General features: G+C 57.5%; 23 protein-coding genes and 3 long non-coding RNA genes across 47 annotated transcripts in view; 14 read left to right on the forward strand and 12 right to left on the reverse strand.

Annotated features, from left to right (window-relative positions):
* Nucleotides 1–28,824: 28,824 nt before the first annotated feature.
* Nucleotides 28,825–37,195, reverse strand: JAK3 (Janus kinase 3). 2 transcript variants are annotated; one of them, XM_061371094.1, is made up of 24 exons: nucleotides 36,645–37,195; nucleotides 36,130–36,324; nucleotides 35,893–36,016; nucleotides 35,680–35,791; nucleotides 35,112–35,257; nucleotides 34,666–34,948; nucleotides 34,471–34,593; nucleotides 34,231–34,388; nucleotides 33,949–34,060; nucleotides 33,675–33,861; nucleotides 33,111–33,232; nucleotides 32,895–33,026; nucleotides 32,729–32,813; nucleotides 32,523–32,656; nucleotides 31,599–31,737; nucleotides 31,382–31,533; nucleotides 30,713–30,863; nucleotides 30,500–30,639; nucleotides 30,096–30,285; nucleotides 29,895–30,019; nucleotides 29,612–29,784; nucleotides 29,421–29,538; nucleotides 29,239–29,349; nucleotides 28,825–29,150 (listed from the first exon to the last, which is right to left on the reverse strand). In XM_061371094.1, exons 2-24 carry the CDS (start codon nucleotides 36,314–36,316, stop codon nucleotides 29,040–29,042), a joined length of 3,315 nt encoding a protein of 1,104 aa, XP_061227078.1. In that variant the 5' UTR covers nucleotides 36,317–36,324; nucleotides 36,645–37,195; the 3' UTR covers nucleotides 28,825–29,039. The 2 variants fall into 2 exon arrangements, with proteins under 2 accessions (XP_061227078.1, XP_061226267.1); XM_061370283.1 differs by having other exon boundaries at nucleotides 32,523–32,813.
* Nucleotides 36,609–43,816, forward strand: SLC5A5 (solute carrier family 5 member 5). The gene is made up of 16 exons (XM_061366707.1): nucleotides 36,609–36,635; nucleotides 37,739–37,983; nucleotides 39,108–39,597; nucleotides 39,681–39,746; nucleotides 40,013–40,064; nucleotides 40,162–40,229; nucleotides 40,301–40,455; nucleotides 40,540–40,680; nucleotides 41,013–41,142; nucleotides 41,262–41,350; nucleotides 41,449–41,561; nucleotides 41,951–42,021; nucleotides 42,528–42,614; nucleotides 42,692–42,897; nucleotides 43,324–43,427; nucleotides 43,524–43,816. The coding sequence occupies exons 1-16, from the start codon at nucleotides 36,609–36,611 to the stop codon at nucleotides 43,742–43,744; spliced, it is 2,265 nt and encodes a 754-aa protein (XP_061222691.1). The 3' UTR covers nucleotides 43,745–43,816.
* A 1,453-nt stretch (nucleotides 43,817–45,269) lies between these two features.
* On the forward strand, nucleotides 45,270–53,630 carry CCDC124 (coiled-coil domain containing 124). Its single transcript, XM_061372309.1, has 4 exons — nucleotides 45,270–45,470; nucleotides 50,987–51,173; nucleotides 51,507–51,621; nucleotides 51,934–53,630. Exons 1-4 carry the CDS (start codon nucleotides 45,312–45,314, stop codon nucleotides 52,136–52,138), a joined length of 666 nt encoding a protein of 221 aa, XP_061228293.1. The 5' UTR covers nucleotides 45,270–45,311; the 3' UTR covers nucleotides 52,139–53,630.
* Nucleotides 53,631–55,379: 1,749 nt separating this feature from the next.
* KCNN1 (potassium calcium-activated channel subfamily N member 1) lies at nucleotides 55,380–65,504 on the forward strand. Of its 4 annotated transcripts, none has more exons than XM_061375602.1 (10): nucleotides 55,380–55,473; nucleotides 60,058–60,173; nucleotides 60,948–61,382; nucleotides 61,457–61,552; nucleotides 61,647–62,065; nucleotides 63,759–63,900; nucleotides 63,984–64,094; nucleotides 64,176–64,303; nucleotides 64,938–65,007; nucleotides 65,103–65,504. In XM_061375602.1, the coding sequence occupies exons 3-10, from the start codon at nucleotides 61,005–61,007 to the stop codon at nucleotides 65,373–65,375; spliced, it is 1,617 nt and encodes a 538-aa protein (XP_061231586.1). In that variant the 5' UTR covers nucleotides 55,380–55,473; nucleotides 60,058–60,173; nucleotides 60,948–61,004; the 3' UTR covers nucleotides 65,376–65,504. The 4 variants fall into 4 exon arrangements, 3 of the variants coding, with proteins under 3 accessions (XP_061231586.1, XP_061230780.1, XP_061232381.1); XR_009729028.1 differs by lacking the exon at nucleotides 55,380–55,473 and adding an exon at nucleotides 56,119–56,271 and having other exon boundaries at nucleotides 64,176–64,278; nucleotides 65,103–65,171; XM_061374796.1 differs by lacking the exon at nucleotides 55,380–55,473 and adding an exon at nucleotides 56,119–56,271.
* Nucleotides 65,505–66,749: 1,245 nt separating this feature from the next.
* OCEL1 (occludin/ELL domain containing 1) lies at nucleotides 66,750–68,970 on the forward strand. Of its 2 annotated transcripts, none has more exons than XM_061345221.1 (6): nucleotides 66,750–66,860; nucleotides 67,222–67,322; nucleotides 67,488–67,930; nucleotides 68,017–68,185; nucleotides 68,370–68,474; nucleotides 68,616–68,970. In XM_061345221.1, exons 1-6 carry the CDS (start codon nucleotides 66,848–66,850, stop codon nucleotides 68,733–68,735), a joined length of 951 nt encoding a protein of 316 aa, XP_061201205.1. In that variant the 5' UTR covers nucleotides 66,750–66,847; the 3' UTR covers nucleotides 68,736–68,970. The 2 variants fall into 2 exon arrangements, with proteins under 2 accessions (XP_061201205.1, XP_061200393.1); XM_061344409.1 differs by having other exon boundaries at nucleotides 68,649–68,970.
* A 293-nt stretch (nucleotides 68,971–69,263) lies between these two features.
* On the forward strand, nucleotides 69,264–76,626 carry OCLN (occludin). The gene is made up of 9 exons (XM_061378010.1): nucleotides 69,264–69,365; nucleotides 70,280–70,324; nucleotides 70,671–71,385; nucleotides 72,302–72,460; nucleotides 74,629–74,792; nucleotides 74,931–75,107; nucleotides 75,175–75,346; nucleotides 75,648–75,689; nucleotides 76,032–76,626. Exons 3-9 carry the CDS (start codon nucleotides 70,684–70,686, stop codon nucleotides 76,131–76,133), a joined length of 1,518 nt encoding a protein of 505 aa, XP_061233994.1. The 5' UTR covers nucleotides 69,264–69,365; nucleotides 70,280–70,324; nucleotides 70,671–70,683; the 3' UTR covers nucleotides 76,134–76,626.
* Nucleotides 76,627–77,756: 1,130 nt separating this feature from the next.
* Nucleotides 77,757–84,413, reverse strand: NR2F6 (nuclear receptor subfamily 2 group F member 6). Its single transcript, XM_061379243.1, has 4 exons — nucleotides 83,599–84,413; nucleotides 80,612–80,706; nucleotides 78,992–79,516; nucleotides 77,757–78,391 (listed from the first exon to the last, which is right to left on the reverse strand). Exons 1-4 carry the CDS (start codon nucleotides 83,838–83,840, stop codon nucleotides 78,117–78,119), a joined length of 1,137 nt encoding a protein of 378 aa, XP_061235227.1. The 5' UTR covers nucleotides 83,841–84,413; the 3' UTR covers nucleotides 77,757–78,116.
* A 4,332-nt stretch (nucleotides 84,414–88,745) lies between these two features.
* USHBP1 (USH1 protein network component harmonin binding protein 1) lies at nucleotides 88,746–94,100 on the reverse strand. Its single transcript, XM_061373568.1, has 14 exons — nucleotides 93,853–94,100; nucleotides 93,694–93,773; nucleotides 93,460–93,605; nucleotides 93,174–93,386; nucleotides 92,994–93,095; nucleotides 92,786–92,892; nucleotides 92,575–92,715; nucleotides 92,418–92,500; nucleotides 91,881–92,016; nucleotides 91,552–91,789; nucleotides 90,868–91,050; nucleotides 90,689–90,780; nucleotides 90,489–90,611; nucleotides 88,746–89,091 (listed from the first exon to the last, which is right to left on the reverse strand). Exons 1-14 carry the CDS (start codon nucleotides 94,086–94,088, stop codon nucleotides 88,920–88,922), a joined length of 2,052 nt encoding a protein of 683 aa, XP_061229552.1. The 5' UTR covers nucleotides 94,089–94,100; the 3' UTR covers nucleotides 88,746–88,919.
* Nucleotides 94,101–101,109: 7,009 nt separating this feature from the next.
* BABAM1 (BRISC and BRCA1 A complex member 1) lies at nucleotides 101,110–103,187 on the forward strand. Its single transcript, XM_061342418.1, has 8 exons — nucleotides 101,110–101,449; nucleotides 101,540–101,598; nucleotides 101,689–101,809; nucleotides 101,882–101,960; nucleotides 102,330–102,354; nucleotides 102,529–102,658; nucleotides 102,754–102,840; nucleotides 102,912–103,187. The coding sequence occupies exons 1-8, from the start codon at nucleotides 101,153–101,155 to the stop codon at nucleotides 103,110–103,112; spliced, it is 999 nt and encodes a 332-aa protein (XP_061198402.1). The 5' UTR covers nucleotides 101,110–101,152; the 3' UTR covers nucleotides 103,113–103,187.
* Nucleotides 103,188–104,576: 1,389 nt separating this feature from the next.
* On the forward strand, nucleotides 104,577–111,344 carry ANKLE1 (ankyrin repeat and LEM domain containing 1). 4 transcript variants are annotated; one of them, XM_061343638.1, is made up of 6 exons: nucleotides 104,577–104,747; nucleotides 104,848–106,713; nucleotides 107,378–107,540; nucleotides 107,633–107,792; nucleotides 107,876–108,009; nucleotides 110,616–111,344. In XM_061343638.1, exons 1-6 carry the CDS (start codon nucleotides 104,666–104,668, stop codon nucleotides 110,941–110,943), a joined length of 2,733 nt encoding a protein of 910 aa, XP_061199622.1. In that variant the 5' UTR covers nucleotides 104,577–104,665; the 3' UTR covers nucleotides 110,944–111,344. The 4 variants fall into 4 exon arrangements, with proteins under 4 accessions (XP_061199622.1, XP_061200180.1, XP_061200259.1 ...); XM_061344196.1 differs by having other exon boundaries at nucleotides 107,876–108,005; nucleotides 110,616–110,872; XM_061344275.1 differs by lacking the exons at nucleotides 107,876–108,009; nucleotides 110,616–111,344 and having other exon boundaries at nucleotides 107,613–107,787.
* Nucleotides 111,345–112,376: 1,032 nt separating this feature from the next.
* ABHD8 (abhydrolase domain containing 8) lies at nucleotides 112,377–120,861 on the reverse strand. The gene is made up of 5 exons (XM_061344484.1): nucleotides 120,278–120,861; nucleotides 114,053–114,806; nucleotides 113,340–113,510; nucleotides 113,023–113,239; nucleotides 112,377–112,947 (listed from the first exon to the last, which is right to left on the reverse strand). Exons 2-5 carry the CDS (start codon nucleotides 114,796–114,798, stop codon nucleotides 112,798–112,800), a joined length of 1,284 nt encoding a protein of 427 aa, XP_061200468.1. The 5' UTR covers nucleotides 114,799–114,806; nucleotides 120,278–120,861; the 3' UTR covers nucleotides 112,377–112,797.
* Nucleotides 120,862–122,091: 1,230 nt separating this feature from the next.
* On the forward strand, nucleotides 122,092–122,943 carry MRPL34 (mitochondrial ribosomal protein L34). Its single transcript, XM_061346436.1, has 2 exons — nucleotides 122,092–122,154; nucleotides 122,375–122,943. The coding sequence occupies exons 1-2, from the start codon at nucleotides 122,123–122,125 to the stop codon at nucleotides 122,676–122,678; spliced, it is 336 nt and encodes a 111-aa protein (XP_061202420.1). The 5' UTR covers nucleotides 122,092–122,122; the 3' UTR covers nucleotides 122,679–122,943.
* A 342-nt stretch (nucleotides 122,944–123,285) lies between these two features.
* On the forward strand, nucleotides 123,286–131,699 carry DDA1 (DET1 and DDB1 associated 1). 2 transcript variants are annotated; one of them, XM_061344612.1, is made up of 6 exons: nucleotides 123,335–123,363; nucleotides 126,027–126,236; nucleotides 126,999–127,079; nucleotides 127,525–127,576; nucleotides 127,910–127,971; nucleotides 128,929–131,699. In XM_061344612.1, exons 2-6 carry the CDS (start codon nucleotides 126,153–126,155, stop codon nucleotides 129,037–129,039), a joined length of 390 nt encoding a protein of 129 aa, XP_061200596.1. In that variant the 5' UTR covers nucleotides 123,335–123,363; nucleotides 126,027–126,152; the 3' UTR covers nucleotides 129,040–131,699. The 2 variants fall into 2 exon arrangements, with proteins under 2 accessions (XP_061200674.1, XP_061200596.1); XM_061344690.1 differs by lacking the exon at nucleotides 126,027–126,236 and having other exon boundaries at nucleotides 123,286–123,363.
* A 5,129-nt stretch (nucleotides 131,700–136,828) lies between these two features.
* Nucleotides 136,829–146,236, reverse strand: ANO8 (anoctamin 8). 6 transcript variants are annotated; one of them, XM_061344946.1, is made up of 18 exons: nucleotides 145,779–146,236; nucleotides 143,282–143,387; nucleotides 143,049–143,181; nucleotides 142,824–142,962; nucleotides 142,181–142,277; nucleotides 141,909–142,025; nucleotides 141,702–141,829; nucleotides 141,303–141,485; nucleotides 140,896–141,048; nucleotides 140,690–140,816; nucleotides 140,535–140,590; nucleotides 139,930–140,004; nucleotides 139,538–139,681; nucleotides 138,562–139,233; nucleotides 138,284–138,475; nucleotides 138,074–138,205; nucleotides 137,777–137,887; nucleotides 136,829–137,689 (listed from the first exon to the last, which is right to left on the reverse strand). In XM_061344946.1, exons 1-18 carry the CDS (start codon nucleotides 145,884–145,886, stop codon nucleotides 137,009–137,011), a joined length of 3,354 nt encoding a protein of 1,117 aa, XP_061200930.1. In that variant the 5' UTR covers nucleotides 145,887–146,236; the 3' UTR covers nucleotides 136,829–137,008. The 6 variants fall into 6 exon arrangements, with proteins under 6 accessions (XP_061200930.1, XP_061201206.1, XP_061200854.1 ...); XM_061345222.1 differs by lacking the exon at nucleotides 145,779–146,236 and adding an exon at nucleotides 143,728–143,867 and having other exon boundaries at nucleotides 143,282–143,392; XM_061344870.1 differs by lacking the exon at nucleotides 145,779–146,236 and adding an exon at nucleotides 143,478–143,709 and having other exon boundaries at nucleotides 141,303–141,464; nucleotides 143,282–143,392.
* Nucleotides 146,237–148,489: 2,253 nt separating this feature from the next.
* GTPBP3 (GTP binding protein 3, mitochondrial) lies at nucleotides 148,490–152,007 on the forward strand. The gene is given in 9 exon segments (XM_061345360.1): nucleotides 148,490–148,571; nucleotides 149,068–149,303; nucleotides 150,200–150,286; nucleotides 150,369–150,571; nucleotides 150,672–150,822; nucleotides 150,825–150,971; nucleotides 151,094–151,259; nucleotides 151,382–151,660; nucleotides 151,745–152,007. Coding segments are annotated over 9 exon segments (1,539 nt in total). The 5' UTR covers nucleotides 148,490–148,533; the 3' UTR covers nucleotides 151,977–152,007.
* Nucleotides 152,008–153,122: 1,115 nt separating this feature from the next.
* Nucleotides 153,123–155,535, reverse strand: PLVAP (plasmalemma vesicle associated protein). The gene is made up of 6 exons (XM_061345498.1): nucleotides 155,083–155,535; nucleotides 154,671–154,761; nucleotides 153,888–154,477; nucleotides 153,625–153,733; nucleotides 153,456–153,534; nucleotides 153,123–153,369 (listed from the first exon to the last, which is right to left on the reverse strand). The coding sequence occupies exons 1-6, from the start codon at nucleotides 155,458–155,460 to the stop codon at nucleotides 153,363–153,365; spliced, it is 1,254 nt and encodes a 417-aa protein (XP_061201482.1). The 5' UTR covers nucleotides 155,461–155,535; the 3' UTR covers nucleotides 153,123–153,362.
* Nucleotides 155,536–158,021: 2,486 nt separating this feature from the next.
* LOC133219884 (synemin-like) lies at nucleotides 158,022–160,100 on the reverse strand. Its single transcript, XM_061367896.1, has 5 exons — nucleotides 159,573–160,100; nucleotides 158,636–158,732; nucleotides 158,384–158,516; nucleotides 158,146–158,263; nucleotides 158,022–158,060 (listed from the first exon to the last, which is right to left on the reverse strand). The coding sequence occupies exons 1-5, from the start codon at nucleotides 159,879–159,881 to the stop codon at nucleotides 158,022–158,024; spliced, it is 696 nt and encodes a 231-aa protein (XP_061223880.1). The 5' UTR covers nucleotides 159,882–160,100.
* Nucleotides 160,101–160,689: 589 nt separating this feature from the next.
* On the forward strand, nucleotides 160,690–162,502 carry LOC133209680 (uncharacterized). Of its 2 annotated transcripts, none has more exons than XR_009724855.1 (5): nucleotides 160,690–160,780; nucleotides 161,098–161,372; nucleotides 161,486–161,554; nucleotides 161,599–161,690; nucleotides 162,397–162,502. It is a non-coding gene; the product is annotated as an uncharacterized LOC133209680 (long non-coding RNA). The 2 variants fall into 2 exon arrangements; XR_009724790.1 differs by having other exon boundaries at nucleotides 161,486–161,531.
* Nucleotides 162,503–173,327: 10,825 nt separating this feature from the next.
* Nucleotides 173,328–180,156, reverse strand: CILP2 (cartilage intermediate layer protein 2). Its single transcript, XM_061345631.1, has 9 exons — nucleotides 180,077–180,156; nucleotides 178,762–178,860; nucleotides 178,178–178,450; nucleotides 177,785–177,967; nucleotides 177,314–177,472; nucleotides 176,945–177,205; nucleotides 176,713–176,821; nucleotides 176,474–176,631; nucleotides 173,328–176,090 (listed from the first exon to the last, which is right to left on the reverse strand). Exons 1-9 carry the CDS (start codon nucleotides 180,135–180,137, stop codon nucleotides 173,701–173,703), a joined length of 3,693 nt encoding a protein of 1,230 aa, XP_061201615.1. The 5' UTR covers nucleotides 180,138–180,156; the 3' UTR covers nucleotides 173,328–173,700.
* A 383-nt stretch (nucleotides 180,157–180,539) lies between these two features.
* Nucleotides 180,540–191,968, forward strand: LOC133208498 (uncharacterized). Of its 2 annotated transcripts, none has more exons than XR_009724408.1 (2): nucleotides 180,540–180,553; nucleotides 191,478–191,968. It is a non-coding gene; the product is annotated as an uncharacterized LOC133208498 (long non-coding RNA). The 2 variants fall into 2 exon arrangements; XR_009724419.1 differs by lacking the exon at nucleotides 180,540–180,553 and adding an exon at nucleotides 183,145–183,160.
* Nucleotides 181,048–205,386, reverse strand: YJEFN3 (YjeF N-terminal domain containing 3). Its single transcript, XM_061346238.1, has 7 exons — nucleotides 205,383–205,386; nucleotides 187,108–187,203; nucleotides 184,104–184,212; nucleotides 182,574–182,684; nucleotides 182,381–182,494; nucleotides 181,837–181,987; nucleotides 181,048–181,280 (listed from the first exon to the last, which is right to left on the reverse strand). The coding sequence occupies exons 2-7, from the start codon at nucleotides 187,152–187,154 to the stop codon at nucleotides 181,066–181,068; spliced, it is 747 nt and encodes a 248-aa protein (XP_061202222.1). The 5' UTR covers nucleotides 187,155–187,203; nucleotides 205,383–205,386; the 3' UTR covers nucleotides 181,048–181,065.
* NDUFA13 (NADH:ubiquinone oxidoreductase subunit A13) lies at nucleotides 187,792–188,820 on the reverse strand. The gene is made up of 5 exons (XM_061350030.1): nucleotides 188,671–188,820; nucleotides 188,518–188,596; nucleotides 188,333–188,404; nucleotides 188,181–188,250; nucleotides 187,792–187,998 (listed from the first exon to the last, which is right to left on the reverse strand). The coding sequence occupies exons 1-5, from the start codon at nucleotides 188,762–188,764 to the stop codon at nucleotides 187,879–187,881; spliced, it is 435 nt and encodes a 144-aa protein (XP_061206014.1). The 5' UTR covers nucleotides 188,765–188,820; the 3' UTR covers nucleotides 187,792–187,878.
* Nucleotides 192,816–244,970, reverse strand: GATAD2A (GATA zinc finger domain containing 2A). 6 transcript variants are annotated; one of them, XM_061346051.1, is made up of 12 exons: nucleotides 244,853–244,970; nucleotides 221,667–221,738; nucleotides 212,311–212,582; nucleotides 202,476–202,605; nucleotides 201,861–201,992; nucleotides 200,450–200,539; nucleotides 198,595–198,726; nucleotides 197,361–197,528; nucleotides 196,417–196,696; nucleotides 195,702–195,991; nucleotides 194,723–194,837; nucleotides 192,816–193,789 (listed from the first exon to the last, which is right to left on the reverse strand). In XM_061346051.1, exons 3-12 carry the CDS (start codon nucleotides 212,571–212,573, stop codon nucleotides 193,659–193,661), a joined length of 1,731 nt encoding a protein of 576 aa, XP_061202035.1. In that variant the 5' UTR covers nucleotides 212,574–212,582; nucleotides 221,667–221,738; nucleotides 244,853–244,970; the 3' UTR covers nucleotides 192,816–193,658. The 6 variants fall into 6 exon arrangements, with proteins under 6 accessions (XP_061202035.1, XP_061201743.1, XP_061201805.1 ...); XM_061345759.1 differs by having other exon boundaries at nucleotides 194,654–194,837; XM_061345821.1 differs by lacking the exon at nucleotides 244,853–244,970 and adding an exon at nucleotides 235,714–235,765 and having other exon boundaries at nucleotides 194,654–194,837.
* Nucleotides 244,971–245,363: 393 nt separating this feature from the next.
* On the forward strand, nucleotides 245,364–246,490 carry LOC133208462 (uncharacterized). The gene is made up of 2 exons (XR_009724377.1): nucleotides 245,364–245,527; nucleotides 245,826–246,490. It is a non-coding gene; the product is annotated as an uncharacterized LOC133208462 (long non-coding RNA).
* A 4,981-nt stretch (nucleotides 246,491–251,471) lies between these two features.
* MAU2 (MAU2 sister chromatid cohesion factor) lies at nucleotides 251,472–264,498 on the reverse strand. The gene is made up of 19 exons (XM_061347558.1): nucleotides 264,043–264,498; nucleotides 263,931–263,948; nucleotides 263,655–263,720; nucleotides 262,939–263,034; nucleotides 261,242–261,336; nucleotides 260,938–260,965; nucleotides 260,311–260,466; nucleotides 259,629–259,775; nucleotides 259,085–259,175; nucleotides 258,716–258,819; nucleotides 257,767–257,844; nucleotides 257,172–257,237; nucleotides 256,846–256,929; nucleotides 256,049–256,098; nucleotides 255,729–255,806; nucleotides 255,199–255,310; nucleotides 254,555–254,645; nucleotides 252,928–253,055; nucleotides 251,472–251,867 (listed from the first exon to the last, which is right to left on the reverse strand). The coding sequence occupies exons 1-19, from the start codon at nucleotides 264,481–264,483 to the stop codon at nucleotides 251,793–251,795; spliced, it is 2,004 nt and encodes a 667-aa protein (XP_061203542.1). The 5' UTR covers nucleotides 264,484–264,498; the 3' UTR covers nucleotides 251,472–251,792.
* Nucleotides 264,499–264,679: 181 nt separating this feature from the next.
* SUGP1 (SURP and G-patch domain containing 1) overlaps nucleotides 264,680–266,674 on the forward strand; it is a 16,853-nt gene continuing 14,858 nt past the window's right edge. Inside the window, exons 1-4 of the mRNA XM_061347682.1 lie at nucleotides 264,680–264,769; nucleotides 265,004–265,166; nucleotides 265,693–265,796; nucleotides 266,190–266,417. Coding sequence (XP_061203666.1) covers nucleotides 264,745–264,769; nucleotides 265,004–265,166; nucleotides 265,693–265,796; nucleotides 266,190–266,417 — 520 coding nt within the window. The 5' untranslated portion in view covers nucleotides 264,680–264,744. The remainder of the gene's footprint in view (nucleotides 264,770–265,003; nucleotides 265,167–265,692; nucleotides 265,797–266,189; nucleotides 266,418–266,674) is intronic.

Consider the following 266,674-nt stretch of genomic DNA (forward strand, 5'->3'; position numbering starts at 1 on the left):
AAGGCGAGTAGACATGGACCATCTCACAAAAGGTACTCTTTCCTTTGATACAGTCTGTAAGGTGCAGGGGACATCTCGGCTTGGTAAGGCAAGTAGACAAGGACCATCTCATAAAAGGTCCTCTTTCCTTTGATATACTCTGTAAGGTTCAGGAGGCATCTTGGCTTGGTAAGGCAAGGCCAGCAGACAAGGACCATCTCATAAAAGGTATTCTTTCCTTTGATATAGTCTGTAAGGTGCAGGGGGCATCTTTGGTTGGTAAGGCGAGCAGACAAGGACCATCACATAAAAGGTTCTCTTTCCTTTGATATAGTCTATAAGGTGCAGGGGGCATCTTGGCTTGGTAAGGCGAGCAGACAAGGACCATCTTATAAAAGGTATTCTTTCCTTTGATATAGTTTGTAATGTGCAGGGGGCATCTTCGGTTGGTAAGGCGAGCAGACAAGGACCATCTCATAAAAGGTACTCTTTCCTTTGATATAGTCTGTAAGGTGCAGGGGGCATCTCGGCTTGGTAAGGCGAGCAGACAAGGACCATCTCATAAAAGGTATTCTTTCCTTTGATATAGTCTGTAAGGTGCAGGGGGCATCTCGGCTTGGTAAGGCAAGGCGAGCAGACAAGGACCATCTTATAAAATGTTCTCTTTCCTTTGTTATAGTCTATAATGTGCAGGGGGCATCTTGGCTTGGTAAGGCAAGCAGACAAGGACCATCTCATAAAAGGTATTCTTTCCTTTTATATAGTTTGTAATGTGCAGGGGGCATCTTCGGTTGGTAAGGCGAGCAGACAAGGACCATCTCATAAAAGGTATTCTTTCCTTGGATATAGTCTGTAAGGTGCAGGGGGCATCTCGGTTTGGTAAGTCAAGGCGAGCAGACAAGGACCATCTCATAAACAGTACTCTTTCCTTTGATATAGTCTGTAAGGTGCAGGGGGCATCTCGCCTTTCTAAATTGGCTTGGTAAGCTGGCCTGGTAAGCGTACACGTGATTTGGAATCCTTCCGTAAATCGAGATAGGAAATCTTGTAGGTAAAGGTGTGTACCCGGCTGCTAGCGTCCGTTTGGTATGCACCCACAAGGAGCAGGGGGCTTCTTGTGGTTTGGGTTCTGCAAGATGCAGGGGGTGTCTTGCAGAAAAGGTTTTGGGTTTTACTGGTATACACCCAAAGGAAGCAGGGGATTTCCTGTGGTTTGGGTCCTGCAAGATGCAGGGGGTGTCTTGTGGAAATGGTTTTTGATCTTGTTGTTATTTGATTTATTTTGTGGCTTCTTACGTTAAGGATTTTGGTCTTGTGATTTTGGTATCAGTAACAGACTGTTATAACTAAACAGGGGGCATCTTGTGATTTCGGTCCTACAAGACACAGAGGGTGTCTTGTGGAAATGCTTTTGGGTCCAGTGTGCTGTCAACAGCCCATAAGGGATTTGATTCAGTGATGCTGTCAGCGTGGGTCCCTGCATAGGTTAGTAGAATCACCCTCCGATACAGCGGGCTGTCCAGTATGGTTCCCACACTGGGACACAGACAGGCTGGCCAGACACAAGGGTCTCGTCCTTCTTGGGACACTGACAGGCTGGTCAACTATAGAGGGTTCAAGGAAACTCCCCTATTAATGTTACGATATGGTCTGAGCCATAGGGGTTAGGAAGTATTGCTTTTGATTCTACTGGCATTTGCCTTATTTTGTGGCTTGTTACAGTAATGATTTTGGTCTTGTGATGTTGGTACTGGTGACAGGATGTTATAATTGTGTCATTAGCTGTTGTTTGTTTGGTTGAATTTAAGTCTCTGTCTCAAGTAACTGTGTGGAGTATGTCTCAGGGATCCCATTTGTGTGTGTGTGAATGTGAGATTGCTAATAGAAAATCAGCAGAGTGAAGAGATCTTGAAAAGGAATCCTTTTGGGTGCATTTTGGCACACTGGAAAGAACTTGGAGGGTCTCCTGGGGGCTCGGTGAATAAGAAAATATTGGTAAAATATTGTAACTGATGGTGGCCTTTGTATACTTTGGAAGATCAGGAAAAATGGCCTAAAAATGGAACTCTGAATTATAATACATTGTTACAATTAATGTTGTTTTAAGGGGGCAAGGAAAATGGGATGAAGTAATGTATGCAGGTGTGTTTTTCACTTCAAGAAATCACACGGAGTGACAGACTGAATGCAAAATTAATATAGCTCCACCAGATTCCTTAATTTTGGCTTTGGAAAAGGACAGGGAAAAACTGTAAGTTAAGCTGGAGATGCTCACCTTGTGATATTGGGGAAGGATGTTTAAAGTTAAAAAACAGTAATCAGGAAGATAGGGTGGAAAATCACGTACCACAGGTGCCTCAGAGAGGAGCAGCCTCTGCATCTGTCCTCTCTGATATTGATAAGGAGGAAGAGATTGCTGTCACTGGCAACCAGCGGCACATCCACCTTCAGAGTTAAGAAGGGGTTAAACCAGAAGCGCTGTTGCAGAGGCAGGCACCTGCAGGCCCTGCAGAGCAGGGGGAGCCGCTGTGAGAAAAAGGGTTAAAAAAGGGAAAACCAAGGGAGAATGGGGGGTAGCTCGAGCAGCTCCAGTGTTTGAGCGTGGGAGGAGGGATCTTGGGTGGAGGTGGGGGAGTGGGGTCCTCTTCTGTGGGACCGGATCGGTGTGTGTGCTATGGGGAGTTTGGACGCTGGAAGTGAGACTGCCCTGGGGGGGGACAGTGCCATGGGGTGGCTCCGGTGACTGAACTGGAACTGAACTGGAAGTAAACTGATGGGGACCTGGGGAATCTACCCTAGCAGATCCACAGGTTACATTAAAACTAGGGACTAGAGGAAATAAAGTGGAATTTTAGTGGATACAGGAGCAACTTATTTGGTGTTAAATCAGAGAGAAAAGAATTCGTTACAGATGTGGGAGCTAGTGGCCACCAAGAAAAAGAGAGGGGAAAAAAAAAAAAAAGAGAGGCATTCTTTCTGAAACCGTTAAAATACAAATTGGGAAAACAAATCGGAATGCATAAATTTTTATGCATGCCAAATTCTCTAAAATCTTTATTAGGATGAGAAGCAATATTTAAAGAAGGCAAAATGGAATTTAGAGTTAAAAACAATCAATCAATTAATTGCAGTTTTGAGTTTATCTCTAATTCAACAGAAAAGCAAAAAGGAGGACCTCCCTGAAATAGAAGAAACCCTTAATCAGGTATATGTGGGAGTACGGGCATCTGAAGTTCCAGGTAAGGCAAAAAATGCTTTGCCTGTTAAAGTGGAAATAAAAAGGGGGGCCTGCCCAATCACAATAAAACAGTATCCCTTAAAATTAGAAGATCAAAGGGAATAAAAAATCATTGATAAATATTAAAATATAGATTATTAATTGAATGTGAATTGGAATATAACACTCCTATCTGGACAGCAAAGAAATATGATGGGAAAAGTTGCAGCTTGGTTCAAGATCTCAGAGTAATCAACAAAATTGCAGAGGATATTCGTCCAGTAGTAGCTAATTCGTATGACTTATTGACTAAATTGAATAATAATCAGAAATGGTTTGCTGTCCTGGATTTAAAGGACGCTTTCTTTTGCTTCCCATTGGCCAAAGAAAGCCAAAGTTATTTGCTTTTGAATGGGAAAATCCTGACACAGGAAGGGAAACTCAATTAACTCGGACAGTATTACCACAGGGGTTTAAAAACAGTCCAGCAATTTCTGGAAATCAGCTAGCATGAGAACTAGAATCATGGCAGCCACCTGCTCAGACGGGGACTCTGTTACAACATGTGCATGACCTGTTAACTGCTACAGAAACCAAGGAAGAATGTCTCCAGTGGACAGTGGAATTATTACAGTTTTGGGGACTGAATGGTTATCGGGTATCCAAACAAGGCCCAATTAATCCAAACCCGAGTTTGGGTTACCTAGGATATGAAATAACAGGAGGACAGAGAGAACTTGGAGCTGCTAGAAAAGAAGCCATTTGCCAGACTCCACGACTGTCAACCGTCAAGGAGCTCTGGACATTCCTGGGAATGACAGGATGGTGCAGACTTGGATCCATGATTATGGTGTTCTGGTAAGACCACTGTATGAACTTCTGAAGGGAAACCCTCCCTCTCTGGGCTGGACTGATTGTGTTGTGGCACAAGAGGGACAAGATACCCCTGAGTGCTCTCCAGGGTGAACATCTGTCTCCTCCAAGGCAGGGGCTGCAGTTCCCTTTGCCTGGGGAAGGATTCAGCCTCATCCTTGTTGTTTCCCAGCAGCGCAGAGCTCAGCTCTCCCAGCAACTGTTCCCTGATAAAATCGTGCCTTGGACTGCCAGGGAAATAGGTGAGAAAACAAGGTGGTTGCAGATGTACTCCAAGTCATAGAACCACAGAGCGGTTTGGGTTGGAAGGGACCTTAAAGCTCATCCAGGGATGGATGGGAGGGACCTTAAAGCTCATCCAGTCCCCACCCCTGACACCTTCCACTAGAGCAGGTTGCTCCAAGCCCTGTCCGATGTGGCCTTGAGCACTGCCAGGGATGGGGCAGCCCCAGCTGGGCATCTTCCATCTACTGCCCACACTGCTTCAACCAAAAACATTGATTTTGCACTCCAAGCGCTTCAAAGTGCTTGTAGGATCTCAGCCGGTGGAGACTTTTCTCTGAGGAAAGGGTATACATTGAACACTTTGCCCTGTTTGCAAGAGAATGAAACTGAGGCACAGAGGGGCTGTGTGATGTTCACAAAACCTGTTTAACATTCCTGAAGTCAAAGAGACATTCCCATTTCCATTCTCTAAGAGAGCACAGCATGGCTGGGGTATTTGGCTGCACTCATGTACCTGCCAACATCAGCTGCAAGGGGGTTCAGAGGGGCATGAAAGACAGAGGGGTGCAGGGGGAAAGCACACTGTCTGGCCATGTGCTGTTGGGTGGATTTGAGACTTCTCATGGACTGAAACAAGGGTGAGTTTGAGTGTCTGGTTGTTGTTTGCTCCCGGTATAAAGAATGTGGAGTGAGCAAGATTCTCGTTTTTACCCTGTGGCACGATGACAGCACAAACACAGTGCCATGGTTTAAATCTGGGAAAACAATGGCTCCCAAACAAAGCATAATATACTCACAGACAAAAATCCAGGCAACCATTCCCTCCTAAAGCCATAGGCCAAACATGAAAAATGCAGTACTGCTACAATACATCCCAGGCTATGGCAGAAGGTTTTAGTTCTTACATGTCATCTACAGCATCCCGAGTTGAAAGTTTTTGGAATATGGGGGATTAGAGGTACCAATCACTAAATCTCCTTGTCCCAAACCAGTCCATGGAGGTGGGGTGAAGATTTATCATGCCACAGCAGGAGCCAACACTATTTCCATGTGGGCTTCGTCTGGTTAACCTTCAGCACTTTCCTAGGGGAAAGGAGGAGCATCCTGGCCTTTCCCACTCCTGGAACAAAAACACCCATCATGAAGCAGCACCCTCCATGTCAGCAGGAGCCTGGCTGGGGAGACAGATGCAGGCTGACTATTAGCTAGAGCCTATATCCACCACAGAAAACAGACTTTTGGAAGTGCTTTTGTTTCTCTTCTTTGCTACTGGAGACAAACCCAAGCCACTCGTCAGCAGCAACATGGCAGGTAAATAACTGCAAGCTGATGGATCTGAAGAGTTGTGGGCAGAGAAAGTGCTTTGGCTTTCAACTATCTTAAGTGATCGTCTGATGTTTAATCAGGAATAATTAAAGAACAAGCAAAAAGCCTGAATCCTTTCATTAATACTTCATAGGGACATGCCAGTTATTTCAAACAGGAGCTTGGTTCCAGGGTGGCAGATTCCCTTTGCACAGAAACAGAGGAAAAGCAAACTAATCTGTTAAAGAAATAGGGCAAAAAGGTGCCAGATTTCTTCCAAAACAGAGATATTTTTGACAACAGACTGGTTAGTAAGCTTAAACAACATGAGTGACTAATGACAGACAATCAGCCTCAAGACACAGGTGTTATTAAAAATCAACATGTAACTTTACTTAAGTCTTTAAACACTACTGCCTCCCAGACATGGGAGAAGAATTAAACTGCCTGAGCGGCTTGGGTTTGGCATAAAAAAAGAGTTCATTAAGGAATTGGGTTATTCCCAAACTGTGCTGTTTAAAAAGCCCCATTATACCTGCTGCACAATAGGTGGGATCCACTTACTTTCAGCAACGCTTATGTCAGATGTTAATTCAAAACTGTATCGTGTTTAACAAACACTCCCCTAAGAGAAACTACCGAAAAGAGGTAAAGTCATCTCTCTGGGAGTACTGCAAGGGGAAGCTCACTACCTAGAGCATGTGGGGGAAAAGCAGGCGACACAGCAAGGGATGTTCAAAACAAGATAGAAGATGGAATATCCTTTAGAGTTATCAGGGATACAGGATGAGCAATGGAAGGGGATGATGGTGCTCCTCACAGCAAGGAAGCTCAGCCTTTACTATCCCACTACACCTCCCGAATTCTCTCATCCTTAGCACAATGTACATTTTGCTCCTCTAGAGATGACTGTGCCCTGACCCACGGGATGCCCACTCTGTGCTGCAGGCTGCAGCTCCCACATTCAGCAGAGCAGGGGATAGACAGTCCCCACCTCTTGAGCATCCCACAGGCACACCCCTCCTCCCATGGGGGTCACGGGAGCCAGGACAGAGCGCCACAGCTGCAGGGGCAGCGAGCCACACGCAACTGGTGAATGGGCAGACACGTCCTTCCTCCAGCAGACGTGGAGGCAGCCCACAGAGGCCACCCTGTGCGAGGGCACTGGCACGGGGGCTGCCCTCACATCCTGCCCTGGCACGCCAGCTGCACAGCCCAGCTGTGCATGGTGCCAGACAGGCACCGGCACGCACTGGCATGGCAAGGAGAGAGGGCACGGTGGAGATGACCAAAAGGCAGCACGGGGAGAGCTGAGAAATGAACAGCAGCACCCACCCACAACACTGACCCGCTTCTTAGAAGGCCATGCCCAGAAAGCCATGAGGACTTGCCTTCTGAACCCACAGCCACAGGAGCATGCTGAGTGCATCAAAGGGCACCAGGGCAAGAGGCAGGAGCATCAGTTTCAGCAGGAGGACTATGAAATGGAGCCCGTGCCAGCCAACCCCCAACAGTAGCTTTTGTCTCATTTTAGCACCCAACGTCTACAGGCCCTCTGGAATGTGCCAATTGTTAATCTTGAAACTACATTTGGAAACTGAGGGGTTGCACGGGGTTGCAGCATGTTCCTGACTGCTGACCATGGAAGAAAGGGGGCTCTGCAGCCACACAGGAGGAACCGAAGGTGTAGAAGGAGGAAGGGGTGGCACTCCTTTCTTCCTTGCATCACTGATTCATTTAGATTTGAAGTTCTCTGGTTCAGGGATTTTCTCTCCCTGGTGGTTTTCAAAGTACCTCTGAGGATGGAACAAAGTGAGAAAGAGGAATTTTAGTCACAAGATAACAACATAGAGGAAATTTTTAAATTGGCCTCTACCTCTCTAAGCAGTTACCACTCACCAGCGATGTTTTGACACTACTGCTATGCACTTCTTCCTGGCTTCCAATGTGTCGCATCAGCACTACGTATGAATCCTCAAAGATACTTCTGGTCACCCCTTCACAGAATCATAGAATGGTTTGGGCTGGAAGAGACCTTAAATCTCATCCAATTCCAACCCCCTGCCACGGGCAGGGACACCTTCCACCAGACCAGCTTGCTCCAAGCCCCATCCAACCTGGCCTTGAACACTGCCAGGGATGGGACAGCCACAGCTTCTCTGGGCACCCTGTGCCAATGTCTCAGCTCCCTCATAGTGAAAAGCTTCTTCCTAAGATCTCATCCAAGTCTCCCCTCTGTCAGTTTTAAGCCATTCCCATTTGTCCTGTCACTATATGTCCTGCTAAAAGTCCCTCTCCAAATTTCTTCTAGGCCCTCTTTAAGTATCAGAACACTGCTATAAGGTCTCCCCTGAGCCTTCTCTTCTCATGCCCAGCTGATCTTCTCTTGCATCACCAAAACCAGCACTTCATGCAAAATAATCAGCGGGTCTGCTGATCAGAGCGTATCTTAACTAGGAAACAAAGCATCACAGCTTCATGACCATCCTTTTCCCTGGTATTCCCAAGGGCATAGTGCTCTCCCTGTTTAACAGGACACTTTGTCTTCAGCATTTGTGTCACTGTTAGCTAAGTGATCACTGACAGCTAAGCTCTCCAGTTACAGTAATAAATATGAGCAGGGGTAAGTCCATGAGTATCAGGTGATACATATTAATTTAAACCACACAAACTACAGCCTGATGCACTGACCACCCTGGACACAAGGAGCTCCAGGGCAGTTAGCGTACCCCCCTCATAGCAAGCTAACAGACCTGCCCCTGTGGTGATAAAGTACTGAATTTCATCGAGAGCTCTAATCTCGCACACGGTCCTTCACCATCTCCTGGCCCTGCTGCTGTTCTTGCAGGTTTTAAATACGCTGGAGGAACCACCGTATCTTTCTAAAGGAAGTTCAGCTGCACAAAGGGAGCAAAGACAAACAAAACTAAGGAACAGTGCCTCAGTTCATTTCAAAACTCACAACCATAGGTTGCTTGGACAAGCAGAACAAATGATAGTCTGCAGCCCAGCAGCTGGAAAGGTCACTTTATTGTTGTGATTATTTTTCATGCTTAACCCTTCCCATCTCATTTGCTGTTTTCTTCCATGCCCCCACATAGTGCAGCCTGATCTCAGCGTGGGAGCCTGTCTCACTGATCTAAATGTAGGACGGGGACCTTAAAACTTTCCTGAAACAGAAGGGGCCCAGTTTGCAACAGCCCATCAGGAAATAAGAGCTGCTGTACTGCTCTAGGATTTTGAGCTACAGCTGTATAATAAATTTAAGGTTTACTCTACAAGTTTTTCAAGATCTCCTGCACAGAAATTGTCAAGAAATGATGGAGCATCATGAAGGGCACGCACTTAAAAACGTAAGAAAAATAGGCTGAAACTCCCAAAGCACCATCTTTCTCTTCAGTTGCTTTAGTTCTAAAAGGATGGGTTTAAAGGCAGAATACTTCTGCAATGGGAAATAGGTAGGTTTATACACTTTAATGGTTATAATTGAGGGGAGGAAAGAGACTTTTCCAGCACCTCCCATGTATTTCAGACAAGATTTCAGGTTTTTAGGTTTTGGAGGCTAGAGCTTAACACAGGACTTCATGCAGTTTTACAACAACATAGTTTAATAACAATACACGAGGAACATCACAATATTGTGTCATTTATTCTCAGAGCTTTTTGTTATGTAATTCTCACCTGACCACCCTTCATACTCTACAGTCTTTCATCAATATGACAATATTTTCTTCTTGGGTTGTTCTCATTAATTCCTAAAGGAAACATTAACATCAGCAGGTCTGATCACAGACAAAAATCTTCCTTCCTCAGATAATTATGCTTCTGATACAAGGCCCACTGAAGGCAGTAAACAGGCTCCTTCTCTTTTCTTCTGAAACAGTGATTTTATTATTATAAATATGATTCTCCCCCACTCATTTCTTATATTAAATTAGAAGTTGCCCAGCCCAGGAGAAACCTGTAATGCATGTACCAAATATTTGCATGGCTGACAAGCTCTGTCTTTGAATCTTCATGAAAGGCATATAATTGTTTTTAATGCAATTTGTCATTAAAGAAGTAAGCTTTGATCCAAACATCTTTGCAACAGAGATCTAAAGAAACTAAAACTCCAGGTCTACTTTAAAGCAATGTGCATTTAACATTTGTTCCTTTCCTTATCTGATTAGGAAATCTATTCCCTAGTAGATTACAGAAATATAACAAAGAAAAAAGGTGATACTTATGTAACTTCATTAATGCCTTGCAACTTATGGCTGGGTTTTGTTGTTGTGAGTGCTTCTTGCTTGGTTTTGTTTCGTTTCATAAAGAAGGGACAAGACTATCTTCAAGGTCCCTTCCAATCCAAACCACTCTATGATTCTCATCTAATGTAAACCAAAAACCTTTGGGACAAAGGTCATTGACTGCTCCACAACTCTGGGAAGATCAGATGGCACCTAACCAAGTAGGATTCTAGCAGTTTAATGGGTCTTGAATGCCAGCTGACAAAACCACACAGCAATCTAACTGGGAAAGAAAGAAAAGGAGAGTTTTGGAAAACCTTAGAGGAAACACTTTCATTAATGATTGTATTGTCAGGGGCAGTTTGTCTTCATTGAAGCAATTTGCTGCAATGCGTACAAGGCCAGCATGAACACTGGACTTCATGAGGGCGGAACGAGCCAGCTGGGTTTTGTTGCTGGTCTTTTTCTTTTCTTGCTTTAACCAAGACATGAGCAAAACAAATGCCATCAGTTACAGGAGAGAAAATAAAAGAAAATGAAAAGAAAATAAAAGCAAATGAAAAACTCTCTAAAAGAAAAGGGAAAAAAAAAAAAGAAAAAAGGTGTTTTTTTTTCCTTTGCCAAATGTCTCCAGGAAACTTTCTGCGGGAGTTGGGACATTCACCTCCCAGAATCTGGCTCCAGTGAGGAACTGAAGTGCACCAAGCCAAGGAAAGAGGGAGGGTAGAAAAGAAAGGAATCAAACTCTACACCGATTGTGAAACAATCCAGATCATCAAATTTCCTATTACACACGTGAAATATTTCTTTGAAAGTAGGAGAGTTCCTCAGAAGTCGTGATTGCTTCAAAAGAAAGAGAGCAAAACCCCTTGAACTCTGTACTCATTTGACTTTCAAACTGGTTCTTTTCCACATGAAAATTAGTTATCATGGCATTCAAAAATCACAACACCTGTAGTGGATGGGACCATCTTTGGGCCACATCAGTCTCTGCACCTTAGGTTAGCCTATTTCTGATACTGGCAAATACCAGATGCTTGGGGGAAAACCATGTCTAGCACAAGCCTGTGGTAACAGCTCACCAGATTACTCTGCCAGGGTCAACACAATTCACAGGTCTCCTGTGAGACTCCTTAAACCAGAACTCTTGAACCCACATGAAGTTCTAGCACATCGAGCCTCTGATGAAGTTACAAACCGCCTCCCCTCACTTTAAACCCCAAACCTCCTAAAACTTTTCACAGCCCCTGGATCTCATAAGCAGCAGCAAACAACTAATTCCTTTTCATCTTCTCCTTCCCTATGGTGTCAAAAGACTTGTCCATCCTCTCTCAGTAACTTCTTTCCTAAGAAAGGAAGTCCCAAGCTTACTCACAGCTACTGTACAGAAGCTGTTCAGTGCCTTTGACAACTACTGGCTGCTCTGACCCCAAAGCTTCTCTAGCTCTAATTTACCCTCTGATGTGGAGCTGCGCTTAGTCCTTTTCTGTCCTGTTGGCCTTGGACTACTTCTGCCATTGTGTGAAGCCTCAATGCAGGCGACAGTGGAACCAAAGGCTCTTCCAAAAATCAGTAGCAAGGCAAACATCTGGATATTGCACCCACCAAGCACTTAGGGTATGGGAGACAAATGCGTTCTTAAACAAACTCAATGAAACAACCAATGCCACACACCAAACAAAATCCAGGTTTTCATTCTAAGTCATATCACTTTTGCCTGAAGGTAAATCAGATATTTAAGCAATTAGTATTTTCTTGTTAAAGAGGAAACAGTCCTAGAACAGACTCACTGATATGAACAGCTTAGTTAAATGGAATTCCTAACAGTATCATTCTAGTTTGAATTCTTCATATGATGAACCTCTCTTCCTACCTATTTCCTAATGGAAATTGTCACACTATAAAGACAAAGGTACTTTAGAATGGCTGCATAGTCCAAGCAATTCAGCCCCAGGGATTTTTTCTGTAGGACACCCTTGTTAATTTAACCCTCAAAAAGGGCCTGAAATATAATTGTTAGGCTCCTAAGTGCAGAAGATCCATTCTGGAAAGTCAGCTTTTCCATTCGTTTTTAAGCAACAACCAGCACATGCATTTGAGTGCCCCACGAGGTAAACTTGCATTTCTGTCCCCACATAGATGGAAAGAATTTGCTGCTTCTTCAGATGGTTTCCACTCCTTTCCTTTGATTCACTGAGCTCTTGATTAAAAAAAATACTGTGAATTAGATGAATAAATACTGTGTATTAAGGATGTGATGGGGATGGGGGGTGGAAACATCACGGTATAGAATCATAGAATAGTTAGGGTTGGAAAGGACCTTAAGATCATCTAGTTCCAACCCCCCTGCTACGGGCAGAGACACCTCACACTAAACCATCTCACCAAAGGCTTCATCCAACCTGGCCTCGAACACTGCCAGGGATGGAGCATTCACAACCTCCCTGGGCACCCATTGCAGTGCCTCACCACCCTTACAGTAAGGAATTTCTTCCTTATATCCAATCTAAACTTGCCCTGTTTAAGTTTTAACCCATTACCCCTTGTCCTGTCTCTACAGTCCCTAATGAAGAGTCCCTCCCCAGCATCGCTATAGGCCCCCTTCAGATACTGGATGAACTCTATTCCCCCTCATCTCTTGAAGGCTACTGGCCAGATATTGCAGGAGAACCCACAGGCTTGTTGCTGCTATCAGACCCTGCAGCAAACCAGGAAAACTGTCCCTGCAGACCTGTAGAGTCCATGCAGGGCAATAAAATACAGCTCCACCAGAAAACCATCAGTAAGCACAGAGTGCCAGCCACACAGGGCCTGAATTATGACACAGGGGCAGCTTCAGTTCCTTCAGATCTCACCCCAAACTGAACAAACACGAAAGAAGTCAGGAAGCTTTCCTTATAACTGGAGCACGGGGCCAGGCCTTTGGCACTGTGTTTAGGGAACAGCTGTAGCTGTAGTTTAAAAGCTGTGGAAGCCCAGCCACAGATGCAGAGATGAAGCCTTCATAGTATGCATTCTAATAATTTCTGTTTAGACAGCTTAGTTTTAGTTAGGGTTTTTTTTTCCCCTAATTCCTTTTTCTGTGGGAATCTGCTCTGGTTTAACTCAAAGGTCATTTTAAAGTCTGTGTGCATTTACAGTGCTAGACAAATATTTGTCAAATTTATGGGCTGCTGGTCTCGGTGCAAAGATAAAGGTTATGGGGGAGGAGGGAAGGGGAAAAAACCCACCCCAACCAATGCAGAATGTAGAACTGAATGAACCTGAAGGAAAAGCATCCATCATCCAGCCAGAGACCCACTCCTGCTAGCAGAGGCTGCCACCTTTGGGGAACGGCTGAAAAGGCGAGCAAAGAGGATGCTCCGCCTTTCCCATCTGTTTTCCAGGCCTGGCTCTGTGTTTGCATGTATGTCAGAGTCAAACGGTTTTAATTTTGCAGCTAACTTGCAGTAGAAGAGACTACTTACAAAAGGATCCCTGAGCTCCCCTAGGTTTTTAGTCCTTTTCTAAAAAAATAAGGTCTATTCTTTCTGGAAACGTCTCAGATAACAAAAGTCCAACTCATTTCTTGAGAATCAGCAGTTGAGATGAGCTATATTCAAATTCATGCCTCATTTGGAGAGAGCAAAGGAGGAACTTTGCTAGGACACTTCTTGGCTAGAAGCAGCCGATCAGCCTGCAGTGGCTAGTGGAAGCCACATCCATGTTAATACTCTTTCTTACCCAGACATGCAAGGGACAAACAGGGCTCACTGGCATAGATATACCAATAGTGAAACAGATCACAAGTCAATTGGCTTAAAACATCATTGGCTGGCTCTGCTACTCTTTTGATGGCTTGCCTTGCAGATGCACAGGGACAGAGCCCCAAGGGAGAAAACTAAATGCTTTCCACTCTTTAGATGAGTTTTGTAAGGATGATTTTATAGCCTGTGGGAAATACAGCTGTTAAAGATACTGACTTAGGATTTACAGATACCTTTTACCTGCAGGCTGATATCAGAATATGCAATCCAGTTAAAAACAAAACCCAAACTCTATCATGGTAAAGACTGTGATGCTGTAAGAAAAATATTCTTACCACGTCAGTTGAAGTGAATTGTAATTTCTGTCGTCCTTGTCCCTCTTATAAGAGGGGATTTGGGCTTATTTTCCCAATTTCAATCCTACTTTGACAGATATAGGGATATTAGGTTCTTGAAAGAGTCCTGACAATAGGTAGGGAAAGGGAAGTCAGCCTCAATCCCTCACAGAGGGACAGGCTGCAGCCAGAGCTCATCCACATCATTAAACACAAGGGGCTGGGCAGGAATCCAGAAGTCCCATTTTGTCTCACAGCACAACCCGTAGCTGTGCCCCACTGAAACCCCTCTCCTGAGCTGCCTTTCTCTGTTTTTATAAAACATGGTGTTTACATTGACACTGGTCCCCTTGCTTGCTCTCTCAGATAGGGATCTCTCTCAAACCACAGCAAAAGTCTTCTGTACTTTTCTGTACCTGGGGGTAGTGATGACAAGGGGGGTGCTTTATGGAAGCCTTTCTATCACTGAACAGCCCTGGAGAAGCAATGAACATGAACCAGGAGGCTTAGTGAGGAAAAAGTTACTTGGACAGCGTGAAAAACTTTGCTTGCAGGGGGCAAGCCTCCTTCCTTCCTTCCTTATCAGCTTATTTGAAAAGCAGGAGCCATAGCAATGTCACAATGCAGAGGGCATTGGAGAAAGGAATTTGACAGAGTCCTATCAGACCCAGCACCTTAGTGGGGCAGGTGCTAAAAGATACCTTGGTTGATTTTCCTCTCTAGCAAGAAAAAGGGGGGCAAGAGAATAAGGTACTGAGACCTCACTGGTTACAAGTCACAACCCTAGGATCTGAAAACATCATGAGAACCCCAGAAATCTATATATAAAGCACTACAGGTTGCCTTAGTCTTTAAAATACAGTGAGGCATGTTAAGCAATACAGACACCTGACCAGCTAGTTATTCTCATTTTCAATGCTGAAATACCATGGTAGCTACAAGCCACTGAAGCCCACATGAATTCAAAACCAAGTCAAATCTTGCAGTAGCCAGAGGTCAGGAGAACAACTGATCTTAAAAGATTTATTCTACCATAGCATGAAGGCTAAAACATTTCAGGCAAAGAAGCCATTAGAGTGGCTACATATCCAGCACCTCCAAAATAAGGTTTAGGGCCAAAATATTTTCCACCCCTTACAGGCTCCGGAAAGAACATGCTCCTGCCATCATAGGAGAACCTTCTCAGACATCAGCTTGTCCAAACAGAATAAAAGCTGGGCATTTTCTAGCTTTAATAGACAGAGGTATTGTTCACTGCATAGGAATAACACAAAACTTATTTCACCCTTGAATAGCTAGTCTTGTCAGAGGCAGAGAGTCAGAATATCCTTTCTTCAGTTAGACATGCTTGAAGGACGCTACAACTTTGGTGAGCCAAGAAGAGTTAATCAATAACTTCCTTGTTCTCCTGGGCAAAGAAAAAGCATTTTCTCCATTGGAATTGCTGTAGCAGAACTGACAACAGATACCAATTCAGTGAACTGAAGAACACTGTTGGGAATACGTGACAGCTGAAGGCTTGCCTGAATCCTTGTCCAGCACAGACACAGGATCATGCTGGGGTGATCCAAGTTTCCAGTATTCCATTAAGAATTGACAAATAACGTGACCCCAAACAAGCCAAAAAGGAATTTAGCCTTTTGCAGTTCTCAACCCAAAGGTAGATAGGCTCACTCTGAGAAGAAATCCCTGAAAACAAGGTAAGCAAAAGAAATTTAAGCTGTCATGGTCTTACCGAGCTGCTCCAGCACTGCTCTGGATTGCCTCCCTTCTGCCAGCCTTACTGTTTTCTGTCTATTGGTTTACTCTCAGTGTCGAGGGCATATTTGGCTTGGCCAAGAACGTGGATCAAAGCAAGAATCTCTCCTCTGGCCTCAGGATATCCCATGGAATGGGGCAAAAGTCAGGCTCCAGGGCAGCTTTGCAGTAAAATAAAATAGATAACCTCCCAGGCCAGCAGAAATGTTCAAGCAATAAGCTACTCACCAAAATCTGCCAAGCCAAGCTTTAACAGCAAGATAGGGATGTTCTATGAATCAAGCACACTGAGTTTGTCACCTCAAATCACATGGAAGAATTCTTCTTAACTTTGGCAGGTGAATGAAACAAACATCATCTGTTCTAGGCACCGGAATGAAGCTGGATGAACAGCTCTGCCAGCCTAACTTGCCAGTTCAGGGTTATTTCAGCCAAGACAACTTCTAGTTCACATACCTCCTTTCTACCCTGGTCACACTGAAGAATACTTCAATGCTTCAAGCTATAACAACTCAAAATCATGAAAAGCTAGGAGATTTAAGACACTGCTTCGTAACACAGGGCAAGATTTCTCACGGTGTTGAGGTCTTAGACATTGAAATCCCTCCAAAAATTCAGCCAGGTTTGGTCACCATGAAGCACATCATTCCTGTGGCTCCTTGGACCTCTACCCTTGCTAGATTTAAGCAAATGGCTGGAAAGGTTGTTCTATCTCTAACCTTCCCTCAACCTCCCTTCTTTCTAAAGGAAGGGGGGATGGAAAACCTAACCTAGAAGATGCTGTCTACCCTGGGGTGAACAGAGAAAGTGTCTTCAATTATTTTGAAGTTTTCTAGCTACTCCTCCAAAAGGATGGCCAACATTTAAAGATGATGGAGAAGCAAAGGTCAGGTAAAAAGCCAGCATGCAAAGACGGTTCTTGAGCGAGAAACCTCTCCGAGCCCAGTGCAGCAACTGATGATCTCCAAGGGAGGGCAGTCTGAGACTAGGGACGATTCACAGGGAGTGCTGCTGTTACACCTGGGTTTTGCCCCATTTTATCGTAGGTACCTAAGAAGCTTGATGTCTAAATAGCACTGGCCATTAAAGAAATCTTGGATACATGTCAAAGCTTACAAGTTAGCCTCCTGCAAGCTTCAAAGGGGAGGGAAACGTTAATTTCCTTTTACAGATGCTATAACACAGGAAAAGCATTCTGCAGGTGGGTTTAGTCCAACAACAACAAAAAAAAAGCCTGCACTGAAACACGTGCTCATCTTTAAATACACCAGCAATTCTAAAGCAGTCGATGGCACATTTCTTTGCTTCTGAGCTCACCAGCAGCAAGATCACGGCGAGAGACAATAGCACAGATTCTGCAAGATCAGATACTAGCACAGCAAAAATAACAGCAACAGAATTGCTATTTATGTACTGGTTTCCCCCAGAGACAAGGGTCCTTCTGGGGTTTCCTTATTTAACATCACTATGAGCCAGCTAGACTGTGCCAGCCCTGCTGTCTACTCATCCCTCTTCTCTTTACTACCTAAACAAATAGGGAAAAAAAAAAAGCACCAGACCAGAGTTTTCTCTACCTCTCCTCAAATCCTTAATGAAGGGCACCTGGAAAAGTCAACCCCAAAATCCAGTCCAGTACCTTCTTTTGTGCCAGTGAGCAGACTGGATTCTAGAAAGAGGCAAACCCTTCCACTAGTTCCTACTGTTTCATCTGCTCTTACTTTACAGGTAGCAAAGCCCACAGACATGTTCACCCCAGTCAGAGGAACTGGAGGTCACCAAATTCCACCCTTTCAATCAGAATCACCCTCAGCATCTTAGAGATGCACCTCACCCTTTTTCTCCATCTTTCTCTCTCCCAAACATTCACATGAAGCCATCTTTATTCATGCTGGTGACCAATTTTAATGAGCTGGTGAAAAAGATCACACACTCAACGTTTTTCTCTAGTACGGTTGAACCACATGGGTAGCAGGAGTTCCACAACAGCAGTTTGACTTTCTGGGGCAGAACACACAAAACAGAACACCAGGGGAGAAAATTCTTCATAGAAACTAAGTTATTTGCTGTGATTTCAGGGCTGCAGATGAAAGCCAACACAGAACTGTTTTCTTCCTTGCCCCACTGAAGTACTCAGAAATCCCCCAAATTAACAAACACTCCACCAGCTTCTGTTGCCAACAAAGGAACACCATGGGAAACCCCAAACAACTCAGATCAAAATTGCTGCCCAGTGTGCATACCTGGTTAAGTTCTGTGGCTGTAACAACACTTTTACTGCTATACTATCCCATCTGTCTGGGCAGTGGCAATCCTTCTGAGTACATATGCAAGCCAGAAGAGTTACCACTGAGGTTTACAGAATGCTTTTCACTGCTTTCAGTGGAAGCTGGACCAGGCTGCATCATAGAAGATGTCTGCATGGCGAGGTCCTTGGATGAAAGCACACAAAGGCTTTTAAAACTCTCTTTGCAACAATAAAAACAACATCGTACCTCAAGAGACCGTGGCTTTCAAGAAACCAAATCACTATTTCCCTAACACACTCATCCAAAGTAGGGTATTTCAAGTGGTGGGAAGGAGTTGAGTCCATAGAGCACTAGGCAGTGAGAAGGAATCCCCAAAATCCCCCCTAATCACAGCACTGCAAACACCTTTTTGGTTTGTTAGAGAAAAGCCAAGAAACAAGTCTTGCAGACACAGTACACCTCTGCAGAGAGGTAAAGTGTCTTGCTTTTAAACATACCACACATTTCAAAGCTAGCCCTATACAGCCAAGCATACACACAAAGAAAAGGATAATTCAAGAACACTGTTGTAATTTAAGCCACCTGGTTTGGGTCTTTAGAAAGAAAATGGAAGATGATCACGACCAGCAAGGTTTCAACTGTGAGGCTGAGCCCACTTGTGGCTGGGATTAGTAGCATACCAAGTGCAGGCACTCACCCAATCGGGCCTCACGTCCCACCACTGAGATGGAGGACCAGCCATTCACCTACACAAACACATGCTTTTTGCACCCTGATTTTGTACAACAGGGAGTCATCCCCACAACTGTATTGCAACTGGAAGCCTAACTCTTTCTGAAAAACCTGCAAAGCAGTTTATAAAGCTGAAAAAAGCACCTAGCAGGACCTAAAACAGTTTTGTTCAGCAGAGCTTCTGTTAATCTAAAAGGGGTATCAGCAGACCCAGTAGTCTTTTCTCCCCACTTCCTGTAAGCCCAGAGTACATACTGAAGAAGCTGGCTACTCACAACTGCTAACAAGTAGTACTGGCTTTTAAACCAGTCCCCAAAATACTTGGAGCAAAAGCATCCAGCCTAGAACAGCAGCAACACTTCACCCAAGTAGCACAACTGTGCATAGCACTTTGCCACAGACAAATTATTCCAAGAACCAGGAGGGCAGAGTCCCCACCTCTGCCTTAACTGACACCCTCTTTCCCCCTGCTCTGCCTGCCAGGCTCAAAGTGGCCGGGAGCCCGCCTGAGCACACAGGCTACCCTGCTGCAGCTCAGCAAAAACATCTTTTTCTCCTCCTATCCTACCTCGCCCCTCGCATCAGGCAAATCGGTATTCACAAGTTATGACAGGTTTTATCTGGACAACACTTCTGGCATCACACATGAAAAATAAGTAAAATTAATATTACAAACATCAGGGCGTACAAACCCACCTGTAAGACCCCTTTCTGCTCATTAAAAGGTTTATATCACTCACCCCTGCACGGTTCCGAAGCTCTCCGAGGTTTCTTTGTCCCTTTCCAAGCAGTGATATTCCTCTGCTGTCGCTCCCCGTGCTCTGTTTGCCCTAGAAGCAGCTCGCCCTGCGGTGACCGAGGGGGGCCGGGCCGGGCCGGGGCGGAGCTCCCGATGCTGTGTCCCGAGGTTATCCCGAGGCAATCCCACGATATCCGAGCCCTGGCAAAGCCAAAGCAGCTGCTGAGCCAGGCCAGCGTTGAGAACAGGAGCGCTGCCCGGACTGAGTCGGCTCGACCGGGTCAGCGCGCGGAGGGTCCCAGTGCTGTGCCTTGCTCTTTAACAAGTCTCAGCTGGGACTCGTGTGAGCTGCTCATTGCTGGGGGTGGAAACAGCGGATGATGGGCTGGCAAGAGCTTCCTTTCTGTTGCACTGCGCTTTTTCTTGTCCCCTCTCCTTAGCCTTGCACTGCAAAGAAAGAACAACATAAATAATCCAGAGGAAGGTTTTGAGCAGGTTTGTTAAGGCTGTGGGCGGCCTCTAGTCTACCTTTCACAATTGCAATCACTTTGTTAAACATGCAGGGGCCAAAAGTTAGTCCCAGAATTAACAATATTAAGGGTCCTGCAATGGTAGATAGTAATGTAGTCAACCATGGAGAGTAATTAAACCATGACTCATACCAACTTTGTTGGGTTTCTCGCTCCTTTTTTTTCTCTTTTTTAGGCCTTCTCTTAACTTGGTCATGGTATCCCTTACAATTCCAGTATGATCGGCATATACACAACATTCTTCCTCAAGTGCAGCACAAAGCCCTCCTTGTTATAGGAGTATTGGGTCTAATCCTCTTCGATTCTGTAACACTACTTCAGATAATGACTGCACAGATTTCTCTAGGGCACTTATGGATTGTTCGATTCTGACTAAGTCCTCATCTACAGCCATTCTTAAGGTGTGAAATTCTTTACTTTGTTTTACTAATGAGGCTACTCCTGTACCTATTCTTGTACCTCCCAGGATCACCAAAGTGGCTATCCTTAATGCAATGAAAGGTTCTCGTTTAATCAGGTGATGGTCCTGGGCAGTATGGTGGTCATACATATAATTTTCAGGATGGTAAAGAATTCTTGGTATTATCATTACCTGGATACAAAAATCTGAGGAATCATTAAACAATTCTAGTGACAGGCAAGGTGTTACACCTATGTTTGAGCAAACCCACTTGGCATTTTTGGCTGGTAGTAACCACTTAGCTGTTTTTTTCTGTTTAGTAGTAATTGTATGAAATTCACATAAATGTTCTTGATGTTTTGGAACTTTTCCTATACATCTGCCCTTTCTAGTGATTTGAGTCAATGTTATTCCTTGATTTTCCCTTCCCCATGTTCATTCTGCTGGGTTAGAACCACTTACATGCCTAACCTTTGTAGTAACTCCCACTGCTTCATAAAAAGGAGGCTTTACCCCATAACACAGCCAACAGTGTTTGGTTAGGTTGGGATTGGTTGCATTTAACAACTGTTAACTAGCTTCCATTAATTTCCAAAGAAAGTTGTCTTCATTATTGTCCTTAGGAGTTTGAGTGGCATTCAATACAAGAGTCACCGACTTATTGGGGATTATTGTGTCACTTTTAACCTCCACTTCATCTACTTTAGGAATTTTCTTCAAAGGTTTTTTTGCTAATACGTTGTTAGGCCCTACGGGTTCAGGATCTTGTGGGATTGGTTCCTTTTTTATTAAGATGAGGCCCCCTTTATTGTCTCCCGGTTCTTTGTATTGTACCCCCCAAGTTTTTCCTGTCATCCACCCTTGGTCGTATGGGTCCTTTATATTAATTATAATATGCCAACAATTTCCCAGTTTGACTCTCCCATAGGGAGTAAATGTTAATCCGCTATTCCAATTCTTTTCCAGAGGGGTACATCCATGTGGCCCCCATTGTACTTTTAAAAACCTGTCTGGTTGTTTAGGGGTCCAGTCTGAGGCTATTGTTTCACATCCCCAGTAGGCCCAATAATATTGCCCGGGGTGATTGCAATATCCTTTTCCTGGATTCGAACGTGGGCAGAAGTAAAATCCCACACGATCTAAACACGGGTCTCTAGGCACTAGTTGGCAGAGGCTAGCAGTAAAAGTGGGCTCCCCTAATGTGATTACACTTTGGACTGCTTGTTGATCCCCCCATCTGTATAAGGTCCACTTGAAAGGTTGATGGATATGTCCTTCTACCAGGATTAACATCCCTCCACATATCCAATAGATGATCCAGAAAATTGGTGGGTTACCTCCTCTCATTAATCCGAATTTCCAATTCTTCCCTCAAAATTTGGTAGGGGTTTCACTACCCACCTGGCCCATCCACTTAATTTGTGCCTCTCTTTTTTCTGGCTTTTTGATGGCTATGGTTCCTTTAAATCCCCACCTTAGTACGCCTCTGCCTCCATCACCTACTCCGTTGCCTGGAGCGGCGAGGTTATTTCTTTTCTCAGCAGCAGTAGCAGTCTTCAGGGGTTCGGCCATAGTTGAATCTTTTTTTAGGGCAGAGTTTAGGGCTCTCGGGTATAGATTCCCCTTGTTCCAACTGTTCCCCTTTTAAATATAGGTAGCCGCCCTTAAAGGCACTTACGAGCCCACCAATTTTCTGATTCTCCACAGTTAATTTCTATTCCTGGTTTTCCTTTGTTTCCACCCAAATCAAATTTTGCAAATTTCAGTTACCTGATTCCAATTACTTTTGGTTATAGTTTTCACATTTAATTAGGACCCAAGCAGTATTACTGCCCTCCCTGTAGAGGTTTCATATATTCCTTCTAACAGGACTCGTTCGTCAAATCTAAGTATATAATGTTTTATAGGGCTCCTCACAACATTTCTGAATCTTCGAGCCACCATGTTTTATTATATTTTATGCCCCTTTCTTTAAGGCGATCTTAAGGTCCCCAGGTTGGCTGGTCACTCTCCACTGTGTATCTTGAATCGGCCCTTTAACGCGTGTCGCATGAGTCCATCCACATTCTGCCGTACGAATCACTGTTTCTGTGGTAAGTAAAACAAGAAATGGTCCCTCCCATCGAGGAGTTAGAGATACCTCTTTCCATGTTTTAATTAATACTTTATCTCCTGGTTTAATGGAGTGTATGAATATATTGAGAGGTGGTCTTTGGGCTATCATACCCCTTTTACGCAATTCCTCCCTTCTCTGCATCAAATGTATGATGTAAGTTTTAAGTTGTCCATCTTCTACCTTCGGGTGTTCAGCTGGGAGTTCCATATCATATGGCATTCCATATAACATTTCAAAGGGTGATATCCCTACATCAGTTCTTGGCTGAGTTCTTACATTCAGCAATGCTAGAGGTAAGCTCTTTACCCAGGAAGTTTTAGTTTCTAACATGATTTTTGTTAATTGTTTTTTAATTTCCCCATTCATTCTTTCCACTCATCCAGAGCTTTGCGGATGCCACGGGGTATGATACTCCCACTTTGTTCCCATAGGAGCTAACGCTTCCCTAATTGTTTTGGAAATGAAATGAGGACCCCTATCGGAGTCAATGGCTCCTATAGTCCCATACCTTGGGATTATATTTTCCAGTAATATTTACTGCACTTTTGGCTGTGGCTCTAGCGATAGGGAATGCCTCTGCATAGTGTGTTAAATGGTCTACTGTTACTAACAGATATCTATATCTCCCTACCTTAGGCAGTTCAGTAAAATCTACCTGTACTCTAGCGAAAGGACAGGTCGCCAATTCCCGTTCTCCAGATATTTGCCTCCAGAGGTGTTGTTTATTCACATGTTGGCAAGTCAAGCAACCTTCTATAACCTGTTTCACAACGTTATGAACTCCAATACACATATATTTTAGGGGAAACTGATCTATTAAGGCTTGGGTTCCCCAGTGTGTGGCCCTATGAAATTCTTTCATAATTTTCCAAGCCAAAGTTTTTGGTAGTACTATTCTACTATCTGGTAATTTCCACTCTCTTTGATTCTCTTTTACTCCCATCTGTTTAAGTTTTTCTTGTTCTTGAGTGGTGAACACTACTGTTTGAGGTTCTCTATTCGTGGGCTGCTGATCTTGTAGATCTTTTCTTGGATGGATTATAGATACTGTTAAGAGCGCTGCCCGTTTTGCTTCTATGTCTGCTAAATTGTTTCCTCTTATTATGGGAGATAATCCCTTTTGATGTCCTTTTACATGGACTACAGATATTTTTCTTGGTTTCCTTAAAGCCTGGAGAGTTTGAGCAATGAGTGCTTCATGTATAAGCCCTTTTCCTTGTGAATTTATTAATCCTCTCTCCTCCCATATTTTTCCAAAAGTATGTACTACTCCAAAAGCATATTTTGAATCCGTATATATGGTTCCCACTTTACCTCTTAATAACTGTAAAGCCTTTAATACTGCATATAACTCACGTGCCTGGGCAGACCAACTGGGGCTTAGGGGTCCTGACTCTATTATCTTGAATTCCTTCCCATTAACTATTGCATATCCTGATTTTCGTTTTCCTTCAACTATTCGGGAAGATCCGTCTACAAACAGCTTCTCTCCTCCCCTAGCTCCTCTTCTTCTAAGTCCGGTCTAATTTTTGTCTGTTCCTCAATGTTACGCAGGCAATCATGAGTTAAATTTTCACTTGGCTCCCCATACAAAAATTGTGCTGGATTTTGGAGGTTTGTTACTTCAAGTTCTCATTTAGGAAAGGAGATTAAAATGCCTTCATACTTCATAAGTTGGGCATCTGTTATCCATTTATCGGCTTTTTGCTGTAATATACCCCTGATATTATGTGGCAACAGTACTTTTATTTCCCCTCCAAAGGTGATTTTATGTGCTTCTTCTACTAGGAGGGCTGCAGCCACTATTGCCTGTAGACAGGTAGGCCATCCTCTACTTACAGGGTCTAGGAGTTTAGAGAGGTATCCCACCGGCTTCTTCCTTCCTGCCCATTCCCGAGCCAATACCCCGAATGCAGTTCCTTCATCAATATTGACAAATAAATGAAATGGTCTTTTTACATCCGGTAGGCTTAAAACTGGGGCATTAACTAAGTCCGCCTTTAATGCTTCTAATTGCCCCTCATCCCCTGCTGTCCATTTTAATAATCCGTCCTTAGTTAACTTAGTATAGAGGAATTTTACCTTTTTGCTGTAGTCCTCAATCCACTGCCTACAATACCCAAAGACCCCTAGCAGCTGTCAAACTTGCCTCTTAGATTTAGGGGCTGATAGTGATAATATGCCATTTACTCTCTCGTGGTCCAACTTCTTCGTTCCTTTGTTTAGTCTATGTCCCAGGTACTTTACTTCTTCCTCAACAAATTGCACTTTTGACTTTGATACCTTCAACCCTTGTAGGCTCAAGAAATTTAGTAATTTAATGCTCTCCTGTAGGACTTTTTCCTCACTTTTTCCAGCTAAAAGTAAATCATCTATATATTGAACCAGTGTGACACCCTCACTTAACTCATATCCCTTCAGAATTTGTTCCAAGGCTTGTCCGAACAGGTTCAGAGATTCTGTGAACCCCTGAGGCAGCACTGTCCACCGTAATTGTTGCTTTCTATGGGTATCCGGGTCTTCCCATTCAAAGGCAAAGTAGTCTCTGCAATCTTCCCTTAAGCGACATGCCCAAAAGGCATCCTTAAGATCTATTACACTGTACCACTGATCATCAGGACTTAGTTGACTTAAAAGAGTGTGAGGATTTGCCACCACAGGGAATCTAGCTACCATTCTCTTATTGATTTCTCGTAGATCATGTACTATTTTATATTTTCCATCCACTTTCTTTACGGGCAGGATGGGACTGTTAAAGGGAGACATACAAAGTTCCAGTAATCCTTGTTCAAGTAACCTCTGGATTTCGGGTTTTAAACCCTGTCTCCCTTCTCTAGATAAAGGGTATTGTTTTATCCTTACTGGTATTTCTGGGTTCTTTATCGTGACTGAAAATGGTTCAATATTCAATTTGCCTACTGTTTCTGGGGTATACCATACGTCAGGGTTTATCTTTTCTTCATCTATTTTTCATAGTAGGCACAATTTAATTTTCAATGCTTCATCCTTTACCTCTAAACTAATCCCCAATTCAATCATTAGGTCTCTTCCTAGTAAATTATAGTCTGCTTCAGGTACTAGCAGCAGGGACCCCTTCCCCATTTTAGAATGTATTTTAAAAGGTCCGTTCTTTATTACAGGTACTCCAAAAGGTTCTCCTTTTGCTCCAATAACCTGTATTGTCTCCGAGGATATCTCACATCCTCAGGGCAATTCTTGAACAGTTGATCTCTCTGCTCCTGAGTCCACTAGGAACTCAATCTCTTGTTGCCAGGGACCCACTTTTAATTTTATCAAGGGCTCTTTTCTTTCTCGGGTCCCCAGCAGATAGATCCCCTGACCCCTATTCTTCTTTGAACATCTTCTCATCCATCATCCTCTTTCTACAGTCTTCCTTAACATGTCCCTTTCCTCCACAATAGAAACAAACCACCGTTCCTCGTTCCTTTTCCCTTGGAGGCCTCCGGGATCCCGATCCCAATTGCCGGGATTCAGGCCTCTTCCCAGGGGTGGGTACCCTTTCCCCTTCTCTGACCACCGCTACCAGCATTCTAGCCTGTTTCTTGTGCCTTTCCTCTTCCCTACGAACATATACCTTCTGAGCTTCTCTCAATAGTTCATCTAAACCGTGGTCCTGCCAATCTTCTATTTTTTCCAGCTTTTTCCTAATATCCATCCATGATTTAGCCACAAACTGTGTTTTTCATAAGGCTTCCCCCACCGGAGTGCTAGGGTCTAGCCCTGAATAAAGTTGGAGATTTTTTCTAAGTCTCTCCAACCATTCTGTGGGGGTTTCGTCCTTCTTCTGGTGCTCAGTGAAGGCTTTATTAATATTTTGACCCCTAGGGGCCGATTACCTTATTCCTTGAATTATGATAGTCCTTAGGTCCTGCATATGGCCTCTATCCATTTCACTTTGATTATTCCAATTAGGTCTCTGGAGAGGCCACTTAAAGTCTGTCACGGGACCTTGCTGATGCTGCTGGTCCCAAATCCTCATTCCGGCCCTCCGGATCATATCCCTTTCTTCTGCCGTGATCAAAATACACAATATGGCCTGCAGTTCATCCCAGGTGTAAACATTGGGTCCTAAGAACTGATCTACTCGTTCTGCAACTCCCAGGGGATCCTCTAATAAGTTACCCATTTCCTTTTTGAAGACTCTAATGTCCCCTGAGTTTAAAGGGATAGAGACGTATCCCATACCAGGTTGTGCTCCTCCCATTTCAACCTCTCGGAGGGGATATAGATTATCCCTACTTTCCTTTGCTCTACTTTGGCTCCGGGTCGCCTGCCTGTTCTCCTCGGGGGAACTAGGGGTAAAATCTGAATCACTGGAGTAATTTGGGGCTGTTGGAGCTGTTGGAGGAGGAGAGGGCTGCGGTGGTGGCGGTGGTGGTATATAAGGGGGAGGCGAAATGGGGACTTCATCCTCATTCCGCATCTTCTTCTTTGCCCCCTCTTTTCTTTCTTTTAGCGGGTATAAATTTGTCCTAGTCTCGGACCCTATCCATAAATGTGCATACTCACTTTCTTCCACACTAAATGGTTCCTTTGAATTAAGGTAAATATTCAAGCCTGGCAGATCCAGTCCTCAAAGTGTTAGCGTAGGAACAAACACATAACCACCGGAACGGTTATACGAGGTGCTTTATTGCAGCGCTGGGGAACCAGGGGTACGCACCCAAATCTGGCTCCGGCCTCGTCACATCGCGTTCGCAATTTATACACATTTAGCACAGGTTACAACATCTACTAATACATATTCATTAAGGATTGCCACATCATAAATGTTACGACATCAGCCCCTTCTGCGCTTGCACAGCCCCCTCTGGTGGTCGTCCTGATGAAGTAAGGAGTCTTCCTCGGATGAAGTAAGAAGTCTCCCTCAGGTCGCCCTCTTCACCTTTCCCTTACTGGGACATATCCCAACCCTTGTGTGGATGCTAGCACTTTCTTATCAGTTTCTGGTATGCTTTTTGGCTTTCTAAAGTTTCGGTTCTACTCGGGTATAGCTCCACAGTTCATTCCTTCCTACACTCCCTGTACCATATATGGTTAAGTTAGTTTCTGTTGCTAAGAACTACAGTTACAGGATGGCACAGAGTTACAGGATGGCACAGGCATAGTTATTGCTAAATCTGCAGCATAGCTAAAATTTAAAACAGCAAAGCTTTAGCCTTCTATTAATTTATAAACCTTTAAAATATAAAATATAACTATTTCTACTATGCTTTCTTCTATTGTTATTATTATATGTTTATCCCATCATAAAACACCCCCCTTCCTTAATATCAAAAGAGGGAAGTTTTATGCTAGAACAACCACACAAAGTTACAAAAAAAAAAACAGTTACAGAGAAAAACTTCACTATTCTCTAACAAAAGGATCTCACCCCCTTTTCTCCACAGGGATCTAAACTTCCTCCCTCCGGGGTTACCCCTTGGTTATGTATGAAACACTGGATGGAGGCCAGTTGGGGGGGGGGGTGCTGCCATGTGGGAGCCCCCCTCATCTCCCTCTGCCCCCCCCTGCTCCATGGCTGTCACCACATCCCCTCCACCCTCCCCTGTGCTGCTCTTTTAGTAAACATTTTACTTTCTAATCCCCACCCCTCCACCTCTCCCTCTGCCCCATTGGCAACTGCCTGTGTTGTGCCCCAGGGCCTGCCCCCACGGCCTCCAGGCTGCTCCATGGGAACGGGTCTCCAGGATGCGGGAAACTGAGGTAAGGAAAGAGCAGCGCTTGGCTGAACCCTGTCCTTGCACCCAGGGGTGCTGCTTCCCAACCTGCAGCTGGTGGATGGATGGATGGAAGGATGGAGGGAGTGATGGATGGAGGAAGGGATGGATGGATGGATGAAGGGGTGGGTGGATGGATTGACGGACGGACGGATGGATGGATGGATGGATGCATGCATGCACTGTACCCAGCAGGAACTGAATCCCTGCAGAGCATCCCTGTGCCTCTGGGGCTCAGTGCTTCCAGCTCCAGGAGAGATGCAAGGTGAGGATGGCCCCAAGCTGCCTCTGCAGCAAGGTACCGGTGGGCTCTTGGGCTCTTGGGCTCAAGCTCTTTGCAGTGCAGCAGGGTCCACACCAGTGCTCCCACCACTGTTTGGTGCTGATGGGATCTTGTTGGGGTCCCCATGTGCTGCCCAGGGGACCCCTGTCCTGAGGCTTCTTCTCTGAGGGTCAGAGCTGCTCACACCAAACCTGAGCACCCAGGACCACAAGGGGGGGACCTCTCTCTTCACTGTGAGGCCAGTGTGATGCTGAGCTCCAGCTCCCATCCTGGCACTGCCAAGTGCCACTGTCCTGCCCCTGGCCCCATTTCTGCCTGATTTCACCCCAAATCTTTCATCCCATGGCCAGAGGAGCCCTGAAGAACTGGATGGGTAGCAAACAAACCAAACTTTACTAGAATCCGAAATCCCACTGTGGTGGGGGCAGCAACAGGAAGAAGAGGGGGGAAAAGGGGGAACCAGAGTGGCACTACATGGGGAGGGTGATGAGGAGTGTGTCCCTGTAGCCGCTAAAGCCAAGTGAAGCACCCAAAAGCTGTGTGCCTGGTGCTGGGGAGGGATGGGGGGAGCCGGGGTCACTTCCCTCAGGCTTTGCTCCGTCCATCCCGCAGCACCTCAATCCTGGGGACCAGCTCTCCAAAGGTGGGTCTGGCACTGGGGATGAAGGCCCAGCAGGTCAGCATCAGTGCGTACACCTGGGGGGGGGGACACAAAGGATGCTTCCATCAGGTGGGGCACGGTGGTGCCCCCCCGAGTCCCCACCAGCCCGGGCAGGGCTCTCACCTCCTCAGGACAGCCACATGGTGCCGGGAGGCGCCGGTTGTCCTTGAGGAGCTCCAGCAAGTGGCAGATGATCTGCGCCGTCTTCTCAGTGCCCATCATGCGGAGGAACTCCTGCGGGCAGGGGGGTACCCATCGGCACAGGACTTATACCAAAGGCAACAGGGCCAGGGTCAGGCTCTCACCTCAGAGGGGCTCCTGATCTTGTTGCTGTAGGTGAAGAGCTCGTAGAGGACGACCCCGAAGCTCCAGATATCGGATGCTCGAGAGAAGACATTGTCCGACAGGGACTCGGGTGCGTACCTGCCACGGGGAGGGTGCTGAGCACCGGCTGCTATGCGACCAGCACCACAGCGTCCCTCTAGCAGCACCTCACCAGAAGACGGGGCTCTGGCCGGGCTCCCGCACCACGTAATAGTCCTTGTCCTTCGGCAGCAGTTTGGCCAGCCCAAAGTCCCCAATCTTGACATGGGTTTCACTCTCCACAAGGATGTTCCTGCTGGCCAGGTCCCGGTGCACACAGCGCTGCGCACCCAAGTACTCCATGCCCTACCCAGGATGCAGCTGCTTGCACCAACCCAGGGACTACAACCTCTTCATCCCCATCTGTCCCCACCCCACAGGGCAGGGCAGGACCCCTTTGGTCTCCATGGTCCCACCTTGCAGATCTGCCAGGCATAGAGGAGCAGAGTCCTGTGGTCCAGGCGGGGCTGGTTCTTCTGCAGGTAGTCCCGCAGGCAGCCGTTGGGCAGGTATTCCATCACCAGCCGCAGCCTGCGGCATCCTGCACCCACATCCATCACACTCCAGCTGGGATGCAGGGAAAGTATCCCTGCCCACTCCCTGCCCTGTGCTCTCACCCCGGCTGTAGCAGACCCCCCGGTACTGGACGATGAAGTCGTGCTGCAGCGAGTGCAGAATCTGGATTTCCCTCTCAAAGTCCCTCAGCTCCTTGGCCGAATCCTGCTGCAGCTTCTTCACAGCCACCAGCTCACCCGTGCTGTCACCCAGCGGGTCATAGCGGCACAGCTCCACACTCCCAAAGTTACCCTGGGGGAGATATGGGATGCCAGGGTTCCCTGATGATGGGGTCCCCATCATCTTCCCAGTGCCCTCCCATATGCCACACAGGGCACAAACTACTCAGCTTCACAGCGCAAAGCATCCCCCTACGGGCAGAGGATGTTTCATGCCCCACACGCAGGTAAGGGGGGGGGGGTGCAATTCATGCCCTAATTTTGGGACTCCCTCTGCCCCCACTCACCTTGCCCAGCAGTGAGATGTACTTGAGGTGCCGCTCCTCAAAGTATGCGGGGTCCTGGCACATGGCAAGGGGCTCGCACCCCCAGAAGCTGTCCCGCAGCAGCGCATCAGCAGGGGACAGGTCCGAGAGCAGTTCATAGTCTGGGGGAGGAGGGTGTGAGGGCCGGAGGGGAGCTCAAGCTCTGTACCCCCCTTCCCCATGTCATGGGCTCACCGGAGGTGATGAGGCTGTTGAGGTCACGGATGAGGGCGCGGAAGCAGGGCCGGCGCCAGGGCTCGTAGTCCATGCATTGCGCGATGAGAGTGGCCAGCTCAGTCCACTTGGGTGCAGGGAGCTGGAGGCTGCTTGCATAGAAATCCAGCTTCTCCAGGGGGGGAGATAAGGCTCAGGCTGGTTATGAGGTGCCAGCCCTGTGATCCCCTCAGACAGCCCCTCACTGGGCTGTGCAAACCCCTCACACTGCCCAGGAACTAGATGGTCTTAAGGTCCTTTCCAACCCAAACCATTCCGTGCTTCTACGGTCACTCAAAGGGTGAGGGATGTCAGGCTGGGGCTTGGTTACTGCTGGTCCATGCAGCACTGGACCCACAACCACCTCAACACACACTGAGGATGGGGAGAGCCCTGCAAGACCCCAGCTCTGGGTGCCATGGGTGCCCGTTGCCCCAGTGATGCCCCTTCCAGCAGAGAAATCCCAGGGTGGGACAGGCAGTGAGTGAGCAGAGCCCAGGCACAGTGGGATCGGGCAGAAGGGTTGGGATGCAGCAGCATGGGGCAGGAGGATGGGGCAGGAGAGTCAGGATGCAGTGGAATGGGGCAGGAGGATCAGGATACAGTGGGATGGTTCAAAACGGTTGGGATGGAGGGACAGGGCAGCTTCACCTTCTGGGGCTCCAGCAGGCTCACAGGCATGTTCCCACCACTGAAGATCTCCCAGAGGGTCACCCCAAAGCCCCACTTGTCCGCGGGCAGCGCCAGGTTCTTGGGGTCCAGGAGGCACTCGGGGGCCAGCCAGGGGATGCGCTCCACCAGCACTGCGAACAGGGGCCCTGCTCAGCACCCATGGGGGAGGTCTGGCACCCCCAGCCCCAGCACTTACTGTCCTTGGTCAGGATGGAGACGCTGACTCCAGGGTCATTGAGTTTGATGAAGGGGAGGCTGCCGCTGGCCACGTCCCCCTCCCGTGCCAGCAGCACCTTCTTAGCTGAGATGTTGCCATGCGTGATTTTCTTGTCCTCCTGTGGAGGGGAGAAGGATCAGGATCATCAGTGCAGCCCCAGCCCATGGGGCAGCCCCATGCATGGGGCTGAGCTGGTCCAGCCAGGGTGACCCAATGGGGATGTGTGGGAACTGTGGGGACGTGGATGCACATGGGTGTGTAGGACCTATGGGACACGGTTGCATGGATGCCGAAGGATGCAAATGCACAGGAGCTATGGGACATGGATGTGCTGGAGCTGCAGGACATGGATGCATGGATGCTGTGCGACACAGATGCATGGGTGCTGTGGGACATGGATGCATAGGAGCTGTGGGACATGGACGCATGGGTGCTGTGTGACATATGCATGGATGCTGTGGGACATGGATGCATGGGTGCTGCTAGACACGGATGCATGGTGGCTATGGGACATAGATTCATGGGTGTTGTAGGACATGGATGCATGGGAGCTGTGGGATGTGGGCCCATGAGGGCTATGGGGCATAGATGCATGGGAGCCATGGGATAAGGAAACAGGAGAGCCATCGGATAAGGACACAGGAAAGCCATGCGATAAGGACATGGGAGAGCCATGGGATGAGGACACGGGAGAGCCGTGGGATGAGAGCACGGGAGAGCTGTGGGATGAGGACACGGGAGAGCCGTGGGATGAGAGCACAGGAGAGCCATGGGATAAGGACATGGGAAAGCCACTGGATAAGGACATGGAAGAGCCATGGGATAAAGACATGAGAGAGCCATGGGATAAGGACTTGGGAGAGCTGGCCCACAGGAGCTGCAGGACACATGGATGCAACTCACCAGGTAGTTGAGGGCATACGCCAGCTGCTTGGCCACCTGCAGCTTCCAGCTCGTCGTCACCTTGCCCTCACCTTGATTCTTCTTCAGGTAGAGATCCAGCGGTCCATACCTGACGTACTCCTGCACCATGATACCTGGGGGGGACAGCACAGGCAGGTCCAGCACATTCATGTCCCCAGGCTCCTGTGCATCACCCCAGCACTCACTGTCCTTCCCAAGGCTGACGCCGTGCAGCAAGACCAGATGTTTGTGCGAGAGCTGGCTCATGATGCTGGCGGCCTCCAGGAAGGACTGGATGGGGGAGAGACTGGCTCAGGGGGGCAACATGGGGGCCTGTCCCAGTGCTGGGAGCTGGGGCTGCTGCTGCCTCACCTCAGAGCAGTTATGGTGCCTGCCATCCATCACCTTGAGCACCACCGTGGTCTGGTAGCACCCGTCCTCCCCCTGGTCCCGCTTGATGCCCTTGTAGATGTGGGTGAAGGAGCCCTGCCCCAGGCTCTCGCCCTGCAGGAGCAGGGGACGCTGGTGTAATGGGGGTCCCTGCCCATGCGCTCCATCCCACCTGTGCCTCATGTCCCCCCCCCGTACCCGCACGAGGCTCTGGGGGTCGATCTTGTGGAACATCATCTGGTTGAGGCTGCGGTGGGGGGCGCAGGGGGAGCGGGGGGGGTGGGGGCAGCTTCTGCGCACGATCAGCAGGTTCGACTTTTCTGGGGGGGAGGGGACCGGCTGTGACACACTGTGACCTCACACAGTCTGCCCTGTGACGTCACAGCCCACGCCATGATGCCACAGTCCGCCCTGTGGTGTCACACAGCTCATCTGCTGCCATCACATAGCCTCGCTCTGTGATGTCATTTGATGACATCATGCAGCCTGCCCTGTGACATCATACAACCAGCTCTGTGATGACACAGACCGCTCTGTGACACCATCCAACACCCCTCTGTGATGTCACCTGATGACATCATGCAGCCTGCCCTGTGACATCACACAACCAGCTCTGTGATGACACAGACCGCTCTGTGACACCATCCAACACCCCTCTGTGATGTCATTAACCTGCTCTGTGACACCTCGGTGGTGACACACAGCCGCATGACGTCACACAACCCATGCAGTGACATCACGCCCCAGCCCCTCCCCGGTCACCTCTGGGCTGGGGGGGGCAGCAGGCAGCCAGGCGCATGGAGGCCCCCTCCGCCTGCAGCCCCCAGCGCCCGTAGGTGCCCAGCAGCTCCCGCAGGCTGCAGAACCGCCGCGGCACCCCCGAGAGCCCCCAGCTCCCGTCCTCGTCCCTGCGGATCAGGCAGCGCTTGTAGTCCCGGCCGGAGAGCGTCTGCAGGGGGAGAGCCTGGCTCAGCGGCACAGGGACCCCGGGCACGCCGCAGGTCCCCGCTGGTGCCGGTGCTGGTGCCGCTCTCACCTCGGTGCACACGGTCAGCAGGAGGCTCTCGAAGTCCTGTGGGCTGCGGCGCAGCAGGAACAGCCCCGGGCGGCTCCCGGCCGCCTTCAGCTTGTTCACAGCGAACTCGGAGCTGCAAAAGGATCCCCCATTGCTCACCCCTACACCATGGCACTGCGGTGGGCCCAGCATCACCCAGAAGTGAGCAGGACGGGGATCGGCGTCTCCAACCCAAGTGATTTCTTCCCCCTCCCTCCACCACCCACGGGTTAGGGTTAACAAAGGAGGGGTCCCGGCACCCACCTGATGGGCCCATGGCACTGGTTCTCCAGGTCCTCCAGGAGCCGGGGGGGGGCCACCTCTTTGCAGAAGTAGTAGTGGGCATCGGCCGTCAGGCGGTAGTAGCCATCGATAAGGGCCACGAAGGAGCGTGCGTCCCGCAACGAGGGGAACTCCACCTCCTGCAGCAGGGCTGGGGGTCAGCCCCACAGCACCCCCGGCCCCTGCCCCATGGGGATCCCCCAGACCCCACCCCCATCTCACCAGCACCCGGTTGTCTGTCTTGGTGAGGGTGACAACACGGTTCTCCACAGCGACGCCGTCCCTGCTCGCCTGCTTGATGCTGATATCGGCGATGTCAGGGAAGTCACAGAAGTGCTGTCGGCTCTGAGGGACACAACCAGCGCTGGCTCCACATTCCCACCCTCATCCCACCCCCCAGGGCAGTTCCACCCGCACCTCGGAGCCACTGCAGCTCCAGGAGATGCCGTTTCCACCGGCCACATGGACGGTGATGTCTGCGGTAGAGCCGGTAGCGCGCACAAGGAAGCTCTCCTCGGCCCAGCACCGCTGCAGCCGCTCCAGGTCCAGCAGGTACTTGAGCTTCAGGCAGCACCCGTCAGGCTGGCAGCCCCCGAGCTTCCGCAGGGATTTGCTGAAGCGGTGCCGGATGCGCTTGCGGGTGAGGAAGCTGTGCTGCTGGATCTGGCACCGCAGTGCTGCCGGGATGCAGGACTTGTAGCTGCAGGGGTGGGGTGGTGAGGCAGTGGTGGGTGCCAGGCTGTCCCAATAGGTGCTGCTCCGTCCCCATGGGTGCCGGGCTGTTCCCTTGAGCTCCAGGCTGTCCCCATGAGTGCTGAGCTGTTGTTACAGGTTCTGGGCTGTCCCCACAGCCCCCAGCTCACCTGACATGGCTGAAGACCTCACTGGGGCTCTGGTGCTTCTCCTTGGCGATGCGCAGCATGTCCAGCACAGCCAGGCCCAGGCACTCCTCCTGCTCGGGCAGGCTCAGCACCATGGCCATGCGGCCCCCAATAAAGTCACTGCGGGACTGGGGAGGGCAAGGAGCTGGAGGGGGTTCCCTGTGCCAGCCCCCCCACCCTACACTTGATGTACCCCAAGCACATCACATCCTGCTCCAGGCTCTGGGTTCCTGCTGCTGCCCAGGAGGTGGCTCTGTCCTGGGGCATGCACCCCCCCATGGGACACTGTGACCCCCATATCAGCAACCTAGGGTGCCCCAGACCCAGTGTGGGATGCTCCAGATGAGGTGAGTAGGAGGACCCATGTCCCACAGGCATTGTGGTGGGTGCTGGAGGAGGAGGAGGAAGAGGAGGAGGGTGGCATGGCTCTGAGCAGTAAAGGATATTGCTGCACTGAGGTTAACACATATCACACCCCTGAGATGCCACACGGGACCTCACCTGTGGTCCCTGGTGTTGGGGACAGGGATGCCAGCCTGAAAGGTCTCACCTGGGCAAAAAGGTAATCAATGACGGGATAGTCCAGGACAGGGCTGGCCCGGTCATTCAGCAACTGGAAACGGTGGGACTGCCCCAGCCCACACCAGCTGGGGAACAGGAATCTGATGGAGAGAGCAGAGGAGGCCTCAGCGCCACATCTCCCACAGCACACAACCTCTATCAGTCATCAGAGACTCCCCAGAGAGCCATGCTGGGGCTGTACCTGATCCTGTATACCACGACCTGGCTGCAGGACTCGTTGACAGTGAAGAGGTGGTTGGGAGGGAACCAGCAGCTCAGGTCCTCGGTGGCCAGGGAGAAGAGCGGGTGGCAAATGGGCAGCACACCTGGGAACGGGAACAGTGCCACGACCCTCCCAGGGGACAGGTAGAGCCGGTACCCACAGCATCAGGAGCCGATAGGCACAGCTGGTACCCGTGGCACTGGGGCTGATGCTCACCACAGGCTTTGGCAGCGTGGACACAGAGCTCCTCGGCCGTGTACTCTCCGAAGGTGAAGGTGAGGACACCAGCAGCACCAGGGGGCATGCGGTGGTACAGGTACACTTGGAGGGTGCCAGTCTCAGTAGAGGAGAGGCTGCAGGAGCGCTCCCCAATCAGGGGGGTCTCCTCACCCAGCGGGGCCATGGTGGAGGCTGCAAGGACAGGGGGAGCTCAGCTGTGAACCTCACCCCCTTCCCCATCAATTTCCCTTTGCATCCTCCCTGAAATCAAACCCAACCACTGCACCTGCAGCACCTCCATTGCTGGGGTCAGCCTGTCCTGGTGAGGATGAAGGGGAAACTGAGGCACGCAGCCTGTTTCACAGGCATGGGGATAACCCCACCACCCCCTGCTGCTCTCTTTGTCCCCATGCCCTGAATCGCCCCAGGAATGGGCAGAGAGGACTCAGCTTCATCTGTGTGCTCGGGCGGGCTGGATGGACCTCATGAAGCCCCCTGGGCTGGTACGGTACCTGCTCCTGAGTGCTCTGGCCCTGAGGAATGGGTCCGGGTCCAGGCTGTGCCGCTGGATCAGGGCTCCTGGACTGGGATTCTGGGGTCAGGGTTCCTGGGTCGGGGTCCTGGTCAGGGTCCTGGTCAGGGTTCTGGGGCTGTGTAAGTGGCTGCTCAGAGCCTATGAGGAAAGGAGAGAGTCAAAACTCCCCTTGGTGACTTCCTTCCTGCCCACAGCCTCCTCACAGGCAGCTTCCTGGCAAGGGGGGGCAGTTTGGGGTGCGGGGCAGAAAGGAGCTACCGCAGCTTGCAGGGACCAGCCAGGGGGTGAAGGGGCAGGAAATGGGGCACCCCACCTGGTGCTGGGCACCCCACTGGGCACCCCAGTGGACCCAGCTCTTTGCTGGTCCTACCGCAGCATCCGGTGCTGTGGATACCACAGGGGTGGGCAGTGCTCTGCCAGGAGCCCCATCCTGTCCCACCCCACTGTGCAGGGTAAGGGACTAGGTGCTTCCTGCCACCCACTGCACCCCATTGCTGGGACCCTCCCTGTTCCACTCAGCCCCACTGAGATGGGCTCAGCCCCTTCACCCCAGTAGTGGCCCCGTGCTGCTGCTGGTGCTGTTGTGCCTTTTGGGTCACCATGGGGCTGGTGCATGCCTGGTCCCCGTGCCGTGCAGCATCGCACGTACCCACTGACGGATGTGGCTGGGCCCAGCAGCCACCACTTGCTGTTTTTCTCTCTTCTGCTGCTCTAACCAGCTCAGCAAGGAGGCAAAGCCAAGGGCGAGGAGGGAAGGGGGTCCCTGGGGACACAGGCTGGGGACAAGGCCACCAGCTGGGGTCAAACCCCGGGGGCCAGGGCCTCTCCTCTGCCTCAGTGCTCAGTGATGCCCTGCGGTGGCTCTGTTCCCACACTGGGGCTCACGCCCGGTCCCAGCCGCAGGCTTATCCCCAGGGCTCAGCCCAAAGTGGGGAAATCCCTGTGGGACAAAACCTGTCCAGGTGCCGGGCGGGACAAAGCAGCTTTTGTGCCAGGGAACGAGGAAGCCGGGCGGCCCCACGCCTGACGACACATATCCCATTAACCGACTCCATCCCTGCGCTCCCCCAGGCTCAGCGGCTGCGGTACGGGGCGCCGGGAGTTAACCGGGGTTATGGACGCGGCCCCCCGACGCTCCAAGGTTCCCTCCCCGACGGCCTGAACCTGCCCCCGGCGCCCGCCCCGCTGCTGCAGGAGCCCGAGGTGCAGCCGGCCCCTCGCCACGGCCGCGGACACCACAGCAGCGACCCAGCGGGACCCCCGGCAGCGCCCGCTCCCCCCCGGCTGCGCGGATCCGGGTCCCTGCTCGGCTCTGGGTAAAGGTTTAGTTTGGGTTTGTTTTGTCCCTGGGGCTGGAGATAACCCGGCTGCTGCCTGCGGCTCTGCTGCTCCCTGCTTGAGCCTCCGCGTCCTTCGGGTGAGGGAGCCGTGAGGCCGGTGCCTGGAGTGCGCTGGAGCTGCTGGACCAGGCGCTGCTGTTCTCCTCTCCTGCATGCTCTGCCAAGGGAGGTACCCAGGGCAATTCCTGTGCTGAGCTCGGGAGTCTGGGCTCTGCAGCCAAACACCCACCCGGCTGCTCAGCACAGACCTGACCTGGGACAGGGACCGGGTGGGCTGAGATGGGAAAGGGTGGCAAACGTGCCTTCCACTGCATGCTTGGTCCTTTCTGAGTGCTGCTCAATAACTACATGGAGTTTTCTCCCCCTCCAGTTTCACTGCCCTCGGATGCACCAGTGCTGCTGTGGCATAGCCTAGCTGTGCATGCTGTGTCTCTGTGCCGTGTCCCTGTGCTGTGTCCCTGAGCCGTGTGTGCTGTCCCTGTGCTGTGTGTGCTGTGTGTGCTGTGTGTGCTGTGTCCCTGTGCTGTGTGTGCTGTGTGTGCCGTGTCCCTGTGCTGTGTGTGCTGTGTGTGCTGTGTCCCTGTGCTGTGTGTGCTGTGTGTGCTGTGTGTGCTGTGTGTGCCGTGTCCCTGTGCTGTGTGTGCTGTGTGTGCTGTGTCCCTGTGCTGTGTGTGCTGTCCCTGTGCCGTGTCCCTGTGCTGTGTGTGCTGTGTGTGCTGTGTCCCTGTGCCGTGTTCCCGTGCCGTGTCCCTGTGCTGTGTGTGCTGTGTCCCTGTGCTGTCCCTGTGCTGTGTGTGCTGTCCCTGTGCCGTGTCCCTGTGCTGTGTGTGCTGTGTCCCTGTGCTGTGTGTGCTGTCCCTGTGCCGTGTCCCTGTGTTGTGTGTGCTGTGTCCCTGTGCTGTGTGTGCTGTCCCTGTGCTGTGTCCCTGTGTTGTGTGTGCTGTGTGTGCTCTGTGTGCTGTGTGCTGTGTGTGCCGTGTCCCTGTGCTGTGTGTGCTGTGTGTGCTGTGTGTGCCGTGTCCCTGTGCCGTGTCCCTGTGCTGTGTGTGCTGTGTGTGCCGTGTCCCTGTGCTGTGTGTGCTGTGTGTGCTGTGTGTGCTGTGTGTGCCGTGTCCCTGTGCTGTGTCCCTGTGCTGTGTGTGCCGTGTCCCTGTGCTGTGTGTGCTGTGTCCCTGTGCTGTGTCCCTGGCTGGGGTCTCTCCCCCTGCAGCCGCCACGCTGGCACCGTCAGGGAGCCTGGAGCTGTGGGTGCCAGAGCGTCTCACCTTCAGCCTCTGGGACTACGGGGTGTTCGCCCTGATGCTGCTGGTGTCCACCGGGATCGGGCTGTTCCACGGCCTCGCCAGGGGTGGCCAGAAGACATCGGAGGATTTCTTCACGGGGGGCCGGCGCATGTCAGCACTGCCCGTGGGGCTCTCGCTCTCCGCCAGCTTCATGTCAGCCATCCAAGTGCTGGGGGTGCCGGCCGAGGTGCACCGGTACGGAGCCAAGTTCCTCTGGATGTGCCTGGGGCAGCTCCTCAACACACTGCTCACTGCAAAGCTCTTCCTCCCTGTCTTCTACCGCCTGGGGCTCACCAGCACCTATGAGGTGGGCACAGCAAGGTGGAGGGGCACAGGGATGCACCCAGCCCCTGGGATGGACCCATCACCGTCCCTTCTCCTTGTCCCCAGTACCTGGAGCGGCGCTTCAGCAGGAGTGTGCGGCTCTGCGGGACCCTGCAGTACGTGATGGCCACGGTGCGTGTCCACGGTGCATGGGTGGGATGGTGACAGTGGGGCATGGCACATGGTAGGGACTCGGATCCGGCTGTGCTGGTGCTGTCCCGAGTCCCCCAGGAAGCCTTTACATTCCTGAGCTCTTGTTTTCTGTGGCTCAAAGCAAATAGACCCCAGCAGGAGCTGTGTTTGAAATGAAAACCTCAGTGTTTTCTCAGCACCACCATGCTCCATCCCCATCCCCATGGTGCCAGTGGGATGCAGCGCTGACCCTCCTCTTCCCACAGATGCTGTACACAGGGATCGTCATCTATGCCCCAGCCCTGATCCTTAACCAAGGTGTGATCCCCTTCATGTCCCCATCCCTGCACTGGGGACATCTCAGCCTTGTCTTTGCACCCCAGGGCTCTGCTCAGCACCTTCTCTTCTCCTCCAGTGACCGGCCTGGACATCTGGGCGTCCCTGCTCTCCACCGGAGCCATCTGCACCTTCTACACCACCATAGTGAGGGAGGGAGTGGAGGGCCCTGGGGGAGCCTTTGTTCCCTGGGGTCACTATAGCTCTGTCTTGTGCAGGGTGGGATGAAGGCTGTCGTCTGGACAGACGTCTTCCAGGTCTTCGTGATGCTCTCTGGCTTCCTCGCCATCATCATCCGAGGGGTGCTGCTGGTGGGGGGCCCCACCATGGTGCTGGCCATTGCTTCCAATGGCTCCAGGGTGAACCTGGCAGAGTGAGTCCCCCCCAGCCTGTGGGGTGCCGGGGTGTGAGTGGGGGCCAGCGCCAGCCCCAGCTCACCCCAAATCCCGGTGCCCAGCTTCAACCCCGACCCACGGAGCCGGTACACGGTGTGGACCTTCCTGGTGGGAGGCACGCTGGTCTGGCTGTCCATGTACGGTGTCAACCAGGCCCAGGTCCAGCGCTATGTGGCCTGCAGGACCGAGAGGGAGGCCAGGATGTGAGTCCATGGGGATGCAGGGATGGGCTGGATCCTGCTCTGCATGGGATAGTGCATGGTGGCAAGGGGCTGCTCTGAGTGAGGGTGATGGCTGCAATGGCCACATCCAGCCTGTCCACTCAGGAAGCCCAGTGCCTGAATCCCTGTATGGCCCTTGCAACCCTGCATGGACCCTGCATGAACCTTATACCCTTGTGTGGACCTGACAAGCTTGCATTGACCCTGCACCCCTGCATTGCCCTTGTGTGACTGCATGGCCCGTGCACCCTTGCATGGACCCCACATGCTGCAGGTCTCCTCTCAGTGAGGTTTCTCCCTCCCCCTGCTCACAGGGCACTGCTGGTCAATCAAGTGGGGCTCTTCTGCATCGTCTCCAGTGCAGTGGCCTGTGGCCTTGTGATGTTTGCACTCTACAAGGACTGCGATCCCCTCCTTGCTGGCTACATCTCAGCCCCCGACCAGGTACCAGCTCTGCCCTCTTGAGCTGCACATGGAGGGCAGCGAAGTGGAAGGGTGAAAGGGACAGACCCAGGGACTGGGTGAAAGGGACTGCCCCCTCAATGCAACCTCTTCCCTCATAGTACATGCCCTACCTGGTGCTTGACATCTTCAAGACAACCCCAGGGGTGCCCGGGCTGTTCCTGGCCTGTGCCTACAGTGGGACTCTGAGGTGAGGATGGGGCACCTCTCTCCCCAAGGGGACCCCAAAGCTTCCTGTGGGAAGGGGCTCCTGCTGGCTGCTGGGGCTGAGCACTGCCCGCCCCACAGCACGGCCTCCACCAGCATCAACGCCATGGCCGCCGTCACTGTCGAGGACCTCATCAAGCCCAGGCTGCCTGCGCTGGCACCGCGGCGGCTGACCCTTATCTCCAAGGGGCTGTGTGAGTGCTGCCAGGCTGTGCCACCTGCACCGCACTGCTTTGTGCCATACCGTGGTGTACATCATGGTGCCATGCTACCTTATCCCGTGCCATGCCATGCTGTGCTGCCCTGAGCTGTGCTGTGCCATGTCATTCCGCACTGTCATGCCATGCCATGCTACCACTGTCCTGTACTGCACCGCACTGGTTTGTGCTATGCCATGGTGCCACACCATGGTACCATGCTATGCAATGTCATGCTGTGCCATTCCATGGTGCCATGCTATGCAATGCCATGCTGTGCCATTCCATACCATGTCATGCTGTGTAATGCCATGCTGCTTCGTGCTGTGCCATGTCATGCCATGCTGTGCATGCCAGCGGTGCTGAGCTGCCCCCTCTCCCCACAGCGCTCATCTATGGCACCTCGTGCATCACGGTGGCTGCTCTGGCCTCGCTGCTGGGGGGGGGTGTGCTGCAGGTGAGCCTTGCAGAGCAGAACCACGTCCAGCTAAGAGCCCCCTGCCCTGGCCACGCGCCACCGGCTGCCCAAGAGCCCTGGAGCTGGCCAGGGCCTGGGGCACAGCCAAGCGCCCTACTTCTCCTCCTTGTCCTCGCCATCATCATCCTCCTTCTCCTCTTTTTCTTCCTCTTCCTCCTCCTCCCTCTTCCCACCCTCCTCATTCTCCTCCTCCCTCCTTTTCCTCCTGTTTCTTCTCTTTGTTTTCCTCTTTCTCCTTCTCCTCCTTTCTCCTCCTCCTCTTCCTCCTTTTTCTCCTGTTTGTCCTCCTTGTGTGTGACGGCACCGTTTTGTTCCCTGTGACGTCACACTGCTTTTTTGATGTCACACTCCTCTCCTCCGCCTCCTTCTTTTCCTTTTCCTCTTCCTCCTTCTCTACTTCATCGTCGTCATCCTCCCACTCCTCCTCCTCCCCCTCACCACCCTCCACCTGGGGCACTGGGGCCTTGTTCTCACCCCCCTTTCAGGGCTCCTTCACAGTCATGGGGGTGATCAGCGGCCCGCTGCTGGGTGCCTTCATCCTGGGCATGTTCCTGCCCATGTGCTCTACAGCCGTGAGTGTTGGTTGGGGTTTCCTGAGGGTCCCGCTGCCCCCCGCTCCGGGCCGTGCGGACCCTCCTGCTCTGCGCAGGGCGTGATGGGGGGCCTGGCCGTTGGCCTGGCCCTCTCCTTGTGGGTGGCCGTGGGGGGCACCCTGTACCCCCCCAGCGCTGCGACCATGGGGGTGCTGCCAGCCTCCGGAGCCCTCTGCCCCCTCTACAACCGCACCGCTGGCACCAACAGCACCTTGGTGCTGGGACCGCTGCTCCCCCCCGAGGAACCCACGGCGCCAGCACGGTGAGTGGGGGGCTTGGGGGGAGGCTTCCTCTGATGTCACTTTGTGCCCTTTGCTTTTCCTGCTCACTGTGACGTCACACCTCTCTGTTCACTGTGACTGCACACCACTTTACATGCTCTCTGTGACGTCACACCATGCTGTTCCTTGTGACATCACACTCCTGTCCCTGTTCACTGTGACATCACACCGTGCTGTTCCTTGTGACATCACACTCCTGTCCCTGTTCTCTGTGACATCACACCGTGCTGTTCCTTGTGACATCACACTCCTGTCCCTGTTCTCTGTGACATCACACTGCTCTCCTTGTGACATCACACTCCTGTCCCTGTTCTCTGTGACATCACACTGTGCTGTTCCTTGTGACATCACACTCCTGTCCCTGTTCTCTGTGATGTCACATGGCTGCCTCTGCTGCTCCCTCACAGCCCAGCCATCGTCGCTGACTTCTATGCCATCTCCTACCTGTACTATGGGGCACTGGGGACCCTCACCACAGTGGTGGCCGGGGTCCTGCTCAGCTCCGTGTCAGGTGAGAGTCGGGCCAGACAGGGACATCACCCAGCATCACGGGGGTCAATGTGTCCTCCCCACACAGCCCCTCCCTATAGCACCTCCTTTCTGGCAGGGCCGAGCAAGCGGACACGCCTGCCCCCGGGCGTGCTGTGGTGGGACATCACGAAACAGACGTCCTCAGTGGCCCCCACAGGCAGCAGAACCCCGGGGGAAGAGGCCCTGGGCAAGGCTGAAGCCCCTCAGGTGCTACTGGAGGGGGATGGCAGCACCCCCTGGAGCCCTCCCGAGCCTAGCACCACCACTGACCTCCTGCTGCAGGAGACCCACGTGTAGGGTGTGGGGCAGGGGGATCACAGGGGTAGGATAACACAGGATAGAGTGTCCAATAAAGGAAGAGCTGTTTCAGGAGGAGCCCATCCTTGGGGGGCTGCAGGAAACCAGGGAGCAGCTGCTGCCTCTATGGGGATGGGGGGGCAATGTGAGCAGTGGGGGGGCAATAAGGGCAAGAGGAGGTAATGGGGGACAATGGGGGAATGGGGGAAGTGGGGGCTAGTGGGGGCAATAGGAGTCAATGGCGGGCAATGGGGTACAATGGGAGCAGTGGGGGGCGGGCCCTGCTCTGCTAAGCCACGCCCTACGCTGATAACAATTGGCAGCGCCCCGCCAAGCCCCGCCCATCGTGCGACAACCCGCCCCGCCTAGCCCCACCCACCGCCGCCGCAGGAGCCGCTCGGAGGGTGGCGCCATCTTTGTGCCGGGCAGAGCCGGCGGCGGTCGACGGACGGGCTCTTTCCCCGCCTTCACGCCGCGCTGTGGGCGCTGCCGCTCCGTCTGTGCCGCCCGGGCCCTGACGCCCCCGGGCCTTGTCTAGAAGGGACGGCGCCCTCAGCAAAGATGGCGGCGGCGACGTGATGCTCCCCCCCCCCCCCCCAAGGAACCGCTGGCGCCGCTCGCCCCGCCCCGCCCCTCCCGCGGGAGCGACAGCGCGCGGCGGTGACGTTGCACACGCGCGACGGCCGGAGCCGGCGAGGCCAGGGTAGGAGGGGTCCCGGGCGGCGGGGCTAGGCCAGGCCTCGCCTTGGGGCCGGTGTGAGGGGCTGGGCAAGGCCGGGGATGCGGAGGGGGAGAGGGGGAGAGGGGAGGTCGAGGGGAGCCCTGAGGGAGGGCTGGGAGCGGGGCTGAGGGGAGAGGGGAAAGGGGAAGGGCCGCAGAGGGGCGGCGGGAAGGACGCGGGTCTGGGGAGGCAGGGAGGGCTTCCGTGTCCCCAACAAAGGCAGCCGAGGCCGGGGTGGGCAGTGGGCAGGGCCGGTGGGTGCTGCGGCCCGTGCCCTTCAGGAAGGGCCAGAGCAGGAGTGGGTGGGAGAAGGGATTTGATCCAGGCCGGGCTCTTAAAAGCTTGAGGCTAGAGCTGCCAGCCTTACCTAGAGCCCTTCTCTGGGGCTTCTTGTTCAGCAGGTCGGGGTTTGCCATTGAAAGTGAAGATTTAAGATCCAGAGCGCAGTGCCCGGATGGGCAGCGGCCTGGGAAGGGCCTTTATTGGTGTCTGGTTGATTGCGATGCTCCTGTTGGACTCTTCCTCCCTGGGTGACCCAGGGGAGGTGACTGTGAAACAGGGCCACGGGGCTGTGTGTGCACAGTCAGGCAGAGGGGCTGACACAGTCTGTGCTGTTTGTCAGGGTGCAGCACAATAAACAGGCAGGAGGGGCTGTCCCCTGCTGAGGATGTGAGATGGAGTGAGCAGGATTCCTCCTGGATGAGCTGGGAGGTTGCCCAGGAGCTCCAGTGTGAGGCAATAAGGGGTTTTCCTGGTGACCTGCAGGCTTCACAGGGTGACAATGAACCCAAACCTATAGGGCAAGGATCTGAACCGTTTGCTCTCCTCTGCAGATCACCTTGAGTGATGCCCAAGAAGTTCCAAGGGGAAAACACCAAGTCGGCTGCTGCCCGCGTGAGGAAGGCTGAGGCAAAGGCAGCAGCCGATGCCAAACGGCAGCAGGAGCTGGAAGATGCCTACTGGAAGGATGAAGACAAACACGTGATGAGGAAGGAACAGAGGAAGGTGAATGGCTGGGCAGGGAGAAAGGGAGCTCCAGGCTTGCTTAGGAGGGGTTGCTTCTCCTCTGCTGTCCCTGCATATTGTCCTCAGCTTAGTTTTGGGTAGAAGAGCTGGCACTAGTGGCTCCTCTGGGAGCTAAAACAAGCCAAGTGTGGGAGTAAGTGTAAGCTCTGCTGTGTAATTCCAAAATGTGGTGGATCTTAATGCTTCCCAAGGGAGGCAGGAAAAGCTTTATTGTTGGAATGACTTAAAACTGAACTCAGGAAAAGATCAGGAACTTTGCCTGGGGGCTTGATTCTTGACCAAGCAGTTCTTGAGCTTGGTTTTCTTTTCCTTTCTTAACTGGTCTTTGACTCTTCTAGAAGGAAGAAGAAATCAGCAGAGTTAAAGGTTCCAAAGCTTTTTGTTTTCCTTCCTCACTTTGTGTTACATCAGGACACATTTCACTTGAAGGGTTCTCTCCAGTTTGCTCTTACCAGCTTGCTTCCCCTGTTAGCCTCCATGTTCAGTAACAGAACACTTCCATGTTCTTTCCTGGCTTCTTTAGGGTTTAATGTTGTCCTGCATCAGTGTTAGATAAACCCACCTTCTGGTTGGGTGGAAACAACTGTTGTGATGACTTTGCTGCCTCTTGCGAAGTGATTCCTTTCCCCTTACGGAGACAGGGCTTCTACTGACCACATAAATGGGGTTTGGGGGGTTACTGGGTTTGTGCTGCTCTGAACTGCGCCAGTGTTGGTACAGACGGGCTGGGCAGCAGGAGGCCAGTGTGATCCCATGAGTTCACCCCTAACGTGTGTCTTGGCATTCAGAGTCCTGTGTGCTGGGCCCCATCCCGATCCTGGAACACTGCCTAATTACTTCCTGGAACAAGGACTTCTTACTGCTCTCCTTAAGACCTGGCCAACAGTGACTGGGCTTCCAAAGCAGCCTCCTGCAGGGCAGGAGTGTGCAGGCTGGAGAGGGGCCTGTGTCAGGACCTGGAATTGCTAACTGGGAAACCAGGCTCCATCCCAGAGCCCCAGACTGGGCTTTAGAGAAGCCGGTGGGGCAGTTTGCACTCAGGACATCATCCACCCTTCTCCATGCATCAGCACAGCCATGGTCTTTTATGTCTGAATTTCACCTGAGCATTCGTTTAGCGTGTTGGCTTCCCACAAATCCCTCACAGCAGTGGTATTCTCTGCTTGGATACAGGAAGTTCTCCTGCCAGAAAGGCTCTGTGTCTATGGCACCTACACAGGAGCTCTTCCTGCCTAAGCTGGGCCTTTGTGTGGCTGAGCAAGTAGCCAACGTACGAATGATATGTGTCTTCCTCAGCTGCTTCTCCAGTGCCATCCAAGTGGAGCATCTCCTTGGAGAATGGAAGAAGCCACCTGTGCCTCATTGCAGGGATGGGATGTGGATTGTAAATGACTTTCCATCCCCATCCTGGAGAGGGTAGAAACCAAACTGTTCACAGAAGTCAGGCTTCCGTGGAGGAGTAACTGCTGTGCAGGTGGTGCTGGCTTGGGAATAGTGCTGCTGGCCGTGTGCTGCAGCAGGGGCTCAGCTACCGCCCCCGGGGAAGGGATGGTGCTGTGTGGAGGAGGATGCTCCCAGCAGCTCTTCCCACCTCTTCCAGCGCTTCCCCCGCTCTCCAGGCGATGGCGGTAACGCTGCGCCCCCAGGATTCCTGCACTGCCAAAGGGCAGCAGGGGCTGGAAGCCTTTGGAATGTGCTGAGGCCAAACTCTGCATTTGGGGTCTCTTTAAATGCCACCACCCCCTTGCTCTGAGAGCAGCCTCCGGAGCTGAGCCCTGCTACCAGGGGACGATGCTCATTTGCTGACTCTGTGATGCATAAAGGAACATCTGAGCTCTGCAATGTGTGATTCCTCCTCTGGCACCTTCCCTGCAGAGCTCCAGCTGGAAAGCACAGGATCTGCATCTTCCTTGCTGGAATTTTAACCTGGGTAACTGCTTTCCTTTCAACACTTGGGTGTTTTCATCTTTCCTGGCCCTTCCCGCTCCCCCTGTGAAGGGTCAGATCCTCCAGCTCAGCACCATGCTCCTCAGCAGCCTGATCCCAGCAGGGTTTTCTCTGTGCAGAGAGACACCTAAAGTGTGTCTGGTGGTGGAACAGCCGCAGGTTCGTGGGTGTGTGTCCTGGGGAAGCTCCTTGGAAGGGTGACAAATCATTACATCTGCTGGAGCAGTCAGACCTTCTCTCGGTGACCTTGGGGACACATGGGAAGATCTCACTAGCTGGGCTGCAGCCAGATTTCCAATCTCCTTCCCAAACTCAGTGAGAATGGTGAAAAGAGAATGTGTGGGTGATACAGGAGCAAGAAGACCTTGTGTGTGCAGGATCTGGGGAAAGATTCCAGTTAAGTGTAGGGTAAGTAGTGCTGGAAGGGTGCAGATGGTGCAGGAGGGAGCAGTACCCCCTTGGCACGTGGTTTCTGTCCCCCTCATTCCCTGTAGCTGTGCTCAGAGGCTGTGGGGCTGCAGCTCTCAGTGGTGGCGCAGGCGGGTGAGTGGTGACTTTCTCTTCCCTCTCCTCTGATTCAGCGTGGAATTACTGAGCTGTGAGCAGCAGCTCTTGTTCACATCCAATGCAAAACAGGGCAAGTGACTGTTCTCCCCGCTTTGGAGGACCTCTGTGTGGTACCAGGTACCCAGTACTGAACTCTGATGGGAGGAGTGTGTTTGATCTCATCTCAAAGCTCTGGAGTGCCTCAGAGAGCCTGGTGAGCACTTGGCCATGCTCCAGGTTGGTTATACCCCACTCACTTTGCAACTGAATCATCTCTGTGCATTGCTTTTCCCTTCTGCCCTATAAGGAGCAGAGTGCTTTCCAGCCTTCCTCAGGCTGTTGCACTGATGAGCAGTGCTCCTGCTTCAGTTGACGACTTGCTTTCAAAGCCATGCGTGTGGGACCTTGGTTTCTTTCTGCCTCACTAAAGCTCTTCTGAGTTGCCCTGTCAGTTCTCTGCAAGACTGGAAACTCCTGTTTCAACACATAAATCCTGGGGAACAAGAACAGAAGTGTCCAGCTAAAGGAATCACCCCCTTTGCTGCTGTAAGTGCAGCAATATTGAGGCAGAAGATCATTCATATCCTTTCCAGTTTTCTTACAGGTATGTTCCACTTGGACAAATCCAAACCTCTCTTTCATCAGGACTTTGAAGGTGATGCATAAAGCATTAGTTTGGATTGGCCCAACCTGAGAACTCTCTACAAAGCTGACAGCTTCAGGCCCCTGGGGCTTTGGGCTTAGGGAGCAGGAGGCTCAGAGCTGCTGCTTTGAAGCCCTGCAGATGGTGCAGAGCAGACGTGGATGTGAGAGGCCACAGGGGAAACCTGAGTGTGTAGATTTTACAGGTCTTGTGACACCTGAGGATTGGTGCCAGCTTACTTCCTGCCTGCAAATAGCAGCTAGGGTGTAAATGCCAGAGAGCAGAGAGTAGCTCACCCTGGAGGAGAGGAGTCACCAGAGGTCCCCCGCAGCCAATAGGGCAGGAGGAAGCCTCCGTGCCCTACGTGTGCCTGTTTCCCCTTGGCCAAGTGGCTCTCTCCTCTTTGGAAATGGCAGCAGAGCATTACCCTGGAATCTCTGCTCTGTCAGATGTGTCTCAGCAGGAGCTGTGTGATGCTGAGCTGGCTGCAGTGGAGGACAGGTCCCTTTGTGTAATAAATGGGTAAAAGAATCTTTTCTAGCTATAAATAACAGTTCTGAACTGGCTTGCTCCCTTCCCTTAGGTCCTTAGTACTCGTGTATCCTCTCCTTATGTGGCTCCTGAATTATTCAAGGCCACAACCACACCTGCAGCCTTGCTGTGCTCACCCTGCCAGCAGCTTCTCTGGGTTACATTGTTCATCACCCCTGAGCTTTAGAGCTGGGACGTTTGCACCAGTCCGTGTTCCAGGCATGATACCAGTACCTGGAGTACACAGTGCTGCTTCTCTTGCAGGTGCTTTACATCTAATTAAACGGCTTATTCCATCTGACTGCTGGACCTTCAGTGACTTCTGGGTGCCTCCTTCTGCTTTGGCACATTAAACTTTCCAGTTTGAGGGGCTTTTCTGCGTTCTTCCTAAAAAGAGGCCACCAGAGGCTGGTGGCCAACCTGGACACCCTGTCAGGAGCTGGAGCTGGAGCTGTGCTGAGGGAGGTGGTAAAGCACCCTGGTGGCTCTTGCTCAGGCATATCCCTGTGTATCCATTTTAAAGGCAGCCTTCCCCTTCTTTGTATGACACCCTGCCTGTTCCAGGCCAAAATCCCTCCTGATCTGGAAGCCTGAGGACACTTGTTTACTCAGCCTTTGCTAGAAGAGAGAAAGGCCCCACAGGAGAGCATTGGGCAGGGAAAGCTGGAGCTGGTGGCTTGAAGTGAGTTTGCACTTGGAAATAACACCCCAGTGCTGTGGGTCAAGGCACTGAGCACTAAATGACCAAGACTTTGAATACAGCCACTTGCAATAACGGCTCCATCCCTCCAAAGTCTGGTTTCCCATCCTGGCCCCAGCTACTCCCAGTGTTGCTGGGTGAGCTTTTCTTTCCCTTCCCTTGAAAGGTCTGGTCCTTGATGCAAACAGCAGCAGCCTGAGGGGGTGATTTAATACAGCAATTGTAGGCTTTGATTCTGTTTTTTATGAGGTTTGCTTTAAACTCTTGAGCTGTGGAGCAGCTTGGGGGGTTCTTTTGTTTCATAGCATCTCAAAGCCCAGCCTTGCTCATGTGTCTCAAGTGGGCCCTACCCCAGCATGCATAATTCTGCTCCTTGGACATTGATGGTAACGGGTTGTGTTACTGCTGGGCTGGGTTTGCTGCCTTTGAGTAAACCTATTCCATTAATGCTCCATGAGTTCCTTGAGCCATCCCAGTGAATAATGGATGAGAGCCAGAATTAAGTGTCCGTGTAACTAACTGAGGTAGGAAATGCTCTGAAGCCAGTGACACTGCATTTGTTTTCCTTTCTGCAGGGGAGAGAAGGAAGAAAACTCAAAGCCAAGGTGCTGAAAGCCCTTAAGGGTTTATTGCATGGTCTTGCCAGCCTCTTCCCTGGGCCTTGGAGGGCAAAGTGGCTCTTAACCTCCTTGTGGAGCACTTGAAGCTGCACTGCTTGTAGGATTTGGTCTCCCTGCTTGCCCTGAGCCAGACCTGAGGATTAATTCAGCCTCTTGACTGGCTTTTCTCAAACAACTGCTGAACTTTCAACCTCTGACCACTTCTTGAAGTGGAGAACTTAATGTGATTGTCATCAGAGTTGCATTTCACAGCCCTGCCATCCCAAGGAGCCCGTGTGTGAGTGCACATAGGGCAGAGAATGATTACGCAAAGGGTCCGGCTATCACTGTCTCACTGGGGGGAACCAGCCAACATCCCCTGTGGCAGGAGGTCAGTGCTGCATTAGCTACAGAAGTGAGGTGCCTGTTCCTGCTCTAGCAGGGTACCCTTCTCCTGTAAGGGCTAGTTGGATCCCTCCACCCTATGGAGCTGTAAGGGTGGAAGTGAGCTGATCCTTTCTCCCTTCAGGAAGAGCGGGAGAAGCGGCGCCTGGAGCAGCTGGAGCGCAAGAAGGAGCTGCAGCGTCTGCTGGAGGAGGAAGACTCAAAGCTGAAGGGGAAGTCACCCAAGCAGGTCACTCCAGGCAAAGTCACCAGGGCCCAGATCGAGGAGACAATCAGGAAAGACCAGCAGCAGAAGGAGAACGCAGAGACAGGTTTGGTGTTACCACAGAAAGGCCCTGACGGCCACGGGGGACTGGGAGTGGGAAGGGGGCTCTTCCTTCTGCACGTGCCCTTGCTGATGGGCAAGGTGTTTGGAAAGCAAGAGCTGCCTGTAGCTGTTGTGTGCTGCATGCTTTGCTGTGTCTAACGATCAGATGGGGGGGAAGAAGAAACCTCCTGTCACCTTGAGGTGGAGGAACAGAGCTGTAGAGGACTGAGACTGAGCTCTGCCTGGGTTTCCTCAGGGTGCTTTGGAAAACCTTAGGAGGGTGTTGCACAGGCTGGATTTGACATTCACAGCTCTCATTTCATCCCCCCCCGTGCAGTGGAGAAGGAGAAGACTCACTTGGAGGTCCCCTTGGAAGAGAACGTCAACAGAAGGGTACTGGAGGAAGGATCAGTGGAGGCCAGAACGATTGAAGATGCCATTGCTGTCCTCAGGTACGTGGCTCTATTGCAGCAGTTCTCTCCTTTGAAGGTGTTGCTTCCCTTCAGAGAAATTCTTGCAGATCCTCCCCCAGAACTGGCTCTTTATGCTCTGATTGTCAGTTCCTATCTCAACAGCAAGAACAGGACCTGTCCCTTGGCCTGTTGTTCTTTGGAGAGCATTTGAAGTGGTGGGAGGAGTATCACAGGGCTTCCTGCTTTATCACCCGAGTTACTCTGTAGGCACTTGGTTGTGCTGACAGGGGTTTAGTGATGCTGCTGGAGGTGGCTCTGACATGTGGCTCCCTGTGAATTCCCTCCTGGCAGCGTTGCCAATGACCTGGATCGGCACCCGGAGCGCCGGATGAAAGCCGCCTTCACGGCCTTTGAGGAGCTCAACCTGCCACGCCTGAAGCAGGAGAACCCCAACATGCGCCTGTCCCAGCTCAAGCAGCTCCTCAAGAAGGAGTGGATGAAGTCTCCAGAGAACCCCATGAACCAGCGGCACAAGGCTTACAACAGCCAGAAGTAGAACTAGAGCTGAGCAATCACACACACCACCCCCCATGGAGAGTGGGCTGGAGCCCTCAGGGCTCTGCTCCCAGGAGAACAGGAGACATGAGGAACCCCCTCTCCTTTTGTTTCCTTTTCCCTACCCCAGTTTCTGTCTGTTCTTGGATTTAAGATAGGCACAAGGCCACAGCTCAGGACCCTGCATGGTCCTGTCCCCCTGGGCGTGCTGGTGCAGCATGACCAGGACACACCACTGCCAGCCTCCTGTCCCCTAAGCCACTTGTTACAACAAAACCAAGCTACTGACTCGCTTCCAGCCCTTCAGTGCTCCCAGGGTGCAGCCTCAGCGCTGCTTCCTGCCAAGGTGGGGACCCCCCAGCAACCTTTTCCAGGCTGGACTTCACCCAAACTGCATCACCCCAACTCTGCGTCCTCATCCTCTGCAGGGTGAGTATTTCTTGCAAGCACCATGAGGAAGGCACCTGCCCGCTGTTGCTTGTGTCATCTTGGGTGCTGGGATGTCCCCACATTGATTCCAGACTGGGATTGCTGTTGGCATTGCTTGCTGCCAGCCACCTCTGGGTCTCAGCTGGAGTTAGATGGGGAGGAGGAACCACAACGGGAGCAGAAGCTCCATCAGCAAAGAGTTACAGGGGAAGAGGGAAAACAACCTTACACCTTCGAGGAGGAAGAGGAGAAATCCCCCAGCACAGCGCAATCCCTGCAGGACACTGGTGTCACACTTCTCTCTTGTCACCTCCCTGGGGGCCTTTCCCAGAGCCTCACACGTTGCTGGGGGGACAGGAGCTCCTGGAGGGGCTGTGACCCTGCACAACGAATGAGCTGCCTGTCTCCAGCAGGGAAGCTGCTGCTTCTCCTATCACTGCTTCCCCTGACTGCTCCCAGGCTCGGGCAGGAGCCTGTGGAAGGATATTGGGAATGTTGGCTCAGCCACTGCTGCACCAAGGGCATGAACCTGCCTGTGCCAGTGCTCCAGGAGAAGAAACAGGTGAGCTCCTCTCCATGACCAAGCACTGGGATTTCCTCTCTTCCCTTCTCACATCTCTTCTGGTCTCCTTTGGGAACGAAACTCCTTCCTGGGACCTAAAACCCGTGCCTGTTGCTGTTGGTGCTTTACCTGTGTAGATCAGCAGGGAATGCCAACGCCAGGGCTGGCTCAGCATCCCGCTGGCACTCCTTCCCATGGTGTGGCACCACCAGGGCTCATCCCGGGCACTGAGTGGCCCCTATTCCTGCACGGGGTTGCTCCTGAGAGATGCTGGAGCCCTGGAGGCAGCAGCAGCAGCATTTGCACTTGGGTGGGTCGAGGAGCAGCAGCAGTGGCTGTTTTGGGGCTCTCTTGCACCCTGCTGAGGGGGCAGCTGGGCCAGGGTGTATGTTCCCCCCCAGGTAAATGCAGGAAGGAAGGTGCCCAGTGCCCCTTCCCCCCCCACCCCCATTCTGTGAGGAGTTTGTTGTGTTTGAACCCCATTAAAAACAATAAATCCCAACCCTCTGCACTTGTTGAGGAAAAGGGGGGGGGGGGGGGGCCTTCCCTTAAATGGTAGCTGAAAATCCTCCTGGAGTTAATTCCTGCCTGGATTAGGGATTTGGGGGGGGGGACCCCCTTTGTGCCCCCCCCCCAGCAGAGGGGGTGTGTGTCTTACTCAACTGTAGTAGTGAAGGTGAACCCCCCCCAGCCCCTCGGTGGTGAACCAAGGATGCACAAGTGTTTCCCCTGACCTGCCCCCCAGGCTGCAGTGTTCCCCCTCACCGAGGGGGGGGTCCGGGGATCCCCCCCTCCCTGCCCTCACCCGTTACCCCCGTGGCGCAGGGGCCTCCAGCTCCTGCGCAGCTCTGGCTTTGTGCAGCAGAGCCCACCCTCCTTCCCCTCCTCCTCCCTGGCACTGCGGCAGCGCGGTGCTGCTCCCCCGGGGGGGCTGCGGCACAGAGGGGGCCCCCCCATAGCCTTGGGGTGTTGGAGGCTGAGCCCCCATAGCAGCACCTGGGGAGGGCAACCCCCACTCTGTGACATAGGGGATCCCCCTCATGATATAGGGGATCACCCCATGATGCAGTGATCTCCCCCTGCTTTGCTGGGTGGTGGGGGAATTAATGGAGGGCTGCCCCTCCCCAGTTCAGGGAAGGGATCCCCCATGCTAGGGAACGGGAGCTGCTCCAGTGCAGGGTGGGGGTTTCCTAGGTGCAAAGAAGGGATGAATGCGGGGAATCCATTGATGGGGGAGATCGGGACACACCCCCCCCCCATTGTAAAGAGGGAATGTGGTGGGGGATCCCCGGTGCAGGAAGGGGTTAATGAGGGACCCCCTGCACACACACACACTGCAGGGGCACCCCCTTCGCAAAGGAGTTCCTGGGGGGGGGGGGTTTCCCCGCCCCTCCGGGGATTCCCCTCCCCCCCGGTCCTTCTGCTGCCATGGCAACGGGCTGAGGGGGCGGGGAATCCGGGATGGGGGGAGGCGGTCACGAGGCGCTGGGATCCCCGCAGCGCCGTGCAGGGAACACCCCCACCCCCACCGGGCATCCCCCTCCCCCGCAGCCCCTCCCCGCACACAATCGCTCTCTGCACCATGGCCCCCCCCCCCCCCGCACTGCAGCAGCCGGCACGAGGCTGCGTGTGCAACCCCTGCACACGCACACGGAGCTGCACGTGCACGCGCGTGTGTTTCCCCCTGCACAAAGCACCCCTCGTGCGCACCCCCTTTATTCACACCCCCTTGTACCCCCCCCCCCCCGGGGCTTTGTTCACAACTCAGCAGCCTCACCCGTCCCTCCCTGTGCAGGGCCGCTGGGAACGCTCACCACGCTCACCGCCCTCCCCGCTGCACCGTGCGGTTGATGCACATGGAGCCGGGGCCCTGCTGGAAGGGGGACCCCAGTTCCCCACCGTGGTGCCGCGGGATGGGGGCGCTGGGCCCTGCTCACAACGGGCTGCTTCGGGTGCAGCCGGGGGCACCGCGGGTGGATGGTGCTGGTGGTGGCGGTGCCGTGGGTGCTTGCAGCGGGGGAGCCCGGGCGGGTTATATTTAGCTGCAGACAATAGCGGGGCTGCCGGCGTGCGCGGCTGCGCGGGGTGAGCCGAGCCGAGCCGAGCCGAGCCGAGCCACAGCAGCACCGGCGCCGCCGCCGCACCCGCCCCGGCACTTCCCGCGCTGGGGAAACCGAGGCACGGAGCAGCCGCGTGGGGCCAGGCGGGACCCGAGGCGCCCCCGGCCCCCGGCTCATCCCGCGCCGCCGGCGGAACCTCCCGGCGCACCGGGCTCTCCACCGACGCCAGGCCATGGTCACCGGCGGCAGCGCCCGGGGGCAGCAGAGGCCGGGGTCTGTCTGCAGGTGGGTGCTTTGGGATGGGGGGGCCGGCGTTAATGGTGGGTTGGGGGAACCCGCCCCCCATAGCTCCTGGGATCCCCCCAGCTCCTGAGGTTCCTCCTGATTCCTAGCATACCCCCAGGCTCCGGGGGATCCTCCCAGCTTCTGGAAAACCCCCCATAGCCCCTGGAGAGCTGCTGGTGCTGGCGACACCCCTAACTCTTGGGGATTCCCCCCCTCGAGGATCCCCCTGATTCCTAGGATCTCCTCTCCCTCCTGGGGATCCCCCTGATTCCTGGGGATTCCCTGGATCATGGGGATCCCCTCAGCTCGTGTGGAACCCTCCCCCCAGTGCAGTGGGGATGCTGAGGGGCAGAGGAGGATGCACTGTGGCTCCTTGAGGAAGGGACCCCTAGGGCATCCCGAGGCTCTGGGGGTGCGGGACCAGAGGGGACCTACTCAGCCCCTCAGAGCTGCGCCCGGGGAGCCGGGGGGGGTTGGGGCAGCCCGCGGCGGCCACAATGGGGACACGATGGGAGTGACCGTACCCGGCTAAAAATACCGTGCTCCCCCCGTCCTCCGCCGGCGCCGCGGCCCCAAGGTCAGTGCCCGCTGTGCGGGGGGGGGCCCGGGGGGGGGGGCGGGGAAGCACCCCCGGTTCTCCCCCACCACCACCCCCCCCGCGCCGCGGCTTCCACACGCGCCGAAGCTCGGCTGCCATCGCCACCACGCTCCGGCGGCCGCGGCCCCACCGTGTACCCGCAGCCCTCACCCGGTCCCCCGGCTCGTCCCGGCGCCCCCCAGAGCACGGGGCCGCGGCAAGTGAGCAGGGAAGGGGGGGGTGGTGAGGGCAGCGGTGGGGAACCCCAAGGATGGCAACGGTGGGAACCTTGTGGGCAGCACTGGTGGGGACCTCGGTGATGGCTTCCTCCGGGTGTGGGTCCCCAAAGCGGGGCCAGGCTTTGCTTTGGGCAATCCCCTGCTGCTGGAGTCAAGGGATTTTGGGGTCTTTGTCCTTGGGGACAGTGTGGCCACAGGAATTGAAGCCATGAGGCTGTGAAGGGGAGCACGGCCAAACTGGTTGAGAGAACTGGGGGCTCTTGGTTCTCACTGGTGACAGGGTTTGGCTGCCGGCACCGCACCGGTGAGCTATGGCCCTAGGGACAGGCCTGGGGGAGCCAGCACCCAGCTCAGCACCCACCACAACCACAGAGCCCCCTGTTCCTCGCTCTCTCCGGTGTGCCACTGGCACGCAGTGTGGCACCGGTGCTGGCGGGACCTGAGGCCATGGCGGGGCCGAGCCCGGGGCTGGTACTGGGGGCTGCCGGCAGGGTCTGGCAGCACCGGGCGCTCATGGCCTCGACGTGCCACGGTGCAGCCGTCAGGCGGTTGGGTGCGCTGGGCCCTCCTGCCCTTCCCCGTGACCTTGGGGTCCCTGCGCAGGGTTGGAGACTGCGGGGACCCCGCCTCAGTGTCGGGGACCCCCTGCCCCGCAGCGCGGTCGTGGGGCTCTCCACAGGGGCCTGCGAGGTTTAGGGGAGCCCCCCCTACCCCATAGCGGTGCGGGGACTCCCGTGTCCCCCAATTGGCTGCCCGCGGGGGGGGTCCTGGGTGACCCAGCGGGGGCAGTCAGGCGAAGCGGCTTTGTCCTTGGCTGGAGCCGAGCGGCGGTGGGGGGCGGCGGCAGGAGAGCCCGGAGCGGAGGCTTTGTCTGGGGACGCTGGCGCGGTGGCAGCCGAAAGGGGGAAGTGGGGATCCTGGACTCCCCCCGCTCCGCACCCCGCAGGCACCCGCACAGGTAGGGTGTCCCCACGGCGCTTCCCCATCCTGCGGTGGGAGGGCTGGGGACGGGGTTCCCCTTGTGCTAAGAGGGGACTGGGGAGGCCCTGGGGACACAGGTGCTACGGTGCCGTCCCTCCATGGCCCAATCCAGCCCCACGGCGTCCCGGTAGGGCTCCAGGGAGGTTTTATAGCAGGGAGACCCCAGGAAAAGCCGGGGATTCCCCTGCGTGGGGATGGGAGCTTTGGGTGTCCCCACGTGTCCCTATGTGCCATCCTATGCGGCTCCCCTTGTGCCATGGAACCCACAGACCAATGCCTCCCACAACCCCGTGAGTGGGAATGGGCCAGATCATGTGTTGGCATCCCTGGTACAGGGCTCTGCCCCTTCGCACCCACCCTGATGCACCAGGGTGGACATGGAGGGATGGGGGTGCCCTGGCTGCTGGTGGACAGGGGGTCCCACGGTGGCAAGGGCTTGGCTGTGCTATCCTAAGCTTAGGGGCCTTATGGCGGTGCTTCTGCCAGCCCAAAGGGGCTCAGATGGTCCCAAAACCATGGTCAGCCTCATTGCCCTCATTGCAGCAGTGGTGCTCACCCCTCATCCAGCCCCATGCCAGCGGGTTTGCGGGGGCCGGGGGCTCCTGCTGGCACCGGCAGATGCTCTGCAGCCTGGGACATATGGCCAGGGCTTGGTGGCAGCGGGAACTGGGGCCACTGCGGGAGGTTTGGGAGGACGAAGGGAGGGCTGCGAGGGGTCTGGTGCACTTTGTGCACCCACAAAGTCCGTGCTGGCAGTGGGGAGCCCTGAGGCTGTGCCGTGAGCCCCTGTGCCATAGTGCGGGGGAGTCCCTGGTTCCCCCCAGCATGGCAGCTGTTCCATGGCCATGGCACCCGCTGCTCCCCCAAATTCCTGCCCCTCCCTGCCCGGGCCCGCAATTCCCAAGCAGGAATTAGCAAGCGGGTGATAAATAAATCCCCAGCGGGAGCCTTTCGCTGCCCACCTCTATTTTTAGCTGCACCCTCCTCCTCTGCAGTTGCTCCGAGGCACTGTCACTGTTTGCGGGGCACGGGGGGGGTGTCCCACTGACACCGCACAGCCACCCCCAGGGCTGTGGGGGCTGCTGCAGCCTAGTTATAATGGGTTTAAACCCTGTCCCCCCCATCCGTGTCGCTGCTCAGTGCTAGGTGAGGTGCTGCTGCCCCAGACAGGGTCCCCCTTAGGACCCCTTTTCTCACCGTTGCAATCCCTCCCAGAGCCAGCTCTTCTCTAAAGACAGTGACATCTGAGGGCAGGATCCCCCCCAGGTCCCCAAGGATCCCCCCCACATCCCGCTGGGAAGGTGAGACCATGTCCCGGTGCTGCCGTGGGTGACGGGAGCCCCCCTGCGACACTGGGGCTGCCGCATCACTGGGAGCTGCTGAGTGCAGCCACACTCAGGGCTGTGGCTCAAGGACGTTCAATGGCTGAGGCCGGGGGTACCCACCGTGGTCCCGTCCCTGCAATGGGGGGGGCTGACACTGGGTGCTCGTGTGCTGTGCATCCTGCCCAAGCATTCCTGGGGATGTGCCACCAGCAAGGGGCTGGTACCCCTCTGGCCTTCACAGTTTGAATGAACCCTCAGGGTGCTGAATCCTGCTGGAAACATCCCTATGGATGTCCTGACAGGGGGAGGATTTAATAGGGCGCATTTGGATTGCCATTAGCAGGAGCTATTAGTGACATGACCACAGAGTGATGGTTAAGGAGATATTTACTGTCACCCACTGGGGGTGGCTTCACCCGCCCCGTTCCTGGTGCCAAGAAGTTTTACAGGCCTTGGGGTGAGTGCTGGGCCCTGGCACAGCTCCAGCACCGCTGTTTTGAAGGGGCCTGGGGCCAGAGCCCTGGAACACCGGACCCCCCCCCAGGTAGGGTTTTATTCCCCACCCGAACAGTTAAAGGAAATCGGAGCCCATTTTCCTGCGATAAATTTGGCAGAATGGAGAGAAAATGATCCGGCTCTGGAGGGGAGCCAGCAACGCCGGATGCGCACCGGGAGCAGCCGGGTACCGGAGCCCAGCCCGAGGGGCAGCAAAACACCTTCCCTATCTACAGTGTGCCCATTGGGAACAGGGAAGGGGTCCCTATGGATGGGGGATGCTGGTGGCAGCACCACCTTCCCAGTGTCCCTGTACCAGGAGGGATGAGGACAAGGTGGGGGGATGCAGCGATGCCAGGTTAAGGATGTTACCGGGATGGGCTGCAGCAGGAGACCAGAGATCCAGGAGCTGCAGCCCCACGAGGGGAGAGGCCAGAACCTGCCCTGGCTCCCCATGCAGGGATCAGCCCCGGCCGGTGCTGCCAGTGCTGTCAGTGCCACCACGGGCCCTGCAGCGGGGTGTTGAGGCCCGTTGTGCGACGGTTCCGTCAGTGCGGTGCAGCCCAGTGTGCAGTGGGGTGTTCGTGCAGCGCAGCCCGGTGTGCAGTGGGGCTGTTGATGTGATGGGGCCTTTCATGCGCTGCAGCCCATTGTGCAATGGGCTGTTCGTGCGACACAGCCCCTAGTGCAACGGGGCCTGTTGTGCAGTGCAGCCTGTTGTGCAGTGGGGCTGCTTGTGCAGCACAACCACACTCGTGCACGGGGGCTGGCAGTGCTGGGCTCGGTGCTGGCTACAACGGTGCGGTTTCCACTGCGGGGTCTGTGCTCGCTGCTGTGGGACCCCCCAGTGCTGGTGGGGCTGCGCTGGCTCTGTGGAGCCTTGGGGTACACAGCGGGGACATGAGACACAGTGACCCCCTGGGGGGTGTTTGGGGACCCCCTAACTCCACATCTTCTCTGTGGCCAGGTGTGGAGGGCAGTCCATGGCACCAGGACCCCCGGACCCCCCCTGTGCCAGGCCCCGACCCTGCACCCCTTGATGCCTCAAGGCCCCACCCGGCTGGACCCGGGGAGCCCGAACAGGTACGGGGTGGGTGCAGGGAGCGGCTGCGGGGCGTTGGGGGTGGTGGAGGAGGGGGTGAATGGAGGGGGAATGAGGGGGTGAAGTGGGGATGCTGGGGGTGGCATGGGGAGGATGGAGGGGGTGAATGGGGGGAGGATAAGGGGTTTCGGATGCAGGGGGGTGTGATGGGGGGGTGCTGCGGGTGTCACGGGGGGGTGGGGGACGCGGGTCTGTGCGGGGTCTGGGGGCGCGGGGAGCGCATGGAGGGGGGCGGGGAGCTCGGGGGGCGGGACGGGGGCGGGGCACGTCTTGCGTCACGGGGAGGTGTGGATGGTCTCCGCCAATGAGCTGCCTCCTCGCCGCCTCCGCCCCGCCCTCTCGAGCGCTCTGGTCCCGCCGCCGCGCGCCCCCGGGACCGAGCCGGGCTGCGGCGGCGGCGGCAGCGGAGGGGCCCGGCCCGGCCCGGCCCGGCGGCAGGTACCGAGCGGGGGCCGGGGCCTGGGGGCCGGGGGCCGAGCCCTGGCAGCAGCCCCGGCGGGCGGGGGCGCGGCGGGAGAGCGCAGCTCGGTCCCGGTGGGGCCGCGGGCAGGGTCCAGCACCGGGGACACCCCGCGGCAGGACCCGTCCTGCGCTCACTGCCCTCTGAGGGCGGGGGGGGCGGAGGGAGGCGGCTGCGACCCCCGGGCGGGGGACGCGTCCCCACGGGCAGGGCCCGTCCGTCGAGGCCGGCGCATGGGCAGCACGTGCCCCGGGGTGAGGGTACCGGGACCCAACACCGTTGCCGTGTCCCGCAGGTCGCCCCGGCGCCGCTGAGCCATGCGGGATCGCTCGGTGCCCCCCCTGCCAGAGCCATGAGCAGCTGCCGGTACAATGGGGGGCTGGCACGGCCCCGGGGCCCCCTGAGCACATCCACACGCACCCTGCACCCTCTGGAGACAGAGACCCAACCGCTGCGACCGCGCCGTTCCCCTGGCCTCGAGGTGGTGGTGTCCAGGCCGGAGCAGCCTGGGGGTCTGGATCCTGAAGTGACAGCAGCCCCAGGGGAGGATGCAGCCGAGGACCGGGGCCGGGGACCCCGGAGGAACCAGAATATCGGGTACAAGCTGGGGCACCGGCGAGCCCTCTTCGAGAAGAGGAAGCGCCTCAGCGATTACGCCCTCATCTTTGGGATGTTTGGCATCGTGGTCATGGTCACAGAGACGGAGCTGTCCTGGGGGGTCTACACCAAGGTAGGAGGAGTGCTGGGGGGGTGGTAGGAGCCCGGGTAGGTCCATCGAGGCTCATGGTGCCTGCTTCTTCTTAGGAGTCCTCATACTCGTTTGCACTGAAATGCCTTATCAGCCTCTCAACCATCATCCTCCTGGGGCTCATCGTCATGTACCATGCCAGAGAGATCCAGGTGAGAGGCACCCATCAGCAGGTGCTCACTGGGGCTGCACCACCCCCGGGGTCCTAGCACCCATCCCCCCTCATCCCTTCATTCCTCCCTGCAGCTCTTCATGGTGGATAACGGTGCCGATGACTGGCGCATCGCCATGACCTATGAGCGCATCTTCTTCATTGTGCTGGAGCTGATCGTCTGCGCCATCCACCCCATACCCGGGCAGTACCTCTTCACCTGGACGGCACGGTTGGCCTTCACCTACGCTGCCTCGGTGGCCGACGCCGATGTGGACATCATCCTCTCCATCCCCATGTTCCTGCGGCTGTACCTGATCGGGCGCGTCATGCTGCTGCACAGCAAGCTCTTCACCGACGCCTCCTCCCGCAGCATCGGTGCCCTCAACAAGATCAACTTCAACACCCGTTTCGTCATGAAGACCCTCATGACCATCTGCCCCGGCACTGTCCTCCTTGTCTTCAGCATCTCCTCCTGGATCATCGCTGCCTGGACAGTCCGAGTGTGCGAGAGGTGCGGGGGGTGCTCTCTGGTGGGGGGCACAGGGCTGGGATGCAGCTGAGGACACACGGTGCAGACCCCGGCTGGGCTTGGGGGAGAGAAGAATCCCCTTGGAGAAGAGGGGCAGAACTCTCCAGCAGGACCTTCATGTCTCAAGTGGTGGCCACAGTGGTTTTACCAAGCCAAAACCAAGGCAAGGAGGGGGTGGCTGGAGCCCCAGCCCTCTCCTAAGCCCCCCCCATAGCTCCCTGGGGTTCATCAGGAGGAGCTGGGGTCTCACATGGGATGTGGCCCGTGCTCCTCAGCTGCGCCTGCCAGGATGCCGGGATGCTTGTGCCGGTGCCCAGCCCGTGCTCGTCCCTTCTCAGCCGCTCCACCCCCAGGACGTGCATTAACTGCTCTTGTTTTCCCTCCCTGATACTCTGCTGCTTGCAGGGACAAACTGTGAGTCACCCCAGGGACCGAGAGCGCGTCCTGCACGGGACGTCCCCCCCAGCTTCTGCTACCGAGGGTTTAGGATCAGCTGCAGCCAGCATGGGGGGGGGCTGTGTGTCAAGGACCTGGGGGGGAGCAAAGAGGCCGCGGGCACGGAAAGGGGCCAGAGCCCTTTTCTGCTTGGAACCTCAGCAGCTGCTTTCTGTACCCCCTGTGCTGGGGGCATGAGCCGGGGGTCCCATTGCAGTGTATGGGGGGCCTGGAGCGCGGGTGCTGCTGCCCCAGCTCTCAGGGCACTCTCGGAGGGATGGGTTTGCTGCAGGAGTCACTGCGGGTCCTGGGGTGACCCCAGCAGGGGGGAGCCCCCAGCAAGGAGCACAGCTGAGCCAGAGGAGCCTCTGGATCCTTCATGTTTCGGAGCAGAGTCTCCAAAGGGCTTTTCTGTGGCTCTGGTGTTGCTCCGTGTTTCCCCTTCTTACCAAGCACAGAGGAGTCTCGGGTGTTCCTGGAGAGGATGGAGAGGAGTGGGGGGCACTGCAGCCCCCTGCCCCAGGCTGGGGTACACCATGGGATGCCATCCTTGGGCTGGTGGCCCTGTGGGGCTGGCTGAGGTTCCAAGCCCAAAGGAGGGGTGCAGCAATCCTAAATGCCTCGCTGCTCGCTTCAGCCCAACCCCCCCCCCCCCCCCCCCAGCTTGTTCCCATTTGCTCCATCCCCTGTTTTCCCCCCTGGCTCCCCACTGCTCCCTGCATGTCCCTGTCCCGTGGCTGGGAGTCCCTCAGGGAGGGTGTGGGGGGCACAGGGCACGGCCATCCACATCCATGGTTGATATCCTCAAGCACAGTGTTCCCTCCACCAGTGACACCCGCAGTGGCCTCAGGGCCACTGGGCTTGCTCGGGGTGGGGGGGGGTTGTGGGGTGCTGAGTGCTCGGCTCTGGGTCTGTGCAGCCATCCCTGACCTGCTCCGCAGGGCCAGGACGTCCCTTCCTTTGGGGGTCTGGCGCTCGCACCTCTGTCCTGCGCTTTGAGATCTCAGGGGGGCTTTAGGAGGATGGAGGTTGCTGCCAGCCAGGTCTGGAGGCTGCTGCTCCGCACCTCTCACCCCGTTAATCCTCACCCCTGGGTGGCCGTACCCAGTGTCCCCACATGCCAGGAGCATGGCTGGGAGCTTGGGGACCCTCCTGGCTGCAGCCACTGATGGGCAAAGCGAGGGGCAGGTGGTGGCGCCGGCCCCGGGCAGTGACAGCGGCTGCGTTCGGCCCTGGGCAGGTACCACGACAAGCAGGAGGTGACCAGCAACTTCTTGGGGGCCATGTGGTTGATCTCCATCACCTTCCTCTCCATCGGCTATGGGGACATGGTGCCGCACACCTACTGCGGGAAGGGCGTATGTCTGCTCACCGGCATCATGGTGAGCACCAGCAATGGGACTGGGGGGAGACGCAGTGCTGAGCCCCCTGCTCCTGCCCTCACCATGGGGCTCTGTGCCCACAGGGTGCTGGCTGCACTGCACTGGTGGTCGCTGTGGTTGCCAGGAAGCTGGAGCTCACCAAAGCAGAGAAACACGTGCACAACTTCATGATGGATACACAGCTAACAAAGCGGGTAAGACCCACTCCTCATCCTCATCACCTGTGGGACCAGCCCCTTCTTCCAGCCCTAATCCTGCTGCTCCGCTGCTTCTAGGTGAAAAATGCTGCTGCCAACGTACTCAGGGAAACGTGGCTCATCTACAAACACACCAAGCTGGTGAAGAAGATCGACCATGCCAAAGTTCGGAAACACCAGCGTAAGTTCCTCCAAGCCATCCATCAGTAAGTGCCAAACCTTTACCTGCTTCCTACCAGGAGATTTTTCCCAGTGGATCCAGGCACTTCCTTCCCTGGATCCTGGGGTTGGGAGCCAGGTTGTCCCTTGTCCCCATCCCGCCTGTGGGATGCTTTCACAAGGTTTTGGGGATGCGGATGGTGATGCTGGGGTGACCCCAGAGGTAGCCGGTGGTTGGGGATTGATGTGTCTGTGTTCAGCAGGGAGCAGGGCTGGGGGCTGTGAGCCTCTGGGTGCCTCCTGCTTTGGGGGGGGGGGGGGGATTGAGGGGTGCCCAGCTTGGGAGGACACTGTGGGGAGGCCCGCGCTGCGTCTGCTGTCGTCTCCCTGTGCTCTTCGTGGTGGTATTAAACCTGCTGTTGTGTTTTGTCTCTGTTCTGCCTTGTCCCTGCAGAGCTCAGAAGTAAGTTCACCCCCCTCTGGCTGCTCCCCCTCTGCATGGGCTCCTTGCTGCAAAATAACTGGGGGGGGGGGGGCACACAGCAGCACAGCTTGTGTGGGGTGACGATGGAAGCTGTGCTTGGGGGGGGGATGCGCGGGCTGCATGTTGGGGTGCTGCAGGGGGTGTGGGCTCCATGGGGGTGTCGCTGCCCTTAACCCTGCTCCCCTGTGTCTTTGCAGGTTGAGGAGTGTGAAGATGGAGCAGCGGAAGCTCAACGACCAGGCCAACACGTTGGTGGACCTGGCGAAGGTGGGCGATTATGATGGGGTGGCATCTGCAGGGACCCCACTGCTGGGGTCCCAGTGCTTACCTTGCCCCCCCCCCCCCACCTATTCCCCCCTTAGACCCAGAACATCATGTACGACATGGTCTCGGAGCTGCAGGAGCGCCACGAGGACCTGGAGAAGCGCTTGGGTGCCCTGGAGAGCAAACTGGAGGCGCTGGGGCTGAGCCTGCGAGCGCTGCCCGCGCTGGTGAGCCAGGCACTGGGGCAGCAGCAGCGCGAGCTCCTGGGGAGCTGGACCCCCCGGCTCTGCCCCGCCACTGCCCCCTGCACCCCAACGCGGGCCCCCCGCGCCCCCTCCACCGCCCCCCCCAGCTCCTCAGACAGCGGATGATGGGGTGCAGGACACACACACACACACACACACACAAGCGGGGCCCCTCTTTATGTCTTGGCCATCGTGTGGCTGATTTCAGTAGCTTTGTTCTGTAAAGCCCTGTATAAATTTCCTGCGTTCACTGTGCTGGCATGAGGCTGGAAACACACCCCCCCCTCCCCGGACCATCCCGTGCCCCCCCCCGGCCTGATGGGAAGTGAGCCCTGGCCTCCAGCAGGGCTTGTATGGGGGGGGCAGTGGGGAAGGATACAGGAGTTACTGTGCCAGGGGTGATGGAGCATCCCGGGGGGAGGAGGGGAGCAGCTGGGTTGCGGGGGGGGTGGTGATGGAGCTGCTCAGGGGGGGATCAGGAGCAGCCCTGGGAGGTGATGAAGCAGCCAGTGGGGGAATGGAGCATCCCTGGGGGGACAGGAGCAGCCCTGATGGGGCCGAAGCAGGTGGGGGGAGGGATAGAGCAGCCATGGGGGGCAGGAGCTGGGGGGGAGAGGGTAAGAGGAGGCAGGGGTGTGAAAACAGGAGCCCTGAGCGTTGGGGGGGTTCTGGGGGCTTCTCCTCCCGGTTTGGGGGGGTGGATGCTGGGGACAGGATGGGCGACACTGGGGGTCTTGCGTGGAGGGGGAGGCTGAGCCCATGGTCAGGGCAGGACTGAGCTTTGGGGGTGAAGGATTGGAGGGAGGGAGGGAGGCTCTGTTCCTGGCTCTGCCACAAAGTGACCTTGGCGAAGTCACATCACCTCTCTGTGCCTCAGTTTCCCCCATCTGTAAAGGGGGGGGTGGAAGGGAGGGGGGGCCACAATGGGGCGTACCATTGTATGGTGCTGGGAGATTCCTGGATGCAATACTGAGCGCAGCCCCTTGCACTGGGGCAGGCCAGGACCCCCCAGGGCTCTGAATCCCCCCTCCCTCACTACCCAGCTGGCACCCTCAGTTTTGTGAGGCCCAGGGAGGGGGCGGGGGGGGGGCAAGGTGCACATTAAAGGAGGCTGAACTGGACGCGTCACTCTCTGCTCACAGTGGGGGGGACACACGGGGTCCGGGGGGGGGGGGCATGCTCTGGGGGGGGGTCTTTGCAGCCCCCCCTCACTGCAAAGGGGTTCCCGTGCTGTGAACCTTGGAGGGGGAGATGGGACGGACATGGGAGGCTCCAAACCTCCCCGTGAGCGCACTGAGGGAGCTTGCACCCCCCGACGTGCACTGGGGCAGGTGGTGGGGAGCTCATAGCAGCGGGTGGGGGAGTGGTGATGGGGCCGTGTTGAGGTCCCCGGGCTCCCCCTTTGCAAAGCCAAACGTGGTGCGGGGGCCCTGCAGAGGTGGGGGCAGGAAGCGGCCCCCGGTGGGGCTGTCCCGGAGCCGGGGCGGTTCCAGCCCCGCGGTGCGCCGGGGGTGGCGCATTGCTGTTAATGTTTAACGCCGGTGCCGGGCCGCGGTGGCCGCGGGACGTCGCGGTGACCCCCGGGGCCGGATCCCACCATGGAACGGGCAGGTAACAGCGGGGGGTGACAGCGGGGTCTGCCTGGAGCGGGCCCGGCGAGCATCCGCAGCGTCCGTGGTGGCGGTGGTGGTGGTGAGGGACCATTCCCCACCTGGAAGGGCTCGAGCGCATCCCTGCGCCCGCCCACCCTGGGTTTCCAGGCTGAAGCTCACAGCAGGGGAGGTGACATCCCCCCCTTTCAGTGGCCACTTTTAAGCTCCTGGTGAGCAATGGGGAAAGGGCAGCAGGGGCCGGGCAAACGGCCCCGCAGGGGAAACTGAGGCACACAAAAAGAGTTGGTAACAGCACGATCTGTGTGGTCTTGCCATGGGGTTTGGTGCCATCCCTGCTCATCTCAGGGCTTCTCCTCCAGTGGGGCTCAGCCCGGACACAGGGAAGCGAAGCAGACACCAGATGCACCCAGAGGACCCCCAGCACCCCAAGTCCCCTGGGAGCCAATGGCCGAGGAACCGGGTATGAAACCCTGAGGCTGGGCTAGGGGCATTTGGCTTCACCTCCATCAATCCCATCTGGGGGTTCGTGGGGGCTGGGGGCAACCTGGCTGCTCCCGACCATCCTCCTGGGGCTGGGGGACACTCCTGGCTCTCAACAGGCTCCTGTGATTCCTGTTCCTGGCAGCGGCAGCGGCAAACGCCAGCACCGTCACCCTCGGGGGGCTGCACCATGGCCCCCTCCTCACCAGCATCACCTGCCTGGCTGGGGCTCCTCTCATCATCCTCATCCTCCCGGCACCGCTCTGCCCGCCCCTCAGCCTCCTGCCGCTCCAGATGGGGAAGCACCGGGATGTCTTTGGAAGTCCTGCCCCCACCGGGAGCGGGGACAGCACGGGGTGATCCCCCCCTGCGCCCCCCACCAAGGCGCCCGTGCAGCCTCACCCCCATCCCTGGTGTCCTGAAGCCGCCGGCAGCCCGCACCCGGCGCGTCACCTTCCAGGATGAGGCGGTGGCATCAGGGAGACCCACAGAGAGCATCTCCTCTGGCAAGGGGCGGGAGGAGCCAGGGCCCAGCTCTGTCCCCCCCGGACCGGCACCTTGGCCACAAGCTCTCCCAGACTACGTGGTGTAAGCGACTCCCGTAGGGATGGGAATGGCCCCAAGACCCTGGGGAGCTGCAACACCCTGAGCCCTGTGCCCTCGTCGCCATGCAGAAGGTATCCGGTGATCCGCAGCTCCCAGCAGCGGGAAGGCTACAAGGGCGTCTTCCAGGATCAGCTGTGGGAATACACGGATCTGCTCTGGGAGATCCGCAGCACGCTCCCCAGGGAGCTGGAAGCCAGCAGCACTGGCAAGGCACCAGCAGCACAGTGGGCCCATTGGGTGTGTAGAGCTGGGACGTCTCTGCAGGGTGGGGATGATCTGGGAAGGTGGCAGTGGGCTGGGGGGGCTGGAGGGGACGTGTGGACGTGCAGGATCCTGCACCAGCAGTGCTCCAAGGGAAATGAAGGAGCAGGAGCTACCCCTGGGGTGAGGTTCTTACTCCCCAGCTCTGGTACCTCATTAGGGCCCTGCTCCATCAGGCCAAGCCCCCAGGGCTCCTGGATGTGTCTTTGCCCCACAGGATGGGAGCAGGACGGCCCATGTCTTGCATGAGTACGTGAGGAAGAAGGTAAACAGGGGAAGGGCTCATGATCTGCTCCTGCAAGCCCCATGGTGTTTCTCCCCATTCCCCACTGCTTGGGGGGTCCCCAGGGCACGGCAGGACCCTGGTGCCAGGGCATGGTGCCAGGTTCCTCCTGGCTGAGCACAGATCCATCAGGATTGGGCCTTCCTGGCCAAGCAGCAGCGCTGCGAGTACCTGAAGCAGAAGCTGACGCACATCAAGGCGCGGATCCAGGAGTACGACCGTGACCGCGCTGGAACCTTCTGAGCTTCCGCACTGACACCCTGGTACCGGCACCGGGACCCCAGGGGGGACCGCAGGGGCTGGGTGCTGGGGAGCGGGGTGATGATGCTGCCATTGCACCCACCTGGGCGCTGAGAGTGAATCCAGGGCTCCCCGTGCTGCTGGTTCCGGGGTCCTTTGGGTGCTCTGTGCTCTGAGCCCCAGGAACTGGGTAGGTGCTGCCTGTTCCTGTGTGGGATCCAAGCCCTGGCTGCACCCTGTGCGAGCTGGGGGGGTTGGGGGGGTGTGTGTAGAACTGGGTTTAATAAAGCACAATGATGCCTTCAGGGGGGTCTTGGTGCATCCCCAGCCCTGCACTCACAGGACCCCCAGAGGGCCCCAACCCGGGCTGCCGCCCCCCCCCCCCCCCATTTCGGGCTCCCCCTTATTCCACTCCGTGCACTTCCATCACCCTCCCGCGGGGCCGCAGCGCTGGAACCGGCGTCGGGAGCTGGGGGGCGGCCCCGGAGGCTCTGCCCCCCCCCCACCCCATCGCACCCCTCCCCGGAGGCGGAAGCCGGGGCCGGGCCGGGGCCGCTCTCCCGTCTCCCGCAGCGCCCGGCGCCGCTCCCGGCTGCCATTTTAAGGTGAACAAAGAGGCGGAGGCGCGGGCAGGTGAGCGGCTCCGTGTCCGACGGGACCCCGGGCACCGGCAGCGCGGGGCGGGCGCGTTCGCGGTACCGGAGGGCGCACGGGGGGGGGCCTCCCCGTTCCCCGCCGTGCACGGGGGGGGGGGGGGTCCTGCCTTCCCCCCTGCTCCTGCGCGCACCGCGGTGCCCACCGGGCTCCACACCGGGACCGCGGGCCCCATCAGCAGCCGCACCGGGGTCCCCACTGGTACCGGCGTTCTCAGCGGATCCCCACGGTACCGACACCGGGGTCTCCACCGGTACCGGGGTCCCCACTGACAACGACGTCCCCGGGGTCGTCACCGGGGTCTCCACTGGTACCGGGGCTCCCGCAGCCCTGGCGGGTGGAAGACGAGAGGCGGCGGCTCCCGGGGGTCGCTGTCCCTGCCCGATGCCCCCCAGCGGGGAAGGGGCGCCCAGAGCCCCCGGTCCCGTGTGCTCGGCACCGCCACCGGGGGTGCTTCGCGTCGCCGCGTCCCCAGTTACAGCCCCGGGAGTCTGAGACCCCGCGGTGGGGGGGTCCTCGCTGCTGCCATGCGCTCGGGAGGGGCCTCCGGGGCGGCGGGGCAGGGGCACCGGGACCCCCCGTGGCCGTGTTGGGGGAGCCGCTGTCCGAGCCCCCCGAAGCCCCCCCTTGCTGTGGGTCAGGGGGTGCCGCCCCCCAGCCCACCCCTAACCCAGGGGCCTCATCCTGCGCCGTCGGGGTTGAGTTTCTCCCAGGGATTCAGGTTTCTCCTGCTCCATGATGGGGTGTCTGGGTCGGGGGATCTCTGCACCGAGGGGGGTGTGAGTGTTTGCATCGATTTTAAGGGAAACCGCCCCCAAATCTGTGAAAGCACTTTGCTGCGTTTCGCTGGCGTGTTGCTAATATGTATTTCTTGTTGTTATTATTTAATCCAGTGGATCTGCTTACGGAGAGAGCCTCGGGGTTAGCACTGCCCTTGGGTAAGAGCTTTTCTGCTTTAATTAGACCTGGAACAATCCACTTCATTCACATGGGGTCTGGTGGTCGGGGAGTCGAGGGAGGGGCAGGGCTGGTGCGTGGAGCAGGGCTGGGCTGTCATTGGGCAACTCTGCTGGGTGATGCTGGCCGAGTCACTCCTCTCCTGCCTCAGTTTCCCCACGAGCCGCCCTGACTCCGGTGCTGCTGGGCACAGGCGGGTGTTGATGGTGCCGTTGGGCTGGTGACCGGGACCAAAGTCCCCATCGGGTGTGCAGACACCCATCAGTGCTGCCTTGCGCTGCCCCGGTGCACAGCCAGCTCCCACGGCTCCATCCATCTCCCCACCAGGCTCTTCTGAAGCATGAAGACCTACGACAGCCCCCCCACGGGCTACGGGCCCCCCACGGGCTACGGGCCCCCCACGGGCTACGGGTCCCCCATGGGTGATTATGGCAACGGTGCTCGCTCCCCCCCACCGGGCTCCTACTACATGGAGGACGTGCCGCAGCACTTCTACAAGTGGAGCTCGCCGCCCAGCGTGGTGCGGATCCTGGAGGTGGCCGTCATCCTGCTCTGCATCGCCATCTTCGCCTGCGTGGCCTCCACCCTGGCCTGGGAGTATGGCTATGGCTACGGTGGCCTCTATGGCAACAGCTTGGGGGGCTTCTATGGCTCCGGCTACTACGGCAGCGGATTGAACTATGGCTACGGCTACGGGAGCTACTACGGTGGCGTTACCAACCCCCGAACAGCCAACGGCTTCATGATCGCCATGGCCGTGCTGTGCTTCCTGGCACAGCTGGGGCTCTTCGTGGCCAGCATCAGCAAATCTCGCAGCTCCCGCTCCCGCCGCTTCTACCTGGTGGTGATCGTGGCTTGCACCGTGCTGGCCTTCCTCATGCTCATCGCCTCCATCATCTACGTCGTCGGCGTCAACCCCCAGGCGCAGATGACCGGCAGCTACTACTACAACCCCTTGCTTACCATGTGCAACCAGATCTACAGCAGTGGCTCGTACATGAACCAGTACCTCTACCACTACTGCACCGTGGACCCCCAGGAGGTGAGGAGGGGCCCCCCTCTTTCCTTGCTCTGCTTCAAAGGTGATGCGCAGGGAGGGCATTGGTGACCGCAGTCCTGCCCTTGGAATGGGTCCACAGCCAGGGGGGGTTCCTGTGATGTCTTCAGTGGGTTTGGTGGCTGTGGGGTGCAGGGGGAAACTGCTGGGACTCAACCCAGGCCTGGCCCTTTGCCACCAGGGAGTTTCAGGGAGGGGACGGGCTGTTGTCCCGACACAGAGCTGCTGTCTGGTACTTTGGTCTCCTGGGTTGTAAACGTGTTTGAGCAAGGCTGGGTGCTGGCTCCGGCTGCCAAGCAGGGTGCCAGCTCTCCCCAGGCACCCCCGATGCCTCCGGCTCGTCTCGGGAGCCCTAAAAGGTCAGTGGAGCAGCGTGAACCCTCAGAACCAAGCTCCTGAGCCCGGGTTTCGGCTGGGGTCAGCGGGGATGCTGCGTGGCAATGGGCTGGGACTGGCGCTGCCGGTTCCCATCTGGCCGGGCTGGCTGTGCCACATTCCTGTGTCCTGAGCATGGGGAGCTGAGGCGCCTGCACTGCTCCTGCTCCATGCAAAGGCCAAGTGTGGCCTAACTCATCCTCACCCAGCCCCGGTGCTGGTGCAGCTCCAGGGATGTGGCTCATGGGAAACCATCGGGGCGGGGATCCTGCTGCTCCTGAGCCCCAAACGTGTCCACTTCCCATGGGAAAATCTGGTGCCAAAAGCTCCTGAACCCAGGATGGGCTCCATCCTGGCTGCCCAGCACAGGGGGGTTCTGCCCCTCTGCTTCCACCATGGCAGGGGATCCAAGAGCAGGAAGATTTTGGGATGAGGGGAGCAATTCCCATTCAGCCCAGGGAGGAGCAGGTTCCTCAGACCCTGGGATGGGGTCTTCACAGCCCTCCCCTTCTCTGCACCCGTTCAGGCTGTGGCCATCGTCTGCGGGTTCCTCATCGTCATCCTGCTCTGCCTCATCTGCTTCTTCGCTCACAAGACACGGAGCAAGATCTGGAAGTACGGGAAGCAAAACATCTACTGGGACAAGGTGCCAGTGGTCCCAGAGGGTCCCAACGTGGAGGAGTGGGTGAGTCCCAGCGTGGGCTGGGGATGCTGTTGGGTACCTGGGGTAGGGTACCCTGTATGCCCCCATGAGCATCCTCCCTGCCCGCCCTTCCTCAGTGGGGGCTGAATGTGCACGGAGCAGTGTTGGGTTGGGGATCCTGGGGCTGTGCTAAGCCTGTGCCATTCCCTGTTCCCAGCCTGGACACGGCTTTGTGACTGGAGTCTCTTTGTGCCCAGCACTGGTGTGTTTGCTCCGGGTACGGTGTTATCGCTGCTGGTGCGCTGCTGTGCTTGGTGCTCACCAGGTCCCTCCCTGCCACCCTCTTTGGGTGCTGTGTCTTTTGCCAACTGGTTCCATTCCCCATTGGCACAATGAGGCTTTGAGCTGGACTCAAACTCCCTGAAAGACAAACAGGGTGGGATCTGATGGGCAGGATGCCAGGAGCGCAGTGCTGAGGCTCTGGGTCATAGAATCAGAGGGTGCTTTGGGTGGGAAGGGACCTTAAAGCTCCTTCAGCTCCAACCCCTGCCCTCAGCAAGGACCCCTTGGAGGTTGCTCCAAGCCCCTGTGTCCAACCTGGCCTTGAGCACTGCCAGGGATGGGGCAGCCACAGCTTCTCTGGGCACCCTGTGCCAGCGCCTCAGCACCCTCACAGGGAAGAGCTTCTGCCTAAGAGCTCAGCTCAGTCTCCCCTCGGGCAGGTTCAAGCCATTCCCCTTGGCCTGTCCCTACAGGCCCTTGCCCAAAGCCCCTCCCTGGGTTCCTTCCTCACCCCGTGCTTGGGGACAGCAGCCCTGAGTGGCTGCCCCACAACACCCTTTGGTTTCAGTCACAGCAATGATTAACTCTGCTCTATGTGGTTGTGCCACAGAGGACGCTGGGCCTTTGTGGTGCCCAGCCCGGCGCTGTTGGGGTTCCATGCTTGTGTTCCTGGGGTGGGGGAGCCTGGGGAGGCGCTGGTTCCAGCCGCACTGTTTCAGCCCCCCTGGCTACTGGGACATGCCCCATCCTGTCCTCCTCTTAGCTCCCAGAGCCGGTGTCTCTGCAGGGAGCCTGCAGGATCCATAGGGAAGGAGACCCCAGAGTACAGCCCTCAGGGTGCTGCCCAAGCCCTGTCCCCATCCCATCCCTGGGGTGACCTGGGCACTGGGTTTCCCACCAACACTTGAAAGCGGAGCTGGAGCTGAGCTCAGAGCTGCTTGCCCCGGTGCGTGTCCCTGCTGCAGCTCTCCTCCATTGTTCCTGCTGCAGTACCCCTTTTGTTCAGATTTATTTGTTTTTTCTCCATGTCCCTCCCTTGCAAAGCATTTCCTGGCTCACAGGGGGGGGAGCAGAGCCCGAGCACCCCCTCCCCTGCCCTTTGGGTTGTCCCCACTCTGCCCAACGCCACCACCCCATCGGTCACACGTCCCCGCTCGTGGGGATGCAGCAGTGGGAAGGCACCGGGGTGTGAAACCCTCCTGGGACACCTTGTTCCCTGTTTGTGGTTGGGACCGAGATAAAGGGGTGACCTTGGAGCAGGCGTGGGCCTGGTCCTGCTGTGGCACAGGGGCCTGGCTGTCCCCACGCCAGCTCCACCAGGCAGAGCGGGGACAGGGCCCCCAGTTAACTGCGGCTCCGTTAGTGGGAAACGCAGGAGGAAGCGACTCTGCCGGACGGAGCTGGCGGTGACGTCCCCAGGGCCACTGTCCCGGGCAGGGACCGGCTTCCGGCACAAACAACCCACAAAGGGCAGGAAGGAAGCGGGAGGAGGGACACGCGGACACCCCATGTCCTCCTTGAGGAGCCCTGGCCATGCTGGGGCAGCAGCGGGGGGCCTGGGGGCGCTGATGCTGATGAGGTGGGAACGCAGCCCCTGCAGAGCCTGGCGGGGTCACCCTGGGGGTGCAGAGCTGGGTGTCCATCCGTGACCGTGTCCCAGTGGGACTCCCCTGCGTGTGGCTTTGCTCACTGGGGTCTGTGGGCCCTTCTGCAGCCTCCCCCTTCCCAAATGATGCTCTATGGGGCTCCCCCATCCCTTGCCCCCCAGCTTTTTTGCTCTGCGGAGCTGTGTAAGACACCCCATTGCCGTGGCTTAATCCCCCTGCCGCAGCTGCTCCGGGGTTTCTGGGATGGATCCCGATGTCTCCATGTGCCACATCCCAAGTATCCCCCCCCATCCCATCCCATCCCGACACTCCCTGCTGCAGGTGAAGAACGTGGCGGATGGGACCAGCGTGCAGGATGAGACCGCCACGCTCGCCTACTCAGAGAAGCCAACGAGCCCGGTCACTGCGCTGCCCTACAGCCCCCCTGCATACAGCTACAGCCCCCAGGACAGGCTGTACCCCCCTGACACCTACAGCACCCACGGGTAAGCAGCCGCATGGGGAGCTTTGGGGTGCGGGGGGACCCTCAAGGTTGGACAGAGCCTTGGGTGACGTGGAACTGCATGAGCTGAAGATCCATTCCGTGGCCTGGGCACTGGCTGATGTCCCTGTGTCCCCTGCAGGGACCAGCTGGACAAGGGGCTCAGCCCCAGTGTGCCGGAGGAGAAGCCCAGCAGAGCCCCTGCGCGCCGGGGGCGCCGCCGCCGCCGCCACCCTGACCTGGAGGACTCCCAGTATGAGACTGACTACACCACAGCCGTGGAGTCCGGCGACGAGCGGGACCGGGAGCACTGGGAGAGGTAAGGCAGGAGCACCCCAAGCTCCGGAGCTGCCCCCTCCAGGGCCTGACCCTGCCCCTCTCTGCAGCCTCTACCCGCCCATCACCTCGGACAGCAGCCGGCAGAGGTACAAGCAGGAGTTCGACACGGACCTGAAGCGGTACCGGCAGCTCCGCGCTGAGGTGGACGGTGTCAGCGACCGCATCAACCAGCTCAGCAAAGAGATCGACAGCATCTCTGAGGACAGCCCCCAGTACCAGGTCTGTGGGAGCCACAGGGATGTTGCTGGGACACTGTGGGGAGGAAAGGGATGGATGCCGGGGAGCATCTGGGATGCTGCAGAGCACTGGGGGTGAATGCTGCAGGGCCTCAGGATGCTGTGGGGCACTAAGGATAGATGCTGTGGAGTATCTGGGATACTTCAGGGCATTGGTGGAGGATGCTGTGGGGCCTTGGGATACTTTGGGGTGTTAGGGATGCTGCAGGGAAGTCCTTGTTCCCATGGGAAGACCCTTGTGCTGGGCAGTTGTGACCCCCACCTCCTGCCTGTTCCCTTCACAGGATGTTGCAGAGGAGTACAACAGGCTGAAGGACCTACAGTGGGTGAGTGCAGGGAATCCTGGAATGGTTCGGGTAGAAGGGACCTTAAAGCTCCTCCAGCTCCAACCCCTGCCCCAGGCAGGGACCCCTTCCACTGGAGCAGCTTGCTCCAAGCCCCTGTGTCCGACCTGGCCTTGAGCACTGCCAGGGATGGGGCAGCCACAGCTCCTCCACTCACCCCATCCCAGTGTCCCACCACCCTCTTAGGGGAGAACTTCCAGCTCCAAACAGGGGAGCTGTTTCTGTGGGGCTGGGTTGGTGCAGTGCAGGTGGGGAAGGTGGAAGCTGTGTCCCCCCCTTCCCCTTGTCCCCCACCACTGAATCTGCTCCTGTGCTGCCTTCCAGAGCCCCGACTACCAGGCAAAGAAGCTTGAGACCAGAACCCTCCGCAACAAACTCTTCCACATCAAGCGGATGGTGAAAGCCTATGACAAGGTGCGGGGGTAGCCTGTGCCCCCCGCCCCAGCACCACCACCACAGGCTGGGCTTGAGGGGGCTCACCATCCACCTCCAAAGGGTTTCGGTGCCTTTTGTACCTTTTGTTTCTGTTGACAAAACCCAAAGCCCCCATTTGAAGCCACCCCGTGATGTTGGTGCCAAGGGTGCTGGAGCTGCTGGAGTGCCCCCTCCATGCTCCCCCCACTTTTGTGCCTTTGGGGCTGTGGGTCCCCTCCTGCTGCTGTAAATATGTCTGGGGGGGGGACAGGGTTTGCATCCCCTTCTGCCTCTGCCAGCACCAGGGTCTGGGTACCAAATGTGGCTGAAGCCCCACAGGGATGTGCTGGATGGAGCTGAGCATCCCTCAGTGGGGCTGTTGGGGGCAAAACCCCACATTCCCTGAGCCCCCCCTTTAGGCAGGGATCATCTTTTATAAGGAACTGGCTGAAACTGTGTAATTTTCTTTTTTAATATTAAATAAATTGTATCTATTGATTTTAAATCAGTGCTGGGGTGGAAGGGGCAGCGGGGGGGGGGGAGCACCTTGAGAGGGGAAAGACCAACCCACCCCCCCAAAACCTAGGTACAAACCTCTGTGCTGGCTCCTGCTTCCCTGATCCTGGTCTTCCCAACAGGATCCTTTGGGAGGAAAGGATCCTGTGTTGAACATCACCAAGAAGCCCCTGCAAAGCCCTGGTGTTTCCAAACCCCATCTCGTTTTAGGTGTCTTGTAGTGGCTTTGGTATGGGCGGGGGGGGGGGGCTCCATCTCCCCCATTACCCCAGGGTGCACCACAGCCTCGCAGCAGGATCAGCCCCTCTGTTGTAAGAAACATCTTTTATTGACTTCATTTGTTAAGTATCATTGAACAAGGGTTATATTTGCAGTGAATCAATCTAAACGACAACTCCTGCGGCTACTCCTGCCTCCAGCTCCTGAGCAGCAGAGCCCTGGGGGGTCACACACACACCCCCTCCCATGGCCTCTAATCCTGCACCCATGGGACCATGTGGGATCAGAGGCCATGGGGCATCTCCATCCTTCCAAGGTGGCTCTGCCCCCACAAGTCTCTTGCTCCACTATGGCTCAGCCCTGGGGACAAAGCCCCCCCCCCCCGCAGCAGCATCTCCCCTTTTGTCCCTTCCCAGTGTCTCCTTTCCTCCCGAAACTTGGCTTAAAAACTAACAATGAGGCCCAGGGATGTAGCAAGCATGGGGAGGGGGCTGCCGGCCCCCATCTCCCCCAGTGTGGGGATGGTGGGGGGGGCTGGATGTGGCCCAAGGGGTGGGTGAAGCACCAAGCGCGGCAGCAGCGAATGAGCCCTGCTTGATGCCTGGACCCCATCAGCCACCCCTGTGCCCCCAACCCCTCCCCATGCCCCAACAGTGGAGATGCTTCCATGGAAAGTGCTTGGGGGGGCGGAATTTGCACCAGGCACGGACAAGCCCAGCCCCCAAAATGCGGCTGCTCCAAGCTCAGTGTTTCAGTCCTTGAGGCTGGGCACGTGTTGCAGGGCACAGAAGGGGTTAAAATGACCCTTTTTCCATCACTACCAGCACTGGAGGGTGGGGAGGGCACACAGGGGGTCCCACAGCAGACAGCCCTGTGCCACCAGCGGACCCTCTGTGTCTGGCGGGTCCCACCCCCCATCATCCTCTGTCCAAGCCTCCCACCATCGCACATTCCGATTTGGAGGGGCAGCCAGTGAATGGTGTCCCCTTCCCTGGGCTCTGATGCAGGGCCAGAGCAAGGGACCAGCCCTGGGCGTCCTCCAAGGTCCCTGGGGGAGCTCCACTTCATGGGGTGCAGAAGAGTTCAGTGTCCAACGGCGGCAGCAGGGCCAGTACCTTCAGCTTTTAAGAGGACAACGCCGTGACCCCATTGCTTTTGGGGTGAGTGGCGCAGGGAGCAGCGCAGTTCGGGGCTCCCGGCGGATGGCACCATCTCAGGGCATGGCAGGAAATCTGGGTCCGGCTGTGGGGTGTCCGTCCCCTACTGCCCTGTCCCATAGGGCCAGTTGAAGGTGCTCCCGGACAGCAGCATGTCCCTGATTAGTGTTTCGATGGGCGTCTTCCCCACCAGCCTCATGAAGAAGAGCTGGGAGATGAGCGCGGCCGGCACGGCGCGGAGAGCCGGGAGCCGCAGCAGCAGCCGCCCGAAGCGCTGCGGTTGCGATGGGTACTGCGCCCGCACGTACTCCGTGAGGGCCACCTGAGCCTTCTCCTGCAAGCTCTCCACGTGCGCCGGGTCTGACAGGCCGCAGGCATCTGCAGGGGGTGGGATGGAGAAGGGTCAGTGATGGGAGCCCCCCCACCGATATCCACAGTGAGTCCCTCTCCTCAACCCACTGCCATGGCCACGCTCCTGCCCGCCTGCTCCTCACTGCATTAGGATGCTTCAAGAGCATGGCTTGGACCCCTCTGGCTGCAATGGGTTGCTGCAGGCTCATTCCCACCAGGAAGCACCAGGCACAGAGATAGCAAGCACGGATGGAGCAAGGGAGGGGGCTCCCCAAGATCCTCCCCCATGTATGGGGTGATACTTGTTTTCCTGCAGGTCTCGTTCTCATCGCCCTGGGAAAGCTCATCCCTGCACCCGGATGGACAAGCTGGGATGCTGCAAACCATGGTGGAGAAGTGCCAGGGCATGAGGACAAGGCCAGGTTGGACACAGGGGCTTGGAGCAAGCTGCTCCAGTGGAAGATGTCCCTGCCTGTGGCAGGGTTGGAACTGGTTGAGCTTTTAGGTCCCTTCCAACCCAAACCATTTTAGGACTCTATGATTCTCTGGAGCCCCAAAACCCAAGGAAATAGGGGGCAGATGCTCCCTGGGGAGGGGGCTCACCATGGGATCGTGGCTCCAACCTACCTGGCGTGAAGAGCGCGATGGCTTTGAGGCAGCTGTACTCGGCCGAATCCACCTGGAGCCGGTTGAGCTTCTCCACCTGATCCTGGAAGATGCGGATCTGGTCCATGAAGGAGACAACGCGGTCGGCCGACATGGGGGAGGCGTGGAAGCCGGCAGCAGCCAGCAGCGGGGCCATATGCAGCGGCAGCGCCGACTGCGCCGCATTGAGGACAAAGAGCTCGCTCCAGCTCAGCCGCAGCAGCGCCACTTGGTCGGAGACGGGCAGCTCTGGGAAGAAGGGAATGTTCCGGGCCCATTCCACTGTGCTGAAGAGGAGGCGCGCGGCCAGCTCGCAGATGTTGTCAATGCCCATGACGCTGCCCTGCTGCGCGTACTGCGAGCCATAGCGGGCGGCAGGGTAGGGCTCAGCCCGCAGGAGCTGCGAGATGAGCTCCGACACCGGCTGCCCATTGAAGTACTCCCCGCTGGGCAGCGTGTTGGGGCTGGTACTGGAGTGGCTGGGGGGGATCCGGCCCCGCTGCACGGCTGTGGGCAAGAAGAAGAGGTGTCTGCCTGCATCCCCCTGCCCCATGCAGGATGCTCCCACCACACTCCAGCATCCCAGGTGGACCTCTCATCCACCCCAAGAACAAGGGGCAGCTTTCAGGCTCCATGGGAGAAGGAGGTGGTGTGTGCCACCAGCTGCTCCCACCACGTTAATCCAGTTAACATCCCAGTGACTCACTAGTTACTCCCAGGGTGCCAGCACTGCGGCTCGGCCATGCCCTCGGTGCTGTGCCATGCCAAACTGGGTGTGACATCAGCACTATGGCCACCCCTGCCAGCTGCAGTTGCCACCCAAGGTCATCCCATGGTGGCAATCATTTATGTGCAACTAAAACATCCACCCTGGCAGCGTTGTTAACCCCAGGGCACTCCCCTTCCTAATTGCATTCAGGGAGAGCAATTTCTCAGCTCCACACACACACACCCCCACACCCCCCCCCATTAGCACCCACTATTTGCTCAGTCCCTAGTAATTAATTTATGGGCTGTTCATGAGCCACTTAAATGAGAGCTCTAAATCATGCTAAGAGGCAATAATGCCATCTCCACTCCTCTGGAAAGGAGGGAATTACTGTCCTGCTTCCAGTATCCTTCCTTCTTTGCTCCTCACATCAATGCCACCTGCTATGAGCAGAGCCCACGCCAAGCCCCGCTGCGGCTCAAGCATCTCCATCCCCACACATGCCACGGCACAGCCACATCCTGCCGCCGGGATTTGAGATGGGGGGGTAAAGCCTTCATCCCCTTTACAGCAGCATTTGGGGTTCACACCCCCAAGGCGAGGGGGAGCAAGGAAGCAGCCAGAGGATCAGTGTGGCTGCACGGGGACCTCCCCTGTGCCCAGGGCCGTCCTGGCTCCAGTGTGTCCCCTTATCAGCCCCAGCTTTTCCAAACAAACACCACCTGTGCTGCCCGCAGCGGCTGGGAAGCGAGGAGGGAGGGAAAAGACAAAGGGGGCAAAGGGGGGTTGGGGGGAGGGGGTTGCTGCTAATGGGGGTCGCAGAGAGGTGGGGAAGCAAAGCAAGCACTGGGAGCCCTCGGGAAGCTTCCCCATCACTGCGGCGCTGGCGTTACCTTCCTTCCTCATTCCCACGCGGAAGCACTTCTTCAAGCGGCAGTACTGGCATTGGTTGCGGTGGTGCTGGTCGATCTGGCAGTCGCGGTTGGACCTGGGGGCAGGAGCGGGATGAGGAGGTGCCGGTGAGGAACGATGCGATGCTGCTGCGGGGGGAGTCCCTGCACCCCCCTCCCCACCAGCTCAGGACAAAGCCCTTCGCCTCGGAGCGCGGCATCGGCCGTGGTTGTGCCACGGGCGCTCGCAGATGCTATGGAAACAGCGAGCTCCTACGGCAGGGGCTGCCCTTTCCCGTTGCCAGCGTTGACCTGGGCTGCAGGGAAGCTGGAGACACCCCCGGGGCTCCCCCCCTCGGCATGGGTGCTGGGCAGTGATGCTCTCGCACCCGGGCAGCACCGCCCCCCTCCCCCCCCGGGCCCACCACCAGACATGTGAGGAATTCCAACTATTTCCTACCGGGTGGGTGCTGAGCCTGAGCCCCCGGGTGTCCCCCACGGTGCTGGCCCACCCCAGTATCCTCCATGCGGTCTGGCCTCAATCAGACCCAGTGTGGGGTCTCACCAAGCACTCCTGTAGCCTGGGCAAAGAGCTGCAGGCACCGGGTAGCCCCGCACCACGCAGTGTGGCACCAGCCACCACCAAACCAGCCACCACAGCTCCTGAATGGCATCACCAGCATCCAACACCCCCCCTCCACCTCTGATTCCCAACATCTGCTGGTCCCCACGGTCCTCACACGGCCGAGGGGTGCAGCGAGGCACCGGTGACACCGGGCGCTTACATTCCACATCCCTTTTCCTGGGGAGGGAATCAGGAAACCAGGAATAAATGAAGGTGGTTTAAGCAGCACCAGGGCTGGGACACGTCCGGCAGCAGCTCAGACTCTGCCTGAGAGTCCTGACACGAATCTCCTCATCCCTACACGACTCCAGGGGCGAGCCAGGCAGGGATTCCCACCGCGCTCCGACCGGAATTAATTCACCCCGAACATCACCGCTGCGCTCCGCGCAGCCTAAAACGTGTTGCTGATAGAAAGTTATTCCAGCGGCGAGGCGATAGCGATCGCTCATCACCCCGACAGCTCACATCTTCATCAGTGCCGCAGCAAAAGCTGCCGGCACCGCGGCCAAAGCCTGCATTGGAGCCGGCTGACCCTCACTGTGGCCTCGGGGTACATTCCCAGCACCAGGAAACCCCGCTCCCCACAAACCCATGTCGGCTCCCGACAGCAGCTCACCCGCAGCCAAGTTTTCACACGGATAAGCTGCACCAACCTGCGAAGGGGTGAGAGCACAAAAGGCGTATACTGTGCTAATTATGTAATTAGAACGTGTAATTATTTAGTGCAAGAACTAAACTGAATCCAACTCACTTTTAATATTCAAATTAGAGCAATCTTGGCTTGATGCTGCTTTTGACTCGGTGAACAAAGCAGATGCCAGCACTGTCGGGGGAGCATTGTTCCCGGCCCCTCCAACACTTTACTCCCTACTTGGAAAACCTACGTTTCTCTATTGCACCAAAATCACTTCCCAGCACAAAGAGGAGGGGGAAAAAACCAAAACATTTGAAGTAGGTGCCCAAGGTGACAAGGACACGATAAAATCTGGGATGCTCATGGGTGAAGGCCCTCCAACACCCCTGCACCTAAGCAGCATCTGGGACACAGAGCCCATCCCTCATGCAGAGTGCCCCAAATTGGCCTTTCCTTTGTTCCAGGACAGTGGGATTTCTTAAGAGCCATGTGTATTCCCCATCTCCACATCAGCAGTCCCGAGCACTCGCCGGTGGATCCTGATGATCGGATGGGGAAACTGAGGCAGGGCTAGGGGTGATGCATACACTGCATCCGCACACGCTGCATCTGATGGGGAGGAGCAGGGGCAGCAAGAACCGACCCTTGCCCCACACTGGCAGCTCCAGGGTCTCACTCCACAGCCACGAGTGGCTCAAGCTGACGTCAGCCGGGACCCAGCAGCGCCGGTGCCAGGAGCTGCCGGGAGAGGAGGTGCTGTGCACGGGGGAGGATGAATCTAGGCCGCCCAAACGAGAGCAAGGCAGCTCAGAGCCGGCTTCTGCCGTAGCATCAGCGCTGCCCTTTCCCTTCCTGAGGCATCTCAGCACCACCAGATGAAGCTCAAAGCAGCCAGACCCTTCAGGTGGGAAGAAAGGGGGGTGGGTTCCCACGCCATCCTCCCAGCACCCTCCCTGGTTTAGCCAATACCACTGGAAATGCTCGCATGTGGATCCCGACTGGCAGCTGAGCCCCTAAATACACATTTCCGCCCTGTATACACCCCAAAACCAGGCCAAAGATGGGTTCCCCCACCAAGTGCCGGCCAGCCTGATGCTCATTCTGAGCCCAACTGGAACTCCGGAGTTATTTGCAGCTCAAAACTTTGCAGGGGTCATATCCTGGCCCTGATGGTGGGCCCGGATCTGCTGCAGCCCTTCTCCCCAGCACACCGCGCTCTTGACACCTCCGGTTAAATGACACTCGGTGCCGCACCGATGCTTCCTCCCGGTAGAGTGGCCGTGACTGGAGCAAGCCATGACCACGAATGGTGGTTAATGCCAGAGCAGAGCCAGGCAATGTTGAGGATCTGGGCACCGGCTGTGCCACAACACCCGTCCCTCGGGGATCCATCCCGGGACTGTGGATGCTTCGGGCACAACGGTGCTTATGTGAGGTACAGAGCACCGGGAGCCACTCCGTGGCCGCAGTGGGGCCCCTGTTAGTGCTGCAGCGGAGCCTGTGTGTGCTCCACAGCAGGGCCACTGCGGAGCCAGGCTGGGGACCTCCACCGGGGCCACCAGGCAGCCGCACCAGAGCCAGCACAGAGCCTGCACTGTGGGCCAGCGCGGAGCCACACCGAAGGCCACTGGGAAGCTGCATCGGGGGCCACACCGGGAAGCTGCCACCGTGCCAGGGCTCTGGCAGCCCGGGGTCCCCCCCGCATCCCTCCTCCGGTGCCTCCGTCCCTACCTGCAGGTGTAGCTGAGATTCCTGCGGATGCTGCGCTTGAAGAAGCTCTTGCAGCCCTCGCAGGTGAAGACCCCGTAGTGCTTCCCGCTGGACTTGTCCCCGCACACCACGCAGTCCACGGGCGCCCCGGCCCGCTCCTCCTCGCCGTGCTCCGCGTCGCTGCCGCCGCCCGCCGGGGACGCCTCCTCCTCCCCGCCGCCGCCGCCGTTGGGCTCGCCCCAGCCGCCGGCCACCATGGCCATGGCTCCGCGGCCCCGGGGCTCAGCGCCGGCCCCGCCGCCGCATGGAGCGGTGCGCGGCGCCCGGCGCCTCCCGGAACGAGTTGAGCAAGTTCTTTTCGGGGGGCGGCGGCCGGTTCGCGGTTTTTAGGGGGGGGGGGTTTGTTCCGCCCCCCCTCTTCGTCTATCCCAGGGCTTCCTCCTTTCCTTCCCCCCCCCCACCGTTAACGGGGGGGCCCCGCGGAAACTTTGCGGCGGCGGGAGCGGGGCGCGGCGCGGCGCATCCCCCCGCGGGGCGCGGCGGCTCCGGGCGCGGCGGCAGCCCCGGGGCTCGGCCGCATGCGGGGGCCGCCGTTGCCCGCCCCCGGTGGCTTCTCCGCTCCGCGGCACCGGCAGGGAAGGAGGAGGAGGAGGAGGAGGAGAAGGCGGCGCTGCCCCGGCCCGCCCTCGCCCCTACGGGCCCCGCAGCCGCCGCCGGTGCATGCAGCCCGGTCCCGCTCCGGGTCCGGCGGGACCCGCTCCGCCGAGCCCCGGGGCTCTCCCCGCCTCCCGCGAAAGAGCAAAGTTCAGCCGCTGCCGCGGTGGCCGCCCTGGATGCTCCTCCCCGTCCTCCTCCCCTTCCGCTCGCCGCCCGCCGGGTCCTGCCCCGGCCCCGGCCCCGGCCCCGCCGCGCCGGGCAGCCCCCCCTTCACTCCCCCGCCGAGCCGCTTCCCGGGGGGGGGACACACACAGGGACCAGGCGGGCACCGCTCCGCACCGCAGTCGGGAGCCGGGGCTGGGCACGGCTCGGGCTGGGCGGCTCCGCGGGCCGGTGGTACCGGTTGTGGCGGAGGCGGCTACGGCCTCGGTTGCGGTGCCGGGTGCGGGCACGGTGGAAGAGCCCGTTTGGGTACCGGAGGTGATTGGATGCGGCCCCCGCCATGGCCTTTGGGGAGCGGGGCGCTTCGCTGTGTGCCGGTTTGCCGGGCCGTGGCACTTAACCGGCTGCGATTATGGCTGCGGTTACGGCTGCGGCCCTTGGTCCCCACAGCAAGTGACCTCTAAGCTGCAGCGGTTGCGGCAAGGGCTGCCCTTGGGGACAAGGGACTGTGTCACCACATGGTGTGATGCCGCATGGGGCTGTGGATCGCGGGATGCCGGTGGGAAGTCATTCCCAGGCCTAGCCCATGTCCAAGCCGCCGGTGTTGGGAATCGCATCCTCTTGCCAGCAGCCCCAACGGGATCTTTAATTACAGCCAGCGGCACCAGGCTGCAGCTCCACGGCTCATGGGGGGGGCGCAAGGACTGGGGCTGTGCCCTTGGGGTGCTCTGGTGGCGCTGGGGGTCCCTCGGGCCCCATGGCTGAGGCCGGGTGGCTGCAGCCCTGTTTGTAATGCGGTTCATCAGGTCTGACCCGTATGGCCTCCCCGCAGGCTTCGGGTGCTGGCTCTGGGTGCTGGTGCTTCGTTAATTGTTAACCAAGAAACAAGCTTTGGGAAAGGTGCTTGACCCGGGAGCAGCCCTGTGGGACAGCCCTCCCTTTGCCTTCCACCTGTGGGACAAACCCTCCTCCTGGCTATGCCGTGGTGGCCCCAGTGGCTCCGGCACCACTCCGTTCCCCTTCACTTTGGGGGTGAAGTCCAGTGGGCACGGTGCAGAGATGGGATCCCCATGCACCCCTGTCCCATCTGCCCTGGTGTGCCCTTGGTGCAGGCCTATCCCCATGGGGCAACCCCAAGGATGCTGATGTTGATCAGAGCTGCCAGGACCTTTGTGGCATGTCATGGTGCCATCCTTGGCATTCCCAACCCACACACCAGGGCCAGCATCTCCACTGGGGAGAAGGGGAAGGCAAAGCAAAGCGGACGCATATAAAAAACCCCATGAAAAGGGAGCTGGGGTGCAGCAGAGGTGGATGGATTACAGCTTTGGCCATAAATAAACCTCCATTTCCTCCTGCCTGGAGGGATCTCTGCTCACCAGGTACCTGCTAATGCAGCCACACCAAGATGCCCAGCAAGGGCAATGCCACAGGGGCTGCTGTGGTTGGGAAGCCAGAGCTGGCTGGGAAGGGGCTGGGCTGGAGGAGTGGGGGGGGTCCGTTCTGGGCAGGGGGGGTCCCCCCCACCTGCAGCCAGCCCTGCTTCTCCTTTCTCTTGTGTCAGGCTGTGATTTATGGCCCTTTCCCTGCCCCGCTCCTGCCTCCTGCCCCCTGCAAAAAATAATAATCCAGGAACAAAGGAGGAAATTGGATCTTCTCCCCCGCATGGCTCCGGCCCCGCGCTGGGAACCGGCCTTGTTTTGACGTCGGTGTCCACCCGGAGAAGGCGTTTGATCTCCGGAGGAATTCCTCCTTCCCCGTGCTGCTCCACTGCCTCCGCTGCACAAAAGGGCCCCCGGGAGCTGCCACCGCATTTTGTGCCGCCCCGGTGCCCCCAGGGAAGAGTCCGGCGCGGTGGAGGCGCCGCCGGGGCTCCGTGAGGATTCCGGGGTCAGAGCCGGCTGCGGTGTTGGGGTATGGGTGGCGGTGATGATCCTCCTTTGGGCTGGAGGGTGATTGAGCAACCCCTGCCAAAGTGTGCCTGGTTCATGGCTGTGCCAGCAGCACCAAAAAGCCAGATCCCAGCAGTACCAGCCCTGACCCCATTTCTCCTCCATCCTGGTTCCCAGCCCTCCAGGCCATGGGGCAGCCATTCCCTCTGCCAACCGGGGGGGGTTAGATGGACACCACCGCACCCCTCTGTGCCCCCATGAGGACCCACACCTCTGAAGTGAGCAGGATCTGTCTCCGCTGTGCCCTGGAGGATGCTGAGGCCCAACCCCGCTCCTCAGTGCCTCATTCCTGAGGCCGGCTCCTGCCGCGGGCGTGTGTGGACGTGCTGAGGGCAGGCGGGAGCTGTGCTGGACCCACAGAGGGGTGAAGGCCCCCCATGGCCGGGGGGCGTCCTGATGGTCCCAACCTTGCAGGGCCCAACCACGGCTGCGCTGCTGTCAGCGAAGGACAAAGGGAGGCCAGGGCCGGTGGTGCCACTGCTCCTCGGATCCCTGGGCAGGGCTGTCGCACACCCCACAGCACAGCCCTGCGCCCCACGGCTGCCCCACAGCGCGGCACACAGAGTGCCCATGCAGCACGCACAGCTCTGCCGTGTGCTCACACGTGTGCAGGGGACAGGCAGCAGGGTGCACACACGTGTGTGGGGTCACTGCATGCACACGCGGGGATCTCTCTCCCTATGGAGGGGTGGTTTCACACACCCCACACTCCCCCCCCCGGTGCTGCAGGTTTGCTCCCAGCCCTGCACTGAGGCAAAGGGAGATGTGACCCCCCCTTGCTCCCCCCGAGGGCTGCTCCCTGCCCTGCATTCCCGGGATATCAGATCCCACGCCCCAGGCCCCGCTGGATGCTCACTCCCTGGGGGACAGGGATCACCTCCCACCTCCCTCATCCCATCGCTCCTGCCTCCCTCCCCACGATCCCAGGGGGTGGGGTGCAGCCCCACACTGGGCCATGCTACCAGGGGGTGCCAGGGGGTTACTGCAGCCGCGACAGAGGGGAAACTGAGGCAGGGAGCGGGCTGGAATGGTGAAGTCATGAACTGGGATGTGGAGCCCTCCCAGGGGAGCTGCAGGTTTCTGGGTGTAGTGACAGTGGGGTGACAGTGGGGAAAGCAGGGGGGGGTCTCACCAGCCTGCACCATGCTGGGCCATGCTACATCGTGCTGCACTGTGCCAGACCTCATCGTGCCGTGCTTAGCTGTGCCATGCTGCACCATACCGTACCATGCTGTGCTGTGCCATGCCATGCTGCACCGTGCCAAGCCATCCCGTGCCGTGCCAGCAGCGCAGGCAGCACAGCTCTGGGACCCCCATCCACAGCCGGGATCACCCCATCCCCACTGGTGCCTCTGGGAGTCCAGGTCAAGCCCTGGAGTCAGGGGGGGGACCCCTCAAGCGGGTCCCAGCTGCCTTCTCCTCCTCCTCCCGGCACCCAGCGCTGGGGCTGCCCCGGCTGCCCTGGCCCTTTCATGCAGCTCTCGCAGAGCCTGACCCCGCACAAAGCCCCCGGGAGCCGATTTGAATCTGAAAAGGGGTCTGAGAGCAGAGCCCTGACCTTCAACCCGCGGGTCAGCCCCTCCACGCCACCGGGACCCCCCTACGGAGCCGGGCACGAGAGGGGGCAGCAGGGACAGGGGCTGGAGCAGCACAGGCAGCCCCCCAAATCAGTGGTTGGGATGCTGGGAATTGCCCATTGAACCAGCCCCTGTCCCCGCTTCAGAGGGGTGCTGTGATGAGGGGATGGGGGCAGAGGCACGGGCAGCTCGGAGGGGTGAGCTGCATCCCCACTTCCCTCCATCCCTGTGTCACTGCATCCCCACATCCCTTCATCCCTGTATCCCTCCACCTCCATCACTTCAGCCCTGCCCTGCAGCCCTGCAGCCCTGTGTCATTGCAGCACCATCCTGCATCCCTCCATTCCTGCATCTCCACATTATTGCATCCCTGCCCTGCAGCCCTCTCTCTGCCCTCTCCATTGCCACAGCTCTGGATATTGATCCACTGAGCCTTGAACTCTGCTGCAGGATCTCTCTGGGGAGCTGCAGGCCCCATTTGAGCCTATGTAAACCTCCGTGCCTCAGTTTCCCTTCTGCTCACATTGTGTCTGTGCCCCTGCCCATCCACCCACTGGAAACCCGTGCTCAACCCAGCTCTGCTATCCAAGCCCTCAGTGTTCCAGGGTTCCGGCTGCTGGATTCAACCCCACTGTCGCCCACCCCCATCGCAGTGAGGATGCCCCTGGCGGGGGGTCACTGCTCCTCTTCCCTCCTGAATATGCATGGCCCCGCCGCCACGGCCACTGCCGTCACCTTTGATCCCACGTCAGGGGCAACGAAACGGCTTCATCTGTGCCGGGAGACAGCGGGGACAGTGCAGGATGGTGGGGGGGTGGTCGCCCTTTGTTCCCGGGATGAGCTAAGCTCCGGGTCCGGCTGCCTGAGCCCCTCCAAACGCAACCCCCCCAGAACCTGCACCACGGTGGGGGCGGTTGAGCCATGAGCATCAGTGGTTTATTCTCCGTGGGGATACAGCGGGGTCCTGCCGGCACGGGGGGGTCTCTGGGGGTCTCTAGATGCAGGTCTCGCTGCCGGCCGTGCCCTGCTCCAGGCTGTGCAGCCTGCGGGTGAGCGCCTGCATCTGCCGGGCGTGCTGCCTGCGCAGGGCCCCCGCCTGCCCCTCCAGCCGCCGCAGCTGAGCCGCCTGCTTCCGCCGGGCGCCGCGGTACGCCAGGGCCAGCGCGCTGCGGGCACCGGCACCGCGCTCAGCACCGCACCGGGCACCGCGCTCAGCACTGCACCATGCACCGCACTGAACATCTCACCGCGCTCAGCACCGCGCCGGGCAGTGCACAGCGTCCAGCACTGCACCACGCACCACACTGAGCACCGCACCGGGCAGTGCACAGCGCCCAGCACCGCGCTCAGCACCGCACTGAACACCGCACTGAGCACTGCACCGGGCACCGCGCTCAGCACTGCACTGAGCACTGCACCACGCACCGCACCGGGCACCGCGCTCAGCACTGCACCACGCACCGCACCGAACATCTCACTGCGCTCAGCACCGCACCAGGCACTGCGCTCAGCACCGCACTGAGCACCGCACAGGGTACCGCACTGAGCACTGCACCGGGCACCGCGCTCAGCACCGCACTGAGCACCGCACCGAACACCTCACTGCGCTCAGCACCGCACTGAGCACCGCACCGAACACCTCACTGCGCTCAGCACCGCACTGAGCACCGCACCGAACACCTCACTGCGCTCAGCACCGCACTGAGCACCGCACCGGGCACCACGCTCAGCACCGCACTGAGCACCGCACCGGGCACCACCGCTCAGCACCGCACTGAGCACCGCACCGAGCACCACGCTCAGCACCGCACTGAGCACCGCACCGGGCACCACGCTCAGCACCGCACTGAGCACCGCACCGAACATCTCACTGCGCTCAGCACCGCACTGAGCACTGCACCGGGCACCACGCTCAGCACTGCACCGGGCACCGCACCAGGCACCGCACTCAGCACCGCACTGAGCACCGCACCGAACATCTCACTGCACTCAGCACCGCACCGAGCACCGCACCACTCTCAGCACCGCACTCGGCACCGCCGAGCACCACACTGCCACCGCACTGCACCCACACCATGCTCAGCACCGCACCGAGGGGACTGTGACTGGGGGACCCAGGTTTGGGGTGTGCAGGAAGAAACAGCTCTTGGGGTGTGCAGGAGGGGGAGATACGCTAGGGGTGTGCAATGTGGGACCATGTTTCTAAGGTGTGCAAAGGACAGGATGTGCAACATGGGACCATGGTTTGGGGTGTGCAAATTGGGAATGTGCTTTTGGAGTGAGTGCAGGAAGGGACTGGGTATCAGGGATGTGCAAGATGGGACCATGCTTTGGGGGTGTGCAATATGGGACTGCAGTTTTGGGATGTGCAAGGTGGGACTGTGCTTTTAGGGGATGCAGGAAGAAGGGATTGTGGAGGTAGGAACCACACACTGTGGATGTGCAAGAAGGGTTCTGGAGCAAGCAGGGGGTGATGTGCAAGCAGGACATGCAGGAAGGCACTTAGGGGTGTACGAGGTGATGTTGCACCTAGCACATGCCCGGTGGGGAGCCTCGTGCCTACCTGTGAGCATGGAAGAGGTCTGCGGTGACGGTGCCACACTGTGCCTGCTGCGCGCGGCTGATGGCACTGCTCTCCTCCAGGGCACGCACCAGGGCCTGTGCTCGGGCACGCAGCTCCTCCGTCCTGGGGGACATCCCCATGTCTGGCACGTCCCTGAGCCTGGCACTGCTCACCATGGCATGGCCAGGGAGGGCTCTTACCGGGTCATGGTACGAAGCAGCTCTTCACCCATCCTCGCCGGGCCCGGAGGGTGCTGGGGAGCCTCTGCTCCCACCCAGCCACTTTGGGCATCCTGCAGAAGCCGGATGTGGGTCCCATCTGTGGGGAGAGCTCCAGCCCCTGGGGAAGGTCCCCATGGGGAGATGGGAGCAGTCCTCACCTCCTTGCTGCTGCTGGAGCTTCTGGGGGGTTGGCCAAACCCCTCATCCTTCTCCCACTGCAGGTGCTGGAGCACCAGGTGCAATGCAGCCTCCTGCGGGCCCTGCGCAGCCGCCAGCACCTCCAGGCCTCGCTTTTCCCTCTCCATCAGCTGCAACTGCATCTTCAGGTCAGCCATGGCCTCCTGGCAGGGCAGCAGCACCAGCACTAGGATGGGGAAACTGAGGCACGGCTCCATTCCCTCTTGCTGTGCATCACCCCCTGCCCTTCCCACAGCTCTATGGCTCAGACCATAGAATCATGGAATGGTTTGGGTTGGAAAAGACCTTAAGATCATCCAGTTCCAACCCACTACCATGGGCAGGGATGTCTTACACTAGACCATGTCACCCAACCTGGCCTTAAACATTGTCAGGGATGGAGCATTTACCACTTCTCTGGGCACCCTGTGCCAGCGCCTCAGCACCCTCACAGGGGAGAGCTTCTGCCTTATCTCCAACCTGATCTTCCCCTGGTTAAGTTTAAACCCGTCACCCCTTGTCCTGTCACTACAGTCCCAGATGAAAAGTCTCTCTCCCATATCACTGTAGCCCCCTTCAGACACTGGAAGCTGCTCTGAGGTCTCCACGCAGCTTCTCTGCAGAGAGCTGGGAAGAGACCCATGCTCAGCCCCACAGCATCCCACCTTGAGCATCGCCAGCTCCTGCAGCAGCTCTGCTTTCTCTGGCCGCCTCCAGCCGGGCAGCTGCGCCCGGGCTTCCTGCAGCACCCTCTCTGCGCGGGCCCGGCTCTCCTGGCTGCGGTGGGTGCTGCCGGGTGCTGGGGGGTCCTGCAGAGAGGCCTCCACGGCCGCCTGCTCGGTGCGCAGCTGGCGGATGTGCTCACGCAGGGCCCCCTCCTCCAAGCCGCGCGGTGCTGGGGTGCTGCGGGATGAGGGTGCTGGTGTGGGTGGGCACAGGGGAGACGGTGCCACCCTGGGCACAGCCCAGCACTGCTCCGCTCTCGTTCTGGTACCTCTGCAGCGCGGTGGAGCTGCTCTCCCCGCTCTCTTCCTGCCCATCCGGCTCCGCTCGGCCCTGGAGCTGTGGCCCCTCCGCTGGTGTGGGGCTGGACGCCCATCCATGCCCCGGGCTTTGCTGCCCCACGGCTCCTAAGCATGAGGCAGGCAGTGGTCATGTCCCTCTTCGGTGTATATACTCACGGGGACTGTGCTGGGGGCTAGGGTCCCCCAGCATCGATCCTGCATCCCCCTGATAACCACATGCATCTGCCCAGCATCCTAACAACAACTTCCGTGCATCCCCTTAATGTCTCCCTGCATCTCCTAAATATCTCCCTGCATTACCCTTCGATATCTCCCTGCATCCTCTCCGCATCCCCCCAACATCCTCCTGACACCATTCAGCACCCCTTGTGCATGCCTGCTGCATCCCTCCCACATCACCTCTTCACCCCCCGACATTCCCCACTGTCCCTCGCACATCTCCCCACCATGCTCCCCATGAACTCCCCAGCTCCCCCCAACCCTGCAGCCCACCAGTTGTCACTCACCCCCCTGGGCCCCATACTCCTCCCGGCGCACCTTTGCCCACGTCAGGTCAAGGAGGGCGGCGTAGGCCCCCCCGCAGCGCTCGCTGCAGGGAGAGGGGCTCAGTGTGGCACCGCGGGCTGTGTCCCCGCCGTGTCCCCATGTCCCCACAGTCCCCACCTGCAGCGCAGGGCCAGGCGCAGCGCGGTGCTGCAGGACTCGTGCTGCCCCAGCACCATGCTGAGCAGCTCCGCGTCGTTCTTGCAGTCCTGCAGCGCGGCCGCCAGCTCCCGGTTCGTCTCCTGCAGCCTCGCCAGGGACCTGGCACCCACCGTTAACCGCGGCCCGTGCCTCGGTTTCCCCCCCAGTGAGGAGCTGGGGACACACTCACCCTTGTAGCTGCTGCACCCGCTCCTCCTGCTCTCGGCTGGGACCCTCCGAGGGTTTCGGGGAGAGGGGGCTGTGGGGCTGAGCATCCTCACTGCACTGGGGCAAGTCCTGCAGAGGGGACAGGCAGAGCCCGGCACCGGGACAGGCACCGAGACAGGAACCGGGACAGGAGGAGCGCGGCACCGGGGCGGGCTCCACCGTGCACTCACCTGGGGTTCCCTGCGCACCGGGGGGCTGCCGAGCCCGGCGGTGTCACTCCCGGAGCCCCCCGGCTCCTCCAGCCTGGACAGAGCATCCCGCAAGTCGCGAACCTGCGCCACGCACCGGGCTGAGCCCCGGGGGCTGACCCAGGGCCTTGCCCCCGCCCTCCCCGTGCCCACGGCGCCCACCTTGAGCTGCAGCCGGTCGCGCTCCCCGCGCAGCACCCGCAGCGCCGCCGTGGCCCGGCTCAGCTCCTCCTCGCGGTGTCCCAGGGCTGCCCGCAGCGCCGCGTTCCTCGATGCCGCCGCCGCCACCGCCGCCTCCTCTGCCGCTCCCTCCTCCGGAGCCCGTCCCATCGCCGGCCCCGCGCGGCCCGGGCTCCGCTCCAGCTCCTCCAGGCTCTGGGGATCCAGGGGCCGGTCAGGCAGTGCCTGTTCCCCTGGCGGCTGGGCTGACCATGCTGCTGGGGCTCACCTTGGCCGCTCGTGCCCACTCTTTGCTGGGCACAGGCCGCACCAGTGCGTGCTGGTGCTGGTGCCGGTGCCGGTGCCGGGAGAACACGGTGCGTTCCAGCGAGCTCACGACGTGCTGCAGATCCGCGAAGAGGTCGGGGCTGTGGGCTGGGGAGAGGGGTACGGGGTGAGGTCCCTGCAGCATGGCCCAGCATGGCGCGCACGGTGCACTCACCTCCCGGACCCGTGGCGGTACCGAGCCTGCCATCGAGGCGGTGCTGCTGCGGGCTGGCAGTGGGGAGGCTGGTGGTGCCCTCCCAGCCCTCCTCAACCTCCCTGCAGGGTGAAGAGCACAAGCGGGATGCACCAGGGCAGCGCCACGTCCCAGTGCCCCATGGCCGCAGCGTTCTGGTACCTGCTGGTGCGGCACTGGAGCTGCTCTGCTCTGCGGTGCAGCTGGGCCACTGTAGCCAGCAGCCCGGCGATGCGCTCCTCATAGCGGAGGATGCCCTCAATGTCCTCTGCCGTGTTCTCACCACCCTCGTCCTTTTTCTCCTCTTCTTCTTCTTCTCCATCTGCAGGCTGTGGGGGCTGCAGGAGTGTCCGTCGGTCCATCCATCCATCCTTCTGTCCATCCATCCGTCCGTCCATCCATCCATCCGTCCATCCACCCACCCATCCATCCACCCCAGCCCCGCTGGCACTAGCGCTTGAAGGGGCTGGTGCCCACCAGGATTTGCCATGACCAGGGGTACCCATGGCCGAGAGACACCCGCGGGGGGCACGAGGAAGGCCCAGCAATGCGGGAGCAAGCCCCTGGCAGTGCCCATCCCATGGGACACCCCACTTGCCTTCTCCATCCCAGCCGCCTCCTGCCTGCGCCAGCAGCACTCCTGGCCAGGGCTCGTCCCAGGGCCCCGCTCGGGGCTCCCGGCACGTCCCGGCTGTGCCTCCGGCCCCTGCCCTGGGCCTTTCCCTGTCCTTGTTCCTGCTGAGATTTCCTCTTCCTCGAAGCCCCGGTGCAGCCTCCAGCACTTAACCGTTGCGCTGCCCCATGACCGTGCTGGAGCCGACCTGGGAGGCTCTGCCCCCCAACACCGTCCTCACTGCTCTGCCCCAGGCACCCCAGCCCCACACTGCACCCTCCCCATGGCACCCAGGCAGCAGGACGAGCCCAGCTTTGTGCCCTTGAGCACCCCTTGGAGCTTTAGGGGGACATCTGAGGGTGCAGAGGGGGGTGTGAGCATGTGGGGTGCTGGAAGGCGTTGTGTAGGGTGCTAGAGTGTGCAGGGCCATGGGGGACTCAGCTCAGGAGTGCAGGGGGCAGTGTAGGGTGCTGAAGTGCTGCAGGGGGGTGTATGGGGTGCAAAGGGGAGCTGCAGGGATATTTGCGGTACAGGGGGGTAAATGAATATTTGGGGTGCAGGGGGAGCACACGGGTGCAGGGGGTACGTGGGTATTTGGGTGCAGGGGGTACGCGGGTACTTGGGTATAGGGGGTACGCGGGTATTTGGGTGCAGGGGGTACGTGGGTATTTGGGGTGCAGGGGGTACGTGGGTATTTGGGTGCAGGGGGTACGCGGGTACTTGGGTATAGGGGGTACGTGGGTATTTGGGTGCAGGGGGTACGTGGGTATTTGGGTGCAGGGGGTACGCGGGTATTTGGGTGCAGGGGGTACGTGGGTATTTGGGGTGCAGGGGGTACGTGGGTATTTGGGTGCAGGGGGTACGGGGGTACTTGGGTGCAGGGGGTACGTGGGTATTTGGGTGCAGGGGGTACGTGGGTATTTGGGTGCAGGGGGTACGTGGGTATTTGGGGTGCAGGGGGTACGTGGGTATTTGGGTGCAGGGGGTACGTGGGTACTTGGGTGCAGGGGGTACGTGGGTATTTGGGTGCAGGGGGTACGTGGGTATTTGGGTGCAGGGGGTACACGGGTATTTGGGTGCAGGGGGTACGCGGGTATTTGGGGTGCAGGGGGTACGTGGGTATTTGGGTGCAGGGGGTACGTGGGTATTTGGGTGCAGGGGGTACGCGGGTATTTGGGGTGCAGGGGGTACGCGGGTATTTGGGTGAGGGGGTACGTGGGTATTTGGGTGCAGGGGGTACGTGGGTATTTGGGGTGCAGGGGGTACGTGGGTATTTGGGTGCAGGGGGTACGTGGGTATTTGGGTGCAGGGGGTACGTGGGTATTTGGGGTGCAGGGGGTACGTGGGTATTTGGGGTGCAGGGGGTACGTGGGTATTTGGGTGCAGGGGGTACGCGGGTATTTGGGTGCAGGGGGTACGCGGGTATTTGGGTGCAGGGGGTACGTGGGTATTTGGGGTGCAGGGGGTACGTGGGTACTTGGGTGCAGGGGGTACGTGGGTACTTGGGTGCAGGGGGTACGTGGGTATTTGGGGTGCAGGGGGTACGTGGGTATTTGGGTGCAGGGGGTACGTGGGTATTTGGGTGCAGGGGGTACGCGGGTATTTGGGTGCAGGGGGTACGCGGGTATTTTGGGTGCAGGGGGTACGCGGGTACTTGGGGTGCAGGGGGTACGTGGGTATTTGGGTGCAGGGGGGTACGTGGGTATTTGGGTGCAGGGGGTACGTGGGTATTTGGGTGCAGGGGGGTACGTGGGTATTTGGGTGCAGGGGGTACGTGGGTACTTGGGTGCAGGGGGTACGCGGGTATTTGGGTGCAGGGGGTACGTGGGTATTTGGGTGCAGGGGGTACGTGGGTATTTGGGTGCAGGGGGTACGCGGGTACTTGGGTGCAGTACGCGGGTATTTGGGTGCAGGGGGTACGATGGGTATTTGGGTGCAGGGGGTACAGTGGGTACTTGGGTGGGGGTACGCGGGTATTTGGGTGCAGGGGGTACGTGGGTATTTGGGTGCAGGGGGTACGTGGGTATTTGGGTGCAGGGGGTACGCGGGTATTTGGGTGCAGGGGGGTACGCGGGTACTTGGGTGCAGGGGGGTACGTGGGTATTTGGGTGCAGGGGGGTACGCGGGTACTTGGGTATAGGGGGTACGTGGGTATTTGGGTGCAGGGGGGTACGTGGGTATTTGGGTGCAGGGGGTACGCGAGTATTTGGGTGCAGAGGGTACGTGGGTATTTGGGGTGCAGGGGGTACGTGGGTATTTGGGGTGCAGGGGGAACGCGGGTACTTGGGTATAGGGGGTACGTGGGTATTTGGGTGCAGGGGGGTACGTGGGTATTTGGGTGCAGGGGGTACGTGGGTATTTGGGGTGCAGGGGGTACGCGGGTATTTGGGTGCAGGAGGTACGTGGGAACTTGGGTGCAGGGGGTACGTGGGTATTTGGGTGCAAGGGGTACGTGGGTATTTGGGGTGCAGGGGGTACGTGGGTATTTGGGTGCAGGGGGTACGTGGGTACTTGGGTGCAGGGGGTACGCGGGTATTTGGGTGCAGGGGGTACGCGGGTACTTGGGTGCAGGGGGTACGTGGGTATTTGGGGTGCAGGGGGTACGTGGGTACTTGGGTGCAGGGGGTACGTGGGTACTTGGGTGCAAGGGGTACATGGGTATTTGGGGTTCAGGGGGTACGTGGGTATTTGGGGTTCAGGGGGTACGTGGGTATTTGAGGTGCAGGGGGGTACGTGGGTATTTGGGGTTCAGGGGGGTACGTGGGTATTTGGGTGCAGGGGGGTACACGGGTATTTGGGTGCAGGGGGGTACGCGGGTATTTGGGGTGCAGGGGGTACGCGGGTATTTGGGGTGCAGGGGGTACGTGGGTATTTGGGTGCAGGGGGTACGTGGGGTACTTGGGTGCAGGGGGTACGTGGGTATTTGGGGTGCAGGGGGTACGTGGGTACTTGGGTGCAGGGGGTACGGGGGTATTTGGGGTGCAGGGGGTACGTGGGTATTTGGGGTGCAGGGAGTACGTGGGTATTTGGGGTGCAGGGGGGTACGTGGGTATTTGGGTGCAGGGGGTACGTGGGTATTTGGGTGCAGGGGGGTACGCGGGTACTTGGGTGCAGGGGGTACGTGGGTATTTGGGTGCAGGGGGGTACGCGGGTACTTGGGTGCAGGGGGTACGCGGGTATTTGGGTGCAGGGGGTACGCGGGTATTTGGGGTGCAGGGGGGTACGTGGGTATTTGGGGTGCAGGGGGTACGAGGGTACTTTGGTGCAGGGGGGTACGCGGGTATTTGGGTGCAGGGGGTACGCGGGTATTTGGGGTGCAGGGGGTACGTGGGTATTTGGGGTGCAGGGGGTACGCGGGTACTTGGGTGCAGGGTGTACGCGGGTATTTGGGTGCAGGGGGTACGTGAGTATCTGGGGTGCAGGGGGTACGCGGGTATTTGGGGTGCAGGGGGGTACGCGGGTACTTGGGTGCAGGGGGGTACGCGGGTATTTGGGTGCAGGGGGTACGTGAGTATCTGGGGTGCAGGGGGGTACGCGGGTATTTGGGTGCAGGGGGTACGCGGGTATTTGGGGTGCAGGGGGTACGTGGGTATTTGGGGTGCAGGGGGTACGCGGGTACTTGGGTGCAGGGGGTACGCGGGTATTTGGGTGCAGGGGGTACGTGGGTATTTGGGGTGCAGGGGGTACGTGGGTACTTTGGGGTGCAGGGGGTACGCGGGTATTTGGGTGCAGGGGGGTACGCGGGTATTTGGGTGCAGGGGGGTACGCGGGTATTTGGGGTGCAGGGGGTACGCGGGTACTTGGGTGCAGGGGGTACGCGGGTATTTGGGTGCAGGGGGGTACGTGGGTATTTGGGTGCAGGGGGTACGCGGGTACTTGGGTGCAGGGGGTACGTGGGTATTTGGGTGCAGGGGGTACGCGGGTACTTGGGTGCAGGGGGTACGCGGGTATTTGGGTGCAGGGGGTACGCGGGTATTTGGGGTGCAGGGGTTACGTGGGTATTTCGGGTGCAGGGGGTACGCGGGTACTTTGGTGCAGGGGGGTACGCGGGTATTTGGGTGCAGGGGGGTACGTGGGTATTTGCGGTGCAGGGGGGTACGTGGGTATTTGGGGTGCAGGGGGTACGCGGGTATTTGGGTGCAGGGGGGTACTCGGGTATTTGGGGTGCAGGGGGGTACGTGGGTATTTGGGGTGCAGGGGGGTACGCGGGTACTTGGGTGCAGGGTGTACGCGGGTATTTGGGTGCAGGGGGGTACGTGAGTATCTGGGGTGCAGGGGGGTACGCGGGTATTTGGGGGTGCAGGGGGGTACGCGGGTACTTGGGTGCAGGGGGGTACGCGGGTATTTGGGTGCAGGGGGGTACGTGAGTATCTGGGGTGCAGGGGGGTACGCGGGTATTTGGGTGCAGGGGGGTACGCGGGTATTTGGGGTGCAGGGGGGTACGTGGGTATTTGGGGTGCAGGGGGGTACGCGGGTACTTGGGTGCAGGGGGGTACGCGGGTATTTGGGTGCAGGGGGGTACGTGGGTATTTGGGGTGCAGGGGGGTACGTGGGTATTTGGGGTGCAGGGGGTACGCGGGTATTTGGGTGCAGGGGGGTACGCGGGTATTTGGGTGCAGGGGGGTACGCGGGTATTTGGGGTGCAGGGGGGTACGTGGGTATTTGGGGTGCAGGGGGGTACGTGGGTATTTGGGTGCAGGGGGGTACGTGGGTATTTGGGTGCAGGGGGGTACGCGGGTATTTGGGGTGCAGGGGGGTACGTGTGTATTTGGGGTGCAGGGGGTACGTGGGTATTTGGGTGCAGGGGGGTACGTGGGTATTTGGGTGCAGGGGGGTACGCGGGTACTTGGGTGCAGGGGGGTACGCGGGTATTTGGGTGCAGGGGGGTACGCGGGTATTTGGGGTGCAGGGGGGTACGTGGGTATTTGGGGTGCAGGGGGTACGAGGGTACTTTGGTGCAGGGGGTACGCGGGTATTTGGGTGCAGGGGGTACGCGGGTATTTGGGGTGCAGGGGGTACGTGGGTATTTGGGGTGCAGGGGGTACGCGGGTACTTGGGTGCAGGGTGTACGCGGGTATTTGGGTGCAGGGGGTACGTGAGTATCTGGGGTGCAGGGGGTACGCGGGTATTTGGGGTGCAGGGGGTACGCGGGTACTTTGGGTGCAGGGGGGTACGCGGGTATTTGGGGTGCAGGGGGGTACGTGGGTATCTGGGGGTGCAGGGGGGTACGCGGGTATTTGGGTGCAGGGGGTACGCGGGTATTTGGGGTGCAGGGGGGTACGTGGGTATTTGGGGTGCAGGGGGGTACGCGGGTACTTGGGTGCAGGGGGTACGCGGGTATTTGGGTGCAGGGGGGTACGTGGGTATTTGGGGTGCAGGGGGTACGGGGGTATTTGGGGTGCAGGGGGTACGCGGGTACTTGGGTGCAGGGGGTACGCGGGTATTTGGGTGCAGGGGGGTACGCGGGTATTTGGGGTGCAGGGGGTACGCGGGTACTTGGGTGCAGGGGGGTACGCGGGTATTTGGGTGCAGGGGGTACGTGGGTATTTGGGTGCAGGGGGGTACGCGGGTACTTGGGTGCAGGGGGGTACGTGGGTATTTGGGTGCAGGGGGGTACGCGGGTACTTGGGTGCAGGGGGTACGCGGGTATTTGGGTGCAGGGGGTACGCGGGTATTTGGGGTGCAGGGGGTTACGTGGGTATTTGGGGTGCAGGGGGTACGCGGGTACTTTGGGTGCAGGGGGTACGCGGGTATTTGGGTGCAGGGGGGTACGTGGGTATTTGCGGTGCAGGGGGGTACGTGGGTATTTGGGGTGCAGGGGGTACGCGGGTATTTGGGTGCAGGGGGTACTCGGGTATTTGGGGTGCAGGGGGGTACGTGGGTATTTGGGGTGCAGGGGGTACGCGGGTACTTGGGTGCAGGGGTGTACGCGGGTATTTGGGTGCAGGGGGGTACGTGAGTATCTGGGGTGCAGGGGGTACGCGGGTATTTGGGGTGCAGGGGGGAACGCGGGTAGTTGGGTGCAGGGGGTACGCGGGTATTTGGGTGCAGGGGGTACGTGAGTATCTGGGGTGCAGGGGGTACGCGGGTATTTGGGTGCAGGGGGTACGCGGGTATTTGGGGTGCAGGGGGTACGCGGGTATTTGGGGTGCAGGGGGTACGCGGGTACTTGGGTGCAGGGGGGTACGCGGGTATTTGGGTGCAGGGGGGTACGTGGGTATTTGGGTGCAGGGGGTACGTGGGTATTTGGGTGCAGGGGGGTACGCGGGTATTTGGGGTGCAGGGGGGTACGCGGGTATTTGGGTGCAGGGGGGTACGTGGGTATTTGGGGTGCAGGGGGTACGTGGGTATTTGGGTGCAGGGGGGTACGTGGGTATTTGGGTGCAGGGGGGTACGCGGGTATTTGGGTGCAGGGGGGTACGTGTGTATTTGGGGTGCAGGGGGGTACGTGGGTATTTGGGTGCAGGGGGGTACGTGGGTATTTGGGTGCAGGGGGGTACGCGGGTATTTGGGGTACGCGGGTGTCTGCGGTGCCCGACGGGGACACCTCCCTCGGGACTACAGTTCCCATCAACCCCCGCGCGAATCCGCTTCCGGTCGGTGCCGGGCGGGGTCGTGAGGCCGAGCTCGGGTGCGCGCGGGCCGGGGGGTGCAGCGGGGGGCGGGTGGGGGTTGCGTGGGCCGGGATGGACGGGGGGGGGGTGTGCGTGGGAAAGGGGGTGCATAGGGGGTGCATTGAAGGGTTCAGGGAGCGCGGGAGGGCCTGCGGCAGGGGGTGCCCAAAGCCGGGGTCTGGGGGTCCCCATCGGCACCGATATCCCCCCCCTCAGGCACCGGCATCGCTCCCCGATGGAGCGCGGCTGCGGGATGGACACGGCGGAGCCGGGCAGCGCCGCTGAGGAGGAGGAGGAGAAGGCGCCGGAGCCGCGGCCCCGAACCCGCTCGAACCCGGAGGGTGCCGAGGACCGAGCGCTGAGCGCCCAGACCAGCGTCGGGAACCGCAGCGAGGGTGAGGGGGAGGCGGCGAGCGCCGACGGCAGCCCCCAGGGCACGGCCACCGCGCCCCACGGCCCCGCCTGGGCCGGGCCCGGCCCGCACACCGAGGTGCAGGTCAAGACCCCGCGTGTGAACTGCCCCGAGAAGGTGGTGAGTGCGCCCAGTGCGGCCGGAGCAGCCCTGCTGCCGCGGTGAGGGGCGGCGGGAGCGGGGGCTCAGCCGCGGTGCTGTCCCACGTAGATCATCTGCTTGGACCTGGCGGAGGAGATGGCGCTGCCCAAGCTGGAGTCCTTTAACGGGTGAGTGCTGGGGGTTGTGCTGGTAAAGGGACCCCCCCATCCTGGCGTGGGGACCGGGGGGTCCCTGCTGAGCTCCGGCCCCGGCGGCAGGTCCAAGACGAACGCGCTGAACATCTCGCAGAAGATGATCGAGATGTTCGTGAGGACGAAGCACAAGATCGACAAGTGCCACGAGTTCGCGCTGGTGGTGGTGAACAACGATGCCACCTGGGTGAGTGGGGACGGGATGGGATGGGATGGGGACGGGGATGGCTCCTCACCCCCTCACCCCAGTTCCTCTCAGCTCTCAGGGTTCACCTCGGACCCCCGCGAGGTCTGCAGCTGCCTCTATGACCTGGAGACTGTCGTCTGCAAGTCCTTCAGTATCCCTCCACCTATGGGGCTGGGACGGGGAGGGGCCAGGACCCTGCAAGGGTGCAAAGGGGGTTCTTGGTTGCAAAATAGGGTCACTTGAGAGTAAGGGGGATCCTTCAAGCCCGTTGCCTGCAGGTGGCAGCAGCTCACTGGCAGCCTGGCTGCAGAATGACTATGTGAAGCTGAAGCGTCAAACCAAGTCCCAGTTTAGCACCGGAGCCTCCAGACCCACCAAACACTCACTCATTGGTGTTATCTCCCCACCCTGGTCCGTCTGGGGTGCCCGGTGCCATCGCCTCCCGCCATAGAGGGTGCAGGAGGTCCCTGGGGTGGGCAGGGGTCTGGGTGCCGGGATCTGTCCTTACCTGGGGCTGCAGATCTGGAAGGACTCTTCAACCTGATGTGAGTACACAGTGTTCTGCTTGGCTATCAGAACATCACCCCAGAGAGCTCCTGGGGGCGGTGCTGCTTCCCCAGCACACCTGGAGCTGTTGGGGTGTTGTTGTAAGGAGGCAGGAATGGGCCCTCAGGTGTTGGCACAGGGATCTCTGAGCCGCCTCCATCCTCCTGCTGCAGCCAGCAGAAGATTGAGCTGCCGGTGACGGAGAACGTTCAGACCATCCCTCCGCCTTACGTGGTCCGGACCATCCTGGTGTTTGGGCGCCCAGGCTGCCAGCCCCAGTTCTCCATGTCAGAGCACATGAAGGTAGATCCTCACCTTGTTCCCACTCTGGGTGAGCTTGGCAGCTCTGGCTCCATCCCAGTGTGTGGAAGAGCCATTCCCGGCTTCTCACCCTGCAGAAGATGCTGCAGTGTCCCTACTTCTTCTTTGACATCGTCTACATCCACAATGGGGTGGAGGAGAAGGATGATGAGACGAGCTGGAAGGTGAATGCGGGCCGGGGCATCCTCTCCCCCATGGCAGGGGACATCTCACCCCCTCTGCGTCCCCTCCCCAGGAGATGTACAGCTTCTTCAGCAGCCTGGACACCAAAGGCACCAACTACAAGTACGAAGTGTTGCTGTCGGGGCCCGCCGTGGAGCTGCACAACTGCATGGCCAAGCTGCTGGCGCATCCGCTGCAGCGCCCGTTCCAGACACACGCAGCCTACGGGCTGCTGGAGGAGGATGAGCCCCCAGAGATCGAGGCCACTGTCTAAACTGGGGGGAACTGGGGGAATACCGGCACGGGAATGGTGCTGGGGGAAAGAGAAGGGGTTATTCCTGACCCGTGTTGTGCTGATGCTGTGGCTCCTGCGCCGGGTTGGGAACTGGGGGACAGGAGGTTGATGTCACCCCTGGTTGTGGGGATTTGGGGGGGTTGTGGCTGGTGGTGCTTGTGTGGGGACCCCGAAGGGCAGTGCGGTTACTGGGGGATGCTGGGCAGTGATGGTGTGGCTGTTGGACTCGCTGGGCGGTGCCAGTGCAGGGCACTGGGAGCGTTGGTGCAGTTTCCGGGTGGAGCTGGTGCAGGACACTGGGGCACTGGTGCGGTCACTGGGAACACTGGGAGCTCTAGGCCCGCCCCTCCCCGCCTTCCACTGCGCTCGCCAGCCAATGAGAGGGCGGAGCGCCAGCGCGGGACGTTCGAACGGGTGGGGTTCGCTGCGCGTGCGCGGAGCGAGCGGTGTGGGACTGCGCGAGCCGCAGGAGGACCGGGACTGGGGGTGAGCGGGATGGGACTGGGCAGGGACTGGGATCGGGACTGGAACCGGGATTGGGATTGGGAATGGGACCGGGATTGGGAATGGGAATGGGACCGGGATTGGGAATGGGAATGGAACCGGGAATGGGAATGGGGGTGAGCAGGATGGGACTGGACAAGGACCGGGACCGGGATCGGGACCGGGATTGGGACTGGGACTGGGAATGGGAACGGGGGTGAGCGGGATGGGACTGGCACAGGGACTGGGATCGGGACCGGGATTGGGACTGGGAATGGGGGTGAGCGGGATGGGACTGGACAGGGACCGGGATTGGGACTGGAACTGGGACCGGGAATGGGAATGGGAACGGGGGTGAGCGGGATGGGACTGGCACAGGGACTAGGATCGGGACAGTGATTGGGACTGGGAATGGGAACGGGGGTGAGCGGGATGGGACTGGACAGGGACTGGGATTGGGAATGGGAATGGGGGTGAGCGAGATGGGACTGGACAGGGACTGGGATCGGGACCGGGATTGGGACTGGGACCGGGACCGGGAATGGGAACGGGGGTGAGCGGGATGGGACTGGACAGGGACAGGGACCGGGACCGGGACCGGGACCGGGACGGGGGGGTGTGAGGTGTGCGCACTCTCCGCGGTTTCGCCGTTGCATCGGGAGGGGTCACGTTGCATGTGATGGGGAGCCCCTGCATGCACTGACCCGGGGTATGGGGGGGTCCTCCCCGGTGCCGGCACTCGGAGGGTGCAGGGAGCGGGGGGGGTGGCACAGGGGTGTCCGCACGCTGCAGGGCCCCCTAGGGAGCATGGGGGGTGATGAGGTGCGGCTGAGCCCCTGACCCTGAGCTGGGCCGGGGGTAACTCGGGGTTCCCAGGAGTCAGGGGCTCGGGCTGCGCCTGCATCTTGGAGCTGCTGCTTGTGCTGGGACCCTGTTTGTCACCATGGGGGGAGCCCCCCTGGCCCCGCTGCCGCCATGGAGCCCTTTGGTGGCCCTGGCAGCGGTGCTGGTGACGGCCGTGTCCCCCCCTGCAGGATGGGAAACGAGGCATGGACCCGCAGCGGGGACACGGAGCGTGGCTCCTGCAGGGCCGGGGCTCACAGCGCGCCTGGGGGTGGCCTCCTGCAGAGGGTGAGGGTCCCGGGGCGCCCCTTGGCTGGTGCTGGGGAGCCCATCCAGGTCCCCCCCCCCCAAGTCTGAGGTGGACCCTGAGCCCCATCTCTGTTCCCAGAGCCAGGGGACCCGCGGCGCTCCCTGTCCTTCCTGACTGAGGATGCCACCGACGGCAGCATCTGCGCTGCGCTCCCCGAGGCCGGGTCCCTGCTGCAGGAGCCAGGGGGCTGCAGTGGTTTGAGGGGGCCCCTCCCATCCCTCTCCATCCCCTCCTTTGCCCCATGGCCCCAGGGGGACCCCGGGGGCTCAGCTGTGCTCCCGCATCCCCTCGCCTCCAGCACGCTGCTCTCAGATGGGGATGAGCTCAGGGAGGGACCCTGGAGCAGGGCCGTGGTGGGAGGCTCGGGGGCTCCCCCCCAGGTTCTCCCACAGCTCCGCACTCGGGTTCCCCCCAGTCCCTGTCCCCCGCGGGTGTTTGGTCCTGGTGGGTCCCCGCGCCAGCCCCAGCGCTGCAGCAGGGTCCTGCGGACACACGGGGCAGCCCCTGAGGCTCCCGGGCCCGGTGGCAGCTCTGGGGACAGCAGCAGTGACAGCGAGTGCTTTGTTAGTGCCCTGGAGACCCTGGGGCCTCGCTGCTGCTGCTCCTCCACGGGGCTGGAGCTGGGTGAAGGCCCAAGTGGAGCTGGCGCCATGGAGCTGCCCCCCCCCAGCATCCCCCCAGCCCCAGAGCGGGCGGAGGGGGGAGGTTTCAGGGGAGCCCCGAGGGCACCCCCTTGCTGCGAGGATGCTTCGGACACGGGTGACGTAGGGGAGCTCCTCACCCAGCTCCAGGGGTGCAGCCTCCAGGGATCCCCCCCTTCCACCCCAGGGGCTCTTCCCAGGCTCAGCGCTGGGGATGCCGGCCCGCAGGAGCCCCCCATGTACCAGCATGTCACTCCCAGGACACGGAGCCGCCTCCTGGCCTCTGCAGAGCGCTTCGGTGCCTCCTCCTCCTCCTCTGTTCTCTCTGACACACTGGAGATGCCACGGAGGCCCCCCAGGGTCAGAGCACCCCGGGCTGTCCCCAGGGATCCTGCTACCGCCTCAGGGCGCTGCGTCACCCAGCAGGACACGGATGTGTGCAGTGGGGACAGAGAGGAGACAGGCTCTTTGGGTGACACTGTGCTCCTCCCCGGAGCCCCCAGCAGCTCCCCTGGCTCCAGCCCCACGGTGCCGCTGCTCCCTGGGGACCCCCAGTGCCCCCCATCAGATGCTCAGGGCTCCTCTGGCTCCAGCCCCACGGTGCTGCTGCTCCCTGGGGACCCCCAGTGCCCCCCATCAGATGCTCAGGGCTCCCCTGGCTCCAGCCCCACAGTGGCACTGGTCCCTGCGGACCCCCAGTGCCCCCCATCAGATGCTCAGGGCTCCTCTGGCTCCAGCCCCACAGTGCTGCTGGTCCCTGGGGACCCCCAGTGCCCTCCATCAGATGCTCAGGGCTCCCCTGGCTCCAGCCCCACGGTGCCGCTGCTCCCTGGGGACCCCCAGTGCCCCCCATCAGACGCTCAGGGCTCCTCTGGCTCCAGCCCCACGGTGCTGCTGGTCCCTGGGTACCCCCAGTGCCCCCCATCAGATGCTCGGGGCTCCCCCTGTGCCACCCTCAGGGCGCTGGAAGGTGGCTCTGGGTGCCAGGACCCTTCGCCCTTGGGGGCACCACAGCCCCAGTGGCTCCACAGGCGCTTCTGCCACCTCCTGGCACCGCGGGCCCTGCCTGTGCCTCCCAGCACCCAAGAGCACCCCGAGTGCGAGGAGCAGGAGCGGGCACCCCCCGAGCGCCACGGCCCTGGCCCCGAGGACACGGCCCCGCTGCGGCCCCTCTCGGATGAAGGCCTGCGCCGGCGGCTGCGGGCGCTGGGGGATGATCCAGGGCCCATCACGGGGCTCACCAGGCAGCTCTACCTGCGGCGGCTGGAGGAGCTGCTGAGGACAGCCCGGAGCAGCCCAGCGGGTGAGTGCTGGGGTCCCCCATGGCCTGGCTGCTCCCTGCGGGCTGGTGTGGGGCTGCCGTGCTCCTGGTGCCACTGGTGCCATTGGGGCTGGTGGTGCCATTGGGGCTCCCAATGCCATTGGGGCTGGTGGTGCTCCTGGTGCCACTGGGGCTGGTGGAGCTCCTGGTGCCATTGGGGCTGGTGGTGCCATTGGGGCTCCTGGTGCCACTGGGGCTGGTGGTGCCATTGGGGCTCCCAGTGCCACTGGGGCTGGTGGTGCTCCTGATGCCACTGGGGCTGGTGGTGCCATTGGGGCTCCCAGTGCCACTGGGGCCGGTGGTGCTCCTGATGCCACTGGGGCTGGTGGTGCTCCCGGTGCCATTGGGGCTCCCAATGCCACAGGGGCTGGTTGGTGCTCCCGGTGCTATTGGGGCTGGTGGTGCCATTGGGGCTCCCAATGTCACTGGGGCCGGTGGTGCTCCCGGTGCCATTGGGGCTCCCGGTGCCACTGGTGCTGTTCATGTTCCTGTTGCCGTTGGGGTGACGGTGCTCTCAGTGCCACCGGGGCTGACGGTGCTCCCTGTGCCATTGGGGGTGACGGTGCTCTCAGTGCCACCGGGGCTGACGGAGCTCCCTGTGCCATTGGAGCTGATGGTGCTCCCTGTGCCATTGGGGCTGCTCCAGGGCACAGCCCAGAGCTGGCAGCCGCGCTGCAGAGCGGCCTCATCCCTGACTGCGCCCAGGACGAGCTGGTGCTGAGGCAGGAGTTCGACCGCCCCGACCGGAGCCGGCACTGGCGGGAAGGGCTGGTCAAGTCCAGCTTCAACTACCTCCTCCTCGACCCCAGGTAGGGCCCTGCCGCTGCCCCGCGCGTCCCCACTGTTGGAGGCTCCAACCTGAGAGGGGTCGAGCCCCAAAGCTGGGGGTTTGCACCCCTAGGACCACCCAGAACCTGCCCCTCCGCTCGCACCAGCTGAGCCCCGCCGAGTGCTTCAGGACCTTCATCCAGGCCATCTTCTATGTGGGCAAGGGGACACGCACGCGGCCCTACTGCCACCTCACCGAGGCGCTGGGCCAGCACCACGCTGGCACGCAGAAGGTGGATGCGCTGCTGGGGTTTGAGGCCACGGGGATGGCCGCAGGGGGGTTGGGACCGTGGTGACGGTGCCCGTGGTCCCACAGGGCGGTCCCAAGGTGCGGCGCATCCTGGAGATCTGGGCCAGCGGACACGGGGTGCTCTCGGTGCACTGCTTCCAGAGCACGGTCCCGGCCGAGGCGTACACGCGGGAAGGCTGCATGGTGGAGGCTCTGGGTGGGTGAGTGGGGCTGGGTGCTGCCACAGGGCCCCAGCATCGGCTCTGCCTCCCTGCATCCCCCTTTCCCAGCCCGTGCAGGAGGCCAGGGGATGCAGCCCTCCCTGAGGGACTTTGGGGTCCCCAGCTGCCAGTTCAGGGGCTGGACAGAACCCCTCAAAACCCATCTCCTGGGGAAAGGCTGCTGGTGGGCAGGACCCATGGGGCTGCCTCCATCCCTGTGGAAGCAGGGGGTTGCCTCCATCCCTGTGGGAGCAGGGGGTTGCCTCCATCCCTGTGGGTGCTATGGGAGCAGGGGGTTGCCTCCATCCCTGTGGGAGCAGGGGGTTGCCTCCATCCCTGTGGGTGCTGTGGGAGCAGGGGGTTGCCTCCATCCCTGTGGGTGCTATGGGAGCAGGGGGTTGCCTCCATCCCTGTGGGTGCTATGGGAGCAGGGGGTTGCCTCCATCCCTGTGGGTGCTATGGGAAGCAGGGGGCTGCCTCCATCCCTGTGGGTGCTATGGGAGCAGGGGGTTGCCTCCATCCCTGTGTGTGCTGTGGGAGCAGGGGGTTGCCTCCATCCCTGTGGGTGCTATGGGAGCAGGGGGTTGCCTCCATCCCTGTGGGTGCTATGGGAGCAGGGGGTTGCCTCCATCCCTGTGGGTGCTATGGGAAGCAGGGGGTTGCCTCCATCCCTGTGGGTGCTATGGGAGCAGGGGGATGCCTCCATCCCTGTGGGTGCTATGGGAAGCAGGGGGTTGCCTCCATCCCTCTGGGTGCTGTGGGAGCAGGGGGTTGCCTCCATCCCTGTGGGTGCTATGGGAGCAGGGGGTTGCCTCCATCCCTGGTGCTATGGGAGCAGGGGGTTGCCTCCATCCCTGTGGGTGCTATGGGAAGCAGGGGGCTGCCTCCATCCCTGTGTGTGCTGTGGGAGCAGGGGGTTGCCTCCATCCCTGTGGGTGCTATGGGAGCAGGGGGTTGCCTCCATCCCTGTGTGTGCTGTGGGAGCAGGGGGTTGCCTCCATCCCTGTGGGTGCTATGGGAGCAGGGGGATGCCTCCATCCCTGTGTGTGCTGTGGGAGCAGGGGGTTGCCTCCATCCCTGTGGGTGCTATGGGAGCAGGGGGTTGCCTCCATCCCTGTGTGTGCTGTGGGAGCAGGGGGTTGCCTCCATCCCTGTGGGTGCTATGGGAGCAGGGGGTTGCCTCCATCCCTGTGTGTGCTGTGGGAGCAGGGGGTTGCCTCCATCCCTGTGGGTGCTATGGGAGCAGGGGGATGCCTCCATCCCTGTGGGTGCTATGGGAAGCAGGGGGTTGCCTCCATCCCTCTGGGTGCTGTGGGAGCAGGGGGTTGCCTCCATCCCTGTGGGTGCTGTGGGAGCAGGGGGTTGCCTCCATCCCTGTGGGTGCTGTGGGAGCAGGGGGTTGCCTCCATCCCTGTGGGTGCTGGTGGGAGCAGGGGGTTGCCTCCATCCCTGTGGGTGCTGTGGGAGCAGGGGGTTGCCTCCATCCCTGTGGGTGCTATGGGAGCAGGGGGTTGCCTCCATCCCTGTGGGTGCTGTGGGAGCAGGGGGTTGCCTCCATCCCTGTGGGTGCTATGGGAAGCAGGGGGTTGCCTCCATCCCTGTGGGTGCTATGGGAGCAGGGGGTTGCCTCCATCCCTGTGGGTGCTATGGGAGCAGGGGGTTGCCTCCATCCCTGTGGGTGCTATGGGAAGCAGGGGGTTGCCTCCATCCCTGTGGGTGCTATGGGAGCAGGGGGTTGCCTCCATCCCTGTGGGTGCTATGGGAGCAGGGGGTTGCCTCCATCCCTGTGGGTGCTTGGGAAGCAGGGGGTTGCCTCCATCCCTGTGGGTGCTATGGGAGCAGGGGGTTGCCTCCATCCCTGTGGGTGCTGTGGGAGCAGGGGGTTGCCTCCATCCCTGTGGGTGCTATGGGAGCAGGGGGTTGCCTCCATCCCTGTGGGTGCTGTGGGAGCAGGGGGTTGCCTCCATCCCTGTGGGTGCTATGGGAGCAGGGGGTTGCCTCCATCCCTGTGGGTGCTATGGGAGCAGGGGGTTGCCTCCATCCCTGTGGGTGCTGTGGGAGCAGGGGGTTGCCTCCATCCCTGTGGGTGCTATGGGAGCAGGGGGTTGCCTCCATCCCTGTGGGTGCTGGTGGGAGCAGGGGGTTGCCTCCATCCCTGTGGGTGCTGTGGGAGCAGGGGGTTGCCTCCATCCCTGTGGGTGCTATGGGAGCAGGGGGTTGCCTCCATCCCTGTGGGTGCTATGGGAGCAGGGGGTTGCCTCCATCCCTGTGGGTGCTGGGGGAGCAGGGGGTTGCCTCCATCCCTGTGGGTGCTATGGGAGCAGGGGGTTGCCTCCATCCCTGTGGGTGCTGTGGGAGCAGGGGGTTGCCTCCATCCCTGTGGGTGCTGTGGGAGCAGGGGGTTGCCTCCATCCCTGTGGGTGCTATGGGAGCAGGGGGTTGCCTCCATCCCTGTGGGTGCTATGGGAGCAGGGGGTTGCCTCCATCCCTGTGGGAGCAGGGGTTGCCTCCATCCCTGTGGCTGCTATGGGAAGCAGGGGGTTGCCTCCATCCCTGTGGGTGCTGTGGGAGCAGGGGGTCAGTGCATGGTGCCTCTGTCCCCACAGGGCTGCAGAGCATCACCAACCAGAGGAAGGGGCTGTGCTATGGCACGGTGGCACACTGGCCAGCGGCACGGCGCCGGCGCCTTGGCGTTCAGATGCTGCACAGGGCCATGAGCATCTTCCTCGCCGAGGGCGAGCGGCAGCTCCGGCCGGTGGACATCCAGGGTGGGCGCTGAGCACCCTGGGGTGCTGTGCGGGGGGGGGGGGGGGGGGTATCCACTGCCTGCACCTCCCCTCTTGCCCTGTCCCAGGAGGTGGCTGTGCTCGGTATGGGTTTGATGTCGTCAACACTGGTGAGAGTTTCTCTCTTCCTCTCCAAGGGGATAAATAAATCACTGAAGGTCTTTTATTTTGGCTAAGAAATCCAAGCTCCCTGGTTCCTGCCTTCCCTTCCCAGGCCTCTCCCCTGTGCCCGGCACATCCCTTCCCCATGGACTCAGACACCGGATAGAACACAGCTTTACTGGGGGGAATGGCACTAGCGCGGCAGCGGGCTCGGGGTGCGCGGTTGGCCTTGGCCTCAGCGTGAGCAATGTGGGTACAAGGACACAGGCTCCGTGGCCAATGGAGCCTGAGGAGCCGTGGCCTGAAGCTGGACACCAGGAGCTGCCTGGGGGGGTGTCACAGTTGGCGCAAAGCCGTGTTTTGGGGTACAGTGGGGTTTGTGGGTGCCCTCATTGCAAACCCTGGGGTGCTGTGTGGGGTCCCCTGGGCAGGACGGCATGGGAAGGGTGCTGCAGGGGAGGGTTAACAGGGCGTTAACATTCTCATTATGAGACAGGTTGTGGTGAGGACACCCCTCACCCAGGGTCACCACCAGGCTGGCCCCACAGGACCCTCCCTCTCTTCATTACTCAGTCTGTGGACAAAGCTGGGCTCAGCCATGGCGAAGCTGTGGTGCAGGTGGGTCCTGCCAGGAGCCCCTGGGGCCAAGCTGGTTGCCTTGGTGTGGTGTCAGCCCCATTGGGGTGAGGAGGGGTTGGGTTGGGATATGGGGCAAGGATGAGGTTTTCATGGGCTTGGTTGTTTCTTTGGTTTAGATGGGGGGAAATAAGAGGGAAGCAAAGCAGGGAGCAGCTCTCTGGGGAGGCTGCGGTATCCCACTGGCTTGCTCTGGCTCCCACATCCCAGTGTATCCCTATGGCAGCACCCGGGTCCCCCTCAACACTTCTCATGTACCTTCTGGGTCCTGCCCAGCTCCTGGCAGTGGGATGCGAAGCGCAGAGGGGAGTAGCTGCTGGGTCAGTGGGTTATGTACAGAACAGGATCCGCAGGTAACAACCTGGTGTCCGTTGCCATCAGGAGGCTGTGGTTTGCTCCAGCGCTGCTGTGTTGCTCCAAGACCCCATGGGTCCATACAGGAGTCATCAGCAAGGCCAGAGAGAGCAGCAACGGGTTGGTGTATTGCTGCTCCCCCAGTGCAGTGAGGGATGGGCGTTATCCTGGTGGGAATGGGGTCCAGGAGCCGGTGGTGAGTCCTGGAGTCATGGAGGAGCTGGAAGCTGGGAAGGGCGAGTGGAGCTGTGGGAGCTGCTGTGTGCTGATGGCTCTGACACCTCGAGGATGGGGCAGCGGGAGGGAGCAGAAGCCGATGCTGTGGCACATAAAGCGATGGTGGCTGGGGCACGACTGCAGGGATGGGGACAGCAGGAGAGCTCCGGGTTGGTGTTGTCCTCCCCGCCACAGCCATGCCAGTCCCACCGTGGTGGGAGCTGCCGGTCCTTCTGTGCCCACAGGAGCAGGTCACCTCCTCGTCCTCTGGCCACTATAGCAATAAGCCCCTGAAGGCCAAGGAGCTTCTGGCTTCCCCTCAAAGCAATCCCAGCTCAGCTCCTGCAGCCGGAGCTGATGCCCTTTCCCTGGAGGAACGTTCCCAGTTCTTCCCGTTTCGCTGCAGTGGGAGCAGCCTCCCCACAGCTGCCTCCTCTCTGTCCCCGGGGGAAAAGAATACTACAAAGTAAGAGGATGAAGTCGCTCCAGCGGCTGCCGTGCTGTCCCCAGAGGGATGGGGACCAGGTCTTGCCGTGATCCTGCTGCCGGCCCTGTGCCCAGGGGAGCCTCCGTGCTCCACCACCAGCCTCCGCCATGGCCGGGAAAGAAAAGGGGCTGAGCTCCCGGCGAGGGCCTCCGCTCGCTCCGAAACATCTCTCCCATGGGAGCAGCCCGGTCACCACGTCCTGCTGCTTTATTTCTTCTCCCCTTGCCCGTCCCCTGCTGATGTCTCGGGCTCCCACAGGACGAACTCGTGGAGCAGCGTGTTTACTGTCTCGGGACACTCCATCATCACCATGTGGCTGCCCTCGTCGATCACCTTCAGGAAGGCAATGAGCAGGATCTGCAGGGACACAGCAGTGCTGGGATGAGCCGTCTGCATTGCAGAGCCCTCACCCAGCCCAGCTCTGTCCCATACCTCAGCCATTCGCTGGTCCTCCTCCACGGGGACAAACTTGTCATGCATGCCATGGACCAGGAGCACAGGCACAGCCAGCTCTGCGTGGTAAACCTCGTCCCCCTCGGGCCAGTACTGCCCGCTCATCATGGCGCGCAGCACGAAGGAGGACACGTTGAAGGCATTGCCTTCCTTCAGCAGCTGCTTCTCTTTCGCACCCTGGCGAGCAAAGCCAGCCCTGTGGGATGGAGCCAGCACGGGCAGAGGGTTAATCCAGCAGCACCGGGGGCATGGAAGCATGGGGGACACTGCTGGCAGGGCACGGGATGCACACTCACTTGAGGAAGCTCCAGGCCAGGCATGGGGACAGGCAGTGCAGCACGCAGGTGGGCATGTTGAAGATGGAGCAGAGACTGGGCTCCAGTGCTGTTGGGCCTCCTCCGTTGATCATGATCACCTTATGGACCAGGTCTGGGTACTCGTGGGCAAGGAAGGTGCAGAAGGACACCCTGTGAGGAGAGACAGACATGGGGACCATGCTCCGACTCCATGGCATCGAGGATGCCACATCCCAAGGCTGATCCCAAGGATCCATGGCCAGGGCTCCTCCTGTTTGACCTGTGGGGGCACACCTCTTTGGGCAGGGTAACCCCAGTCAAACCCCACAGCTGGTGCCCTGCAGAGCCTGGGCAGAGGGGCTGAGCACAACCCCAGCAGGGTGCTGGGACCCATTTGGGTGCTCACCAGCCTGGACCAGCCTTGTCCTTTCGATCTAATCCTGCCGGAGCCTGGCTTCAGTTCCCTTTCCTCCAAGCTCTGCTTTCTGCACAGCTTAGTCTCCATCTAATTGACTTGCTTGGGCTTACTCTATTTATAGGCTGGGATTAGCTGCACCCAGAGACACACACCAAGATGCAGGAGATCAGAACTGAGGGCTAACTCCACTAACTCCTCTGCTTCTCCTTCAAGTGCAGTGGTGGGTGCTTGCTACCAAGGAGAGGACAAGGTGGGGGGACAAATGCACCCTCCTGGGACCCCCCTGGTCCCTTACCCATATGAGTGTCCTATCAAGATGTTCCTCTTCTTGGCATAGCGCTTGAACACGGCCCTCATGTCCTCGGCCAGCGCATAGAAGGTGTACGCCGCGGCAATCTGGGGTGCGGAGCTGCAGCCGTGGCCGGCCAGGTCCGGAGCCACCACTTCATAGCCCAGCTTGGCAAAGAAGTCCAGCTGCTCCTTCCAGATGTCCAGCGAGCCCCCCACGCCGTGGATGAAGAACAGAACCACGTCGCTGTGGGTCCCTTTGCAGCTCGTGATCTGCTTCTTGCAGTCGATGGTGATGACTTTCTTGGGCTTCCGCTTCCTCCGCTTCCCGGTGGCGGCGGCTGCTTCCCTCGTGGCACATCCCGGGGTGCTGGCAGGACCCTGCGTGGGACCTGGCCCGGTCGCATCCGACAGCTCCAGCTCCACGGTGCTGCTGGGCTCCCCGGAGCCGCTGTGGCAGTGCAGGATCTCGGAGCGCACGGCATCGCCCAGGTTCTCGATCACCAGCTGCCCGTTGCGGTACACGGTGATCCTGCGCTTGCAGTGCACTGTACCCCGCGGGTGCTGCGGCTCCTCAGCGCCCTCCGGGCCCGAGCGGGGGGGTGCGCTGTGCCTCACCCGCAGGATCCTCCCCGGTTTCACCTCCATGAAGCTGTAGCCATTGCTGGACTCAACGCTGTCCAGCGGCCCCACGGCGTTGGTTGTCTTGCCCATCAGGCAGCACAGGAGCCCATCGGTAATGCTGTTCAGCATTATGCTCCCTGCAGTGAAGGCAAGAGGGGGGAAGGAGGCAGGTTAATAGAATCATTTGGTTTGGAAAGGACCTTAAGCTCATCCAGTTCCACCCCTCTGCCATGGGCAGGGACCCCTTCCACTGGAGCAGCTTGCTCCAAGCCCCTGTGTCCAACTTGGCCTTGAGCACTGCCAGGGGTGGGGCATTTACCACTTCTTTGGGCATCCTGTGCCAGAAGGGGAACTGCTGGAGGTCCTGGCTGTGGCACAGGGCACTGGGGACAGCCCTGCTCCTGCATGCTGTGTGCCAGCCATGGGCAAAGCCATAAGTGAAGGCAGGATGTGCCTTCAGGGATGCGCTGGGGGGTGAATGTGATGCTCCTCAAATCCACAGCCCTCAGCCACCTCCAAACATGCTTCAGTTTCAGATCACAGATGGAGCCAGCACTGCCTCCATGTCCAGCTCTGCCTGGACCATGTCCCTGTCACTGGGCTGGTGGGACACACGCTGGCCCTGCGGAGACAAACTCCAACCCATGCAGTGCCCTGTGGGCCTCCAAGAAGGGATCTGCTCCAGGTGAGGGAAGGAACACTCAAAGAAAAGCCTGTTTGGAATGAAGATGCTGTTTCTGGCACCTACTATGGAGCTCAGGAAGGATCCAGCGATGAAGCTGCATTCTTTATCCCAATTAAATATATCTATCTATCTGTATCTCCAGTGTAACCACCACCACAAACAGCGGGAGATGGAATTACAGGGGTGGGAGATGAAGGCTTTCATTAAACTCATTCCACAAACCACGTCTGGAAAGAGCACAGTGAGAGAACTGGGAGTGCCCGGCACCCTCCCCAGCACCACACGTGATGGGGGGACATGGCACTGTCATTGCTGTCCCCAAGGCTCCTTCCCTGACACGTGCTCTTCCAGATGCACTCAGGTGGATCTAGAAGAAGGGCTCTGGATGCTGGGACCACCACGCACAGCCCAGAGCAAAGGCAGATACAGGGCAGGAAAAGCTGGTGGCACTGGGGTGCCTCTGGAGAGGACTGGGGGGTCCGTGCTCCCCTTGCAGGCAGTGTGATGGGGGTTTAGTATTGCTGAGGCTAAACAGGGTGAATTATTGATGCTGGTGGGTACAGAAGCACAGCAGGCACTGGGCACAGGGGCTCTCCCTACTGCTCCTGCAGGGGGGAAGGAGAAGGCAAAGCGTTCCTGGGGGAACTGCATGTCTAAATGGCAGTGATGCTGCCAGCAGCAGCCCCGTTAGGTCTTTGAGCACTTGGCAGGATGATGGGCACTTTGCAAAGTCCATGCAAGGCTCTGGGTGCTGGAGATGCAGCAGAGCTGGTCCCTGGCGCTCTGTCTCCTTTCTGCTGGCTGGGGAGCTCCCCCAGGACAGGGCCTGGCCAGGCACTGTGCTAAACACAGCCTTGTGCTGCTCCAGGGATGCACCCATCCAAGCTGGAGAGCAAGAGCAGGTTTCAGAGCCCTGGGAAGGAGAAGCCAACTCCATCTCCTGCTGGCAAGGGGCTGCTGTGCTCTGCTGGGTGACAAGGAGCTGGGCACCAGACTGGCTGGAGCCCTGGCTGGAAGCTGCACTGGGATGGCCACAGCACTGCTCTTGCTGTGCTTTGGAGCACCAGCTTAGTGCCAGGCTTGGGCTGCTCTTGATCCCTGAGCAGCTCTGAGCCGGAGATGCTGAACAGAGAGATGGGGTAAGCACAAAACCCAGGGGGAGAGGGGAAAGCAGGCAGAGCCTGAGCCTCACATGGGCATGACTGCGAGCTCTCCGCCAGCTCTGCCCACCCTGCACTGGGCACAGTCCCCCTGGGCTCAGCCTGGATGTGATCCTGCCCCTGATTTCCATAGAGCCTGGCTTTGCTTGCGCCTCCATTTAACAGGATGCTGACAATCTGCCTGGATTCTAACCAGGGCTTGTGCCCAAACTGCTTCACTATTGATTAACATTCCAGGATTAACTCAATTAGTCCAGCCTGTTCGTTCCCAGCATTGATTTGCTGCAAGGCTCTGAGGGCCAGGATGCTGCAGCAGATCCAGCATGGATCCAGGCTTTGGCCATGGAGCCACCTTCTAGCATCAGCAGCTCTGGGTCCAAGCCTGGATCCTGTTGCAAGAGGGGGGCCATTCGGCAGAGCTGAGCCACCTCTACTCTGATCCACCCATGGTCCAGGATATGTCAGTCACTGCTGGGTATCCAACTGGGAAAACACCACCTGAATCCCATCAGCAAACACATCCTGGCTGAGCCATTCATCGGCAAGGTGGGGAATGGAGGAATGGGGGGGGAAGCAACTTGAGTTGATGTCAGGCTTCATCTCTGGGGCTGGGAGGCGAAGCACACACGTCTCCCACCTCCCACATGCATCCTCTACCCCACCACACCGGCTGCTGCAGCCAGAAACGTCCAGGGATGTTCTTTCCATGCGATGAAAAGGGCTGGAAATGAAAGCAGATGGGTGTGAAGAACTTTGCAAAGATGCTGGTAACCATGGCGATGAGCTGCTTTCCCTCCACATCCTCCTCCATTCCAGCAGCCTTCCATTGACACTCCTGGCAGAGAGTGAGATTCCGGTTGCATAAGGCCAGGCACAACAATGCATCAACCCGCCACCAGTCTCCATGTCCCTTGAGGCTGAGGACACGGCTTGGGGAGGTGGATGGCATCACCCCACATAGTGACACCCCCCCCCCAATTATGTCTTCCCCCAGGAAACAGCTCCCTCAGAGAGAGGATGCTGGGATTAATCCCAGGAGGATCATTCATTGCTCAGGTTCAGCTCTAGTCCTGGAGCATCCATGTGGAATTCAGCTTCCCCCTTCCTGCCATTGCAGAGGATATCCCTGCGGGGGAAAAACAGCTCCCTGACCTACTTCAGCTCCTTGGCTTTTACACAACTCGATGGCACCACAGCACAGCTGGAGGAAAATGGGATGAGATGGGATGTGGAAAACCTAACAAGATAATGGGACAGGCAGTGATACGGGGCTGACATAGAGGCTGTGGGACTGATGTACAGCCTGTGTAGGTGACATAGAGCCTGTAGGGCTGATATGCAGCCTGTGTAGGTGACATAGAGCCTGTGGGGCTGATGTACAGCCTGTATAGGTGACATAGAGCCTGTGGGGCTGATGTACAGCCTGTATAGGTGACATAGAGCTTGTGGGGCTGATGTACAGCCTGTGTAGGTGACATAGAGCCTGTAGGGCTGATATGCAGCCTGTGTAGGTGACAGAGCCTGTGGGACTGATGTACAGCCTGTGTAGGTGACATAGAGCCTGTAGGGCTGATGTACAGCCTGTGTGGGTGACATAGAGCCTGTAGGGCTGATGTACAGCCTGTGTAGGTGACATAGAGCCTGTGGGGCTGATGTACAGCCTGTGTAGGTGACAGAGCCTGTGGGGCTGATGTACAGCCTGTGTAGGTGACATAGAGCCTGTGGGGCTGATGTACAGCCTGTGTAGGTGACATAGAGCTGTGGGGCTGATGTACAGCCTGTGTAGGTGACATAGAGCTTGTGAGGCTGATGTACAGCCTGTGTAGGTGACATAGAGCCTGTAGGGCTGATATGCAGCCTGTGTAGGTGACAGAGCCTGTGGGACTGATGTACAGCCTGTGTAGGTGACATAGAGCATGTAGGGCTGATATGCAGCCTGTGTAGGTGACAGAGCCTGTGGGACTGATGTACAGCCTGTGTAGGTGACATAGAGCCTGTGGGGCTGATGTACAGCCTGTGTTGGTGACATGGAGCACACGGAGTGGTATCTCAGGGCAGTGCTCACACCACATCTGCCTGAGGGATGTGACACACTTAACAGCTATGCAGACTCTTCCCTCACCATCCCTGCTGCAAACAGCATCCCAATCCTGCCTCTCATGGTGGTGCTGTCCCTGCTGGGTCCCTGCACCCAGTGATGGAGACAGCTGATATCCCACCTGTCCGGGGTGCTGGGAATGACAAAGATCCCCTCCTCCTGTCCCATACCATGCCTGATAAAACATTTCATCCCTTTAAGTAAGCCAAAAGCATCATTTACTGCAGGGACAGCACAAGAGGGAGTCAGAGCTGAAGCTGATGGCCATGAACTTCCCTATGGAGACCAGTGAGTCCAAGCTCTGCTCAGCACCTCCGTCCCCTTCCCTGCACAAAGCCTTGGGAGCAGCAGGGACTCCATAGCTGCTAGTTCCTTTCAAGACCTCGGAGGAGAGGTGCCAGAGAGGAGCAGGATCTGTGCTACAGCCAGAACCCAACCTGCCATAAGGATTCCTTCACCTCTAATCCCTTCCCATCGGGGCTCATAAGTGTTAATGGTGCCAAATGTCACTCCCGAGGAATGGGCAGATATTGTGATGCTCTTTGAGCTTCCCCCAGTCATTCCCTGGGAATGAAGTGGAGAAACTGCGGCACTGAGCAAGAGAACGTCTGGTGAAGCCCTGATCTCAGCTCCAAGCAAGAAAATGGTTGTGCTGCTTCATCTGGGCCCTGCAAAGGCAACTTCCCTCTGAAGGAAGGAGAAAAAGCCACCTCAGGTGGTGGGTGGCAAGCACCTGGATTTATTCTGCTCCATGTCCTGGTGGAATTACAGCAGCTTTATGAGGAGTAAGCAGGCAGGAAGGGTTTATCAGGCATACAAATAGAAAAGCACGGAGGCAGTCCTGAGATCCTCAGCACGGGCAGGGATGAGGCTCCTTCCCTAGGGAAGGGAGCCTGGTCCCGGTCTGCAGGCAGCAGGGCTCCGCTGAGGGCCCCAGAGGACGAGGACAAACCACAGTGAGTGCAGAAGGAGCGGGGATGGAGGCAGGACACAGCCCGGAGCCGCGCTGCCCACCGGCCACGGGCTCTTTAGGAAGGAAGAAGACCTTGAGAAACAAAAGCTCATGCAATGCACATCGGGGTAACCCGTGGTGACCTCTGGAGCACCTCTTAACCCCCCTGTGCCTCCCGAAGCTCCTGCTCCCCCCGCAGAGCAGCAGCGAGGCTGGTTCCTTTGGGAGCGAGCATCCTCCAGCAGCGGGCTGGAGGGAGCCATGGGAAGGAGGCAGGAGGAGGAATCGCTGCCCCCTGCGCTGCGTGCAGGTGCCCCCTCGGGCTGCAAGCGGGAAGCCGAGCAGATTTGCGGCGCACATAGCAACAGCAGGGCAGAGCCGGCAACCACTCACTGCCGTTGCATCACAACGGGAGCTGGCCTTTAACTTGGATCGCCAGGCAGCGTTTTCTAACCCCGCTGTTAGAACGGGGAGATTGAAGCACAAGCAGTGCAGTGCCGCTGCAAGGCTGCTTTCCTCCTGCCCTGCAAGCCCAGCTGATGCCTCTCAAATCCTTCCCCGTTATCACCTTTGGGAAAAGAAACCCATCTTTTGGCTATTTTGACCCCTCCTCTCCATTGCTCTGCACCTTCCTCCCTCGGGGCATGTCCTACATCACTGCTTGTGCTCTGAGCCCTCGGCACAAAGGAAGAGAGGAATGAGAGGATGCTCACCTCATTTATCGACAAGGATGGGCAGGAGTCGAGCTTGCAAAGGAAAAGGCTTGAATCGTGCAGGAGAGGCAGAGGTGGCCGAGGCAGAGGGAGCTGGTGCAGGATGCGGAATGCAGCTCGGGAAGGCTGCTCAGCTTCTCCACTCCTGCAGCTCCAGGTTGCTGTGCCTGTCTGGGTGGAAAGGCTGGAGCGATGCCTTCAGCTCAGCTCATCTGCTTGAGACCAACATTTCTCCTTCCATCTTCTCCCCAGGAGAGGCTTCATAGCAGAGCTCTGGGCTTTGGGGGGGCTGTTTGTCCTTGTGGTCTATAGCCATAGAAAGCCCCTTAAATCCCTCCTAAAGAGGAGGGCTCTTGGTGTGATAGACAGGGAGACGTGCCAGTCAAAGCAAGGCCCTGCACCGCCCGCGGGGGTGCTGCCAGCAGCAGGGGGGGCAGGAGGGCTCATCCTTTCCTGTGAGGGGAGGCTACTCAGTTACCTGGCACTGTTTTCTCACCCTGCTGGTATTTGTGGCTGCTACAGGCCAAGAGGGTGTAGGTGACACGATGCTGTCAGTGCCACAAGGGTATCAGTGCCACTATGGTGTCAGTGCCACGAGGATGTCGGTGCCATGTCAGTGCCACGAGGGTGTCAGTGCCACAATGGTGTCAGTGCCACAATGGTGTCAGTGCCACGAGGGTGCCGGTGCCACGAGGGTGTCGGTGCCACGATGGTGTCGGTGCCACGAGGGTGTCAGTGCCACGAGGATGTCGGTGCCATGTCAGTGCCACGAGGGTGTCAGTGCCACGATGGTGTCAGTGCCACGAGGGTGTCAGTGCCACAAGTGTATCAGTGCCACAATGGTGTCAGTGCCACGAGGGTGTCGGTGCCACGAGGGTGTCGGTGCCACGAGGGTGTCGGTGCCACGATGGTGTCAGTGCCACAAGTGTATCAGTGCCACAATGGTGTCAGTGCCACGAGGGTGTCGGTGCCACGATGGTGTCAGTGCCACGATGGTGTCAGTGCCACGAGGGTATCGGTGCCACGATGGTGTCGGTGCCACGATGGTGTCAGTGCCACGAGGATGTCGGTGCCACGATGGTGTCAGTGCCACGAGGGTGTCAGTGCCACAAGGATGTCGGTGCCACGAGGGTGTCAGTGCCATGAGGGTGTCAGTGCCACAAGGATGTCGGTGCCACGAGGATGTCGGTGCCACGAGGGTGTTGGTGCCGCGAGTGTATCCGAGCTCAGCACGGGTGTGCTCAGCAGGAAGGTGCAGATCACAGCAGCCAGACCAGGAGCACAGCCATCACCTCATGGCTGCCCATTGGGTTTGTATCTACAGCTGTGGTTTCTGGGTTGCTTCCATCACACCCCCTCACCCCAACAGGCTGATTTATGGCAGGGACACAACAGCCCAGAGCATACACACCCATTAGAGCACACGGGATGGGAGAGCCCGCTGCCCCTTTACCCTCCTCAGGCTCCCACCACAGCCCCACGCTGCTTGTCCCCGCTGCGTGGGGTAACCAGGGCTGAGGTAGCCACAATGGAAGGGGTGCACGGCGCCCTGAGCCTCCCGTCCCACAGGGGCACAAACGCCGGTGCTGGCGGGGGCAGAACCGCCCTGCCGAGGAACAAACGAACGTTGGGAAGCGGCTTCGCTCCGGTTTGCGCCCGGGACAAGGCCGCGGCGCTCCGCAAGGCCGATACCGGCGGCCGCTGCCATGGTAACGGCGCGGCCCCGAACCATGACTACAAGCCCCATCAGCCGTTGCGGCACGCTGCGACAGAGGCTGGGTGGAGGGAGCCAATAGCAGGCGGGGTTGTTGGCAGGGCGGTGTTGGCAGTGGCGGGCCGAGGGCCATGGCAGCGTTGGGGTGCGCTGTGGGCCGCAGGTAACCCGGGAGGGGAGAGGGCGGGCGGGGAGTGGCGTTACGGTCCTCCGGGTGTGCTGTTCCCCGCCGTGAGCACGCCCTGGGCTGGGGAGGGACGCGAGCCCCCGCGGCAGGGTCAGCCCCGTCCCTCATGGCTCCACAGGTCCTGTTACTGTCCCGTTATCGTCAGCGCGGGGCCCGCATCTCACTCCTCTGATGGTGCTTTTGTCTGTTCGCAAAGGTTTCTTCTCTTGCAGCACGCTGCAGCCGGCTCTGCCCAGCTCCGCACGGCCGCTGTGCTCTCCGGATCCCTGGAGCTGCCCCTCAAAAGCCACCTTCCCTTCAAGCCGGTAGGAATCAGCCCCGGCCCCGTGGCCCCCTGGACCCACCAGCAGATCCGTACCAAAGCGCGGGGCAACGAATATCAGCCCAACAACCGGAAGCGCAAACGGACCCACGGCTGGATCAAGCGCATCAGCACGCCGGCGGGCATCGAGGTCATCCTGCGGCGCATGCTGAAGGGCAGGAAATCTCTGAGCCACTGAGGGCTCTGCTTGTGGGGCAAGCCTGAAGCTTTGGAGTGACCTGAGTGGAGCACCTGTGCTGAGAGAGGCTGCGCACATGCATCTGTCGTGTGTCAGGAGAGTGTGAGGAGTCATACTGGCTCGAGGGGAGGCTCAGAGGGTGTTGGTTTAATGCCTGTGTTATGAATTGTGATCTTAGTGTCCCTTTGTATGTGTGATTCAAAGAGAAACTGCTGAAAACATGAGCTGTCATTAAAGCCCAGAACTAATTGAATGCAAAACTTCACTCTAGTGCCTGTGCCTGTTCGGCTCCCCTGAGTTATTTCATGATCGGAGCTCAGGTTCTGGGCTGGAAATGGGGTGGAGGGGGTGGAATTGCCTTGTGGCCGCTGCTAATGAACCGCCTACTGAGCGGTGGCTGCGCTAACGCAGGTCACGGGGAACAGGGCAAGAACTACATTTCCCAGCGTGCCCCGCGCCGTCCGCCACATCCGGGTCCTCCCGCCCTGCGCCACAACCCTTCCCCCTCCCGCTCTCCGAGCGGGCATTTCCTGCCTCGGCTGAACCCTGCGAGATGAGTGACAGGCTCGGTAACCAATAGGACGCGAGCTCCGCGGGGCGCGGGCCAATCGGGGCGCGCGGGGTGGGCAGCGGCGGGCGGTGGGCGGGCCGAGGTGCGGCTCTCACGGTAGCGGCGGTGAAGATGGTAGGTGCTGCACCCCCCCCCCGAAATGGCGGCGCCGCGGGCCCATTCCCGTGCCGGGACCGCGGGCCCTGGAGCCCCGGCACCGCCTCCGCGGCCGCGCCCCGCTGCCCCACCCAACCCGGCCAGGGCGAGGCCGCGGCAGCCTCCGGCCCGCGCAGGGCCCGCACCTTCCGGTGCCCCGTGCCTCGGCGCAGGGGGGAGCTGGGGCTGCGCGCTGCGGGATGCGTGGTGCCGCGGTCGCTGCGGGGATGGGGGCACCCCAGGCCCGCGAATTGCCCGGGGGTCGCTATGGCCCGAGGCCGGGTGTACCCCACCCGCAGGCACCCCAGGGTGGAGGGGTCCCCCCCAGGCGTGCGGGGATGAGGAGGGGAGGGACGCCCTGAGCTGGGGGCGCGGCTCTTCCTTGGGCTGGGAGCGTGAAGGGGTCGCTGGGGGGCACCGGGGCGAGGGCTCCTCCGGGCTGTGGGGCCTTCCCCACCCGCAGGGGTGGGGGCTGAGGGCCGCGGGGCTGCCAGGGTGTGGGGTGACTGGAGAGCAGCAGTGGGGGCTCCAAGCACCCCAAGGCTTAGGGTGCTCCCCCATCCCCAGGGCTGCTGAGCACTGAGGGACCTGTGTGGGGGGGGGGTCAGAGGCTCCCAGTCGCCTTCCTTCCCTTTGCAACAATGGGAGAGAGTTTTCCTTGTGTCCCTGCAGGAGCTCAGTAACCAGGATGAGAGCAGTCCCTGCGGTCTCCAGGTACCACAGCTGAGAGTTGAGGTGGCTGTGCCCAGGCCTGTCATTGCCGGTTCTCTCTAACCCACAAGCATTGTGCTGGGGCTGAGCCCTTGTTTCAACCTCTCTGTGTTGGGCCTTGTCTTCTGGAGGAGTTCCTTTCAAAAGCAGGGAATGAGGAACAGAATATGGGGGGGGGGGGGGTTCCACCTTTGTGCTTTTAGATGAGGACTGTCACCCTCCTAGGAAGCCGAGCACCCTTGTTGATGCAGTAGCTGCATCCCATCTCTACCTCTCACTTCCCCAGTTGTAGAAGGAACCAGTGTTGTCTTAGAGGTTGCAAAATCACACTTGTTTGGGGGGGGGTTGGGGGCCTTTGCCTTTCCTCACAGGCCATGAGGCATCTGCTTTGTTTGGTGCTGGGCTTTCACTTCCAGCAGCTTGGCCAGGAGGAAGTTTCTTTGGTTAAAGAGTGGCAGGAGGCACCTGGGGAGTGTTTCCTCATGGGAGGTGTGACCCAGTGTCCCGCGGGGCTGTGAACACAGCAGTGACCTCCTGGGGCTTATTTACCTGCTGCCCTTGGAGCAGATACAGATCATTGCACTTGGGGTATTGTCTCCTTCTAAATAGCCAGGACTGTGAGTGCAGGCACTTCCCCTGAGGGGCGATTGGAGCCAGCAGGATTCATTGTGCTCCTCAGCTGGACTGGAGATGAGTGCTCCATATGCTGGGTTGGAGAAGCCTCATCTGACCAGTCACTTTGGTGCCCTATTGCTGAGCACAGGAAAGGTGGTGGCCGAGAGCCAGGGACCTGTTAAGAGTTGAGTGTTGTAACCTTCCTGCTTGTGAGCCTGCTCGAGATCCTGCTCCAGTTTTGGGGGCAGCGAGGGGGGAACCCCACATTCACCATTTAAATTGCACTGGGGTTGATAATTGTAACCGTGTTCACAGGACATAACTCGCTCTCCTGGGAAACTCCAGCGTGGAATCCCTGCGGAGAGTTGGAATCCAGCCTCGTTCCAGGGAAACGTGGGCTCTGCTGGAACAAATCCTGGCTGGAATATAAGGAATAGCTTAACGTGAGGAGCTTAGGGTGAGCTGTAACTTATTGAAGGGGTGCTTGAAGCTGTGTGCTCTCAAATAAGAGCAGCTGTTTCCCATTGTTCGAAATGGTGCTAAACCCAATGAGTTACCAGGTTCTGCTGCAGGAGCAGCAATCCAGGCTGTGCCTGGCTCTGGCTGGGGCTGCTGGAGCCAATGTCCTGCACCAGGAAGGTGAGATGCTTGGAGGTTTAACAGGATGTTTCTACAGCTCCTTCTCACCAGGCTCGTGGAATTAGTTCACTCTCAGTGGAAGTGGGAACAGCAGAACCCATCAGGACAGAGGTGGGAAGTGCTGAGCTGGTGGGAGGTGGATTCTGTCCAAGGGAACCTGTGAGTGAAGGCGCAGGGAGCCAGTGTTGGGGGGTTAAGATGGGCAGGAGGAAGCTTCAGTTCCCTGTTTGAACCCACATTCGAGGTTATTCCTAAACTCAGGTGTATGGGAAGGGTTGAGGGTGGGAACCAGAATGTCAGGAGAGTTGTTAAAACCAGAAATAGGAATTGTATTTTCTTGTTTGGCCAGTGATGCCTCTTGGGTGTGAATGAAAGATGGAGGGTTCATAATGGGGGGTTCACTTGAGTGAAGTGAAAACGGCCTCTTCCCCCCTGGCAGCATTTCTGGGTTGCTTCTAACCCTGAAATGAAATGATTTCTCAGCTGCTGCTTCACTGTCCTTTTCAAACTGCTTCAGAACAAGGGGATGCATGTCCTGGAGAAGAATTGTTCCGTGTTCAGTGCAACAGGCTTGGAATCTTGCAACATTTTAATGCAGGTTGAATGATTGAGAAGGAACATTTGGGGGCTTCTCTCTCTTCATCTCATTTATTCCCCATCTTCTCTTTCTTTTCAAGACATTTCTCCCATCAGCCTTTGTCTCTGCTGGGATTAGAGGGGCTCCACCACATTTTGAAGCTCAGTTCTTTGCTTGACCCCAGAATATTCTGCTCCCACCTTCCTGTTTCACTTCAGAGAAGGAAATGCCTGTTCCATGCTGCTGTGGCTTCAGTAAACCAAGAGGGCTCTGCAGGGTTCCTGTTCAGCAAACAGCTCTGCGGGGCTGGGTGCGCAGCAGTGCAGGGCTTGGGGTTAGTTTAGTTTGGAAGTACCAGGAGCCTTGATGTGTGCAGGATGGGATCCTTTCCAAAAGATAATGAAGTGGAGCCGGGCTGATAAGCCTGTGATAAGGATTGGGCTTTGGAGGCTCTCATTGCTCTGTGGAACCAGCGTTGCCTATAACAAAGAATGTTAACTGGGAAGGTGAAAGAGCAACTGGTTTGCTGTGCTGGGGTGGTCCAGGCCTCCAGGCAGTGGTGTGGCTGTGGCAGTTTCTGGTGTGATGCTGTGGTTTGTGCTGGTAAATTAACTGTTCATCAATGGTGCAGATGTGTCTGTGTCCAGGCTCCCCCCGTTGGACACGTCCCTGCCAAAAGAGGCTGAGTCAGCAGCTTTCTCACTGAATTACTCAACTTTGGGGATAGAGCGAGCCAGAGAAGCTGTGGCTGCCCCATCGCTGGCAGTGTTCAAGGCCAGGTTGGACACAGGGGCTTGGAGCAAGCTGCTCCAGTGGAAGGTGTCCCTGCCCATGACAGGGGTTGAACTGGATGAGCTTTAAGGTGCCTTCAGGCCAAACCAGGCTGGGAGTCTATGAAATGCAGAAGCTGGGGATTGACTTTAAGAAGCAGTTTGGGTAGGTTTCAGTATCCAAGAACCATCCCACTACCTGGGACCCGACAGTTCCTGCAGCTGAGTGACCTGAGTGGCTCCTTCCAGCCAGTGATCACATCCTTTCCTCACCTGCTTCTTTGTACCCTGTGTCTTTCCAGGCAGACTTTTTGAAAGGATTACCAGTCTACAACAAAAGCAACTTCAGCAGATTCCATGCGGATTCTGTATGTAAAGCATCAGTAAGTATTGCCACATCCTTTGGGGGGAGGGTTTTCTTGTGGGGCTCAAAGGCTGCTTGACTAAAAGAAACTTCCAATGAGGCTTTTGTTTCTTAAAACTCATGTGTGATCACAGCTGAGAGTTCATCAGCTGAGCTTGGCAAGGCAAACTTCCTGCTTGCTGTGGTGAGGAATGTGGCTTACATCAGCCAGACCACATCTGTGGTGCTTGTATTATTTCTCTATTCTTTAGGAGTCCTGAAAAACATGTCAAAAACTGGACCTTCTCCTTTCTGTGTGGGTGCTAAAAAGCTGGAGCCTCACAGTGTCCCACAACTGGGGCAGGATATCACAGTGCACTTGTGGCCTGGGTGAACAAGGGCCTTTTGGTTGTTTTAGCTGTGCTTGCCTTAAAACCCCACCTTGTTGCTGTCTTTGTCTTGTAACTGTTGTAATTCCTCTACAGAATAGGAGACCATCAGTTTATCTCCCCACGAGGGAATATCCATCTGAACAAAGTAAGTGCCCTGCTGAAGTTGTGAGGGGTTTAATAACTTGTTACAGATCTAATAACTCCAAACCTGGGGTACATATAATCCCCCTTGGTTTAAACTTCAGATGAGATGATACTTTATGAAACCACCATACCAGTGATGATCAGAGTGTGCCCAGTTCTTGGGTTTATGCTTCTGAATCAGTGGGTGTCCCTTCATGCTGTCCTTTCATTAAGAAGGACCATGGGAAGCAACGTTTCAATTACTGCACCGTCCTAAAAGTCATCTTTAAAATGGAATCTCTGAGCCTCTGATCTTGGACATGACCTGGGGTTTTCTCTCTCTTTTTCTTGGCAGTCATAGTAACAGAAAAGACAAATATCCTCTTGCGCTATTTACATCAGCAGTGGGACAAAAAGGTATGCTTGTATTTCCTTCAGCATTCTTGATGTGCTGCTTTGAGCTTATTGAGCTCAATATCCATTGCAAGACTGAAGAGTTAATGAAAAGGAAGAGCAAGTTATGCTTCAGGAAGAGCATAGTGCAGGGGGGCTCTGTCTGTTCTTAAAAACCCAAAACAACTTTTCCTTCCCTTCCAATGTGAGGGATGTTAACTCAGTGTTTAGTCTAGAACTTGGAGCCTGCACGTCCAGCTCCCTCTCACTGTGGTTCTCCCTTGTGACCTTGGCAGATGGTCTCCCTGTGCCTCTGTCGCTACTTTATGGTGAGAGTAAAGTTGCTCTTAGCTTGTAGGGCTGTGAGAGGAAGGCAGATGAGCTTGTGCAGAACTTGAACACACAAGGATGTGTAAGTACCTTGGGTACAAAATCTGAGCTCTCATATGTGCAGCACACGAATCTGCTTTAGCCAGCATTTGAGACTGGGAACCTGGGATACCTGGGTTGGGTGTACTGGGAGCAAGGTGATGGATGACATAGGATCATGAGGATGATGTGGAAGCAGCGAGTGCAATCGTGGTCAGAGCAGAGGCTGTGGAATAACATGGAGAGAGGTAAAATAATCAGGAACCTTGAAGCTAAAGAGAAAAGGATTTGTGTGTGACAGGGTTTGTGAGCTTCTGAGGTGCTCAGAGACTGCCTCAGAGCAGTGGGAAAGAGGATCTTCCTCAGGTTTATGCAGCATTTGAGATCTAGAGCTGAAAGGTGCTGAGATCAATGGTGGGTCAGTCCCACCCGCAAATGTCAAGAACAGTGTAGAAGCAGCATCTTTCGGCTTTGGGCAGAACCCTCTTCAGTGCTTGCTTTTCCAGTGCGTCAGGTCATTGCAGCCAAAAACTTCTAGAAACATTCTCCTGCTATTCCCACCCGAATCCCAGCCTCTACAGAATTTCACTGTGCCTTTCTCTGTCCAAACAGAATGCAGCAAAGAAGAGAGACCAAGAGCAGGTGGAAATAGAAGGTGAGAACTCAGCACCACCCCGGAAAATCGCTCGGACAGACAGCCAGGACATGAACGAGGACACTTAAACTCTTGGCTTCCTCCTCTCATACTTTACAGGCGCTTCCTGTTTTGTCTCCAAGTGTGTAAATTTGCCCTTGCCCCATCTCTCCCCCCTCCACTGTGCAGCCCAAACCACTTTTGACTTCCCAGGAGCCAACATATTTATTTTTTCTCTTTTTTTTTTTTTTTTTTTTTTTTTCATCCTCTCCATTTTTTATTTATGCCGTAAACCTGATGGAGCAGAGGTGGAACAATGGAGTAAATGCTGTAGTAGAACCTTAGTTCCTCCTCTTGAAAACACTGTCACTTTGGCAGGTTTTGAATCTGTTACCTATTGCCCAGGTCTAGCCATGGGAGCCTGGGTAGGAGACATGGGTTATCGCAGAACCCTCCAGAGATACACGCTCTCTACGTACCCACTGAGCTACTACAAGTGGTTTAACTCCTCTTTGGATGTGCCCAGGCCAGCCATAAGTGCGTGGCCTCACCATTCTTCCTCCAATATTCTGAAACTGGCACTGCACTAAAACAAAACCCAACCAATCTACATGAGTGTCCTTCAGGGTTATGTTGGTCTTAGCAAATGTGTTGTCAACTCGATCAATCAGTTGTATTCTGGTCTCTTGTGTAAGAGCCGCGCTCCTCCGGCGGCACGCGTTATCTCATGCATCAGTGCCCATGGAGAACTCAAGTGAAAGGTGTGTGGCTTTTGTTGCTCTGACTTTCTAACCTCTTGGTCTTGGACGGACTGATCTGTGCAACTTCTCCATTGGAATAAAAGGATGCTCTTCTACTGGGCTGAGTACTTGATCACCAGTGTGTGTAAGCAGCGGCTGATGGAGGCAGCCTGTGGCTGGAGAAGTCTGGGAGCATCTCAGCAACTGGATGTAGTTCTGGCTCAACTGCCAGCTCCACATAATGGTACGTTGTGTTGTGCTGCAATAGCAGAATGGAGTTGATCAAAACATGAGCTTCCATGGTCTCTGGTGAAGACCAATTCCTCTTGGACTCAAGACAGTTCAGTGCCTGTTGCCTGGAACCCTTCACTGACTCTTCAAGAAGAGCCAAACTGGAGGCCTGTGAGTTGTCTGGATTCAGAGGTTCAGAGACTCAAAGGAAATGAGCATTGTCACCTGAAGGGGACAGGAAAGGTGTAGCTTAGTAATGATGTCTTGTCTGCTTTAACATAAGAAGCTGACTTCACACTGTGTTAGTCGAAATTGTCACATTTATAGCTGTGGGGTTTTTTCTTCCTCGTTAACAAATCCTAAACACGAAATCACAGGAATGTTGTTCTGGAGATCCTGGACAAGCCTCATTCCGAGCGGCTGCTGGGAGCTTTGAGGGGTTCTGCTCCATGGCATTCCCATTCAACCCAGGGCCACCACGTGTTCAGGTTTGGGAACGCAGAGGGAGTGAAACTTGCTGCCAACCATAGGTTGCAAGGCAGACCCTTAGGAAGAGCAGGGCACAGCTCACATTGCAATTCTAGATGTACCTTTAGGCACCAGGTTTCTGATGCAATGAATTTAACACCAGGTAGCTTAGAACTTTGTATCTGCCTCAAAAACAAACCCCAACCTTTTTGCTATGGCAGTAACCTCCAAATGCTGGAATGTCGTTGAAAATGCCAACTGTGTTGGTGAAGATAAAATAGACTTGGGTTCTGTATGATTTACTGGTGATGGCAAGAGGACTCCGTGCTGTCAGCAAGTGCTTTTGTGCACGGTGCAAGACATTGAAGATCACCGGCCCTGTGGGGTGAAGCTGAAGCTGAAGAAGCCTTTGAAGAGCTGTGAGATACCAGAGGAAGAAATGGATGTGCAGCTGGTGATAAAGTGTGACCAATCTGTGTGTGTAGCAAAGCTGGAGAGCTGCAGCCTTGCAGCAATGTCTGTACAGTGCTTTCAAGTTGTAAAATGCTGTATAATTCCTGGTGGATCCAGCAAGGTTTGAGCTTTGCTGACTTATTCTGCTAGCCAGAGTGATGTGCTATTAAAGAGAGTTGGCAGTTCCTTCCTGTTGTAAACCCCCGTCTTTGTTCCCTCCGTGTCTTTTACAACTGGTCTTGGTTATAGGAACCTTTGCCAATATTTCAGTGGTTTTAGGAGGTAAAAGCAAGTTGCCTTTTTCAAGCAGTTGGGAAACACTGGAGGAACAAGGCTTCAGAGCACTGTTAAGTGTCCAGCCGGTTGGGTACTGGTTTTGTTGCATCGGTGCCTGTGTACAAGCAGTGTGGATTTCTGATCCCTGCACTGAGGCTCTCTACATCCAACCTTGAAGCCAGAGCTCCCTCCCTTCCTCCTGCAGGCTGCTGCTGGCTCCAGTGCTGTCTTCCAGCTATTGCACTTTGATCCTATATTCTTGTCTGTTTAGCACGTGGTAAGTGTCGGGTTTGAATGTTGCATGGAAGGTCTCATTTGCCTAACTGTGACTTCCTGGTGCCTTAGTGCATTGAAACCAACACCAACAAATGTTGACAAACCCAAACCCTGGGGGTTTGCTGACCACACTGTGTACAATACTGAGCTCCTCTGATTCCAACTGTTGTTATAAAGTGACTGAGATTTAGCCACCCTCAGGGGGTTTTATATCTGTCTGCATAGTGGTATTTTTCTTGTTTCTGTTACCAATGTATACTAAAGGTTTGGGTTTTTAAATGAAAACTTGAGATACTTGTCAGCAATCAGAATTCTGGTTTGGTTTGGTTTTTTGGGTTTTTTTTGAGTTGAATAGCACCTCTTTGCTCCAAAGCCTAACAGCAGAAGTGTGTTCTTCCCTGTAGGAGCAGCCCCTTCCTGCGAACTGTTCCCTGCTCAAGCCTCTGTCCTGTGTTAAACAACACTGGAGCTTGGCCCCCTGTGAGCAGTTAGAAACCTGCTGGGTAAGTTCAGACTGTCAAGAAGTCTGGCACTGCCTGTTTCTAACATCAGGGTACTGCTGTGCAGGGAAAGTCAAGTGTTTTTAGGGGAAATTCATGCTGTCTCACACTCACTTCTTCATTTTTAGGGGAGATCTAGTAACAAAAACTCACATAGAGTTGGAGATGGAAAAACGGTGAAAGGGAGGATAGGCTTGAAGGTGGTGTGTGAATTCACAGCTGAGGGGACGGGTCTGTGGTGATGGTTGGCTCCTAGAGCTGTGCTTATAAAGAGCAGTGAGCAGCAGGAGGGAGATCCAGGCTGGGAGCTGCTGGTCTCCCTGATGCTGCAGCTCAGCCCACACTGAGGCTGTTGTGGGTCTAAACTCTTTACCACGGGAGTATTTAAGGTGGGCAGAAGGTTTTCTTAGCTGCATTTCAAAGTTAGGTCTGATTTTAAACACACAACTTGTTTTCTTAGCCTTGGCAGGACATGAAGCACCAGCAGGGTTTGGGGTCGTGGCTTTCACAGCCACTGTCTGCAGGGAGCTGGTTGCTCAGGTTGTGATGAATTGTAAGGCCACACTTAATCCATGTGCTGTTTTCAGTCATCCTGGTCTGATGACCAGGAGCTCCCATGTGCGTGGTTGTCTGGGGTAGATAACAGCTCTGCCTTTGGAAGGTGGAAAGTTGGCTTTGGAGTGGGATCACCAGGAAAAGGGGCTTTGTCCCCTCACCAGCAGCTCAGTTGTCAGGGTTTGGGCTGTATCATATGAGGCAGGTTTGGAACATGCTGGACACTCTACGGACCAGGTTTAACTTCAGAGCTTGATGTTTTGGTGAGCTCCTTGACACTGGCCTGAAGAGCAAAGACTAAGCAGGAGGCTTGGATTGTCTCTTAACACCGCAGTTACCAGCTGCATTACCTCTTCTCGTTTCCTCGCTTGTCTGTGAACCACAAGCTTCATTTTCTGGTTTTAAGTTGCTTTAAGGCAGCTTGCCTATCTAGAATAAGAAAGCTCATTTGATCTCCTAGATTAATGCCATCGGGCTGGCAGCAGAGGAACTGTGTGACATGCCGACGGCGAGCAGAGGTGTTCCAGCTCAGCTCTCACCGTCAGGGGTTTGGGTTCTATTTGATGTGGACCAGAGTGGGAAATCCTTTTCTTTAAAGATACCTCAATAACAGTGAAGGCTATTTTTGGGAGCAACACAGAGGATGTGCTCCAGGGGGGGGAATTGCATCGTGGCCTTGGTTAAGCCCAGCCTGACCTTCAGGCAGTGCTGCCAGCACTGCAGCATGTCTGCTGCAGGTCTGCAATGCCTGTGCCCTCTCAGGAGAGAGCAGCCCCACGCCTGGTCTAGCAGCTCCTGTGGGGTGTTTGCTGCTGGTGAGCACCCAGAAGGGCTGAGTCAGCAGGCTGTGCAGAGGGACTGTGCCAGCTCCCAGCTTAGTGTGGAGCCAATGGCTGTGTCCAACCTGTGCTGAATGTCACAGTGCTGGCTTGTGGAGCTTGTCCTGAGGCGCCTCTGCAGGCATCTGGGTTGTGGTTTGTATAGAAGATGTGTGTCATTTTGGGAGTTGAATACCAGGGAGAAAGGATTGCTAGAACCTCATCTCTTCAATGCTGGGAAGAAAAACACATTTTCTACATACTGAAAAGACTGAGCCTGGCCTTCAGGGAAGAACGTGTGTGCAACTGAAGTGATGGAATGGAACCCCAGCCTTCAAATTCTCTTTGACACCACTGAGATTCTGTTTCTAAAGGAAAAATGTCCCAGTGCGTCCCCAGTCCTGAAGAGCTCTGTGTGTGATGTTAGAATTGGGTGGTTCTAGGAATTAAAAGAGAGTTCTTGATGCTTTTGATAAGCCTGGGTGGCTTTAACTTTTATGGTGAAGTTCCACGTTTTGCTGATGTGAACCTGGAAGGGAGGTGTTCATTGGGGAGATCTGGACCCTCATTTCCAATCAGGATTCTCTTTTACATCCAGCAAAAGGGGACTGGCCACCTCCAGGGAACTGGGTGTGCAAGTGACAGCACCCCAGGGGAGCTGGCATGCTGGGGACCAGCACTTGCTGTTGCAGACAGGGTTTGCCAGAGGTCATCTGCTCTCCTGCTCCTTCCCCTAAACCAGCTCCTGGCTGCCTCGTGCTCAGTGATGGTGATCTGTGCTCTTTATGCTTCTCATTTCCTCACCTTCATGGCCACAGCCGACTTCATTTAGTGACTCAGAGGAGCCTTTGACTTTGCCTTCTTGCGACCAGCTCCATAAACATCCCTGGGACGGTGGGTCCCTGTTCCCATCGCTGCACTGCAGTCCCTGCCATGTTGCTGGTCAACACACAAAGTGCTTTGGTTTTCTTGAGGGTCATGACAGGAGATAAGTCAAACAGGTCAAATCCTCTTGACTGCTTTGATAGGGGTGAGGGGCTGGGGAGCAGGATGAGGTGTCTGGTGTATTCCTTTTGGAGATGTAGGCCTATGGGAAGACAAATCCCTTTAAGAAGTGGCCTGGGACCTCAATGGATGGTCAGAGCTGAGTCACTGCCTTGTCTGTGCTGGAGTTGTGCTCATTTCCAAGCATTCATTTGTGATTAATCAGTCCAGGGTGCTGTTACTGAGCCTTATGGGGTATTTTTAGTGAAAGCAGCCGCATGGCACAGCCCAGCTTGGAGCTTTCTCTCACCTTCAACTGCTTTATAACTCCTTCAGCCCATTCCTCCCAGGCTGGCTTTTTGCCACACAGCATCCGTGGCACTTCCAAACCTGGCTTTGCAACAGAGATTTCCCTCTTTTCCACATGCTCCTGTCTTGTGGGGCTGTGAGAAGGTGATTTTCCTGGAAGCTGCATCTCGGGAGGGTGGGAACCCACCATTAGCTTAGTGTCAGGGCCATTGGGTTTACATCTATATTCATCTCTTCCATGGTTGATACTGTCTAGCATAAATGGGCAGAATTCAGAGGGTGAGAACTTGGGTCATTCCTCATGTGTCACTGCCTGGGGGCTTTGCCCTATGTTAGAAGACTGTGCTGGGTGGCAGCGTCCCTACTGTCCCCTTCCCCTCCAGCAGCAGATCGATGCTGCGGGCAAGGAATGAGCCCAAGGCCTCAGGCTTGTTGAAATAGATTTTTATTGCATTTCTGCAGGTTTTACAAAAATATGACAAAATAAATTAAAAAGAAATAAATAACCCCCTTCAGTTCTGTTAAATTCCCAACACAATAAAACACAGAAAGGAATAAACCAACCCAAATGCCTCCCTCCTTGGCACAGCGACTGCCCCAAAGAGGGAGATCCCAGACGAGCGCCGGCTTGTAGAAATACTTTATTATAGGGAGAAATGGTTAAAAATGCCCTGGGCAGGGGGGTCCTGGGGGCAGCAGGGCCCTGCCCTCCCCTTTGCAAGCGGGATGGGAAGAGATGGAGCCAGGACTGTTCCTCTTAGGAGGGAAAAGGGGTTGAAGAAACTCTCTTTAAGCCCAGTGCGTGTTTGAGGGGGGCAAAGCTGAGCTGGCCCTGAGCACTCAGTGACATGGAGAACCAGGAGGCAAGGGCTGAGCTTTGGGCTCTGCAGTGCCCAGGGTGCTGCAGGCAGGGTGCTGAGCCGAGGCGGGGGGGATTGGGTTACCCGTGCCCCCAGCCGGGCTGGGCTCTCTCCTCCTGCTCTGCTTTCACTCTCCAGGGCATGGCTGTGTTGGTACCAGCCTCACTGCATCCCAGGATCCCGCCGCTCCCTTGTCCCTGCCCTCGCTTCAGGAATCTCTCCTGCATCCTGTGCTGCTGGGAGGGGGCACGGCTGGGATGGCCACTGCGCTCCCAGGGGCTGGCACCAGCCGATGGGGGAGATGGAGCCCATGGACCTGGAGAGCATCCACAGCACAGGAGCAGTGGATAAAGCCTTTGCCCTCTTCTGCCCTTATTGCTGTATAAAATGGCTTGAGTTGAAGACCAACACAACCAATACATGACATGTAGAGAGAGAAACAAGGATGGGGGGAACAACCTGACGTTTCCTACAGCCCAGGCCTTAGGGGGAGAGGGATGCGCTGATGCTGGGCCTGGACCAGGCACAGTGATGGTGCAGCCGCCGGAGCCCCCTGCCTCTCCCCTGCTTGCTTTGGAGATGGGTGGTGGCTGGTGGCAGCGGGGGCTGGATGGGTCCGCTCTGGGGTCCTGTCCCACAGAGCGAAGCAGCAGCGTGCAGAGCCGCGGCTGTTAGCGCTGGGAGTGCACCCGGCGCGGTAGAACCGGCCCCGGCAGAAGCGAAGCTGCTCCCACCCCCTCCGTGCCCCTGCCCCTGCCCGGGGCTCGCGTTCCCCCAGGCTCCGGCACAACCCCCGCGAGTTGCGAAACCATTCCAGGAAATGGGAAAGCGGAGCGGGAAAGGGCCGGTCCCGGCTCGCGGTGCAGTCGCTGCGGTTGCTCCCGCGCCCGGCCGGGCTCTGCCGTCAGGTGGAGCAGAGCAGAGTCACTTGCGCTGGGGTTGGTTTGGGTTCTAGTGCAAGAAATGCTGCCCGTGCATGGGAATCCGGGTGCTGGCGCTCGCCCCCCTCCCTCCCGGCTGGGCTTCGGGCAGGACAATGAGCGGTGCTGGGAAGGAATGCAGGAGCGGGATGCAGCGGTGGCTGGATGGCAGGAGCTGTAGGCACGGGTGAATCGGGCTCCTCTCTCCAGCGTGGTCTCATCCCTCTGCCATCAGAGACACGGTGAGGCTGGCGAGCTGATCCTGGTGGATCCCGCAGCGCTGAGTTCTTGTCTCCTCGGGCTGGACCACAGCATCTCCCTGTGGGGCTCTTCAGGCTCACGTCCGCGCTCACGGCACAGAGCCAGACTGGGACAGGTCTGGTGGGGCACAGGAGGGGAACCTGTTGGGCTGCTCTGAATCGAATCCACAGCCAGGTGCCACTTACACCAGCGGCGCTTTGCTGGGTTCCCTGGTGTGGGAAGCAGCGGGTCCCAGTGGAGGGGCTGGAGGGACACGAGGGGATGCAGCACAGGGGAACAGTGCAGAGCGAGGGGACAGCTCCTGGCGTCAGGGAACAGCGACGGGAGGTGAGAGGGTGGCGACAGCAACGGCTGCGTGGAGAAGGGAGCGCTCATTCCCACTGATCCCTGCTCCCCCACAGCTCCGGTTAGAGTTTATAGCCCCCGCTCTCCTCCTCCGGCCGGCTCTCCGGCTCCTCACGGCTCCCTTCCTCCGGCACCCCATTGAGATGGGACTTGCTGGGCACTGGCCGCTCACCCGTGTCCATCGAGGGGCCGGGCCGGGGCTGGGGGGGCGCAGTGGCCACGGCTCCATTGCCCCCGGCCCCTTCGGACTTGCCGAAGTTGAAGAGCTTGCCGGGATTGAATGGCTTGGTGGGCGACTGCACCTTCTCGGTGCCCGCGTCCCGCTTAGTCTCGGGGGACTTGAGGAACTTGAAGCTGAGGAAGCCAGGGAGTTTGTTCTCGCTGCCCGTAGGGGACTGGGGGGACCTGGTGGGGGCCGTGCTGCCAGCCCCAGTCCCCCCGGAGAGGAACTTGCCCTGCAGAGGGATGATCTGCTTCAGCTTCATCACGTTGTTGGTGGCCAGGAGGGAGCTGGGTCTCTTGGGCTTGTCGGAGCCGCCGTGCGAGCTGCCCCCAGAGCCTTTCCCTTTGCTCTGGCTCTTCTCATGGGCCGGGTCCTGCCCGGTGGCCTCAGGCTTGGCCTCATCCCGGCTGGATTCCCGCTCCTTGCGAGCCTGGTACTCAGCGTGTCGCTGCCGCTCCTCCTCCTCCCGCTTGCGCCGCTGCTGCTGCTGGAAGTGGTGCTGTGCCTGGCGCTCGTGCTTCTGCAACAGGGTCCCCATCAGCATCAGGACACCCTGCAGACCTGCTCAGCCCCAAGGAGGGGCCTGTCCCACCCCGGCAGTTCCTACCTTGAAGGCCTCACGGCGCTGGTATTCCAGCTTGGCCATCTCCTCAGCCACCCAGGCAGGAATATCGGGGATGGCCACTTGGATGATGTACTTCAGGAACAGGGCGAAGTGCTGCAGGGGGATCAACAGGGTTCTGGATGAGCATCCCCACCCCAGGCACTGCTGCCCTCTTCTGAAACACACCCCAAAAGGGATGGGGGGACTGGAGAGACCACACAAGAACAGCCTATGGGGTTAAGCGCCTCATCATGCACCAGGAGACCCTACAATAACAGCCGTGGACACAAGCACCCGTACCTCCAGCACCACCACGGAGATGATGGCTCCCTCGGGGCTGAGCCAGGGGAAGAGGCGCTGGAGCTGCCCACACTGGGCAATCAGGTAGCAGTTGACCACAATGGCCAAGACGCCCATGGCCTCCATCACCTTCTGCAAGAGCCACGGTGCCTGGAATGAGCCCCCCAAGGGAGGTGGGACCCCCCTGGTCCCCATCACCCCAAACCGCACCTGCCACTGCCCAATGCTCTCAACGCGCTGGCCAAAGGGGCGCTGGAGCCCTGTGCACAGCTTGAAGGCATCGCTCCGGATCTCGATGATGTTGTTCACCAGAGCGCACATAGCAGCCAGGGGGAAGGCGGAGGAGAAGAGCACCACGTACCCGAACTGGATGAACATCTCCTGGTAGTCCTGAAACGTGTCCTGGGGAGGACGAGGAGGAGGAAAGGCATTGCAGTAGGGATAGGGGGGTGAATGCTGCATCCCACCAGCTCCATGTCCCTGCTCACCTCATACTTCTTCATGCAGCTTTCCACCTCTGCCTGTGTCAGCTGCGTGGAGTAGTCCTCCTCTGGCGGGTCGATCCACGAGGCACGGTTGCGCTTCGTTCCTTCCTCCTCACCCTCCTCTTCCTCCTGGCTCTCCGCCGCCCTCCTTCTGCGCCCGGCCCGCGGGACCACTGCGGGCTCCATTGCCTTGACCGGGCTGCCGGGGGCACCTTCGGCCTCATCCTCGTCCTCGCACAGCTCGAACACGGACGCGGGGTCCATGCCCTTCTCCACCATGGTGGGGCTGCCCTCCTCCAGGAAGCTCTCATCCTCGGCGCCGCCGGGCTCGGGGCCGCGCCGCTCCGCCTTCTCGATGAAGCTCACCTTCTTGAGCTTGAGCCCGCAGTCCAGGGCGCTCTCCTCCTCCGAGTCCGACTCCCGGCGCTCCTCCTCGTCCTCCTCCTCCTCCGGCACCCCGCAGCCGCCGTTCAGACACTTCTTCTCGCCGCGGGGCCCTTCGGAAGAGGCCGGGGGGTGGCGGCGGGGGACGAGCAGGCAGAGCAGGGCCTGGGCGAGCTGGCGGAGGCTGCGGAGGTTGAGGTCCCCCCGTCGCAAGCGCCGGTACAGGTGGGGCTGTGAGACCTCCCTGACGTTCTGCAGGAACTGCCGGGTGAGGAGCAGCGTGGCCAGCATCTGCACGGGGACACAGGGACACGGGGACACGGCGTCACCACCCCCGGGACAGGACAGGACAGCGGGTGCGGTGTCCCTGCATCCCCATCGCCTTGTGCGCGGCGTGCCGGTGGCACCACCCCAGCCCCGTTCCCACCTCCTGTGACCCCCCCCGTTGGTGACAAGTGATGGTGGGACCTCAGCTTGTGCCAGCGACCGGAGCAGAGCCCGAATCCCTCCCGAAGGGCAGTGTGAGGGTCCCGAGGTGAGGTGCAAACGGATGCCGGCTTCCCCCCACCCCGTCCCCCCCCAGCCCCGCTCCTACTTTGGATATTCCCAGTCTCCAGCAAAAGCCCAGGAGGCCCTTAAAGAAGATGAGAGAGAGATGGAGGTGGAGGAGGATGAAGGGGAGGAGAGCCTCTTTGAGCTGACGCGCGAGGCTTTGGGACAGAGAGAAGATGAGCAGGAGCTGTGGAAGGGACAGAAGAACAGAGACAGAGACAGAGACAGAGACAGAGAGACCGTGAGCGGGGCCGGGAGCTGGGACCCTGCACAGCGCAGGCAGCAGCCAGGGACCGCGGCGGGGGCTCGCGAGGGCAGCCCCCCCCCAGGAAGGGGGGGACACGGTGACAGGGATGGGTTGAGGACGTCGGTCCGGACGGTGCCGGGGGGGGGCTCCGGGCGGCGCCGCTGCCCCCGGGAGCGGCCCCTCCTCACCTCCTTGAGCCGCTCCATGTCTTTGAGGTAGAAACCGATGTAGAAAAGACTCAGGTATGAATTTACAAACTGAAACTGGGGGAGACGAGGGCGGTGAGCACGGGGGGGCACCGGGACCCACCGGCCCCATTCAAACCCGCCAGTCCCATCCATCCCCTTTCCAGTCCCCTCCAACCCCCTCTGGTCCCCTCCATCCCTCTCTGTCCCCCTCCATCCCCCTCCGGTCCCCTCCAACCCCCTCTGGTCCCCTCCATCCCTCTCTGTCCCCCTCCATCCCCCTCCGGTCCCCTCCAACCCCCTCTGGTCCCCTCCATCCCTCTCTGTCCTGCTCCATCCCCCTCCGGTCCCCTCCAACCCCCTCTGGTCCCCTCCATCCCTCTCTGTCCTGCTCCATCCCCCTCCGGTCCCCTCCAACCCCCTCTGGTCCCCTCCATCCCTCTCTGTCCCCCTCCATCCCCCTCCGGTCCCCTCCAACCCCCTCTGGTCCCCTCCATCCCTCTCTGTCCCCCTCCATCCCCCTCCATCCCTCTCTGTCCCCCTCCATCCCTCTCTGTCCCCCTCCATCCCCTCTCCATCCCTCCCTGGTCCCCTCCATCTGCCCTCACCAGGACGATTTTGATGATGAGATGCTTCTCGTAGGCACTCTGCAGGCGATAGTTCTCTGCAAGGCAGAGGAAGGGGCTCAGGACGGGAGCTCAGGAGAGGGGGTCCCAGCACCCAGCCTTGCCCACAGCACCCCTGGGGGCCATCCCCAGCACACCCATGTCATTCAGCCAGTAGGCGATCTTCTTGTAGAGTTCATCGCAGGCGGTGACGATGATGGCCAGGAGGACCTTGGGGAGGAACCGGATGATGCGGGGCAGCTCTTGGATGCTCAGCACGAACTCCTGCAGGGATGGGGATGGGGACGGGTGAGGCTCAGCGTCAGGGGGTGCTGCCAGCCTGGGATGCTGGGATGAGACTCGCCTGGAGCTGGAAGCAGCCCAGCATGAGGAGGAAGACGAGGGAGAGGCAGGTGAGGCAGACAGGGAGGCTGACCAGGCTCTGGAATAGGAGGCGCTTCCATGGTGGGTAGTAAAACTCCTCCGCACTGGTCACGGGGCTGATCCTCTTAATGCCCTAATGAAGAGGGGGCAGGAGCTTGTCACCCTTCCCACAGCGGGCACCCCAAAGGAGCCCTCCGTGACCCCAGCACAGACCTCCCTCAGGGGCTCATTGTGGTCAGGGGGAGCTCAGCCAGACCCAAACACTGGGGATGCTCCCAGCTATAGGACCCCCCTCCCCCCCCCAGCCACAGGAACCCCCCAACCACAGGAACCCCCTGTCCATAGGAACCCCCTGTCCATAGGAAACCCCTCATAGCCAGGGCTCACCCTGAACTGTGGCCGCGGCTCCTCGATGGACTCGGCCGGGGTGTCCAACGTCCCCCATTTGTAGGCGAACTCGGCCCCGCGGCGCTTCCACTCCTCGAGGAAGAGCGTGGCCCAGATGACGTTGAAGATGGCAAAGACCACGCAGCAGATGTCCTGGCTGGTCTGCAGGAGCCACAGCACCCACTGTACCGGGGCCTGCCCCTCCTGGCCCCAGCATCCCCCCCCCCCCAGCTCTGGGGAGCCACATTGGTGCTGCTGCAGCTCCATCACCATGGGCTTGGGAATTACAGCGTTAAAGCATCATAGGGAAGGGCTGGAGCAAGGAGGGATGGAAAGGTGGCAAACAGCCCCTCTGACCCCCAGAAACAGCCATTCACCCCATTTCCTGACCCCTCTCACCTGGTCGTTCTCAGTGAAGGTGTAGAGGATGGACCCAAACACCGCAGGGTACACCATGGCCGAGGTGTAGAATCCCAACCAAGCAAAGTACATGGCGATTTTCACCCCAAAGTAGTCGCAGATCTCATCTGTGGGGACCACGAGGGGGGCAATGAGCAGACCTGGGCCACCCCCCATTGTCCCCACGCCACCCCCCCAGCCCCATACCGAGCGGCTGGGCCTCGCACACCGCCTGCACCCAGGACTTCATGAGCCGCTTGAGGATCCTCTGCTCGTGCAATGGGAAGACCTGCTGGATGACGCCGCGGGCCGCCAGCTCCGGGACTGCGCCGCGGGGCACAGCGTAAGGGATGGGACAGGGGGACACAGACCAACACCCCCGGTGTGCGTCCCCGCATGGCCCCAGCATGGAAGAGCAATGGGGAGGTTTGGGGTGACCAGCGTGGGGATGGGGACACGCTGGGCAGGTCCGTACTCACTGATGGGCTGCCCCTCGAGGAAGTGGATGTTGTGCAGCGACTCGCCCTGCTTGGCGCGCAGGTTCTCCAGCCAGTACCTGATGATGTTTTGCCGTTCCTGCAGCACCGCAGCGGGGTTCAGCCCTGGGACATGCTCCTACCAAGCCACTTGTGTGTCCCCATCCCTGGACCCGCCTCATCCCCAGTTTGAGGGGTGACTGGATCAGTCTCTGATCCCCTACTTCACCTGGGGAGGGCAAGGGTACCTGCCTTCCCTGCCCACATCCCTGCATCCCTGCCCTGCAACCCCACATGCCCACAACCCTGCATCTGCACGCATCCCTGCATCCCCACATGCCTGCATCCACACATCCCTGCATTCCGCATTCCCATATCCCTACATGCCTGCATCCCGGCATCCACTCATTCCTGTATCCCTGCATCCTGTATTCCCACACACCTGCGTCCCTGCACCCCCACATCCCTGTATCCCACATGCCTATATCTCTGCACCCCTTCCTCCCCACATGCCTACATACCTGTGCCCCCACATTCCTGCATCCTTGCATCCCCACATCCCTGTACCCCATATCTCTGTATCCCTGCATCCCCATGTCTGCATCCCCGCCTCCCTGCCCCGTGTCCCTCATCCCTTGCCTCCCACCTGAGAGGTGAAGAAGTAAAGCTCATTCTCGATGTTCTCATAGATGTAATCCTCCTCGCAGGAGAAGCTCCGCATTCCGCCTCCGAACTCTGCTTTCACCGGCTTCCGCAGCCCGATCTCATCGGCCCCACGCAGCAAACTGCAGAGGAGGGGACAGCGCTGGGGACACGGCGGGGGACACCCCGGGGAGCATGGCAGGGGCTGGGGACGCAGCCAGGACCCCACCTCTCATAGGTGGCGGTGACGAAGAAGGCGTACACCCGGGTGTGCTTGTGGTGCCGGACCTGCACGATGAGCTCGGGGATGCCGAGGCGGATGTGGTTGAGGAGCCAGAGCAGCGTGTGGTCATCGGTGGTGTCTGCACGGTGCTGCTCAGCACGGAGCACATCTCCCACCCCAGCCATTCCCTCCCCGTTCCCGCTGTGCCGCCACCCAGAGCAGCTCCAGCAGCTCCCTACCCGGGAAGGTCATGAGCACGTCGCAGTTCTCCGTGGGCACCGTCTTCATCCAGGCCTTGTGGGACATGATGTAGCGCCCGGCCTGGAGCAGCCGCTTCCCGAAGAGCTTGTCTGCAGGAGGGAGGGAAGGAGGGAGGGGATGAGCAGACACTGGGGCACCCCCAGCCCCTGGGAGCTGCACCCCAAAGCACCCAACTCAGCGGCCGGCGCATGGGTTGGGCACAGGGACACCCCGTGTGTGTCTGTCTCCAGCAGCGCCCATGGCAGAGGTCACGCTCCCGCTCCTGGTGACGCCGGCCCTGGCTCAGGTTTCTCCTCCGGCAGCTCCCAGTGCCCAAAAAGGCCCCCGACAGCTGCCGGGGAGGAGCCAGGAGCGTGTCCAGGCACCCATGGGTGCTGCTGGCCATGGGGTGCCCCCCTGCCACCCCCCCCCCCCCGCCACTCACCTCCTCCCAAACCCCCTCAGAGGGGCTGAGATCCGGCTCCAGGAGATGGGAGAAGGCAGCAAAAATGGGGAGAGCGGAAAAGCAGCCGGTCTCCATGGAAACCCAGGGAGGCCCCGCATCACCGCAGAGAGGTGGGATGGGGACAGTCCCCAGGGCCCCTTGTCACCCCCCTATCGGGTACTGGCGCAGGGACACGGCCCCTCTCCATGCTGCGGGGTGTGCAGTGTGGGGACAAGCTGTCCCCGTGCCCAGTGTCCCCATTTCACCTCCTGGGAGGGATGGGGACTGGGTGCATCCAAAACAGGCAGGGAGAGCAGGATGGGGCTCCCTGGTGGTGCTGGGGAGCCCTGTGGAACCCCATTTGTCCCTGCCCCGTGCTGGCTGTGAGCCCGGCCACCTCCCTGCCTCAGTTTCCCCATCTAAGCCAGGGTGGCAGAGCCAGGACAGGGCCTCTCCGGCTGCCCCAGGGCTGGGAAGGTCCCGGGGCTCCGGAAACGCTGCTCACACCGGGACCTGCCAGCCCCGATAAACAGGAACTGCCGGCACTGCTGTGGCAGCTCATCCCTGGGGATGCACCCAGGCACCGGGCTCAGACCTGGCAAACTCATCACCAGCCACCAGCAGGAAGGGGTTCTCAAAGCTCTCCCTTGTCCTGGCACCGTGGGTGAAGCTGGGGATGGTGCCAGGCTGGCGGGAAGCCACCCCCAGAGTGGGGCCAATCCTGCTGCCAGGGGCATGTCCTGCACCCTGCTGCTGGGGTACTGGTACCACTGTGCCAGGGACAGGGTGCTGGGGTACCGGGATACCAGTATGTGAGGGACAGAGTGCCGGGGTACTGGGTACCAGTGTGCCAGGGACAGGGGTGCTGGGGTGCAGGGCAGGTGGGCAGCACTGGTGCCCATGGTTGCCTGCGCTCACCAGGCCTTTCAGCAGTGCTGGATTCACCCACTCTGGGTTACGTAGGTCCTGGCATGGGCAGGGCAGTGGAGGAGCTGCACATGCATGTGCATCAGCTGCAAATCGGGGCGATGCTGTGGGGGGACAGGAGGGATTTTCCTGCCCAAGGTCATGGCAAAAGATGTGGATGAACTGCAGAGGGGTCCCCAGCATCGTGCCTGCACCCCAACCCCACTGGAGCTGAGCCCTGGGGTCCTCCTCACTCCATTGGCCCCCCAGTCTCCCCCTGGTGACCAAACTGGCACAAGGGGCTCACTGCCGTCCTGCAGCATCCCAGCCCACCCCTAAGACCTGTTGTCTCCCCCCCCCCGTCCACCAGGGCCCTGCTGCTCACCTTGGCTCTCTGGGATAAGGTCATGGGAGCTGCATCGTGCTGGGAATGACGCTGCCCCACCGCCGAGCGGAGCCCGCGGCCACCGGGGAAGGTGTTTTTGGGGGGGAGCGGTGATGCCGCGTCCCGGGGGGGCACGCAAAGTGGGTCACCCTCCCGCAGGCAGCGGGGCGGGCAGCAGGCCCTGCCTGCACTGCCTGGCCATGGGGACCCCAACCTGGCCGTGGGGGTGTCACCTACCCCTGGTGCCACAGTGGGGGGACATCCCAACCCCAGCTTGGACACCCCAAAACCAAGCCCTCACCCTGGCCTCACTGCCCAGATCTGTCCTGGAGGGCACTGAGCTGGTTGGGGGGGGTGTGGGGGGGAAAGGCCTGTCCTGATGGGGGCAAACCGGCCTTCCCGAGGGGACTGCATGGCCTCGGTGGGACACGGGGTGCCCATGGACCCGGTGCTGAGCCGCTGACTGCGGACACCGACCTGTGCATGGACCCCGTCCCGAGGGGGCACGGGCCAGTGCCGGGGGGGGACACAGAGAGCCCCGGCCCCCGCAGGACCGTGGATCCCCTCGGGCAATCCGGAGCCCTCCCGGGGGGTTGCTCAGAGCCGCACCGGGGGCTCGGCCCGTCCCGTCCCTGGGGAGCCGCATCCCGGCCGAGCCCCGCCGACATCCGCATCGAGCCGCAGGGAGCTGCCCCCCCCCGTTCCCCCCCACCCCGCAGCCGCAGCCCCGGCCCCGGCGGCCGCTCCCGGCCGGTGCCACCTTACCCAGGACGCCGGTCGGGGCCGCCGGTTCCGTTCGCTCCTCCCCGGCCGGGGCCCGCCGGGGCCGCTCGTCTCCGTCCTGCGCTGCCACCGGCGGCTCGGGCATGGTGCGGGGCTCGGCGGCGGGGGCCGGTGCATGGGGCCGCCGAGGCTCCGGGCTCTGGGCCGGTGCCGCCGGTGCCACCCGAGCCGCTGCCGCCGCCGCCACCGGGGCCGGGCGGGAGGAGGGACAAAGGCGGCGAAGCGGAGCGCGGCGTTCCCGGCCCCTTTAATTGTCTGGTTGGCCGCTGGCTCCCCAGCGCCGGTCGTACCGGCCACGCGTGTCCGGCCGCGCCCCGTGGGGTGGTTCTGCGGGGCCGGGGCGGCGGCGACACCCCCCTGGGCACGGAGCATCCCCCCCGGAGCCGCGTGTCCTCGCATACCCCCGGGACTGACACATGTCCCCGTTATCCCCCTCCCCCCCCCGTGAGTGCCCCACATCCCCATTTCACCACCCCGGGACTGCCCCACATCCCCACCATCCCCCCCCCGAGCTGCCCCCTGCATCCCCACCCTCCCGTTATCCCCTCTGTCCCCGGCACCCCCCCCTCGCTCCCATTCCCTGGAGCGCCGGAGAGGGGGAGTGGGGGGGGGCGGTAACAGGAGGGGGGGAGGTAACCCGAGCGGGGCCGCACGCTGATATTTCGGGAGCCCTCTTCTGCGCCCCCCTCCATTCCCCAACCAGGACCCCTCACTGTGGGGGGGGACCCCTCCACCCGGCCGGTCCTGAGGGTCAGCGCAGCCCCCCCTTTAAGCCCCTTTCAGGGTGGGCATTGGGGTGCGAGTACCCCCGTGCCAGGTCCCGCTTGTCCCCCCGCCTTGCTCCGCACACCCGCTGCTATTCTGGGGCAGGGGCTGGCTGCCAGCGCTGAGGAGCGGTGCCACAAGGAGCTGTCCCCTCCCCCGGCATCTGGCAGGGGGGGGACACGGGCTGGCACCTCTCCCAGGCCAGGCCTGGCCATTGGCCCTGTCTTAGCTGGGCACTGGGGGACCCCATCCCCTTTCGGTGGGTCCCGAACCCCCACAAGAGCCTCCTGGGACCCCCGTGAGGTTGGGTGAGGGGGCTGAGGCACTAAGAGCTGAGGGGGGGGGGCGATGGGTGGCCCATGGAAAAGCTTCTGCACCCCAGGGTGGGGTGGGGGCTCCTGGGGCCTGCCCTGGGGCCTGCCCTGGAGCCTGGAGGCTTGGGGGGGCACCTGAGTGCCCCAAAGCCCCTCGAGACCCCCCCCAGCCCCAGAGCTGGGCCCGCTCCCTGCTGATGCTCTGTGCTCGCATCCCTCATCCCTGACCCGCAGGGCAGAGGGAATCTGGGGGAGGTTTGGGAGATGTCTGTAGGATTTAGCAGAGGAGGAGGCATTCAGCATCCCTGGGATTCCAGCATCCCCGCCTGCATCCCCGCCTGCATCCCTGCCTGCATCCCCGCCTGCATCCCTGCCTGCATCCCCGCCTGCATCCCTGCCTGCATCCCTCCCCTGCATCCCTGCCTGCATCCCTGCCAGCATCCCGGCCATGCTGCTGTTTGCTCCTCCCTGCTCCGGCGCCTTTGTCTGCATGGCCGGCACCGCCTTCCCCCCACCCCCGGCCCCGCCACCGCAGTCGCCCGCAGCCCTCCCCGGCCGCAGCAGCCCCCAAACCGCTGCAAGCTGAGCCGGTGTTTGGGGGACCACAGGAAAAGGCTCCCCCAGAGTAGGGGGAACCCCATTGTCATGGCTGCTCGTACTCCAACCCCTGTGCACCGGCTGGCTGCCCTAACCCCCAGCCAAGGCTGTGTGTCCTGAGCAGGATGGGATGGAGACAGGGATGGGGTCCTGCATCCTATGGCAGGGATGGGAAGCAGGATGGGGAGTGGGGATCTCGCGTGATGCTGCTTGGAGAACATTTCTATGGTTCAAGGAGCAGCAGGTGCACTTGGGGGGGGTGGTTTGTGGGAACCCACATCCCACGATCCAGGGTCAGCCCCAGCTCCCGCTGCCGGGTGGGAAGCAGGGATGTGGGGGGGGACTGGGTGCAGAGCTGGGGCTCAGCCACTTGGCGGGGGGGGGCGGGGATTGCCCAGCGCGAGGACCCCCGAAACAGGAGGGTCCCAAAGAGCCCAAGCGCTCCTGAGGACAAAGGGGACGGGGCCTACAGTGGGTGCAGAGCAGGGGGTAGGAAAGGAACAGGGCACGGGGGGTTCTGCCCCCCACCCCCCCGGATACGGGGACCCCCACCTCAGGGCTCTGAGGGTTATTTGAGGGTGCAGCCGGGGGTCGCGAGTTTGGGGGTCCCGCCCGGCCCCGCACCCACAGAGCAGCACCGCAGTAACCGGGGGAACCCCCGGGGGGGGGGCGCTGCACCCCAATAGTCTGTACCCCTCGAGGGCAGCACCCGGGGAACGCGAGAGGGAGGGGAGAGAGCGGGGTTTGGAGCCCGGCGGGGACAGGCAGGGAACGGGAGGAAAAGGGAGAGAACGGGCAGGGAACGGGGAGGAACGGGAGGGAACGGGGAGGAACAGGCCGGGAGCGGGCAGGGACAGCCGCGCCCGGGCGGAAGCGATGGCTCCTGCGTAGCTTCAGACAGCGCGGTGTCATGGCTGCCTGCTGACCAATCAAACCCGGGATCTTGGCATAGAGCCCGCCTCTGATTGCGCTGTGACCAATGGGCGCACGCAGATGGGCGGGGCGACGCGCGGGCGCTGAAGCCATCTCGGGGTGCGGGCAGAGCGGAGGGGCCTCATGGCGCTGCGGAGGGCGCTGAGCGCGCAGGGGCGCAGGTTAGGGCACCCGGGGGTCGTGGTTCCTCGGGGTGGGGGGGGCTCCAAGAGGGGTGCAGGGACCCCGTGTAGCGGTAGTGCGTGGGGAGGGGGAGCACGGGCAGGGGGGGTGTCTCCTTCCAGCGGGGGTGCACAGGGAAAGGGGGGATGCACCCCAAAACAGAGGAGTGGGCGGGGTGCACGGAGGGGGCTGCACCTTCAGGACGAGCTGTGGGGGGAGAGGGGGCTGCACCCCTGCATTCTGCTGCCTGCCCCGGGCATGGTGGGGTGCAACGTGCGCCCCTGGCTGCTGGGGGGGCAGAGGGAAGGGTTTGCGCTCAGGGTCCGGTGGGAGCCCCCTTGGGTCTGTGGGGGCACGAGGAGGGGTCTTGGGCAGGGGTGGATGTGAATGGTGCGGTTGGGTATCCCTGCAGCCCCTCTGCCCCATAGAGGGCTGTGGATGGGGTGCCCCCCCCCACCCCTGCACCCCTTCTCCGTGCTGCCCGCCCTGTCCCAGGTGTGCGCAGCGCCTCTGCTCCGCGGCCTGGGGGGACACCATCTTCGCTCTGTCCTCCGGGCACGGCCGGTGCGGGGTGGCCGTGATCCGGACCAGCGGCCCCGGCAGCCGCGGCGCCCTGCAGAGCCTCACCGGCCGCCCCGCGCTGCCCCCGCCCCGCGTCCTGGCCCTGAGGCGCATTCGGGACCCCGCCACCGGGGAGCCCCTCGACCGAGGCCTCGTCGTCTGGTTCCAAGGTGGGCTGAGCAGCAGGGCTCGGGGCCTGGGGAGGGGGGCTCGGTGCGCAGTGGAGGGGTCTGGGTGCCTGGTGCCCAGCACTGTCAGGGCTCAGCCCCTTTTGGTTTCCCCAGCACCATGGTGAGGGCTGAATGCAGATGCCAATGGGGATGGTCCCGGTGACCCCTTTGCACCAGTCCTATATAGCTCCAGCACAGCTGGTTACTGGGGGGGTTGAGGGGGGGGTCAGGGCTCAGCCCCTTTTGGTTTCCCCAGCACCATGGTGAGGGCTGAATGCAGATGCCAATGGGGACGGTCCCGGTGACCCCTTTCCACCCATATAGCTCCAGCACAGCTGGTTACTGGGTTGAGGGGGGGGTCAGGGCTCAGCCCCTTTTGGTTTCCCCAGCACCATGGTGAGGGCTGAATGCAGATGCCAATGGGGATGGTCCTGGTGACCCCTTTGCACCAGTCCTATATAGCTCCAGCACAGCTGGTTACTAGGGGGGTTGAGGGGGGGGTCAGGGCTCAGCCCCTTTTGGTTTCCCCAGCACCATGGTGAGGGCTGAATGCAGATGCATCCCAGTGGGGATGGTCCCGGTGACCCCTTTCCACCAGTCCTATATAGCTCCAGCACAGCTGGTTACTAGGGGGGTTGAGGGGGGGGTCAGGGCTCAGCCCCTTTTGGTTTCCCCAGCACCATGGTGAGGGCTGAATGCAGATGCCAATGGGGATGGTCCTGGTGACCCCTTTCCACCAGTCCTATATAGCTCCAGCACAGCTGGTTACTGGGGGGGTTGAGAGGGGGGTGATCCCTTGAGCCCCCCCAAAACTGCCTGTAAGGTCAAAGCATGCCATGGGACAGGAGGGGCTGGGGTGCACCAGAGCCCACCCAAGCATCATCCCGGCTCTGCAGGACCCCAGAGCTTCACTGGGGAGGACTGCGCCGAGCTGCACGTGCACGGCGGGCCGGCGGTGGTGAGCGGGGTGCTGCGGGCGCTGGGTGAGGCTCCCCCTGTCCATCCTTTCCCTGCTGTCCCCCCGGGGGGGTGCCCCCAGCTCGGGGCTCACCATGGGGCCGGCAGGGAGCCTGCCCGGGCTGCGTCCCGCCGAGCCCGGGGAGTTCACCCGCCGAGCGTTCCGGCGCGGGAAGCTGGACCTGACGGCGGCCGAGGGGTTGGGGGACCTCATCCGTGCCGAGACCGAGGCGCAGCGGCGGCAGGCACTGAGGCAGATGGAGGGGGAGCTGGGCCGGCTCTACCAGCGCTGGAGCGACACCCTCACCCAGGTAAAGGGGTTGGGGTGCGGGCTCCGATCCCCCACCTGCATCCCGCTGTGGAGACAGCGCTGGGCTGTCCCCATGGAGCAACCTCTTCCCTGCTCCGCAGGCTCTCGCCCACCTTGAAGCCTACATTGACTTCAGTGAGGATGACAACGTGGAGGAAGAGGTCTTGTCCCAAGGTGGGGAGTGGCAGGGAAACGAGGCAGGGGCTGGGACCCCCCATCTGTGTTCTCTCAATGTGATTCCTCATCTCTCCCTGCAGTGGATGCCACCGTGCAGGCACTGGAGCAGGAGATTGGTTCCCACCTCCAGGATGGGCGCCGTGGGGAGCTGCTGCGAGGGGGGGTCCGTGCTGTCATCGCTGGCCCCCCCAATGTGGGCAAGAGCAGCCTGCTCAACCTGCTGTGTGAGTGGGGTGCGGGGGGCGAGTGTCCCCCTCCGTGGGGACAGCAGCCCCCAGTGGTCCCCCATTCCAGGGGGCCTGGGAGGGGTTTCCCTGGCATCATCCCCTCAGCCCTGTGTCCCCAGGCCAGCGTCCAGCAGCCATCGTGTCACCGGTGGCGGGGACAACGCGGGACGTGGTGGAGGTGGCCCTGAATGTTGGTGGTTACCCACTGGTGCTGAGCGACACGGCTGGGCTCCGCGATGCCACCGACCCCGTGGAGCAGGAGGGGGTCAGCCGTGCACGGCACCGGTGAGGATGGGGGCGTCTGGGCTGGGCTTACCCCCCAAACCCAACCCCAGGGTCTGGGGGTGGCTCTGGGGGGGCAGGATGTGGCCTCTTGCTCTACCTTATTATCTGTGTCCCCCTCTCAGGCTGCGGGAAGCAGATCTGGTGCTGGCTGTGCTGGATGCCACGGCAGTGCCCACCGAGCCAGCGGGGCTGGGGTCTGCGCTGGGGTCCCTGCAGCCCCCCCCCACCACCCCCTGCATCCTGGTGCTCAACAAGGCCGACCTCCTGAAGGGAAACGGGGGGTCCCTGCATGCTGCCTGCGCCCAGGGACACCCCATGCCCCCTATCACCTTCCTCTCCTGCAAGACAGGCGAGGGGCTCGAGCACCTCCTGGTGCTGCTGGCGCGGGAGCTGGCACGGCTGTGAGTGCGGGGTAGGCGGGGGGGACCCCCCCCATCCCACCCGGCTCCAGGGGGTGCTCCAATCCCTTCATCCTCCTTCCCCAGGTGTGGAGACCCCCTCTCGGGCTCGCCCAGCCTGACACAGAGCCGGCACAGCCTCCACCTGCGGCAGTGCATGGTGGCGCTGGCGCGGTACGGCCGGGAGCGCCAGAGTGACCTGGGGCTGGCGGCCGAGCGGCTGCGGCTGGCACGGAGGCACCTCGGCAGCATCACCGGGCACGTGAGCACCGAGGACGTCCTCGACATCATCTTCAGGGACTTTTGTGTTGGCAAGTGATGGGCACAATGCGGGGGTCCCCGGCTGCGGTGCCGCCAGTGTTGAGTGCAGAGGAGCTCGTGCCTCCGTGCTGGCATTAAACCATGGTGCCTTTTGTGGCTCTGGTGTCCTTCCCCATCCCTTGTCCCTGGTGGCTGCAGAGCTCGGTGTTCCCAGGCCGGGCTCTGGTGTTTTCCTGGCTGCGGAGAGCGTGTCCCAAGCCCCAGACATGGAAAAAAACACTGGGAGAGGCCCCATTTCCTGGCCAGGAGGATAAACAAGGAGCTGGAGTGGCTGGAAGGGAAAAGCCACCTCGGGTTTCTCCCCTGCGGCATCACATGGCATGGTATATATGGGGCTTGGCACCCTGGTGGGGTCCATCCCTGCACCCCAAGCACCCCCCACCGCCCTGGGAATTAGCGAAGGAATCTGGGAGCCCCCTGAGTTCAGCTCCAGCCCAGGGAGCTGTGGAGTCCCCCCAGCTCTTGCACCCAAGTGGTAGCTTTGGGCTCTGCATCCCCAAAGATGGGTGCTCCCTGGGGTCCCCCTGCTCTCCCAGCCCTCCTCTGGGGTTCCCAAGCTCTGCAAGTGCCCGATGCCTGTAGTGGAGCTCCAGGACATCCTCTGGCAGCGAGCTGATCCCCCGGTAGCTGGGACATGGGGGAGCCCCTCCATCACCCTGATTCCCACCCTGGGGGCTGGGCATGGATGGGGGTATCTGGTGCTGTCCCCATCCTTGGGCAGTGGAACCCAGCAGGAGCACGTTGCCGCCTGTATCCCAGGATGGATCCGGTTTGGGGGATCCATGTGGGACTTTGGGCACCCAAATGTGAGCTGGGGATGGAGATGGGAACGGGCCATGCTGGGAGCTGTGCGTGCGGGCAGCCCAGCCAGCAGGAAAGGCTCTTTCAACAGGAAGGAGAGGGAAGCAGGGCCATAAATCAGCGAGTGGCCGGCGGATTCATCACCGCCCCGGTGCGGCCTGGGGACGGAGGGGGCTCCGGGCAGGATGAGGCTGCCAAGAGCTTCCCGCTCGCTCGGCCTTGCACGCTTCCCGCCCCCAAGGAGAATGTGGAGCCAGGACGGGATGTTCCCACTCCCCATCCTGGCCATGGCCTCTGTGTCCCACTCGCAGGCATCCAGACACTCGTGTGGCGAGCAGTGTCAGTGCTCAGGGCTGGCTCTATTTACAGCTGCCAAGGACATGCAGGTGGGAGGTGAGCGTGTGGGATGGGATGAGTGCAGGGATACGGGGAAGGGTGGCCCCGGCTCCCGCTGCACTGGGGTTGGGATGGCCAAGGGCTTCCTGCTCACTCCCGGCCAGGATTTGCCGTCTGTGCTGCGGGAAGCGCTGCCTGGGCTGGTCCTGGAGCCCCTCGCTGCTGTGATCCATGCGCTGCTCTGCTGTTAGCCGCTGCGGAGAGGGCAGGATCAGACCCTGGTGCTGCTCCCCCCCGGTACCCCCCCAGCTCAGTGAGGTCCCGCGCCAGCCGCCCTCACCTGGGGATCTTGAGGGTGGACGTGTACTGCTCCATGATCTTCTGCACCGAGCGCTGGATCTCCTCTGTGTTGATCTTGCCTGGTGGGATGGAGCAGCCCTGAGCCGGGCTGGGTGCCAGGAGGGAGGGGGGCCTGCAGGGTCCCACAGGGCTTCCCCCCCTCAACTCACCCATGTTCCCAAAGATGCCCTGGTTCCGCAGAGCATCCACAAGGGTGCTTGTGCTGGCAAAGGGTCCCGGCCGCACCCGGGAGCCCGTGATGTCGAAGAAGGTGTCCATCTGTGGAGGAGAGCATATGGAGGCCATCAGTGCTGTCACTGCTGCCACAGCACCCTGGGGTGAAGGGGACCTGGGGGTGCTGCAACCTCTTGTCCTTGCCCAGCACACACAATGATCCCCGGGTGCCGGGGGGTGTCTCCAGCATCTCCCTCACCTTGGAGCCCATGCAGATGCTGAGCTGGTCCTTGAAGTACCAAGCCTGCGCGGCCGCTTTGCTCTTCTCCTCCAGCTCCTTGCCGAGCTGCTCCTTCTCCGCCAGCAGCTTCTTCTTCTCCTCCTGGCCTCCCTTGACCTGCTTCTCGCTGCCCTGCAGCCGCTTCTCCAGCTCCTGCTTCTCCCTGGAGCAGTTCTGCTGGCACTGGCTCAGGCTCGCCTCGCACACGCTCTTCCCCACATACTTGGTGTCCCGGTCCTGCTGCCACAGGAACAGCCTCTCCGTGCGCTGCGTCAGCCAGTTGAGCTGGTCGTGGACCGCGGTGCAGCTGTAGGGGCTGAGCATCTCCTTGATGCGCTGGAAGGAGTAGCTGACATCGGCCCGGAGGGTGCCGCACTCCTGCTTGTGCAGCTCCAGGTTGTGCCGGGTGGACTCGAGGAGGCTCTGGCTGCTGCGCAGCTCCTGCTGGCAGCTCTCCTGCTCTGCCGTGGCTTTACTCAGCAAAGCCCCCTCTTTGCGGCAGTTCTCCTCCTGCTCCTTCTTGGCCTGGGCTGCCTGGTCCAGTTGGCTCCGCAGCAGCACCTTATCGGCTGTACCGGGGGATGTGTGGGGTTGGGGTGTGTGCTCCTCCCCCCCCCCAATCCCGCCCCACACCTCCGGGTAACACCCATGGGTGCTGTCATCCTGCAGCCCCACCTGCGCAGCCTGCAGTGGGTCCCTGAGGGGTGCAGGGGGTACCCCGGGTGTTGGGAAGGGGGTGCCCAGGGTGGGGGGGTTCCTTACTGCTGCAGCTGGCATTGATGAGGCCGATGGTCATGTGGCACTCGTCCAGCTTCGTCTTCTGGTAGAAGATGATCTTCATCATCTCCTGCAGCTGAAGAAGGGCGAGGAAGAGGAGGGTGGGTTAGAACATATCCCTGACCCCCATGGTGCCTCCCCCTCCTCAGGCACTGCTGAGAGCAGTGGGGGCTGCTGAGGCCGGGGAGGATGAGGAAGAGAAGAAAGAGGATAAGGAGCAGGGTGAGGGTGAGAAGGGTTCCAAGACTGGAAGCCCCATGAGCAAGCCCTGGGACTTGTGAAGGGTAATTTGGCATCGCCAGAGGCTCTGCCCCCATCACCCTGTCATCCATCCCTGCTGAAGCCTGTGGGTACCCATCAGGGGTTTTGCGGTCCCTCCGCAGGGATGTGCGCTCACCTTGGGGATGGGGTTGGGAGTCTGGGAGCTGTTGCACTTCTCCAGCTCCCGTTGCACCTTCTGGGCAAGGGCCTGCAGGCTCTGCTTCTCCTTGAGGGTGGCGTTGAGCGTGCGGGTCAGGTTGATGTTCCTTTCACCAAGGGCAATGATCTTGCTGTAGCGATCCTGGAGCTGCTCCTCCAGCAGCCGGAGGTGCGTGTCGGTGCCTGCCTGCGCGTTGCCATACACCATGAACAGCACCAGCCCCAGGATGATGAGGAACTGGATGAGGGAGGTGAAGAGGAAGATGTACTTCACGTAAAACCCACAGTCCCGCTTGGGCATCACTTCCTTGGCCTCCAGACCGAACTTGGCCATGGGGTAGCTGCTCTTCTCCATCCCACCAGTGCTCTGCTCACCCCGAGCCCGGGGCAGCCCGGTTTTTGCCAAGCCGGGGCGGAGCGTTCTCCCGACGCCGTGTTTATATTGCTCCTGTGAATATTTCCTTCTGCCAGGCTCCTTCCTGCCTCTCCGGATGCTCCCGACCAGCTGCGTTATCACGATGCAGCTTCTGTTTGCGAGAGGACAATTGCTGCAGTTGCTACTGGGCAGGGACCAGTTCTTATCCCAAAATAGCCCCCAGCGCGGCCGGGATGCCCCGGGATGAATCCCCAGGGCAGGCAGGGTGGGATGCGGCTGCCAGCACTTGCTGGGGGGTGATGGAGGAGGATCCTGTGCTGGCTTGGTCCCGGTGCTGTGTCCTTGAGGTGGACGGTGGCACATGGGTCACCGCTGGGTTGGTGGCACACAGGGGCTGATGCTCTGTGTCCTCTCCTGCACCTCACAGGTAACTTGTGGGCAGGGGAAGGATGGGGCTAGGCCCTGCGTTGCCGCTAGGGTGGCCCTGGGCTGGGGTGGGAACCTGTGGCTGCGGCACCCATGGGTGCTGTCACGCTGTAGAGCCACCATCCAGCTGCAGGGCCTGGGGAGCTGCTCCTGGTCCTGGTCCCTGCGCAGGGACATCTCTGCTGGGCAGAGCAGCTGATGGAGGGGAGCAAGGGGCAAACCCAGAGCTGTCCATGCCCATGGACACGGCAGATGTCCAGTCTGCTGAGGAAGCCCAGCCCAGCTCCATGTGGAGCACTGGTGGCCCTGGCCCCATGTGAGGATAAACCCCCACTGCTGTACGGTGGCTTAGCCCAGCTGAGCATGAATGGAAAGAGCCACAGGGCTGGCGCTGTCTCCCCTGTCCTCTTCCAAACCTGGGGTGCCCACACCAAGCTGAGGGGGAGCCTGCAGGTGCGGGCTGGCCTGGGGATGGGCTGGGGACATTGAGGGGGGTGGTCCTCGATACAGGGAAAAGGGGCAGCAGCGGCGCAGGCAGCACCAGGGCTTGGGGGGGGGTGTTGTCTGTCCAACCCTCAACCACAGATGGGGGGGTCTGGGTTGAGCTGGGCCGTGCTGGGCTTCCAGCCCTGGGCATTTCCAGCCCGCGGGAGCGCTGGGATGTGCCCGGACCCCCCCCATCCCCATCCCCAGGCAGGATGCCCGGCCAGGGCTGTGCCGGCGCTGACCCCGAGCCGCTCACTGCTTCCTGCCTCCCGGCTGCACTGCGCTCCCTGGGGACCGGGAAGTGTCTGCGATGGCCGGGATGGTGTCAGGCCTGCATCCATTCACCGCTACCGCCGTTTCCTTCCTGAGCTGCAAATAACGGTGAGTCACCCCCTGGCCCCCCTGCTCCCGCTGCCGCGGCTCGGCCGGACCCCCGGCACCGCAGCCAGTTGGATGCTCCAGCAGCATCCCAAGAGCTCCCACAGCCTCCTGGGCTCACCAGTGACCCCCATCGGGCACCCACCCTCCCCCAGCGCTGCAGACCCTCCCTCTGCCCCATTTTCCACTTAGTTCCCCATTGGAAATCATGGGAATGGCTGTGCCTGCTTGTCCTCCCCATCCCAAATCACTGCAGGGCTGAGGTCCGTTGGCACCGCTGGATTCAGGGTGCGGGAATGGGGCTGGTCCCTCAATCTCAGGCTCTGCAGCCCTTCCCTGGAAAGCTGGGGGGCACAGGGGTGATGTCCCATGGGAAGCGCAGCAGGAGGAGGCCGGATGCCTGTGTTCAGCCTGCCTGCCCTCTGCACAGGATATGGTGGCGGCGGCGGCAGCAGGAAAATCGGCAACTTTCCTGGAAACCTCCTTCAAAGCGGATCAAAGATCCTGGGAAGCGGCTGCGAACCCCCAGCAGCCGCTGGTCCCCCATTCCCACCTCCTTGTGCCACTGGCAGGGGATCCCCAGTGCGACTTTGGGGTCCATTGTAGCGCCAGCGGTGGCAGAGCCCAGGTAAAGCCCTGGGGTGTGTGCGGTGCTTGAGCAGGGTTTGGGGGGAGCATCTCAGGGAGCAGAGCAGCCTTTATTGCTCAAAGCCATGCCCAGTCTTCCCAGTTTCTGGAATGCGCTGGGAACGTGGTGTTAAACCCTGGAACTGATTAAAGCAGCTCCAGGGAGTCAGTGGTTGAGCTAAAGCTCTGCCCAAAAGGCTGGGTGATCCCATGCTCTGGTCTGGCTGCGGTGGTGGCATTGGGACACACAACAGGATCAGGATGTCTGGTGGCATCGGGACATGGTGGGATCGGGACACACAACAGGCAGCTGGATGGGGACGTGGTGGCTTCGGGACACAGTGGGATCACTGTGACACATGGCAGGATCATGACAGGCAGCTGGATCGGGATAGATGGCTGGATCGGGACACACAGTGGGGTCAGGACACACAGTGGGGTCAGGACACACAGTGGGGTCAGGACACACAGTGACCACTCCCCCCCATCCTTCATCTGGATGCGCTGGTGCTGGTCAGAAGTGGCTGGGGCTGAGTGGCCGCTGGGTCCCAGTGCTAAAGGCTCCTGTGAGACCGGCAATGATGGGGGCTCAGCAGGCAGGGGGGCTCAGCCCCAAACCCCCATCAGAGAGGGGTCTGGGGGCTGTGGCTCTTCAGCCCTTCCTGCAAGAGAGGGGAGGGCAGTGAGTGGGTCCCTGCAGCGCTCAGGTGCTGCACCCCGGGGACACCGGTGACACTGGCACATCACGGTGGGTGACCCCCCCCCCCCGGCCATGCAGGAATACCGGGGCGGGGGGCACCTGCGCCCGGTCGCTCGGTTCCGCGCCTGCCGCCGCAGAGCATCCACCTGGGCCGCGTAGTCCCTCCTGCAGGACATGGAGGCACGTGAAGGGGTGCCCCTGCCCGTGGTCCCCATGGGTGAGGCTGGGTCGGGGTGATGGGATGCGCAGACATCCCCAGCCCATGCTGGGGGACAGGGACCTTACAGGGTGGCCTCGAGGTCTCTGTGCCGGGCCTCGCAGCGCTCCCTGCGTGCCCGCAGCGCTCGCTGCTGCTCCATCGCCTGCTCCAGCTGCTGCCGCAGCCCCAGCACCTGCTCCTCACCCCGCACCAGCTCCCCTGCGATGGGGACAGCGCCGTCACCCCAAACCCTGCGCCCCCAGCCCGGAACCCCCGCTGTCCCCAGTGGGTGTGCGATGGGGGACCTGTGCCCACCCTTCCCATGGGACATCGCTCACCTTCCAGAGCCGCTTTGCCACGGGCCAGCTCATCCCGCTCCCGCTGCAGCGTCAGCACCTCGTCCCCCAGCGCTGTCACATTGGCCACCAGCCTGGCCTGGGGACAAGGGTGGGCAGTGTCCTGCCCCTTCCCACCGCCACTCCATGTCCCCAGGCCGTGCCCATGCCCCCAGTGGCCTGGGAGCCAGGTTTGTTGGGGTAGGGATGAGGATGGGGGGAAATCCCTCTTCCCTGTGGGGATGGCTCTGCCTGAGCCGGGGGGGGATGCTGGAGCTCACAGACCCGGGTCCCCGCGGATGGCACCCCTGGCAGGGCACAGGGCTCCCCAAGCAAGTGCCCAACCCGGCGCCAGCCCTGGGAAGCAGGAACCCTTTTCCAGCCTCTCTGCTCCATTGTTCAGCCGGATGAACCCGGAAGGCGGCGGGACCCAGCTCTTCCTCCGGGCTGCGGCCACGGCGCTGGGGCCAGGCCCGTTCCCAGCTGGAGCTGCAGCTAAAAATACCATGGAGCAGAGGGATGGCAGCTCCGCACCGGCTCCTTGGGACGGGGTAATTATAGGTGCAGCTCGGCCACAGCTCGGAATAGCTGCCCCGGACCCGGCAGAGGCACAGGCACCTGGGCAGGGGTATGGGCAGCACTGGGGCTGTGCTGAGGGACTGGGACCCACCAGGGCTCCCCTTTTGGGGTGTCCCACGCACGAATGTGGCCGCACGCCCTGGGGTGCTGCTGGTCCTTCATCCCAGGGCCGAATCTCCCCTTTCCAACTTGCAGCATCCTTCCCATCAGTGCCGGCGCTTCCCATGTGTGAAATCCCTCCCCAGGGATGAAGCATCACCCTGCTCTCGAGGCCAGAACCCCCCTCTCCACCCCACCACCGCTCACCCCATGCATGCAGGAGTCCGAGGACCCTCCTGTCCCCATCCCCACCAGCACCTACCGCCCGCTCCTGGCAGGACCCCAGGCTGCCATTGAGCTTCTTGCTGTCACCATGGGCCTGGGCGAGCTCCCTGCGCAGCGCATCCCGAGCCCGCTGCAGCCGCGCTCGCTCCCGCTCCAGCTCGGCCACGGCGTTCCCAAGCTCCCGGCTCTCGTTGGCTGCGCGCTCCCGGCAGCCCCGCAGCTTGCCCAGCGCCTCGGAGCGCCACAGCATCACCGCCACGGCCACCGTCACCGCCGCCACCAGCACCAGCAGCGCCGCGCACAGCCCCAGCACCTTCAGCGTGGCTCTGGGCACCGCGGGGTCCATGCCGGAGGGGGAGCAGGGACCGTGTGCCCGCTGCAGCGGTGCCGGCCCGGCTGTGCCGGTGTCCCCAGGGCAGGTCGCTCCCTGGGCTGCTGTAATTGTGCTGTGTGGGTTGTCCTCCCCAGGCACCGCTTTGGGCTGCGGTTCCTCGCAGGTCACAGCCCAGAATAGCTCTGTTTGTGCTGGGATGCGCTGTCCCTGCGCCCAGCCCTGGGACACAGCCACAGGGACATGGGGGGATGCATCTGCGGCCCAGTGGGGGATGCTGAGGGGCTGCTACAGCACCCTCCTGTGCTGCACCCAGTGCAGCAGAGATGGGGCTTTGGTTCCCCAAGAGGCAACAAAACGCTGGATTTTCACAGTGGTTTACTGGAAATTGGTTAAAAGTCACTTAAATCCCTGCTCGTGGCAGAGTGATGGAACTGGATGAGCTTTAAGGTCCTTTCCAACCCAAACCATTCTATGATTCTATAACTAGAGTAGCTCTGGACAGCCCTGCCATACCTCTGTCCCCTGCTCACCCTGGGCACAGCCCCTAGTGGCTGAAGGGCCATCACCCCATGGTGAGCAGAGGGGACAATCCGTGGGGTCCATGCTCCTCACAGAAGCATCCTGGTGAGGAGGAGAAGCAGGAGGCTGAGGGATGCATCCGAGGGCCTGGTCCCACCCGAGTACAGCCTCTGCATGGCCTGGAGCTGCTGCTGCAGGCGCTGGTTCTGCTGCTGGAGCTGGTCCCTGGAGGGGGGGGACACACTCGATGACAGAGCATGGGGCTGGGGGGCACGGGGGGAAGTGGGGCTCACCGGCTGCCCTGCAGGTCCTCGAGCTGCTGCTGCTGCTGGGCCACCGCTGCCTGCAGCGCCCTGTTCTCCCCTGCAGGGAGCAAAGGCAACGGGGACAAGGTGATCCAGCGGATGGGATCAGGGTGTCTCAGGGGATGGGATCAGGGTGATGAGGGAATGGGATCAGGGTGATCCAGGGGATGGGATCAGGGTGTTCCAGGGGATGGGATCAGGGTGTCTCAGGGGATGGGATCAGGGTGATGAGGGAATGGGATCAGGGTGTTCCAGGGGATGGGATCAGGGTGTCCCAGGGGATGGATCAGGGTGATCCAGGGCATGGGATCAGGGTGTCCCAAGGGATGGGATCAGGGTGATGAGGGGATGGGATCAGGGTAACCCAGGGGACGGGATCAGGGTGATCCAGGGGATGGGATCAGGGTGACGAGGGGATGGGATCAGGGTGATCCAGGGGATGGGATCAGGGTGTCCCAGGGGATGGGATCAGGGTGATGAGGGGATGGGATCAGGGTGATCCAGGGGATGGGATCAGGGTGTTCCAGGGGATGGGATCAGGGTGATCCAGGGGATGGGATCAGGGTGACCCAGGGGATGGGATCAGGGTGTCCCAGGGGATGGGATCAGGGTGTTCCAGGGGATGGGATCAGGGTGATCCAGGGGATGGGATCAGGGTGTCCCAGGGGATGGGATCAGGGTGTCCCAGGGGATGGGATCAGGATGACGAGGGGATGGGACCAGGGTGTTCCAGGGGATGGGATCAGGGTGTTCCAGGGGATGGGATCAGGGTGTCCCAAGGGATGGGATCAGGGTGATGAGGGGATGGGATCAGGGTGTCCCAGGGGATGGGATCAGGGTGACCCAGGGGACGGGATCAGGGTGATCAAGGGGATGGGATCAGGGTGACGAGGGGATGGGATCAGGGTGATGAGGGGATGGGATCAGGGTGTCCCAGGGGATGGGATCAGGGTGACCCAGGGGACGGGATCAGGGTGTCCCAGGGGATGGGATCAGGGTGATGAGGGAATGGGATCAGGGTGATCCAGGGGATGGGATCAGGGTGACGAGGGGATGGGATCAGGGTGATCCAGGGGATGGGATCAGGGTGTCCCAGGGGATGGGATCAGGGTGTTCCAGGGGATGGGATCAGGGTGATCCAGTTGATGGGATCAGGGTGTCCCAGGGGATGGGTTCAGGGTGATCCAGGGGATGGGATCAGGGTGTCCCAGGGGATGGGATCAGGGTGATGAGGGAATGGGATCAGGGTGTCCAAGGGGATGGGATCAGGGTGATCCAGGGGATGGGATCAGGGTGTCCAAGGGGATGGGATCAGGGTGATTGAGGGGATGGGATCAGGGTGTTCCAGGGGATGGGATCAGGGTGTCCCAGGGGATGGGATCAGGGTGATCAGGGGATGGGATCAGGGTGATCCAGGGGATGGGATCAGGGTGATCCAGGGGATGGGATCAGGGTGATCCAGGGGATGGGATCAGGGTGTTCCAGGGGATGGGATCAGGGTGATGAGGGGATGGGATCAGGGTGATCCAGGGGATGGGATCAGGGTGATCCAGGGGATGGGATCAGGGTGATCCAGGGGATGGGATCAGGGTGTCCCAGGGGATGGGATCAGGGTGATGAGGGGATGGGATCAGGGTGATCCAGGGGATGGGATCAGGGTGATCCAGGGGATGGGATCAGGGTGATCCAGGGGATGGGATCAGGGTGATGAGGGGATGGGATCAGGGTGTCTCAGAGCACTGTACCAGGGTGTCCCATAGGTCATTGCCTGCACCCGCCCCCCCGCACCCCTTTTCCTGCTCCAGCCCCACCTTGCAGCTGGTTCACTTTGTGAAGCGCCTCCTCCAGCTCCGAGGCTTTCCCCTGCAGCAGAACCTGCACAAGGGAAGGGGCTGGGGGCTCCTCACAGCCCCCAAACGCACCCACTTCGGGGGCACCCCGGGGGGTCCCCAGCATCACCCAGCACCTACCAGCTGCCTCTGGCAGTCATCCCTCTGCCCGTGCGCTTCTGCAAGGGACTGGTTGGTGATGGCCAAAGCCTTCTCCAGGCCCTCCAGCCTCGCAGAGCAGTTCCCGACCATGGCAGAGCCCGTGGCCAGTGGCCAGAGTGCAGTGGGGAGCGCGGCCACCAGCACCACCACTGCCACCCCGAAGGCCAAGGCCATGTACATCCTCCATGGGCGCTTCCTCTGTGGCAGCGGGTTCTTCATCTCGCCCTTCATCCCGGCACAAGCCCCTGGTGCAGGGACGCAGGTGGGAGTTCAGTCCCAAACTCGAGCAGTTTCGCTTCCCTCAAACCGGGATTTTCCAGGAAATCATGTGGTTCCGGGGGAGGTGAACGGCTCCTGGGTCCCCCTTGTGCTAGCGCTGGGACAGGCAGATGCTGCCAGGGGGCAGATACGGGCTGCAGGAGATGGGATATGGGATGTGGATTGTGAGATACGGGGTGAGGGTACGGGAATATGGGGTATGGGAATATGGGATATAGAATACAGATGTGGGATAGATAGATAGATAGATAGATAGATAGATAGATATAGAATACAGAGTGGGATAGATAGATAGATAGATAGATAGATAGATATAGAATACAGAGTGGGATAGATAGATAGATAGATAGATAGATATAGAATACAGAGTGGGATAGATAGATAGATAGATAGATACATATAGAATACAGAGTGGGATAGATAGATAGATAGATAGATAGATAGATACATATAGAATACAGAGTGGGATAGATAGATAGATAGATACATACATATAGAATACAGAGTGGGATAGATAGATAGATAGATAGATACATATAGAATACAGAGTGGGATAGATTAGATAGATAGATAGATACATACAGAATACAGAGTGGGATAGATAGATAGATAGATAGATATCATATAGAATACAGAGTGGGATAGATAGATAGATAGATAGATAGATACATATAGAATACAAGTGAGATAGATAGATAGATAGATACATATAGAATACAGAGTGGGATAGATAGATAGATAGATACATATAGAATACAGAGTGGGATAGATAGATAGATAGATACATATAGAATACAGAGTGGGATAGATAGATAGATAGATACATATAGAATACAGAGTGGGATAGATAGATAGATAGATAGATAGATACATATAGAATACAGAGTGGGATAGATTAGATAGATAGATAGATACATATAGAATACAGAGTGGGATAGATAGATAGATAGATACATATAGAATACAGAGTGGGATAGATTAGATAGATAGATAGATACATATAGAATACAGAGTGGGATAGATAGATAGATAGATACATATAGAATACAGAGTGGGATAGATTAGATAGATAGATAGATACATATAGAATACAGAGTGGGATAGATTAGATAGATAGATAGATACATATAGAATACAGAGTGGGATAGATAGATAGATAGATACATATAGAATACAGAGTGGGATAGATAGATAGATAGATACATACATATAGAATACAGAGTGAGATAGATAGATAGATACATACATATAGAATACAGAGTGGGATAGATTAGATAGATAGATAGATAGATACATATAGAATACAGAGTGGGATAGATAGATAGATAGATACATATAGAATACAGAGTGGGATAGATTAGATAGATAGATAGATACATATAGAATACAGAGTGGGATAGATAGATAGATAGATAGATACATATAGAATACAGAGTGGGATAGATAGATAGATAGATACATATAGAATACAGAGTGGGATAGACAGATAGATAGATAGATAGATACATATAGAATACAGAGTGGGATAGATAGATAGATAGATAGATACATATAGAATACAGAGTGAGATAGATAGATAGATAGATACATACATACATATAGAATACAGAGTGGGATAGATAGATAGATAGATACATATAGAATACAGAGTGGGATAGATAGATAGATAGATACATATAGAATACAGAGTGGGATAGATAGATAGATAGATAGATACATATAGAATACAGAGTGAGATAGATAGATAGATAGATAGATACATATAGAATACAGAGTGAGATAGATAGATAGATAGATACATACATACATATAGAATACAGAGTGGGATAGATAGATAGATAGATACATATAGAATACAGAGTGGGATAGATAGATAGATAGATAGATACATATAGAATACAGAGTGGGATAGATAGATAGATAGATAGATACATATAGAATACAGAGTGAGATAGATAGATAGATAGATACATACATACATATAGAATACAGAGTGGGATAGATAGATAGATAGATACATATAGAATACAGAGTGGGATAGATAGATAGATAGATACATATAGAATACAGAGTGGGATAGATAGATAGATAGATAGATAGATACATATAGAATACAGAGTGAGATAGATAGATAGATAGATAGATACATATAGAATACAGAGTGAGATAGATAGATAGATAGATACATACATACATATAGAATACAGAGTGGGATAGATAGATAGATAGATACATATAGAATACAGAGTGGGATAGATAGATAGATAGATAGATACATATAGAATACAGAGTGGGATAGATAGATAGATAGATACATACATACATATAGAATACAGAGTGGGACAGATAGATAGATAGATAGATAGGGAATACAGATGTGGGATGCAGGACTGGGCAACACGCTGCAGCTCACTGCAGGGGGAGAGCCAGGGAGCTGGGGGGCCACACATGGGGGGTGAAGCTCTATGTAGCTGCCAGTGGGGCCAGTGCTCATGGAGGGGGGGACAGGGCCAAGCATCCCCTGGTAATGGGGGTGTGGGGGGGTTTGGGGGGTGTAAATGTGGTACCCAGAGCACTGGGTGCCGGGGTTATAAAGAATTAGAGGTACATGATAGGGACCCAGGGTATGGGGTACCTGGTGTATGGAGAATTGGGGGTACAGGAAACCCAGGGTACGGGATACTCAGGGTATGGAGAAATGGGGATATGGGGTACACAGGGCATGGGGTACCTGGGGTATGGAGAAATGGGGGTATGGGGAGCCCAAGTTGTGGAGTACATGGGGTATGGAGAAATGGGGTGTGGTTATGGAGTACCTTGGATATAGAGAATTAGGGGTACAGGTTACCTAAGGTATGGGGTACCAGGGGTACAGAGAAATGGGGTTATGGGATGCCCAAGGTATAAAGTAGGGTTTGGGATGCCTGGGCTCAGAGCTACCTTGGGTATGGCTGGAGTGTGGGGTAACCAGGTGGTGGGGGGGCTGGTGGGGGGGTGATGGGGTGGGGGGTACCAGTCTGAAGCACAGCCCCATTCCCTGCCCTGGCTCTGGGTGGGCAATGGGCAGGATCCGACCCTGGCTTCTGGGTCTGTGACATTCAACCCAGGCCAGGCCTTCCCGGGATGTCCCCATCCAGGTTCCCTGGCTGCGGGTAGGGAGGTGCCGGTTCTGGGGAGGAGGATCGGTAATGGGTGGGGAGCCCCCGGCTGTATCCCTGGGGATGCGCTGTGCTGCAGCCACAGCATGGGCTGGGTTGTGGGGAGCCCCCGGCTGCATCCCTGGGGATGCGCTGTGCTGCAGCCACAGCATGGGCTGGGTTGTGGGAAGCCGGGAACGGGGCCTGATGGGGAGAAACCTGAAACGCTCTTTTATTTTCCAGGACCTGGGCTAAAATCCTGGTGTTTTTAATGCTTTTCCTGCTGACGTTCCTTAGGAGGGAAACAGCGCCCAAGGGAAGGCAACGCTGGCAGGGCCAGCGCGGCCCTGAAGGACCCCGGAGCGCTTGGGCGGGTGGGGAGAGGCACATTCCCGGCTCCTTTCCCTACCACTGCGTGGGGCTGGGAGGAGATGGGCGGCACGGGATGCGGGATGCAGTGTTTGGGCATGGGAGATGTGATATAGAGGGTGGATGGGGATGCTCGTGTAGGATGGGAGATGTCAGATGCAGGGTGTGGAATATGGGGTGCAGGATATAGAATGTGGGATGTAGGATATGGGATATAGAATATAGGATATGGGATATGGAATGTGGGATATGGGGTATAGGATGCGCGTATGGAATGTAGGATATGGGGGCAGGATATGGGATATGGGATATAGAATATAGGATACGGGATATGGAATGTGGGATATGGGGTATAGGATGTGGGTATGGAATGTAGGATATGGGATATAGAATATAGGATATGGGGTATGGAATGTGGGATATGGGGTATAGGATGTGGGTATGGAATGTAGGATATGGGGGCAGGATATGGGATATGGGATATAGAATATAGGATATGGGGTATGGAATGTGGGATATGGGGTATAGGATGTGGGTATGGAATGTAGGATATGGGGGCAGGATATGTGATATAGAATATAGGATATGGGGTATGGAATGTGGGATATGGGGTATAGGATGTGGGATGTAGGGTATGGGGTATAGGATGTGGAATGTGGGATATGGGAATATGGGGTATGGGATGTGGGATGCAGGGTATGACATGTGGAATGTGGGATATGGGATGCAGAATATAAGATATATGTGATGTGGAATGTGGGATATGGGGTGCAGGGTGTGGGATATGGGGTGCAGGGTATGGGATATGGGACACATATGGGATACAGAGTGTGGGATGCAGGACTGGGCTGGCCCCGGCTGCCCCTGAGTCACAGCAGAGCTGCTCACCCAAACACATCCAAGTCCAAACGATCCGAACAAAGCCAAGGTGGCACCTACAGGGATGGGCTGGTGCCACCTCCCTGTCACCCCCGGCACAGCACCCTGGCACTGGAAGCCCATCCCTAGGGATGCTCCGGCCGCTGCCTCCAGAAATAACTGCTCCACTTTGAGGCCTTTTATTGCGCTGCTTCATGTGATCGAAAAAGCAAAGGCTGGAAATCAAACCCGGTCCAAATATTGACCAAACTTCGCGTTTTTGAGTCAGATTCCCAACATCTGGAGAATGAAAAGGCTTTGGCAGCGCCGGGACTGTCAGCAGAAAGCCTTGAAATGTGTTGTTATTGGTATTTATGGGCTGGAGCCTGAAGAGGAGCCGAGGCCAAAGGCTTCAAAAATAGCCTGGAAAGGCGGGCATGGCTGTTTTTTCCAGAGGCAGCTCATGTTGAGCAGTGCAATGGGGAGATGCGGCGCTCAAAACCACACAGGACAGCTACAAAGCAACTGGGAGAGGAATGTGCATCATTGAGGGCAGCCCCTGAGCCATCCCCGTGGCATCCCCAGTGCCAGCCCCACTGCTTCCCCTCAAAGCCCAGCTTCCAAGTGCTCTTTTCCCTGGGTACAGGAAGCAAGGCCCCAGGCGGTGCCTTCAGGAGGGGTTGGGGTCTCTCCCTTCCAGCTTGTCCGGGTTTGAGGGTGGGATTCTGTTCCTTCCTCCTCCGGCAGGTTGTCTGGAGGGAATGCTGGGAGCGGAGGAGCGCATCTTGGCCAGACGGCCTGGAATTCGGGAGCTGGATGTGGCCATTGTGGCAGAGACAGAGCTGGCACCCTCCGTGGCCCCCTGTGGCTGGATGAGTGGGATGCTCTGGTCGGGGTCCCCAGAGATGCTCTGATTTGACATCCCCAGGGATGCTCCAATTTGGTGTCCCTGGGGATGCTCCTGTTGGGGTCCATGGGGATGCTCTGGATGGGATCCCTGGGGATGCTCTGGTTGGGATCCCTGGGGATGCTCCAGTTGGGCTCCCTGGTGATGCTCTGGTTGGGATCCCTGGGGATGCTCCAGTTGGGGTCCCTGCGGATGCTCCTGTTGGGGTCCACGGGGATGCTCTGGATGGGATCCCTGGGGATGCTCCTGTTGGGGTCCCTGGGGATGCTCCTGTTGGGGTCCCTGGGGATGCTCTGGTTGGGATCCCTGGGGATGCTCTGGTTGGGATCCCTGGGGATGCTCCTGTTGGGGTCCACGGGGATGCTCCAGTTGGGGTCCCTGCGGATGCTCCAGTTGGGGTACCTGGGGATGCTGTGGTTGGGGTCCCTGGGGATGCTCCTGTTGGGGTCCACGGGGATGCTGTGGTTGGGATCCCTGGGGATGCTCCAGTTGGGGTCCCTGGGGATGCTCTTGTTGGGGTCCACAGGGATGCTCTGGTTGGGCTCCCTGGGGATGCTCTGGTTGGGGTCCACGGGGATGCTCCTGTTGCGGTCCACGGGGATGCTCTGGATGGGGTCCCTGGGGATGCGCCAGTTGGGGTCCCTGGGGATGCTCCTGTTGGGGTCCACAGGGATGCTCTGGATGGGTTCCTTGGGGATGCTCCATTTGCGGTCCCTGGGGATACTCTGGTTGGGATTCCTGGGGATGCTCCAGTTGGGGTCCCTGGGGATGCTCCAGTTGGGGTCCCTGGGGATGCTCCAGTTGGGGTACCTGGGGATGCTCCAGTCGGGGTACCTGGGGGTGCTCTGGTTTGGGCAATGGGGATGCTCTGGCTGGGGTCACCAGGGGTGTTCTGGTCCAGGATCCCTGGGGATGCTCCACTTAAGGACAGGGGATGGAGAAGGTGCCTCCGCACCCCCTGGGGCTGGAGCCCGGGGCAGGATGCGGCCCCTGGAGCAGCAGTGCTGGGAGTGGTGTGAAGCAAAGGAGTGAAGCCAGGGGGGAGGGGACCCCTGGGAACACAGTGTGGGGGGCAGGGGGGGCAGATCCCACCACAGCAATGCTCCACACCCCATGGTGGGGCAGGGAGGAGGGTCCTGGACAGTTGCAGCGTCTGCTTTTCCCTTTCATCCCTTGCCTGTGCCTGTTCCCGTTCAGCCTGAAACGTGGGTTTCTCTCCTATTTCGGGTTGGCTTTTCAGCTGCTGGCTTTTATTATTTCAATTTAGGCTCTGTCATTAGATTTTCCATTATTTAAAACAAAAATAAAAAGGAGAAAGAACACGAGCAGCTTCCCAAGGTGCTTTCCAGCTTTTGTTCCCGGCCAGCACCAGGACGTGCCTGTGGGGCACAGGGCAGCAGCATCCCACTCCCACTGCTCAATGTGGGGCTTGGGGGGGGTGCATCCCAGGGTGGGGATGCTGTTGGGGGCAAACAGCACCTCCATCCCCATTGTGGGGGCTTGGCAGCACTGCTGGATGTGCTGGTGCTCCGGCACACCGAGGTTGGGCTCCAGCCATCCCTAATTGCTGGCGGGGTGGGATGGAAGCTGCTGCTTTGTTATTCCCGTTTGGCTGGGGCCCGGGGGTAACAAGAAGCAGCTGAGCCCCTGACTTTCTCATCACCACAGGGACACACATCCCGCACGGACACTGGTCCTCGCCATGCCCCTTCACCTGCATCCCAAGGTCCTGCCATCCAGGAGCTGTTTCCTTCCCTGTCTCTGCTACCCAGGCATTGCTGGAGCCAGATGGACCCAGCAGAGCTGAGTGGTTTTGCATCCACACCTTGCATAGCCCAGACCCCGCGGCTGAGCCCCGCTTCACCCCATCACTTGCCCAAAGTCATGGGGGACCCTCGGGGGCCCTCACTCCATCCCCAGCCTCTCACCTGCCCACTGCAGAGCTGAGATGGGAACATCTCCCATGCTCAGGGGCTGAGAAGGCACAAAAAGGGGTCTTTGCCCCCCCCCCCCCCCACCCCAAGCTGTTGTGTTGCAGGAGCCCATCTGGGTTCTCCATCCTGCAGGATGGGGGTCTGCTGTGTGGCCTCCATTGGGCTCCCCTGCAGAGCACCCCCGTTCTGGAGCTGCTGCGGGTCCCACAAAGCCACATGCTTTGGTTTAGGAAAATGGGAGACAAAAGCATCCCAGCTGCAGCCTGGGCAGCTCAGCCATGGAATCAGCCTGGGCCGAGCATCGCCTGGGAGCCAGGAGGGGCCAGGGGTGTACTTTGGTACCCAGCGATGCTCCGCAGCACACGGTGTGGGTCTGAAAAGTGATGGGGGCGTAGGGGGACAGGGTGAGGACCGAGGAGCTCCTTGTCCCTGGGGCTGGAGGGTGCAGGACCCCCGGGATGGGGACCACAGGTTCAGCCCCCGAGCTGGACCCACACCAAATGGGGGAGCAGCAGAAGGGGTTTGGCTGCAGCCCCCAGCCCATCCCCTGACCTTGGGCGGGTTTCCAGCCCTCGGGAATGCTGGGCTGGGCTGGACACCCAGCATGGACCTCCCGCAACCCTGGCACATCCCTGCCTGTGTGCCCCTGGCTCCTTCTCTGGGTCTATAGAACTGCCGGGAGCCCCTGGCCACCCCCTTGGCTCTGTGTCACTGGGATGGGATCCAGTGAGCTGGAGCAGGGAGCAGCTGTGAGCGTAAGGGGCTGCAAACAGGGGGGTCTGACCAGCCCCTTTGTGTGGATGCTTTTTGTCTTTCTTCACCCCAGTTTTCTCCCCGATGCCATAAATAGCAGCAGGAGCCGCTTCCACCCGCCCTGCCTGTGCAGCTGCATCCCACCGAGCCAACCAGATGGTGGAAAACAATCCTGCCCGCTGGCACTGCCTCCGGGCCACAGCACATGGCCACGGGGCAGCACCCACCGGGCTTACCCTGCAGGGGGTCCGTGGCACCCAGTACCCAGGGACAGGCAGCACAAGCACAGGCAGCACAAGCACAGGCAGCACCTAGGGATAGGCAGCACCCAGGGACAGTCAGAACCAAGGACAGGCAGCACCCAGGGACAGGCAGCACCCAGGGACAGGCAGCACCCAAGGACAGGCAGCACCCAGGGACAGGCAGCACAAGGACGGGCAGCACAAGGACAGGCAGCACCCAGGGACAGGCAGCACCCAAGGACAGGCAGCACCCAGGGACAGGCAGCACCCAGGGAGAGGCAGCACAAGGACAGGCAGCACCAATGACAGGCAGCACCCAGGGACAGGCAGCACAAGGACAGGCAGCACAAGGACAGGCAGCACCCAGGGACAGGCAGCACAAGGACAGGCAGCACCCAGGGACAGGCAGCACCCAGGGACAGGCAGCACCAAGGGACAGGCAGCACAAGGACAGGCAGCACCCAGGGACAGGCAGCACAAGGACAGGCAGCACCCAGGGACAGGCAGCACCCAGGGACAGGCAGCACCAAGGACAGGCAGCACCCAGGGACAGGCAGCACCCAAGGACAGGCAGCACCCAGGGACAGGCAGCACCCAGGGACAGGCAGCACCCAAGGACAGGCAGCACCCAGGGACAGGCAGCACCCAGGACAGGCAGCACCCAGGGACAGGCAGCACCCAGGGACAGGCAGCACAAGGACAGGCAGCACCCAGGGACAGGCAGCACAAGGACAGGCAGCACCCAGGGATAGGCAGCACCCAAGGACAGGCAGCAGCCAGGGACAGGCAGCACCCAGGGATGGGCAGCACCCAAGGACAAGCAGCACCCAGGGACAGGCAGCACCCAGGGACAGTCAGAACCAAGGACAGGCAGCACCCAAGGACAGGCAGCACCCAGGGACAGGCAGCACAAGGACGGGCAGCACCCAGGGATAGGCAGCACCCAGGGACAGGCAGCACCCAGGGACAGGCAGCACCCAAGGACAGGCAGCACCCAGGGACAGGCAGCACCCAGGGACAGGCAGCACCCAGGGACAGGCAGCCCCAGCACCCCTGTTCTGTGGGGGTCAGACCCTCACGATGGGGTCCCAGTGTCCGGTGTGTTCCCATCCAGACGGGACGGGCACAGGGGCTGGGATTTGGTGACTGCTTTGGCAAACACCCCCTGAACCCCTTCCCGTTGTCCCCTTTGATCTCGTGAGCGGCCGCATCCAGTATAAGGGTGAAAAAATGCCGTGGTGCAGCCAAAGCATGTTGTAAAAGGGAAACGTTGTCCCAGGAGCTGGAATGGGGGGGGGTTGGCTCCATAAACTCAGCTTGTTCCATTACTGCATCCGCTGGGATCCACGTGTGGAATGGGGGCTGGAAAACCCACCCAGGACCACAAGCCAGGGTGCATGGATGGGCTGATGTCAGACAGGCAGACCCCTGCCCCTCGCCCTGGCTGGGGTCACCCAGTGGGTGCTCAGCGCATCCCTGGACCAGGAGGGGAGGGCTACCGGGCTGGATGGAGCCCACCCCCCCCCGAGCTGCCACGTCCCACGGCTGCAGGGACCTGGCCTCGTTCCCCCCCGTGCTGCCGCCAAGCCTTGAGCCTGGCCCAAGGCAAACAGGAGCCGCTGGGACGGTGCTACCGTGGAGGCGGGAGGCGATGGGCAGGGGGTTTTGGGGTCACACACACACAGAGGCGGGTCCGGGCACCCCCAGCAGCCGGGCGGGTGCACACATAACTCTATATTTCATAATAAATAATGTACATCTCCTCGGTGCACGCCAGCACCGCCGCGGGGCCGCATCCTGCCCCAGCCTCCTGCCCGCTCCCTGGTGCCGGGTTACAACGATCGCTTTCATGCCTGCTTTTTGCCTGGGATAACGGCAGTTGGAAGGGCAAAAACACTCCCCGAGGGCAAAACTAGCCAGGATGGTGGCAGCAGGATGGGTGCAGGATGAGGCACTGCCGGGGGATGCGTGAACATCGCAGGGACCAAGCCTGGTGTCCCCAGCACGCTCCATGCCACCGGAGAGCCACAGCACACGGTGCGGGGCAGAGAGAGCAGGGAGGGCTTTTTACCCACATCCTCGGGGTCTTCCCCCAGAAGAAGCCCCACGTTTCCTTATGGGGTGGCGCTGGCAGGGTGCTCCCAGTTCCTAGCACCCTCGGCTAGTGGCATCCCCGGCACAGGGGAGCCCAGCACTGGGCATGGGGCAAAGCACCAGGCAGGGGACCCCGTCCCTTCCCTTCCCATCCCGGCCCCTTCCCCTATTGGCTTCCACCCCCTCTTTTATTCTTCTTTATTTGAATAAGCCCGTGGGGCCGTGGCGCCGCTGCCGGCACCAACCAGCACCGTGGTCCCTGGGGCTGAGCACCATGAGCTGCCCCGCACGGGGCTGGGGCTGAGGGCATGGGCACGGCGGGAGGGTCCCGCTCCAGGTGTCCCGTGTGTGTCCCCTCGGCTGCTTTAAATGATGCGGGTGAAAGCGATGGGAAAGGGAGGGCAGAGCGGAGCCGGGGAGGGGCCACGGGGCGACCGCGGGGCTCACACCTGTCCCCGGCTGCGGCCCGTCCTCCGCGGGCTGCTGGGGGTCCGGCGAGCGGCCGTGGGGCCGGGGGCTCGGGCGCCGGAGGCGAAGTCCATCACATCGGGGGGAGCCTGGCGCATCCCAGTGCCCATCTCCCGCCGGATCTCGGCCAGAGCCTCAGCCGGGGCCGTCAGCAGGCGCTGGAAGAAGCTCTCCCGCCCCGGCGGCCGCTCCTGGCAGGTGAAGGTCACGGCCGTGCCCGCGTCCGCCTTCATCTCCCGCGAGAAGCCATCGGAGGTGCCGTCAAAGCAGCGGCCGATGGCGATCTCCTTGGCCAGGCGCGGGTTCTGGTCCGTCACCGTGTAGATGCCGTAGTTGTGGCCCAGCGGGTCGACCGGTGCCAGCATGGTGAAGGCGGCCGTGTGGTTGTTCTCTGCCACGGGCGGGTGGCGGCTCAGGTACTCGCGGAGGAGGCTGTTGATGCCCGTGCGGCGGCAGCTGCCCTGGGGGATGATGGAGACCAAGGTGCGGTCCACCAGGCTCTGGTCGAAGAGCATCCCGCTGCACTTGAACTCCACGCAGGCGCCTGAGGTGTTCTCCAGCAGCAAGTCCCGCACGCTGCGGGTGTCCCGCAGCCCATAGAGCTGCCCCCGGGTGCGAGGGTGGCTGCCCCCCACGTTACGGGACCTCACCATGTACTCCTGCGGCCCCTCAATCTGCACCTTGATGAAGCAAGCCCTGAACTCCTGTGGGTTGGGCCACCATGAGAGGTAGTCGCTGGTCCAGGAGGTCAGGTCGCTCTCCTTGAAAGGCACCACGTTGTACTCGTACTTGTCCACCTCCACGCGGTAGAAGCGGAGGTGGTTGGCACTGACCGGCGCCTCCTCGCACTCTTCCAGGCTGCGGTAAGGGTAGATGGGACCGTTGGTCTCATCAACGTTGTTGGGGTCAGGCTTGGCCACGTTGATTTGGAAAGCTGTCTTCTTCAAGTTGGGGTCATCGTGGTCCAAGCGGCGGTAGTCCAGCTTGCCCAGATAGGGTTGGGACACCCCAACAGCGTTGGGGTTGAGCTTGGGGCTGGAGGCCACGGCTTCCAGCTCCTCCCCACCCAGCGTGGCGGTGACATAGGCTGAGTAGGCATCGGGGCGCTGGGCATCGCAGAAGGCGGGCAGGCAGGCGCCGTTGGGACCCGTCACCACGCTGTCGAAGCGGCCCCATGCCCGGGGGTTGGCGGGGTAGCCGGGCTGGGGCTCCAGGTTGATGAGGCTGATGACTACCCCTTCCAGCTGCTCATAGGGGTTGAACTTCTCATTGCTGTAAGCCCGCACCTTAACAAAGCAGCGGCGGTCCTCCGGCACGTCCAGGTTGAAGAGACGCCGCTCCCGGATCTCCAGGTTCCCCACCAGGAATGTCCTCTCCTCCCTCTTCCCTCGCCCCCCCCCGGCCTGCCGGAGGATCCCCTCCTCCTCCCATAAGCCAGTTTCGGGGTTCAAGGACCACAGCTTCATCTTCTGCAGGTGCTCTGGCATCCAGACCTGCCCCGCGTCCATGCGCACCTCCACCGGCCCCGTCTGCAGCACCGCGCCGCTCTCCCCTTCCCGAAAATCCACAGCAAACATTCCATAGGTCCTCAGGGGAAGGATCTCCCCCTCGGCGTTGGCAAAGCTGAGGTCGCTGGAGGCGGCGCTGGCTGTTGCCATGTCCCTGGGGTCCAGGAAGGTGACACTGGCCTTGACCATGCCCTTGAAGACCTCCCCGGAGGGACGGAGGAAGACACCAGCAGGAAGGACAAGCTCCCCAATGGGCTCCTGGCCGCTCGCCTCCCCCAGCGGGATGGCGTTGCTCTGGCTGCCATCCAGAGCCACCGGCTCCTTCTTCCGCAGCATCTTCACCTCCTGGTAGACGGCGCCACCGCGGCGGTTGAAGGGCAGCACCTTGACGGCATCCACAAACCTCTGCTGCCGGTCCACAAAGCGAGCCACCAAGCGCTGTGTGTCCGGTGGCACCTCGATGGTGAAGGAGCCCTTGTACCCGGTGAAGCCGACCTTCCTCCTGCCCAGGAAGATCTGCCCGAAGCGCAGGGGCTCGCCGGTGTCGGCTGCCGTCACCCGGCCCTGCACCAGGATGCGGGGCTGGGCACAGGGACCGCAGCCGCACTCGGCCACCACCTTGATGGGCAACAGGGAGCCGGCGCAGGGGATCTCCCGCATCTCCATCCTGCGCACGCCGCAGCAGCGCCCCGTGTCCTCCCCGCACGCCACCGCCTCACCGGGGCTGCTGGCGCATGGGGCGGGCGGGCAATGGCCCACGTTGTAGTAGCGGGAGCCGGTGGCATCCTGTGGGCACTCGCTGGGCAGCTCCACCAGGCTCGGCTCCGGCTCTGCCTTGCAGCTCTGCTGGCCCTGGGCTGGGGGCACAGCAGGGATGGGGTTAGGGTGACCATCCCCACCACATGCCCCATCCCAGGGTGATGCTGCAGCCCCATCCTGAGGCAATGCTACTGCTGCCCCATCTTGGGGCACTGATGCAGCCCCATCCCGGGGTGATGCTGCAGCCCCATCCCAGGGTGATGCTGCAGCCCCATCCTGAGGCAATGCTACTGCTGCCCCATTTTGGGGCACTGATGCAGCCCCATCCCAAGGCGATGCTGCAGCCCCATCCCAAGGCGATGCTGCAGCCCCATCCCAAGGCGATGCTGCAGCCCCATCCCAAGGCGATGCTGCAGCCCCATCCCAAGGCGATGCTGCAGCCCCATCCCAAGGCGATGCTGCAGCCCCATCCCATTCTCACCCAGCACAGTGAGCTCTGCCAGTGCCGATCTGATGGCACCTGCCTCAGTGCTGGCCTTGCAGTGGTAGGAGCCAGCCTGCTCTGGTGCCAGTCCCCGCAGCACCAGGCGGCTGCCGTACCGGTGCACCTTCCTCTCCAGCAGTGTCCCATTGTGGTACCTGTGGGCATGGGGATGGGCTCAGCTGGGACTCAGCCACGGCTGCTTTTTCCCACCATTCCCAGTCCCAGACCCAGCTCACCAGTAGTATTTCTTTGGCATGGGGGTGCCTGAGGCTTTGCAGCAGAAAGCCACCTCCTGCCCAGCCACCCGCACTTTCGTCTTGGGGTGCAGCACCATGTAGGGCTTCTCTGTAGGGGAGAAAGGTGGCAGAGGGTGCTCCCCCTTCACCATGCACCCTCACCATGCACCCTTGGGGGGGGTTCCTCAAGGGGTGCACGGGCAGGTCCTCATCCCCACACCTCGATGCTCACCCAACCTCTGCATCCTCACGTGTGCTACCGCCACGTCAGAGCCATTGGAGACGATGGGTGCCCGCGCCGGGGCGAAGCCATGCCGGTGGGCACTGATGTTGGCAGCGGTGCCTTGGCACAGCCCCGTGGCGGTGAAGCGCCCGTGGGCATCGCTATGGGCCAGCAGCACCGGTGGGCGCCCCTCCAAGTAGATGCGGGCATCCGGCAGTGCCAAACCAGAGGCAGAGAAGACGGTGCCCTGCAGTGTGTGCTCAGGGCAGGCTGCGGGGTGGCACGGTGCTCAGCCCCGTGGCCATGGCCAGTGGTGGGGCTGCATGGGTTGGGGGGCACCACCAGGGATGGGGTCCCCGTGTCCCTGTGGGCAGGTACCTGGGCAGGGCGAGGGGGGACATTTCTGCACCTCAGTGGGGCGGCCGCTGCACGGCACCTTCTTGGCTGTCTTGCAGCTCCTGCGCCGGACGCGCTTCCCAGCACTGCCGCAGCTGCGGGAACAGGGACCCCAGGAGCCCCACTCTGTCCATGCCGGCTCTGTGGGGCAGACACCGGTGGGCATTGGGCACCACATTCCCCAGCCGGGGGTGCTCCTGCATCATGGGGACACGGGGATGTCCCCAAGTGGGAAGGCTCCATCCCGGCAATTCCCAGCTCACCCCAGTGTGCCCCCACCCAGCTGTTTGTACCAGCACCGCCTCTGTTACTGCAGTGAAGCTGAGGAGGAGGCAGCAGTGGCTTTGCCCAGGGGGCTGCCATGCCAAGGGACTGCTTCATGATGCACGGACCAGGAGAGGAGCTGGAGACACCCAGCACGATGTGGGTGGCACCGGGGTGCTGGGTCCCTACCTGGGCAGGGGCTGGCACTGCATGTCCGTCGCTCCATGGCTTTGCCCTTGCACTTGATCTCCTTGAGCACAGCCGCCAGCCGGGCATTGACGCAGCGGCGGGTGCGGGTCTGGGTGCCGCTGGTGCCGCAGGCGCTGCGTGAGCAGGGGCTCCAGGAGGACCAGTGTGACCAGTAGATGTGCTCTGGGAGTGGCAGAGGTGTTAACAGAGCGCCCACCACTCACAGAGCCCAGTGCCATGCATCCCAGGGATGATTGATGGAGCTGGAGGGGGGCTCCAGCAGCACCCGATGCAGCACAACAGGTTGATGAGCAATGGGTATGGAGCCCCACAGAACATGTCAGTGGGGCCTGGGGAGGGGCAAAGTGGGACACAACAGGGCCAAGCACTCACCCAGCGGGCAGAGGAAGCGGATGTGGTAGTTGGAGCAGGTCTTGCCCGGCGGCTGCTCCTTGTTGATGCAACGAAAGCCCTTCTTGGGGCTCACGTGCACCACCTCGCCCACGTCCTCGGGCAGCTCCCACTCAGTGGTGCGGGCCTGGATGGCCACCGGCCGCTCGCAGACGCGGCCCCGGTAGTAGAAGCGAATGGCCTCCAGGCTCTCGTGGTCCCCGTCCCCCCCAGGGTGGTCAATGTTGAACCACGACGTCCACTCAGCTCCTCTGCCTGGGATGGAGCAAGTCCTGAGCATGTGGATGGGGAGCAGCACCCTCATCCCTAAGCACCTTGGGGTGCTACCAGGGCTGGGGACAGCTTGGGGACATCGAGGACTGCATGGGCAAATGATGAATGGATGAAAGCATTCAGAGATGTGGTGGGGAAGCCCTGGGGATAACTGGGTTGGCTCCACATCCCTGCTGTGAGGGTACCATGGGGGGGGATAGCATCTCCAGGCTGGCACGGTGGGCATCACACATGCAGCCCCTTTGGGGTGTCCCAGTTGCAGGCTCCCGGTGGGGGCTCAGGGACGGCCGTACCTGCTGTGTCCAGGTCGAGCTCTGCCAGGCTGGGCGCTGCTTTCCAGGGTTTCCCCGCGGTGCTGCTCTTCCCTGGCTCTGAGTCGTTCTCCAGGGGCTCTGGGGAAGGCCAGGGTGGGAGCACCCAGCGCTGGGGCACCCTCTCCCCAGGGCATCCAGTGGTGCCCAGCCGGTCCTTTGCACCCTGGGCATGCAGTGGGCACCATCCCACAGCAGCAGTGGAGGCTTCACCCTGTCCCCCCCCACCTGCAGCTGGATGGATTTTGCCCCCAGACCAGGGACATTCCAGTCTCACACAGCCCTTGGCAGCTTGAGGGACCCCATGGGGCTTTGGAGCCTCAGCACCAGGCAGCAAAAGCCCTGTGGAGCAGGTGGTGGCAGAGGCACCAGCGAGTCCTGATGCTGCTCAGCCATATGGTGCCAGAGCAGGCAGGACTGATGGGGACACGGGACAATGCATGTCCCCATCCCTTCGGTGGCATGGCACAGGGCATGTCCCCATCGCTTTGGTGACATGGCACAGGGCATGTCCCCATCCCTTTGGTGACATGGCACAGTGCATGTCCCCATCCCTTTGGTGGCATGGCACAGGGCATGTCCCCATCCCTTTGGTGACATGGCACAGCGCATGTCCCCATCCCTTTGGTGGCATGGCACAGTGCATGTTCCCATCCCTCTGGTGACATGGCACAGCGCATGTCCCCATCCCTTTGGTGGCATGGCACAGGGCATGTCCCCATCCCTTTGGTGGCATGGCACAGGGCATGTCCCCATCCCTTTGGTGGCATGGCACAGGGCATGTCCCCATCCCTTTGGTGGCATGGCACAGGGCATGTCCCCATCCCTTCAGTGGCATGGCACAGGGCATGTCCCCATCCCTTCGGTGGCATGGCACAGGGCATGTCCCCATCCCTTCGGTGGCATGGCACAGGGCATGTCCCCATCCCTTTGGTGGCATGGCACAGGGCATGTCCCCATCCCTTTGGTGGCATGGCACAGGGCATGTCCCCATCCCTTTGGTGACATGGCACAGGGCATGTCCCCATCCCTTCGGTGGCATGGCACAGGGCATGTCCCCATCCCTCTGGTGACATGGTCCTGGGGAGGGTAAAGCTGCCCCGCGCCTCACCAACGCATCCTCCCACCAGCAGATTCCGAAGGGACTCCCCGCAGCTGTGGCCATGACCCTGGCTCGCCTCTGGCCCCAGCACACATCTGGAGAGCGCTCCTGCCCCGCATCACCACCGCCAGCCCCTGGGAGGATGAGGATGCCTGGACGGGATTCCGACGGGCAGACGGCAGCCCCGGCCCTTACCTGACGCACCAGCACCGTGCAGGGCGGTGAGAGCCAGCAGGGCCAGCACCAGCTTCCCCATGGCCACCAGCGCCGCGGCAGCTCCGCCGGCAACTGGGAGCGCGGCGGCCCCGCGGGTCTATATATGAGTGAGGCCTTTCCCCGGCGCGCCGTCAGACAGCGGCAGGCGGCTGCTGGCGCGGGGGCCCTGGCCCGGTGTCAGAGGGCAGCGGGGAGCAGCGGCCGCAGCCCGCGGAGCTCCGGGATTTGTTTTCTGCGAAGCTGCTAAAATTGGATGCACTGGGGAATGCGGAGGGGAGGGAAGGGAAAAACGCGGCTCGAGCCCAGCCCCGGCGCGCTGCGGTCAGGTCACGGCTGCCAGCGCTGCCCTGGCACCCATCGCCGTGGGGCACGGCGGGGCCGTGACCTGGCCCATGGCGTGCGCCGGTGCAGAGCGAGGGGCTCCCGTGGCCCCAGGTGCTCCCCGGGATGCAGAGTGTGACGGTGATGGAGTGGGGACCCCCAGAGGGCAGCGGAGCGCGGCTGGGGGTCACAGCCCCATCCCAGAGCCCGACCGGCGGAAATCCCAGCGCATTCCCTGCATTCCCCAGGACTCGGCTGCACCGAGCAAGCCGGGGCGGGGAGGGGGCTCCCGGTGCTGTTGGGTACTCATGGACACACCTCTGTTAATTAAAACCCCCTGTTAATTAAAGCTCCATCGTGAGGGGATGCTCCCGCTCCCCTTCCCTGGCACATTGGAGGCTTCAGGCTATGGAGGGCTGCAGCAGTCCCCCGAGGGCTGCCAATGTCCCCATGGGACAGGTGATAGAGGGGGTCACACCAGGTCTGTCCCCAGAAGCAGGTCGGTGACAGGTCCCAGGGACACGGCATGGGGGGGCTGTGTGTGTGTCCAAGCCATTCACGGGGCTGGATGGGGCATGGAACCGAGCCCTGGCGCCCCACGGGGTCCCCAGGCACACACCGAGCCCACGGCAGAGCCACCAAGTGCTTTATTGGCGGGGGGCTCGCAGGGCCACCACGCACTCGGTGCCGGGGTACTCGGGGGGGTTGAGCTCGAACTTCTTCTGCACATCGTAAGGGAGGAAGCGCCCGGCCACGAAGTGCTGGCGGCCCAGGAAGCGGCGGGCGCACTGCTTGGGCGCCGACAGCGACACCAGCACATCGGGGCTGATCCCGCCGCTGCTCCCGGCCTCCACGTCCCATCCTGTGGTGGGAAGAAGGGACACGGGGAGAGGGGCTCAGGGCTGAGCCCGGTGGTGGCGATGGGGAGGGCACAGGGGGAAGTTGGGTCCCCCCCCCCCGCATCAGCCCCAGCATCACCACCCTGCACCGCTCCGGCCGCATCCTGGCACCGCCGGGGGTTTTTCTTGGTGGGGATTCACCGGTGGCTGTGCCAAGAGCTCCTGTTTGCTCCCGCAGGCCGGGGGGGGGCCGCGGGGGGGTGATGGCAATTCCAGGCCTGGCCACCAGACACCCGGGTGTTTTCAAATTACATCATGTCTCAGTTCGGGGAGTTTGTTATTGATCGTGGATGCCCTGAACGCGTTCAGGGGGAGCAGGCGCCAGCCCTGGCTCCCGGTGGGAATGCTTCCAGGCTGGGACGGGGGGAAATAGGGGGTCCCCGGGGCTGCCCCCACCCCGCGATGGCACCACAGGAGCTCCCCAGGCATCCGGGCAATGAGCCCATGGTGATGCTGTGCTGGGCAGGGTGGCAAGCGGGGGGGGGGGTACCATCCTGCCCAGGGGACGCAGTGTCGGACCTGAGGGCACGTCCAGGCTGACGATGGGGATGCGAATGAGCTTCAGGGTGCTCAGGATGGCGGCACAAGGCTCCCTCCCCTCCACTGCCTCCGCCTCGGCTCCCAGCACCGCGTCCACCACCGCGTTGTAGGCATCATTGATGAGCTGCACCTTAAAGGGGACACATACACAGGGTGGGCAGCAGGTTCCTGGTGTCCCCCCCATCCCCAGCTCCAGGCACCCTCACGCGGGGATCCCGTTTTGCTGCCTAAAGAGACTCACCCAGGAGCAGCTGCCAAAACATCCCCCCCCTTCTAACCAAGGCGAAGGGGGAGGATGCTGCGGGGGGGCAGAGCCCGGCACGCCGGGACGCGTGGCCCCAGCCAGGGCAGCGCTCTCGGGTCACATTCCTGCTCCCGCCCGGGCCAGGTGCTTCCAACAACAACAGAGCTGGGGGCTGGCGGGGCCGCCCTGGATTTCACGGCATTCCCGGGCTCCCGGCATTGCCAGGGGCAGGAAAGGGGGGGACTCATGCAGTGAAGCGCGTCAGGCGGCGGGGCTCACCTCGGTGGGGAGGTAGGACAGGAAGGGGATGTCCATCTTCTCGCACTGCGTCGTGAAGTCCTGGTACAGGGGGTCCGGGGAGCGTTTGGGGTAGAAGATGGTGGGTTCATAGTCCTGGGCGGTGGAGAGCAGGGGTGAGATGGAGACCGGCACGGCTCGGGGATGAGGAGGAGCAGGGGAGGAAGATACCTACAAAGATGCGGAGGTGCCGGGCACACACCAGCCCGATGGCCCCGTTCTGCGCCGGGCCGCACACCACCAGCACCGTGGGCTGCTTCCGCGGTAGCGATGGCAGCGGGAAGGCCTGTGGGGATACAGGGACGTGGCACCGAGCCCCCTGGGTATGGCAGCTGGTGCTGGGAATGTGGCAGAGGGATGTGCTGCTGGAGGGCAGGAGGGTGTGTGGTGGGGTGATGCCCGGGGTGGGATGGGGATGGCAGCCAGGGCAGGACAGAGCTCAGAGTGGAATGAGGATGATGCCCATGGTGGGATGCAGGTGGTACCCACAGTGGGGTGGAGATGATGCTCAAGCTGGGATGGGGATGGCACCCAGGGCAGGACAATGCCAATACTGGGATAAGGATGATGCCCAGGGTGGGATGGGGATGGCAGCCAGGGCAGGACAGAGCTCAGAGTGGAATGAGGATGATGCCCATGGTGGGATGCAGGTGGTACCCACAGTGGGGTGGAGATGATGCTCAAGGTGGGATGGGGATGGCACCCAGGGCAGGACAATGCCAATACTGGGATAAGGATGATGCCCGTGGTGGGATGCAGATGGTACCTATGGTGGCATGAGGATGATGTCCACGGTGGGATGAGGACGATGTTCATGGCAGGACAGGGCTCCCAGCCAGCCCACAGGGAGGTGGCCGCAGCTCCACATCCCAGCAGCCTGTACAGGGAGACTCTGTTTATCCCCTGACAGCTTTTTTCCTGCTCCTGGAGCCTGGCTCCTGCTCCCAGCCCCTGGCGCTGCCCCCGGCTCTGGGGACGTGCCGGGAGGGGACGGCGCTGGGGATGCCCAAGCTGGACTCTGGGGATGCTAACGAGGAAGAGGAGGATGCTCAGGCCCACGAGGAGGATGCTGAGCTGGGGCTGGCAGTGGAGCCGGGGCTCAGGGGTGGGCAGCCCCATGCTGTGGGACCAGGACCAGCCCTGAGGCAGCCCCAAGATCCAGAGAGGCTCCCACAACCCAAATATTCCCCCTCAGGCAACTCCTCTGCCCTCAGCGAAGGGGAGGGTGCAGCAGCTCCAGACACACGGAAAAGCTGAGGCAGGCGGGCGCGGAGCTCGCTGGCCTCGGAGGCACAAAGCTGCCCTTGATGCTGCCTCCTCCACCTCCTCCTCCTCCTCCCGTCCAGCAGAAGCAGGCAGCGTTCACAGCAACAGGAGAGCACTGTCGGTGCATGGGGAGCCCCAGGGATCCCCCCAGCACCCTCCTTCCCATAGACACGGTGTGACCCACAGCCCAGGGGAGATCATGAAGGGTGGGCGAGGAACACAGATAAACCCACCCAGGGAGAGGCCAGAGCATCGCTTCTGCTGGCCACAAGCCCTGGCTGGCCCCTGGCCCCTGTGCCCTGGTTTGGAGCAAGAGGAGACCACGGCCAGGGCTGGGAAAGGCAACACAGGGGGATAGGACAAGGGGCAGCGAAGCCCCGTCCCCATTGGGGTGCCCCCGGCCCTGGTGGGGTGTCCCTGGCCCCGGTGGCTGCCTCACCTTGGTCACAGCCATGGCACAGGCGTGTCCCCAGATCTCGATGAGCTGCTGCCGCCCAAACCGATAATCCTCCAGCAGCTCCTTCTCGATGGCCTCAGCCTCAGCCTTGCTGCAGGGGGAGCAGACAGCAGTGAGGACAGGGACAGGGATGTGTCCCCCCCCCCCCAGCACCGGGACCCCACTGTGTTTCCATGGCGCGGAGCAGGGGATGCTTGGGAGCACCGGGGCCAGTGGGTGCAGGGGGGTCCGGGGGCTGTTCCATGCGAGGCACCAGCCCTGGCAGCGGCCCCAGCTCGTGGCGATGGGGCTGTTCCAGGAGGCAGAACAATGCTGCGGTTGTTCCTGCAGCCGAGCCCGGCGCTGGCAGCGCCCGGAGCCTCCACATCGGGCAGTAATCGCTCCCATGTGTTGGCTCACCTGCAGCGAGAACAGCGTGTGCCGGGTCCCTCAGATCCGCTGGCCCCTGCTTGCTCCAGGCCCTCTTCAGCCCTGTCCTGGCTGATCCCAGCCCACCATCCCCTGGCCTGGACAAGGCCAGTCCTGCTGAGGATGGGGCACTCCAGAGATCCCATAGACCCAGCCAAGCCCATCCCCTGGCCCTACTGACAGAGCCCAATGACCTTCATCCTGGCAGACCCCCTCATCCTGCCCCATCCCATCCAATCTTTTCCCACCCCATACATCCTATCCTACTCTATCTCGTTCAATCGATCCCATTGCTATTCTTTCCCATCCATCCTATCCTTTCCCATCATATGCTATCTAATCCCACCCTTCCCCATGTCATCCTGCCCTCTTCCATCCCATCCATCCCGTTCTTTCCCGTCCAGCCAATTCTATCCTACCCTGTCCTATCCTATCCTATCCTTTCCCATCCTATCCTATCTTTTCCCATTCCATCATATACTTTCCCATCCTATCCTATCTTTTCCCATTCCATCATATACTTTCCCATCCTACCCTATCCCATCCCATCATCCCATCTTTTCCCATTCCATCCTATAATTTCCCATCCTACCCTATCCCATCCCATGCTATTCTATCCTATTCATCCTACACTATCCCACCTGTCCTTTCCCACTCCATCCTCTCCTTTCCCATCCTACCCTATAGCATCCATCCCATCCTATCCTTTCCCACCCCATCCTCTCCTTTCCCATCCTACCCTATAGCATCCATCCCATCCTATCCTTTCCCACCTCATGCTCTCCTTTCCCATCCTGTCTAGCCCATCCTACACTGTCCCATCTTATCCTGCCCCATTCCACCCTGTCCCCAGTCCTTTGGTGCCCTCTAGTGAGCCCCAGCCCAGCCCCGCAGCAGAGTCCTGGGGGCAAACCGGGGGGAAAGAGGCCAAACGCAGCCGGGGCCAGGCCTGGCGCAGCCCCACACAGCTGTGTTGTCCCCAGCAAGAGGCACGTTCCGATCCTGACAGAATTCCCTGTTCCAGGAGGGAGAACATTGCCCGTAATCGCTGCTGGCAGGAGACCCTGGGCCCGGGCCCGGGCTGGCTCCCGTTGTCCTGGCACCGGCCCCGGGGGGGGGAACGTGTCACAGGGCTCCGAGTCCTGGCTCTTCCCCGCTGCGCTGCGGGAGCCCGTTCCCTGCTCCCCGCGGCTGGGGACGTGCTGGGGGGGCGGGGGAATGCTGCTCCTGCCCCTGCGCAGAGCCCGAGGGGACCCAGCAAAGCCCAGGTCAGCCCAGTTCAACCCAGTTCCTGGTGCCTCCTGGGCGGGACGGGGGGCGGCTGTGCAGTGCTAAGGGTCAGAGGGAGCAGGAGGCAGAGGAGCCGCCGGGTGAGGGGGTCGAGGGCACCCCCGGTGTTCCCCTCCTGCCTCTCTGCTCCACACCCTGGCTCTGTCTCCCCTCTGCAGCCCAGTTCTGCACCCCAGCTGCACAGCCCAGCTCTGTGTCCCTCATTGCATCCCAGCTTCACATCCCAGCTCATCCCAGTTCTGCATCCCAGCTCCGTGTCATCCCTCTGCACCCCAGTTCCGTACCCCAGCTGCACAGCCCAGCTCTGTGTCCCTCATTGCATCCCAGCTTCACATCCCAGCTCCTCACCCCAGTTCTGCATCCCAGCTCCTTGTCATCCCTCTGCACCCCAGTTCCGTACCCCCGCTGCACAGCCCAGCTCTGTGTCCCTCATTGCATCCCAGCTGCACAGCCCAGCTCTGTGTCCCTCATTGCATCCCAGCTGCACAGCCCAGCTCCTCATCCCAGTTCTGCATCCCAGCTCCGTGTCATCCCTCTGCACCCCAGTTCCGTACCCCAGCTGCACAGCCCAGCTGTGTCCCTCATTGCATCCCAGCTGCCCAGCCCAGCTCTGTGTCCCTCATTGCATCCCAGCTTCACATCCCAGCTCGTGGGTTGTGTCCCTCATTGCATCCCAGCTTCACATCCCAGCTCATCCCAGTTCTGCATCCCAGCTCCGTGTCATCCCTCTGCACCCCAGTTCCGTGTCCTCTCTCTGCATCCCGGCCCCTGCCCAGGTACAAGCAGAGGGGCACTGGAGGCACCAGCCCTGCCCGGACCGGGATCCCCCTGCTCCGCTCCCAACGCTGCCAGAGACATCCCCGCCGCAGCCATGGAGACCCGGGATGCGGTTGCTCTGGCAACGAGTCTATTTGGGTACCAGCCCCCCCTCGTCCGCCCCCGGGGGTGCGGGAAACGGGGATGGGGCTTTCCCGAGGGACCGGGTGTCCCGGGAAACACGCGTGGGGCCGGAGCCTCCGCATCCCGGCACGGAGGATTCGACCCCGGGAGGAGGGGTCCCGCCCCGCCACCGGGGCCGCGGGAGCCTCCAGCACCAGCCCGGGGTCCCCACCCCGTCCCGCAGGACCCGGAACCGGCCACGTCCCTGCAGGCAGCGGCGGCTGAGGGGGTCCCGGCTGCGCGCCGGTGCGGGCGCACGGTGATGGGCACAGGCGCGACGTGACCCAGTTCCCACCCCCCGGGGCTCCCAACGCGCGGCCCGGGTGGGCTCCGGGGGGCCCGGGCTCACCTCAGGTACCGGGGAGGATCCCGGGCGGGGCCGGGCGCGGAGCTCATCGCTGGCAGCGGGTCCGGGAGCGGCGGAGCCCTGCGGGAGCGGCGGCGGCGGCGGCTCCGGCTCCGGCTCGACCACCGGCACCCCCCCGCGCTCGGCGGTGCCGCCCGGGGGAGGCGGCTCCCGCTGCCCCCGCCCCGCGCGGCCCCGCTCCCCGGAGCACCGAGCATCGCCCCGGCCCCCGCCCGCGGGCGGAGCCGCTGCCGGGGGGTGGGTGGGGGGCGGCAACCTCGGCTCTCACCCCCCCCTCCCGCCCCTCCCCTCCCCAAGCAACAGGAAAGCGCCAAAGACCCAAAATCGGGGGTTTTCACCCCAATCCTCACCCCAGTGGAAACCGCATCTGCAGCATCCAGACTGCGGGGCTGCTCCCGCCGAACCTCTTGGGGACCCCGCGACCCCCCCAAACCCGAGCCCCTGGCAGTGACTCTGAGGGACAAGCCCCCATGGAGGGCACAGCAGATACCGGCCCCATTGGCACTCAGAACACGTGGCTCATCCCACGCTCCCATCCCGATCCAGGGCTCCAGGATCCTACCCCCAGCCATGTGGGAGCAGGGAAGAGCCTCAAGCACCCTGCGAGCAGCCAAGTGTCCCGCTGGGAAGGACACGGAGCTGGACAGGAACATGAATGACACCGGGTTCGACTCAGCCATGTGGTTTTAATAACAGCAGCCGGTGGCACCGGCAGGGGGGGTGACAGCACCCAGGGGGTGACACGGCCGTGCCTCACACGTAGTACTGGAGCCCGAACTTCTCGTTCTCCATCTCGCTGGTGGGGCGCAGGTAGTAGAGCTCGTCCAGCGTCGGGGGCACCCAGCGATCAGTGTGGAACAGGGACTCGCCGACCTGCACAGGGAGGGAGCGCTGTGGCCACCGGCACCGTGAGCCCGGCTCCAGGGGACACACGTTCTGCTCTGAGCTCTCCAGGACCGGGAAGGCTGGATCCTGCTCCGGTGCGAGGAGCCGCTGTACCAGGAACCAACCCCATCTCTCCCTCCCCTGCCCCCCGCAGCACCGGAGCCACAAACCTTCCAGCCAGGAACATCCTTCATGATTTTGGCCTCCTCGTCCAGGTTCTGCCGCAGGATGCGGAGCGTTCTACGGGACAGGGCGAGGCTGAGCGCGGGGAGCGGCGCTGCAGCGGCCCCCGGACCCCTCCCGTGTCCCCCCTGCTCGGTACCTGCGGTCAGACTCCGCCTGCAGCAGCGGCAGCAGCGCGATCCGCGCCTCCAGGTCCTCGATGAGCAGCCGCCTGCACCGGGACAGCACCGAGGGGGAGGGGTGTCAGAGCAGGGAACCGGAGCACAGCCCCGGGGGGGGGGTAAAAACACAGGACGGGAGAACCGGGGCGGGGGGGGGCGGCACCTGCGCTCCCGGTTCCACTTGACCACGGTGTAATAGCCCAGCAGGAGGCTGCCGACGCCAAGCGCGAAGAGGCTGTAACCTGCGGGGGGAGCGGTGAGGGGCACCGGGGGCACCGGGAGCCGCCGCCCGCCCCCGCCCAGCCCCGGTGCCCACCTGAGAGGCCGCGGCGCGGGAGGTGCCGCTTGTAGTCGATGGGCCCGTACCCGCCCGGCGGCGCCATGTCCTGCTTCACCTTCGGCGCGGCCATCACGGCGGCCACGCAGCGTCACTTCCGCCGCGCTGCGGGAAGCGGCCTGCGGGGACACACACTGCACCCCCCCCCCAACACACACCGGCCCCGCCTTAAAGGGGCAACGCCAAGGGGCGGGGAGGTGGGGCCCACCACGCAGTAAGGGCGCACGGGGGGGTGCAGTACGCGCTGCTTGGTGTGTGCTACATGCATGCACCCCGCAGCGACCTTGCAGCAAAACCTGCGTGTGCAAGAGCGCACCAGCAAGCAGGCACGCACACGCTTCTAAGTGAGCGCTGAAGAGCGGGCACGCACCGGGGAGCGCGCAGCGGGAGCGCGGGGGAAGCGCGCAAGGAGCGCGCAGCCCCGGGCACGCACCCAGTGTGCGGCAGGGAGCCTGCACCCCCAGTGAAGCCCTCGGTCACTTCAGATCAAGGTCACTCGTGTCTAAGCTCTAATCAGTGCCCGTAATCCCTCGGCTGCTGCGGGGAGTTAATGCCAATGCAGATGGTGCGGCTGAGGCTGCGGGGTGGGGGGAAAGGGCACCCCTGGAGGGGGCACTCGGGGTCGCACTTCCCGAGGGATGGGGGAAGGAAGCGGGGCAGGGCGAGGGGGACACGGGATTAACCATGGCTTCCTTGAACCAGCCTCTTCCATCAGGGCATTCCCACAGGATGAGGCTGGGCTGAGCGCTGAGGGCAGAGATGAACCCGCTCATGAGTCAGGCTGGGGCACTTGAATCAGCTTTGGAAGGATGTGAAGTATTCCAGGAGGAACAGGGGCTCCAGTTCCTGGAACTCGTGTCTTCTTTCCACCCGGAGAATGCCCATACCCGCGTCCCTACAGCACCTCTGAGGATGGTTAATCCGCTTGTGGCTTCTCATTTCAGTCCATGAAATCCCACACGTCTTCTTCCTTTCCCGTTCTTCCCAGCAACGTGGTTTTGGGCAGGGGGAAGAGCCTGGCCTCTCAGCTGGAGGGAAAGAGAGCACCAACACCGTCACCAAGAGGGCGATCCACCAGCATCAAGAACCAAGGCACATTTCAAACCCAGCAGCCTCAAAGAGGCAGAGCCTCTGCTTTATCCATTTATTATTACGCAGCCCAGGGTCCCCGTTTTCCATCTCAACTGGGCTTGGGTACATTGGGTTTTTCCCTTGGAAAACCAGGTCTGGAAATGCAAAGGTTCCCTAAAAGGATGCTAAAAAGAGCTGTAGAAAAACAACCTGACACTAAATTATCTTGCATTTAAGGATAACCAAGAGTCTTCTTCTCTGTTACAGCTGGAATGTGATGAACGGGAATCCCTGGAAGACAAAAAGGCACCAAGTCACCCTGTGTGCAAACTGGCAATGCCCAAGTGAACTGCTGAGCAGAAAGGCTCAAGCAGGCCCCTTGGTTCTGAGCGCAGGGCTGCCACTGTGCCACCCCTCAGCAAGCAAACTGACAGGAACCAGATGAGCAAATGAAACCAAATGAAGAAAAACCACACAGCTCCCGAAGTTGCAACACGGGTTTCAAATGAAAATCCGGGGTTTTATTTCACAAGTTGCTAAAATCTAAGTACAATAAGTCATTTTCATTATTACTGTATTATAAAATCTTGTCATCGCAAGGTCTCCCAAGAAAGGTTATATGGCTTGCAAAGAACCAACGCTGCTCTAACCCTCTCCCCAGGAGAGGGGGGAAGCAAGCAGCATCCGAGCAATGTCAAACCAGCTCATGCAGCAGTTTGCAGCGAAGCAGTGGAGGGTTGGGAACACGGGACACGCCGGCTCTTCCAGCCGAGTGATGCCAGGGCCGGGCCGGGGCTGCAGAGCGGCTCCTGCAGGCTCGTGTTCGGAAGGAGCTGGAAGTGAAACGGTTTCTGTCTCTTCCAGGAGAGGAGGTGGCTCTGGGATGCTCTGCAGCAGAGCCAGGGAGAGCCCTTATGGAGGCAGGAATCCCAAATGGGCCAGCAGGAGAAATAAAGCAAAGATCCAGTCTTCAAAGCATGTCTAACACCACCACCCTCCCCACCCCCCCCCCCTTCACAATTCTCAAACAATGGAACCTTTAGGGCATAATACCATAATGTGAATAATCTGATCGAGCTTTTCTATCTATTGGTCGGGTTCTGCAGCTGGGTTTTGGTTTTTTGAGGTGGGGAGGAAAAGACAGAGAGGTGTCTGAACAACATCGAAACCTAAAGCGGTGCCTCGAGGAGCCCAGTCCAACGCCACCACCTGAACCCACAGCTCTGACTACAGGAAAGAAACAATTCTGGCATTTAACACATTTTTACCACTTCAATCTTTTCCTGGTGCATTTATCTGGAACTTGGCAGAAACAGAGACGCAATAAACAGACCCTTTCACGTTACCTGCACCACGGGTTAAAACCCATGTCAAAACAGTTGGAATCCCAACAGCCCAGGATCTGTGCTTGCTTTACAAAGCCTTCAAATGAATTCTACCCCAATACATCAAATAGTATTTGCAGGGGTTTATTCTACATGAAACCAAACCAGATTGCTCCCTCGGAGCTCAAGGTTTTGAAGTCAGTACATGCAGCCCCAGTTTCAGTTCCAAATCTTAAAAATAGGAAGTTTTCTCCATTAGTTTAAGGCTTGGTTTGTATCTCCCCTCTTCAATTTATGTTAGTGGATACTCCCCTCTTAAATGGATATTCAAATTAAAACTATATAAGGTGCTGGACTGAACTGGTGGGATCCAGAGAGGTTCTGACACAGCTTTTAGAACAGACAAGCTCAGTATTTCTGCCCATCATTCCAGTCCCCTTATTCCCAGCTGAAGCTACTCCAACAGCAGAAAGCAAGAGTGAAGTTGTCCAGGCTTTCCCCAGCGGCTTTTGGGTTTTAGTTCGAGAAGTTCAGCTTGTTCTTTATGAGCAAGTGCACTCTCCCAAGTGCTGTAACACAGCAGCAGCGCTGAGATAACGCAGCAGCTTGTCAGAAGAGAGCAAAGGAAAGGACCAGCCCCAGCCCCCTCCTCCCAGGTGAGGAACTGAAACGGTTTCCTACTATGTCAAAGGTGCAAAAACTCAAATGCACTCGAATCTCTTCACTCCACATCTCCCGATCCAAAACACCTTGGAATGAAAAGGAAAATCAAAACCTCAAACCATATCCTCTCACCCCCATTTAGCTCTTCCTATACCTGTGTCGAGCAAACAAAAAACAAAGTCAAATTGAAATTCCAGGGCTTTTTTTTCCTTTTTTTTTTATACAGCAACAAATACCATTTTGCAAAACTAGGTCTTCTACTCTACTGAACAGTTTCCAAAGTATCTAAATACTGATATTCACACAACAGAAGAGGGGTGAAAATGAACGGGTTTGCTCTTTCACTATGCAACGGTTAGATCCGAAGGGGGACATCCCTAAACAGTTCTTGGTTTCAAGTGAGATCTAACAGCAACTGCTAAGAAAATAGATTCAGCATAGACTGAATAGTAACCCCTCCCCCCTTTTCTTTTTATATATAGATATATAGATATATATATATAATTTTGCAAATAATTCTTATCAGCACTACTTCTAGCACTGATATGCAACATAAGTAGTAAGGCATGTATTTCTGCCACTTGAATTCAACTGGGATTTGGGAGAAGCACAGGGAAGAAGGAGGGAAGATGATGAGAAGGAAGAAAACAAAACTGGACCTGAAGGATTTGGGTTTAACCTGTGGAATCCCCAGAAAGGTACGAAAACCATGTAGAAACCTGTCCTTAAGGTTACCTAAAGCTCTAGGCAAAGTGAAGTACTGAAGGGATGGACAAGCGGAGCATGCTTGGAACGCCTGGAAGAACACAGCTCGAGAGGGATCAAGGTCCTGCCCCCAGCATCCTGGCACAGGCTGGGAACGGCTTCTCCATGGGAATGGGCAGAAGAAGGAGCAGCTCCCGGCCCTCGGCTCCCCCCGCTCGCCCTGGCTGATTGCAGCTTCTGGAATTCCTGTTCTTTTTTTATTTATTATTTTTTTTTTCTTTCCCCCTTCCCCCACTTTTTTTTTTTTTTTTGAGTAAAATTGCTCAAAACAATAAAACAACAACAACAACAAAAAATAACCTTCCAGAAAGAAAATAATCCCAAACAGTCCCACTCTGAAGTCTCTGGGAGCATCTGAAAGGCCCAACTGCTCTTCGCTGAATTAGAAAGACTGAACAAAAGGTGTTTGTCTATTGAGGAAATTAGATTTTTAGACTACCAACAGTTCAAAAAGTCTATTCCAAACAGAATCCAACAAAAGCGAGAGACTCCTGCACTGCTTCCCACCGACCTGACAGGTTTTGGTGGCAGCCAGTCCCTTAGGAAAAGAAAAAACCAACCCAAACCCATACTCGACCGGAACTGGAGTTCACACTTATTTATCATTAGCTCATCATCAGAAGATCTGGAAACATTTTCATCTGTTGACTGCCTTCCTGGCTGGAGAGGGGCAGGGAAGAAAAGCAAACATGAACTATATGCATCTGCAAGACGGGGTTGAGATTCCTCTCTCCTTGAGCTGAGATCCTCAAACACCGTGTTCCTGGTGACTGGGTGGTTATGAATAAAGAAACTGAAGGCAGAGAGTCGTCGAGTCCTCCTTTTGTGCTGGTGACAAAGGAATCCAAACTAAAGACAGAAAGCCAAAAAAAACCAGAGAGAGAATTCTTCCCCTTCCCTGACAGCCTTCATCATCAGTCAATGCTAAGAATCTGAGAACCAAATGAGCTCAACTCTTTCCCACCCACATGGTGTTGTCTTCTCATTGCAGGGACAGCAGCACTCGATGGGATGAGGAGTGGTCTTCTTGCATCTTATAAAGCCTGGGGCATATCCAGCTGGGATTAAAGCAGATTCCACTGTAATGTGGTATAAAAAGGATGGCAGAAACAGGAAAGTCTTCTTCTTGGGCATTCCTCTGCATTATTTCCACGTGGCAGACTGTGGGATGGACCGTGGGGGAATCATATCCAGGAGATATTCACGCTGGCGGTCTACTGCTGAGGAGGACTTGTGCACAGCTAAACTAGGGTTAACGAAAGGCAAAGCCCCACCTGGTAAGACACAAAAGAGGAGAGAGAACAAGTGTCACAGCACGGTACAAACACAAGAGAAACAGTGGCAAAACCACACTGCTCATCCCCCTGAAATCATCATCTAACACAGGGCACTACTGGCCGCAAAGGCCAGACACCTTCTGAAGATAAAAGCTTCTAAAACAGGAGCAAGGTTTTATACCAGAAATGAAGATTTGAGCTCTCTGCAATTAAACTACATATTAAATGCTAAATAAAGCTATCAGGAATAAAAAAAATCCAAAGAAATCCACTGTGCTGGGCAAGGGAGTAGATCACAAGAGCCTGTTAGTGCAGTGTTTCCTTCCTGGAGATCCTATTTATCACTGAAGAAAACAAATGACTCGAGCTCTCAAGTCAGATTCTTTTATATATATAGAAAAAGGAGATCAGATTAGAATTTATAATTTCCATTTGTTCAGAGCAACAGCTTTAGTCATTGCAAACCCTGAGGCATGCTGGCAGCGTGTGCTGCAGCCTCACCTAGAGCAAAACCATCTGGTTACTGTATGCTGCCTTCCCACCAGTCAAACCCAGCTGAATTAAACTCCCAGAAATGAATGACAGACTCCTGCAGCATGGCACTGGCTGCTCAGGTGGCCTCAGTGATGCTACACCTATTTAGCCTCTTTATAAATGTTCATTTTTGTTTGGTAGCATCACCTTATTGCCCCTCTTGATGAGCACCAAAAGCAAGTGTCAACACCACGACTAAGAGCAACACCATCAGGCTTTCATGCAGGAAGTGGCAAAGAGAAACCAGCCTTACCCAAAGAACTATGATTGTTGGACAGAGTGCAGCTAGTAAGTACAAAGAGAAGAAGCTTTAGAGAAATAATCTACCTGTATTGACGGGAGTCTTCTTCCAGGCGGCAGCGCTGCCCTTGCTGACAGGTCTCTCAGCATGCTTACCTGGCCTACTCCCAAGTGCTGCTGCAGACGATGCATTCTGCAACTTGGGTGACTGGCTAAATGCATGCAACACTCCCCGGGGAGCTCCAGGACCTCGAGACATCTGGCTAGAAGTCTGGCAAGAGAGCAAAGAGTAAGACAGGCACTGCAGGTTGCTGGCTCTCAAGTACAATCCCCAGGGGGAACCCTCACAGCCCCTTTTCTCTCCTCCCTGGGCTGCTTCTGCCAAGCCTGGACTATTATGTCTGCTACCAAGCCTACTACAGCTTCGGGGCTGGAAACTTCCAAGACTTCTCTGCAGCAAGGTAAGAATCAGCTTTCTACTTCAGAAAGCACCTGTAAGGATTAGGAATTAGAATCAACTGCAAAGCAGCAAAAACTGTGCCGTGTGGGCACCAATGTACACAGGCATCACTTCCCTGTCCTGAATAACCAGTACCTTGATTATTTCAACTCAAACCAGCACTTAAGCACTTCCTCCAATCAAAAGGTGGCTTTACCAGGTGTGAGAGACTCAGGATGTGTCATAGATGGTTGCTACCATCACCCTAAAACTTCACAAGCAGCACTGTGTGATCCTGGCTTAAGCCTTCCCCCCCCACCTCTATCTTAGGTCAATTGACTCTTATGTCTTTCCATCTGGCACATCCTAAAGAAAAATCTGGAACAGACTTTGCAGGATGTGAGTTAAACACCCCGGATAATTCCAACAACTCTGCAGAAAAAGACCATTCTCTTCTGTTCTTCAGGTACAGAGAATGTAACTGAAGTATCAGGTCCCTGCATGAACAAATCCCACTTTAACCTGCCCGGTTCAACCAGGCACCTGGTTAAGCTTACGCTCAAACATACACATGGCAGAGCTTAAAGAAAGCTAGGTCATGTTTCCATTTCGTGCCTGTGCACCAGTGTGCATGGAGCCACAGGACTCTTGGCCCTATCATCACCAAGACCTGGCTCCTAGCAGATGGATCCTCACCTGCTTGAGTGAGTGGTGCTGCACTATAGGGTCTGACTTGGTCTGTACAGGAGCTGAGGTCTGCTGCAGTATCCTCTGCTCGATCTCCTGCTCCTGCTGCAGTGCTTTTACGAAGGCAGCTTTCAGTCGGTTCGTGTGCTCAGCTTTCAAGGCCTTTTTCTGGTTGGATGTCATGCAGGTTTCACACATAATGATGCCGTTCTTCTCCTCCCTCCAGCGGCAGGTGAAGTCAGTCTTACACTGAGCACACATGTAGGGCTCACGAGATGATACAGCCACCGAAACTTTACCTGGAGAACACAAGCAGCTTAGCTCAGCTCCATCTGGGCCTTCTATGAATCAACGATACTTGAGAAACCTCAGCAATATCCCAGCTAAAGAAGGGCAAACCATCCACCCATTGCTCTCCTTTTGCATTTACTAAACCTTGAAACTCCTGCTTGTGTGAGCGTGCGTGGAGGAATGCAGCAGACACTCCTTTAGACACTGATTCAAGAGTTTAGTGGTGGTGGACAAACAAGGGGCTGGTCGGAAGCGAACAGCTCTGGGGAGAACTGGACGCATCTGAGAGCAATCTTTACACTCAGTGTCTAGAATTCCTGTTGACTACTTTAGAATCTCAAGTTATTCAAGAAGGTGGATCCCGGATTTGACCGTGCTGCTGCAATGGGAACACTCTCTCCTTGCCTTCAAGGAGCATTTGAACCCATCTCACCTTGAGTTTCCAGCAGATTCTGCACAACTTCTTCCAAGCCCACCAAGTAAATGAATTCGTTATTGGCTGCACTGGGCAGGAAGTTCATCTCGGGTGCAGGAGGTTTGGGAGGAGGGATCTCCAAGAGCGTCTTCTCCAGCTGCTTCCGCAAGGCGAGCTTGGCGGCGGCCTGCCGGCTGGCCGGGGACTCACCAGCGTTCCCCATGGAAGCGGCACTGCTTGGAGTAACATTGGCCTGAGCGGATGTCACGGATGTACCTTTGATTGAAGTTGGTGAAGCCTGGGAGGAGGCATGGCACAGGTTAGGGACACGGCACAGGTTAGGGACACACAGTTCCAACCCCTGCAATGGGGACCCCTTCCACTGGAGCAGCTTGCTCCAAGCCCCTGTGTCCAACCTGGCCTTGAGCACTGCCAGGGATGGGGCAGCCACAGCTTCTCTGGGCACCCTGTGCCAGCGCCTCAGCACCCTCACAGGGAAGAGCTTCTGCCTAAGAGCTCAGCTCAGTCTCCCCTCTGTCAGACTATTTACAGCACCTGTAATGGCAGCATCAGTGGTAGATGTTAAGTTGCTGCTTCAGTGCCTCTCAGGGTTTCAGGCAGGAACTCTGTTCACCAGAACACACATTTACCCTTCTTAAGGAAGGAAAAAAAAGATAGTCTCATGGACAGCTTCATATCGAACCAGCAAATGTGAAATGAGGCACCAAATTCAGCTCAATGAAATAGATATTTCTCCCCAGTACTGTAATGGTTTTCTTCATTCCTGTGTACAGCATGCGTACAGAGCAAGGGGAAGGACAAAGAGCAGGAGAGCTCTAGTGGGAAGCAGCCACCTCAGTTGGATGGCAGCAAACCACGCCAACCAGACAGCGAGTAATGAAAAGCATTGAGCTCTTCCTCTGGGATGTGAGGTTGGGCACAGAAGAGCCCACGGCACTCACCTGCGGGATGTTGACCAGCAGGCTGGTGTTGGGGACATTGGCCACGCGGATCAGTCCCTGCTGGATGATTCTCTGCCCCTGGATCTGGACGCTGGGGACCGACGCGCGCGGCGCCAGCAGCAGTGGAGGTGGCCCCGTGCTGGAGTGCTGTCGGATGTTGTGGATTTGCTGGGAAGAGATAGAAATGGGCTGATGCAACGGTGCCAGGAGTGATGGGGAGGGTTAGAGAGGGGGAAATCAGCGGTGTGAGTTGAATGGGATGAGATGAGACAGTGGCAAAGGGGGCAGGGAATGACAAGAGAATGTAGTGATGACATCTGTGGCAAAATGTGATGAGTTTTCCCTTTTTCCAATCCAAATGAAACAAGCAGAATGGAACATGAAGAGATGCTCGTCTGCGAGGCCACCAGGTTAGAGCCAAACCAGCAATCTAAGCCTCCAAGTCAAACTTCTGTCAAAGTCCATCACTGCTAAAGCTGTCTCATTTGAAAGGCATTAGGAAAGCTACTCCTCAGCGCATGTTCTTCTTCATCATCAGACCAGAAAGAAAACGAAATACACCAAATCTCTACCTTCCTTCTCACTGCTGGCTGTGCAACACACCAAAGAGACCTTGCACTGCCAAAGAAATCCTCATTTAACAAGGAAATGTTTGTTCCCTGGTATCTCACAGAAGTCATCATTTCAGAAGAGCGTATCGAATCAAACACTGCTTCAGTGCCACCACTGTTTGCTGTCAGAGGTGATAAAGACCCTGCAAAGCAGCACTTTCAGCCTCGAAGTTGACTATCTCATTTCAGCAGCTCTTATTCAATCACAAGACAGACACAATGAGGGAGTTTTTGCATTTGAAAAGGTGAAATTGAGATGATAGAAACAATCACGAGGGGGGAAATGGAAGAAGGAGAGACTGGATTGCATTTTCTCTGCTGCTGCTCCCCTAAAAAGCAGGTGAAGCTGGCAGCCTGTGAATTAACCCACAGCCAAGGGAAGCAGCAGTGCAAGTGAGGCAGCTTCCTCCATCACCACAGCACCTTCTCATGCTTCACTGGAAGCATATGGGACAGCATAATGCATAAGCTTGGAGTGATGCAAGAACTTCCAGTGGCAATACGTCTAACTCATTTTAAGAAATCCCAGCAGGAACTTCACAGGTCCCCTCAGATGAGCAGAAAGATGACTGGTTTAGTGCAGATGGATTTAGGAATGGATCCAGCACAAGGGAAGCACTTACCTGTGCTCCTCTGACAAGAGGTGGCATCACTATCTGCGTGTTCTGCTGAGTTCCTAACTTGGAAGAAGTCTGCTGCCCTCCACGGACCAAGGGAGGAGGAATAACAGTGCCTGGCATCCGTGTAGAAGAGGTCTGCAAAACAGAGGACAGTTTACTCTTACCATTTTGTTCTGGGGTGTTCACTCATGCTCTCTTCTGCTGCTTGCTGTGCTGATAAGGCAGGGTCTGAAATCTTATGGACGCTGTGGCAGTCTGGCTGCACACCCAGGGCTTGTTCTCCCCCATCCTGCACGGAATCCAAAGGGTGAAGAGGAATCCCAGACATGTTCCCCTGCCCTCCCACCACTGGAGTTCAATAGCTCCAGGACTGTTGTACTGAGACACACCATAACCCAAGTGCGATAGTGGGGGGACACAGTGCAGCTCTCCTCTCTGGCTGATGGGATGGGTGCAGCATCACTCTTGAGCCCTGGAGATGGCCGGGCTGGCTTCAGTGCAGTCAGTGTCCAAGAGGCAAAAAGAAGTGGATTTTGGGGTGAAGGGAGTAAGAGAATGGGGAACATGAAACTGCTGTCTTCAAGGAGAAGCACAGGGCAGACAGGAGTTGGAGGTGTGGGACCGTGCATGTATGTGTGAAGGGAAAAAGAAGAGACAGGTTCCACACATCACTGACATTCCTGCAGAGCACGGAGCCCAAGGAGCACTCACTACTCAGGAGCAACCAACCTCTCCACCTTACTCATGTGCCTTTACACATCTCACCACATCCCTCACTCAGGCCCCAGCCTCACCATCATCTGTGGATGAAGACTTCTAAAACCACTCAAGCTCCCACTTCCACGAGTTACCATGTGCACACACAAGTACACATTTAGGTAGCTGGGAAGTTTTATCCCCTTGTTATGCCTTTTGAGTGAAGACCAAAGGTTAACTCCTGCACACAGGAATTAGTAGAGCTGCTGCAGTCAAGCAAAAGCAGAGGTTAATTTGCCCAAACACCACAAGTTAGAATCAGCTGAGCTCTGGATTCTGAGCTCCCAGCTCTCTGCTCTGTCCAACCGCAGGTCTGATCACTGAAGGTGTAACTTGTGCTCCAGTTCCTCTGAAAGTGCTGTCTTCAGTGAAGGCAACTTGCCTCAAGGAAGAGATTACTGCAGCTGACAGATTGCTGCAGGTTTTGTGGCTGTTTCCCAGCTGGATAACAAAAGTCCCCCTTCCCTCGAGGGGCGCGTTCCAGGGGATCTTCACTTTTCCCAAGTGAAAGCATTTTGTGCTGAAGCACTTTTGAAGCTGTTTCGAATTAGCCCAAGGTAAATAGGCAGAAATGGTTTCAGTCCAAGAGCAAAACAAGACACTATAGAGTCAAGAGGCAGATTAGGCTGACAGATGTCAATTGCCTTTCCTTTATCTTCTTCCTGAAGGCTTTCCAACGTTCCATTTGATTTCGTCTGAACCAAGATCCCTCCTACCACCATGTGCCTTTCAGCCACGAAGCCAAAAGTAAAGACCTCGTCATTCACTCAGCTCTTAGTTAAGCACACTGAAGGCACAATTACATCCTGAGGGTACGGCAACAGGCTGCCACAATACTTCTACGCCCTAACTCCATGGCATCCTCCTTATGGATGCCTGGATGTAGAGTGGATCAGGGTGATCGGCCACTGAGAAATAAGCTTCTGAGAGTTACCTCCCTGTGACACCACTTTCATCTCCCACCCCAGTCATTCTTAGAAAGCTTAGAGTGGGGTTTTGGGAGTTCAAAGCTGGCTCCAAGCCGTTCATGTGATGGGACTGTCCTGTGCACCTCGTCCTCTGCTCCATGCCCTACGCCTGGCAGCCTGGCCCCCCCACTGACCTGGAGGGATGGCTTGCCAGCAGCAACACTCTGCGGTCCCCGCACCAAGGGCGGAGGGGTGGCCACAGCACTCCCAGAGGAACCAGCAGGCTGGAAGAGGAAAAACCAGAAAGAAAGCAGACGAGTGTAAGGGTGTAAAGCAGGATTACAGAAGCTAAGGGAATAAAAGCGGTTTACCTCCTTGTGCCTCAGGAAGAGCATCTTCAGAGACGATGGGTTTCCCCCCTCCCCATCCCTTTCCTCCTCCAAACATCTCAACATGCACATTTAAATGAAGAAATTATTAGGTAAGTATAGATAAGATTATACCAGGAAAATAAGAAAAAAAGTTTAGGAAAAAGACTTCAGATCTTAAGAAGTTTAGGATATGCCATTTCACTCTCGTTATTTCAAACATCCAGAGCTCATTCCTCACTGTTCAGCAGCAAGTTGAGTGATCCAGGTACCTGCATTAGTTTTAATCCCATGTACTCAAGAGCTCATAAGTCTGGGAGAAAGACACCAACAAACCAACCCAACCCAGCCAGGAGAGCTGCTGTTAACATCAGCCACACCGAGCAGTGCACTTACAGCTACACATTGCCCCCATCACAAAGCCCAGCAAGTCAGCATCCCTCGCTGTGAAATGAAATGGTTTAGTTGCCATTGTTACAGGTACTTGAAGTTGAGCTGGTGCCTTGATGGCAGCACGTGGGGTGCGCACCCACCCCCTCGCCTCCCAGCCTCCTCCACTCTCCCCTGCACACAACTGCTCTGCCAAGAAGGGAGGCTTCTCTGCTGGGTTAGTGTCTGATGAGAACAGCACGCAGCTGTGTGAGATGAGGGCTGGGGAGAAGGAGAGGAGGAAGGGAAGGCAGCTCACAGTGGGAGGACTGAGCTGTCCCTTCCAGGGGGCCTGTTTGGATGAAGGAACTGTGTGCCTAACCCCAGACTCATTTCACATGGAAGACCTGGAATCCAGACCTGGATTTCTGCCACGCAGCACAAAGTGCAGCCCTCAGCTCCCAGAGGCTGGGGTTCACACTCTACCTGTCAGCACATTGGTTGTGTGCAAGGATCTCCTCCACGAGTCTTTCAACAATCTCCAAATGGCATTAAGGACTGGATGGAGTGTTGAGTAAGTGGGAAAGTATCACATTCATAAACACATCTGGGTTTTAACAAAAAGATCTTCAGCTTTTGAATGCAGTTCATAGGAGAAACTGTCTTGTCTTGGTCTTGGCAAGACAAAAAGGAATGGTTCCACAGGAGAAGCCACCCTAAACTTCACCAGGGTTTTATGAAAAGTGGGATATGCTTTATCTGAAAGGGCTCTTATGTTCCACAGGTTCTAGCAACTACCCCAGTTACTTCATTCCTTCCCTCCCCAGTCCCACAGATGAGCTGCAAGCTTCTGTAGGATGATAAATACCTTCTGGATAGCAGTCTCCTTCTGGATCTGACTTTGCCGTAGCTTTTTCAATAGCACGAGTTTTGCTTCTTCTAACCGTAACTCTTCTTTTAGCTGTTTAATCATCCTCTCCCGCTCCTCTGGGCTGCTTTTCTGCAGGGCAAGAGAGGATGGGAAAGCAGGGAGGGGGAAGAGGGGAACACAGATACCATACAAGTTACAACAAGACTTTACAACCCTGTAATTGGCACATGTGGCTCAACAGCACTGCCATGCAATGCACGGACACAAACTGAGCATGGAGCAAGAACTCACAGGGGAAAAGAAAGCAAGTTTTGGAGCTGTTTTCACAAAACAAGCCAAAAAGGCAAAACAAGGAAATGCAGTTCAAGCAAAACCTCAGCCAACAACTCTGCGTTGGGTTATGCTGAGTAAGGGACACTGCATCCACCAAAAACCCACTCAGAAAAAGAAGGCATCAGCCTTTAACAGCTCCAAGATTCCCCACTTGCAAATCCATCTTCAGGGAAGGATGGATCCACCTGGCCCGTGAGCACAGGCGCCTCTGCAGGAACCACTGGTGTGGTTGGTTTGTTTCAGCTGGCACACTAAGAGTGAGTCAAGCCAAGAACTCACCATGAGCGCCTCTGTGTTGGTCTCTTTTAATGCTATTTTGGTTAACCCATTCATCCTAGGGCTGGAAGGTTCATTGTCAGATAACACTATCACATCCGGGGAGGGCACTCGCTTCTCTCTCTTTAGTTCACTGCAAATCAAGAGCAAAATACAGAGAATGGGTTAACAAAACCAAGCAAACTACTACTTCAGGCTGCATTTCCTAATGCTAATGTCTGAAGTTGTGACTCTTTCCCACCCCAGTTACTGAATCTGAAGGAAACTCAACACATACCACTCACACTCATCTAAGTTTAGGTACTTTATGGCATTATCTTCTTCCTACACCAAACCAATTCTTTTCCCCTATTGAGAGCATAAACCTGGAGCAGTCTCAACACCAATGGACACATCCATGAAACACCACTGAAACCCACTGAACCACATCCAGGTTTATAATGAGTTTAACTCTTTCTCTGCCTTTAACACTCAGTGTCTTGAGTGCTGCCTGCACCTTCCATCCAAACTCCTGACAATAAATCACCTCTTGGCTGCACTGCTTATGGTTGTCCTATGAGAAGTTTAAGCTCCATGAACCAAAAGGGACAGAGGTGATAGGCTGACACCAGCGCCTCTCCTCCACTGCACAAGCCAGTACCTGTCAGATCACCTCTGCTATCAGGATCTGGGCTTTCAAGCTGTGAAGCCAAAGGATTTCAGAGCAAGGCTTGCAGCATGGGAGGCTGAGATGCTGAACAGGAACAGGGCAGCAAAGTCTTCTGCAGCACCCAGGTAATGGCAGCGCTTGAGAGAGGGCCGACAGTGAGGATGTGAGGAGGACACAACACAAGTCACTGTTCTGTTCTGCTTTAGACCCAAAGCCAGAAGCAGGATGAGAACCTTCTGAGTATCACTGTATGAAGGAAACTGGAGGAAGGATTTGTCTCAAGCAAGATGAAGCAAGCATGTCAGTGTGGTTTGCTCTGCCCTCAAGGATATCCTCATGTGGCACACGAGCTTTGTCAGTTAAATACCAGGCAATTACTTCTTAGCCGAAACAGCAGTTTCTACACTTAACTGACAGCCACGTTTAGCAGGAATCCACTGATTAACAGAAATTAATCATTAGGATCTTCTTTAGCGACAAAGAGGCTGTTCACACCAACTGATGATGCGGAGCTGGGTCCCCCCGGCAGCCTCAGGAGACACGGACCCGCGGGGAAGGGAGCAGGTACCAGGTTCCGGATGCTCCAAAACCAGCTCAGAGCCTGCAAACCCCAGCTTTCAAGATGCCATTGCCAGGGCAGTGGGATAAAGACGAAGGCAGGAGTGTCCTCTAGAGGGCACAGCGAGGCAGGGAACCCCAGGCACCGCAGCTCCCAGCTGCTCTCAACGGGAACCGTGGCACACGTGAAGCGTTCCCGGCTCTTCCCTGTACCTGAACCGGCTCGGGTCGCTCTCGGCAGGGCTGGGCCGAGGAGCGCTGAGCACGGAGGGGCTGAGCCCTTTCCCGATGGCAACTGCGTGAAGGGGGGGCACAACCGGGGCTCCTCGGCAGGCTCGGAGCTCAGATCCCTCCTGCAGAGCAGGGGCAGTGCCTGCGGGGCTCAGGCACCACCGGAGCAGCCGAGGAGCGCACCCGGAGCCAGCCCAGTCCCGACACAGGGGCAGGAAGGGAGCTGTGAAGCGCTACGGGGTCAGCGCAGCCCCAAGGCCACGGTGAGGGGCTCCATGGAGTCCCCTCGGTCGCGCTCCGCAGGGAGGTCGGGGGAAGCCGGGAGTTCCAACGGGACCAAACCGGAGCCTCCGCCGCAGCCGAGCTCCGGCCTGACCCGGTTCACATGGCGGCACTGCGCGGGGGTCACGTGACCCGCCCCCAAAAACCATGGCAACGGCCGGTTGCGGCCGGCTCGGCCCCACAAGGCCTCGTCTCGGGCGGTGATGCCGGGAGCAGGCACCGGCAACGCGAACGGAGCGGAGCGGGGTCCCTGTGCCCGGCACCGCGAACGGAGCGGGGTCCCTGTGCCCCGCACCGCGAACGGAGCGGGGTCCCTGTGCCCGGCACCGCGAACGGAGCGGGGTCCCCGTGCCCGGCACCGCGAACGGAGCGGGGTCCCCGTGCCCGGCACCGCGAACGGAGCGGGGTCCCCGTGCCCTGCACCGCGAACGGAGCGGGGTCCCCGTGCCCTGCACCGCGAACGGAGCGGGGTCCCTGTGCCCCCTGCACTGCGAACGGAGCGGGGTCCCTGTGCCCTGCACCGCGAACGGAGCGGGGTCCCTGTGCCCTGCACTGCGAACGGAGCGGGGTCCCCGTGCCCTGCACCGCGAACGGAGCGGGGTCCCCGTGCCCTGCACCGCGAACGGAGCGGGGTCCCCGTGCCCTGCACCGCGAACGGAGCGGGGTCCCTGTGCCCTGCACCGCGAACGGAGCGGGGTCCCTGTGCCCCCTGCACCGCGAACGGAGCGGGGTCCCTGTGCCCGGCATCGCGAACGCAGCGGGGTCCCTGTGCCCTGCACCGCGAACGGAGCGGGGTCCCTGTGCCCGGCACCGCGAACGGAGCGGGGTCCCTGTGCCCTGCATCGCAAACGGAGCGGGGTCCCTGTGCCCCGCATCGCAAACGGAGCGGGGTCCCTGTGCCCCCTGCACCGCGAACGGAGCGGGGTCCCTGTGCCCTGCATCGCAAACGGAGCGGGGTCCCTGTGCCCTGCACCGCAAACGGAGCGGGGTCCCTGTGCCCCCTGCACCGCGAACGGAGCGGGGTCCCTGTGCCCAGCACCGCGAACGGAGCGGGGTCCCTGTGCCCCCGGCAACGTGAACGGACCGGGTTCCCTGTGCCCGCCACCACGAACGGAGCGGGGTCCCTGTGCCCAGCACCGCGAACGGAGCGGGGTCCCTGTGCCCCCGGCAACGCGAACACAGCGGGGTCCTGGCAGCGGCCCCTGTGCAAGGGGCAAAGTGAGAAATAGGGGGAAAAAGACAGAAAAGCAGCCCCAAGAGTCCCCGTCCCGCACCACGGAGCCCTCCTGGTTCAGTTCCCAGCCTGGATGAGGGAGGCTGAGCTGAAAGAGGCTGCCGGCCGAGCCCAGGCTTCCTGGGACAGCACAAGGAAACGGTAACCCTGGACTGGGTCCATGGCGTGTGCTGGTGACAGCGATGGGACCGCAGCAGCTCATCAGCAACCAGAATAGTCCTGATCCTTGAGGAAACACATGGAAACTCGGGCAAGAGAGCTGGAGCACAAGTGGGATGGGAACGGCTGAGGGACCTGGGGGGTTCAGATGGAGAAGAGAAGGCTCAGGGGGACCTGATGGCTCCCTACAAGTGCCTGAGAGGAGGATGGAGCCAGGAGGGGCTGGGCTCTGCTCCCAAGGACCAAGGGATGGGACAAGAGGAACCGGCCTCCAGCTGCACCAGGGCAGGTTTAGATGGAGCTGAGGAACAATTCCTGCCCCAGAGGGTGCTCAGGCATTGGAACAGGCTGCCCAGGGCAGGGCTGCAGGCACCGGCCCTGCAAGTGCTCACACCCCGTGGAGACAAGGCCTCAGCGCCATGGGGCAGTGGTGGCCTCGGCAGTGCTGGGGTAAGGGTTGGACTGGATGAGTTTAAAGGGCTTTTCCAACCTGGTTGATTCTAAAGGGACAAGGAGGTGGGATGGACCCCTCAACAGTGCCCTGCTCTCCAGCATACATGGATGCTGTTCCTGACAGCTACATTATAAGATGCTCACCTAGGAAAAGCTGCCCGAGCAACCACTACATTCAGAGTCTGAAACTGGGGATCTCCACAAAAGCATTCCTCATGTCCATTGAGGACCATCTCCACGCTGCCTCCGAGTCTGCGGGCATGCGACCTCACAGAGAAAAGCCCTTCCTGAAGTGGGGAGACAGCCTATAGTCCTTAATGCAACACACTGACCACAGCAACCAAGCCTACTCCGTGCTCCAGCATCCTCCCTCCTCAGCAGCACTGCACATAGAATGAGGTGGCACAAGAGGGAACTCCAGAAGTGTCCAGACCAGAGCTGTGCCTTCAGAACCGAGGCTGCTTTCCTCATTTGTGAGCCTGTGTCAAGCAGAACAATTCAAAGCAGATGTTTCAAAAGAAGAAAGACAATGGAAATATCAGCACTTGAAGAAAAATACTGCTCCTCCTGTGGGGATCTGTCCCGCTCCGCTGCCCCCTCTCCTCCGAAGCCATCGGGCAGATCCTTCACCTAAATAAAGACATTGCTCTATCATTCTGCCTTCAGCTTCCCAAAGCTGTCCCAATGGCTTGGACTTGACGCTGGGAGATGAAAGCGGAGCTGCTGCCCAGCTCCCTGCACCCATGTCAGCATTCCCAGCACTAACAGCACTGGAGCGAGCCACGCTGCTGTGAGGAACCAGGCACACAGGTGGGCGCAGCTTTTCAAACACATTTCCCCTCTGTGCAAGATGGAAGCTCCCAGGAAGCACAAGAGCACAGCCGAGGAGGACAAAGCTTTCAACACTAACAAGAGAAGGAGACACCCAGGAACTCCTGGCTCTGCTGTGGGGGCTCCTGCTGCAGCTTCAGGATGTTAACAGAAGAGCTCCTGTATCTCAACAAACAGCCTTTGCATTCCTCATACTGCTCCAGAGGCATCACACAGAGAATGAGCTCCATTCACAGAGCAGACCCTGCCTCTGCTCCAAAACGCCCTTTCGATCGCTCCTCCAAATAAAAGAGAGACAAGGGTAAAATCAATGCGCTGCTCACTTGGTTGGAGTCACAGAGCTACTGACCTGAAACGTGCCATGCCCCCGAGCAGAGCAGGAGCCCTCCCCGGCCTCATCCTGCTGATCCCGACACATCCCACCATCCGCAGGTAACCCAGGGAAGCGCCGCAAGTGCTTCAGGCTACAGCTTCATCTGCATTAGCAAATATGCAACAGTTTTGCCTCAGTCCATTCAACAACTCCCATCCAAAAATACTTGGCAAGGAAGGAAGACAAACAAGGAAAGAAAGAGCAAAGCAGTGGGGATTTTTCTCTTCTTCCCCCTGGAGATGTTTTATCTCCATGAATCAAAGAAGCTGCAATGGATCTAGTGACTGTGGTGTGAAACTGAAGCAAACAAACTCCATCCCTTCCTCTGAACCAAAGGGAGGACACTGGAATCCCACTCTCTCTCTGTCTGCATTTCAAAGAAACCACTAGAACTGCCCCAGAAACTCTGGCATCAATTTTGTCACAATATCCTTTAGCACAACGCGTGCCAGGAGGTGCAGACACAACCTAGATAAGCTCAAGAGACCTAAAGCATGGGGCTGAGCCTTATTTCCAGGCTTCCCAATGGGAAGAGAGAAGCTTACTGCTCCTCACTGGCTCTGCCATGAATATTGCTCCCAGTAAATCCCAGTAAAGCAGCACAAGCTGCATCCCACCGTGCTTCAGAACATGTTAGAGCTTCTCAATCAAACCCTTTCAGTTCGATGTGCCTTGGCCAGATGAAACCGAACAAAAACCACCCCAAATCCTGAAATCCTTCAGAGCTCCAATGTTTAGCAGCCAAACCTGAAAACCCAGAGAGCAGCCATGGGGCCAACTTCCATCCAACAACTTCTAATCAATGTCATTCCTCATTATCCCATGACAAGTGATGGTTCTGAGCTTCCAGAGCAGTGCAATGTGTCACAGGCACAAATCAGAACCACCAAGACCTGAAGTTAAAGGAACTACGGAGTTCAGAGAGATGATTTGTCTGACAGCACTAACACAGCGATGCCTAAGAACTCCTCACCCTCCTTCCCGACAGCTCTCATGGGAGTAGCAGCTCACACGGAGCTTCAAGAAGCAAGATCTTCAAGCTGGGGATGTATTTGATAGTTGAGCATCCCAGGAATCAGGAGACAAGAGATGGGCACAAGCAACTCTTGTGGAAAACAAACCCAGTATATCACACGCAGGCTTCATTTCTGGTTATCAGCCAGCCCTGAACTGCTTTTGATCAAGGCACAGTTAATGCAGGTTCCATAGTTCCCGTGCTGATGTCCTGCTCTTGGCAAACAGAGAAACACAAGGAAAACTGCAAGATGCTCAACTGCTTAAACCCCAGTTGGCTCTACAGGACACGTTCACTCCAGGATTGCTATCGAGGCAAAGCAAGAACTGGGAATAACAGATAGAAGCCAGTTCTTGTATCTGTGTTTTATGAACAGCATCACCCTCGCTGCTGCCACCCTGCCTGTGTGCTGTGGCAACACCACGGCCTCACTCCCTCCTTGCACACTGAGAAGCCTCCTTGTTTAGGATCCTGAAGAGAAACACATGTTGAGGTTATCTATTCAGGGAGTTACTGTAATTCCGAGGAGTTAAGATAGCACAGCACAACAACCAAGCACAACACAGCTGCTCACAGGGTCAAGCAGTAGCCTTGCCTGGAAACACCCCACACCTCTATGAGCAAAGTTTTCCTGCAGTTGGGATAACAGTGCACTGCTCCTGAGGGATCCCAGTGCTCCAGAAGAGAGCATAATTTGTCCTTACAGACCTGTCTGAGCACAGCACTCCCATCCAGAGCCAGTTACACAGCCGTGTCAGGAAGGATTGCTCCTGGTCCCTGCCAAACCTCACTGAGTACACCAGGAATCCTGAGCTGAACTACTACAGTGTATGCAATGTGTTCACACTGGCTGGGTTAGGAAATAGTACTAGGAAAAAAGCCTTAGAAAAGGGTCAGGATCCATCCTAGAGGTGAAGGGAGCTGTGCCTGGGGTACAGGAATGCAGTGAGGTGCAGCAGGCACCACGATCCAGGAATGGCTGCAGGAGGAAGCCCCTCAGTGGGAAGCAATGGATGCTCAAATGTGGTGGGAAACTCACGTAACAAGGGAAGGAAAGAACAGAGATGAAGAAGAGAGGACAGAGAAAGCAGAGCTCGAAAGCACGAGAAGACATCAGGATTGGACCGGGTCTGACAAATGCTCTTTCCCTCCAGCACCCACGCTGCCTTAAATCAGAGTATTCCCAAGCAAAGGCATTTCCATGGCACTGCTTCCCCACCCCACTGCAAACCAGACATGTCCTTCCCCCCATTCCATCTCTGCAGTAGGTCCAGGATAATTACACCCCAGTGGAGCAAGCTCCCATCCCAGTGCTGCACAATGCCAGGCAGAGGAGCAAGGGTTTGGTTTGGCCTTGTGTGACCTCTCATCAAAGCCTTCTACCACTACAGACTTCCTTCTGTTTCTTCTGGCATCAGAGAACGTGCTCAAACCAGACCCTGGTTTTAAATTTAACTTTTAAGGTTTAGAAAAAGAAAGAAGAAAATAAAATTAAAAGAAATGTGTTTTGAAGTTTCAGGCAGATATTGCCAGAGTATCAAAATATTTCAGGATGCAAATCCATTCAGTTGGCTTTACGTCAGCCAACTGCGATTGCTGCTGGCCCCCTTTTCCAAGGAAAATATTGTGTTTTCGGTTCTAGAAGCATTTAGGAAGTTTAAAAGTCAAACACATCACTAAGCAGGAGTCCTACCCAAGACCTTAGTAGCACTTTGGTCCTTTTAAGCAACAGCTCTTTGCTCATCAGCTCAGAAAATCAGCTTGGCTGCTTTAAAGAGCCAAGTGCTTGTGAGGCTGTGAGCCACATTCCTCTGCAGATCAAAGGTCTGGAAAGGTAAGCCCCACAAAACAACCAAAAATTCCTGATGAAATGAAGATCCCCCTTCCCTACGAGCACCAACTGCACATATGCAGGAGCACAGCCTCGGCTGGAGACAAGCTTCCTCTGTATCACAGCATCTCCAGGCTCACATCACACTCGCTTGGAGGCATTTGCATCCCAAGGCTGGTCAGCTGCTCAGAGCCACACATGGACCAAGGGCCCTGCCACGATGCAGGAGCAGAGCTCCAGAGCCTGGGAAGCTGCTGCCTGGAGCTTGCAGAATCACTCGGGCTCACTTCTGTCACTGGAGATGACTCAGGGTTTAATTCCTCTCTATTAAGGATTTTATAGAGACAGGCCTTACGAAAGGAGCTCCAGCTTACAAACAGCACCCAAAGCTTCTCCTTGTGAAATTCCTAATTGTATTTATCACCATTCACATCAGTGGGCTTTGGATCAGACTGCAAGTGGAGTTTTTGTCTGGGGAAGCCTTTTCCATCTCCTCGCTGAAACTGAATACAACACTATCCTGTTACCTGAAACAGGAACACTGCACGGGGAGAGGATGCTCTCCCATCTCATGGAAACAGGAGTTACTGTTCCAGCCACTCTCTGGGAAGCTGGAAGGATGCAGCCCCTTGCTCATCATCACCCTGCTTCCACGTCTTGCAAGACACCAAGAGAGGAGAAACACTGGCACCCATTTCAAAGATAGGCTCAATTCACAGAGAGCACAGGCATGCGGGGGCAAGTACTGCAACCAAAGGGGGAGAATACCTCGTTCTAATGTATTCAGCTTTTGGTATGAGCAATCTTTTTAGATATTCTTCACCAAACCAGCCTGCATACCTGGGTTCATTCAGAGGTGGTGATGTGCCAAGAGACACCTTCAGAGAGTCCCTCCCAGGCAGCACAATACAACTGCTTGCCATGGAATCACCCATTACCCCAATAACTGTGTCTGTGCAAGACACAAGCTCCTCCTAAACAGCAAATTGAGCAACGCGTGGGATTGTACCTTTGGCAGAAGGTTGAGGGACCTAAACCCTCAAGCCCTCCCCTTCCCTCGATTGCACTGATGGAAGAGGGCTTGTCTTACAGGTCCTGAAGCAGCGAGCAGCCTCTTGCAAAGGATCTCTTAGAAAAGCATCACAAGTTTGGGAAGTTCCCAGACAAAACGCCATTAAACATCAAAGATGCCCATTTTCTTCACAGCACCCATAAGCACCCTCCTCCCAGTAATTCCTGTGATAAGGATCTGGTGTTTGCAACTCCTCTCCAACCCGCCCTGCTCTAACACCCAATATCCCAGCCAACAGGGGTCTCTGAGAGCAGAGGCAGATCTCAGCTCTTAGGAATCCCCACTCCAGCAGCAGAACCAGGAATAAACGAGGCTTTGAGAGTTCCTGCTCCATGTGTTGGATCTTACTGCACCAGAAAGACAAAAGCAAGCCCTCAAAGGGCTCACAACAGGGCCACAGACTTCCTCATGGAGTTTTTTTATGCTGGTACAGCCAGGTTCTGAGTTAGAAATATGGGAGAAGATCGGGAATCAGGCTTTAAAGCGATGCCGTAAATCTGTGTCAGAACCACCCAGTTCACACGTGTCTCTCATACACAGGGATTAGGAACTTTGAATTGGTGCTTTCAGATGGAAAAATGCAGCCATCTTAAGGAGGCTGGCCTTTCAAAGGAGAACTTGTCCTACAGAGGATTGCTGCAGTCAGGTGCAGGCTTTTCAGAACACTTCTAGTGTCAAAATCCACAACTTCCTTCAAAAAGATGCTCAGATGCATCCCAACATCCTGCTCCGTCAGGAAGAGTCGAGTTGCAATTACAACTCCTCTGTTTAGACAATTACAATCTATTACTTTCCCTTTATCAGAGCTCAGTTCAAAACATCCAAACAACCCTTGCTCACAGAAATCTCAATCAGTAGCTCAAAGCACACACTCTCAGTAACGTGTATGGTTTTCTATTCAAGACTGTGTTTCTTTACTCAGCTGCTCATCACAGCTGTCAAAGCCTGGGGAGGAGAAACCACTGAGGAAGCTCCAGCAGTAGCTGTTGGATCTCATGTGAAGAGCCAGAGCTGCAACACACGCATGGAACTGGAATCCTTTCCACCTTTAGGATGCAAAGAACTTCCCCTCTGTGCCAGCTGAGCACGTTTCACTGTGCTGGTATCCCCCATGTTACAGTGTGACTGCAGCACGGAGGCTGGAACTCACCTTTTTGAGGTACTCATGTCCACAGGCTCATCTCCCGTCTGCACCTCCACTTTAATGGTTGCTTTCACCTCCCCACCTTTTAATAACCCTTGCACTTTGCCAGCTCCAGGATCTGCTTTGATTTTCATGTCGCCTTCAGCACTGATCTCTGTCCCCAATAGTCCTTTGTCCATTTTCAGTTTCTTGCTGTCCACATCGTTGTGCGGTACCTCACGTTCTAGTGCTCGTTTCTGGCTTCGTGTCCTGCATGCTTCCTCTGTCATTGTGAGGCTCTGGGGAGAGAGCAGACACAAACCAGCTCAACACACTGGGGTAGAGAATGAAGTTGGACAAAACACCTCCATTTCAAACCAGGGCAAAGGACAGTGGTTACTGCAAAAGAAGCTCAGAAAGAGCAATGAAGGTGTTGCTGGTGCGGTCACGTAGCCTATCTCCAGCATCCATCTCAGGCTGAAGCTAGTAAGCACTCAGCATCACTGCACTTACACTTCTCATGTTAAGCAAAAACAAACAAAAGCCAAACAAGAACACACACAAGAACCTCACTGAGCATCAACCACAATCACCCACAGCCTGCATCGGAGCACAGGAGAACAGACAAACCCCCACACGAGAAGTCTGGCTCCTCACCAAAGGCAGGAGGACTGTATGTATTTGCCTCCCATGCAAATCAAGGCAATTACAGAATGCCAGATTAGGATCAGCCGGGACTGCTGCCATGCCTTTCTGAGGACCTCAGCCTGGCTCCCAGTTTCAGGAATCACACACTACGGGGTGAAGGACCACCACACCCTGCGCGAGGAGACGCTTCCATCCTGCTTGAGAGCCTGCTGCCAGCACTAAGGCACTGCCATTGTGAGACTCAAGTTGAGACTTTCTCCCCTCCTGGGGAAGGAGCCAGGCTTTTCCAGGCGGAAGCACCGGGCTCAGGGGAACCAGGATTAACTCCTCGCCTGCCGGAGGGATGGGAAGTTCTGCTCCTGGTGAGCTCTGCCAGCCCGCGCTCCGGTACCTGCGGCCACCATCCATCCATCCATCCACCCATCCATCCCCAATGCACCCATCCATCCCAGCGGGCGCAGAGCTGAGTCAGGCTTTGATCCCATGACATCACTGGGCTCCACATGACCCTTCCCAGGATGCAGCCTGCGAGACAAAGCACTTTCCAGAAACCAGTCTGAGCCGGCGGCAGGCGACCTGCAGCGGGATCACCCCGGCCGGGCACCGCATCCCTCCTCCTCCTCCTGCTCCTCCTCCTCCTCACCCCGCTGGCTGCCTGGGGACACGGGGGGGGGCACCCCAGGGGTGACCTGGGGTGGGATGGGGGGAGAGGGACAGGAACCCCCCCCCTTTAATTAATTAATTAATTAATTAAACTGTTCCTCCCATCTCCGGTTTCTTTCTCCTCCTTTAAAAAGGGCTCCAGGGCTGAGGCCGCCACTCGCCAGTGGAACAAAGTGTTTGCAGTGGGTTTTAGCAGTGACAGATTAACATAATTACACAACATAATTAACCTCTGCTCACCCTTCACCCCCCCCCCCCCGCAATTCAACAGCGTCACATCAGCGCTGTGACATTGTCATTCCACAGCAGCAGCCCCATGCCACTGAGCACAAGTTTCTCTGCATGGTTTTGGATGAAATAAGGGGTATTTTTTTAGGGGGGGGTCGATACAATAACAGCCATAAAGAGTGTTTCACAGCAAGGGTAAATTCGTGTTGGTATTCACGGGGGTGAGCAAACAGCACCCAGCCCAGGCAGGCAGCAGCACGGCGCAGCTCAGGGTACCCCAGCAACAGCCCTCGGGGAGCAGCTTTTAACCACAGCAGCACCTCGGGTTGAGCATCTCTGCTGACGGCCCCCCGAGCCTGGCCAGGATCTTCCTGCTGCTCAGCACCCGACTGCACGGCTGGCACAAAGCAGGGCGCAGCCCTCGCTGCCTTCCACACCCCCATCACAGGCAGGGGGAGACCCCCTTCCACCCTGCTCTGGGTTTATCTGCGGGAGCTTCCTCTTCTCCAGCCTCGGAGGGATGCGAAGCAGCAACTCCAGCAGCAGGGGCTGATCCGAGCGCTGCAGCGAGCAGCCCAGAGGCACTCGGGCTCCAAACTGCACCAACATGGACACGATGCTGTATTTGTGCCCCTCTGGTTCTCCTGCTTTGGAGCAGGACAGGGAAAGGCGCTCTCTGGAAGTGTACCGGGGTACTTCACACATCGCACACAGCTGCCAGGCAGAACTCTGCGCACTCAGGGCTGAATCTCGCTTACCTGAGCTCAATCCCAAGCAGTGGAAAAGAGCTAAATCTACTGGCACTAAGGTTTAAAACACAATCAATGCAGTTCAAACCCTAATGTGAAATCCGGTCATACACAGCAAGTGCTTCACGAGGTACCTGCTTTCGAGCTAAGCAAGCAGCTCACATCGGAGTGATGGAGAGAGGCAGGCACAGAGCACCCCACTTGGAGCGTTTCCAGGGGCAAACCCTTCGTACACAAACTCCTTACAAAGGTCAGGCTGAACGGATTAACCACCTCGATGAAAACACAGCATGAACCTTCCCACAAAGCCCTCTCCTAGGGCAAACCCTCAAGGACATCACACCACGCACCCTGTGATTCCCTTCTGAACAGCCACTTCTAACGCCACCAGCGCCTCCGCATCAGCCACCCACAACAAACCCCGGTCCCCTTGGCTCCCGTTGCCACAACTTCGCTGCAAACCCAAATCCAGCCCAAGTTTTGTGTTCAGAATTCACAGCATCTTGTCCCGAGGATGCAGCAGCTGGGGCCTGTGAGTGCTGCAGAGGAGAGGGGTTTTATCTGTAACCCAGCTGAAGCTGTTGGGAACATCCACGTTACCGGGGAGACTGCCCCGAGATCTCTGCAGCTCAGTCTGAAGACTGCAAGTGCAGGCTCAAGGTTTATTTATAAAGCCACTGAGAGATCTGGTTGCACAGCTCCCCAACCACAGGAGCCATTAAACTGTGTTTAGTGTGGATGAGCCCTAAACCCAAGGTCCCCTAGTTTAACCCTTTCAAGAAATGGGCCCAGGAAACAATCTGCTAACATGGACACAGATGCTGAGAGACCTAAAGGAAAATCCCTGTAGCGCTGAGGGAACGGGAGGACTAAGAAAAAGGATAAAATAATGAGAAGGATTTCTTCAAGGACACTGTTCTGCCTCTTTTCAGGAGAAAAGAACTGGTCATGTCAGACTTTGATGGGAACCGCCTGCGTTGATGGGCCCCATCTCCTGCAAGTCTGAGGGCACTGGAAGCAGGATCTATGTCCCACAGCAGGCTGCAAACCCTGGGTGCCCTGGAGGAGGAGGAGGAGGAGTACCCCCAGAGAGCCTTGCACCAGCAAGGACAGTGTCCACCTATGGAGGGGACATGAGCAGCTCCCTGCAGGGCAGAGGAACCCAAACCCACCCGGAACAACACTCTCTGGATGGGAAACTGGCAAATGGCTGAATCCCCATCACCCAAGGAGGGCACCCCAGACACCTCACCACCACCAGGAAACAGCTCCTTGCCCATACACACTGTGAGCAGCCCTCGAGCCTGCTGGACTCCTGGAGATCACATCTGCACCCCCTGGGTCCATTCGATAAGCACAGAGTGAGCTGCATGGGCCCGAAGATCCGGGCTGTTCCCAGGATAACACAACACCCCCAAACCCTCACTTCTGCTTCTCCACCGTTCAGAGCAACAGGAACCCATCGCCACCAGTAGCTTCAGCTCAGCTCCACTACACTCGTGTCTGAAAGCAGGAAGAGAAAGCAAGCATTACACAGGGAATATAAAGTTTTATGGAAGCTTTTTATGCCAAGGAATGGCACAGCTCAGGGCAGAGCACCCGGGATCTAAGCAGCAGACACTGAGCTCTAACAGATTAACTACCACCATCCATTCAAGAGGCAGTTTAGGATTCCATACAAACTCCTCAGACTCAGGCCATGGCATTGGGCACCCTGCAGCCCTGGCAAAAGTTCCTCTCCATGCAGCCCCACTGCCCTCTGAGCACTGACAATGGGAAAAACCCCAAACTTGAGCTCACAACCAATTCATGGTCGCCTGGTAAACACTGTGTGTGCTTGTGATGCCACCTGTGTGCTTTCCATGGGGAAAAGGGTCAGAAGAGCCCTCCTGGCATCCTCCAAGCCCTTCTGCCCTCCACAGACCAAGAGAACAAACCTGGTTTGGCTCAGGCAGTGTCTGCGGCAGCAGGGAGGTGCAGGACACCCTCACAAAGGGGATGCTGTAGCATCCACTGGGAGGAAAACCCTCACGTTCCAGTTTAAGGCTTGGGAAGTGAATTACTTTGTGCTCCTGTTTACTGCAGAAGTAACATGAAGACAAACCCATATGTAAAAGCAGCAGCAACACCCTTTCCTTGCTGTTTGTGATGTTTGCTTCCACCCTTCCCTACTTCACACCAAGTTACCCATATCGCCCCCTCTCCCCTTCAGCACTGATCACTTCCTCATACAAGCTCCAAGCTAATCCTTCACAGAAGTGTTTCTGCCTTTCCCACTGGTTTGCACAACTCGGTAGTTTGAAGTTAAATGGGATGAAGTCAAAATTACATCCTGATGCTGTGCTGGAGCCATCAGCAGTGCTGGGCAGCAGATACGAGTCCAGCACAGACCATCTGCAGCGGGCTCAGAGCCCACTGCAGCCACACGATCCTCACTCCTTTTGGTAGCCAAAAGCAGAGCTCAACAGCCCTGGTCCCCAGCATCATCTGGAACCTCTTACAGCAAAAGAGTGGGGAAAGGAAAGTGGGGAATGAAAAAGCCAAGGTTCCAGAGGCAGAAACAGGGAGGTTCAGACACATCCAGTGCCCCTCAGTGAGTGCTTCCTGAAGGGAGCTGATCACAGGCTTGGTGACAGACCCCAGGGGCACAGCAGAGTGCAGGCAGGCAGGCACCTCAGATCACACCCATGCCCCCTCATAGCAGGATGTAAGCAGTTTCAATGAGAACTCACTGCTTCACCTGAGCTTCTTTTCCTGCTACAGAATCATTAGGGTGGAAAGGACCTGAAGATCATCCATGCCATAACTGCTCCTGCCCCATATACTCATTAGTCACCAAGCCAGCCCTGGAAAGTCACTAACCTGTTACATACCCATGTGTGTGTGTCTGCACTGCAGTGGGTATGTGTACTCACATGTGTACTCACTCACATGGGCACATGCATAAATGTGCACGCACAGAGAACTTCACAACCTCATCACACAGATGTTTAACAAAATAAACCTGTAGAAAGCCAAAGAACCACATTTCATGTTTTTAAGGACTAAACTAAAACACCACCATAAGAACAGAGGTTATTTTGCAGGCTGGGGGTTGGTGGGGAAAATCATTGCTCAACACCTGGATTCAACCAGAACTCCATCCTGCCCCTGTGGAAGGCAGGGAGCAGCTGGAGGCAGGTGATGGAGCTGCTCTCCCCCTGGCACCAGGCTTGATGCAGCAGCACCAGCCATGGGGCCACTGGGGGTACCTGCAGCACTATGGCCATTGGGGGTACCTGCTGCACTGTGACCACTGGGGGTACCTGCTGCACTGTGGCCATTGGGGGTACCTGCTGCACTGCGGCCATTGGGGGGTACCTGCTGCACTGTGGTCACTGGGGTACCTGCTGCACTGTGATCATTGGGGTACCTGCTGCACTGTGGCCATTGGGGGTACCTGCTGCACTGCGGCCATTGGGGGTACCTGCTGCACTGCGGCCATTGGGGGTACCTGCTGCACTGTGGTCATTGGGGGTACCTGCTGCACTGTGGTCATTGGGGGTACCTGCTGCACTGTGGTCACTGGGAGGTACCTGCTGCACTGCGGCCATTGGGGGGTACCTGCTGCACTGTGGTCATCGGGGTACCTGCTGCACTGCGGCCATTGGGGGTACCTGCTGCACTGCGGCCATTGGGGGTACCTGCTGCACTGCAGCCATTGGGGGGTACCTGCTGCACTGCAGCCATTGGGGGGTACCTGCTGCACTGCGGCCACTGGGGGTACCTGCTGCACTGTGGCCATGGGGGCACCTGCCGCACTGCGGCCATTGGGGTACCTGCTGCACTGCGGCCACTGGGGGTACCTGCTGCACTGCGGCCATTGGGGGTACCTGCTGCACTGTGGCCATGGGGGTACCTGCTGCACTGTGGCCATGGGGGTACCTGCTGCACTGGGCCATGGGGGTACCTGCTGCACTGTGGCCATGGGGGTACCTGCTGCACTGTGGCCATGGGGGTACCTACTGCACCAAGGCCATTGGGGTACCTGCTGCACTGTGGCCATGGGGGTACCTGCTGCACTGTGGCCATGGGGGTACCTGCTGCACTGTGGCCATTGGGGTACCTGCTGCACTGCGGCCATTGGGGTACCTGCTGCACTGTTGTCATTGAGGGTACCTGCTGCACTGTGGTCATTGGGGGGTACCTGCTGCACTGTGGCCATTGGGGGTACCTGCTGCACTGTGGCCATTGGGGGTACCTGCTGCACTGTGGTCATTGGGGGGTACCTGCTGCACTGTGGTCATCGGGGTACCTGCTGCACTGTGGTCATCGGGGTACCTGCTGCACTGTGGTCATTGGGGTACCTGCTGCACTGTGGTCATTGAGGGTACCTGCTGCACTGTGGTCATTGAGGGTACCTGCTGCACTGTGGCCATTGGGGGGTACCTGCTGCACTGTGGTCATTGGGGTACCTGCTGCACTGTGGCTCATCAAGGGTTAACTCCTGCCATTTTGGTGCCATTCACGACATGTCCATTAAGGGTGTTACATAACAAAATGGCAGCTTTAACCCTTCCCTCCCCGGGCTCCCGCTGCTCTGTCCCTGTCCCAAGGGTGCTGGGGGGCCCTGCACTGCCCAGCACCCACTGCTCTGTGCAGAAGGAGCCCACAGAAGCTTCCTGGGGGAAGCGGCCCAGCAGAGCAGAGCATCGGTCCAGGGATGCCAGCCCAGGAAACAGGGTGCAGGGCACACGTGGGGTACCTGGATCTGAGCCCTGACATCCCCACGGCTGCTCCTTCCGCACCCCCAGCCTGGCAGAACCCGCTCCTGTTTCCATGCGGGTGTCCAGGCTCACACTGTGCCCTTCCAGCCAGGAGGAACCGATCCAGCCTGGAGGGAGGCTGACCCGCAGGGATCAATGCTGGCAGGAAGGCACTGACGTGGAGCCCCGGAGCTCTGTGTTTAACCAGGACCCGGCAGCTGAGGTCCTGCTGAGCGCTGTTTGTGTCAACTCACCTTAAAACCACCATCGCTATTAGAGCCAAGCCTGGCTCCATGAACGAGCCCGAGCCTGAGCCGAGCCCTATCTGAGGGCTCTGTGTAACAAAGACAGAAGCATTCACAATCCGCGACCAAAAGCTGAATGAGCCCCACAGATGAGATTAAACACGGAGCTGTGTGCATGGAAAAGAGCCGTTGTCCCTGAAGAGCAGCCCAGTACTTGCTCCATTCTCATCACAGCTCCACAAGCGTTCAACACAAGAAGAAACCATCACAAAGCAACCAGAAACCAGCAGCCAAAGACGGCTTTTTCTCTCCTCCGTACCTGTTAGCAGTGTTTTACTGGGGTATCCAGCCTGAAGCCAAGCCCTGGCTCCTCAGCCCTGCCACAGGAACACCGATTCCTGATGCTGCTCCCAGCTTTCCGCATGCTCTGGGATCGTGATTCACCGCTGTAGCTCTCAGGAGTGAGCTGCCTGCTTCAGGATGCACTTGGGTCACTGTCACCAGTGCCTGGGGGGGGTTCAACCACCCTCATGTGAGGCAGCCAAAGGATGCAGTCAAAGGCTTTTGGTTAAAAGCCACCTGCTATGACCAGAAACTTCACCGTGCTGAGAAAGACCCCACTTTCCTTGCAGGTATGGATTCTCCAGGCACACTGACCCTCCCAGTCCCAAACCACTCACCCAGTGTCCAGTTTGACTCCAAAACCTCCCACTTCAAGGCCTACAACTTGATTTCAGCTTCTATTGGATGGGAAGAGATTTCAATATTCAGGGACGTAAACTGCAATCAGATCCTCAGCCCTTCTCCCACCTCCTCCCTGTTTAATGCATGCTTCTTATTAGAGGAGGGATCTAGGTTGGTTCATTGATTTTAATGCAACAGCAGCAAAATTAGCATCTTTAACTACTCAGTCACAACAACAATCAGCTTTCCCAGCACCACATGCTGGGCATCCTCTGATCCAGGCAATTCCTTGGGGTTTCTGCATTCGGGACACTTAAGGGAGGCTTCTCCGGGCACCAAGTGCTGCACGATGGATTCCCACCTTCGAGCCAACATAAATCATGTAACAGCCACAGAGAGGGAACTGGTGTAAGTGGATCCGAAGGACAAGGCACCAAAAGAAAGCTCTGAACAACTCAGGACTTGTCTCACTTCCCAAAGCCAGATCCTAAGTCTCCTAAAGAGAACTCGGAGATGATGGGAACTCCGAGCTCCACTGCTTCCAGCCACTGCAGGAGGGATCTGTTCAACCCGAGTTCTCCCTCAAGTCTTATGGATCTATTTTTGTCCAGAAACTCCTGGGCAGGAAGTCTGGTGATGACTGTGTCTGGGCTCTGCATTACCCCAAAGCAGGGAGATTCCTCAGTGCCGGAGCCCGTAAATACCAGGTGTGATTTGGGTACAAAACGCAGTATTTGGATACCAAGTTGAACTGGCAGAACAGGATCCTCTGTCACGTGGTTTATGGTGATAACGCACTGAACAAGAGAAACTGCCATCACCATGGTCAAGACATGTACATGTGATGCACCCTGCTGCCCTCAGTTACTCCTAATGGCAGTAGGAAAGGTGTTTTCCTGGTTTCATGTGGCTTTTTGGGCTCACAAACATGGTCCTGCTTTACAAGGGTTGGGCACATCTGCCCTAAGGAGCCAAACCCCATCAGTGGTGCTCTGGACCTGCCCCGTGTGACAGCAGAGCAGCAGCACACACAGGACAGCGGCTGAGCAGAGCCCTCCTTGAGCTCCAGGCTCTGCAGAACTGCCATTGCCATGGCCAGGTTCTTCCCTGGGGGTTGCACAAAACACAGAGAGAGCCTCAAGGGAGGGCTTTCTGTGCGCTTGCTTTTGCTTCTCCTGTTCAAGGCCAAGGCTGCAGCTGCTCTGACTGCCCAAAGAGCCCAAACCTACTCTGGAGCGTGCATTAAGCACTAGGGAAAGGCCTTTTGGTGCAGGCACAGGAGCCAAATCCTGACCCCAGCCGAACCTGGACAAAGCAGGAGCTGAGGGTGCAAAAGAGCAGGAGGTGGTTCCACCCTCCCAGCCCACCTCCCTGTGTGTGCAATACCAAACACTTGGCCCCACTGTATCCCCAGCTCCTACCTGTCAATGAAGTTCATGGGTTCCAGGTGGGATCCTGACCGCGCCGCTTGGGAAGTGTCTGGAGCGAGGATCCTGCGGGAGAGAAGAGGGGTCAGTGCAGGCAGGACAAGCACCACCATCACCCAGAACAGGGTCACCCTTCAGCACTGGGACCTGTGTGGAATATCGCATCCTAGGGTTTGAAGGAAAGGAACTGCATTGTGTGCGGGTACTTTTGGGTTAAAACCAAAAAGCACACCCAAGAGTAAAGTTATTGCTTCTCTTACTCGCTTTAGTGCTTGCTTCTTGTGTTAACACCCCAAGAGGAAACCAACTACTTCTCGCTATCTCATGGTTGTCCCAAACATCTGCTGGAACCAGCATTCCCATTTCCCACCAGCAGTTTCCCCTCGAGAAAGAAGAGACCTACAAGACCCTTTCCTTATCCCATATCCCTATTCCCTGCACAGGCTTCCACGGGCAGAGAAAGGGGGAAGTTTTACTCTTGCAGGACAACACAGAAAACTACAGGGACGTGCTCAGGCGTCACCTGCTTCTTGCGTCACAGAAGGTTCTGCTGGTCAATACTCGCTTATGCTTTACACAACTCCCTTTATGAGCAGCAGGGGCCATCCCAACCTTCCTTCTCCCTATGAAGCACTGAGGGAGGATGCCCTTTGCCGCACCAGCAGCCTGGCTGCAGCTGGGACACGGTGCGCACCCATGGGTGCTGCGGCGCAGGGGCAGCGAGGGCTGGAGGTGGAGCGCAGGGGTTGATGCTCGCTGCTGCCAAGAGGCCTCCCTGGAACCCAGGCTCTTGTTTCTGCTGAGCCACCACCAACTGAGTCATTTCCCTCCTCCGAACTGTTTGCTCCTGCCCACAGGGCAGGACCAGGACGGGAGCTCCGCAGGCTCTCGGCCTCCTCTCTGCATGGGGGAGAAGGGCTGTGAAGGGTCCCCCCTCCCCTGACACCCACCCTAGGACCAAACTCCAGCGTCCAGCTCATCCCAAAGGATTGGGCCAGGTTTTCCCTGTTTGATTTTAAGCACCCCAAAAGGTTCCAACAGGTTAAATACTACCAAACTTAATGGATCTACAACTGTATTCTAGTCCCTGCTTAGCTATCTAGAGGGTAGGTCTTGCTAATTATAGCTCATCCTATTAGTCCAATGCTTTTCTAATTAGAAGCCCATTGAAAACCATTGCAAGAGCTACACCAGGGCCTTCAGCAGCGCTATGAAACCTGACAGATAGGGCAGTATTTCCATGCTCCTCCTCGAGCATCTGGCCTGGACACGAACAAACACTTCTTCATGGCTAAAGATGAGGAAAAGCAAGAGAGAGAGGCCAGGCCGGGTACCGGGTCGTGACAACCCCGAGAGCACAGGCACGGGGCCGGGGAGAGGAAGCAATAAAGGGAATCATTCTGCCTGGGGGATCCTTGCTGATGGGCCTGGTGAAGGTCACAGAGGGAGAGGAGGGTCCCCTGCTCTGCCAGGGAGATGGAAGGGGACAGAGGGAGCCTCTCCCTGATGGAACGCGGTCATGGACTGAGCCCAGCAGCTCAGTGCTCCCATCCCAGTGCTCCCGTGCTCTGGGGGGTCAGCAGGATCACCCCATCCGACGCGCTCTGAGCACAGGAAGCCGAAGGCACCGAGACGCGTTTCCAGCTCTGGCCAGGCTCCATTCCCAAGGAGCTGCAGCTCCGAGCTCCCAGAGTGCTCCTGGCACGGGACAAAAATAGTTTTCCTCTTGTGAGGACACCACAAGAGCTGGTTAACCCCTTCAGCACCGCGCGCCAGCACCACAGCCACCCGCAGCCAGCACATGGAGGGTCCCATTGGAACACAGCGGAGCGACGGCACTGGGATGCCTGGGGAATCCTGGAGAGAGAAACCCTGCCCAAGGAGCTGCTCTGTTGAGTGCACTTGAACCAGCAGAAGGGAGTGCACTGGCAGTGATTTAACCTGCCCGAGGGGAGACTGAGCTGAGCTCTGAGGCAGAAGCTCTTCCCTGTGAGGGTGCTGAGGCGCTGGCACAGGGTGCCCAGAGAAGCTGTGGCTGCCCCATCCCTGGCAGTGCTCAAGGCCAGGTTGGACACAGGGGCTTGGAGCAAGCTGCTCCAGTGGAAGGGGTCCCTGTGGCAGGGGTTGGAGCTGGAGGAGATTTAAGGTCCCTTCCAACACAAACCAGGCTGGGGTTCTACGTTCCAGAATCATGGCTCTTATCCCGATACTGCAACTTTTTAAGCCATCAGAAGGGAAACATTCAAGAAATGACAGACACTGAAGAGCATCTCTCGCTACCCCACAAGAGCCCAGCTGCAGCTGCTCAGAGCCCACTTTGTCACTCCTGGGGTTCTGCCTTTCAATGAAACGATGGTGAAAGGCGCAGGTTGTGACACTGGGATCACATTTTTTAGCAACGTTACTGAACCCCATCAACAGCACCCAGAGAAATCACGATCCCAGAGAATTCCAGAGACAGATTTAGCCCCAAATGAGGGTTTCAAACCATTACATTTGCAGAATAAGACAGGCTGTGGATTCTCTAAGAAGATGATGGCTTAAAAACTATGTCCCAGGTACCAGAGCTTGGCAGTTTTATGCAATTCCCTCCTCAGCCAACCGAGATAAGGAAACACCTGGACTATCTGGAAGGTGAATGAAGTGCTCAGCAGACAAGGGGCCAGAGGTAAAGCACAGGACTCCCCTCCTGGGCCATCAACAGCACTTACATTATACCCTTCAACCAGTGCTGGTGTTCACTGGGCAGGGGAGCCAGGGGCTGCAGCAACCCTTTGGTTAAGCTGGTCCATAGATGGGGAGAGCATCACTTGAGGGAACAGCGGGAAGTCCGATACAGGAAAAGAACTTCCCTGTAGTAGCTGCTTTTCCAGCACATGCTCCTGTTGGAGAAGGCTTCTTTGCCTGCATTTGTTCTCTACTGGATGTCAGGGGCTACCAAACCCTACAGAAGTGCCTTCAAGGGGAGTTACTTCTGGATCTGGGAGAGACTGATGCACTCAGGATGCCAGCTGCAAAGCGCTCCATACGGATCCTGACACCACTTCAGCAGATCTCAAGTTCTGCGTTCCTCTGCCCTCTCCAATCCCACCCCTCACACACACACACCAGTGTGCAGGGAAACAGGGAATCCTGGGCTAAACACACCCCACAAAACCCAGGCTGAAGCTTTGGGAACACACGGCTCTAATCTAATCTCCTGCAGTCAAAACCGACTGTTTTCAGACCAAAGTGCGAGTGTATTTTGACTTCTCTCCCTCCTTAGCCTGGAGTATCTCAGTTATCACATCACCAAGCTCTTTCCTCGCTCCCCAGACAACCCCCTTGATCTACCTGTGCTTTTCCTGACGTTACCCAGAATCCAGCCGAGTGTGGATGGAAACCTGCAGGACACAAAGACCGAGAGGTTCCAATAGCGCAGCTCAGAAACCCCAACCCCAGCTGCACTTTTCTCTCTTCCAGGGAATTCTGCTATCCAAGCCCTTGCAAACCTGGCTCCCTGTAAGCAGGGCCTGGAGCAGGGCTGGCCCGGGCAGTGCTTCACAGCACCCCCAGCAAACACAACAGGGTTGAGAGATGCTGCGTGGAGAAGGCAACGCGGAGCCCAGGTCAGCACAAAGGGAGCATCCCTCTCTGCATCAGGCAGGCTCCAAGCACCCACATCACGCTGTGGCTGGCTGCTCCTGCACAGAAACACCCATGAGTGCCCCGGACTACACCAGACACAAGCCCATAACACAGTTTATGCCTTCAGATGGGGTAGAGGGGGGCAGCCTCCCCAGCAGAGCTCTCACAAACACAATTATTCCTCAACAAGCCCACAGGGAACAGCTCGGAACACTCGAGTTTCATCAGTGTAGGAACAACGTCAGAACGCGAGCTCCTAAAGGTGGCGCTTCCAGACAAAACCTTAGAGCAACCCTCTGGGTAGAGCAGCTTCCTTTCATGGTGCATTTGGGAGCTGCAGTCCCTTATCCAGAAGCCCTAATATATGACGTTATAGAATCATAGGGTTTGGGTTGGAAAGGACCTTAAGATCATCCTGTTCCAATCCCCCTGCCATTGGCAGGGACACCTCACACTAAACCATATCACCTGAGGCTCTGTCCATCCTGGCCTTGAACACTGCCAGGGATGGAACATTCACAACCTCCCTGGGCAACCCATTCCAGTGCCTCACCACCCTAACAGGGAAGAATTTCCTCCTTATATCCTATCTAAACTTCCCCTAAGTTTTAACCTATCACCCCTTGTCCTATCACTACAGTCCCTAATGAAGAGTCCCTCCCCAGCATCCCTATAGGCCCCCTTCAGACACTGGAAGCTGCTCTGAGGTCTCCACGCAGCCTTCTCTTCTCCAGGCTGAACAGCCCCAACTTTCTCAGCCTGGCTCCATACTGGAGGTGCTCCAGCCCCTGATCACCCTCATGGCCTCCTCTGGACTTGTTCCAACAGATCCATGTCCTTTTTATGTTGAGGACACCAGAACTGCACACAATGCTCCAAGTGAGGTCTCACGAGAGCCAAATAAAGGGGCAGGATCACCTCCTTATCACCTGAAGGAGCAAAGAGCTATGAGAGGGCATCAGGGAAGTCTGAAACAAGGGGAAAAAAAGTACTATTTGTGTCATTAACTGTACAATGAGGAATTCAAACTGAACCGAGAGTTAAGGGATGGGATGAATCCCCCGACCAAGAGGCTGCATTGCAGCCGGGTCCCAACAGTTCCATACATCTGGTTCCCATCCATCCAAGTTCATCTTCATAAGGACTGCACAGGTAGAGCCGAGTCATTGAATCGGAACCTTTGCAAGAGGCTGAGTGCAGGAACAGCACCAAACACCCAAGTGTCAGGAGCAGCAGCGAGAGGAGGAACTGGAACATCCTCTGGTACCAGGAGAGACTCTGAGATCAAACGGGTTTGGTTTGGAGTTCCTTGTGTTCCAACAGCACACTTGGAACTACAGTTCAGTTACTGCAGTGAGCATGAGGGGCTCCATCACTGCAACACCCCCCATCCCGATCAACCCCATGGGCTCTGCACCCCCAAACCGCTTTGAGAGGACAAACCCTGCCCAGCTCCCTCCATCCTCAGCAAGCAGTTGCACTGAACTGGTTTTAATCAGCTGCAATCTCACCCCTGATGGTGCCAGTCTCTGGGGCTTGTTGGATAAACATGTTTTTCAAGAACTGGAATGACTCTGCTCTGGTTTTCAGCTGCAGAGGGTGTTTGTGGCAGGGGAAGGGGGTGTCTCCCCTCTATGCAAAGAGCCAGTGATGAAACGCAGGTGCAGAACTGCTTGGCAGAAGGGGGAACAAGGGAAGAGGGATGCGTGCATGGATTTATCCCGTCCTTCACACAGTGCCCAAGAAGCCTACGGAAGAGGACTGCAAAGCTCTGGGTCTCCCATTAGGACAGATGGAGACTGAAGCAAGCAGCATCAGGACTGGAAGCACAGGAGGAGCCTTTCACCCATCCTGTCTGGGGCAGCTCGGGGTTCCACGCTGCTCCGATGCCTCATTCCTCAGCTCAGCTGCAGCAGCACGGTAAGAACCCACAAGGGAGTAACTTCAGCTTCCCCAACTCTGTGATTTCCAGACCTGGCTGAGGGTGTGCGTGGGGAATGACACTGCTCAGAGCCCCAAATAAGGGAATGAGCCAGCAGCTTGGCACGGCCCCAGGCCCACACCTATTTACAGAGCACAGCCACCAGCAGGAGCGCAGCCCGGAGCCTCACACGCAGACAGATGTGGGTGCACGCAGCATCCCCTACCTGAGCCCGAAAGGGAGCCCTGGCTCCCCAAGCACGGCTGTCCTGAAAGCAGGAACACTGCAGGGCTCAGGTACAGCCCCCCCCAGTCCTGCACTGGGAAGGGGAAAGGCAGCACAAGGTGCCACTGTCAGCTATGGGATCAAGGGGGGATTTTTGGGCTTGAGCAAGGTAAACCAGCGGTAACAAATGTGGAAGGGTCCCTCGAGCCAGAACAGGCAAAGGGATGCTGACGATGGGTGAAACTCAGACTCAGGGTTATTTCAGTGGCTTCACGTAAAGCAACATCTGACTCGCACAAAAGCAAAGGCATTTTGGGTAGAAAACAACCCGGGGTGTCACAACTCCACCAGCAGTTTGCAAAGAGATCTCCTTATCAAGTTTGTGTATCTAAATGTCCCGAGGGATCAATAACATGCGCAATATTCAGATGAGTGCTTTAATTACCTCTCTGCTCTTCATCATCATAATTCTCAGGCTCCACACAGGAATAAGTCACCCATCAGGTCTCAACCAACAGGATTCACACGTTGTTGTTCCCAAGCTGCTTGTTGAAGCATCACCTTCAGGTTTACAGTCTCTGGTCCAGCCCAAGGAATCCCTACATCCCTCTCAGGACACCTTTGCTGAAGGGAGGAGGAAAAGCAGAGGAATGGGAACTACCTTCAGCAGGAACTGGTGGAATGGAGCTGGGGGGAGCAGTTTGGGGGTGCTCTGCTCCAGCTCATCCCAACGTGCAGGTAAAGCTGTCAAGTAAAAAGGTGATCTTCTGAAGAACCAAGGAACTGTGGAGCCCAGAAGGGGCTGGGTACGTGCCATGCACCAGAGCACCCCACAGACACTCTGCTTCCCACCGACCTTCCGGCTTCATTTGGCTTCTTTCTGCCTATTCATGGCCTTGCCCCCAGAGTCTCTGCAGAATCTGTTAAGCCCTGTTGACACACAATCCAGAAGCTTCTCTGGGTGATGCTCCCATTCCATCCTGCACTGCAGCCCACAGAGTCCCTCCACAAGACCAATTCCAGGCATTAAGTTAACGCTGGCCTTACCTGCAAGGGCTACCCAGGATCTTGGAGCATAACTTGAAGGGAAAGCAGAGTTATGATGCAGAGCCCACAGAGATGAGAGCTGGGCTGAGCTGCTCCAAGTTAGGCCAGGATTACTGTCAAGTTTTGTGGGGAAAACCATCTCCCCATTGGGATCCTTCAGGAAAAGCGGCACCATGAGCCACACTCTTCCTGTTTTGAGGAACAGCTATGGAAAAGCTGCTCCAAATGCCATCTTCCCTCCCCCCAGAAGGGAATGCCCCGTGCCTGCATTGGCACAGATGGTATTTCACTGTTCTACAATGACAACCACAACATGTGAGGTTTATGCCGTGCGTGAAGCACACCCCACAGTGCCACGGACACGTGTCCAACTGCAGCACCCCATTCTGCTGGAGCCAGGATTTGCTGAGATCCTATTAAATATGAATGCCTTGGGTTTACTTCCTTTAATTCCCACAAGCATTCCAAAGCTCCTGATCCCATGGCTCTTGCAGAACATACTGGGCACAGCAAACAGGCCATGGCAGGGACGCTGCTCCTACCTCCAGCAACAGGAACATCAGCCTGAGGTATGGAATCCCATGACTCCATTGTCTGATTTCAGGACCTGGAAAGTCTTCAGGAGTTGTGGCAAGCTACAAGAAAAGCCATTGCTGACCCCCTTTCCCTATGGAGCAGCCACAACATGCATGGTTGCTCTGGTGCATCAGCATCCCTGCCCAGCCTGGTGCCGAGGATGGGGCCTGGAGCACAGGGGCCGTGGCTTCAGCAGCCAGCACTGACCAGAGCCTCCATCCCCATTGAGTCTGGAAACAAGGAGTAATCGGCATCACCCCACTGCAAGGCTGTGCTGAGCTTACAGGGAGCAGGCAAGAGGAAAGCTTCCTTGAACATCAGCTCCTCACAGGCACGGCAATTGGGTGCTTGCACTCCAAAAGGGACAAGATGGGTCCTGTCAGAACCCATTTCCAGGCTATCTGAAAACTCCATCAAGGCCTCATGCTTATCTCCCATTGAAAGCTCTAAGATGAGCCTTTATCCCTTCAGCTCCAGTAATCTGGCACCCTAAAGCAAAGAGCCCGTCATAAACCCCTTCTTCTTATGGCTATTAAACAGGGAAAGGGGAGGGGATAAACAAAGAGCCGGCCTTGAGCCCAGCTCTTACCCTGCTCATGTGGGCTCCATCAAACCTGATTGCAAAGCAGTAAGCACCTTGTGGAGGGTCACTGTTACCCACTGTTGTCAGAGCTTCACTGTTAAAGGGTGATGATGAAGTGCTCTTAGCAGAACCCCCCCCACAGCTCAACACTGTCCTTGCCACCCCATGGGTGCAGGGATAAGGGACTATCACCCACTACCACTTGGGTACCTCGCTTCCTCAACAGCCATTCCCATTCAGCTGAAGAGACTGGAAATGGGAATGGTGTTCCCTTCCTGTCAGGCTCATCCCCTGCCTGGTGGGAATGCTCTTTTCCAGGCTCCACTTTCCTGTTGCTGGAGTGAAGGCCCCAGGAGGCACGGATTGCTCTGGGTGCCTGGAAGCAGGGAACTGCCTCTGGATGCACACGGGTCCAGAGACTGGAGCAGAACCGAGTGTACAGGGATATGGCCAAGCCAGAAGGGGACAGAGGAGACACCAAACCCACTGCTGAAGCCTCACACCCTGATTCCTTTCCTGCTGCAGCTCACTGCAGGGCACCACAAGGAGCAGGGAAACGCAGGCGAAGCCTCAGTCACCTCCTGATTGTTAAAGGAACTGGAGACCAGCGCTGCCAAGCAGGGCAGCAGGGAAGCCTCTTCAGCTGGAATAGCAAATGCCAGGGTCTCCAAAGAGCCAAGCCCCGGGCAAAGCCTCACGTGGGGGTCACCCAAAGGCAGGCAGGAAAACTCCTGGACTCCTGCAGTATCCTCCTGGTGGTGGTTTTCCTTTGGGAAGGAAAAAGGGGGAGGGAGGGGAGAGAGCAGGGAAGGGAGCAGGGAAGCAGGAAACGGAGCAGAAGGTGAAGAGCTTCACCCACTCCTAAGAGCAGAGAATTAAAGCCCAAAGGAGACGTAGTAAGAAAGAATTGATATAAAGAACCCTTGGATACCTAAACAAGACTTGAAACTCCTGGAACACTTCAGGACTCCAGTCACTGGTGACACAGCCCATTGGGTGCATTGTGTTCAATGGCAGCACTACCCGACCAGCAAGAGAAGCCTTGTGAAAGGACAGGGCCCGTCAGGCCCAGGGCAGCACACCAGGTTGTGTGCACAAACCACCCCTGAGGAGGCCATGGGATGTGCTCCCCCCTCGAGCACCAAGCCCTGGGGTACCAGCCATGAGATGAAGGAGAGCCCATTCCACATGGATGCTGCTTCTCCTCTGGCCTTCAGGGGCTGTGGCTGCTCCGTTCTGCTCCCCAGACTCACCTGCATTTCCCAGGACACTTCCCCCCTGCCCCTTCCCAAAGCCTCCCGTGTGAAACAGGAGGTGACAGGGGTTAAACCTTCACAGACACAAGGTGATGAAGGCTAAACCGAAAGGATCCCAGCCACCCTTTGCAGGTTTCCTTTGTAACACACACTTGGACCCCGCTGCAGCAGCCAACACAGGGAGGTTTAAGTGACTTTACCCAAGACAACAGAAAACCTCTCCTCCAGGCAGGACAGGGAAGGTGAGGATGAGGAGTTACTGCAGCACGCAGGACACGAGCACTGTGATCTTCCAGATGCCGTAAGAGGGGCAAACATGTGGGGTGCACCCACTGCAGCTCCAGCCTGCACTGGACCCAGGGGCTCCGGACCAGCACCATCCTGCACTCAATGCTGAGCTGCAGCAAACCCCACTGGTAATAAAGCCAAGGAGAGAAAAGGGCATTGCTCTGCTGCACTTAGCAAAGGGTTTACACTTTCTGCCTTATTTCAAGCAACCCAACCCAACTTGCACTCCTGAAGAGTCCACAAGCAGGCAAACCATCCCTGGTTTTGCCATTTTGCCCCATCCAGCCCAAACGGCCTCATCAGATGATTCTTTTCCCCTCCAAATGCCCACTTTGCTCATGCAGCGAGAGGCAGGGCACTGCTTTCCAGCCTCACTGCACTAGAGAGGAACCCAGCAGGGCACAGACCCCAGTGCAGGGAGAGCTGCTCTGGGCTGAACAGGGAATTCCTCCCTGCCCATAGCTGCGGCCTCCCGAGGTGATGCCAAGCTGGTCCCCATTGCTTCACTGGTGCCCCACTGGACAGGGCCCAGACCGGACACATCAACAAGTCAAATACCACAGAACACCATTAAAAGGGCACAGAGCAGGCAGGGAAGTGCTGAGCAGCAAAAAGCCACCATAGGGAACTGGGTATTAGTAAACCTTCACCTTTGTTCCGGCCCTCTCCCACAGTGCTGCAATTCCCACTCCTATTCCCCACCTCGAAGCGGACACATGATTCACCTGATGTGCACAGGGCATTCAGAGCAGTGCAAAGCAGAGACATGAATGACCTCCAACATTCCAGATGGTGCCCAAGGAATAAAGCAGGGACTGTGTGAGGTCCCCACATCCAACAGATGGCAGCTCCCAGGTGAAGGGGTGCCATGGAAATGCACCCAAGGAGGGGTGGAAGGCAAGAAAAGCCTAAAAACCCCAAGGCAGAGGGTCCCCAGCAAGTCTCTCCACATAGCACATAAAGAAACAGGATGTCCATGACTAAAATGCCAAACTCCAGTTTTTAAGGGCACAAATGCATCCTCTTGCCATGGATTCTGTCTGCCACCAGGAGAGGAGGGAAGAGGGCTCCTATCTCACTCCCCCCATCAACAAAACATGCTCAGGACACTGCACTTGCAGCGCCCAGTCCCTGCAGTCAGGATGAGAGCTGGCCCTGCACAGGTCCATGTTCACACACAGCTTCCTACCTGCCACGAGCCAGAAGGGAGCCAGGCTTTGGGAAACAAGCACAGCAGGCACACAACCGCTCACTCCCCTCACAGGCAGGCAGTAAGAAAGCACAGGAGCAAAGGGAACCTAAGGCTGGGGAAGAGCTCCCAGTTCAGATGGGCACAGGATCCAAAACCTCCGTTCTGGGGCCTCAAGAGCTGGATTTCCCAATGCATGTTACACTCAATGCCTCCTCTCAGGGGGTAACATCCAGATACTGCACCTGCAGGCTTGTGGTTCAAAACACGCTCAATGAAAACCTTCTGAATGTCATGGCATTTGCCACTCAGAAGTTACACATGAAGCCAGTGCTCCATCCAGCCTTGCTGTTCGCCACAGCACCCACCAGCTCCATCCTTCCCTCGTTCTTGTACCACATCCACTGAGTTTCAATGGCTTGGTGGCAACCTGGACACCATCTCAGGAGGTACCGCTGAGAACGCAATGGGGCACCCCAATCACCTCTTGATTTCAGTATTAGAATAACCCCAGCACCTGGAAGACGCCACAAGATGACTTCCTTGCTTTCCTCGGAGCATTCATTCCTCCTTTCACCCCCTGAAGTAGTCCAGCAGAAGGGACTCGATATGCTTGTACCTATGGATAGGTAGGGCTGAGGGAGCACACCAGGAAGAGCAGTGTGAGCCCGTAAACCCAGAGCTCTTCCTCAACTACAGCTCCTTCGATGGCAAAGGCTAAGTCCAGCTCAACCCTGCGGCCACACAGAGAGGTCCCTTTAAGGACCAAACCTTGTACCTCTGCCCATGTGCTGCTGCCTGCATGAAATCATCCCAGTCCTTCTCCTCACCTTGCCCACAGCTCCCAACCGTCCCCGGGACAGCAGCACTCCCAATTGGAATCACTGATTCCCAGCAGCTCCACGTGTGAGAGCTGGCCTGTAATTACCACAGGAAAGTCGTAAGGCAGTTATATTAAGTTCCAGCATTAGCATACTGACACTGCATCATCCGCCAGCAGTGTTGCATCATCACCCTGATGTAACCCCATGGCGATGTAATGCTCGTAGGGATGGTATTAGCTACTCCCCTGTGCTTCCAGCTCTGAGGAAAGAGGAATATCCAGCTTCCCCCAGCCCACTCCACAGCTGGATACGACTCACTCCTCCTGTTAAGTCAAGCAAGGCAGGTTTTACTTCAAGCACAGAACCTGGTCCTTTTCATCCCTCATCAGCTCAAGCACAGCAACCTAACTGGTAGCAGCAGCTCTTTTCCCAAGGAAAACTCCTAAGAGCATCAGCCTGTTGCTCACCCACAGACAACACAAAGCGAGGAGCCTTTACAACCTCAGCCTCACACCGAGCTGCTCCCTGTTGTCAAAACCAGGCAGCTGGAGGCAGAAAAAAGCCCAAACTGAAGAGTCTCCAGTGCTGAATTCAGTGTTGGTGACCCCAGCAGAGCCTCGCTGCCTCCAGGATATCCCGCCCCTTCCCTTGTCCAGAGGGTGACAAACCCCACACAGCACAGGAACACGCTGCTCCCTGCGTGTCACCATCTCAGGTGGCTGAGATGGCACCTGGGGGCGATGTCCCCACCAACGACCAGTTCCCCTCCCTGCATACAGCGTGGTCCCCGCTTACAGTGCTCGGGGAGGGGGGGATCAGCCTCCCCAGGGCCCAAACCCCAGTGTGGGATCACCCCCGCATCCCAGCAGGTACCATCCTAAGAGCTGGTGGGACCGTTTCTCACCAGAGCAGTGCAGAGCCCAGGAGAACATCACACATTGGCTTACACAGAAAGCTTCCCATGTGCTACACATCCCTCTATTTCTTACTGTCTTCTGCTGGCTCTTGCCTTCGTCCCCTTACCACCACCTCACCCTCTCTGCCAACAGCATGTCTTTTATGCTCTTGCTTCTCCCTACCCATGTCCCCTGCCACTCGAGACACTACTGGTCAATAGCTTGTCTGGAAGAGAGCAGTGTTTCCTCCTCTTCTCCTGCTGATGTATGGCAGCTTCCAGCCTGCTGGCATGTCTCTTATTCCCCAAGGCCCCTCCGTTTCACTTCCTGTGTAACTGTCTCTACAAGCAGCTCTGCTACCTCTGCTTCCAGCTGCATTTGCAGGAGAGAAACATGAAAGTCAAACACCTGCAAAAGAAGCTGGAAACGAGGATTAGGGCCATGCCTGCGAATCAGTGCTCTCTCTGTGCCACTCAGTGCATCCATCAGCTTAGGAACCTCTGGGCTTACTGCACAAAGTACAGGAATACATGAGCATGGAGCAGCCAGAAGAGAGACAAGCGAGAGGAAAACCTGGAACAGGGGATGCAAACCCGAGGAAGCAAACCAGGAGCACAACCTCCAAGCAGTGTGCGCATCCCGAGCACGGACGGGGCTTCCCCGGCTCCGTCCTTCCACAGCCGTGCCCGACGCCGGTTCTCGGCCCCGGAGCTCCCCCCCCTTCCGCAAGCGAGAGGCGATGCCGGCACCCGGGGTACGCCCGGGCAGCGCCACCTCCACAGGAACGTCCCGGCCCCTCCCGCGGGCGGCAGGACCGTGCCCTGCCGGGGCAGGGCCCCCCCGATAACCCCGGTACCGGCCCGAGGCCCGGGGAGGGGGCGGCTGCGGGGGGCGCACCTTGAGCCGCAGGAAGGGCGGGCGGGGACTCTTATTGTGACACGGGCCGCTGCCTGGCCGCCAGCCGGGCGAGTGCCACGGCGGGGGCTGCCCGGGGCGGCCGCTTCCCCCCCCCCGCCCCTCCCCGCCCGCCTCCCGCCGCGGCCCCCGAGGGGCCCGTCCCGGTCCCGCTCCCACTCCCGGTGCCGCCGCGCCCGGGGGTGAGCAGAGCCCGGGGCACCGCCAGCCCCGCGCCCCCGCCCCGAGCGGCCGCAGAGGAGGAGGAGGAGGAGGAGGAGGAAGAGGAAGCAGCCCGGCGGAAAGCCCGCAACAACTTTCCGAAACAAACGCCTCGCAGGCGGCCGTCCCGGCGCCGAACAAAAGCCGGCGGCGACCCCCGGGCGCGGGGAAGGACCCGCGCCACCGAACTTCACCTCTCCCGGCGGGGATGCGCCCCGGGAGCCCCGCTCCCTCCCTCCCCTCCTCTCCGCGGGCAGGGGCACGAACTCCCCTCCCCGGCGGGCGCTCATCCATCACCCGCCCGGCGGCCGCGGGGCCGGACTTTGCACTTTCGCCGGGCTGGGGAGGGCTGAGCGCGGTCCCCGCTGCCCCGGAGCTGCCCCGGCAGCGCACTCGCATCCCCAGGGCCGCCGCTCCCGGGTAACTCTGCCTCCGCCGCCTCTCCCTCCCCAAGACAATAAACCCGACGAGAACTTTTAATCTGGGCACTCACACGCCTCGGCACCTCCCCGCCGCTCCCCGCGCATCCCGGGCGCCGCCGAGCCCCGCTCCCAGCCGCCGGTTCGCTTTGCCCGCTCCCGGCCGACCCCTTCTCCGCGCCGCCGGGGATCCCCGGTCAGTCCCCGCCGCCGCGGCTCCCCCTTGCCAAATAATGCGCTTCTCACACATGGAGTCGCGGCGTCACTCGGCGGAGCATGCGCGGGGCGGTCCCGGCACAGGGCGGCCCGTCCTGCGCTGCGGGCACGGCGGCGGCGGCGGCGGCAGCAGCAGGGACCCAGCGCCGCTTCCGGGCAATGGTGGAGCAGGTCTGTGACCCGGGGCACCATTGGCCGGAGGGGGTCGCGGCACATGGTAGGCGGGCGGGGATTGGCTGCGGCCGGGTTGGGGGGCGCCCCCGCGGGATGCGCGGGTCCCGCCGCGGCGCCCGGGGCCACGTGGAGCAGCAGCAGCGGGAGCAGAAGCGGCTCCACCGCCGCCGCGGCCCCGCAGAGCGCTTTGTTCTCCGCCGGCGGCCCGGGCCGGCGCAGGAGCTCCGCTGACACGGATTGCGCCCAGGGCCACTTCTGCTCCTGCCTAAGCCCTGCAGGCGCTGATAAGGGAACAGAGAGCATCGCCCCGCTCCCGCCGCGCTCGGTGGAGGATACCGGGCAGAGAGAGCTGCGGGAGCGAGCCCGGCGCAGGCAAAGCATTCGGAGGCCTTGCTATGGAACGCAGACGGGCGGCGGGGCGGCTCGGGTCTGAATCTGTCCTGAAGACGGTCATAGAGCCGATTAAGGAGAGACGCTCTAAGCAGCCAGCGCTAGAAAGAGATCTGCTCTCTAACACCTGCGAGCCTCGGGGTAGCTCCTGTTAGTGCTGCCACAGCTCCTTATGGCGCCGCGAGTCGCAGAAAGCTGCCTGGAAATACCTTTAAATCCTCACCCCCCGTTAGCGGTGGGTGCACGAGGAGCTCAATTCCGAGCCACAGCAAACCCGCACATCCCGGATCCCACCTCCTGCCCGGCACCGGCAGAGCCGTGGTGGGAGCTGACGCTACTCGGGTCCAAAGCAGGGAAACCAGACACGGAAACAATCATGGAATGGTTTGGGTTGGAAGGGACCTTAAAGCTCCTCCAGCTCCAACCCCTGCCATAGGGACCCCTTCCACTGGAGCAGCTTGCTCCAAGCCCCTGTGTCCAACCTGGCCTTGAGCACTGCCAGGGATGGGGCAGCCACAGCTTCTCTGGGCACCCTGTGCCAGCGCCTCACCCACTATTTCAATATAAAAACGTATTTGCCAGGTAGAGAGTATCTGCAGGTACAAATAGTGCTAAAACCTGCCTCCAGCAGCCCCCCTCCTGTGGAACAGCACCCAAAATCTTCACAGCCAAGTGTCAGCACACCCTTAATGTGAAAATCCTCTCTTGAGGGACTCTGTACCTGCAAAGGGAACGCCTGGGTGCTGTGCAGCACCGTGCTACACCTTTATGAAAATAGGCAGCTTTATATTATTAACATTATTGAATTGTAATTAAATCCTGCATTTAAATTAAAATCCAGTAGTTCACAAGGAGAGAAGCCATTTAAGTTGTTCTTCTGAAGATACTTCCAGCCTTCCAAAGGCAAAGTCCGTAGATTATATGGACTAAAGACTTCATCCTTCCTGTGTATTTTAATGCTACACAATCTACACTCTTCATCAAACCACCACCCATTGCAGCAAACACGGCCACATCCGTTTTGCTGTGACACCAGCACAGTTTGGTGTTGGGATGTGAGAAAAGAGAAGGACTTTGTAAGGAGAGGGGCTTGGGACAAGGGCCTGTAGGGACAGGCCAAGGGGAATGGCTTGAACCTGCCCGAGGGGAGACTGAGCTGAGCTCTTAGGCAGAAGCTCTTCCCTGTGAGGGTGCTGAGGCGCTGGCACAGGGTGCCCAGAGAAGCTGTGGCTGCCCCATCCCTGGCAGTGCTCAAGGCCAGGTTGGACACAGGGGCTTGGAGCAAGCTGCTCCAGTGGAAGGGGTCCCTATGGCAGGGGTTGGAGCTGGAGGAGCTTTAAGGTCCCTTCAACACAACCCAGGCTGGGATTCTGTGAATAAAACCCCAACAATTCAAGCAAAATTCCCAATTATCCCTAGCAAAAGAATGAGAACTGAGATGAAGCTTCCTCCTCAGGCACATCAGAATGTAGGTCAAGGAAGAACCAGCAAAGCTCAAGGCAGACCTCATAGACTTGGTCATCTCCCTGCAACCACCGGCAGCGGCGGGACGCCCCGGAACACACTGCTCCTGCAGCCAGAACAGGCTGAACGGGTTCTGGGGCTCAGCAGCCCATACGTGGGGTGGTAAAGGCAGAGGAGGAGGCTCTGAGCCTGGCTGACGGGCTGGAGGAGCAGACACTGCTGCAAGCTCCAGCTTGGCCCCTCTGGTACCTTCTCCTCCATACCCCCACTCAGAAGATAAGTGAGGGGCTGGTGTCAGACCCAGGGGCAAAGCAGCCTGAAACAGGCATTTTTTGAAGTAAAAAAAGCAACTTCAGCACCTTTAGAGGATGGGGTTTATCTCTTACATTGCTGTCCACAAGCTTGCAATGGACACACCCCATCCTTCAGTAGTTAAAGGAAGAAAAGGATAAAACTAAAATGCTGCCACAGTGCTCCAAATCTGAAGAGCACAGTTTTAAGGGGGTAAGAACCAACAGAATTCCACAGGCCAGGAGATGGTCCTTTACTTGGTTTCCATCAAAACTTTCCATGCCACGTGCAGGCTGCAGCTCCCACCAGCTGCTGGGGAGAGAATGGGAAGTGCTTCAGGAATAGGATGAGTTTTGACAAGAACTGAGCTGCCTGAGGGTCAGTATAGGATCTATACGGCCGGGTCCGTGTGCCCATCTGCCTCCTGTGGGGAGCAATGCTTCCATGGGGAACAGCAGGGGGTGAGCTTGGGAACAGCCAGAATTCCAGGATTTAAGCAGTGAGGCAAATGATCCAAAATCAAAATGAAAATTCATTTTTCTGGAACGGAAAGAACTTGAAAGATCAGGAAGTTCTGGAGGAGATGGGAGCGGGTGCACACGCTGCTGGGGTGCATCCAGCCAAGACAGTGCCTTTGGTGTGGTAGCACCTGCCCCTGCCTCTAATAAGCCCTTTCATGGTTGGAAGAGGCTCCACTGGAGCTTTGCTCCAGTTCAACACACACTCCATGGACTATCGATTGTGCTCACCAAGGGGAGAGAACAAAGTTCACCAGCGCTGCTGGTACTGCAAGAGCCGCCAAACCCATCTCAGCCTCCTGGCCCACCCCAGCCTCAGATGGCTCCGGTCCCTGCTGCGATCCTCACATCCCTCTTGGGACACGTGCTGGCAAAGGGGGAGTCAGAGCCACGGAGCCGGTCCTTGGGGACAGCCCGTGCACAGCACCCGTGCCCTGCACAGCACCATGTGCCCTGCTCGAGAGGAGAATTAACTGGGATACCCTTGCAGCACAGTTCCCATCTCACCCAGCTTCCTGGAAGCTTTAACTGCCACACACAGCCCCTGTGAGAAGCAGGGCCTCCAGCTGGTGGGTGAGACCAGCCCAGATGCCAGGCTCCCTTCCCACTGGTTCTGCCCATCACTGAATATTCCCAAGAATCCATTTCATCCGGATCCACCAGCCTATTTTTAACCGTCTGCTTGCAGCCTGCAAGCGTGATCCGCCAAAAGCAAACCAGGAGCCCTCCCAAGCCTCACTGCTGTTATCACTGTGCAAGAGATAAGGCTCAGTCCATGAGTCTCTTCTCTAGTGTGGAATCCTTTTCCAGAGCAGACTATGGGATACACTGAGGAATCTGCTTACAAGGAGTCTGGCAGCCTTTGGAAATGGGAACGGGGTGGGTTTCCCCTCCTCTCACACAAACACATCATGTTTCACCTCCTCCAGCTCAGCTCTTCAAGGTGGGAATACTGTGAGTGTTAAGAATGAACTTCAATAATGAACACTTCCAGTTGTCTATAACTGTTTTGTTGAGCCCTGATTGTTATTTAAACATTCACATTACTAACTCACCCCAGTCTCCGTGCCCATGTACTCTGCAATCCTGAGCAGTGAAGGCAGGAATGGAGCTGACACACCACTGCTAGTAGGAAATGTGACCAAAAGCTCCATTTATAGTTCCCCCTAACTGCCAAACCCAGTGCCCCTGTTTATCTGCACAGTGTATGGGAAAAGGCAGGGGGCTGTTCTTGACGCCAGGTTGTCACTGTGAAGAAGACATTGTTATTAATCAGATTGAGTGTCATTAATCAGATTTAACCCCAGTCAGTGGTTACCGGTTGTCAAAGGGGACACAGAAAAGCCCAGTTCCGGGTTTGGTTTTGGGGCTGAGCCCCTGCAAACAGAGGGTTTCAAAGTGGGGAGGGAACGTATTCCACAAGGTAAACGGGGCTGTAGCTGCAGCCTGCATAACTCCACCTAAATTCCACAGATGGATTTGAGCAATTCCCAGTAGTTTGTTCTCTCAATCCAGCATCAGACTGGATTCCTAATGGAGATTAATGCTCACACAATCAGGCATCTGTCTGCATGGATGCCATGACAGCCACAGCTCTCTGTGGTTTAACAGACAAGATCCCTAAAGATGGAGTAACTGAGACGCTGATGGAACATGTTTGTATAACTTGAAGCTCTGCCTGTGCAAGACCTTCTTTTCCCAGTGATCCAGCTGGGATGAAAATCAGATCCATGGTCAGTGACTCTGCAGGCTGTGACTGACCTGAGTGCATCAGTAACCCCCAGGACCAAAACCAAGGCAGCCCTGGAGGAAGCCAGGCCCAGAACTGAGCTCAAACACTGAACTCTTGCCACAGAGGAGAAATGAACTTGGTACAAGCCTGGTTTCGAAGGGACTGCAGTAAAAGAGAGAGGAAGAGCAAAAAGTAGGAACTTGGAGTGAAACACCTGCAGAATCCTGTCCCGTCAGGAGAATCCAGCCTTTTCCTTCGAGCAGTGCCCAGCCATTCTGGCTTTCCCCAGGGATCAGCACTGCACTGCCTCCAAAGACAACTGTGCCATGCTGCTACAGCATCACCTCCTTGAGGACCACTGCAGTTATTAAAAGCCGCTTCCCTGCCCCTCTCAGCCAGCCTTGTGTTAAACCTCCCCAGGTGAATACAAGCGTGGCAGCGAAACGTGCCCGGGCTTTGCTGTAAGGCAGGGAGTGAGTTCTGAAAGGAGAAAACTCCAAGTCCTCTGCCCCTGGAACTCTCAAGGACCTGAGTGGGTGCTTGTAAGGTGCCACTGGAGCCTTTACCCCACAGTTACATTGCAGTGGGCACGCTGATGTAAAGCCCAAGGTCTGAGGAAGCAGAGCCGGGCTTTACTGAGCTAAATGAAGTCTGACACACAATCCGAACCCGCTGCATGGTGACAACCTGGCCTTTCCCAAGGATCATGAGAGTCTTACACCACGTTTACTATGAGCATTTATTAACACTGCTCCTTCTGGTAATAAGCTGTGTATTCCGAGCACGTGACAGATGCCAGTCTCGTCCCCTAAGCCCAGCTCCCCCCGCAGCACTGTACTGGGTCAGCTCTGTAACCTGCTTTCCTGCTGGAAAGCAAGACTTACAAATTAGATTCATTTCTAAATTTAGTGTTGATGGGATCAGTCATTGCTGCTCTGAGCCTTTTCAGGCAGATTTCAAGGGGAAAGGATTCCTAAAGCAACCACTACACCTTGGGTCGAGCTTACACAAGTGCCGAGCTGCCCATCTCGGTGCACTCAGTGTGTTTGGTGCCACCTTCATGGAATTAACAGGGAGCTTTTACTGAAGACCAAGACTGGGGGGGAACAATCTTCTATTGGAACAGTGCTTCCCAAAGTGCAGCTGCGCTCTGCCCGGGCCTGACACAAAACAGGGGCTGCTGACCAGGAAAGCATCAGCTGAGGAAGCCCCCAGCCTTGCTCTGGGTGCAGAACCACAGCCCCGCTCTGGTGAATCCACCTCTGCTTGTTTAAGAGCTGCAAGAAAGAAGGACAGCCCAGTTCTTATCTCCAGCCCTCTGGAGATTTGACATCCTTGGCATTGTATCCCAAGAGGAAGGAAGTTTCTCACTTCCCCAGCTATTTCAGTTATATAAATCAATTGTTGAGGGATAGTTTCACTGGGCTGCACATAGGAACCAAGGTACTTGGGCTCAGATGGTCACTGGAGATCCTCAGCTAGGAATTCAAACTGTAATGCCTGGGAATTTAGCAGGAATTCTATTGCCAAGTCAGGACCCTTTGGACCCAAGGCCCAGATATTGGCACCAAATCCCTACCATCCTCCTGTTTTCTCCAGTCTCTTTGGAACTTCCCTGGCTTCCCGCTGGGCAAGCGGGTTCCTGGCATAAAGAATTTACAAGGGATTATTGGGAAGGGGGTGGATTAGAAGATGGAGTTCTCTGGCAAAGGGAAAGCTGCTCTAGGCTGCAAAAACCAATACAAAGATGGAACAAATCCTGACAATCCCTCTGGTAGCTCCATGAGTGTGAGGCCACTGGTTTACTGCAGCAGGCAACCAAAAAAGCCACCGTGGCAGGACAGCTTGGCACTAACACCCTGATTCCCACTCCCAGCCAGGCACAGATCTGTCCCAGGCCAGGGAAGCTGAAGGGTGAACTGATGCCATGGCCCACGCAAGGATCCTGCTTACAATGGAAGTACCATCACGACACAGCAGCTCACACGTGGTGGCAGCGTGTCCATGTACCTGTTCCTAGGGAAGCTCGTAGGATACTCCACAGAGTATCCCTCACAACATGGGTCAATGGATTGGGTCAATGTGATTTATTTTATTGGGTAAAAGGATTTATTGTCCTATTCTGAAAGTAACTCAAGGCATCTCTGTATGTAACCAAGCAAGCAGGTAGGACCGCTGACCTCCAAGATGCTCTTGGATGCTCCTCAGCAGCCAGCCCTACCTGTACACACGTGGAACAGCAGCTCGATGCCCCCAGTGCTTCCTAAACCATCATCACCTTGCTCCAAAGGAAAGGGAATTTGTCAGCAGAAGGGCTATCCTTAGAGTGGGTTTTTCACCTTAGAGAAGTGCAAGACAAGGGATGGGCGCAGTCCAGAGGCTTCCAAACCAAACATTTGTAGCTCCCTGCTCCAGTTCATGGCCTCAGCAGTTACACAGCTCCAAGTGCTTGCTGCACAGCACTACCCTGCTACCAGGAGACACCTGGGGCTTCTCTCTCCTGCTCCCTCAGGAATGCTGCTGAGACTGTGGCTGTGACCCACTGAATCCAACAATTCCCTACCTGCCTTTGGGACACCAACCCAGCTTCTCTGGAGACGCAGCGGAGTCCCTAAATGCAATGAAGATTCCAAGGTGGGAAGTGCCTGATCTCCCTTTGGCCCAAGAGCTGAACTATTGAGATAAGAGACATTGTTATACCTGCCTTTTGTTTTGTGCTGCAATGAGGTTAACTTCCAGTGGCTCTGCCTCTTACAGAGACTCCTTCAAGCTGGTAACCGGGTAAACTTTGGATGAAAGCTAATTCCCGTTCTTCAAGTAGCTTTCCAATGCAAAGCCAGTGTGTTTGTGTCCTTTTTGAAACAGTTTGGTTTAATAAGCCCCCGGCTGGTTGCTTATAGACAAGTTTCTTCCTGCAAGACCCTCTGGAACTGCTCATGGTACCAGGGAATGAGGATGTTTAAAGTGAAGCCAAGTGGGAGACACGAACCAGCCGGCAGCATCTTGCCTGCCTCAGGTAGGCAGCGGGATGGGGGGACACGGGCACACAGGGGCACTGTCAGCTTGGTGTGTGCGGAGCCATCAGCCACTTTACTCCCTGGCAGATGCAGTCGCTGCTGGATCAAGACTGGGTTCATGGAAGATGTGCCATGAAACGCTTGGGGAAGCCTGAGAAAAAGAAGTCACCTGGACCATGGAGAAGTTCAACCTTGAAAGAAAACTGCCCCTTAAAAATACACTTTTTTCCCCCTTAAAACTTTGTGTTTGGTGCACTCGGGAGCACGACTTTAGCATCTCACACAAGGCACATGCAGCTTAGCTCAGATCACTGTTGGTACCACTGATGTCTGAGTTGTTCAGGAGTCATATTTAAGGGTCCTTCTCAACTGAGAGCAAAAAGAGCAGCTTTTTCTTCCCTTTTACATTGTTCTTGCTCGGAATCTGCTCCTAAACGCTGCAAAGAGTCAGAACTTGTCACGTTCGTTGCTTCTAAGTACTTAAACTGACACTATTCCTTTACCTGCACCCCTGCCACAGCACCCGCAGCCGGTGAGCATCCTCCCTGAGCCTCTCTCTAGCGTTCACCACACTTGTCACAAAGACAGGAGGGGGGAAAGTGGAAGACAGAGCATTAGGAATGAATGAGACGCTTCAGAAGCCCTCTCGATGGCTTCTGCGGAGCACGGCAGAGCTGGGGGGAGCAGACGGTGGCAGACCACAGACAGGAGAGAACTTTATTTTCAATGGAGCTTGTCTCGCGTACAAACTGAACCCCCCCCCCCTCGCTCCCAGCAGCATCGGAGCCGGCAGCGGTGCTGAGCGCGGTGGAGCCCGGCCGGGCCCGCACGCCAGGGGCACGCACACGGCTGCTCCCTGGCACCAGCCCCACGCCGCACCTCCATCTTACGTCCTGCCCTGAACCCAGCCCCGCTCCCGGGTTTTCGTCCCTGCCTCCGTCCCCCCCCCCCCCGCTTCATGCCCCGTGGCAGGACTCGCTCGGGCCGTTCCTGAAGCGGGGCGGCTCCGCTCCGGACCCCGGGTACCTCCGCCTTGCGCCCCCCCCGCGCGTCCTGTACCGGATGCCCCATCTTTAGCACCGGTTCTTCCCTCCGCTCCCCTCCCCCACGGCCCCTCCCCCCGCGGCCCCGGGACTCGCCGTGGCTCCGCTGCCACGCTCCGGTGGCGGTGCCTGCCCGGCAGCTCCCAGGATGCGCCCCCGGCTCCTCCCGGGCACCCCCCATCGCCTTCCCCTTCCTCACGCCACTTCCCCCTCCCCCCCTCCGGGGACACACGGGTGTGGGGCCGTCGGCCCCACACCCGTGTGTCCCCGGAGGGGGGGGAGGGGGCAGCCGTGCCCCACAGCCCCATTGCCCCCACACCGCCCCCCCCCTCAGCGCACCGACCCCCGGGCCCTCGCCCCGCACTCACTGTCCGCAGCCCCCTCGGAGCCGCCTCCTCCTCCTCAGCGGGGCCCGGGCCGGACTGGGGCCGTGGGGGGGAGGGGAGGCGGCTCCCTCAGGTGGCCACTGACAGGAGGAGGGAGGGAGGGAGGGAGGGGAGGGGAGGAGGGGGCTGCGCGCGCAGGGAGACCCCGCCTCGCACCTCCCCCCCCCCCCGTCCTCCCCCCCCCGCTGCCGCCCCGGCGCGGGACTCCCGGGGTGGCGCGCGCGCCACCAACCGTCACCACCTCCCCCCCCCGGGGCGCTCCTCTCCCCCCCCCCGCGGTTGCCAGGCAGATTTAGGACTAACGCGCGCGCCCTCGGGCTGGGGCGGGGTTTATTTGTAATTGAGGGGCGGCTGCGCCGCCCAATGGAAAGCTGAGTTGCTCACAGTGTTAGCCAATCACAGCCACAGCCCGCCTTCGCCCCGCCCACGGCATTAAGGGATGAAGGGAAAGAGGCGTGGCCGTCCTCTTGACTGACGCGTTGTCTGCCCAATGAGCGCGGGCGGCGCTCCGTGGGTGGGGCAACGGGAGCCAATGCGCGTCGCGGCGCAGCGGGAGGGGGCGTGTCCCGCGGCCGGGCTGGGCCGTGCGGTGCCGCTGACCCGGGCACCGCGGCGGGCAGCGCTCCCCCGCCCGGCGCCGCGCCGAGGCCGCCTGAGGTGATGCGCGGCCCGCGGGGAGGGGCCGCGGCCACCGCCGCCCTTATCCGCCCGCGCAGGCCGCGCTGGGGCCTCCGATAGGGGCCGGCCGCGGGGTCGCTGGCTCCGCGGGGCGGGGAGGAAGGGGAAGGCGAGCGGGGCCGCGCCGGGCGGGCGGGACGGGTCAGGCCGGGCGGGGGCCCGGAGCCCTTAGCGCTGTTGAGGGTCTGCCCCGTGCTCTGCATGAGCTCCATGCACCAGGTCAAGGCGATGCCCGGGATCAGAACAAAGGAACTCATCAGTGCGCTTTTCCCCTCAGGAGAGTCCCTGCCCAGCGGTGTTTGGACAAGATCCGTGTTCCGAGCCGCCAGCTCGCACCCTGCCATCGCCAACAGCCGCCTCAGCGCTGCCCGTGCAGCGTTTTCAACCACTGGCAAAGGAGCGTGTTCTTCGAAGGGAAACCCCCAGGATCTTGGTTAAAACAAGATTATAATGGAGGGTAAATAAAGCAACAGGAGCTGCGCTTTGTTTGTAATGCCGGCACCAACCTGTCGTCAGTTATTGTTCATTTACAGCGTGTTGAAGGATGAGATCTGGCTTTGTATCAGGTGCTTGTTTCAAACAAGTGAGATAATGCATGCTGGTTTCATTCACGATAAGCAAAAGTCGGTACAATTCCCACCTTCTGAGGGCAGGGAAGGCAGAAGGCACAGAGCAGAGGCAGCAAGAAGAGAGCAGCAGAAGCAGAGCTGGAATCCACATCTCATCCCTCCCTCTTCAGCACATCTGCTCCTGGAGTGGATTCAGCCTCTGGTCAGGAAAGTGCCACAAACGCAGGTTTCCACTCTAAAGCTCCACAGTTCCTGTTAACAGCTTTGTGTTCACTCTGCTTTGCAAGACTGAACCCAGGTTTTCTTGGTTTAAAGTGTTTTCCTCCACCCTTTGTAAAAGCCAGTTTTCGCTACAACGAAGGGTTAACAGCTCCCAACCTGTTGTGACTGGTTAGTGACTTCTCCCAACGCTTCTGGCTTCATTTCAGGCCATTCAAAACTTGCTGGTTCACTAATCAGGGCTCCATCCTTCTGAAAGGGTGCTTTAATTCACACAGGAGTGCGTGCACCTCAGCTTGTTTCCCTTGCTGTGGTATCGGGAGAGTTTCAGAACAGGTCTAGCACAACATGAGCTTTATTACCTAAAGGGAAAGTTACTCCCAGAAATCTCTTCATAGCTCTTTTCTTGTCCTGTTTGGCCAGGTTTTTCCTGAGGTGACATCAAGCTTTGCTATCTGCTGAGGCAGCATCCAGTGGTCCTGGCACCCACGGAAAGATGTGCTTTCTCTTTTATGTTTCAAACTAAGGGTTTATGTGGGATAAGCCCAGAGCTTGACAAAAGAGAACCTCCAGCCAGGCTGTGCTGCATACACATCTCCTCTGGTTGTGGCCCCAGATCTATTAGGCAAGTACCACCTGTACCTCTTTGCTAAAGCATCTTAAAATGTGTTTCATGTGGAGTTTTGCCATCAGGTGCATCCTCTGAGGTTCTGCTTCAGAGGAGATTCCAAAGTGAGCTCCAACAGCAGATGAACAGGGCAGGACTGAGAGAACTGTGATGATAGCATAGCTTAGGCCAAATACCAATCCCCCCCCCAGCAGGGTGAGGAGCCTGGGGCAGCAGCTGATAGAGCTGGAAATAAGTGATTTCCACCAGAAAGGAAGCTGCCATTTGGGTTCCGAGTTTTCATGTAGTGAGTAACTTGCCAGAACAGAACTGACTCAGCTTCTGTGGCGACACTCAAGGGAGGAACGCAGCAGCTCAGATGATGGGACCGGCTGCAGGTAAGTCTTCAAGTGTTTTGGTTTTGCTGAGTTTTACCTGTAGACAAGGGGCTCCAGTTTCCTTCTTCCTTTTAAATTGAAGCTCACAAAGGTAAAATGGGGATAAAGACACACAAGGCAATGTCCCATTGAAGCAGATCCCATTTGTGAATACAGTCAGCATCCTCCTTCACCACGCAGTGACAACCACCTGTCCCAGGCCAAGGAACCAACATTCCAGGTGCTTGACAGATCCACAAAATCCTTGGTGTATCCCAGGACTCTCCAGCGAGAATCATCTGGAATTCTGGTTCTTGTTGCAGCAGGAGCCCTCACCCTGAGCCCAGGTACAGCGGGATCCATCCCTGCTCCCTGTGTGCGACAGCTTCCAAGGCCAGGCTGGTTGCAGGGCTGCTTGCAGGGCGACTGAACGAATCTGTGTTCTGCAGAGCACTGGAAGAAGTAAAATTAAGCTTTATTTCAAAACTCTTCTACTCCAGAAGCAGAGAGATCCCAAAGGCCAAAGGGAACATGCTGGGTCTCTCCCAGGCCTGTGGGTACAGCTTCAGGAAGCAGCACTGGTGGAATGTGCACATCCTGCTCCTGCTGGAGAGCTACAGACACTGACCCACACGTTGTACAAGCCTGACACAACAGTGAGAGCCTCGCTGCAGGGAGCAATTAAAGACACTTGCAGGGACAGACAGTAGAGAGCACACACAAGGGCCACTACAACCCCACTTCTCCCGAGCGGTGTGTACAGCCCAAGCCACTGGCACCATTGCCCTCTCACTGCTGTATGGGATGGAAACGGGTTTACTCGGTGCCAGCTGGGGAGAGGTCAGTAATAGCCATGGTAAAATGGGACATCATTGAGCTCCTGCTGGGGGGATTTCTGGAGAAGTTGGAAAAACTGCATGAAATGAAAGCAGCAAAATAACAGGGAACAACTGTGCTCACCCCACGTGTGCACAGGCAGCACACGGAACACACTGGGCTCACCCCACGTGTGCACAGGCAGCACAGCAACCAGGCCCTAACCTTTTATCACTGTCAGCTTTAGCTCATGGGGGCTCAGGGAGGGTCTGGAGGGGATGGCAGGGGATGAAGTACATGATTGCTGTGTTCTACTGTTCAGTTCCCAGCTGCCAGACTGATGGAGGTGTCCTGTGTGCGGGGGCCTTTTGGGTGTTCACAGTGTAGGAAATGCAATACAAGAGACAACCACTTCTCCAAACTGCATTCTCTATCCATAGCCCAGATTTCACACTGTGTACACAACAGCGATCAATGCTTCTGTGGAAGTTCTTGCTAGTCATTTAAGACCAAGCACGCAGCAGAACAGGAGCTGTGAACCTCGAGCGTTACATCTGCATTCGACAGTCAGGAAGAACTCCAGTTCCCACGTCCTGGTTTTAATCTCTGCTCCATACAAAAGATACTGAAAAGCACAAACTATTAAATAATTTAATATACAAGTGTCGTTAAAAAGCACTGTACATTGTCACAAATGTACATGGAATTTTAGAGCTAGAAAATCAACGAGTTCTGTTCAAATTTACATGATCTTTGACATCCTGTGCTGGGAAGAGGACTCTGCAAGTGCTGGACTCCCCAGGGCCGCAGGCAAATGCTGTTCTGTCCAAGAGCAAAGCCCCAGTGAAGGTCCCAGGGAAACCCCAGCCTCTTCCTCCTGCCATGACAAGTTCAGCCACCACATTTAGCAAAGGTTCCTGTTCCAAACCTGAGCGTGCCCACAGCAGAGGCGAGTTCCCCTCCAGCACTTCCTTCCCTCCCCAGGACGCAGCAGGGATTCCAACTACAAAGAGCCACAGAATTCCCACTGCAAACTGCTCTCCCACAGCACGACCTTCAGCTCTGCAGGGCCCTGAGCAGCAGGATGGGGTGAGGAGCTGCAGGACAAGGCTGGGGGCAGCTCACTGCAAGCTCAAGCCCCAGCTCTCTCGAGATGGAAGGTTTTCCATGGTGCCTTAGAGATGCAGAACCTTTCTGCCCAACGATGTGGAAGCAGTGAACAGCCTCAGCCTAGCTGACAACAGCCACAGGAAGAGAGCACTTGGATCACCTGAGCAGGCCTTGAGCTGAGTTTAAAGCACATCCTTTTCTGTCACTCGTCATTGCCCAGCACTGCCAAGAAAACAGCATTTAGAGGCTTAAAACCAGTTCTTGCAACTCAGTGACTTAAGGAGGGAAGAGCCAAAGAGTTTCCATACACACAAAGAAAGCGGAAAGACTTAAAGACATCCATAGCATCAATACCCCCAGGTAGGATTTACCTGGTCATTCCTGTCCAAACTCCAAGCCCGTGGCAGCAGCTGAGCTTATGGGGCTGTTCTGTCACTAACAGAGGCAGGGACGAACAAGCAGAGTGAGCCAGGGCCACACAACATCACCATTGAGATGGGTTCCCTAACCCTAACCCTAACCCAGTGCTGCAAAGCCAGCAGATCCCATGGGAATTGTGGCTGTCAGCTCCATGACTCAGAGCCATGGAGGGGACAGGAGAGCAGCTGGCACAGAACTGGAGCTCAAGGAGCAAGGATGCAGGACAGGATCCAACTGAGGGTTCTCTCTGTACCTGGTACCTCCAAACCCCATGTGCTGCCACGTCGCGCATTTCCTTCCTATGCTTAACTTCTAAACACTTGGAACAACACTGAAGGTTCTTCCTGCAGACCCAGTAACAGGACTCTCTCCCTACACCAGCACCGAGGTTTTCCCTGATGCAGACTTAACAAGGCCTAAAACGTGCACATCTTATGCAAGAGTAAATGGCTGAGAACAGCAGAGGAAACCTAAAATCCCCTATTTTGGCAACCGGACAAGCACTTATCCCCTTAATATCATTCACTGGTAAAAAGTGATGGGTTTGAATGACAAAAAGCAAGTCTCTGAGACAGGAGACAAGACTCTGAACAATGAACGACCACTGAGCTTGGACTTCATCTTTAAGGTCCATTCCAACCCAAATGCTTCTATGATTCACAGTAGTACTGCTACAGTAAAACTTGTAAAGGTTTCAGGGGGTCAAATGCTTCCTCTCATCAAACATTCTCCTCCTCCCTCAGAGGAAAAAGCCCTACAGAAAGGATTTTTCTGGCACATTCCTTTTCCCTTCCCCTTTGAAGCTGGGAGACAAATATGAAGAGCTACCAAGAGAGAAAAACACCTTTATTCGACCCTAGGAACCTCACGAACTTTACATGGCACTACGACACCTGGCCCAGGTCCCTGCTATGAAGCTGCTGCTGCTTCATGGAATAACAACTCTCCTCCTGGTTTCTGCAGCACAAACTTGGGCCTCGTCTCTCCTGTCCTGAGACAGCAGCAGGAGCGCAGGAAAACAGAGTGAGAACTGACAGAGAACAGCAAAGCAAACACTAAAGAGTTTGGAAACAGGAAGCTTTTGCCAAGGGCAAGCCTGCAGTTTCACCACACGCCTCTGGCTTATGCTGGAGCTGGGGTTTCACCACTGCTTTAACTCTGTACAAGTCATTAAGGCACAGATGCTGCCTTCCCTTGGCGAGGCTGTGCTGAAGGTGCAAACCACTGCTTCCCAACTGCTTGGCCAACACAGGGAGCAGCCAGGAGGCCAAGAACTTGCCTCCTTCCATCCACACCATGGCAAAGAGATGGAGAGAGCTGTGGTTCTGCCTTCCCCCATGCAGGAGTCATGGCAGTGCAGGGAGATCCAAGGCAGACCATCACAGGGATGAAGTGGTGGCACACTGTCACACACTCAGAATGTAGAACCTGCTCCTCTGACACCAACATAGGGCCGGAGGCCATCCTGAGGACACCAACACCCCCAAAACTGCAAACAGCATCAGAGCTCAGAGCTCCCCATCCCATTCTTACCTTCACTGCGAGGCTACCACCAGCACTGGCAACGACTTGCACCCAGTGAGAAGAATATTACCCTCAGAAACTAAATGCAGATCTTTAGTGCACTCTACAATCAACTCACGATTTAACCCAGTTCTTCCCAGGAGTGGAAGGGTGCAGATTCCTGCATCATACTCCAGGGAAGGTTTTCTATTTAGGCTACAAGTGGTATTAAAACTGAGTCCTCTTCATTTCCTGTGACGGCTTTTAAAAGTTAAGATATCTAAGAACTTAAGGAACAAGTGTCCTTGGGACTAAATCTTATTTCTCAGTAAGAGGAAAGCAGATTAAAACCAGTAGGTATATACACACTAGCTGTATATTCACACACATTATGTAAAAGCAGCTTAAAATGCCCTTCTCACTTTGCAAGTCTATGAAATGTACTTTGTTGTCTTTATGCAATCTGGTTCCTACAAGGCCCTCACTAGAAGAGGAATTTGCTGCCTTTTCTTTGAAGAAAAGATTTTGCATCAATTTTTGCTCTTTTTTTTTTTTTTTTGGCATTTCTTGGTGGCTTTTCCTTTGCTTTTTAAACACATTGTCCTGGTGTCAGTTACTGTGTTTCACAGGAGACTGGCCAGGCTGGTGGTGGGTCCGTTCTGGGCCTGGAACTGTACAGGAGGTGGTCCATCTGTCCACTGCAAGACAACAAAGAGCATGAAAATCCTACAGCCACTGCCTGGGGAGGGAGCAGGCCAGGCCAGAGCCCTCCACTGCCTGCAGGTAATGAGAGACTTCAGCTGGAGAAGCTGATGATCAGGTTTGACTTTGTTTTTAGAGCTCCCATCCCAGAGTGTTTCTTTGGGAGCCACTCCACATGCCCCTCATTCCAAACCTCCCATGCTGAATCCAGGGCCAGAGGTGATGGAGTGAAAGCATTTCCTGCTCTTACAGGTAGAGATGACTCGTGCCCGTAAGAAGCACCCTCATTCCTACATATCTCAGGGTCCCTCTGCAGGCAAAGCCGACATGCAGCATCTTCCTACTGGCCTTTCCACCCGCTTTCTTCTCCCCAGAAGACACCAACTTCCTCCCATCTCTCATAACTGGACATGATTTCAGTTCATACCAGTAAACTGCCTTATGCCATTGCCCAGTTGGAAACCATTCTGTATTTTAAAACCAGTGTTACAGACGTTTCTGTCAGGAAGGAATTCAATAGTTGAAATGCAAAGAATCCTTAAGGCAGTGGCTTTGCAGACATCTCATGGTGTTAACTGGAAATCCAGATTTAGAGAGAACTCGAAAAAGCCAAAACCCCGACTCAGAATGCTGAAGTAGCAGCAGGAAGTGTACTTTCAGCAGCACACAACAAAGCATTCCCCAGCACAGAGTGGATCACCTGAACACCAAACCTAAACCTGAGAACACACTAAGTGCCTTTCAGAAGCAGTAGCTGTCACCAAAATGAAGTGGCTACCTGCTACAAAAGGCATTAAAAACCATATATACAAGTCCTGGTGTATCAAGGAAACACTAGTAAGAAACAAAGACTTTCCCCACCAAATACCTTTATAACAATGCCCTAACTGCGCCACACTTCCTCTTTCTGTTCTCACTCCTCTTGAAGAACTAGGAAGCAGGCTGAATTTTGGCAATTCAGAAGCATGCTCCGCAGGGGAAAGGGACAGGAAAAGCAAGCAAAGGGGGTTGTTCTGCCTCCAGACTGCTCCCAGCTACCAGAGGAAGCTTGCTTACCGTGATGAGGTTGTGCTCAGGAAGGCTGCATGCCTCAATGTGGTCCTGCAGGAGCTGCTGGGAGAAGTTCTGGTGCATCTGTGCTGCCTCATGGGCATCCATGGCATTCCCACAGGCCTTGTTCAGGTCTGGAAGACAGGAGCAGCGTGTTTTTACCTCGAAACACCCGCCTCCAACTGGCCTCCTCTGGTCAGAGGAGGCTCTTCGCTCTCGTTGATGATTCAATCATATCCTCAAGTCAGATCAGATGAAAACCTCCACGGGAAGCAGAGGAACCTGGAGCCTGCCTTTTTTGATGCTATTTTAGCTTCCAACTATTAAATAATATCATTTGAGGAGCTCCAGAAGGAGGCAGCAAACTCCTCACCCCAATAAAAACCCAAGCGCAGCTCGCATTTGGCTGTTTAGCTTCCAGCCCCATCTAGCGGGGACGGGACAGACTCGCAGCTTTCCCTCTGCAGCTCCACTTCTTTTCCATGCAAATCCTCGCCTTCAGGGAACCGCAGCACCCTCCTGGCTCTGCACACACCGAAAGCTGCTCCTCGTGTCTTGTTCTCTGGGAGGTTTACTCACAGCGATCAGCTCAACCAGGTTTCAGACTGGGAACCTACTAAGGATCAGGCATGTGTTAGGTATCAATGATGAGCAGCACAGCGTGGCTAGGGCTGAGCTGCTGCACTTCCTACGGATGGAAGTGTGGTTGTGTCCTGTTACTCCTCATTAGGCACCTTTTCTTCAAGAGAAGGTAGTTCCAGAGAGGAAGATCTTTGGAAATACCAAAGCAGAAACTGCCTCTCGTTGCTCCCAGGCTACGGATACACCCAGAGGTCCACAGGGTGAGGTTTCAGCCACAGCAGGTTCAAACTGGGCTCTTGGCATGTTTTGTAGAACTACCACTTGGACATGAGTAAGAAAAGTCCTTTCAATTGCCTGGAAGCAGTGTTGTAGCAAAGGAAAGAGCAAAGCAGCAAATAAGCCCTGCCCACAGTGCTCAGAACAGAGCAGGGTGAACGTAGCAGTTTAATACACATTGAAGCTGTGGGCTAGAGTTGCTGCTGTATTTTGTACTGAGAGCAAATCACTTGCAGCATTAATGCTGACAGTCTGCCAAGACACTGGTCAATATTTGAACAAAGCATCCTGGGGCCAGCCTGGATCACAGGAAACAATATTTACATATGAAGTATAGAACCATGGAACTGTTTAGGTTGGAGAAGACCTTTAAGCTCATTGAGTCCAACCATTGTAACAGTCCCTGTTGTTGAATCAAGCTCATAAACAGAAGCAAAGCCTAAGCAAAACCTTTATTCCACCTGGAACTGCAATGAAAAGCAGAGCAGCACCAGTGCCAATGAAGCCCCTTCTCAAGGGACACCCATTCAGGTTTTAGCATCACAAACTGCCATCAAGTGACAGCACGAGAAACCCAGCTGCTGCCAGCATGGGGACACTGGAGCCTTCTCACCCTTGGGTTCCTCCAGCCCCCCAAATCCCCCCAGTATTGACAGCATTGCCAGAGGCACAGAGCAGGGCTGCAGCAGCACTCACTAAGGTGCTGGCAGCACCACAACCCCCAGCCCCAGGCTCTTTGCTGCTCTTCTGGAGTTCAAACCTTCTCCCACCTTACCTCTCAGCAGAGCTGAGGACCAGAGCTGCACAGACATGTCTGGGATCTTGCTGGCAAGCTGCATGGCTGGCACCACCATGTTGTTGCTTTCCTAGGGAAGAGCAGACAGCAAAGTGAAAGGGATAGGAATGATTTGTGTCCCCTCTTGCAAACAGACATGGCCTGGAGATGTTCCATTTGTGACAAAATGTGTGTACTTCAACCACTGCCATGTAACTAACAAGGGAGAGTGCTGAAGGGGACAATAACCCGAACACACTGTATCTAAAGGTGCCTGGAATTCTGCTCTGGCCTAGGCATTGTGCGAGGTAACAGAAACACTTCATACATTCTATGGGGAGAATTAAGAAGCTTGTTCCCAACAATTCCCTCCCAAGCAATCCAGCTGAACCACGGTATTCATCCTTTACTCAGCTCTTTTATTCAAGTGATTTCAGGCATTATAGAAACACACATTTGTAGAAAACCTTTAACTCTGTGCAAGTGTTATTAACCACAGAGCTCTGGAATCATGTACCTCAACAAGCTGCCAACTGTTGGTGGGGCATCACCAAACAAGCATCCTTAAAATAACACTCATTTCACAACAGGTCCTGCTGAGAAGCGACAAGTGGAACGTTAACATGGCAATAGCAGAGACTTACCCTGTGATTCCCCAACACATAGAATATGTGGCCCAGGAGCACGAGGGAACACGCTGTCAGTCGGTTCAGGTCTTCTGCATTTGACATTTTCAATGTCTCTCGCAAGAATCGCCTTAAGCCAGAGCAAAAAGGGAAGTTCAGAGCCTCTCCTTTCCCTCCAGTCTCTAAGAAGCTTTATTAAGAACTAAATGAATCCAATTGGCAAATATTAGCACTCAGGACTAACTGTGTGCTGCAGGTGACCTTAAACAAAGGGCTTCATTCCCAAACCTCACCTTTTATCTAGCAAAACTAAGTGGTAACAGAGTCCTCCTTTGGAAAGCTTTGCTCTGTGCTGCTGCAGAGGGAGCACGAGAGAGATCTAAATCCAAGAGCTCCCTGAAGCTTTCCTCCCAGCTAAAACAGAAGGTGCCCAAACCCCCAGGGAGAAAGAGCTGCACGCTTGCAAGGGAGGCCTCAAGGGGTTTAGTTTGATCTTAACCAGCTGGATTTCGTGTCTCCCTTTTGCTCTCCCACCCTTTCATACTCACTTTGCCTCATTGTATCTTCCTTGGAAGAAGGAGAAGAGACCTCGGATGTAGAAAGCTGCTGCTCGAAGACAGTGAGAGCTACGGATAAAGCAAGGTGTCGGAATCCAGGTGCTGCAGGGGGGTCAATGCAGCACACACCAGATTCCTTGGAATTGCCCAGTAATCCAACCTCCAAATAAAAGATTGCGTTTAGCACATGGGCAGAGCTTCTGCCTTCAAAAGAAGTTCATGATTTTGTTTTCTTTTCAAACAGCCTATTACAAATCCAGTATTAGCATCACCAACACAACAGCAGCATGGAGAGCTTCTGGAATTCTCACCTCACAGGAAAATTATGGTCTGGATTTATCCTTTCCAATAAGCTGTAAAGCTGCAAAGTGGGAAGGAGAATAAAAGGATGATCAGCATTTCTCAGATAGCCAAGCTGAGATACCACAAACACACTCAAGGTTCACTTGCACTGCCTTGGTCATAGCACAGACATACCAATATTAAGAGTTTTCACACCCAGTCTGATCCTAAAAGCAAGTTTTATACAAAATAGGCTTTCCCTGACTTTATAGAACTCTCTAGACAATGTTAGAATTTCCTCAGGAAACTTGTACCTGTCAGAGCTGAGCTGTTCAAGAGCCCCACGAACGCTTCATCAGGTTTGCTCTTGAATTTAAACCAGAAATCAACTAAGAAACTCAGAGTATTTCATTCTTAGCTTTGCTCCCTAAGGGGTTCTGTGTGTTTGGTGAAGAATCAAAGCATCATTCACAGCCTCTTCACAAGAAACATGCAAGTGTGTCTCTGAGAACTGCTGAGGGATGAGGCAGCTGGAGCACGGTGTTACTGCGGCTGCAGGCACAGCACTGAAGCACCACAGCACATTCCTGTTCCTGGCTGTTTGTTCAGCCTTGCTGGGGTTTGTGTCATCTCATAAACCCCCTGCACAGATGGAAGCTGAAGCAAAGAGGCTGAATGAGGCAAGGGGAGTCCCTGAAGCAGGAGCTGCCTGGCTGGACAAGGCACTGCTCTGCAATGTGCTCAGAGGAAAAGCTAATCCCAGCAGAGCAGCAGCAACCTCCATGGAAGTGCTGGTGTTTAGAACAGGAGTCAGGAAGCAGCTCACCTCTTGGTGCCGGTTGCCTTCCCTGATGTACACACTGGCTAAGTTGGTCACAATAAATGCCCACAGTTCTTGATGTGTAGTGAGCTAAAATGAACAAGATACCAACAGCACAGTTAAAGCCTTCAGCATCTCACTCAGAATTTACTCACCCATCTAAAACACAGGTTTGGTGGCTGATATTTTGAGCTGAATTTCTATTTGCACAGAAAAAAACCCCAAACTAATGCAGCTGAGACAGTCTCCAGGTTTCCCTTCCAGCCTCAACTGCTCAGTGACCCCCCCGATTGCAGCATCCCTAAGGAAATCATTTGGGAAGAACATCTTACCCTCAGTGCTGTAGTAAACTGTGCTTCTGCGTTGTCCATGCAGTTCACAGAGATGCAGTAGAGCCCCTGCAGAAGACACGGTGTTTCTAAGGTAACACAAGAATGCAAAAAGGAAAGGCCCCCACAAAGAAACAGAAACCCCAGGGGTTAACAGGAATAAAGGTAACCAACGGGTCTTAGTTTTGTCTGGATCTGGGAAAAAATACACAAAGTCCTTCAAACTGGCGTATTCTTGTAACCTTCCCCCCTCCATTTAGCCAAGAAACCCCCCATTTCCTGTAATACTCAAACATAAGTTCTCCCCCTTACACAGTTCCCACAGCATACCGTCTCATATGTGCACAGTATAGCCCTCGTGTATTCACCTTCTATGCTTACTATCATGCTACACATCACTCAGTTAAAGAAGGGATTTAAGCCTTTGATAGGCTTCAACAACTCAGCTGTCAGTCCCCAAAGCAGGACTGGCCAAGGCAGCCCCACTGCTCAGCAGGAGCTCTCAAGGGCTGCATCACCACGGGCTCAGTTCCTGGTCAGGAGTCTTGGGTAGGGTCTTCAGAGAGTCAAGAGTTTACCACTGCTCACAGGCACTCACCAAGAGGGTGTGCAGCTGGGCAGCGTGGTTGGAGAACAGCCTGGGCGACTGCTGGCAGAGCTGGCACACTTGGGAAATCTGGTAGCAGAAAAAGAAGTATTTAAGATACTTTTCTTTATCCCATTTGATGTCCCAAATCCATCTGCTTGTGTCACAGGATGTGGCAGGGATCAGTTCAAGACTTCGGTCATGCTCCTGGGCCCAGGCACATGCTGCTCCACTCGTGTTCCACCAGATTCTTTGCTTTGCAGCAGCTCCACCATACGGTGGCTCCACTTGCAAAGCCAGGCACAGATCTCTGCTGCCATGCTGGGAATGGGAGTTGGAACACAACAGGAATAAAGGTCTTTCATAGGGTAGGAGCTTCATGAGCCAGAACCAACGACTATTCTTTTAGCAGATGAATTTCCCCCACTCTGCAAGTGCACTCAAGAGGGAGCTGACACAGAGACTGAGGTGATCCAGCAGCATGTCCTCAAAGTAAGGGATGCATAACCAGGATTTTACAATCCCAGCAAAGCAGCACAGTTCCATCTAGCATTAAAGAACACTCTTCCTTCCCCCACACTATGCGAGAGGAGGAAAGGAACAGAAAGGCAGGGAACCTTCAAAGCTCAGAAATACTTGGAAAGAACAGGAGCACAAAGAGCTAAGGGAAAAGATACCAGAGTCAGACTGCAAGGTACGATCAGGAAGCTGGAGGCACCCACCACTGTTGACTCCATAAGCAACTCCAAATGCTCTTAAAGGGGTTATTTAAGAGGAGCCTAATTCCATGGCTTCAGAGTCACAAAAGCCAGAGCATCGTCATGCCTGAAAGTACCTGTCAGTTTAACACTGCTGGAATCCCCGTCTGAGCCCAAGTATCCTCCTCAACACCGAAATTCCCATGGTTTACAAGCTATCACAGCTTCTATCCACAACCAGGGCAAGGCTGACACCCCTTTACCTCCTGCAGTGCTGTGGCTTTGTGTCCCGTGACAAGCCGACACATGATGATGTGTTCCAACAAGATCACTTGGAATGATGACAAGATAGGACTGCAGTCCAACACTGGAAAGGGAACAAAAGGAACTCAGTAAGTGAAATTAAGACAATAGTAACACCTTGTCCAACACCTACAGCAATAAGCCCCCCCAACTTGATTTCTGTAGCCAAAGTAACCACCCAGTTATAAACCAGAGTGAAGTTCTTTGATGGAGCAGACACAGACTGACAGTGCTGTCCCAGAGGGCTAAATAAAGTTGCTGTGATCTTGTTTTAATTTAAATTAGCAACAAGAAATGGAATCTTGCAGAATTATAACCCTTATCCTTACTTTTTAGCTTCTCTAGCTGCATGAGTGCTTTGTCCGTGTACTTCTGAGCCTTCTCCAGGTACCCTGCTTGCATGGAATGCATCACTGTCACCTGCCAGAAAACACAGGAGAGGTTACCAGGAATGATCTTTGCAAAGGTCTGGGAAGTTCCCACAAGTCCTCAGCCACCAGCTGTTTAAACTCACTTAAAAGTGACACATTTCAGCTTATAATCACACCCAAGAAGCAGCAGGACTAGTTACAGGAATCTGAAGTCAAGATTGCCACTGTGGTGGTAAAAATAAGCCAAAACAGCTCCACCTCATCCAAATCAATAACCTGATTCTATGATTTGGATTTGAACAAAGGTCCGTTTCAATTGCCAGGCTTCTCACACAGTGTCTTCAAGCACTGAGAGCGACAGTCTCTGAGATACCGTGGCAAAATCAAACTGCCAGTGGAACATACAGCAGTGCATGGTCTGGACCTTACACTGGCTCCAAGCAATCCCAAACCAATCCCTCATTACTGATAACATACATTAACTAAGGAAAATGCTCCTCACCAAGTAGACCAGCACACACATGTGCTCTTTGGGCAGCCAGTGAAAGAGGTCAGCAGGGTTGCTGGGTAGGATCTCATCGTCGTGCAGTGTGGAGATGGTCTGGATGCACTGCTGCAGCTGCTTCAGGCACGGCTTCACACTCTTCACCTGCAGGACAGGAGCCACATCACGGGTACCTGCTGCAGCCCCCAGGTTTCAGAGCTTCCTTGCTTGGGAAAACTTGCCAGGCAATAAATAACCCCCAAATTCAGGAAATGAGACCATGCATAAGTCACACCAGTGCCTACTTCCAGGATTAACAAGCAGCATAGAATCGTAGAATAGTTTGGGTTGGAAAGAACCTTAAGATCATCTAGTTCCAACCCCCTGCCATGGGGAGGGACACCTCATCCTAGACCATGTCACCCAAATCAGCCCTTCATATTTGCCCATCAACCCACAGACACTCAAAAAGTCCTTCAAATTCAGACACAAAGGCTGTTATCTCCACCAACATCCCATGGAAGTGAAAGCAGCCATCGTGGCTCTAAGTGGATCACAGTACTTTTCCTCCAGGAAGAAGAAAAGAATGCCATTGCTTTCCTCCTCATTCCATCCCCCCAAACCAGCTCAGTTACTCCTGGGGCAGTATTTGTGCCCTAGTTTTCCCAATGGAACTGGAAGAAGCACAACTCCCAGGTACCTGCCCAGCGTCCAGGTAATGTGTGACCTGTAGCACTAGGAAGAAGACCCGTAATGACTCTTTCTGTATGGGGTTTCCTTGCCAGTTTTCAACTATCTGTCCACAAAGGGTAAGGAGAGGGTGCACCTCCTGCAGCTTCCGTTCCATTAGAAGGAGCTGTAAAATTGAACAGGAAAAAAGAAATCATTCTTTTTGTGCTAAATGGCTTAAACACTTGAAGAACCACAGCAGAGCCCTGGGTGCATCGGTCTCCTGAAGACAAAACCAGACTCAAAGCCATCTTGTTGCAACAGCACCAGCCTTTTCACATGGCCAGCTCCCTTCACCTCGAATTACAAGGGCTCCAGGGACCAGCTGCAGTTGTTCTTTCTCCCTGCAGAAAAGTCTTTGTCATCACGAAGGAGAAAAGCAAATAAAAGACAAAGCTATTCACAAGAACCTCCCCAGAATCCCGCAAACTTCAGGCTTATCCCAGAGGTATTTTAATACTGGGCTTGCTCACATGGACAAAACAGAATAGCTAAAGCACATATAAGCATGCAAATACCTTAAAACAAATGGTCTCTCACCATTCTGTAGCTCTGTGCATTAGGTGAGTTAAATAAGTAAATAGTCCATCCAACTTACCATGCCCTTGCTTAGCAGGAACAGTGCTCTGAAATGAAACGGAACATCAAACTCAATAGAAACAGTTCCTCAAACCACAACTGTCCATAGAAAGCCTGAGGAAAACCCCAGAAATCTGCCATTCTCCCCCTCAGATGCAACGGACAAAAGAGCATTGAGGAACCTGCCCCAGAAAGCAGGTTCAAAAGCAAGATGGAACAGTTCGATCACAGCCAGTACCCCCCTCCCCAAGTAATCACATCTCTGAATAAAACCTCAATATCTCCACATTAAAAAACAGAAAGCACAAACCCCTGGAGCTCACCTGGTGTACTCGGAGCCCACCACCCGGGCGTACTCTGCTCCCACGCCGAGGAGGTCACACGCAGATACTAAGTCTTTTTCAAGTGTGTGTAGTTGCTGAAATGAAGAAAGGCCATAAGGGACCAGCATGCTCCTTGGAACCCCATGAGCAATGGCTACAAATGTAGCTCCTCCTGTGCTTTACACCCAAGGGGCACTGAACTGCTACTTTGTGAATGTATGATCTGATCTTAGGGGCCTTTTCCAGGAACACCTGGTAGTCTCCAAAAGGAAAAGGCTGTAACATAGAATCATGGAATCAACCAGGCTGGAAAAGAACTTTTAAGGTCATCAAGTACAACCATTACCCCAGGCCAAAGAAAATGCCTCAGCCCCGTTTCATACCACACAGAGCTGTTGTAATTCATTATAATCATGTGCAGGTCAGAGCCAAAGAGCTCCAACACAACTGGGGACTGTTCCACTGGAACAACGGAGGGTGTTTTCCAGCAGGAAGAAGAGCAGAGAAAGGCTGAGGGTGAGGCTGATGCCACAGCACCTCCCACCCCTCCTGCCTGCCAACTTCTTTCCTTGCTCCAAACTCGGGTAGGAGCCACAGGGCTGTGCAAGAGGCACCAAGGCCTCTGCGGTCAAGCAAAGGCCTGAGAGGAAACAGCACCCAGAATATAGCAAAGAACGTGAAGCCTCAAGGAAGGACCCTCTCTTGGAGGAAGGTACTGAGAAAACCACTTGAGCTTCCTCTGAGTACCCAGACAAAGCAAGCATTTGTCCTTTAATCAATAGGAAAAAGACAGGATTCACTGTTCCTAAGCTATACAAAGGAGCTTGGCAATTCATTTTCAGACTTGGCCTGCTTAAGCTCCTCAGGAAGGGGGAAAAGCCAAGTCCAGGTGACTACTAAGACAGTCTTCAAAGATCAGATCGGTTCCTAACCCACCCTCCACTGGAAAGAGCAGTTAACCCCCTCAACTGCTGTGTTAAACACCTTGAGGCTCCTTAGGAGCAGAGAAGAGGCATAACCTGGAAAAACAGGGCTTGTTCTTCAGGAGTCATCTGCTGTTCCTGCTGCTCAGTTAACTCAGGATGTGCTTCCCACCCAGAGCACTGAAGCACTTGGGAAAAGCAGCACTTTGAAGAGCAGTTGCACAGCTGAGGACTGGAAGAAGCATTAAACCCCCCAAATCCCAACAGGCGCCAGTTTGCTCCTACAGGTGAAGACAGTCCAACCTGTGCAGCTGAAGCCACGCTCAGAGCACGTTACAGAACAGGAAGAGTAACATTGCTCAGAGGCCTCTGCACCAGCTGCTCTCCTCATCCCATCCCTGCCCACTAATTACCTTGAACATAATCAAACGCACACTCCAGGTTGGCAAACTCCAATTCCAACAGGTTTTAAGGGAACATTTGTCCTTCCTGCAAGCCATAAGGTGGATTTGATTTTGCTCCACCTCCAAACCCCTGTGTTCTAGTGCCCACGGGGTGATCCTTGCTGCCTTCTCCCCTCATCTGCCTTCAGCAAGTAAAAAGTGACCTAGATCCAATCTGGAGCCCACTAATATGTCATTTTTCTGTCTCTCCTAGCAACAGGGAGGTGCTGAGGGCATCCAAGCTCTTTTTAAGGGGAATATGGCTATTTCCTAGCCCTTTTTCCCCAGTCCCAGTGCTACAGTAACAGCTCCATCACTCTACACCACTTACTGCAAGCTGAAAAAGCAATCTGCAGTGCCAGTATGGGGTCTGCTGGGAGATCTGGATGGCTTTCCTCAACAGAGGTTTTGCTGTATCCACTGAATTCTGAAACAGAAACACAACACCCCCCAGTCAACACAAACCCAGGCTGCTGGGAATGTCCTCACTGACAACAGCAACTTCCCAACTCGTTGCATTCTGTGCTGATCCTTAAGATGTGAAAAGGAAGAAAGCCCACGTATGTAAGATGCATTTACACTGGCCCCAAAGCATGTTCAAAGGACTTCTCTATTTAACAGCTCCGGCCATTATTCTGACCTGGGCTTTCTCCCTGCATGGGAGAGCAAAGGCAAACACTTGCTTTAATGGAAGTAAAGACACATAAAAGCTTTTCCAGAGAAAAAAAGTATAAAAATAGCCTGAGAACACAGCAAAAGCCTGAGAAAACCGTTTACCTTCCCCCTCCCCAAAGGAGCCTTTGTCTAAATAAGGGCTAAAGAAACCCTCTGCCCAAGGAAACTTCCTCTGCGGTGCAGTGCAATTCCAGCAGCAACTTTCACAATCAGAAAGACCACAGCTTCAGCTTCAGGTTCACACTTTGGGGCTCAAGTCTGTTCCCCATAGCTGAGTAAACCCTACTACTACCAGCAACACGCTAACTCCGAGCCCAAAGACAGCTTCGACAACGGCCCTGCAGGCCCAGGACAGCCGAGAGCACCACTCACCTCCTGACAGTAGAGCTCGGACAGAAGGCTGGCTGCCTCAAACTTAACATCTTCAAACTGCGGGATCTGGCAGTGGCAGAGTTAAGTGAATATGAAACACAGCCTGGAAAACACCACCAGCCCAACGGCCACAACAACCCCGCAGCTGAATGCATGCGTGAGGAAGGCAGCACCCGGCTGGGAAGGAGGTGAAACCAGCAGCCGGCTCCCCATGCCGAGGGCCAGGCACTGGGGTGATGCGGGCTGCTGCAGGGAGAGCGGCCAGGAAAAGGATACCTGCTGCGATATCAACCACTGCAAGAGAAGACAGCGGGTTAGTCTGCACCCCCCGCGGGCCGGCCCCGCTGACAGGGCCCCTCCGCGGCCGCCCCCCCGGCCCCGGGCTCACCGCCTTCTCCAGGTGCCCGCGGGCCTGGTCGCCGTTGCGGGTGTGGTGGTAGAGGACAGAGCCGAGCTGGAGGTGGGTGCGGGCCTCCATGCGGGCGGGGGGCTTGCGGGGCAGCACGGCCTGCAGGCAGTGCACGCACAGCCGCACCTTGGGGGGGCTGGACGTGCGGAAGTGTTCGGCCAGGCCCAGCAGCGCCAGGTACCACGACTCGCCGCCGGCCGCGCCGCCGCCGCCCGACCCCGAACCCGGTGCGGGCCCAGCACCGCCGGCGCCGCCGCCGCCACTACCTCCGCCTCCTCCTCCTCCGGCGGCCCCCCCACCGCCACCTCCGCCGCCGCCCGCCTCCCCGGAGCCCGCCGCGCCTCCTGCCGCTGGCTGCGGCTGCTGCTGAGGCGGCGGCTGCTGCTGAGGGGCCGCCGCGCCCGCCGCCACCGCCGCCATCTCAGGGCCGCCGCGACAACACGGGCGGGAGGGGAGGGGCGGGGGTGAAGAGCGGTGCGCGGGGGCCGCTGGGACATGGAGTCCGCCCCGCCGGGAAATGGCGTAGCGCGCAAAGCCTCATGGGAGTTGTAGTCAGACCCGCGGCGTCAGAGAGTCGCTGGGACGGATGCGGGACTACATCTCCCAGAGGCCTCTGCGGCAGAGTAGCGTAGCACCGCCAGCCCCGCCTGCCGCGGTGCATTATGGGACGGGAGCTCCAAAATGGACAACCCGAAGGATGCGCCAGGTACGATGGGTTCTGCTGCTCCCTGTCCCGGTTCTTGCCTTAGTGCTGCTCCCTGCAGTGTTCTCCCCACCGCCGGTGGCACCGGGGTCCGTGGGAGAGCGGCCTCTGTGTGTGTGCGGGAGGTGGAGAGGGGAGGGGGCCTGTGGCAATTCCCCCTCCTCCCCTCAGTGGCTGCGGTGCCTCCCGGAGGTCCCGACCCCCTCAGCGCTCATTCTGATCCCTCTTTCCCCCTAGGGAAGGCGAGCCGGTGGTTCGGGGTCGCACAGTCCAAGTCTGCCAAGACAAACGTGAATCTTCTGCACCAGGAGGAGTTGATAGCACAGAAAAAGAAGGAAATCGAGGCCAGGCTCGAGCAGCAGGCGAGGCAGAAGTGCCCGAGCATCCCTCTGCTCGGAGAGTACGTGGGGATTGCGGTGCTGGGAGCTTTGCTGGCATGAAAGGGGCGCCTTTGAGAGATGAAGCTGAAGAGGGAAGCTTTGCAAAGCTTTTGCACTTGGGGGTGAATACTGAGAGGTGAAACTGGGGATTGAGTAAAGGTTAGAATAGGGTACTTGTACCGTAGTTGATCTGAAAGGCAAGAATGGGTATGTGCTAACAGCAGTCATGGTTTTAATGGGATAATATTGCATTTTCCTTCTACTTCCTGTTTTTCTTTCTCTTTTACTTATTACCACAAAGAGTTGGTGCAGTTTCCAGTTACACGCTTCCCAGGGGCAAGTAGAAATCCTGTTTCATCACAGTAATAACTAAGTCAGGTGGAGAGTGCGCGTGAGTGCAGTAAGCAGCAAGCTGAACAGGTCTGTGCTTTTGGGAAGTTTGGTGTCTTGTCCACGTTAGATGAGGTCGGTGGTGGCTGGTGTTTCTGTTTGAGGGGGCTGGGGGGGATGATGAGCACCATCACCTGCTTTTCTTTTTCTACTCAGAGATGACGGTGCTGAGAACGAAGCCTCTGTTTCCAACAAGTTTGTTAACGATGGCAGTTTCCTCCAGCAGTTTCTCAAGCTGCAGAAGGAAAAGTCAAGTACTGGTAGGTTGACTCTGAGCAATAGGAGGCCTTCCTTCTCCTGATGATCCCAGCTTTGTGTGAGCTGCCTCCATGTCTGTTCACTTTAAAAACCCTGCTATGAGCTGCTACCAGTAGGAGTAAGTTCTAAAGCAGCCATGACCCCTTCAAATTTGGCTTACAGAGATGTGATAGGGAGGTTTGCCCACTCTCTGCCTGCTTTAAAGAAGCAGCACTGCTGGCATGACGCTCGCTGTGTGAAAAACCATCCCAGCTTTCATTTCATCCTGCAGCTTTTACCAATGTCTTTAACTTACTCTGAAAATAACAGCCTGTTGCAGCTCTGTCAGTGCCTGAGATGTTGTTTCTAACCTTAAAGGATGCACAGGAATTATTTTCCCCTCATTCTTTTCTAAGAAACTCCCCCGAGTTCTACTGAGAACTCGGCAACTGCTTCAGCAGCAAATGCTGGGAAGAAACCTGGGCTGTTTGGGAAGCGGGCCGGGCAGGTCCTGAGCAGCATGCTGCACCAAGCACGGAGCTCCTCCCAGCCCAGACAGAGCCCAGGCACTGCCCGCCACAGTGTCTTTCAGTCGCCAGATGAAGATGAGGAGGAAGATTATGAGCAGTGGCTGGAAATTAAAGGTAAATGACACCTTGTGCTCTGCCTTGGTTTGGGGTGCAGCTCGCCCTAGTGCTAGGGATGGAGTGTGAGGACAGCGTTTCTTCAGTGGAGGGTGGGTTTTCCTTATGTTGTGGGTTGGTATTCCCAGCACAGTTCCTCTGGGCCGACTTCTGCATCATGAGATGGAAATGGCAGCAGTTAGTGCAGAGGGGCTCCTCCGAAGCTTCAGCAGAGAAGCTGAGGGCTGGATGCTGGGAGGTATTCCTGATCCAGCCTG

Source organism: Neopsephotus bourkii, unplaced genomic scaffold, assembly GCF_033783945.1.
Source record: "Neopsephotus bourkii isolate Nb327-2 ecotype Australia unplaced genomic scaffold, CSIRO-AGI_Nbou_v1 NB_2, whole genome shotgun sequence".
In the NCBI taxonomy this organism is placed as follows: domain Eukaryota; kingdom Metazoa; phylum Chordata; class Aves; order Psittaciformes; family Psittacidae; genus Neopsephotus; species Neopsephotus bourkii.

What these genes read in the sequence shown, in the direction of transcription:
- JAK3 (XM_061370283.1), bottom strand. Translation starts at nt 36,316, where the DNA reads ATGGCCCCGCTGGGTGAGGAGACCCCCCTGATTGGGGAGCGCTCCTGC. An exon ending in CCACGCTGCCAAAGCCTGTG is followed by an intron (nt 36,017 to 36,129) that starts GTGAGCATCAGC and finishes TCCCGTTCCCAG; the next exon opens with GTGTGCTGCCCATTTGCCAC. An exon ending in AGATCAGGAGCCCCTCTGAG is followed by an intron (nt 29,350 to 29,420) that starts GTGAGAGCCTGA and finishes CCCTGCCCGCAG; the next exon opens with GAGTTCCTCCGCATGATGGG.
- SLC5A5 (XM_061366707.1), top strand. Translation starts at nt 36,609, where the DNA reads ATGGACCTCATGAAGCCCCCTGGGCTG. An exon ending in TCCAGGGTGAACCTGGCAGA is followed by an intron (nt 40,456 to 40,539) that starts GTGAGTCCCCCC and finishes CCCGGTGCCCAG; the next exon opens with CTTCAACCCCGACCCACGGA. An exon ending in CCTGCTCAGCTCCGTGTCAG is followed by an intron (nt 43,428 to 43,523) that starts GTGAGAGTCGGG and finishes CCTTTCTGGCAG; the next exon opens with GGCCGAGCAAGCGGACACGC.
- CCDC124 (XM_061372309.1), top strand. Translation starts at nt 45,312, where the DNA reads ATGCCCAAGAAGTTCCAAGGGGAAAACACCAAGTCGGCTGCTGCCCGC. An exon ending in TGAGGAAGGAACAGAGGAAG is followed by an intron (nt 45,471 to 50,986) that starts GTGAATGGCTGG and finishes TTCTCCCTTCAG; the next exon opens with GAAGAGCGGGAGAAGCGGCG. An exon ending in GATGCCATTGCTGTCCTCAG is followed by an intron (nt 51,622 to 51,933) that starts GTACGTGGCTCT and finishes CCCTCCTGGCAG; the next exon opens with CGTTGCCAATGACCTGGATC.
- KCNN1 (XM_061375602.1), top strand. Translation starts at nt 61,005, where the DNA reads ATGAGCAGCTGCCGGTACAATGGGGGGCTGGCACGGCCCCGGGGCCCC. An exon ending in ACAGTCCGAGTGTGCGAGAG is followed by an intron (nt 62,066 to 63,758) that starts GTGCGGGGGGTG and finishes GGCCCTGGGCAG; the next exon opens with GTACCACGACAAGCAGGAGG. An exon ending in TTCCTCCAAGCCATCCATCA is followed by an intron (nt 64,304 to 64,937) that starts GTAAGTGCCAAA and finishes GTGTCTTTGCAG; the next exon opens with GTTGAGGAGTGTGAAGATGG.
- OCEL1 (XM_061345221.1), top strand. An exon ending in CAGCACAGTGGGCCCATTGG is followed by an intron (nt 68,186 to 68,369) that starts GTGTGTAGAGCT and finishes GTACCTCATTAG; the next exon opens with GGCCCTGCTCCATCAGGCCA. An exon ending in ATGAGTACGTGAGGAAGAAG is followed by an intron (nt 68,475 to 68,615) that starts GTAAACAGGGGA and finishes GGCTGAGCACAG; the next exon opens with ATCCATCAGGATTGGGCCTT.
- OCLN (XM_061378010.1), top strand. Translation starts at nt 70,684, where the DNA reads ATGAAGACCTACGACAGCCCCCCCACGGGCTACGGGCCCCCCACGGGC. An exon ending in GACACCTACAGCACCCACGG is followed by an intron (nt 74,793 to 74,930) that starts GTAAGCAGCCGC and finishes TGTCCCCTGCAG; the next exon opens with GGACCAGCTGGACAAGGGGC. An exon ending in GACCGGGAGCACTGGGAGAG is followed by an intron (nt 75,108 to 75,174) that starts GTAAGGCAGGAG and finishes CCCTCTCTGCAG; the next exon opens with CCTCTACCCGCCCATCACCT.
- NR2F6 (XM_061379243.1), bottom strand. Translation starts at nt 83,840, where the DNA reads ATGGCCATGGTGGCCGGCGGCTGGGGCGAGCCCAACGGCGGCGGCGGC. An exon ending in AATCTCAGCTACACCTGCAG is followed by an intron (nt 80,707 to 83,598) that starts GTAGGGACGGAG and finishes TCCTGCCCCCAG; the next exon opens with GTCCAACCGCGACTGCCAGA. An exon ending in CATCGCGCTCTTCACGCCAG is followed by an intron (nt 78,392 to 78,991) that starts GTAGGTTGGAGC and finishes CACCCCCTGCAG; the next exon opens with ATGCCTGCGGCCTGTCAGAC.
- USHBP1 (XM_061373568.1), bottom strand. Translation starts at nt 94,088, where the DNA reads ATGGACGGACGGATGGATGGACAGAAGGATGGATGGATGGACCGACGG. An exon ending in GCGACCGGCTGCAGCTCAAG is followed by an intron (nt 93,096 to 93,173) that starts GTGGGCGCCGTG and finishes TGCGTGGCGCAG; the next exon opens with GTTCGCGACTTGCGGGATGC. An exon ending in GCTCCAGCAGCAGCAAGGAG is followed by an intron (nt 90,781 to 90,867) that starts GTGAGGACTGCT and finishes CGGCTTCTGCAG; the next exon opens with GATGCCCAAAGTGGCTGGGT.
- BABAM1 (XM_061342418.1), top strand. Translation starts at nt 101,153, where the DNA reads ATGGAGCGCGGCTGCGGGATGGACACGGCGGAGCCGGGCAGCGCCGCT. An exon ending in TGAACTGCCCCGAGAAGGTG is followed by an intron (nt 101,450 to 101,539) that starts GTGAGTGCGCCC and finishes TGTCCCACGTAG; the next exon opens with ATCATCTGCTTGGACCTGGC. An exon ending in ATGATGAGACGAGCTGGAAG is followed by an intron (nt 102,841 to 102,911) that starts GTGAATGCGGGC and finishes TCCCCTCCCCAG; the next exon opens with GAGATGTACAGCTTCTTCAG.
- ANKLE1 (XM_061343638.1), top strand. Translation starts at nt 104,666, where the DNA reads ATGGACCCGCAGCGGGGACACGGAGCGTGGCTCCTGCAGGGCCGGGGC. An exon ending in AGCCCGGAGCAGCCCAGCGG is followed by an intron (nt 106,714 to 107,377) that starts GTGAGTGCTGGG and finishes GGGCTGCTCCAG; the next exon opens with GGCACAGCCCAGAGCTGGCA. An exon ending in ATGGTGGAGGCTCTGGGTGG is followed by an intron (nt 108,010 to 110,615) that starts GTGAGTGGGGCT and finishes CTGTCCCCACAG; the next exon opens with GGCTGCAGAGCATCACCAAC.
- ABHD8 (XM_061344484.1), bottom strand. Translation starts at nt 114,798, where the DNA reads ATGCTGAACAGCATTACCGATGGGCTCCTGTGCTGCCTGATGGGCAAG. An exon ending in CTGGCCTGGAGCTTCCTCAA is followed by an intron (nt 113,240 to 113,339) that starts GTGAGTGTGCAT and finishes TCCATCCCACAG; the next exon opens with GGCTGGCTTTGCTCGCCAGG. An exon ending in AGGACCAGCGAATGGCTGAG is followed by an intron (nt 112,948 to 113,022) that starts GTATGGGACAGA and finishes GTGTCCCTGCAG; the next exon opens with ATCCTGCTCATTGCCTTCCT.
- MRPL34 (XM_061346436.1), top strand. Translation starts at nt 122,123, where the DNA reads ATGGCAGCGTTGGGGTGCGCTGTGGGCCGCAG. An exon ending in GGGTGCGCTGTGGGCCGCAG is followed by an intron (nt 122,155 to 122,374) that starts GTAACCCGGGAG and finishes CTGTTCGCAAAG; the next exon opens with GTTTCTTCTCTTGCAGCACG.
- DDA1 (XM_061344612.1), top strand. Translation starts at nt 126,153, where the DNA reads ATGCCTGTTCCATGCTGCTGTGGCTTCAGTAAACCAAGAGGGCTCTGC. An exon ending in AAACAGCTCTGCGGGGCTGG is followed by an intron (nt 126,237 to 126,998) that starts GTGCGCAGCAGT and finishes GTGTCTTTCCAG; the next exon opens with GCAGACTTTTTGAAAGGATT. An exon ending in ATTCTGTATGTAAAGCATCA is followed by an intron (nt 127,080 to 127,524) that starts GTAAGTATTGCC and finishes ATTCCTCTACAG; the next exon opens with AATAGGAGACCATCAGTTTA.
- ANO8 (XM_061344789.1), bottom strand. Translation starts at nt 143,688, where the DNA reads ATGGCCAGCAGCACCCATGGGTGCCTGGACACGCTCCTGGCTCCTCCC. An exon ending in GGAGACTGGGAATATCCAAA is followed by an intron (nt 139,234 to 139,537) that starts GTAGGAGCGGGG and finishes GTCCCCGTGCAG; the next exon opens with ATGCTGGCCACGCTGCTCCT. An exon ending in TCTCCGTGGTGGTGCTGGAG is followed by an intron (nt 137,888 to 138,073) that starts GTACGGGTGCTT and finishes ATCCCCCTGCAG; the next exon opens with CACTTCGCCCTGTTCCTGAA.
- PLVAP (XM_061345498.1), bottom strand. Translation starts at nt 155,460, where the DNA reads ATGGAGAAGAGCAGCTACCCCATGGCCAAGTTCGGTCTGGAGGCCAAG. An exon ending in CTCCCAACCCCATCCCCAAG is followed by an intron (nt 154,762 to 155,082) that starts GTGAGCGCACAT and finishes GCCCTTCTTCAG; the next exon opens with CTGCAGGAGATGATGAAGAT. An exon ending in GCATCTGCATGGGCTCCAAG is followed by an intron (nt 153,734 to 153,887) that starts GTGAGGGAGATG and finishes TCTCCTCCACAG; the next exon opens with ATGGACACCTTCTTCGACAT.
- LOC133219884 (XM_061367896.1), bottom strand. Translation starts at nt 159,881, where the DNA reads ATGGACCCCGCGGTGCCCAGAGCCACGCTGAAGGTGCTGGGGCTGTGC. An exon ending in GGTCCTGCCAGGAGCGGGCG is followed by an intron (nt 158,733 to 159,572) that starts GTAGGTGCTGGT and finishes CCTTGTCCCCAG; the next exon opens with GCCAGGCTGGTGGCCAATGT. An exon ending in AGAGACCTCGAGGCCACCCT is followed by an intron (nt 158,264 to 158,383) that starts GTAAGGTCCCTG and finishes CATGTCCTGCAG; the next exon opens with GAGGGACTACGCGGCCCAGG.
- CILP2 (XM_061345631.1), bottom strand. Translation starts at nt 180,137, where the DNA reads ATGGGGAAGCTGGTGCTGGCCCTGCTGGCTCTCACCGCCCTGCACGGT. An exon ending in CGTGAGGATGCAGAGGTTGG is followed by an intron (nt 176,822 to 176,944) that starts GTGAGCATCGAG and finishes TCTCCCCTACAG; the next exon opens with AGAAGCCCTACATGGTGCTG. An exon ending in GGCAGAGCTCACTGTGCTGG is followed by an intron (nt 176,091 to 176,473) that starts GTGAGAATGGGA and finishes CTGTGCCCCCAG; the next exon opens with CCCAGGGCCAGCAGAGCTGC.
- YJEFN3 (XM_061346238.1), bottom strand. Translation starts at nt 187,154, where the DNA reads ATGAGCTCCGCGCCCGGCCCCGCCCGGGATCCTCCCCGGTACCTGAG. An exon ending in GTGCCATGGCTGTGACCAAG is followed by an intron (nt 182,685 to 184,103) that starts GTGAGGCAGCCA and finishes GTATCCCCACAG; the next exon opens with GCCTTCCCGCTGCCATCGCT. An exon ending in TGTCCTACCTCCCCACCGAG is followed by an intron (nt 181,988 to 182,380) that starts GTGAGCCCCGCC and finishes GTCCCCTTTAAG; the next exon opens with GTGCAGCTCATCAATGATGC.
- NDUFA13 (XM_061350030.1), bottom strand. Translation starts at nt 188,764, where the DNA reads ATGGCCGCGCCGAAGGTGAAGCAGGACATGGCGCCGCCGGGCGGGTAC. An exon ending in AAGTGGAACCGGGAGCGCAG is followed by an intron (nt 188,405 to 188,517) that starts GTGCCGCCCCCC and finishes GTCCCGGTGCAG; the next exon opens with GCGGCTGCTCATCGAGGACC. An exon ending in AGGATGTTCCTGGCTGGAAG is followed by an intron (nt 187,999 to 188,180) that starts GTTTGTGGCTCC and finishes CTCCCTGTGCAG; the next exon opens with GTCGGCGAGTCCCTGTTCCA.
- GATAD2A (XM_061345759.1), bottom strand. Translation starts at nt 212,573, where the DNA reads ATGACAGAGGAAGCATGCAGGACACGAAGCCAGAAACGAGCACTAGAA. An exon ending in AGGAGACTGCTATCCAGAAG is followed by an intron (nt 200,540 to 201,860) that starts GTATTTATCATC and finishes TTCCTCTTCCAG; the next exon opens with CCTGCTGGTTCCTCTGGGAG. An exon ending in TGCTGGTCAACATCCCGCAG is followed by an intron (nt 196,697 to 197,360) that starts GTGAGTGCCGTG and finishes GCCTCCTCCCAG; the next exon opens with GCTTCACCAACTTCAATCAA.
- MAU2 (XM_061347558.1), bottom strand. Translation starts at nt 264,483, where the DNA reads ATGGCGGCGGTGGCGGCGGGCGCGGCGGCCCCTCAGCAGCAGCCGCCG. An exon ending in ATTACCTGGACGCTGGGCAG is followed by an intron (nt 259,776 to 260,310) that starts GTACCTGGGAGT and finishes CCTGTCCTGCAG; the next exon opens with GTGAAGAGTGTGAAGCCGTG. An exon ending in AAGCCACAGCACTGCAGGAG is followed by an intron (nt 257,845 to 258,715) that starts GTAAAGGGGTGT and finishes TTCTGCTACCAG; the next exon opens with ATTTCCCAAGTGTGCCAGCT.